Here is a 288,358-nt window from a genome sequence, read left to right as displayed (position 1 = left end):
CTTTCGAGTGATTCGGATCGGATCCGGACACTGAAATGAGCCGTTTTGCCCATCTCTTATCCGAATCATGGAGGAATTTGAGAAGGTCTATTTGAACCGATGTCAAAAATACAGGCGTGGTGAAGTTTTTAACTATCATCTTCTTTTTCCTTCTGGATAACATATCATGAACTTTGATCTGTCGAATGTTATCTATGTTTTATATTTTCAAATTGTACTGGTTTAGAAAGATCGAAACTGGTACTGGATATGTTGATTTATGGCATGGTAACTATTTAAATCTGGATGGAAACTCATATAATTGGATGTGTTGGATAATGCTACTATATGATATTTGGAAAATGTTCATACAGCGCTCTACCAGAACCGGTTTCCAAATATATAGAATTAGATCCTAATCGTCTCTTATAAATTCGAATAAAACATGATGAAATTTGAGTCGTCATGCCACAAACAGTATGAAATTATGATTATGATGTGTACCAGTTCTTTTAAGAGGCTCCAGCTACCATTTAATCCACCACGATCGATTTATAAAAAAAGTTCAGGATTCCGTTTGAGGGTCTCATATCATCTCGATTGCTAAAAGAATAAATATCGGTTCAAAAATAGATTTTGTGCAAGTCGGATGCATGTCAGCATATTCTTTATCAAAAGAATGAGCAACATAATGGCCTACTTTTCCCACAAGCAGAAAACAGTACTAAAAAGTGCTGCTTTTCAACACTATTTCAGTACAATGCTGAAAAGTAGCATTTTCCAATTCTGTTGTGGGAGTGACGGCATTGTATAGCTCTGGATTTCTCAATAATTTAGCCATTTACCTTCCGAGTCTACATCCAAATTGGACTCAAAAGTCAGAGATTCGGAGTGAAGATAAGATAAATGCTCCTAGTAATAAATCAATGACAATTTTCATAGTTTCAAAAAAAGTGTATGCAAAAAGTTGCAAAACTAGATTTTTTAGAACTCGTCGTACGTATTGGTCTCAAATTCCGAACATCACTTATATTCTGAACACTCGACTTTTAACAGCGATCTTTTAATTACTTCTTTGGAATTTCTGCAACACAATGATCATTTTTTGCACAATTCAAGTCATCCATAAAAAAACGTATTGGGAATATTAGTTTCAACCATTGAAATCACTGCTGTTCGGCATGTATTTTTTGTAGTATTTCACATTCATTCAACACGTTTCGTTTAGAAAAGTAAACAAAATCAGGAAATCTGATCTCTTTATTTTTCTGTACCGTTTTATCTCAAATCCCGAACATGAGTAATATTCCGAACACTTGACTTTTTATAGTAATGTTTTAACAGCATGATTTATACTTTTTCGGCTTAAGTCCTCTATAAAAATATAACTATTAAAATTTTATAGAATTATTAAAAGAAATTAGAAAAAAATCAATTTTTATCTTTGAAATCGGAGAGATCGGGTTTTGAGACGAAACGATACATGGCTCTGGCTTCTCTACTGTGTCGATGTGCGAAAAATGACCCCTTTAGAAAGGTTAAATTGTGACTATGTAGATCATGATTTCACAGATATCAAAATACAATCCAAGGACAATCACTATTTTTCAACCAATCATATTTACATGCAAATTATTCCCTTTCGAAGATCTAAATGTTTCACAACTTGGATTTAGCACTACCGTAGGGCTTTGTCAGTGTGCACACATTCTGTTTTATTTCTTCATTCGAAACAGCAGCAGCAGCAGCAGCAGCAGCAAGTGTTCAATCTGGACACCCTGCAAATGATCATGTAGTGCCCTTCAGCGGGTCCAATATTTACAATCGTGTTAACAGTTCAAATGCGGTGTCGTACCACTCTCGAGCTCAGCTTTGACTTCGAAATGGGGGCAGGTTCGTGCCTTGCAAATAAATCTGCTCAACCACACTCGACGCAAGTTCACCGCGTGGAATTAGACTCTCCTGGGACTGATCTTCAAACTTCAAGCGATAAACAAGAAACCGAAACCTGAAACCACCAACAACTATGAGTAGGGGTGCCTGGGGTAATATGCATATTTTCAGTGAAAAACACTATGCAACGTGATGATGGGGCCTTTCTTAGCCGAGGTAAGAGTCCGCGGCTACTAAGCAAAGCCATGCTAATGGTGTCTGGATTCGAATCCCCGTCGTTTCAGGATCTTTTCGTAATAAAACTTCCTTGACTTCCCTGGGCATAGAGTGGCAACTTTGGCAAAGAAAGCCCTCAGTTAATAACTATGGGAGTGCTCATTGAACACTAAGCTGGGAAGTAGGCCCGATCCCAGTGAGAACGTAACGTCAAGAAGAACGTAACCTGAAGAAGAAGAGGGTGATGAAATGATGATGAAATGAAATTATTGACACCCTGAGAACTTCATACATTTCGAAAAACTAAACAGGAAGATAGAACAAAACATTCGAAAACCACGGTTTTGATGTAAATTTTCAATTATTGCACTTGCTAGTTTTTCTTACAATATTTAACCAATTTGGCTATTGATGAGTTGATTTGGCGAATTATCACAATGATTTTTTACAATCATATATAAATTACCATCATTAAAGCTAAGTCACTTGTTTACTTTTATATGCACAATTGTATCATCTTGTAGGCAAAAATTGATTAAAACACGATGGTGCAATTGGTGCATCCTTCCTCATTATTATAGTTCATCATGCCTGACTAGGTGTGTTTTGCCTAAATGTTGTGGTGCGTTTTGCTCCAAAAAGCATTGCATAATGTCCCGCATAAATAATTATTCACACAAAATTAATGTTTGAAAAAAAAAAGAAATTTTTATAATTGTCAACCAACACGCATTAATAAAAACATCCTCTCTTATTCTTGTTGCAACAGTCTCATTCCGCAACAATCAATTATCATAAATTGGAACAAACGATTGTGAGTGCACTTGTTTTGTTGTTTGTTTCGCGTCTGTTTCGATATAAATTTGATTCACTGACATTTATTAGGGTTCAAACCCGCTCAACGCTATAAAGGGTGGACTCAAACCATCCAAACTCATGTCTTGTAGCACTACATATACAGCCATTCCATGAAAAACTGATCTAGTGGGTCTCCGAATTCCGTGAAAATTTGATATTTTGTTCTTTATCCGAAATAAGGATACACGTATTTTTGGATTTTTTGATTAGGGTGACCATTTCCGAAATAGGGTGACCAGAAAAATCGAGATTTTTCAAAATTTTTATTTAAAAAAAATATAATTTTTGAACCGTTCGACTGATTTTCAATCTTTTTGGACGAAATGAAGGCTAAAGATTTTGATTTTTCAGGAAAAATATAAAATTTCACAAAAAATGTGTTTTTACATGAAAAAACTCAATAGTTTCCGTTTTTTCGTGTTTTGAAGGCCTCGGGACCAAAGGGGCTATGGCTGTTTTCATTTTTTCTTGAAAGTTCAGAGAATTTTACGTATACTGTCAAATTTTCAGCGATGTATGTTTTTAGTTTTTGAGATACATTTTTTTGAAAATAAAAAATCAGTCATTTTTTATCGGCACACACTGTAGGTCTCAGCGCATTAGATTTGTAATGTTTAAAAAAAAAATATAACTTTTGAACAGCTTAACCGATTTCCAATCTTTTTGTATGGAATGAAAGCTTAAAATTTCAACTATTTAGACAAAATATATGTATGTATGTTGTATAGTCTTCATTTCTTCACATTTTCCCTAACTGGTGCATTTTACCGCATGTCCCCCTATATGACAAATCGCGCTGCCTCAGAGCCTCTCAAATCCATAGACTCACTTCTTCACAAAAAAAAAACAAATGCAATTAAGCGTGCTTAACATAGAAACCCTTCCTTCCGAGCAGCAGCGGAGAAGGTTAACGCGATTGTCGTTGTTCTATTCTTGGAACGAATCCAGTCAATACCATTTGCACGGGGCTTGTAAAGAGGTGACTCCTACGCAGGAAACGAAGTTTCGCAGAGCTTAGATACCCTTTCAAATCTAATTGAAAAGAGGTTCCAAATCAAATCTCATTACAATAAACGATGGTCATGATTTCCAAATGGATGTTATTGATTAGTGGAACCCTGCATCGAAATGTTCCACACGAAAATTTCACATAAATAAAAAAAATATATAAGTACTCCCCAAAACTGTTTCTTCCATATATTCAAATTGGGAACAGCTACTAGGCTCAAAATTCATTAAGAACGATGAACGATCATTGCCGTCGTGAAACAAACAGGCATAATAAAATTCTAGCGCGTGCAAAACATAATGATTAATGATTTGATTGCAAGAACACGCCAGGCTATAGACTGGTTCAATTACGTGACGGTAGCAGGATTGTGTCCCCATCATTGGGCAATCCTCTATATGTTTAACCCGTATAGGCCTGAGTGAAAGCAAAAAAAACTGAAACCCTCACCGCACAGCGAATTCATAACGGTTTCAAATGATTTTTTGTCAGTTCATTGGCCCACATATCTAGTTTCTGGAAGTAGCCAGAGGAACTTGGAAATATTCCTGTGGCCGGAGTTATTCCGGTGGGTCACTGGGTCAAGTCGGGTAAAAAGGCCAAGTTACCTTTATTTATTTGCAATGACAATCATTTTAATTTGCATAAATCATTAAGATCTGATATTCAACAGTATAAATGAAGAGTTTTGCACCGTTTAAAATATACCGGATGTGGTAATTCGGGCGTAATGCCCACAGGAACCGACTGTAGATTTGTTGAATACTAAATCCTTTCAACTCTCGAAAAGAAGAAATCAAACATAATTGTGCACTAAAATGCGTTCCCATAAGCTTGGCACAGATGTTCAGATGCAAATTGGCCACTTTTTCAAAAGTTTGAGGCGTCCCAGGAGCCGAAAATGGTTATTTGTAGGATTAATCAAATGCAAAACTCATAGTTATCCAATTCAATCGCTTCTCAAAAGGTGTACACTGATGCAACTTTCTTGAAATTCCGTCATGTAGTGGCCACATTATAGCTGAGTCCAGAAATTATCTATTACTTGAAATTTGCCTACCTTCATGGGCACAAACGTACAGTACCCATCTCACCCGACCTGACCCAGTGATCCACTGGAATAACTCCGGCCACAAGAATATTTTCGACTTCCTCTGTCCACTTCTAGAAACTAGATATGTGTGCCAGTATACTGACAAAAAATCATTTGAATCCATTGAGAACTCGCTGAGCGGTGAGGGTTTTACAATTTTTGCTCTCACTCAGGCCTATACGGGTTAACAATCAATCATAAGTGTAAGCTAACCTAGCTCAATATTGAAAATGTTAGATATATCTAATATGTGTGGTACTATGTGCAAACAACCAAAACAATTTTGACCTTATAATGGAGTCAGGAGTGTTTGTTTTTTGTTTATTCCTTTATTGGTATAATCTCGTACATTACATTTATTTCTTATACATCCCAACCTCTTTTTGCGACCGTTATCGGGGAGTCGGTCATAAAACAATCAGGGTTGTAATTATGTTTTTGAAAAACGCAACGTCTAGGTGTGGAAATACTGATCCGAGATTTTCGATTAAGTTGTAGCATGGATTGCGAACTTTTCAAAATAGCCGTTCAATTTTCATATTCTGATAATCGATGACAACACTGCTCAATTGTTATCAAAAGTGCCAATTTTATAGGGGTGTTATATGCAGAGACAAAGAATTTTTCTAAATAATGATGATGTTAACCACAGTTGCAGGAAGTGTTGTATGCCATACTGTCGGCCGAAGCATACATGTTCATGTGGCTGGCAACATTGTTTAAGAAGATTTAAGAAGAGATCAAATTCATAATACTTGAGCGGAATAGAAAAAGCGAATGCTTTGCAACATAGGAATACTCTTCAACTGTTCTTCATTAAGGGTTCAAAATTTTTTCAATCAGTTTTTCATTAAGGGTTCAAAATTTTGTCGTAGCTGGCAACACTGCTCAAGTGAAATTCCGCCACCAGGCAGTGGTTCCTAACTACTTAGAAAAATGACGCCTTTGGCAAACTTGTATAGTTAGTCAAGGGTTATCATTGTTCGAACCATGACATTCAATATTTTGCCCCAGACAGCACTGGAGAGTATGATTTTTTCCCAAAAATCTCGAATTTCTTGGCTAGAATAAACAGTTTTGCCAAAGACACCATCTTTCTAAGCAGTCAGGATCGCGAGATATCTTCAAAATAAAAGTTTCATGCTCACTTGTACCGTTTTGATTCATATTACGGACACTTAAGGCCTCCGTCAAGTGTTGCTCATCGAAAAGCATATAGAATAAATCAATTTGTATGATTCCTCCGCGACACTTGAAACCCCTGGTTAGTGAAAATTTTGATTCCACAACATGAATAATTTTAACTGAATGAATATGTGTGGACTTCTCATGATTCTTATTCCGGACGCTTCCTTACTTTTGCCTTGATTTCTGGACACTTTGATTCCAATTCCGGACAGCTCATGGGAATCATAAATAGAGAAGTCAAATGATCGATTGAAATCGCCAAAAAACTAAACAGACGTTTAAAGCAGTTGGTCATTGTTAATTTTCATATACATTTATGAGAAATGCTTATTAAAACAAGCTTCAAAAACGTGAACTTTTGAACGGCAAAAATTGAATCATTTCGTGTGAAATGTTTCCCATACAAAGAAGAGTGTCCGAAATTAAAAGCTGTCTGTAATATGAATCAAAACGGTACTACCAAGGAGCAAAATTTCAAATCTAAAGATAGTTAGTGAACAATGTTGCCAAAGACAACACCTCATATCGAAGTAGTAAGGATCCGGAGAGCATTTTTTTTTTTTTCAAAAGAAGTCATCTTCACAAGTGGCCAGCCTCCTGCGATATCCGCAAAAAAAGATTCATCTTCACTAGCGCCACCTGGTAGCAAAATCTCAAATTTCATGGCGTGTAAAGAGGTGCATTTGGCTTACTGAAAAAAAATGTCGACGGCGCCATCTTTATAAGTAGCCAAGATTCAGAGATATCGGCAAAACATGAGCATAAGAATGTGCATTAGGGTGCGGCTTATTTTTCAAAAGTTCTCAAACCCAAAAATTTGTTTGCTCTACTGAATTCAAATCATATTGAAAGAGAAACCTCAAAATCTGAGCCAAAAGTATTAACATTTAGAGATGGCACAAGCGTCTTGAAGGTGAATTTTCAGGTTATAAAAAATGAACTTCAGTGAAGTAAACATAACTTTGTTATTTTTCAACTGATTTCAAAACTTTTAGCATCAATACATTCAAAAATAAATTTATGAAAACTTTGTAGAACATCAAATTTGTCTAAAACGAAAATTAGTCTTAGTTAAAAATACTGTTATCCAAATTTTTCATCATTTTACTACAAATATAATTTTTGTATGACCATAAATTCATAAATACTCAATCGATTTCAAATCTTTTAATATGTTTTTGAAGAAAATTTAGTTGTTTTCAAACTGTTCTTACAGCATTTTTTTCTAAAAAATGGTTTTGACTTAGTTATTCAGCAAAAACTACTCAAAAACATGATTTTTAATAAAAATTCAAATTCCTTTGGATTGTTTTTTTTTTTTTGTTGAAAATTGCACATTTTCTACAAAACTTAAATTTATAAAGCATCTTACTTTTATTACTAGTTGAATTATGCTTATATTTTTTAACATATGCAAACATATTTTTGTTTCAAAATTATTTACAAGTTGTTACAAAGTCTTTCTCAAAGGTTTAACATATGAGAAAAAAACTGTTTCAGCTTTAAGGATAATATTCAACTGGCTAAAATTTGAATAAACCGGCATTTTCCTTAAAAAAATCATGTTTTGTACAGTTTTTGCTGAATAAAGATTTGGGATCGGTTGAGTATTCATGAAATTATGGTCAAACAAATTTGAATTTATTAGTAAAATGATGAAGCATTTGGGATTAACTTAAACTACTTTGATTTTACAAAAAATTTTGTGTTTTACAATGTTTTCATAAATTCAATTTTAAAGATATTGATGCTAAAAGTTTTGAAATCGGTTGGAAAATAAGAAAGTTATGTGTACTTTACTGAAGGTCACTTTTTATAACCTGAAAATTCACGTTCAAGACGCTTGCGCCACCTCTAAATGTTAATACTTTTGGCTCAGATTTTGAGGTTTCTTTTTTAATGTGATTTAAATTCAGTAGAGCACACGAATTTTCGGTTTTGAGAACTTTTGAAAAATAAGCCGCACCCTAATGTGCATGAGCATTACTGCCCATGAAGGCATAACTGTCCCATATGGAAAAAGTAGGCATTGAGAAAATAGTACTTAAAGTTTAAAGTTTGATTCCTCATACAAAATTTCATAATTTTTTAGTACATTTCTGCTCGTAATTTTCATTTTGTACCACCGCGCAGATCACTCATTAGGTTCTATTGGTCAGCAGAAAACATAAACTTCAACGCAACTCAGGTTTTGCGATTGCTATTTGGGATGAAGGTTCATATAGAGACTCTTATGCCTATATTTTTCAATATGGGACTGCACCAAGCTCATATTTTTCCGCAACATTTCCAGACAAAGTATATGAATTTTGATATGCATAGTAAAGTATATAATAAACCATACATGTTGCGATGAAAAAAGGTTTTTGTTCGAAAATCCATATGGGACAGTTATGCTTTTATGGGCAGATTAACGACCGTACCATTCGTAGTTGCTACTCTGTGATTGACCACAGCATTCGAAGTTGCAAAGAGATTTAATGTAAGGGGCTTGGGTTTAGCTTACCATTCTCAATATGCACAAATCGAGACTTCAAATTTAAGAAGTCAATAACGGCGCCGGCCACGTCCTTACGGTCATCGGAAAAGAGCAGGAGTGTTTGTTAGACAACCATTGTTACTAGAGACCGAGTATACTTCTGCATCTCCACAGTTGTTATAGAAAGGTTTGTGGGGCTGTTAAGGTGATTATACAACGAAGCCACACATCAAATTTTCAAGAGCACAAGATTAGAGAACGAAACAGCGCTCCGCGTTGAAAATCTATCCCATTGTTCACCACCAGCAAGCAAGTAATTTGATCGGTTTTCAACGCGAACTGTTGTCAGATTCTCTCGTCTTGTGCACTTGAAAATTTGAAGTTTGGCTTCGTTTTATAATCACCTTAAGGCTGTTAAGATGCGATCCATGATATATTCACGGCTTACCGAATTCACGATTTAATTCGATAATCACTGTAACACAATAAACTATCGGGTGTAACAAGTTTTAATAGTAATAACATTATTCAATCAAAAACATACAATCTTAACCGTTCTGCGGTTTATATAACACTAAATTCGTTCGTTTGTCTGCCCATGATTAATCGTATTTCTCATTTATCTCATCTGCCCGTAGATTTTTCGAACGATCGGCAACAGAAGGGTTGGAATATCGAGGATGGTCAGCTTTAAATCTGTTCATCGTGACCGATCGGTGAACGCCAGATTGTTGCTCGTCACACCACATTGTACGACGAAAAAGTGTTTGCCGCTCATCCACACAGGAGCAAGCATCGCGATCCAAGGATCAAACAACGATCCGCGACACTTATCCACATCATTACGCGAGTGACGCGCAATGCATCAGATTTTCAAAAACAGTCAACCCTCCCTAACTCGATATTGAAGGGATCATCGAGATACAGAACACATATTTTTCAATTTTTTTTACACTCAAAATAGTTATTTCAACGTTAAAAATGGTACAATTTTGACACATTCACCCACTTTACAGCACTTAAACAGTCACAACGGAAAATTAAAATTTTATCACCCTGAAACAAGTTAAAACCCCTAATTTTACTATAAGCATAATCATAACATATCTGGAATTTATTAACATTTGGAGGATATTTGAAACTTTTTATGAAAATATCGAGTTAGAGAGGCACTTGTATGGGAAATTCATTGCATTGAGTTAGGGGACATCGAGTTAGAGAGTGTTTGGTGTTTGGTACTAAAATGGGGACAGGACTTAAGGACTTTATTGACTCCTTTGAATAGTTTCGTTGAGAAGCTAGTGGGATTTGGAATGTTGAAGAACGTATATTTTTTGCACTTTTGTTTCACGTCGGCAAGATATTTTGAAAGCTACTGAGCTCATATTTGAGCTAAAATGCGTAGAAGAACCATTTTAATTGTAATGTTGCGGCCGAGAGAAATTCACCATCTCAAGGTAAATCGTTGATGTCTCAAGTTTCTTCTTCTTCTTCTTTCTAGCGTTACGTCCCAAGCCTGCTTCTCAGATTAGTGTTCTTATGAGCACTTCCACAGTTATTAACTGAGAGCTTTCTTTGCCGATTGACCATTTTTGCATAATCGTGTGGCAGGTACGGAGATACTCAATGCCCTGGGAGTCGAGAAAATTTCCTTTACGAATAGATCCTCGACCAGTGGGATTCGAACCCGCGACCCTCAGCATGGTCAAGCTGCGCGTTTACCGCTACGACTATCTGAGCCCAAGTTTTTCTAGACTCTATTCTAAAACCGGACATAAATGCGATTTACTGCAGAGTTTCAGACCTTCGGATGGAGAAACAAACATAATGTTAAAGTGAAAGATGAAGGTGTCCAAGTGGTTTATCCTACTTTCCTGCAATATTTTTGTTGGATTGATTTTTTTTTTTTTGTTTATGGAAGTTCCTTGTCATACTTTTGAAAAGATGCTAGTAGCCAGAAATCTACATTCCTGGCTCAATTATTAATAAATTCTTCCAAAGGATCAAAACAGGATTCTTTCTTTTGATTTCAAGAACATTCACCTTTGAGGGTCCGCGAGACGTTTGTTAAGCTTCAAAGGGGGTCGCAGCACCAAAAAGGTTGAGAACCACTGTTGTAGATACTTCAAACAGTTAAAGAAGAGCTTCTTTATACCGCACAAACAAAAGTTTGGTACTCACTTTGGTCAGGATTCTAAGATACCCGCAAAACTAGAGTTCAATTTAGATTTATGCGTTGCTCAATCCTCTATCAATTCACACCGACAGACTTGTCAAAATGATTTTGGAAACGTTTTTACAACGCTGCGAACATCCCTTGTCAGTGTGACTATTGTCGGCAGCTTCAATCTCTTCGGCAACTTTCCCATAACAACTGCTTGTGAATCTCTTCGGCAGCTCCAAATCAGTCGCATTTTGAGGCGTGCTCATTTGAATTGATGATATCTCCGGCGATATCGTTTGTTTAGTCTCGGAAATCTAGCCAGCGGGAAGCGGGCAGAACAAAGAATCATCTGAATTTTTCCACTGATGTGTTTTGATAGAAAAATACTGTATATTTGGCGTTCGAAATATGGTTGCCGATAATAGTCGAATGGTTCCGAAGCCGTAAGTCTCCCTACTTTAGATTAAAATGACGAAAACAGTGAATTTTCGCCACACGCTTCATCTAGGCGATTTATGATCTATATCATAAACGAAAAAGTTTGGATATCTTTTGAGTATAAAGTTTCAATTGAGTTTCAGTTATAACTGCAATATACACAAGATAGACTTTAAACCTTTTCTTAACAGCTCCATTTTTTTCACTTGTTTGATTAATACGACGACTATATGATGCGCACTGACTTCTTGGATTTATAATAATTATATTTTCAAGCATATTTTTCAAGATTTAACATAATGTTCCAAAGACCGTGAAATTTTTAGTATTGATACATCGTGTGTTAACAAATTCTAAACATATTACAACAATTATTTGACTTTAATCAATCAACATTAGTTATCCTTACCGTAATTATTCATAAATAACACAAAGCAATATTTCCATGTTATGACGTTCGATAATTCGTATTTACAGTTAACATGACGTAGTAGTGAGCAGAACACATATAAATTGCCATGCATATTGAACAGATGCCATTCCGAACTAGTTGTTCAGCAAATAACTCATTCGTGAAGTTTTATTGCTCTACTCCACGTAGGTATCCTTAGCAATGAAACTCTGAGTGAAAGCAATCATTCTAAGTAGAACCTCCGTCTTCGAAGAATGACATTCACGACATATTGATTCAGCGATAGTCAAGCAATAAACTTGGGCGTTGAAGGTATCGCTCGGTAAGTGTACGCTATAAAATTGTAATGCGAATGAATGGGACTTTTATAACGGCCATTAATATAACAGCACCACAAGCAAGGCACACGGCGGCTGGCTGGCCATTTACAATGAGCAAAAGGACGTAAACGAGGGATAACTCTAGATAGGTGCATGCTAATTAGGGGCGATGTATGTGATCCAATTTAAAACTGTATGGGGACATTTGAATATATTCCACGGTGTGTCTAAAACAGTCTAAAACAGTCTAAAACGACCACAAATTAACATGATTCTAGCATTCTCTCAGCAAACTAAAAATGTTGCATCGAAGGAAATGATAGTTATAGTGATTTGAAGAGTCAAGATCATTTTCAAGCAATATTTTTATGTTGAAAAAATCCCGTAAGCTGCATTGTTAACTATTCCAAATAAAATCAAATAACCATGAAATAGAGAGGAGGAGGGCGATGACAACGCTTCCAGACCGATCGTAAAAAATGGGATCAACTGCTTTGCTACACAATAACTAAAAAAATTGTCAATTACATCTATATTCGTGCTATATAATGTACCTTGCAGAGAATATTTAGAGTCCCTTAAGAATCGAGCTCTAACTTAAAATTTTAAAGTAAATTTGTCTAAAGTTATAAGAATTCCATCAGTTCACAATCGACATCCCCATATGATACCATATCTCTAGATTAGTGAGTGCATCATTGTTGTCGTTTTCTTTTCGTCCATAACGGTTTCAGACATACCGCGTTCCTGCTCCACTATCCGGTAATGGTAAATGCCCACTTTGAAAGATTGACATTTTGCACATAAGATCATTAAAAGGCTGACTCGATAGACACGCGCCAACCCGATATCCCATTGTTTGCACTCGTTCAATGGTTCGTTCCAGGAAATCACGCGCAACATCCGTAATCCGCATAGTTGCTCCCGTGGCGTTCCTTCATCCGATAGCCACGCATCAATCTCAGAAATGCTCTGGATTCCTTAAGTACACGAAGCAGGAACTCCCACAAATCCAGTTTCAAAGTTTCAACTAAGGCAAAGGAAATGCCGGAGCGAGCGTTCATTGGCCCGGTAGCGAATGATTTACGTTGCTAATACGCTTTGACGAATCTGACATCGGTACAGAAGTAGCAAAAAAGTTGTTTGCTAACTTAGCCAGACGTGAATACGTTTGCTTTTGAATGGTATTGTTCCCGATGCGACATAAACCACACCGTCTGGGTGCCCTACAGCGCAATGCAAAGTCGGCCGTGGTCAATCCCATAAGAACTTGAAACCGAACAAAAAAAATCCATTCGTCAAGGTTCCACCTGATTTCCTCGCAATAGGATTTGTAGTGGTTCTTATTTCGCATACGCTTGGACCTGTCGGCTACTGAACGGCGACGGTCGGGTGGTGTCCAGTGCTAGTAATCATACATACAATCATCAATCTAGAATGCCACCACCGCTGTTGATACAGATTAAATGGTTGGGCTAGAGACTTAATACACCAGATGGAGACTGAATAGGAGCAATTGTGACCACCCGCTGACTGATCGAGATCGGTATCTAGAACTTGATAGTACAGCTATCCCACCAAGTGGGATGCTGATCCTTTCCGCGAACTCAGAAACTAGCTTAGATGGAATTGTGTTTTATCTTAATAAGGGATGAATGGATTGGTGCCAATGAGCATATAATGTATGATAATTCACAATTGTCATGATCGTAATCGACTGATAAGTTCCTCAAAATAATATCCTATGGGTTTCGGAGATCATTTTTAGGAAATGGGCCACACATGGAGAGATTTCTGTACCTCCCTAGTGTATCGCCAAAAGCAATCACTGGAGATTCTGGGTGTGGTGACTACTCGAGAGGGAGACAGGATTTGACTTAGACAGAGTCGTACTATAATCAGAAGCTATTACAACAATCAACGATACAAGGTGACAGAATTGGTTTGGAAAATGGTAATCAACACTCGTTTGCGGACTCACATATGATACTTGATTTATACATGAGATTAGGCGAGTTCAGATTCAATAGAAACATGCACTATTACGAAAAATTGTCGGGAAAGCACTTTAGAACCATTGATAAGACAAGTTATATTACAGAAATTTTGCATCATAAATTGTCTTTGCATCATCGCCATTTTCGATCTTCATCCCTTAAAGAACAAATGCACCTAATTCATCAACAATATTTGAAGCGTTGAGGTTCAATCTTTTTATTCATTGTGGCGTTACGTCCCGACAGGTACAGAGCACTTCAACAGTTTTCAACTGGGAGCCATGAGCGTAGTCAGAATGTTCATGTCAGAGTGGGAACCGAAAACTAGAATACGAATTTCACGCCAAAACGATCGTTATGAAATATTATGCTATGACGGACATTCTTTTTCCTTCTTAGTGTGCAAATTGGATTCGAACATGTGTTTTGGTGTAGTTTGTTGTCTTAGTAACGGATTCATTTAATGCAGGGACCCATAAGCTGTGATCCATGATGACTAGACCTGTTCATATTAAAAAAATGTCTGGAAATCTACCGGTCAAGCAGTATTCGGAATTCTCATGCCAAGAACAATGTCTGGTAAAATTTTCAGCTCATTTGATAAAGATTTCAGTATGCTTCAAGTTGAAAATGTGTTTTGGGCTTATTTCAAGGTTTGAAAAATCATAACTAGCATGTGAAAAATCAAAACCACTTGCAATTACCACTATTTGAAAGCTAATTCTATTCTGTTAAAGTTTGTCGAACACGCTAATAAAATTAAATTGAGTTTTAGCATTGTTTGATGCAAATTTGTTCTCCACAGTACCCAGGAATTACAGTTTTCTCAATATACATGGTATATAAAACATCCATTGGCATTATTTTTTCAGGCCCAAGTCAACGGGAATCAAACATAATACATTTATGAATTCATTGACCATCAACAGCTTACATGTTGCTTGAGGCAATTAATTACAATAAATGCCCAAAGATCGAAGACCGCATCGCAACCTGATGATAGTTAAATCATGCATGACACATGTACCGAAAACGAATGAATTGAACAAGTTAGCATTGCTTTTTCTTTCCGAGTGATGATTGTTTTGATCGCATTTCACTGATTATTTAGAACGATTTGAAAACAATTATCATCATCGACTGAGAAAAGGCAATGCTAACGTGTTCATTTTTTGTGTTTTTTGAAGCGCACGGTGGTGCTCTTGGCTCACCCACACTGGATTTACAAATGTGCTTCATAATTACCTATATTTTACAATTTATTTTCGTAAGGTAAATGGTAACTTTTAACGGGATTGACTTTTAGATATGCATAGTCTTCATGTCAGGAAATTAAAAATCTGAAATTTTCATGCAGGCAAGCTTTTCAGTGAAAACACTTCCCGAAAAATGAGATTTTCAAGAACCTCGAGATACAAACCTCAACCAAACTATGTTAAAACTTGCTCCAATCATAAAATCGTGTTCGGCAAACGTTCGTAGAATTGAATAAACTACTATGTAGAGGTATTTCCGATACATTTTGATGTTTCGTTCGGTAGTTATGTTTTTTTAAAACTTGAAAATAGCCCAAAAACACATAATTGAATTGAAGCACAACTAAATTTACTCTAAATTGAGTGAAATTTTGGCCAGAAGTTCATTTTGCAATGAAAAATCAAAGTATTGGTTGACTGGCTAGTTTCCAGACATTTTTGAAAATATGAATAGGTCTAATGATGACTTGCCAATGGGTCCAAATCTGAGACGAGACTCGCGAAGACGGTCTTCTTTTTCTGTGTTTGCTGAGTTTTTTTCTTATTCCACTTTGTGTTTATACCAATTATGCGCAAGCCGTTCAAACCCTCACAAGAACCTCTCAGCAAAAAATGATTGAGTTTGCATCACATGGAATCATAAATAACCGTTTGAGTGAAATTTCATGCCAGCAAACGTAGCAGTCATTAGAAATAATTAATCCTCTGCTTAAATTAATCAGCAACTTTGGAAAAAACTGCTCCGCCGATCGAGGTTTTTAATAACAGTTTACTTTGAACACAATACTTTTCACTTTTTCAGCCATGAAAACGGTGGGCTGCATTTGACGTTTCGTGAGAGGGGAATCTGGGCTGCATATGACGTTGATATTTTTCCTCATCGCGAGTCTCTCTCAGGTCCAAATAATTATTGGTTTTCTGGATTAATGATTGAATGCAAAATCAGATCTAAGTGTGCGTTGACAGAAAATGGAAGCAAAAATTTTCTGCAGCGTCAGTTTTTTTGAAGTCCTATGGATCAATGCACGAGTTCACTTATTTGACGTTTGAGCGGTGCCGAATTCACTGGTTGCTATGGTCACATAAATAACACGGCACCGCTAAAATGTCAAATAGTGAACTCGTGCATCGGTCCATTTGGAGTTTTATTTTGTTTTATACACGTGAAGAAAAGTTTGTGTACTCATTTTAAAATCTTCAAGTTAGTTCGTGTTGGTTTAAGTACGTTCATTTCGGGATGTGATGTGTCAACCGTGATATTGTGCAGCAATACCCCCACTAAGGATTACCGCTACACGTTGGACTGTCAGCGCGCTCCTGTTTCCTCTTAAACGATTCCGCGACGACGGAACGTTTCAGCTGAATGTTGGATCCGGTGAGTTCGTTTCAATTGGGCCTTACATGGCCCGTGTTTTATTAAGGGCTATTGGCGATCGGGTTTGTTCCGATCAACTTAGATCGGCAAGCTGCACAATCTGCGGTCAATTTCGCATCTGAGCATTTCAAAAATTATGCGAGAGTTATACTAATGACTACTTCACTACCCTGGTGATCACAATAAAACTTGTTAACTGGAAAATGGGTTCTTGTAAGTCTATCGTGGGAATTTAGTAGAGCTGGTTGAAGCATTTTTTATAATTTTGAACTACAGGATACTTTAATAAGACTATTTATGATATATTACTATATATTGGGTATTGGGGAGGGGTAGCAGAAGGGAGTTAATTGAACTGTTGACTGGATGAAAGTGCGTGGGATCGCCAGCCTTTTGTCATGAGAAAACAGCCAAAGGTCTTGAAAGATATTAACTACACAGAAAAAAATATTTAATTTTCAATGTGATGTAATCTGAAGTATACTGTAAAAATAAATCAAATTCGTGTGTTGTTACAGCATCATGTAAATTTAAATGATTGTACATTCAATTTTCAACTAAAAATGGTTGAATATTACATGATCGTGTAAATTTAAAGTGAATTCGATTGAAAAATAATGGATTGGTCGTTGAAATTTGAGTTTATTTCGATGCTCCAAATATGTGCATGAAAATAAACTTAATTTTACAACATATTTTTAGCTGTGTAACCCTGCTACAACAAACCATCAGGTAGATCATTCCATCCCGATATGATTCTACAGCCATAGGTAATCCTTGCGCTGATGGTGGCTAAATAATCATCATCATCATCATCATCATAATGATTGAATGCAAAATAATTAAACTTCGAATATGTTGTTATTATTATTATTAGTAATGTTCTAATTGTAATGAAATATAATAACTTTAGATGAGATATTTCAAGCCTTAACTTACATCAGCAGTTCTGCTTAAAAAAGAATTCAAAATTCAGTGCGCATCGTACTTTCGTGCTGTGCGTACACGAATTCTCTCTGCTCTTGGAAGTTTTTTTTGAACTACCGTCGATGGGGGTGACAATGGGTCTGGGGGGTGAGATTGGGTCAAAACGGAAAAATATGATTTATGAAATATTTCAGCTAATAACGGTGATATTACTAAAATTAATAATTCATATCTTAGGGAGCATATTATTACACATAATTCATCACAATATACATTTTTAGAAATAGTAGTTTTTGTTTACTATATCAATAAACTTGTATGTTGAAATTAGATAAAATTTACAACATTAAATTTCTCCTGTGCAAAGTATCACGCATGTACATTAACCTCTACCGTTATATTAGTAGAAGGTTTAAAGTCTTTTCATTACACTTCACACGTATTTTCCGGAATGTATTTGATTTTTCAACAAAAATTTTATTTTTTTCGGTACGGTGTCTAAAACATCAAAAATGGGGGTGAGATTGGGTCAAGCAAGAACGACAGTAAATGAAATTGTAAGTCCACTTTTTTGACATATTACGGTGCCGGTAGTTCTCTTTTTCATTAAGATATGTTTATTCTTTCTAAATACAGCATCTCTGAAACATCAAACTAGTCTACTTGAGGATTCCGTACATTGAATAACAATGCAACGCATTTTGACAACTTCTCAATCCAGCAACTGTGTTTCGTGCGCAGCAACATCGTAAAATTTTATCAAATGGATTTTTTTTTAATTTAATTATTTTTCATTGTTTTCATATTATAAAAACATCTCCTGGAAGTACAAATGAGTTGGAACATTGAAATATCGTGATTATGACATCAACATCTGCCTGAAATGTATTGATCGTGGAATGTCGCTCCGAAATTTAACTATTTGCGAAGAATTGAAATAATCATTTGGGGAAACTGAATAGGCTTCATGTCAATGGGGATGAGACTTTGAAGACAATTCGAGAAAAAAAAAGAAAATGTATGTAAACTTGAATGAATGTTGTGTTTACATATTTTTTCTCATAGCTCTTCAATTTTTTGGTATAATCGTTCTTTTAAGTGGGTTTATCATACTTGTGAAACATCTTAGATATCATTTCATCTTGTTTGCATCGTATTTCATCAATATTCTTCAGCTGTGAATGGTTTTGCAACCATATTATCAAAAACAAGTTATTTCAGTTACAGTGACCCAATGTCACCCCCTCTATGGGGTGAGATTGGGTCATTTTTCATTCACTTCTGGTAACGCTGTGAATAAATATTTTTCTTTAATGTTTTGAACAGTTGTTAATGTACCATCAAAGTACATACACACCAAATTTGAAATTTATTGGAGTCAATTGCGATAGTTATTCAATAAATAATTCGAACACATCCCTTTTTGACCCATTGTCACCCCCAACGACGGTACCTTAAGCAATAAAACAGTACTTTTCAGTGCTACATCAACAGTACTTTTCAGTGCTAAAATCAAAAACGGTACTTTTCAGTGCTACTAAAACAGTACTTTTCAGTACTATTTTTTCTACTATTGATCCCTTTACGATCCTTGTTTGGACCCGAGCCTTCGATTTTTCGTTGGACCCGTTGGCGAAAGCTACCGGTTGTAATCCTTCTTGGACACCGTCTTGGGAAAAAACCTCTCGAAGGTCACGTCTTCTTTCATTTATTCACTAAACATGGTTGCAACAACAAACAAAAGGAAGGGTGAATCTCTGAATTCACAATTTCCTTCCAAAAAAGTGGGATTTAAACGTGGCAAGAATGGAAGAAAAGACGTTTCTCCGGAATGCGAACTTTCTTCCAATGGTGAAATGAATAATAATGATAATTGTATCGAAATGAGCCATCAATTCGATGCTCTAGACAAATTTTCTGAACACCAAATCGAAACAGCCTCTAGCACAGGCGCTCTGATTCAAGTGAGGAAGCAAAGAGTGCCGTGATCAGTTGTTCCGAATTTGGGGGATTTAGGCAGGAGATCTTGAACTCCATTAGGGGAATCAAGGTTTCCTTCCAAATCTCAAAGAAAGGAGACTGTCGCGTTTTGCCGGAAACTCTTAAAGATCGAGAACTTCTTCTCAAACATCTTGAAGAGAAGAAGCACATTTTTTTAATAATGACGACAAAACTGAACGTTTGTTCAAAGTCGTCTTGAAAGGTCTCTCAAGTGACTATAAGTCACCTGAAGAGATCAAAATAGAATGAATGATTTACTTGGATTTTCCCCAGAGAACCCAATCTGGCATTGTTCGGAAAGGGCTTTCTCAAGAATATTATTTTGTTCACTTTAACAAAAAATAACTAAATAATATTAAAGCTTTATAAAAAGCAAATCTTATGTTCGATGTCCGTGTGACAAGGGAACTTTTTCAGAAACCTGGAGAAAATTACCAGAACCCCACTCAGTGCCGTCGGTGCCAAAAGTGGGGTCATGGTACAAAAAATTGTCGCATGGATGCTACAGGGGATAGGCAAAATGATTGAGATATGCAAAATTTTGCCTAAATTCAAATGCTCATAACAATATGAAAAATTGATGAAATTGGATGCATCCGGAAGCATCCGACGGCAAATTTGGTATACTTTCAGGAACTTGCTTGGCCATGCATATTTACCACTGGACACCGGAGATGTTCCAGATTTTCCGAGGTCATGTCTAAATGTCATTTTTTTTCTGTCGCTTGTATTTTTGTGCGGTATAAATATGGATAGATGTTTACTATTTTCCTAGAAACTAGAACTAATAGGAAGTTGAATGTCGCCGGACGCATCAAGATTGCTTGGAAATCTTCAGAAATATGACCATTACCGTAAAATGGTTGCGGAAAACATGGTCAGTCATGTTTGTATTCCCAATTATGTAAATACTATACGGAACTATATCCAAGTGGGCACCAACCTTACAAATGATGTTTCCAGCAGCATATTCAGAACCATTAGATGTATAGACCACTTTTTAGAAGGTTCCAGGTGCCCTGGGGGAAGTGGACAATTAGTAACATATCTGGAACCATATCAATATGCGTATCAAACTTCATGATTTTCAAAGGTTTCTGAAGCATTTCCTGCACCATCGGCTGCCATGACGACTCTATAGTAGGTTCCAGGTGCCCCCGGGGATGTGGCCAATTCAAAACATGCCCGAAAACACATCAGTATGGGTATAAACATCAAGATTTTTGAAGGCTATGCTGCTAGAAGCATTTACAGAGCAACATATTTATATAACTACTGTATAATAGTTTCCATGGGCCCTGGGGTATGTGATTATGTTCCGAATTGGTCACATCTCTAGGAGCCCATGGAATCTACTATAGAGTGGTTATTTCATCTTGTGGTTCTGAAAATGCTCCACATCCTCCAAGTCACATGGATCCTACTGTTCATGGTAGAAGGTGATTTTCAACAGGTGAACGGCCAAATTGGCCAAATCCCCCGGGGCACCTGGAACCTACTATGAAGAATGTGGTTAGCGCCACCTAGCAAACGAATTCCCAAACAGCAGCCATCTAGCCCATCAGGATCCTGAGATATCCGTTGAAGGGATGATGTGGCCAATTTTTGAAGCCCAAGACATCCGGAATTACTCTGGAACCACTCGGACCAAAACTTTCCAGCCTTAAACTAAAAGAGTTTTTTGGAAACTTCTGAGAATGTCAGTGAAATCCATCAAGAAACGAAAAAGTTATACAGGTTTTAGTGTGCATTTCAGCATGCAAAAGTATGTTGGTCGGATGAAGGTTAATATAAGTAGTTGGGTTATGTTAGCCAACATTAAGTGTAATTGTCCGGGCTTTATTTACGAATGACCTCCGGACTCCCACAAATCACGACTTAACATATTTGTAATTAAACTTTTCGAAACTTTCAAAAACCATTGAAGCGGTATCATTTTTTCTTTTTCTTTTTTTATCACATTAAACGTTTTAGAAAATTAAAAATGGTCCTTAAAATTCATAAAATGAAACAATAGGCAAGATTTACAAATACTGAATAAAAAAAACACTGAATTATGAAATTAAGTTTAAATGAGATTTTTTTATTTCTGTTGGGTACTTTTTCGCCAGTGACTAGTTGTTGGAACTATTGTGGCATACCTTCAAAAGATAGTAGGGAACTGTCTCTTAGCACATTCATTAGTATCAACAAAGTTTTTTACTAAAAAAGAGGGACAAAAGGCTGTGGCCCTAGGGCTCCGAAGTTTGTAAATCCGGCATTTTCAATTGATTTTAAATTTTGTTAATGATTATGTAGCTAGCAAAACTAGAATCCGGCGAATCGTTTCTAACGTTACAATTAATTCTAAATCGTTTCTCACTTTACCTCTTCTTACATTTTTCAAGCTCTATTGTTTGCAAATATTGCTAGCTTCTTCCGAAAATTGCTTCGTGGGGTATTAGTTATAACTATCAGCAGGATTTTTGGGAGGTACTTGAAAGTTGACTGGTGGACTCCAGAGAACCATTGAAGAATTCTTACATTACATTCATTACATATTAGATAATATACAAAGTCTTTGGGGCCTTCCTTAGCCGAGTGGTTATAATCCACGGCTACAGAGCAAAGCCATGCTGAAGGTGTCTGGGTTCGATTCCCTGTCGGTCCAGAATATTTTCGTAATGTAAATTTCCTTGACATCCCTGGGATCGTACCTGCCACACGATATACGAATGCGAAAATGGCAACTATGGCAAAGAAAGCTCTCAATTAATAACTGTGGAGGTGCTCATAAGAACACTAAGCTGAGTAGCTGGCTCTGTCCCAGTGGGGACGTTAGTGCCAAGAAGAAGAAGAAGATGATATGCATCTAAAATAACGTAATATTAACCTTTTTTTTCTGCGCATTGACCAGCAATTTCAGCCTGACCGTTGACACAGGTTCAGAAACACGCGAATTTCATACTAATATTTGAGGGGCAAAGGGGTGTAACTGACATTTTGGTCGATTTTGAGTAGAATGAAAAAATCTACAGCTTTCAAGCTTTTGAACGGTATATTTAGGTGATTTTTCCGTCCAACAGAAAAAATAACATAATTCGTAGTAGCTTCTTGTTTTGGCTCCCATACAATTAACCCTCTAATACCCTATCATGAAGAATGATATGCCCAAACTCCAATGAATTGTTGGAAGACCTTAACTAACAAATATTTTTTTCAGTTCGAAAATGAAGGTTAAATTTTATCGTAAAGTGCCGTAGCTCAGCGCACCTAAGACTCTTATTCTGATTTCCCATTTTGGAAAAATTCTAATAAATTGGAATTGATTGTTAATCAATAAAATTTCAATGTAATCATTGTCATGTGGGAAGATTTTTAATGGAATGTGATAAAGAATAAGGCAGAAAACACTCTTTAAATTTTAAATCCATTTATTGAACGCATGTAATTCAATCCATAATCCAGTTTGGGATGTATATTGTTTATATGACTTTATGAATATGATTCACAATTACCGGAACTACAGGTCAATTGTCGTAGCTATGAGTTTCCAAACATTTTATGACTCGATATAGTTATGGTTCGTATAGTTCATGCTACTTTCAATCGGTCACTAACTGACAGACTGCTTAAAAGGGTATATATTTAAAGTATCACTATTCCCGTTATAAACTGTTATAAAGACTTGTGTTATACGTGGGTACTGTTTTTGTTAAGATTTCAAACCCGGTTCGTTCTCTTGACCTTTTTCATTCCTTCATATGTTGCTTATACTTTGTTTCTTGCGAATAAGATCCAATTATTGAAAACGCAAGTGTCTAGAATGCATACCAAGTTCGAAAATTCAACAAAAACAGTACGTTACTCCAACGGTTGTTCTTACAACTATATCTGAGAATTAAAAAGTACAATATTTTTCAATCATTCTATGCATTCCGGTTGAAAGATTTGACAAATTTGGTAAAATAATTGTAGATTTCCGATCTGTAGGTCTCACCATTACTCCATTTACTGAGATTTGTACTGATAACTTATGCTTCATTGTTTTCGTTATTCGTGTGCAATGTATGTTTATTTATGTGTGTGTCTTCGTAAGTATGCTTGCGTTTCAATGCTTCGTTCGTTTTCCATATGACAATTGACTAACTTTCCTAATAACCATGCATATTCCATATCCATTTACTTGTGAATGTATAAGGAAAATCTAGATATATATGTTCAACGAAAAAATGCCTTTGAAAGAAAAATGTTTTGAAACGGTGTGTCAGTAAGTGCATATGATAGGCCTCTGCTAAATGGTAATCATGTGAGTTTTATTATCGTTTGTGTTTATTGTTGCTCAAACTGGCGCTGGAGAAATTACGACGAGATTGTTCGATTCGGTCCGAAACTATTTTCTAAATTCAACATTTGTCTTTGTTGCAGTAAACGCCTTAATTCTATGTTTTGACAATTGATAACCTAATCGCTAAATGCGCATTTTATTATATAATTTACCAATAGTTGGAAAGAGTGCTTTTACGTCGATAAATGCTCTAATCTCGATCTAGATTTTGTTCTTTGTCGAATAAAAAGTGTAAAACAGAATATATTAGTAATAAATAGAATATATCAATAAATATTGAGCAAAGGGAATCGAAAGGATCATAGACCTAAAAATTGCCACAGATTTAAAGAATACATAGTATAGAATTAGAACTTTTTTTGGAAATGATGAAATGTGCTGCTTAGAGTTTTTTTTGGGATATTCTTAACTGTATTGTTGTCACTTGACTAAAATACATAACAGAATTGAGTTGCATACCATGGGCCACAACTGAATCATGTTAATTAAATAGCAGCATTGTAGAAAAGCGAACATGTCCATGCAATAGTGTAAAGAAGTCTCAAGAGCGTATGTATCAATTTAAGTAATATCCACATTCTTTTCATCGACGACATCATCATCGGATCCGGAGGATTCCGCAGCATTATCTTCAAAGTTGGATGATTCCGACGTCTCTTGTGATGAAGCGCCTTCCTTATCTTTTGTGGCGTTTGTGTCTCCCATGTCCCCGATATTTTCCATGCACTGCATGCTGCTGCTAGCACCGGCACCACCACAAGCGCTACTATCCTCAGCTGGCCCGCCAGCATCGGACGCAACGGAATCCATGACAAATATCTCCGAATCAGATGAAGAAGACGCTGGAGTGCCACCTCGCTCCGGTTGTACTGGAGATACGGACGATTCCTTACTTTTCGGTGGTGAAGCAGAATTTGAACGTGAAGTAGAAGGAGATGCTGATGCGTTGACAACAATAGTTGGAGGGGTTTTGGGTGCTTCACGACTCAACCCAAGTCTTTCATTATCTTGCTGATAGTCGGTGGCTCGGAAAGTTCCATCAGTTATACGACGAATTTCACGAGGACGTGGAACTGAACTGGCAGGTCGGAAACTGTTGTCCTCAAAATTGAATGCCCAGTTACGGAAGGGATCCCCACCGTTACGCTCTTCTCGGCGATTTGTACCCGAACGGGCAGGGCTCTCCGATCTGGCACGGTTCACATAGCTAAAAGCGGATCGAGACCCAGCAAAGTCCAACCGTCCATGAGGTGAGTCAACGGGGACATTTTCATATTCATGCTCCCGTAAACGCGACAATTGCGGTGTATTTCTAAGAACTCTTGGATAGCTTCCGTTCATGGTAGGGTACTCTCTGGCTGGTGGAATGTAGTCGCCGTATTCATGGGAACGCATTTCAGCTTGACCATCCAGTTGCATTAGCTCTTGGTGATTAGTAGTACTTCCACATCCATCACAGTTTCGGGAGAACATAAAATTAAAATCAATAAACTTGTAATCCGGCGGAGCTTGTCCTACCCACATGGGAAGCCATTTATTCACCAACAGCCATTGCAGAGATGGTTTGGTTACACGATTTACTTGGTTTTCTGCTTCTTTCTGATCACCAGAGCTGTTATGAGTTTCCTTTTTGGATTTGCTCTTTATTTTTGGGATAGTTCCTGTTACCTTGGCTATCGGTGCCAGTGGAGTAGCAGATGAAGCTAGAGGTGGTCCAGCAGCACCAATTGCTTCACCATTTGGTACACCTCCGGATGCTCCTGCTTGACCAGAACTTCCATTCTTACTTATATTATTCATGGACTGCGAATTCTCTCCCCCTAAACAGCTAAAGAAACTCTTTACATTTACTGATGAAGAATCTTTCCCGGCAGTACTTGTTTGATTGTTATTACTAGGATTCAGTCTAATGTGTCCGACTGTACCAAGATGGCTATGTCCTAGAACGGCGTAGTGCCCTCCGAGACTGTAGTGATCAATATTGCCACAAGAAGAGCTCAGATGGCGTTCGATGCGCCCTACACCGTGACCAATAACATCTAATCTACCAAATATACCGCGGTTGGATGGTCCAGCCGCTCCGTTACCAAATGACCCTGTATTTTGGTAAGCAGGTTCCTCACGAACTCTCTCGTAAACGTTATCAAATTTGGCAAAGTTCTGATTTTGATAGCGATGGTACTGATAGGATTCGGTGTCGTCAAAACTTCTTTGACGAGGTGCCCTCATACTGTTGTGCGAATATCTTGGTCGGTTCAGATCCAGATGAAGGTTTTGGTAACGCGGTCCAGTCGCCATCGATTGTTGATTTTGATAGTAGTTGTTGCGTGGAACTCCTCCGCCACGTGGTACATCGTATCCGGCAGTTCGGTCATACAGTTCATTGCGATAGGCTAATGATAGATATTGTTGCTGCATCTGTAGCATGCTTGGAGGTGGTGGTGGGCCAGGGACGACTCCCGGTTGGACGTTATTGCTACGAGGTCCCATACTGAGTGATGATGGTCCCGGTCCTGGTTGGGGTGGTTGATTTGATGGCATACCAAGAAGAGGATTTCCTTGTGGAATGATTCCTGAAGGATTTTGAGCAACGGCAGGGGCAACCGCAGCCACACCAGCATTCGCGGCAGCAGCGTATTGTTCAATTGACTCGTAAATGTTTTCGTAGTGTACATTGTTATTGTTGTTGACATTGTTGTTATTGTTATTATTGGAAGCTTGATTATAACCTACAGCACCAGCTTCTGAGTTCAGCCCTTCCGCTTGACTATTCTCGTCATCGTTGTTTTGGTTGTTATTCTGACTATTGTTATAATTATTGTTTGCACTACCAATGATCGAACAATTCGCATACCTTGAGCTGCTTGCTGCTGTGGCGGCGGAAGCGCCCTGCTGTTCGCTTCACATGGGCTTATCTATCATTGCTACTCCGGCATAGCTACGCCCAATGCTCATCGAAGCTGGCAGTAACCGCCATGTGTTCGTTTCTGGAGTGTAAACTTCCACTGAAGCCAAATTTGACGTTCCATCATCTCCACCCACCACAAACAGCATACCCATATGGGCAACCACTCCAGCGTTCCGTCGGCAAAATGCCATATCGGCAACCTTATGCCAGGTATTAGTTTCCGCATTGTAAGCCTCAACTGACTTCCTCACCAGTGGTCCATCATGACCGCCAACTGCATAAAGAATGTTGTCAAGAACCCCTACCCCAGCACCACTTCGACGATCTGTCATCTCCGATACTTGAGTCCATGTGTCCAAAGCCGGATTGTATCTTTCCACCGAAGCCAAGCATTGTCTTGAAGCACCGTCGTATCCTCCTACCGCATATAACAACCCATTGACCACACCAACTCCAACTGAACTTCGCCTAGTGGACATCGATGCAATCAGTCTCCATTCATGTGTTCTAGGGTCGAACATCTCTGCCGAGCTCAAGCCTGATGAACCGTCAAAACCACCAACCGCGAAAATGCAACCATTCAAAACGGCCACTCCCAGAGTTGACCGTCGTGCCTCCATGCTATTACAAGTACTCCACTGATCCTGAACAGGGTCATAAACATCAACAGTGCGTACCCGCAATGACCCATTGAATCCCCCGATAGCGTAAACCCTATCGCCTAAAACGGCTAAACCAGCGCGGCATCGCCGCGTAGGCATTTCCGCTACCTGATACCAACGTTCTTCGCGTAAATCGTAACATTCTACGGATCGGATTGCTTTCGGTGCCTGTCCTCCGATGACGAGAAGCACCTTGGGAAGCCCAACGGGCTGCCGTGGAATGGTTCGAGGGGTTTTGAAGGTCGTTTTCAGCTCCCCCTTCAACAGGTGGTACTTGAGCGCCTCGATGATGAAGTCCTTGCACTGGAGATCTCCCTTGAGCAGCTGTTCCTTTTCGACTCGTTGCACCAGGTATTCTTGCGAGAGCAGCGGTAGTCGGACGTGTTCCATCAAATCAGCCAGAAATGACTGCCGGGTGCAGATATCGTACTGGAGCCAGGAGATTACACATTCATAAACCTATAAAGAAAGAAATGGAAGGTTTGTATGAAACTGAATCTCTGATTTTCCAATTAAAGGTTGCAGGTACATTTATCACATGAACCCTCTTCACCACCCTTTCGCGTTAAAAGTTATTAAAGTTTTTGTGATAAAAAATATTTGACTTTCAAGACGTTTTATTAGAGTTACAATAATAACACATCTGTAATTTTTTGATATAGGGAAAGTGTACCAGTTATGGCTATAGTGGTTCCCTATTTGGACATATGTAAATTTTCGAATACTTTCACATTTTGAATACTTTTGGATGTTATTTGATATATTTGATGTCTAACAAGTTAAATACACAAAATGATTAAAAGTTTTTAAATCAATAAAAATATCACATATGGCGAAAAAGGGAACCATTATATCCATAACTGGTACACCTACCCTAATATACAATTTTATTTTGTCTGTTGAACGCCGTCAAAAGATATTTTTTATATTTGCCCCAATCAGAGATATTCACAATCAAAGTAGGCATGTTTTTGAGAGAAAACCAACAATAACTCCTAAACGGAAGGAGATAGCGAAATTTTTCACTCATCAAATTACGCATTTTTCAAAGTTCTGAAAGTGTTTCATAGACTACTTTGATGAGAAATTTGAATTGAAAACTCTAGAGCCAGAAAACCAGTTTTTTTTCGGACCACCGTATGTCACCGTAGGAAAAAAAGCTCTAAATCGATCAATTTAAGAGATACAATAAAAACTTTTTTTGACAAAGTTGCTTGAAATTAAATGGTCTACAACTTTGCTGAAGCATGTATAATATAATTTCTACAAATAAGAAAGTTAGTAACACAATTTCTATGAAAATGTGGTCCACCCTAATTTTCAATAAAACCAAACAAAGGGCTCAACTAATACAAACAACTTTGTAGAAGACCGTTTTTGTCTAATGTTTCATTCTAAAGCTCAAAATGCATCTTTCCGCGTAAAACTGATTCCTGGACCATAGTGCAGTGGCACAATCGGAAAACGTTCCTGACGAAAAGTTTTCTGGACTAAAGCTGGAATCGAACCCGCACTTCTTGGTTCGACGTGACTAAATGCTTGGTAACATTAACTGCACAGCCACAAATCCCACAAGATAAAACAGAAGTTTCACATTTTGAATTCATCCATATATTTGAAAGAATACCTTTAATAATTTCTTCAAATGTCCCTCAACGCATTAATTTAGAAATTCTTTTAGGAAATGATCCAAAAATTCACATGATATTCTTCCCGCCCAGAATACCACGGAAATTGCTTTAAGGAGTATCTCGAACCAATTTTTTTGTAAGAAATTATTATTTATTCGAAGAACCCTCCTGGAATTTTGAAATCATCGCGAAGAATTCCAAAAAGTTCGTTTAATGTAAAGATATTTATAAGTTTTTCAGCAAAATCGCTATGAAGACTCCATCATTTTTTTTTTTCTGATTTTTTAACAGAATTTCCTTAATACTATTGACAGGGTAGATTTATCAATAATCAATCCCAAAATACCCAAAATAGCCGAGTAGTTAGAGTCCGCGGTTACAGGGCAAAGCCATGCTGAAGGTACTATAGTTCGAGTCTCGATCGTCCCGGAACTTCCAGTTATTCCTACAGATACCTAAATGCTTTCGACATTCTTTTTCTTCTCCACGAATGAAAAGCTGAAAGAGCTGCATCTACCTAATACCCATGTAGGGGGCGGACCTGGTGTAGTGGTTAGAACACACGCCTCTCACGCCGAGGACCTGGGATCGAATCCCATCTCCGAGATAGTCACTAAAAATTTCAGTGACGACTTCCTTCGGAAGGGAAGTAAAGTCGTTGGTCCCGAGATGAACTAGCCCAGGGCTAAAAATCTCGTTAATAAAGATAGAAAAAAAAATACCCATGTACATCATTTTGATGAATCTTGGAGAAACAGAAATTGCTGCAGAAGTTTCAAAAGGTAAAAGTAGAAATTTTGTTAGGAACTTCCCAAGAATGTCTATGATCGTTTTGTTTTTGTAAGATGAAGTTTCAGTGTTAAAGATTTCGTTACTTCAACTGATTAAACTGGTTTGACAGTTGGCGATCGATAATAAGAAAAAAAGAAAACATTGTAGACAGTTCGTGAATCATAAAACCCAAAGTAAATACACGGAGCGCTGTCTTATCAGTTCGAATACTAAACTAGCTTGTCGTTTATTGTAAGTAGAAAGTTTCAGTTCCTATTTTGTTCTACCAAAACCAGACAGATGGAAATTGAAACTTCTAAACAAACCCTTGCAACAAACAGCACAGCATGGCTTGAGCGTTCCATTTCGTCGGTAGTAATTGGTGGCCGAGAACTCCCTCAGGGAGCGTGAGTGAACGACTGATCACTCATGAGTTCCCAGATCACGAGTGAGTAACCGAGCTACGTGCACCATGACTATTCCACGTGCTTTAAGAAGCTTCCGCGTTCTTCTAGAACACGTGGCGCGGTGCTATAAATACGCGATCCCTTCGCGTAGTGCAAATAGTATTCTTTCAACCGCCGCGAGTTATATATCGAGTGAAGGGTCCAAAAGTGAACAGTAGTGTAAAGTGAACAGTGTAAATAGTGTGAAGTGAAATAAAGTAGTGCATAATAGACTAGCAGAATCAGTGGTGTTGATTCCCTTCATTCGAAAATACAGTCACCCGACTCGACCGGAGTTGGTCACGATTAACGCACCAACATAGTGGTCCTTCGAGCCGGATCCAGCGCCGCCCACCGTAGGAAAGGAATCGACACATCCGCCGCTCGTCGAGAGCTATTTCGGCACGCTTGCGTTGTGACCGAACCAGAGCGTGTATTCCAAAAAGGATTCTGCTAGCCATCGCCGCCGACACGTCTACCTGGTGCCCTCACCAAGAGGTGTATCACCCGTTCGAGGAAGTGATCATTCGCCAACACCGCGAGTAGGCACGTTTGGGTCCACAACCAGGCAAACGTTCCGAGAGGACAGGATCACTATCGCCGCCCTATCCGACACGGCTCCACACCGTGTTTCTTCCAGCTGTTCACTTAATCCGCCCGTTCAGCCGACACGTCTGCTTACTGCCGTCATCAAGACCTGTACCACTCGCCCGAGAAATTGAACAACCACGCGAGAATTTCCGGCACGTTTGCCTGGTTGTGTTCCCAAACGTGTATTTTCTAGAAGAGTTGGTTGTTCACTATTGCCGCCCAATTTGACAAGTTTCCGTGGGTTCAAAACAACAAGCTGTTTACTATCGCCACCGCTTATCCGACACGTTTGCACGGTGCCTATACTGGGACGTGTATCGCTGAGAAGAATATTAGATTTGCAGCCCATTCCGACACGGTTCTGTGGTGTCTGTACCACACCGTGTTCACTATCGTCGTCGCTCATCCGACACGTCTGCGCGCTACCAATACCGGGACGTGTTCAACTGAGGATAGTAGTATCCGTTTCGCCGTCCAATCCGACATGTTCCCGTGGTGCTTTGGCCACAACGTGTACTGCAAGAGAAACCAGTTATTCACTCAAGCCACCCGTTTATCTGATACGTCTGCCCGATTCTCATACCGAGACGTGTATCGGAAGACAATCGTTTCGCTGCCCAACACGAATCACTGACACGTTTTGTGGCACTTTCCTAAAGCGTGTAGCACTAAGACGAACCGTCACCCGGCTATTCGACATGTCTGTGTGGGACTTGAACCAAGACGTGAATCCGTTAACGTAAGTTTGTTAGACACCCGCCAAACGCCGAAGACTCGCAGCGCAGTGTGACTGTTACGACCCGACACGAATCCCAACGTCCTGCAGTTTCGAATTCTATCCGAAGACGCTATGCAGCAATGTTTCATGCCGAAAATAGTATCCACTAAACCGAACGATCAAGACGCTGCTTCGTACGACAAAAACGCCAATTGGAAGACATCCGTTGATCCGAGCACACTGAAGAAGTTTTCGCCGCTTTTACGCCTTTGAGCCCACGTAAGTCTAAAGCTAGAGCGAGTACAAAGCGCACTTGCTGCAGCCAAGGATTAGATGAGCCTGCCTCGACTCAGGACGAATTTGAAGAACGTTGAGGACGCTTACGTCGATTTCAGCACCGTACACAGCAATGCGATTGCGATCATTCCAAAAACCGCTCTACAACGACAGGAGGAAGTATTCGTCGACTTCGAAGATTGATACAATTTTCTACGCACGATGATCGAAGATCTGATTATCACCCAAAGAAAGAGCCCCACTAGAGCTCCGAATCCACAACAACAAACGTTCAATAATCCGATCCCTACTGTCGATGAATATCGCGCCAACTGAAGCGCATTTTTACGTGATTTTTTAATGACTTCAGATTAATGTTTGGTTATTTCATGACTCAATTTGCCAATTTTCATCACCGAGATCGAAATCATAAGTGACAGCTGTCCGTATTTATGAATATTACTTACATTTTCATGAACCACATTCATGATTAGGATTAAAAACTTCATGATTTCATGAATCAATCTGCTGCTTTTTTACTACAAAACAGGAATCATAAATGACAGGTACCTAAATGTATGAACAATGATTATCTTTTCATGAATTTTGTTCATGGTTCCAGCAAACATGTTTCATGATTTTAATTGACACTTTTGTACACTAAACACTGTAAACGTAACGTACAGCTGGTGTTACAGTAAAATTATGCTTGATTTTATGACATTTGGTCATGGTGTTTTTATAGAATGAATTCCTTGTGTCGAGTGCCGCCTTTTTTCCCGTGTATATCTATTATGGGGAACTCAGGTTAATTTCAGGACCCCTAGGTTCGTCAGAATTTTTCTGAACGGAAATATTTCAAACCGGTAACTGAATCCGTTAACAAGAACGAACGCTGCGCTTTGGTGTATTCCAAAACTACTAATGGTTTGAAGGTTGATTTTCTTCTCCTTTTTCTGGTAACCTGCTAATAACAACGCAGTTTTGCTCCCCCTTTTTCCTAGAAAGCATAACTGTACGGGTTGAATTCATACACACCTTTTCTTCTGATGGAACAGAGAGGCGATCACTTTTAATCAAATTTACGACTTGTTCGCTGGTGAGATTCAAAAATTCGTCAAACTGAACAACTTCCCTAAAATGATGACGAGAACCAATGTTAGTATAAATATCAGCTAAAACCCTAAAACCATGCAAACCACTCACGAAAAGTGCTGCTCAATGTACGTCTCGGCGTAGTTCAATAGATCGATGCACCCATGGATGTCCGCAAAGTCCCGAATCCCCAAGCAATTACTGGGATCCAATTGGGTTTGCAAGTAATCACAGCATGCATCTCGGACATCGGTCAACTGCAGCAGGTTGGCCGCCGTCAGCAGAACCTGCACGTTATCCTCGGTGACCTCGACTACCGAAGTGTAAACGTACTCGATCAGTAGCTGCAGCGCCCGATGATCCACACCCTGTAAGGTGATTCGATCTTGTCGGCTTTCCTCGAAGCCTGTGAACATGGCGTAAAAGTACGGACTGCACGAGGCTAGCACCATTTTGTGTGCGGGTATCTCCATGCCATCGGCCACCAGTATGACATCACACAGCAGATTTTGTCTAGAAAAATTGATAATTATCAATCCGATTTGATGTAGATACGATTTATTTTAATTACTCTCGCATATTATTCATCGCCTCAAATGATCGCTGTGTGTGCACATTGTTACGGTAGGCTCCTCCAACTGTCTTGTCTTTTCCATTCGACCGCGGTAGCTGCTTCTGGGAACTCTCATCAAGCGAGTTCTGACTGGCATACCGAACCAGGATACAACTGAAATCAAATAAAAGATGGAGCTTATGTGAAAATGTGTGCACAACTTGAAACGAGTTTTGATCGGACAGTAATTGACTATTCACTAATAGCTAAACAAATTCAAATACACAGTTTCCTTTGTATTATTTCGATAATAAAACCACTATATCAACTCATTTGAAACAGATGGATGAAACGAGCTCACCAGCCGGTAGAAAAACATTTGCGATAACTTTACAAATCAACTTTCAATCAATTTTTTCTGATAATCACTGTAAATAAAAACCCATTTCAAAATCAATTATATCCTTTGAGTTCTTTAGGTATACCATCAATATGGCGTACCTTCAAAACAGACTCTTCGATTTAATTTAAACTTTGTCATGACATGCAGGATATTCACAGAAAACGACTGGTGAGCACAGATTTAGTGGAGATTTTTTTCTGATAAAAACGGACTGGAGAGTATCGTGTCTGTATCAATAATATACTCTACAATCTTTTGTTTTGGTTTTGAAACAACTTCATTAAAAAAATAATATTGTGCTACTTTTACCCGAATGTCGTTTCCCCGTACGCCATTTTTTCAAATAGCTCATTTTCCGACAAAGTTTTTGACAGTCATCAATGTCATAGCTCTATACGATTAAAAGCTCTTCTTTATTTGATTGGAAAGATCCGGCAGCAAGAGTCAAGTCAAAAATAACCTAGTATCTCCTTCTTTTGATTGCTTCTTGTTTTTATTTTCTGATCACCCTGTCATTTAAAACTAATCATACTCTGTCATACTCCGTTTCGAACCAAACCACTTTATGTGGAAAACGACATTTGGTGAAAAGTAGCCCAATCTAAAAAAAACTAGGAAAAGTGAAACGAACCTCGAAATCTATTTCAATGCTTTGCATACAATGCCAAATAAACAACATTCACCAGATTTCCCTAAGCAGCTTCACTTTTCAGAAAACAACGATTGACCTTGTTTCGTCCATTCATGTTTTTATCCCACCATTCACAGCATACGATACAGAAGATCAACAAAAAAAAACGTAAATAAAATAAGCTCACCCATAAGATATAAACATCACTAGTGAGCTTATGAGAATGAGAAGAGCAACCCTCACAAGAAAAATGAGAAAAAAAAATCTTACCTTCCTCTCTCCATTGTGCCCTCGGCAGCAGAATTTTGGCTGCTTCCTGTGTTACTGTTGTGACTATTGCTTAGATTGCTCATGATATTCAGCGTGTACTGAATGAAAGATATCATACACCACCCAAGCCGACGATTTCCACTCTTCGCTACAAACGCATCCAATTAGTTACGTTTCCCACTGGAACCAATACCCTTTAAATGGAACTCAGCCCCGAAGCCAAACCCCGCTCGTCTTGATGTTGTTGTTGTAGTTACTGTCGCAGCTGTACCCTATCTTTGTGTGTCTTCCCAACAGAAATGGCGACCAGAATCAACATGGAGTGAAAAAAGCTTCTAAGTTGGCAACGAACACCACTCCGCGGAAAACACTAGCGCCAAACAATGGCACCGACCGCACTCTACAGCTGACGCACGCTTTCGTCACGGGAAAGTTCCATTTTGGTGGAATTATCGACAATTTTCACGCAGCAACAAATTCTGCTGCCATAACAAATATGGTCGCGACAACAAAAAACAACCCTGACAGAGTACGCGAGGTGACAGCAGTTGTCAGCCAATTGGAGTGAAGGGACAATGAGAAGTGAGATGAAATCGCTTCCAATGGGAATTAAGCAATATTCTTGTTGGAATCAGGGCGAATCAGATGCGAAAGAGTAGAAACAGACCAAAATATGAAAAAAAAAGTTAACTACTAGGGTTGTGTAAAATAAAGAAAATATCCTTATATAATTTTAACTGAGTTATTTATGTCAAAAAAGTTAAAGGTTTTTTAAGCCCGATCGAAAAAGCTTATTTTTTCAAGAAGAACACAATTTTATGATACTTCAATATGCTAATTTTATAAAAGATTTCAATATACATGCACAATGACACTTCATTGTGTCACACATAATGACAGCTTGTCCTGTAATAGAAATGTGTACTGTAGTGTAGTGTGATACCCAGGGGTAATTCAAACACAAATTTCAAACGCGATTCAAATTTAAAAAAAAAAAATCCAAAGCATGGACAGTTTTGAAAACTTATAATGATAATAGAAGACTGTAATGATTTTTGCCTAAAATTGTATATTCTATCAAAACCATGAGTATCATACCAGGGAGGCTGTTTCTTAATTGTAAATTGATTTTGATAGTTATTTTTTAGGGCCCACTCACAAATTTCATAACGCTGAAGGGGGTGGGTGGGTGTCCTTAGAATGTTACGTTAAGAGTTAAAAGATCTCGAAATTGAATCTAAAATTTACTGCTGGAATTACCTTGGCATATCATATTTAGCTGTTGTAAAATCTGACCAATAGCTGCCTGCTATTCATGAGATCTGCCGATCATCAAATTTAGCTATGATTCAGAAGCTCCAGGAACGAATCTTTGATGTTATCTTCTCTTATGTCATTCAATTCCCCAGCAAAGTCAGATAACTGGATGATGTCAAATAGGTAACCACTTTCATAATCGCTGTTATCATTTTGATATTCTGTTAGGAATGATTATCGAATCACAGACAAACAGACGTAACACTTAGAACAAATCTCGATCAAAATCATAGTCACGAGGACATGTACGCCCAATGCTAAAATTAGTGTGTTTGGCCGACGGACCAACAGATGGCGGTAGTGTGTAAACGTCAAACGCGAACATAAACGATGTGAGCGCTGCGGGTGGTGGATTGGCCACCTACCATATTTTTGAATCGACCGTTAAAAAGGTGGTCGATGGACTATGATGAGAGTGTGACGTCTGTTTGTCTGTGATCGAATGATAAACTATTGCATCCGTGTTAGAATTTACATCATACAACATTTGTTTAAATAGTGTTGAACGAATTTCAAACCAGAAACTTCCCGTTTTATATTATAGTCATATATATGGTATTCAAAAATATTATGATACACATTTCTTTTTCAACATGAACTCAGTGATAACAGAATTTACTGTTACTTCGTTGTTCGACGAACAAATTTGAGTTCTCATTTTTGTTTTGTTGGCTTGTAATTCAGCATACATTATATTAAAATCAGTTTCCAATGAATAATAATTAGGTTAAAAGAATGTTTATCATTTTGTTATCAATTTCTGCTTGGGAAGTCAAAATCACGTTTTGATTGTCAGAACTTTTCTTTAACCCGGGTAGGGTGTGAATATATTTTACTATGTTGGTCCTAGAGTTCTGCCATTGAAAACACCAGCTCTTGATTTCAACATATATCTTGAAAGGTAACAAAAATTTCACTAAATTCACTTATCTTCAAATATAAATGACCTACTGGCTCGTATTACTGTATGTATTTTTTCATGATGTTTTTTTTAGGAATTTCATTAGAATTTAGGTATTTCTCAAAGATTCAGAGATAATTCCGATGATTCTGTTATTATTTCCTGTGGAATTCCTCCAAGATTTTTTTACGGAATGTTTCCATAAATTTTGTTCCGGATATCTCAAGATTATAACCTGAATTTTAACAAGGATAACAATAGAAATTACCCAGGAATTTATCCAAAGATTCTTTTATGGTGGTAAGCTCCATCGAAGTTAATACGCCAATCGCGTATAGTATCGCGTATAGTAAAATCGAGGATAATACGCGATTGGCGTATTAACTTCGAAGGAGCTTACCACCATGTCCTCCATGATTAAATCGGGTGATAGCTTTTCTTGAGTTCGTTTGAAGGATAAGTGAAAAAAATACCTGGAGGAACTCCTAGTATAGTCCTTGGAAAAAAAACTTGGGGTAAGGATAAGGAAATAACCGGAGGTAAATCGTTGGAGTGCTCAAGGTTTTCTTGGAGAAAGTCCTAAGCATCCTTTGCAAAATCGCTGGAAGAATTTCTGGGAGTATTGGTAGAGGAACGTCCAGAAAAAATCTAGAGCGATCCAAGTATGAGTCCCTGAAAGTATTTCTGATGTAATCTTTGGAAAAATCACTAAAAGATTTATTGAAGATTTTCCATGAGACATACCGTGATGCATCAATACCCGGACGCTTAAGATGAGCCATATACTCAAACGCAGTTTGCAACAAGCTCTAGTTCAGTTTCTCAAAAGTTTTGCTTCGAAACTTATAAGTTGAGATCTAAGTTTGATGAATGTAACATATTTTGCAGTATTTATTAAGATTTAGTCAAAAAAACCGTTGAATTTATATTGCTCGTCGTGTTTTTAAATCCGAACAGATGTTCAATTATGGGTTCAATAACCGGACACACTGGAATCGAAATCCGGACATTTGTATTATTAGCCCATTTACAAGGAATTGATAGTATATATTAACCAACAATCTGCAAATTCATACTTATTTAACCTCTTTCTCGAAATTTCTGTCTCGGTAAAATAAAAAAAGAGCGTTAATCACTTCGCAAAACTTGATTGTATTTACCTGAGTCTGTTTTTCCATGTGACTTCAACTGCATTGGCGTTATAGGAGGAAAATCCACAGATATTTTACTTTATTCCACTTTATGTGCACTATTTATAGTTTATGTAATATGTATTTATTTTTCTTCTCAGTTTTACATTTGTACCCAGTTTCTTATCAAGAACATTGACTGCAATCACCATTCGTCCGGAATTGAAAACAGTGGTTCTAACTCCAGGACAGCCAATTGTACACATAAAATTACATAAGTTTCTATTTTTTATGACATCGACGAAGCCTTTAAATGCTATGTACACAGTAGAGCACAATATCAACATAAAATGACACATTTTTCTCTTATTTTCATGTTCAAAGTACGTTTACACGTTAGTTACTGATTCCGATATGCACTTTTGCACTGATGAACAACGACTGCTGAAGGGGGCAAGCTTGTCCCTTTTATTATTTTCTGTTTTATTACAAGGATTACTAGATTGGTTTTAAAGGGAATATAAGATCTTATAATTCATATTATCAGACAGATATAAATTTATATTATATTGAAATAAAATAACAGTGAAATCCACGATTATTCTGAGTGTCCGGATATTGATCCCGTCCGGATTTTGATGCATCACGGTATGAGAGAAAACTCTTGAAGAACTTGCTGAAAAGCTGCATCATACTCTTCAATTTATTCTTAGGAGCCCGTAGAATTTTGCATCAGGATTCACTGCAATCCTAATGAGGGAAAAAGATAAAAAAAAAACCTTATAAAAACATTACAAGTATCTAGTCTATGCTAAAGTATAGAAATGTTATTTTTTTCTGGGAAAAGGGCCCCCACATTTGTAAATCCGGCTCTGCATGCATGGCTAAGGTTTCTCTGAAAACCCTGCAGGAAATGCTTCAAAAAGTCTGAAAGAATGCAAGATAGTTGTATTTCTGGAAGAATTCTGCAAGGAAAATCCAAAGAATCTTCGAAAAAATAAAACCTAAACCATACTGGAAAAATCGTGGTTGCTATGATGATCCCTCGAAGCAGTTTTCCAAGGGTTTCTGTTGCATGACTCTCTATTTATATGAGTCGATAGCCGTTTCAATATCATGCAAATCTTGGATGAGTTGTTTATCTGTTGTTTACAGCATATTGAAAATTAACACCATGTCACCATGGCACAAGTAGGTATATTGAACACGGCGTAGTATCATAGTAACCATAAAATTTTATTTCTGGTGTGGGTTCATGAGTCGATATCGAGTCACGGAAAATCACCTCATGGAAGTTTGATCAAAATTTAAGTGCGAATCCCATATTGTTTTTTGTTGAAATACCTGGAGCTATACATTAAGTCAGGAAGTTTTCAGCCCTTTTGGCTCGCGGAGCACTTTTTGAAATAAAATTATTGTGTGGAGGACCTGTTTTTTATCAATGATAGTTTACAGGCTTAATTGACTATATAATTTGTATTAAAACATTGAAGTAAGATATATGCTGATCAATCTTACTTTAATTTTAATTTTATTTTTAACTTTAAGGAAACACGGGAGACCGTGTTATTTTCCCTATCTTTTGTTTCACTCCAACAATTTTTATCAAAACTTTGCAGAAGCAAATCTCGAATTTTAGTGAACCAAAGAAGCTGAAAATTTAATGGGTTGTGGACTACATATATAGAATTATATAAAAAAATTCACATCGGTATATGGTGCGGTACTTCAGATTTCCTTCTTCAAATGGATAGGATGATTATAATGAAGTACCTTGCGACCCTAAACTCTAGTCCAAAAAATATGTTTCATTTGATTGAGTCAGCTTTTAATTACACTTAAACTGCGACAATTAGGCATATAATTGAAATTTTGAATGAGAAATAATATTCAAATGGACAAACTTATGGCATTCTGCCCTTCTGCAAAAATGTTCAATTTGATAAGTCACCCAAGTTTGTAGAATAAACATTTTCAGTAAAACTGAATGTTTACAAAATATTTTCAAAATTAAATTGCAATTTTTCGCAAAGCTTGTAATTTTTAGAACTTTTGGAGAAAACTCGACCGATTTGTATGATTTTACCAGAAAAGCTCCTTTACCAATGAAATTTTATATGGAAAAAAGGTCTCCCAAAGAACTTTGGAATATCCTCAAAACCAGATGACCAATGATCAATATATCGATGTATCGATATATCGATACAGATCCCAAAAATAGATTTTTTTGAAGTGGTGCAAATACAGGTCAGACTCGATTATCCGGAATATCGATATTTTTTCACTCCGGTTAATCGAATCCTCCGGATAATCGAATCACTAAGAAAAATTGAAATCTTTGATAAAAGAACTTAAATATTATCGTTTTTCGTTGTTTTATTTATATGAAGCTGTGGGGTAGCCTAAAATTATTTCTAGGAACAGTAGGGGTCGTTACAAGATTTTTTTTTTTTGACCAGCGTACATAAAAAAACACTTTTTCAAACCCCTTTTTCCCAACTACGTTCAAAACTGCAAAACCATTCATATTGTATATTGCAATACCAAATTATCTCAGATTTATACATAAACATTGAAAAACAAGAATATCAAAAAACAAATTCCGGATAATCGAATTCCGGTTAATTGAGTCTCCGGATAATCAAGTCCGACCTGTAAATCAAAATACAAAAAAGGAGTTAATCACGATTTGAATATTTTTTTGTGTTAATAAAATAAGCCGATCTTCTTCTTCTCTCTGGCGTTACTTCCCAACTGGGACAGAGCCTGCTTCTCATCTTAGTATTCTTATGAGCACTTCCACAGTTATTAACTGAGAGCTTACTATGCCAATGGCCAGTTTTGCATGTGTACCTATATCATGTGGCAGGTACGAAAATACTCTATGCCCTTGGAAGTCGAGAATATTTCCAACCCGAAAAGATCCTCGACCGGTGGGATTCGAACCCACGACCCTCAGTTTGGTCTTGCTGAATAGCTGCGCGATTACCGCTACGGCTATCTGGGCCCCGATAGAAGGGTTCAAATTGCTAGTTTTTAATGTAACCCTTTTCTCCATTGAGTTGCTTATGAAAAAGTTTTAGATCTAGCTAAAACCTACAACTTTGCTGAGGGCAGCTCGCCTGTAAGTCAAAAATCTTGTGAGTTACAGGCGAATTTCGAGTTTTTAAGTCATTTTTTTAAGTGAATTTTTTGCATTTACAAAAATTACAGATTTTAAATTTTTGCAGCGAAAGTTGCCTAATGTTTGGCTTTCCAATGCCGCTAAAAGATAAAAAAATAGTTATGGGCATCTGAAGATTCCAAAGTTTTTCACTTAAATTTGCATATGACTTCAAAATCACAAGAATTACAAACTTGCAATGTTCAGCAAAAATGTGTATAACTCCTCTACAAACTCTTCTCAAGACCAGATTCACGTAAAACTGAAAACAAAAAATGTTAAACAAAAAAAAACTGATTTTTTGGGTCCACCCTAAGTTAAAACTTTCAGAATCAATTTAATTAGGTCAAATGAAGAGTTAGATCAAAAGTGTCTCCGATAAAATAGTTCACAGTATCATTTTATAGAAGTTTGTACAAGAGCGCAGCCACAAATTCCGTCAAACAAAATAGTTTAGGTCAAAATTTATAACTAAATAAGGGTAGAGTGGCCCTTATTTAGTTATAAATTTTGACCTAAACTATAAACTATTTTTCTTGGAAGATGCAAAACTCAATTACGAATAACTTACTTGAAGACATCGAACGTCTTAAATCGACGAGAACAGAGAAAAAACTTATTTCCTGCTAAAATGTCGATTCGGACCATTGTCACTGATTCGAATGGCAACCCTCGTAAAATGTTCAAATCAATATTTCTAGTTGGAACATTTTCAATTCTCGAATTGTGCTTCTCTTTTTCAACTCATGAGCTTTAAAAAATTGAGGTTTTTACGAAAATTTAATTTTATTCATGCGTAAATATTTTATCTTTCCGAAACAATGATTTTCTTAATTATGGATGACTCTACCGAAGATTCAAACCTCACAAAATTCTGCGAATGATATAAGCATGGTAAATGATGTTGTTAAAAAATGGCATAGCTGAGAACGTTTTCGTTGTCAAAGTTTTCATAAGAAAAATGTAGTAAGAATTCAACAAAACTACCAAGTTCATGGTAATTCTACCAACAAAACACCATAGACCTCAACAGAACCACACCAATGTGGGCTTCTAGATATCATAAGATGACATCGAAAAATGAAAAAAAGAGCATCAGTATTTGTTTTAAAGAGAAAAGTGTGATATTCAATCATATCTTTTTGTGACATCCTTCTTAATTCCATCCTTTGAATAAAATGAAAACAGCCCTTGAAGTGTACCGTATAAGCATAGCGTTATCAAATTAGCAATATAATTGGCTAACAACGTGTCAATGTACTGTTGCTTGTTATTATTTCCCAAAGGCTGAATGGATTTTTTCTAACAGCCATCAACACCTTCGAATGTGTAACATGAATCTCCCACTTCAAAGAACAAATGCAACCGGCAACAAATGTGCGAATACATATGTCTGATTTTTTGTTTTACTAGCATTTCCATGCTCTACGGCTTGACAATGTCATCCGGATCTACCCACATAGCAGTGACTGCTTCGGGGATTTTCACAGTGATTCTACTGTACGCCTTGTAACAGCCCTATATTCCTGATCTGATAGCCCCGGCTTATTGATTCACTTACGTTGAAGTGATTCGCACAAATTCCCATGAAAGCAACGATGAAACGATAACACCAGACAGACAAGCCCTCAGACGGAAATTGCTTCGACTTCGATTTCCAGCTGAGTGAAACCGTCGTCCGGCATGTCCTCCCCCAGTACCTTAATAATGTAGACGAAAAAAAATGGATACTTCAGCATATTGATGAATTCGTACAACTGTCAGTCAAAATTTGTGCTATTTTTCGGATCTTCAGAAGACAGAATTGAACAGAAGGTATTGAACATAAATTTTAAAAATTATCACAGAATACATAATATACTGCGGTCGAAAACTTAGTGGAACGTAACTGAACAGTGTCCATTTTTTAACAAACACAATCTCCACCTAGCATACATAATTTGGTGCGTCGTCGATGAGTATCAGATACCGCACTGTGGTATCAGATGACGGCAACTTTGGAATCCATACAAGGAAACAAACAGTGCGTTGGGAAGTTGTTGGCCTCCTGCCCACCATCCCGTGGAAATAAACCTTCGGAGAAGCATTCAAATTAGATTTGTGTAAATTACCTCCAACATTCTTGCAGTGAAGTCAGCAGCAACAAGAGTAGGTTAAGGGGAACGAAAACATGAGCGATGCTAACATTGTTATCCGGTTTCAGCCGTCGGTTGCGTATGGCAGACGCATTGTAGAACTCAACCACGTGTAATCCGAACAGCTATGGTTAAACGAGCTTATGTATTGTCGTCAGTCAGTCAGGTTGCCGGAAGTCCCACAAGTGTCAATGACCCGTCTACAGGTTCTAACATCTGAGTGTGCAATTCCAGATCGACCATTTCCGATTGCATAATGTAATTCTCTCATTATCATAAGTTATTACAAATAGGTTGAAATACAAATTAAAGGCAGGTCATAAAAACGATTGGCTCCGCCGAACGGTGGTAAAGCGGTGGGAATACAAATAAAGGAATTCCTTTTGGATTAGATTAGAGCCAGGCCCTGCGTGTAAACAATCACGACGTGATGGAAGCATATGAGCGTTATAAATATTCGCACGCGCTGCGAAGATTGATGCGATTACGTTTTACCACTACGCAAGATGAATTACGCATTTACAGAGATTTTGAGTATTCTCAAACAATGTGAAGTTCAAGGTTTCAAAAACGTTTCATTACCCCTATATTGGTTGCATGATCTTTAAGATAATATTCTTGAGAGTTCAATAATCTATATTCAGCTCTTTTAACAAATAGAACACTAAAGCGCTAAAGTGAATTAAACAGTGAAGACGAATAATGCCAGGAATCTATATTTCCACTGGTTCCTTCTCGATAGCACATTGCTTTATTTTGTTTTCGTTCGCTCGAATAAGTAATCAGTGAGAGGTTCATTTGACAGCAGTAATACGAATTTTCACATTGCGGTTAACATCCCAAATGTTCGTTCCAAAATAAAATCACAAATTCTGCAACATCTTCTAACATATCCTCTAATATACTACCTCAGCATCAACACTGCGAGACCTGCTTATTTCTTTATCTGCAACCATGCACTTTGTAAAATTGATGGTCCAGCTATCTTCCTCTTTAGAGACACGAAGGTTTCTGCTACTGCCATGTAATAGATCGGAATAAGGTCTGTATCGCTCATCAATTCAAGCACGGTCGTAGCCAGACAGAAGCAGGGGACCATTGCCCCCTTCCTTTCCCTGGCCGATGGAAAAAAAAATCAAGATCAACTGGTTTGCTTCATACAAAGGTCCTACCAGAAATCCTTCGAAGCTTTTGACAATCCACAATGGATGTGTGTTTTTGCCTATCATCTGTTAAGCTATCTTGGAATGAATAATTTAAAGGCATATTTCGAAGAATTCATCCAGGAATCCGATAATGGATAACACCACCTATTCGTCAAGAATTTCTTCTGAAATACCTTTTGATTTTTCAATTTACATTTGTTTTTTTTTGAATCTATGACAAAAGTCGAAAGACAAACAGTCGAAAGACAAAAAGTCGAAAGACAAAAAGTCGAAAGGACAGAAGGTCGAAAGACGAAAGGTCGAATAGACAAAAGGTCGAAGAACAAAAAAGAAGGGACAAAAGGTCGAAAATCTTTTTTCATAGAAGGAAAAATTTCCCACCAAGCAAATCGTTTTCGACCTTTTGTCCTTTCGACCTTTTGTCTTTCGACCTTTTGTCTTTCGACCTTTTGTCTTTCGACCATTTGTCTCAATAATTCTAGCAAAGAACAAACTGAGAAGTTCGTTGTCCAAATATTAGTCTAAGCTGCAACCATCGGGAATTCTTCTTGAACTTGATGAGAAAGAACATCCATAATTATGCTCTAAGAATTATACATTTTCAAGAATCACTGCAATTTTTTTTTTTATTCCTGGTAAAATTCATCCCTTTTTTTATCAAAATATGCTTTAAAAAAAAAGGTTCTTGTACTAGTTTATAGTTCTTCTAATCTTCTCTTGAAATGCTTGATGAAAACCTGCAACTGATCGAAAAAGATTGTTCAGAGAAACCTCTGAGAACCCCTCGAAGAACTCTTATATATTCAGGAATTTATTTTTTCTTCTAGACCAGACACTAAACCATAAATTTCACTGATTACACCTACCTGTAACTGATCGAAAATACTGTTGAGAGAAAACTCTGAGAACTACTCTGAAAAATCTTTTAAATTCAGAAATTCTTTTTTTCGTCTGGAATTAATATAAAATTTACTTCAAACCAGCAATTTTACTTATTACACCTGCAAGCGTATCCTTGTAGGGATTTCCAAAAACGGCACAGTAAGAATTTTTCCAGTAATTTTCCTTCAATTGTTTAAAGATCCTGGCAATTTCATTAAGGAATGCTTATTGGGCTGCATTGAAGATATTGGCAGAATTCAGAATTTTTAAATAAGTTCAGAAATTTTCCCTGAAAACTTTTTTCCAAGCATTCCTTTTTGAATTATTCTCAGATATTACTCCAGATATCACATAAAAAGATCTTATATTCTTACTAATTTACTAATACTAATTTATTCACGCATTTTTTCTGGGATAGCATCCGAGATTTTTTGAAGAATTTCTTAAGAACTTCCTTCACCCTTCAAATCCCGAGACAAACCGTGAATTTTTAAATAACCACAATTCGGAAACCAGTAGATCAATTAGTTTGAAATAAATTTTTAAATAAATAAGGTTGACTGATCTTACAATCCTAGGATGAGACATCCCCCCTGACTCCTTCCCCTTTCCTAGGTAACGGAAAAAGCGTGGACACGAGTGGTCCAAAATTGGCCACAAACGGATATCTCAACATCCAAATGAACTAAAAGACTGGTGTCTTCGGCAAAGTTATTGAACAGATCTGGCGATGCAAAATCTGATTGAGAATTCATCCGCTAGGTGGCTCTAGTTGCAAATTTTATTTTATAATCTGTATCTCAAAATCCTCATCAGCTAGAAAGTTGGTGTCTTCGGCAAAATCAAATCAAATCAAAAGTTAACTGGCGATAAATAGGCTGACTAGAAATTAAATCGTTAAGTGGCGCTAGTAATAAGAAATCGTCAACCCTCTCTACCTCAAATCAGAGAGAATCTATCAGATTTAAAATTAGTCTTGTGCAAATATATTCAGCAGATCTAAGGCTATCTGCTAGGTTGATGTCTTCGGCAAAACTGTTCAGCAGATTAGGGCAATCTGGTGGTGAAGAATCTGATTGAGAATTCACCCGCTAGGTGGCCCTAGTTAAAAGAAATCTTTAATCTTCTTCATCTATAGATCCTTATCAGCTAGAACTCAGATAATCAGAAATCGCATAACAGGTTATGAACAAAGTCGTTTAGTTACATAAATTGCATCACACCCGCATTATATGATGGATGAAATCGTTTGATCGATGAATTTCCTCGCATACACAGGCATTTTACGAGTTCGTATGTACTAGAGTGTGCATCCATCCCCATTTCGGTATTTCCTGTTTCCCGGGATATAAGTTCTGACATCCCGGGATTTCCGAAAATCTCGTAAAATTTCATGAAAACCGCTGAATTTTAATGCAAATCCATGTTTATTTTTCTTAGACCAAAGCCTACTACGATAGAATATAAAACATTATGAAGGAAAAGATTTTTTTTTTTCATTTAAAGACCAAAATTACCAAATAAGAAGAACATATTTCAATGTTTTAGTTGTGAAGTTATTTATTACATCTTTCTTCAACACTAGCCATTTTATAAGTCTAGACAGAGGAAGCCAGTCTTAAAGAATATCTAAACTACAGTCGATCATTTTCAGTACCGTCAAACGGGGTAACTTGCAACAGGGGTGAAACTTGCAACACTTCGACATGTAACCGAATTGACGTTTCGTTTAGCATTTAGTCAAATTATTGTTATTCATTTCACCGTTTATTGACTTTAGGCTTAAAACAGTAGATTTTGTAGAGGGTTTGAGTATTGTTTCTTTTTTATTTGGTTTGCTGGAGGTAAAAATCGTATTACACGTTGTATTGTATGAAATTAATGCTGAAAATCGTTCTTCGTACAACACAAACGGTAAAAATGAGCCATTCAGGGCATTTGCTATCAGTTACAGTTCATAATAGTGTACTAATTGACAGTAAAAAAGTTTTGATAATTTGATGCTTGAACACTATAAAAATTCAAAAACGTTTTTGACTGCCCTTGTGGGGTAACTTGCAACAGCAATTTTCATCATGTAGGGATTGAGAGGGGTACTAGAGAAGATAAAAACTAAGCAGAAGGGCATATAGTTTGAGTAACAAGGAAAACCTAAGCAAACGGGAAGAGACGAATGACACGTCAGTCTTGTAAAGTGTTTCGAGCGATGAAGTTGCGCTAGAATTGCTCCTGTTGCAATTCGGCTGATTGAGCCACTAACTTTGTATATACCGGTTCCTCCCTCCGGACACTACAATGGCGCAGCCGGTAGGATAATAAGAGAGGAATGAGATGTGAGAAGTGAGTAAAAACTAGTGAAGAATGAGGACTGAGAGATGAGAAATAAGGAATTAGGAGTGAGGAATAAGGAATGGGGGGTGAGTAATGACAAGTGAGGAGTGAAGAATAAAGAATGAAGAGTGAGGAATGAGGAGTGAGGACTGAGGTGTAAGTAATGAGAAATGAGGAGTTAGGTATGAGGAATGAGGAGTGAAGATTGAAGAGTGAGAAGGGAGGAATAAGGAATGCGGAATGATGAGTGAGGAATGAGAAATGAGGAGTGATAAGTGAGAAGTGAGAATTGAAGAGTGAGAAGGGAGGAATGAGGAATGAAAAGTGAAGAATGAGGATTGATGAGTAAGGAATAAAGAATGAGAAATGAGGAGTGAGAAGTGGGGAGTGAGAATTGAGAAGTAAGGTATGTGGAAAGAGTAGTGAAGAAGTAGGAATGAATGGGAAATGAGGAATGAAACATTTTTCATTCTCTCATTACTTACTACTAATGGGGAATGAGGAGTGAGGTATGAAGAGTGATAAGTGAGGAATGAGGAATAAGGAATGATGAGTAAGGAATAACGAATGAGAAATGAGGAGTGAGAAGTGAGGAAGGAGAAATGGGATGTGAGGAGTAAGAATGAGGAAAGAGGATTGAAGAATGAGGAATGAGAAATGAGAGATGATGAATGAAAACTAAGGAATGAGTAGTGAAGAGTTAGCAATGAGAAGTAAGAAATGAGCAACGAGGAGTGAGAAGTGTAGAACGAGGAAAGAGGAGTAAGAAATAAGGAATGATTAAAGAAGAATGAGGAGTGAAGAGTGAAGAACGAGGAGTGAGGGATGAACAGTGAGATGTGAGGAATGAGGAGTAATGCATGAGGAATGAGGAAAAGAATGACTCTGTAGATTGAGGAGTTAGGAATGGGGAGTGAAAAATGAGGAGTGAGGTATGAGCAGTAAGGAGTATGTTATAAGGAATGAGGAGTGAGGAGTAAGTAATAACGAATGAGGAAGGAAGTGAAGAAAGAGGAATGAGGTATGAAGAGTGAGAGGTGAGAAATGAGGAGTGAGAAGTGAGGAATGAAGAATGAAGAATGAGGAATTAGGAGTGAGATATGAAGAGTGATAAGTGAGGAATGAGGAATGAAGAGTAAGGAATGACGAATGAAAAATGAGGAGTGAGAAGTGAGGAAGAAGAAATGGGAAGTGAGGAGTAAGAATTGAGGGAAGAGGAGTGAAGAATGAGGAATGAGAAATGAGAAATGATGAATGAAAAGTGAGGAATGAGGAGTGAAGAGTTAGCAATGAGGAGTGATAAATGAGCAACGAAGAGTGAGGAGTGAATAACGAGTAGTGAGGAGTGAAGAACGAGGAAAGAGGAGTAAGAAATAAGGAATGATTAAAGAAGAATGATGAGTGAAGAGTGAAGAACGAAGAGTGAGGGTTGAAGAGTGAGATGTAAGGAATGAGGAATGAAGCATGAGGAATGAGGAATATTATGATTGAGGAGTTAAGAATGGGCAGTGAAAAATGAGGAGTGAGGAATGATGAGTAAGGAGTTATAAGAAATGAGGAATGAGGAGTGAGGAGTAAGTAATAACGAATGAGGAAGGAAGTGAAGTAAGAGGAATGAGGTATGAAGAGTGAGAGGTTAGAAATGAGGAGTGCGAAGTGAGGAATGAAGAGTGAAGAATGAGGAATGAGGTATAAAGAGTGATATGTGAGGAATGAGGAATGAAGAGTAAGGAATAAGGAATGACGAATGAGAAATGAGGAGTAAGAAGTGAGGAAGAAGAAATGGGAAGTGAGGAGTAAGAATTGAGGAAAGAGGAGTGAAGAATGAGGATTGAGAAATGAGAGATGATGAAAAGTGAGGAATGAGGAGTGAAGAGTTAGCAATAAGGAGTGAAGAGTTAGCAATGAGGAATAAGAAATGAGCAACGAGGAGTGAGGAGTGAAGAACGAGTAGTGAGGAGTGAAAAACGAGGAAAAAGGAGTAAGAAATAAGGAATGATTGAAGAAGAATGATGAATGAAGAGTGAAGAACGAGGAGTGAGAAGAGTGAGAGGTGAGGAATGAGGAGTGAAGCATAAGGAATGAGGAATAGAATGAGTCTGTAGATTGAGGAGTTAGGAATGGGGAGTGAAAAATGACGAGTGAGAAATGAGGAGTAAGGAGTATGTTATAAGGAATGAGGAATGAGGAGTGAGGAGTGAGGAGTAAGTAATAACGAATGAGGAAGGAAGTGAAGAAAGAGGAATGAGGTATGAAGAGTGAGAGGTGAGAAATAAGGAGTGAGAAGTGAGGAATGAAGAGTGAAGAATGAGGAATGAGGAGTAATAAATGAGGAATGATAGATGAAGGATGAGGAGTGAGGAATGAGGAATGAGAAGTAAGGAGTGAGAAATGAAGAATAAAGTGTGAGGAATGATAAGTGAGGAGTGAGAAATGAGGAATGAAGTGTGAGGAATGCAGTGTGAGGAATGAGGAATAAGGAAAAAAATAATTAGGAGTGAGAAGCGAGTAATGAGGAATGAGGAATGATGATGTGGAAGATGATGATGATGATGTTAGAACAAAATGTTCTAACATTTTTGGAAAATATGTATGTTATCTTTAGCATGAAAGAACACAAGGAAAGCAAAAGATGAATGAAAGATAATATGAATTTAAATTTCCATTGAAAAATAATAGAAGAAACGATCTTATTATTATAAGAGTAGATCAGGAGGAGAATGTAGGGATTGAGAGGGGTACTAGAGAAGATAAAAACTAAGCAGAAGGGCATATAGTTTGAGTAACAAGGAAAACCTAAGCAAACGGGAAGAGACGAATGACACGTCAGTCTTGTAAAGTGTTTCGAGCGATGAAGTTGCGCTAGAATTGCTCCTGTTGCAATTCGGCTGATTGAGCCACTAACTTTGTATATACCGGTTCCTCCCTCCGGACACTACAAATTGTTCGATATTTCTTGCCGGTTGCCATTAAAAACACATGAAAAAACGAAATTGAACATATATTTGTTCAGTAACATTAAAATTGTTGTACATCAATCAGTTCTATAAGCATTTGGTACTGAATATTAGAAAATTTATATAAATCGCAATACAATTAGAATTAGTTTCATTTCCTTCATGAAAATAGTAAAAACTTTCTGCATTGGAAACTTTCTGCATATAATATGATGATAGTTATGTCAAAACACTAAGAAAGGCTGTTAAAAGACATACATATCAATATAAGATACGTTGCTTCGGTTGAAATATATATAAATAAAAGTTATGTGATGTATAACCTAAAATACTATTACATTTGTTGATAAATTGTATTGAAACATTTTAATGGTTTTTTAATAATGGTCAAGACTTATGATATGCTAGAATTTCCCCGTGTGGACATCCTATGCAATACCAATGTAGTTTTCAATCGAATTGGTTTAATGCTCATAATTCAATCAAAAATAATTAGTTTTCTAAGAGTAAAGTATCCTGTTTCAGATTATTGTTATGCTTTTACTGCAGAAGTTTAGTAAATGATCATAATAAAACGATATAGGTTAAGTTTTTAATGATGAAATTTAGGTTGCACTATGTGTTGCATGTTACCCCACATCAGGGGTAGCATGAAAAATGTATACTTTTCGTCTCTCCTGAGCCCAGAAAACCAAATACTGTTAAAATTATTATCGCGTGGTATTATTTACGTGGCGATTAGGCTACCAGATGGTTTTTATCTCATCTGAATCCTTAAATTTTTCATCCATATAGCTTTGAAGTTGAAATGTGTTGCAAGTTACCCCGTTTGACGGTAATTAACTTTTAGTATGATCCACTAATAAGCGGTTTCTTCACCACCGCTTAGGCATTAAACCTAGTTTAACCATATAGGTAAACGTGGTTTACGGTTTAAGCGAAGGTGAAAAAATTGGCCCTAAAACATCTTCAATGAAGTGTAAAAGTTTTTTTTTGTTTTCAATGTTTGCATGCCTTTCAAATGTCTGAAACAAATTGTTTTCAAACCCATTAGTTAGCAAAATAACGGTTTGAAAAAAAAAAGCTGAAAATTTCACAGAAGACTATTTTTATGGTTAAGATGGTAAGGAACATATGGTCGGTGTTCAGACAGTCTGGACCAAGTGTATTTTTAATGGTTTCAGGAAAATGTACCTCAAGCATTCGAAATGTCAAAATATTTGCATTGTTTACTGCGATAATGTAGTTTATATATTTGATGATACATCTCTACAGAAGTAGCATCGAAAAAAATAAAATTGATGGAGTCCTTAACGTATCTTTAGGACACCAAGATATCATCTAGTCCGGTCTGTCTGAACACCGACCATATGGGAAACTGACTTTTCAAACATTTTTAATTTTTGAATCGCCCTAATGGCACAGCCTGCGTTCTTTGCCGCAGAGGGCCCCCTTTGAATTTGTTTTTCTACACTTTGCTCTTTGTGCTGTGGGAAAATCATTATATATGCGAGCTTCGTGTAAGTTGATGCCAGCCCTATTTGCAGATATACCCTTACGTAAGATTTGTCTGTTGGCCTAATTGAGATAAATTTGAAGAGTAAAAAAGGGATACTCTCTTATATATTAGAACATCCTATTCATGAAATCTGTCCGAGCCCCCAAAGACCAACACGGCTCCTGTTTCAAAATCCTTGATACAGACACATGAAAGGAATAGAAATGTTTTCTTCAGCGCAGTTCATTGAAGAGTAAAACACAGATACACCGACGTAATACTTTTAAAATTATTAATAAAATTTATTTCAGAATCCATAGCACATTTCATACATCATCGAATAGCCACATTACATTAAATACGATTATGAGGATCAGGGTATGAAACATCGTTGGTGTTACACGAAGAAAAATTTATATCTAAGTTTAAAGTAAAGTTTATCCAAAATTAAGTATATCGAATATACTTTCAACCCAAAATCTCTCGGTATTCTCTTTCTTCCGAATTCTTTCTTGTTAAAAAGCTCTACCCAATGAGGGTACTTCGGCCAAATAAGCCAAATTTTAGTAAATGCTACTTTTTTTTTGTTTGGGTTGAAAGAAATCAATTTTGCGTTAAATCAACTCAAAATTGAGTATATTTTTCTAATGGAATCAGAGCCAACTGGGCTTCGTGGCCGAGCGGTTAGTGTCGTCAGGCAGTGAGCGCATCGTGTCATGGGGTGTGGGCTTGATTCCCGCTTAGGCCATTGGAACTTTTCGTCAGAAGTGTTTCGTGGCTGTGCCACTGGAGCATGCTTGTCCGTTGTCTAATGTTAAGTTTACAGTCTGTGCAGCTAAATGGCTGAAAACGGTGTCCGTGTCTTTTCAAAATTGAGTTGAATCCCGTCTCCGTGGACATCTGTTTATTTGTGGTCAAAATGTGAGATTCCAAATTATCAAATTATATGCAGTGTTTTGGCCATATCAAAACAACTTCTCATAATTTTATGTACACTGTCAGATAACTTTTGTCGGTGTGCTAATAATGATGGAGTTTGATTAGCTGTTAATTTCAAACGTAAAATAAATAATACGTGATTGCATTTCGTCTAAGGTGTATTGTGTTCAATGTCAATCTGTCAGTCAGTCAATCAGACAAATTCCGCAAATTTGGGTTAGTATAATAGACATGGCAAGTACCGTAATCCAGGGTAACATTGTTTATTTTTTATATATCTCTCAAAAATTTAATTTTAACATGCGTATGTTGCAAGGTTTATATTTTTTAAACAAGTACTGTCATCCATTGCTCGTGTCTACATGCTGTGTTTCGTTTCCTGAAAATTTTAACCTGCTTTAAAACATGTTTTAAGTGATTTTTGTTTTAGCTGATATGGGGTAACATTGATCACCCATGAAAACAACGTTCGGTTATAATGAGAAGATCATTACTTACTAAAATCATGGTCTCTGAAGCCGAATATGAAGGCCAAACCCTTACAAGTCGTTTACTATATGAGTAAATTCCAAATTAAAAACACCCTGGTGAGTGGAATACGCCTAAATGCAGGCAATTTCCTTGGAAAATGTTGCATACTTTGTAGTAATTTGTGAATTATGCTTAACTGAACATATTTATAAAAGTTTTGGCAACGGATTCGTTTTCGACGATGTCATTTTTATTAAAAACCTCATTTCTGTTGCTCATATCGTTTTCAGAACTCATGTGAGACATGATTCTTGGATCGTGACATCCATAATCATGAAAATCATTGTTTCCAAAAGTTGAAAAATTTAAGCATGAACACAAGTTAATTTTCGCAAAAACCTTAATGTTTATTATCTCATAAGTAGAAGGGAGAGAATCACTACTCATGCATTGAAAATATTTTATAGATGAATGTTGATTGGAACTTATTACGAGGAGGGTCATTGCGATCAATGTAACCGCGTTGACCAATGTTACCCCGGATTACGGTATTCATTATCAGCACAAGACTTAACTTCGCAAATTTTTTTGTGTGTGCCCCGGTCTGACCCAACCACATGTGTCTCATGATTGTATATAAAAAAAAGCTTAGCAACGACCTAATCATTTTCTGAGAAAATTCGAAAAAAAGCTTTTCATACTTTGATTGTGATAGTGCTTTTAATAACATCCTTCAGCAGCGAGCAGTGCCCGAGCTGAAATGAATAACCAGCCCTAAACTGACACGTTTTCATTTAAAAACTAATGAAATAATATATTGCATAATCCTTAAACATCATATTAGATGATGATAAGAAGCTGTAAAGTAAGGAATTCCGAGTTACTCACACAGCATAGATAACATTAGTCAGTCTGACTAAGTTACACTAGTACTTAACGTTTTCCAACGATCGATTCTTCATTTGAAATGGTAAAATTCCTCATTGAAGAAGCAATAAACAAACTTGAAAACCACTGGTTCAATCTATACACTATTCGTAGTATACAGGTTAATCATATTCCAGTGGAAGTCCGCCTTCTTGAGACGATTACCCGCTGCAATAAACGGCTTGTTTTTGTTTGTCCGCTAAGCTTAGCTGTAATTCTGACACTTTAAATGTGGGTTTTTCGTTGCTTAGTTGGAACGAGCCAATCTGCAACTTGGATTAAAAAATATCTCTTTGTGAAAATATGGTGTTGTGATTTATAAACATATCACATTGAGGGCAAGTATATTTTTTACAAGCACGATGAATTATTTCTAGGTAAATTTAAAGTTTTGTAATGATTATACTTTTACTACGCTTCCTACTGCCAGCCATATAAAAGCTATTTCTTCTAACATTTGGTTCATTTTATTCGGTACAGGTTTTAATTTACAATTTTACTTTCGAATCATTTCAATTCACGGGTTGAATAGCATAGCATCAAAATGATTGAACAGGCCGACAATGCGATACTCCAAAATCAGCTATAAATACGAAGGAGTTAACTGCGTACCATTGAATAAATTCTTATCAGGTAAAAAATGATCTAGCGAACGGTTCCATCGGCTGACTACTATGCTTCGAGTACTACGTCACAAGTCAAAATTGTACTTTGTCTAGTTCTAGAAACGCAATTTTTGTTTGCTATTGCAAAAATTGTTACCGCTGCGTTACAATTTTAGAAGCTGCAGAAGTAGACTACACAACAAAACATTTGTTACGTCAAACTTTATTTGTTCCTGGACGACACTTACGGAATAATACATTTATAATGAATTTGGAGGGATGGGCATTTTTAAAAGGTTTACTGTCGCTTCCTCGTCTTATATATCTTCACTTAGACTTATTTGCAACGCGTATGTATATTTATCATTAGCAAACTTCTCTTCCTGAGAAATAATTCACGTCCATCGACAGTTCAAGCTCACTGTAGGCAGTTTGGCCAATGGAGCTCTGTGCCAATCTTCTATTGCCACGATAAGTGCTTCATATATTTAGATTAAGTAAGGTTGAGTTTATTAAGATTTTTTATTGTAAGCAGGTGATTTCAATTCATCTGTAAATATTAAAAGGAAAAATTGTTCATTTATTATTTTGGCTTGCCAAATCCGAACTGCCGTGTCTTTAGGTTAACCCCTTACAAAAAATTTTGCACAGTGGTCTCATCGACCTTATTCGCTGCTGAACTCCAGTTTGATTTAAACTGTTGCTCGTTTTCCATGGATTTATTAGTTTTCTTTTTTTAATTCCGTCTGAAAAAGGCTCAAAAAAAATCTACAAAATCCGTTCGATAGGGCGGAGTTTTGGGCTGTTGGGAGGGTTGTGATCTTTGGCCAAGACCACGTTGATCGCATCGTACCACTCGATTGCCTTTTTGCCATAGTGACAGCTCGCCAAGTTTAGCCAGAACAGCCCAGGTCTATAATGTTGCTTCATGAATAGTAGCAGTCGTTTTTTCGAGATACTAGGGTAAGGGTTTATTCACAAATTTCATAACGCCAAAAATGGCAATTTTTGATACCCACCCTCCTCTTCGTAACGCATTTTGTATGACCATTTTTCAAATTTCGTATGAGCTGTAACATTTTCAAGACACCCTACCCCCTTCAGCGTTATGAAATTTGTGAATGGGCCCTAACCAATATGTTTATGACCTCTATATATTTTGAACCCTCTGGGCCATTTTCCGACAAATTTCCCCATTCCAATCGAAATTGAAGGTCCGAAATTCATTGGGATGTACAAAATACTGTAAAACAGTGCTTCATAATTTAATTACTATCGACGAAAATTGTACTATGTATGGCCGTGTGAGCGTTTCTATTTCACAGAGGAAAATTTTCTCTACATTTTGGCATGTTCATTGACTTGGTTACAATGTGTAAATCGATTGGTACGAAATCACTTTCATAGAGGGTCCAAAGTACGACCGTTACTCTATTAGTCGTAGATCTCTTGATTGATGGTTCCTGTAGTGATGAAAATGTAACTTTTTAGACCACACGTGTATATGGCATGCAAAACGAGGTACCGTAAAATGGGGTGTTAAGGACTCGTGGGGTTTTAAGGGATTGAACTTCTTAGTCAAGTTTGACAAATCACAGAAACGTGGAAAATCGATATATAAATCATCTGAAATGCTCAATTTGTTCGGAGGATTGTGAGCTGCATTATGTAATAGGATCTATCTAATAATATGAAGTATTGTGGTTGCTAGATATTGAAAACTGTTCAAAACATGTTTGTTCGAATTTTATGGGCTAAATACATTCATCTACAAAACCATGAAATATATTTGAGAAAAATTCGCGAGTAACGTAGAAGAAAAGTAAATTTAATTGAGATCATAGTGCAGACAAAAACTTCTTAAAATTATATCTGGGTTTCGATTTTGAAAAACTTTTATGAAAAAAGTCTCGTTTTGAAAATAAGTGGGGTGTTAAGGGATTATCTATTCTAACTTTTCTAAGTTACTAAACTCATTTGTTTTATGCCGTTATGTATTTCAATATACAGTGAAACCTCCATGAGTCAATATTGAAGGGACCATCGACTCATGGAAATATCGATTCATGGAACAGAAATCCTTTGGACAGCTTTTTCGAGGGACCATCGCAGTAACCAATTATTTCTAGTATGGTTCCATGAGTCGATATCGAGTCATGGAACATCGACTCATGGAGGTTTAACTGTAGCTTTGGGTTGTTCCGTGAAGTTAACCTGCATGGAAAGTTAAGGGATCTATTTCGTTAGTCACTGAATATCGCCAGAAAAGACTTATCTCAAAATTTGGTAAAATTGTTAGCAAAATGTAGATTAAAACTGAATTGGGGATACGATTGTAATAGTTATGTTCTAGGTTATGGCTTTCACTCTATTATGCTCAAAAACGGATTTTAAGTGTTCATGTCCGAAACGTCGGATGAAAACTTAAAATCCGTTTTGAGCATAATAGACTGAAGGCCATAACCTAAAAGATAAAAACTGATTAATCTAAATATGGGGTTTTCATGATAGTAGTTTCAAAAGTTGTTCCATCGCATTGGTGAAAAGTTTGGAAATAGGAATGGTTATCTTATATGAGATGGTTTTGGAGCTATTGATTTTTTTAAAAACTACCTACGTCCTAGATGAACAATAATAATATGAGGTTATTTCCGATCTCTTTTTGGAAGACTTTTACTCGTAGTCATGTGTTAAGTATTGTCGAGCATTGAGTACATTGTAGTATAGTGTGTGCGATTTCCGCTTTATATTGAAAAATTTTCGCAAAGATTTTTTTTTTCGATTGTGCCAATAGGTGTTACATGCAAATCCGTTATTTTGTGTGGTGCTTTATTGAAAAGGCAAATTGGACACTTACTCTATTCAAACTGAAAGCTTGTTGAAATTATCCTTCTTTTGACAAGTCATGACAAGGTTGCTCTGCACTATTCTAGGATACGAATACTGCATATAAGTATACAAATCCATTCAAGACAATTGTGCGATGCACTTTTAGCTTGGTTGAAAAAAGAATCAATGTGTATGAGAGATTTAGTAGGTAAATTAAAACGGTTAACGTTTGCAGGAGTTCCAATTTGAATTATATTGAAGTAATATCATCTTTAGATTGAACACATCATCGATATTGACCAAAATATTTTTTTTTTTGCTGTTGGCAAAATATAGTTTTATTTACAAAGCTCAAATTCCCTAACACCCCATTTTGCATTTTCGTCAAAAATCGCACATTTTTATAATTATCTCAGAAATCTGCCATAGGATCATCTTCATTGTAATTGGTTTTTCATATACACGTCGGGAGAATGGTAGGACTGTATTTTGTTCAATTATTGACATACTAGAAGTTGCTCGAAATTTAGGTAGAATTTTTTTTTCATCCCTTAACACCCCATTTTACGGTATTGTTTCGGCAATTTCAATAGCTGGATGGTTTGAAAACTCCTGTCCCGGGAGCTGTATGAATTCTGCCTTCACATAAGTTTCATGCGAGAACGTCGTATTTTCTTGCTGCGCGAGCAAAATTTTAACAAGCTGCTCCTCTTACTTAGACGCTATTTTAAAAACTGGAAAGCAAAAGGTGAAAACACATCGTAGTAAGCATTGAATATACACTTAACTTTCAAACGCAGCATTTCAATCACACTTCAATTCGAAGTTGACCAATTTTTGCACGTTCCAGTCTATGCTTATTGATGAGTTATACTTTACTAAGGCCTTAAGTGTCCGTAATATGAAACAAAACGGTAAATGATATATTTTGTTACCAAAATAATAATACTACACACTCCCAAAAAATCATGTGAATTTATGTCTTTTGCATACACATGAAAGAAGCAAGCCAAATGACATAAATTTGAGTCGAATTTAGGGAAATGTTAATCACAGTGCCTTTGTTTTTGTGTCATTTAACAAGTTAAAATGGGTTCTTTGTTCAATACACCTTCAAGAACACGTTTTTGTGTCAATCCATCACTTACATAGTGTGTTATTCTTACACTGTAATTTTAGTTTTTAAGAGTATAGCTTAACTTAAAGACTGACAAACCTAACATGAAATATTCAAAGACCTGTACCTTTTTGTGTTTTTGTCTTTCGACGTTTTGTCTCCAGATTCACCTTTTTGAATATCCTAGTTTATATATTTCTAACGTTATTGTAGTTTAAGGATTTGGTTATGAAATATTGTGAAGGCCTTTCGAATCTATTGCAAGCGCAAAAAAAACTTAATTTACACGATTTTCAAAATTTTCAGCTTTTTGCTTATTAAATGAGGATATCTTAATATGTACAGATGCATTGGTAGGAAAGTAATCATTGGTTGAATTCTACAAATTAAGTTCGAAAAGAAGTTAATAGTTATAAGAATAATGTAACGTTGAAATTAAATGAGTATAACTATCTTATCTTTTAGAGCAACAGTCGCTCCGAAGATTTTTCGTTTTCCATAAGAACAATTCTGCACATTGCCCATGGTATTGTGTTCGCAGTGGTGAAAAAGTTCGCATCACTAAGCAGCTCACAAGTGTATAGGAAGCAACATTTTTCCAAAAGCATAATTGACTCTGAACAGTTCCGAACTCGTTCACGAATCACTTTTTTACGCTCGGGAGCATTTGGTTTTGCTCCCGAGCTCAGAAGAAATGTTCCCCACTTTCCATCACTGCTCGCAGTGTACAACTGAATAGCTAGTGTTCTTTTTCGTTTTTTTACAGTGATCACACCATATTATGGATCATTTCCATTCACATTGCTTGTGAAACAGAGTAACTATTATCGTGACTAGGTATCCCACAAAAGTGTAGTCTTACCAGATGGTATCCTCAAGGAAAACATGTCCTTCTAAGTCATGTGTCCTCCCAAACTGCTTTAGGCTATAAATGGCCTCATTTTACTAAGTTTTATTGAATTTCATATTTAATTTTTCGTTAGAATCTCTTGGATGAGGATATAGGAATTTTCACGTTAAACTCAATGCGAGCTTTAACCATTGTTTTTTCTACACGTCAGTAAGTTTTCAAGCTTCAAATATTTTTTAAAATACAATTAATATATGACATTTTCTAAAACTTTCAAATTGAATATGGACCAGTTGGTGTTATTTTTCCTTCATGATAATACTTTATTAGCTCTAAAAAGGATACTAGCTTCGGTTTAGTCACCTTGCTAAGCATATTTCTTTAGTCTTCAGTGATATTTTGCATGAGTGTCTGGAGAAGATTGAAAAATTGAAATTTATTAAAGTTTTGGGATTATGGTCTGAATCGGTCCTACTAACAGTTTTTTGGCCATATCTTTTCAGCGCGATAAATGGCATGAAAAGTTTTATGTTATCGTGAAAGCCCAATTCAACGTTTTCAACGTTGTGTGATATCTCATACCAGGACATGACTAGACATGTTTGAACAAAATTCTCCAGAAGGTGCGAACTGAACTAACTCTGTTCTAATTCGGACCACCCTATATTTTATCGGTTTTTGCTATGGTAGTTATAAGATATAACTCCGATTTGTTCTGTATTAAAATTTATTGAACTTCTTCTGTAAGTGCAAGTTAAATTAATAAACTCAATGCATGCAAAATTTCAATTTATTTCGAGTCAAAACTAGCTCAAGTATAATGCGAATTACATTAAAAAAAACGTGTGTGAAATTTGAAAGTGATCCTAAATTCAGTACAGTAAAATCTCCATAACTCGATTTTGAATGGACCATCGTGTATGGGAGATAAAGAACACAAATTTTCATTTTTAATTTTTAAACTTTCGTTTTGACAAAGCACATTAAAAAATAATTTTAACTATGAATATAGTTAAATTTCAACACATTGAAACTTTGCTTGTAAAGATCGGGTTAAAAATGTGAACTCGTATGGAAAATTGAAAGAGATCGCATCAACTTCAAAGTTCACAGTTCTAGAAAACTTGAAAACCGTTGAAAATTTAATCTATTGGCAACATGCTGGTGATGCTCAATCGATCAAATTTTCATCCCAGAGCACTGTTTGGCTCTCTAGACTAGTGTTCTTGAAAATTATATGTTTGTCTGAATGAATGAATTTAATCATCTTATAGGGACGACGCATTCTATCGAGAAAGGGAACAAAAACGGTTAAGGAAAAGTTGATTGTATTGTTCTCAGCACTCCTAAACTTTTTTTATATCATATGGAAAACTATATCAAACTATTTTGGAAAGCTTTGATGAAAACCGACATATAGAAAATATTGATGAAGATGCCTTTCAAGTAGCTGATTTCTTAATTCCTGTATATATTGGAGCTCATAGATTTTTTTTCGAGGACTTTTTTTGACCGCAACTGTAAAATAGGTACCAATATTACAATTTCTGTGATTTTCTACCAAGTCAAGAAGACTTTCACGAAAAGTATACTGAGTGCTCTTTGAAAATCATAATGATATAGTATTAAACCATATCAAAAGGTCCAGATTGGACCAACGCACATTTTGTGATTTTCAAACTAACATTTTAATTTGAAATCCGGATACCTAAGCATTAAGACAGCTTCAATTTTTCAAGGAATTTCATATTGAGGCAGCGTCCACTAATTACGTAACGCGCCAAAGGGGAGGAGGGGGTCGGCTCCAGCGTTACGAGTCATACAAAATTTTGAAAATTTTCTTACAAAAGCGTTACGGAAGGGGGAGGGGGTCAACAAATTCCAATTTTAGCGTTACGTAATAAATGGATGCAGCCTAAGGGATGAAATTTTTGGCTGAAGTATGTAAACAACTATCGTTTGAGCATGCTGAATCAAAAGGACCGCGCGTTCCATCGAGTTAGGGGAAATATCGAGGTACAGAAAATCGAGTAAGGGAGAATTGACTGTATTTTGAAATTCAATTTAATGAATCATACTCCTCCCAACATGCTCATTGACTCCTTGTGTATTTGCGTATTTTGAAAATACTTTAAGAAAAATAATAAATTTAAAAAAATGAAGCATGTAGTATAAATATTAGAATCATTGCACATTGAACCCAAAGCCATATCTAGGGAGACAAAAATGATTGCGTCTAAACCGTAAGTTTAAAATATATGGTGTCCTCGGCAAAGTTTCTCCATGCTTTTTTAACATTTTTTTTATTTATGTGAAATTGGGGTGGCCCAAATGATTTACGAGATCAGACCTTTTAGAGCTAGGTATACAATATTTTACAATGTATAAGAACAACCGATTCGGAGCAACTGTTCCGAAGAACCCTAATTTCTATCTCTTTTGGTTCGTGGGTTGTGATTTTTTTTAACAAATAAGTTAGGGTAGTTCGAGAAAATCAGTTTTTTCTTAATAACTTTTTAAACGATAACACTGTTCAACAAAATTATTTTTTGGATGGATCAGGGACGCGTTTATATGGGTCTTGAAGTGCAAGAAAAGTGTAAAAAGAGGCCGTTTTCAAATGATTTCCAGCACCCTTGGATTATTTTTTGATAAAGTTTGAAAATTTGGCCTCTTTAATCACAAAAGTGTAATAAGCAAAATATCAATATCTTTTGAAATTCAATTATTCAACTATTGAATTTGTCAAATCAATATTTTTAGCACTGGATGACTTCGGGGAAACGTGCACCATTTCAGAATAATAATGGCAAATAATAGTACAAAAAATATTGATTTGACAAATTCAATCGTTGAATAATTGAATTTGAAAATATATTGATATTTTGCTTATTATACGTTTTGTGATTAAAAATGCAAAATTTTCAAACTTTGTCAAAATGTAATCCAAGGGTGCTGCAAATCATTTGAAAACGGCCTCTTTCTACAATTTTCTTGCACTTCAAGACCCATATAGACGCATCCCTGACCCATCAAAAAAAAAAAAAATTTGTCGAACAGTGTAATTTCTTGCTAAAACTTTGCTCCGAGCAATTTTAGAATAGTGCAACTTTTTGTCAAAGAAACTACTCTTCTATCTTTTATGGTTCCGGAGTTATTAGAGATTTTGTTCAAATTTTTTTTTTTTTTGCTAAAGCCAATGTTTCTGAAAGGCTAATATGGATTCTCTATCTTTTGTCGCCATTAGAAAGACAATCTTCTTCTTTAGTTTTAATAAAAAAAATGTGAGGACATTTTTTGTTTCAAGAATTTAACGAAATTTTGAAAATAATATGTTTTTAAACGAAAATCGTCCATAACTTTAAAAATATTCGAGATAGTTTTTTGGTGGCTTTAGCAAAAATAAATCTAGCCACATAACTTTCACATCATCTGAAAGCTTTTTATCTTGGTTTTGTGGAAAAAAATATGGAAAGTACGAAAACCCAAATTTTTGTATTTATTATCGCTTGTGCCACTATAGGAACACATGTGCCTATAGTAGCACCATTTCTAATTTCTGTTCCTATAGTAACACTAGTTTTACGGCGTGGGCAAACTTCAAATCAAAACCGTATCTTTAATAAACTTTTATATTTTTCCTTCAAAGTATTGATCAAATGCTTTCGTTTGATGCAAACATTAAATTAAGAACTATTCATCAATAATTTTGTTAAATAAAAAATAGTTTCTTTAGGTAGTGCTACTAAAGGAACAATAGGTTTACTGTAGGTGCAAGGGGGCTTAAATTTTGAGCAAAACTATTTGTTTCGATTATTTTTGAACAAAATCGAGTTGTGTATCAATGGTACCTAGAAAAATAGCTGCTGACCTTCATATCAAAAAATATTTTGCAACGATTTATAACCGAACGGCTGTGAAAATCCACTAGTGCGACTATAGGGGACTGTCTATTTAGGGATCACCGACCCTATTTGCGACACCAACCGGAATAACTGTACCGTCGTTGGGGGTGAGAATGGGTCAAAAAGGGATATGTACGATTTATTTATTGATTAACTATCGCAATTTAACTCCAATAAACTTCTAATTTGGTGTGTATGTACTTTGATGAAACATTAACAACTGTTTAAAAAATTAAAGAAAAATATTGATTCACAGCGGTACCACAAGTGAACGCAAAATGACCCAATCTCACCCCATAGAGGGGGTGACATTGGGTCACTGTAATTGAAATAACTTGGTTTTGTAAATATGATTGCAAAAATATTCACATCTGAAAAATATTGATGAAATACGATGCAAACAATACGAAAAGATATCTAAGATTAAGTAGATGAAAAAAACGAATTTAGTACTATACCATTTAATTCCACTAGAGTTTGTATCCTTTGACGGAGGCCGTCTTCAGTGTCGTGTACTAGACTCGACTTGAAGAAAACCATCGTATGCACACATTATATATTAACACTAGGTATAAAGGTATTTCCCTACCCATTATTTTTAAATTAAAATTTATGAGCTTTAGGTACATTCCATCCCTCTTTTGTTGAAACTTTAAATGCTGAAAGGTACATCACGGGAACGATTAGTAGGTACCAAGTTGAATAGCCATGTATTGCCGTTGCCGTTGTCTCTGTTGAGTAGCGTCGTAGGTACCTGTTTGCAAATTTCCAGACTCTCCGCCACATCCAGTTTCCAAGGAGAAGAAACATTTCTCAAAATTTTGATATCGACCGTCGTAATTGTATGTCCTTCTGAAAAGATATGTTCTACCACCTTAGATTCGAAATCGTATGTCATCCCCTTGTCTATCGTCTTCTGAGCTTTTCCTATTTCCGCTAAGTGTTCCTTGAATCTAACCTCGAGAGACCGCTTTGTTTGACCAACGTAGACCTTGCTGCAGTGGGAACAGCTGATTTTGTAAACACCAGGGGCAAAAGTTCGACCTTAGTGGTATAATCAAAGTTTCCAGGAAAACAATAGCAGTTAAAACAAAACAAGTTCCATACAGTGATCCTTCAATATGTTGGCTATAATTTTGCTGAACAAACTTGTGTCAAAATATTTACCCATTTTTAGTTATAACCGTTTTAAAATTGATTGTCTTATTCGAATTTTTGCCCCACCGGTGGGGCAAGAGTTCGAATCTAGTGTGGGGTAAAAGTTCGCTTGCTAAAACACAAAATATCGATCCTTTTATGACAGACATACTTTACACCTGCCGTAAACTTAAGTTTGACGAAAAATACACACTAAATTTTCATCCACAAATTGCCCAAAACCGGGTTGATTGTAATATACTCAAAAATAGCAGTTTTTCGCAAAACTAGGTGGAAATGTAAAATTTTGGTGACAATTTTCACACGATCAGACAAATTTAACTAAATCTGAAGATAACATGTGGATTTTAGGCAAATTGCAGATTTTTCCGTGATTTTATACATGGGTCGAACTTTTACCCCGCTGATTCGAACTTTTGTCCCACTATGGGCCAAAAATTGTTTTCAAGCATGTATGTAAAAACTAATACACCTCAAAGCAACCTTGTGATAGGCCTAGAAACGCCTTTACATAAAATATTGAAAAAGATCTTCAATTGATTCCATGCAACGAAAGTTTGACAGAAAATTACAATATTCACGTCGAAAAACAACAAATAGCCATAACTTTTCCAAATCTCAATCGATTTTTATGATATTTGGATTGAAAGTCTCTTACTTGAATAGCATTCGAACCACTATGACATTTATAATTTGTTTTGAATTGAGCTCTTAAAAAGAAACTCTTACCCCACTCGAACTTTTGCCCCACTTTACTCTACCTAAAAAAAGAAATTTTTGTGGAAAAATAAATAGATTCCGGAAAATACGTGTGAAGTGTAATGAAAAAAATGTCAACTTTCTACTAATAAAATGATAGAGGTTAAAGTACATGCGTTATATTTTGCACAGCAGAAATTTAATGTTGTATTTTTTCTTCAGTTACAACATACAAGGTTATTGATATATTAAACAAAAACTACTATTTCTAAAAATGTATATTGTGATGAATTACGTGTAATAATATGTTCCCTAACATATGAATTAATAATTTTAGTAATATCAGCGTTATTAGCTAAAATTTTTCATAAATCATATTTTTCCGTTTTGACCCAATTTCACCTCCTAGGCCCATTGTCACCCCCATCGACGGTATGTAAAGTCATATAAAATTGAATACACTGCTGATTAAGTCATTCTGACAAGCAATGGCTTGGTTGTGGTACGATTGTATGGCTGAACTTACCTTTAGAAGGAGATTCTTTTTTCGCGTAAGTATTTCTATTTACGGGTCCGACCATTCGCTTTTGGCCCTTCAGACAGGAATAAGATTGAATACAAATAGTCAAATTTGTTCAAGACTGTAGAACTCATTGTTTGGTTAGAACTGACCAGTGCTACCAGATACAATAATACTACAATACATAATAGAGTATACCATATCATATTCAAAACATTTTTAGAGAACATTCCAGTCTACAGGTTTCTGAACCGTATCGAAGTTTCAAACTCGATCATCCTTAATCGTCGCCTGAAAAAAATGGGTCCCAGGCTTCCGCTCTAAATTTCAGCGAATCAGCGTATTACTCGAGCGCAGCAAGAAGGTGATTATTGGTATTATGCAAAATTTCAACTTCCGTTTGGAGATGAGATACTAGCCAAAGGTAGCACTAAGCAATGCAACCTCCAATTGGCCGATAATTTGAAGCTCATTATGTTAACTGATAACCGAACTGGCAACGAATTGCTAATCGGTTTCACTAGTAACACACATTACACCGTACAACACATGAAATGTAAACAAAATTCTGACTTCAGATCCTGAAAATACACACCCAGACTTTAAAAATCCTATTTGGGTTTTTTTTTTGAGAGATCAGTTCGACATTTGGAAATATGCCCTTTTGAATCTTTCAGCATTAATTTTCCTCAGTCCAGCTATAACATATAATCTTTCGGAAAGTTTTCAATGCACCCTTCGGACAAAATGTTCTTCACAAACAAAAAAAAACAACACTTGTGACCATATCAGGATGGAATTTTCATGCTTTCCAAGTCTTGTAGTACAAAAACCTATGAAAAATGTCGTTTTTCTCATTTTTCGGGACCCACTTTATTCTATAGCCGTACTTAGAAAAAATCTAGTTTAAAAACTGAAATGGGCGTAATTCCACATTTGGAATATATTTTTCAAAACCCAAATTGGCTTTTGCTAGTAAGGGTGTTGCTTACATCCTATGACCTCGAAAATGTTGCACTGTGTTAATCGATGTCGGTTTGCAACATGCGCGCTTCTCTGACGACTACCACGCTATCTGCCGGCGTTGTTGGAAATGAAGCAAAGCGAAAAGAACGCCACCGCATGCCGAAATGGTTCGAGGATCGCTCAGTCGAGCCCATATCAAATAACGAAAAACATATTATAAAGCATTCGGAAGCCGCTGGAAATCTGTTAGTGTTATTCGGTCGTTGGAAGTGCAAACACATCACACATCTCGACTGGTGTGCTCTCTGTCCCAAAGCAAAAAGGTCATTGTAACTAATCGGATTGTAAAAGTCAAGTAACAGATAGGAGACACAGCGCCTTTTAGGGATAAAGAGGTAAACCCCCAGAAAAGGAATGTCTTTGGCAGACACTCAAGTGCTGAACGGTCCCGTAGTGGACGTTCACAGCGCTGACGAAGTCAAGGCGGCAGCCACTCAAAGTGCAAGCTTCTTCCAACTGGCGATGACTGCGTTGCGCATCACAGCGACAACCCCCAGCAACGATCGGAACAACAACAATCTTCGTCTGAGGAAACAAATTACGCTCGACGAGGTGTCTTATCATGACACCATGCAGGACTGCTGGATAGTTCTGTACGATCGAGTGTACGACATAACTGATTTTTTGGAAATGGTAAGTGCGTGTATTGTTTAACACGTGGTCGAACGATCTACTGTGAGGCTTTAAAGAGGTAGTGATAAAGTTTAACAGGGTAGATTATCAATGAATGATGAACTTCAAATGCCATATCTATAGTGCAACGTAGCAATGATTTGCGACGTATGGCTCACGTTTGCGATGAATGCCAGACAGGCGAGTAAACAGCTGGGGAAAATATTTACAAAGTGAAGTTCATGTGCAGTGAGTTGCTGAGTAGTTTTGAAATGTTAATGGGAAAACCCAATGCAACGGTATGAAATACTTAAGAAATGCATTTAGTACCAAACCAAAACACCCACTAGTTGACGGTTGAGGTCAATTAGGATAAGTGCATGAATATTTGAATTTTACACATTTTGGTTTTGCTAAATGTATATTTTCTGAAATTTTCTCGATTTGCTTAAGCATACAGTAGGAGATGAGCAAATGAGTCAAATTTTGGGAGCGAATCGTAGGTAACCGCGAATTATTCGCTCATTCTCGAGAGTAGATTCTTTCTTTCGTATCTAACTTAATAACGTTGGATCAACTTGAATGACACTATCTGAACACTAATCACAATTCATAATCTGCTGTGCTCTAGAAATAATCATAGGGATTAATCTTTTGATTATGATGATAAGAAGCGTTGGAAACTTAACCTCATCATTCCTCTCCTGTACTACACTTTCTTTGATATGTTTGTATGAATTAATCGGTTAGACAAAACGTTAAACACACCCATGTAAAAATTTAGGGTGACCTCCTTAATAACACACAAAAGTACACTCCCGTGCAAAAGTTTGGGTTCACCTCCTAAAAAACTATACAAAAGTGATAATACATACATACATACGAGCTGTTTAGTATTACACACTTAGATTTTTTTCACGAGGTCGGCTGTGCGAATCTCGGTTTCCCGATTTTAACCAAGACTCAGCTAACATTTTGTCCGGTTGCTTAGCAACGAAGCACGATTAACTGATACTCGGCTTTTATTTACTGAGATCTCAGGAAATTTGTTTGCCGACTTCTCCGCTGTGCGGATCTCGGTTAAAAGTAGCCGAGATTCGGCATTCTAAATTAAGTGTGTAGGTAAAGGTATTCATAAGTAGATGAAAAACTGAATTTAATGCTATACCACTAGAGGGTTGTGCTACTTTTCCCCGAAAGTCGGTTCCCCGAATGTTGTTTTCCCGAACGCCAGTTCCCCGAATGCCAGTTCCCCGAATATCCCGTTTCCCCGAATAACCCACTTCCCCGAAAAGATTTTAGAACTCATAATTGTCATATATTTATACATTTCAGGGTGGTGAACATTCTGGTCATCTGATAGGCACCCTTCTTTATTTGATTGATGGTTCTTACAAGTTTTACCGTCCTCAACTTTTTGGCAACATGTGTATAGCCGAGAATGACCAAATACCTCCTTCTTTTGATTGCCTATCGTTCATTCTATTCACCATCTTGCCACTTACAACTATTTTTGCGCTTATTTGAACTGCTCTGCTTTTCGGGGAAACGGGTCATTCGGAAAAATGGCATTCGGGGAAATGGGCCATTCGGGGAACTGGCGTTCGGGGAAAAGTAGCACAATCCACTAGAGTTTGTATCCTTCGACAGATACGCGTATTTAGACCTCAACTGTAAGGCCGTATTCAGTGTCTTGTACCAGACTCGACTTGAAGAAAAACATCGTATGCACACATTATATATTTAAAGAAGGTATACAAAAAGATTTTGTCCATATCTCTGTGATTACACGTCCAATTGAAACTATCTATGACGCATTCGAAAGGCAATGAGTTATTCTTACTTGGTAGGTGTTTTCCAAAAACAGGTTTATGAATTTTGTATAGTGAATCTTTACTTAAAAATGTGACATTTAAAAAAAAAAACACTGGAAAAACATGGCCAATTTCCTCAGCATTGGATTGACCAAAACTTCAAATCAATGTGTCATTAGATTTGTAATCTTGTCTTCTTTGAAAAGCGCTAGCATAATTTTGGCGAAAAAATCTGAACACTATTCAAAATTAATCAAATAGTCATTGTGCGAAAGTTTGGGTTCACCTCTCAGTATGATGCGTATCGTGCAAAAGTTTGGGAACACCTGGGCCGCACGCAAATATTTTTGTCAATATCTCTGCCATTTTCAACCGATTTCAATAGTTTATAGCTTTTTCAAACAAAAATAATGGCGCGAACCCAAACTTTTGCAAGATACACCATACTGAAGGATGAACCTAAACTTTAGCAACGATGACTTGAATGACTGTTTGATTGATTTTGAATAGTTTTCAGAATTTTCCGCCTAAATTTTGAGCACCCTCGAAAGAATATAAGATAACGAATCTAATGACATATTTATTTAAAATTTTGGTCAATCCAATGCTGAAGAAATCAGCCATGTTTTTTAGTGTGTTTTTTTTTTGAAAAATGTCACAACTTTAAGTAAACATTTACAATAAAAAATGAGAAAATATTTTTGGGGAAACACAAAACAAGCATGAATAACTCGTTGCCTTTCAAATGCGCAATAGAGAGTATCAATTGGACGTGTAATCACAGAGATATTCACAAAACACTTGTATGTTTTTTAAGGGGTTGAACCCAAACTTTTGCACGGGAGTGTATATTGCCCATATCTTTGTGATTATACAGCCATTCCATGAAAAACCGATGCAGTAAGTCACCGAATTCCGTAAAAATTTGCTATTTTGTTCCTTGTCCGAAATAATGATACACGTGTTTTTGGATTTTTTGATTAGGGTGACCATTCCCGAAAGAGGCTGACCAGAAGAATCGCGAATTTGCAAAATTTTTATTTTTTTAAAAATTATAACTTTTGAGCCGCATGACCGATTTTCAATTTTCTTGGATGTAATAAAAGCTGAAGATTTTGAATTTCCAAGAAAAATATAAAATTTTACAAAAATTGTTTTATTTTACATTAAAATATAATAAAAATAAATCGTTTTTTTTCGTGTTTTGAAGGGGCTTTTGCTGTTCTCATTTTTTCTTGAAAGTTTAGAAAATTTTACGTTTACAGTCAAATATCCAGCGATGTATGTTTTTTAGTTTTTGGGACATATTTTTTTAAAAATAAAAAATCAGTAATTTTTCATCGGCGCACACTGTAGGTCTGAGCGAATAAGATTTTTATTTTTTTTTTAAATATTATAACTTTTGAGCAGCTCAACCGATTTCCAATCTTTTTGTATGGAATGAAAGCTTAAGATTTCAACTTTTCAAAATAAATATAAAACTCTGAAGAAAAAAATTAACATAAAAAAAAATAAAAAAAACCTAAAAAAGAAAAAAAAATATATTTTCCATGCAAACAATTTTTTTCAGAGTTTTATATTTATTCTGAAAAGCTGAAATCTTAAGCTTTCATTCCGTACCAAAAATTGGAAATCGGTTGAGCAGCTCAAAAATTATGATTTTTTTTAATAGTAAATCTAATGCGCTGAGACCTACAGTGTTTGTCGATGAAAAATGAATGATTTTTGATTTTCAAAAAATATACCGTTAAGTCACCAGTCATCGTGCGGCCTCCATTCACCGTGCACATATACAGATTCCTACAGAATATTCATAAAAATTATGCAAATTATTGTTTAGTTAGCAAAATAATACAATACTGATGAAATGAAGTAGTTCTTGTCACAATGTTATTTGAAAAATATAGTTCATGTAGTCAAAATCATGTGAATTCTGTTTAATAATTAGCAGGATGTATTTCATCGTATGGGCAATGAAATTTTATGCAAAATATTTTTTTATTGTGTTTCAGTCAAAACTCAAATACACGGTGAATGAACCCTTCTTAATATGTATGGTCCCTATTACCGTGCATTAGTATAAAAGGCATGAAATTATTGGGTAATATTAGATTTATTTTTATGTCGTAAAATTTTGCAAAATCGCGATTTTTCTGGTCATCCAATTTTGGAAATGGTCACCCGATTCAAAAAATCCAAAAACACGTGTATCCTTATTTCAGATGAGGAACAAAATAGCAAATTTTTACGGAATTCAGTGGCCTACTAGATCGGTTTTTCATGGAATGGCTGTATATGTCTAATGGATACTCCCTATGGTGCATTTGAAAGGCAACGAATTAAGGTGCAAGTAAAAATGAACCAAATGTCAAAAATGAAAAAGCAGTTTTCGCCCTTGAAATTAACAAATCGGAAAAAATGAAAACACACAACCTTATTATTTTTGAAATAAAACAGCTCTGTGTTTTTATTTTTTTCGATTTGTCGATTTTAACGGTGAAAACTGCTTTTTCACTTTTGACATTTGTTCCATTTTTACTTGGGCCTTTATGACTTCGCATTTTATTGGCATTAGATACGCCAAAACTTGATTTCTTTTTAAAATATTTTTTTAAATTCTTTAGAATTATAATCTCAATAATTACATTTTTTTTATTTCTTTATTAGTAACATTCCAAACATTACATTAATTTCTTATATCTAGGTGTTCTGTGTTAGACAACACTATCATCCTAATTTGGTAAAACAAATTTAAGATTTTATTAACATTATGTTAACAACATATTTAATTTCATTTGCCGTAGCAGTTCAGATTTTTTACAGGTGAGTTGATTTCACCTGCTTATAGGAGAAAACAACGCGAATTCAATACACTTAACCTAACTTAACATACATATATAACGCATTAATCGTGGCAATAGAAGATTGTAACGATTTTTGCCTGAAAATATTAATTATTTTATTTGACATTTGATCCAATGTTTCAACATTGGATATTCTATGTAAACCAATGAGTTACTATACCAGAGAGGAAGCTTCAGAATCTTTTTCAAAATTTTATTTTGAATCCTCTGTAGAGCTTCCTTCCTGGTATTACAACAGCTAGTCCATATTGGTACAGCATCCAATATGGCTGGCCTGAAAATTTGTATGAAGATCAAAATCTTGATCTTAAGACAAAGTTTCGATTTTCTGTTAATGAATGGATACAGATATTTTATATATTTGTTACATTTTGGCTTGAATGGTCTCAATGTGATTTTTGAAAGTTAAATTTTTATCTAGCATGAGTCCTAGATACTTAACTTCATATGTCCAATTTATTGGAACCTCTCTCAACGTGACAACATGTCTACTTGAAGGTTTCAAATAAAGAGCTTCTGGTTTATGTGGGAATATTATTAGTTGAGTTTTGGAAGCATTAGGAGAAATCTTCAATTTCTGCAAGTATAAAGATAAAATATCCAAACTTATTTGCAATCGACTACAGATGACACGCAGGTTTCGTCCTTTGGCGAAGAGGCCTGTTTCATCCGCAAACAAGGATTTTTGACATCCCTGAGGTAACTCAGGTAAGTCAGATGTGAAAATATTGTATAATATTGGACCCAAAATGCTGCCTTGAGGAACACCATCTCTTACAAGAAGTTTTTCAGACTTGTAGTTCTAACAATTAATCCGAAGTGTATGATTTGACAGATCATTTTGGACAATGCATGTTGGAAAATTGATGTTTTTTAAAGTTTACAATCAAGCCTTCATACCAAACGCTGTCGAATTTCTCTTCTATGTCTAGAAGAGCGAGACCAGTAGCATAGCCTTCAGATTAGTTGGAACGGATCAAATGTGTTACACGTAAAAGTTGATGAGTGGTCCAATACTGTTCATTGGCAAATATTAAACTTTTGTTGATGTGGACCATCATTTTGTCGAAAATGATCATTTCAAAAAGTTTACTGATGGAGGAAAGCAAACTGATTGGACGATAGCTAGAAGATTCTGCCGGATTTTTGTCTGGCTTTCAAATTGGTACAACCTAAGCATTTTTCCATTTGTCAGGAAAATATCCCAACTGAAAACATTTGTTAAATATATCAACTATGAATGATAAGCTACTTTCTGGAAGTTTTTTGATTAGGATGTAGTAAATTCCATCATCACCAAGAGCTTTCATATTTTTGAATTTTTTAATAATAGTTCTCACTTCTTCAAAATCAGTCTCCTAGAAATTTTCGAAAACTTTCTCTTGATTGAGAATATTTTCGAAGTCCTGAGTAACTTGATTTTCAATTGGACTAGTAAGTCCTACATTAAAACTGTGCGCGCTTTCAAACTGCAAGTTTTTGAGCTTTTTCGCAATTAGTTAGTAATAATTTGTTTTCTTCTTTCAATGCTGGAATTTGCTTCTGAGTTTTTTTTTGTTAATTTTAGATAATTTCCAGAAAGGCTTAGAGCCAGGATCCTATTGAGAAATTTTATTTTCATTTAATTTTATTTCTTTGTAATTTCTTTCTGCAGATCCTGCAATATCATTTTCATAGCAAAATCGCGAGTGTGTGGCAGTTGTCTTCTTCTCACGTTTTTAAGACGGATCATGAGTTTAAGACCATCGTCTATTACCACGGATTACAATTTTACTTCACATTTTGGTATTGCAATGCCTTTTTCACCCAAAGGAATTTGTTAAAGTTTCGAGAGCATTTTCAATATCAAGTTTTGTTTGCATAAAAAAATCAATGTATGTTTCAGATGTATTCCAATCGGCTCGAAAATAGTTGAAAGTGGAGCTGATAGGATTGAGAATCGCTTTACATTCATTTTTTTATTTTTATTACATACAATTAATTGGCTTTTTCAGTTCAAGATTAATATGGGATGGAGCCAGGTTCCAGGTTAGTGGTCACAATTTTTGAAGGAAGGACATTATAGGGATTGGGATCAGGGTTCTCAGTAGCTAATCCGAGAGGTATAACGTGGCATCTTGATTTTCGTTTCAAGGCGTTGGTAGCGATTTCTTGCCAATATGAAGCAGGGACATGATCAGAATCAAAATCAGCATGAGTTACCAGTTGGCTACAAAGGTGAGTCGGCTAAGACCAAATATATTGTAGATGGGTTTCTAGAAGAGGAAAAACATATAGGGCTATCAGGGCATTGAATTGAGAAATATCCTGAAGAGCACTCATCAAATAAAATTCTGCCGTTGGAATTACTTTGAGAATTATTCCATGACCGATGTTTGGCATTAAAGTCACCAATGACACAAAAATTTGACTTATTGCGAGTCAATTTTCGCAAGTAAGTTTGGAGCAAGTTAACTTGCTGTCCAGAGTATTGTAAAGGCAAATAGGCAGCTATGAAAGAATATTTACCAAGCTGTGTTGCAACAGAAACACCCAAAGTTTCAAAAACTTTAGTTTCAAATAACGAAAACAATTGATGTTTTATACGCCTATGAATGATGATTGCAACTCCCCCACATGCCCCATCAAGTCGATCATTACGAAAAACAAAAAAGTTAGGATCTCTTTTGAGTAAGGATCCAGGTTTCAAATAGGTTTCAGTAATAACTGCTATATGCATGTTATTAGCCGTAAGAAAATTAAAACAGTTCGTCCTCTTTTCCATTCAAAGAACGAGCACTCCAATTTAAAATATTTAAATTATTATTTGGATCCATTAGAAAAACGCAATCCAATAACAATTTGATTAGTAAATTTTACACCAACTTGGACTGCTTCAGTTATAGTGGTAGCTTCGAACATTGCATCAATCATTAGATTCAATTGTTCAGTTAGAAAATTAAAATCAGAGGCAGACATATCACTTGAAGTGGGTACATTTTATGATTTTCCGTTAGAATTTTCGGTAGACGAAGAGTCGGAGTAGAAGTGTCCTGTGGAGGACGGGTTTTTTTTTTTTTTCATTGGATTTGAAACAATTTGAACGGGTACTCATAGCATGAAAAGGGGAGGAGTTCAAATTACCTGCAACGATATCGGCATAGGATTTTCCTTGGGTAGATCCATTCCAAATTACATTATTCGAACGGCTATTCGACGGATTATAATAAGTTTGTGAATGAGCATGATTATAATCCACCTGATGGGTATGATTCATATTCAAGCGATCGTTAACTGATTCGATACTCTACCAGGGAAATTCCGGAAACGACCGTTATCATAACGGACATTACCGTTCATCTGCCTGGCACGAACCTCGACGACTCGTCTACACGAAGGGCAAGCCCAAAAAATTGACTTATGATTGCCCCCGCAATTGGCGCATATGAACTTATCGGTATCTTACTTCACTGGACAGACGTCCTTAGCGTGAGAAGAATCTCCGCAAATCATGCATTTAGCTTCCATAATGTTTTGTTCCCTGACCCCACTTTTGGCACCGACGGTACTGAGTGGGGTTCTGTAAATTTCCTCCAGGTTTCTGGAATTGTTCCCATGTCACACGGACCTTCATTATTTGGCTTTACATCAATTATCTTGATAAAGACTCGCCAACAATAATTCGCCAATTCACTCGGTTCATGGCCGCTTCTCTCCATCCTGGACTGTGACCTACGCTCTCCAGGTCCTGGTGCACGTGGTCAATCCACCTAGCTCGCTGCGCCCACACCTTCTTGTTCCGACCGGATTCGTAGCGAACACCATCTTTACAGGGTTGTTGTCCGGCATTCTTGCAACATGCCCTGCCCAGCGTATCCTTCCAGCTTTAGCTACCTTCACGATACTGGGTTCGCCGTAGAGTTGAGCGAGCTCGTGGTTCATCCTTCGCCGCCACACGCCGTTCTCCTGTACGCCGCCGAAGATCGTCCTTAGCACTCACACGGACGTCGAACATAATTTTTGCTTTTTTTAACCCGTATAGGCCTGAGTGAAAGCAAAAATACTGAAAGCCTCGCCGCTCAGAGAATTCTTAACGCACTAAGGATTTTTATACTAAATCATCAAGTTAGTCGGCTTATATCTTAGCTTCTGGAGTAAAATTCATCTTGATTAAAAATAAAAAAAACTTCTGTTCTGGTTCAACAATTAGAAGCAAAATGTCGAAAAAATATGTAACATACTGTAACAATGTAACGTCAGAAGAAAAGAGCGATTAAAATGTGTTCAACATTACGTCTATAAATAAAACACATCACTTTTCCAGAGATAGCAAGGTATAATAATTGTAAAGGAACCACTTATCAATCCCCCCAATTATTTCGACTGTTGGTCCTCTGTGTATGATATTATGGGCACGCGCACGTCAGTTAAAGAAACATAACCGCAATGACAACCCCAGTCAATAATCTCTTATTCTTATCGTTGCAGCATCCCGGAGGACACGACGTCCTGCTTGAACATGCCGGTCGAGACGCAACGATTGCCTTCATTGGAACCGGTCACTCCAAAGCCGCATTCGCATCGCTCAAAATGTACGAAATCGGAGAGCTGCCCTCACATGAGCGCATCTACCGATGCCAGGGAATGCTCAGTGCCGCTGTGCTGCCGGATTGAAAATTCGGAACGGGGCCTTCGCCGATTTGAGATTAAGACTTGTGTGTTTCTCTTAGTTTGTAGTTTGGTTTTATAATATTAACTTTAGGCAAGAGAACCGTTTCTTATCAGTTCCAAGAGCTTCACGGTTTAAGAAACAGATTTGTTTGGTGACAAAGCTTTAATCCTAAGGAAGTGTAACGTGCTGTCAAGACTCCGAGTCTGATACGCAATCCATAAAACAGTATTGGTAGATTGAGAAAACTAGTATGCTTTCCAATAAATATGATACAAAAGGGAAAATAAATACTTACAATTTGCTTCGAAAGCATCAAATTTGCGTAAAACAAAATAATCGTTTAATGGGAATAAAATAAATAATAATACTATTCAAATCATATACTAAAAATACATATCTAAAAGTCGTTATTAAACTAATAAACATTTTCCAATGCTTTCTCACTTGAAAGAAAACTTCATCTTGGAATCAATTCTCTAAAATGCTATTTAATTGTACCCATCATATGTATGTATACACATTTTTTTCTAAGTGATGATTCAATGTCTTGTATTCTCACATCTATTTAACAAAGTTATGTGTTGTTGTATGGAAAACTTTCAAACTGGGAAATTTCATGAGGATTTTCCAAAGATCTCTAAAATAATTGTTCTATAATAAGTTCCACTCAAAAAGCCTTGAAGCATTGTCCTAACGATTCCACAAAATAAACCTACTGAAATTCCTCCAAGTATTCATTCTTGATATCGCAATTGTTATGCATCGCATAATTTTCCTGGCATTCTTTCTCGAATTTTCCCAGAACCTGCACTCATCTAGCGTTATATTTTCTAAAATTTTTCTCATGATTCAATTGATTAATTTATACCTTTAGATTTTTTTCTAGGAATTCCAAAAGAAACTGCCCTGATGGATGCATTAGGATTCCAGAATATAAATTTGTATTCCACCAAGTGTTCTGTGTTCTGCAAAAATACCAGAAAATATTGTGGAGATTCTTTCGAGAACTTGTTAAGGTTGGTCACTTTTATGTCTTCAGGTGCTCATTTTGTAATAATTTCAAATGAAAAACTTTTAAGATTTTTTAGAGATTTCTCCAAGATTACAACTCATGGTGCCCCCCAGATTGCTATTATCAGAAAAAAAAAAATTAAAAATCTCCGTCAAATCTGTGCTAACCAGTCATTTTCCATAGCAAAACCGCATGTCCGGTTAGAATTTGAAAAACGTGGAGCCCGTTTTGGGGTGTGTTAATAATTATTTAAACGGTTTTTGCAATCTCTGGGCGGAGTTTTAAATAAAAAGATCAACAACATTTGCAGCTATGCCATTTCTTTTTTAATAGATAATTGAAGCATTCTCATACCTTTATTAATTTTTAAATGTTATCAATGACGAACTGACTGTAATATCATTTCCAAGGATGGAAATCTAGTGATCATGACAAAATATATGATTCATCGCGGTTGTTTTTTATCCTGCGATCATAGCAACAACGATTAACCTTTTGTCGTCAAGTTATCACAACAATCTACGCTCCGCACTGTGCACTAGCGATTAATTGTTCGCTAGTCAAAATTTCATTATTTTGAGAATTCTTTCATTTTTTTTATTAGTGATTTGATCTAAAATCATTTTGGCATGAGCTCCGTGAAAAATAATAGCGCGCAGACGGCATGATTCGAGTTTGATCGCTACTTGTAACAACATCCGATAAACTCTTTGTCCGCCGACAAACCGTGCATCGGATGCTTGATTTATCGGTCCAAAGCGCGCGTGGTGAAGTCTTCAAATCATGTTGGTGCAAGAGCGACGGCCCTATTAGACCTTTCAAATACCGTGCTGTTTGTCGCTAGAGTCAATTTTTTCCATCCTTGATCATTTCGCATTTTATTTTTCATGGGGTCATCATGGAGCCAATTTTACATTATTCATAAAATAATTGTCATGGCAAAATAATCTGAATAATTACCTAAATTCGTGCAATCATTCTTTATATTTTCTAAACTTTAGTCCAGACAACACTTACGGAAGTTTAGCTTACGATTGTTTGCTGTCATTCGTCCTTCTTTGCTGAATCATGCTTTAAAATTGTGATCTTTTTGATCTAAATCAATGAAATTTTAGTAAAAACAGTGAACTGAAACTTAATTTGTAGACATCAAAAAGGTTGGAAAACTTAACAAACTGAACAGTTATACAAAGAATTAACTTACTTTTTAAACGGTCGCATGCTGTGCCTTGTAAGTTTAGAAACACCAACAAAATAATTCTGCCGGAGGTAGAGTTATTCGGTGTAATACGCCCCAACGCGGCAATACGCCCCTCTTAATTTTCACGGATTTGAGGCTTCTTTTACACGTAAAAATGATTACTTATCATTAATGTTTGCGAAAAAAAATGATGATGTGCATAGATGTTCTTTGAGAAGTATAAACAATCAATAGAAATTCTTAAAATATCGAACATCAGGTTTTTGGTTTAAAATTTTGCTTTTGATAAGCAAGCCTCAAGGTGAATGAAGCTCGTTCCTTACTTTTGTACTTATAACAAAAACTTTTACCGGGAGACGAATGCTACTGGACACTTTTAAGCTTAGCATTTGGTGGAATCCTCCTTGTAAACATTTCTTCAACGCTGTGGACCTTGTATATATGGAAAGGGCATACATATTTTCCGGGTTGTTTTGAAACATACTCTTTTTTTATGCGTCCTAGAAAGAGAAAGTTGCGTGCAGAGCATGACCAACTAAATAAGTAACACCTTGACATTAAAAAATAGAAGTGAAGCATTTGCTACTGCGATAGAGCAGTTTTTCCTTAAAGCCTGATTTGCTACTGAAAAGGAATCGCAAAAGAAATTTCTCGCCGATTCCTTGCAGAATTTTTTTACAGCGACTCCCAATTGAACTGACAGTTCTTTTCAACTGCGTACTGCGAACAGAAGAAAAAGCATTCTTGATCGATTCCTTGCAGAAATTTCCCATGCATCAGTCAAGTAAAACACCTACCCCCTATGGTAAACAAGCGAAAAAAAAATGGATTTTATCGTCGCTCTCTCTTTGGGGCTCTCGTTTGCTGCCTCTATTTACAAGACTTATTACAACTTGCGATACATTGGCGATCGTAGATCGCAACAGATGGAATGTTTTTCTTTGCTTGCTTTGATTGTGCTTCAAAATCAAATGAGAGCGAATTCTGCAATGCCTGCCCATCACTATAAAAGCTGTTCCCAGCTCACATATGTTGCCGCTACTCTGGTAGATGGTATGATTACCTCTAAACGTTCGCACCATCTTACCTGTCCTGCAGCGCTACGAAGCCGAAACCGCGGATCTTCAGCATCGGAATGTATGCGTGTGCTTCCGATGAAGTTGCCGTGGATTTGCAGTTCCACGTACCGAGTTTCCAATCGCTAGTCCAGTTCCGTCGCTGTGGTCTTAGTCCATTGTTCTGGTCCGTATTCTCTCGTTGACGTTCCTGTGCTGGTGTATTTTTACGGTTGGCTTTAGGCCGTACAACCCCCCCCTCTTGATTCGCAGAGGACCATTCCCCCAAAATGTTCGGAGGACCATAGTGCACAGTTTAGCTTAGAATCCTTCTAGCACTCGGACAATGATCAGCCGCCCCTGACGCTGTCGCTCCTAACATGGAGTATAGACGCTTCAGGTTTGCTGAAGCACGAAACAGTATATTCATTGAAAAATTACTGATATATGTACTACTCACGTCTACACAGATTAAACAAGAAACTCGCACACCTAACAAAAATCATTACGTGAAAGCAGGGCTATTATGGAGACAGAACAATAGAGCTTAAAAAACGAGTTTCCAATGGCTTCGGATATTTGCATGTCTGCAACACATAATCAATTCTGTTTACATTATCTATATTGTGATCAAATTTTACAGTTACATAAGTTTATCCAAAAATCATACCACTCAAATCACAATAATCTTCCACTAGGTACATAAAGCTATCATCGCAGTTTTCTCCTTCCGCTCTAGCAAGATTATTGCAAGTTCATCTTTCTCTCTCTCAATTTCCCCTGTCACTTAACGTTGTTCATGGAACCCTTTCAATTGAACAACCTCACCAGCAGTGCAGCAACAATTAGCTGCAAACCGATCGTAATTCCAACTGCACCGCTTTTGGCCATCACGGTGGCCTCCTCCTTAGGTGATCGCTGCTTCTGCGATTTAATCGAGCACGAATTGCCGCAATCTTCATTTTCACAGATGTCGCACAATCCAGCTGCCGGTCCATTGTAGAATTGACGAGCGATGCGAGCTGATGGGAATATGGAATATAGAGTATTATTGAAGTTAGGAAGTAGAGAGATAGAGTAATCACTTACAGTTATCGTAATAGTCATAAATGACTACAGGAGCTGGCTTCTGCTTGGCGACCTTATGCGTGCGGAAGGCGGAAACCGTAGGGCACAGTTCGTTACGGTCCAGACTGTCGAAGTACATTACAACAACGGTGTCTCCGTCCTTCAACTCTACTTTCTGGAAAGGAACAATTCGCATTATAATGAATAGGACAAACCTTCAAAATTCATCTTAATTACCTTAATATACTCGGTATTCTCCAACGAGGGCAGCGTATCCGAATCGGCGGTGAAACCACTTGGGAAGCCTACCTCCATGACGGCCATGTTGGACTTGTTTTGTCCGGCGGTTGGAACAAAGTTTGTGCACACAGTCAGATGCAAATAATCCTGATTGGAGTTTTTGTTCACCTGAGGGTCCAGCACAAATCGGGGCCACTCTCCGGTGACGTTCATATTGTACTTGTAACCCAACGACACGACGGCGAATCCTCGTCCTGTAGCCTTGATGTCGATGTCCTTCGCCGACGACGGGAGCTCGAACTTTTGCAAGATCATGTTATTCTCCGAGTTGATCTTCATTTCCTTCTGTTGATTTTCGTTGTAAGTAACCACGATGGTAACGTCATTGTTCTTGGAAGAAATCTTTGCCGCTAGTTTGGCCAGCGCTTGCAAACCGACGACAGTGTCCTGAGTAGACTGGAATCCACCCTTGTCGTTACGCTGCGAGATCAACCACTTCATGATTGGCAGGGCATCGCTATCCAGTCCAGCTTCCATGAAGGCGAGCATTCCGTAAGCGGACATTTCTACGTTGACGGAGTTGGGTTTGCTGTACCACGGATTCTTCTTGTCGGCTTCTGGGATGGGCTTGTTCCACCACTTTTGATCCTCATCGGTAGTAGCTTTAGTATCCAACTGGGAGAGAGTGAAATCCTTGGCACTATGATCGGCCAACTGAAGGGCGTACGCTGCAATAGCCAGAGCGTAGTTATCGTCTAATCCTTCTGTGTTCCTTACGATATAGTCCAACGCTTTGTTGATGACATTGGTGTACTTGGGGATCAGGTTCTTGTTCTCGAGGAAAGCAATCAACGTGTAGGCGGTTAAAGCGATTCCCTGTCCAGATCCGCCTTGCATATCCGTGTGCGAAACTTTACCAACTTCCGGGAAGCTTCCGTTAGACGACTGTTGATCGCTTAACCACTCCAAAGATTTATCGATGATTTTCTCATCAACGCTGATATGATCGGCGGCTTGTTTGAACGAGCGAGCAACAAACGCAGTCAACCAAGTACTGCCCTTGGGATCAGACTTGCCGAAAGCACTGAACGATCCGTCATCATGCATATACGTCAACTCGCGCTGATATCCAGATTCCATGTACTTCTTTGCCTTATCCTCGATGCTTGCCGTAAGCTGATTGGTATTCTTCAAGTAGTCCAACACAACGATGTTCGGTACGAAGTTCAACATGTTCTGTTCGCCACATCCGTACGGCATACGGATCAACGAGTCCAGATTTTGAATAGTCGAGCCCAGTACGTCACCTACGAATAATAGAATGGATATTTTCAGAAGTTCAGTTAGCCAAACTCAATTAAATGCTTACCGATAACAGCGATCTCTATACGTGTCGAGTCTGGAACGGCATTCTTGGGAATCTCGACAGTGAAGTTGTTGTTTACCTCTGGAGTGGCACGCAGATCAACGAACGAAGCCTTATTGACGTACTGGGGCAGACCTTCCGGTTCAACGAGCAATTGGCGCTCAACACCGTCTCCGGCCAGCTGAGTAGTGGCTGTAACCTTGATGGTAATATGACCCAACTTGGATGGTTTGATCATGAAGGGGATAGTTTTTCCTGTATTGGATGCAACTTGAACGGTTTTCTTGCGGAACAGTTCAAGCTCTGTAACAAATTGTACAATTGATGAACTAAATAGCAAAATTCTGGTTATGTGTGACACTTACTTGGATTTTCATGAACCTCGTTCTCCACGTCGGCAAACTCAAACTCCTGTTCGGTGTTGTGGAAGGTTACCTCGGCCGTTTGATCCGAGTCCATGTAGTTGAAGACCACAATCGGAATCGACACCACCTCTCCCCGTTTCACGGAGTATGGCAGATTGGTGGATACGAAGAACGGTAGGAAGACGTTCAGTTTCCTTGGCTGACGGGTAAGACCCAATCCATAAACTGGGCTCACCGAAAAACCGGTGATCATCCAGGAAGTTATCGTGTCGGGAACCTTTTTAGTGATGGTCTTCTCGCCAGAAAAGCTGTTGCACAGTTGTAAAAAATACGTTAGAGTTCATGTTCAATCATATTTCTAGTTTAAATAAAAAGTGACATGCAGGTTAGTTCATTACGTGGTGAAAACAAACAAACACTAAACTTAGTATCGGAATTTCTACTCTACTTAGTCACAAATACACCAAGGCATAAGCTCACCAGGAAATGACCCAAACCACCAATTTCAAACATAATTAAATTCGTTGATAACCTTCGGTATTCGTCAGCAGCGTCTTGTTAAGTAAGGTGATTGATTTGTCTTTAGTGATTGGTTACTCAACCATCATCCTGGAACTCTCTGTGGGAATTTGGGGAAGGATTAACCCCTCCAAAGGCGCATAAATATATTATTAGCTGAAACAGCAGCAAACAGCGTGGTCAGCGAATTGTGAGATTGTATTAAGTTTTTTGTTACAAAAATAACGGTTCGTTGTTAACACGCCAATTAGCGAATTGCAAATGCTGTCTGCTTGAGGTCAGTGCACCGGATTGGTCCAATGTTGGGATATTTACCCCGAATACGCATTCTCAAACAACCAGGTGTCGGCGATTTCGCGCGAAAGGAACACCCGAGGGACGTCCCGATGGGGTCTCGGAATGCGACTGAATGCGAAAGGTCCGGCCAACGGAGGTCTCGTATTGGTTTTGAACTCGTGCACCGGCAGGAAACGGGGATTCTTCTCGATCACCGTGTACAGGGGAGTTCCGTCGGGAGCTCGCTGCACTTTGTACGTGATCGGCGGTAGACGGCTAGCTGTGTCGTTTGCTGGAATAGATTTGGATATGAAGGGAATGGTAACTACTGGTTTATGACAGGATTAGGGCAGCAGGGAGTGGGGTATCGAATCCGTTGGTTTGGAAGGATACGTCAGATGGCGTCGGTTAACCCATTGAATGCTGATAGGCAGAATAGGATTGCATTCAACTGTTACATGATTTCCAGTCATGTACCAGATAAATTATACCAATACATGAGCATCCCTATGATGAACTTTATCACGAGATTTTTTCTGTAGATCCCTAGGATGCTTTATACGGAAGAGTGTTTATACGCTGAATATTTTTATGTTTCGTAAAATCATAGACAACCTTAATCAGCGATGGACAAAAACAAAATAAAATGTTTGGGAATATCAGAGTGCTGATTAACTCGCTTCTGTCCTGCTCGATAGTAAGCGAAGCTAAAGTGATTCGTGAACGTGTTCGCTACTGTTCTGAATCAAATGCGCATTGGAAAAAAAATACTTCGAGATTTCTGGTTTTCAAGAGTTGCTGGCCATAAACAGGCAGTTTACTGTTGATTTGATGGATGTACAATTGATGTGCCTGTCAAAACTGTAATAAATAACACCTTTTTCGGCTACTCGCGCGAGTAAATATTCGCGAAATTTTTGCTATTTCTTTTGGTATGTTCTTTCGGGCAGGCGGATGCAAACTTACTCACACCAAGCCTGTTCACGAATCTTTCATGCTTGTTTTGTGTTGATTTACACTTGTGAAGTGCTTCATGATGCAAACATTTCCACCACTGACCATGATGAAAAATACGCAATTCGGTGCATATATATCAAAATCAATAATTTCGATCATCAGTATAACACATCAGTAGTCGAGCTGTAATATTTAGTACAACACGAATCGAATGTAAATTCTTTATTAACTCGACAAGACTTGATATATAAATTGGTATCAGTTCACCATAACAAAATTCATTATCTAACGTATTGAAAATCGATAAGTAAATAATCAAATGGATCATTAAACTGTTAAACTGCCCTTCAATTAAAAGAAAAACAGCGAATACATTCTACATCTGTTCAATCCACGTGACGAACGCGGAAGGTTTTCAAGAGACTCTTGAACAAAAAAACAAACCTCCAATGGTTCCAAGTCCACGTAAAAGTGAAGAGTTTTCTAATTTCTAGGCGTTTTTGAATATTCCGCACTATCCGAAGCGATTTACCATGACGGCCTCGATGCGGTTGAACCGGCCCTGAGTTCTTAATGAAAAGTTTAAAAAAAAAATTATTACTACCATCAGTGCACCAGTATCCGCTCATGCCCCTATATCCGCTCACTAGTGTAAAAATTGATTTTTCGAGTCGCACGGATATATTCTAACAATATTAACAACTTTCAAATGAAGTCGTCCGACATTATTTTCATTTGATAAAATAATTCTTTATATTGAAAACACAAGACCTCATGAGCGGTTACCGTGATGCATCAATACCCGGACGCTTAAGTTGAGACATATGTTCAAACTCCATTTCAAACCATTTTTTATCAAATGAGATTTGAGTTCATTATTGCTACATATAGTTATATACCTGAACTTGATAATAAAATCAAATTTTATGATAAAAGTTATGACAATACCATGAAAATCATTGAAACAATCAAGCTTGTCTTGTCCTTAAATTCGGACACCAGAAGCATTATTTGTTTATAAATCCGGATACTTGTGAATCATAACCCGGACAGCGCTCTTGCAATATGGAATACTGTATCAGAATTCATAAAAAGTGTATAATCATTTAATTTTATGACTCATTTATAAACATTATATGCAGGAATGTGATCTATAATGCTTTTGTTAATGAAATGGTTGTAATTTTTTTTGTTCGATTACCTCAACTGCATCCGTACATATGGGGCTGAGCGCTTGTCGTTAGAACCTCCGAAATATTTGAGTAACACTGCTTTTCAGAGCATAGAACTGCATTTTATTCACTAATAACACCTGATTGATAATATTTGTAAGATTTCTTCCAGATATATCCTTAAATTTTCACTCATAGAATGAAAACACAATACTTTAGAATGGTGTCCGGATTTAAAACCACCTGCTGACAAACCTGGACAGTCTCTTTTACACCTTAATATGCGTATTTACACGAGCTTCACGAGTGTAGTGCTTCCGAATACATGAATTAATGTTTATTTTACTGTTATATTCAAAATACGTTGTGAATAATGTAAATTAAACACATATCTGCCAGTTGAATATAAACGCACGTTCTTCGCTACTTCTACAGGAATGATTCACAATGCAACAAAAAAAACACGTCAAACACAAAAGACTTTTTTGTTTTGATTATTATTAATTATTAGGCAATGGTAACTAGATTACGAATGATTGTAAAATGATCAGCAAAAATGGAAGTAGATATTATGAATAAAATTTACCACCATAATATTTAATTCCACCAATAATTCATGTATTGTACCAGAGTGTCCGGATATTGGTACCGTCCGGATTTTGATTCACCACCACCATAAAAAAAATATCAGGACCATAAAAAAAATCAGGACAAATAACGATATTCGAAATAATGACGCCTGTTTATGTCATCAAAATTTTTTCTGTAGAAACAAAATTTCACGGTTGCTATGATGGCTATGATGCTATGAACAGCTTTCCAAAGCATTTCTGTTCTATGGCTCGATATTTCCATGAGTCGATGGTCCCTTCAATGTCGACTCATGGAGGTTTCACTGTATTTCGACTATTCGTAAATGACATCACCGGGATGGAAGTCAGTCAGTCCGAAGAACAGTTCAAATTAATTTTTTGGCCTAATTTTCCCAGAATTTTCTGTTGGATTTATTCCACGTTTCTTGAGCGACATGCAAAGTTGTAGCAAATGATAAGTAAGGTACCGTGGGGTAAGTGGATACAGAAAAATCATTAGTCAACTTCATTATTACGTACAGCTTACGTAAATAATGTAATTCAAACTTTTTTCTGTGGATAACAAATGAGGGACTAATATACTTCAAATCGTCATTTATTTAGATTTTTCTGATTTTTATGTATTGAGTATGAGGGACTTGAAAATTTGCGCCAAATGATCCACTTGCCTCACTATGGTGGGGTAAGTGGATCACCGCTAAAAAAAATCTTTTCTCAAAACATATATGGTGTAATCATGTATACTCGTTCTTGTTATTAGTGCTAGTTATGTTATGTTTTGATACCATAAAAATGGAAAAGTGTCTTCATTTTATCAAAATATTATTAAAAATATTTATACATTAGTTCACACTAATTCAAACAAAAATAAAACATTGTAGCTAGAATAATTTGGGGAAATTTCTTAAATATAATCACATAAGTTATAAAGAAGTATTGTAGGATTATTCCTAACGATGTTTTCGAAAAACACTTGTTGTTTAAAAATATTAGATACATTTATTTTTGTTTAACAAACTGAAATCTTCTTATTCTATTTTTGAATGTATTTGTATCATCTGTCTAGAACAATTTATATGGTCAAATAAGGTACGATAACATGTTTTCAATTGGAAAATTTGTATATTTTGCTTTTTTGCAACTCAGCTTTAATAAACCACGAAAAGTTTTGTAACAATTTTGCAATATTCATTCTTTTATATTTTCTTATGCCAGAAAGATTAAAATAAATTTAAGGTGGATTAATTCAAATTTTCTTTAGTCAATTAAACAAATTTAAGCTAGTAATGAGAAATAGTAAAAACAAAACAATATTTGCGAGTGTTCAAACTTATTCAAATTATCGTAAGCAGTCTGCCAATAAATGGTAATAATACTTGATCCACTTTCCCCACCCCATTAAAAAGTGGGGGTAAGTGTACCATGTCCAATATATCTGTATTTATTTATAAAATTCACATATTTTTCATTTAGATTCATACAATTAGAACTGAAATGTTCACCATGCGTTGAAAAAACTAGTAGAATTTGATTTAAGGAAAAGATACAATGAATTTTTGATTGAAGGAAAACAATTTTGAAATTAATTGATTTTTGCAGCCAACAAGTTTGCTTGTATTAGTGTTGGTGTAGTACCAGTTTTGCATTAGTATCAGTGTGGACGTAAGAACATAACCTAAAACGAAGAAATGCTGCGAAAACATTTAACATATTCAAGTATTTATGCTCAATATAGATAAATGATCCACTTACCCCATTGATACACTTCCCCAACTGTACCTTATAAAAATTTTGTAGAACATAGTAGGCCAATCAAACTAAAAAATTAAACACTTAAAAATTATCTCAGCTCTTAAGGTGAAGATGCATCGAAGCCAAACCTCTAATTTTCAAGAGCACAAATCTGGAGAACCGAACACCCGTTTGAGCTGAAAACTTAATCGATTGCTCACCACCAGCGTGTGACCAATCGATTAAGTTTTCAGGTTAAACGGATATTTGGTTCTCCAGATCCGTGCTCTTGAAAATTTGAGATTTGGCTTCGATTCATCTTCACCTTAAGCAAAACCGAGAAAAAGTTTGTTCGGCAAATTCGTTCTATGATCATTTGCTACAACTTTGCTGAACATACCAACTCACGATTCGTTAAAATAAAAAAAAAGTTGGCGTGTAAACAAAATTTTGGTGCGTACATTTTGTAGTACCGAAAGTTCTGAACGTATTCTCAGAAGCAACTATGGCTCTAAAATCAATAAATCGAGACGAAAACCTCATGTCCGCCTAAATTAGCTTCCTGGACCAGTGCACAATGGACCAAATCGACAATTTAGCCGGAAAAAAGTGTTTTCTCTGTTCTCGACGATTTTAGAAGTTCGATGTCATCACAGAAGTTATTCGGAATTGATTTTTGCATCTTTTAAGAAAAAAGTTGAAAAGGGTGGCCCTTATTTAAGTTAATATTTTGACTCAAACTTATTTGTTTGATGAAATTTGTGACCGCGCTCTTCTGCAAACATTTAGAAAATGTTTTTTTGAACAACTTTGTCGAAGACACTTTTGATCTAACTCTTCATTTGAACTAAGTAAATTGATTTTGAATGTTTTAACTTAGGGTGAAGGCAATAAATCAGTTATTTTGGTCTAACTTTTTTATTTTCAGTTTTACGTGAATGTGGTCGTCAGAAGAGTTGCAGAAGATTTAAAGATACACATTTTTGCTGAACATTGCAAGTTTGTAATTCTTGTGATTTTGAAGTTATAAACAAATTTAAGTGAAAAACTATGAAATCTTCAGGTTCCCATAAAACATCGAGTTGGTCCGATAAAATTTTTCTTTTAGTGGCAATTGAAAGGCCATACGATAGGCAACTTTTGAGCAAAAACTGTGAGAACGTAATTTTTGTAAATTGAGAAAATTTAATTCAAAAGTACACTTAAAAAACTCAAAATTCACCTGTAACTCACAAGATTTTAAAGTTAATGGCGTGCTGCCTTCAGCAAAGTTGTAGGTTTTAGCCATATGATATGCCCTCTTCAACATCTTATCCAATTTCTCTCGCCGTTCCCTTACGGTACCTATCCATCTAGTATTCATTGCTTTCTTCTCCATGCTCCCTCTTACTTCGAGCAAAATAGACCGATATGCCGATAAACAAATTCAAATTTGTATTTTTCTTTGGGGCATTTAAAATTATGCTAATATTTTTTTTTTTTTTTGATAAAATAACCTTTTACATTGAAATTTTTAATAAAAGAAAATTAATTCTTATCTAGCCAGCATAGACCCTACTATTGTTGGAACTTATCTAATAATAAATGTTTTTATCAAAATCCTTCGATGTAGTGAGTTCAAGTACATTATATCCCGGATGTTTTTGTTAAAAATTTATTCAGCTTTACTAGAAAACATTTGACAATATGGTAAGGTTTCAAAAAATCGCTCATTTTTCTCTCCACACGAGATAAATTTACGAAATCATAGCTTTTCAGGTATTTTCAATACAAATAAAATTAATTCATTTCATTATTATTTATGTCATATATCTATACTTTTGGAAAGACAACAAAAATTTTAGAGTTTAACATATTTTAGATTTTTACATGTTTTCGCGGATATTCAAGAACTTAAAAATCAACCACAGCTAAAACTGAATGTTTACTTTTTTCAAATGTTAACTGTAAACTGAATATTTAATTCAAATTTCATTTACTTAAGTTTATAATTTCCAATAAAATAAGTAATAGTCTGATCATTTATCGTATCAAATATTATGAATATATTTTTTGTTAGATTTTTATTGTACTTACTTTATGACCTAGCACAAATTTTGTACAACAAAATCGCTCAGACATAACGCTATGTGTGCAAAACTGACAAGAGGAGCTTCCAGCAATGTTACACCATATACACAAACAGGTAGCGAAAAAAATCTCTCAAAATCTGCTCTTAATATGTGCGAGAATAAAATGTGTGAAATCAGATTTTTATTTGCACTAGTCTCAAAATGGCAATATTATAAAGACGTGCTTATACATTTTGTTTCCTGTTTGATCCGTCTTCAGTCTTTTTTGGTCCATGTCTGGTCTTTTTTTGATCTCTTTTTTCAAACTAGAGGTCTCTAAAGTTCTTATATATTCTAGTCACAGTGTTATCGAAAGTTATTTTCAAAATATATATTATTTTAATTCAAATAGTTAAGTCCCATTCAAGAATAAAACGAAATTCTAAGCAATAACATATAGATTTTTCGACATGAAAGTTATTGTAGAAGTTCAGTGAAAATGTTTTAGCAGAAATAGATTACTTTGGTTACACTCAAAATCTATTTCACTCGAATCATAATAACAAATTCTCTTTTTTAAACTGTTTGTTTAAAACAGTGATTCCCAAAGTGGGCGTTTTCGCTTAAAAACTTAAGAAAAGAAGAAAAAAAAGCAGCAAGTGAACAAATTTGTTTTATCGACGATCGTACAATTGCCAGGATAATACATTTGTTGATACAAAAAACAATTGATGCATATCATAGATATTGCATGACTCTTTTATGGATGTACAAGTAGAAAACATTATTATTGGGGTATTTTAATTGAAACAATAAGATTGACTACTACACCCTTCAAATTTGACCAATTATCGTTATACTTATGATGAAATATTGATCAATACTTTTACGTAAGTTTATCGCTTAATACGAATGCTTAAATTTCAAATCGGGGGAGCGATTCCAAAAAAATATTGGACTCAAGGAGGCGAAAGTCAAAAAAGTTTGGGTAAAAGTGACTTAAAACAAGATACAAAATTTGTTTTACTGAAAAAACTACGAGTTAAAAACTAAATTTGAAAAAGTAATTAAATTTGAGCAGAAAGAGAAATTTTCCATTACACTCAAAATTTCTGTCACTTGAAAAAATACAAGAAACCATAGTTTTGAACTCGATAGCCTATAAATCGAAACTCAAAGTGAGGCCATATATATTTTGTGATTTTGTGGAATTTATTCGGTTATAGAAGAGCGGTGATCATTTCTGAAGTAAAATGAAAATTTCAGATTACACTCAAAATTTCTTTAGTTTTAAAAATTTAAATCGATTTAGAGTGTAATCTAAAATTTATATATCTGCAGCATATATATTCAAGAGCCTTTGAAATAAACACCAGTTATTACTTTGAGTTTTGGATTACAGGTGAACAGTGTCGAAATATAAAATTTTTAATAGTTTTTTTTCAGTTAAAAGATATTTCGAGTGTAATCCAAAATTTCTATTTCTGCCCAAACATGTATCGCTAGGCTTAATTTTTACAAAGAAAGCCATAATTCAAATCCTTAAACATTGTTACATTGTTAATTTCTGTCACAAATCCGTACCAGATAAAACTAGGAAGTATCTTTTGTTTGAAATATTGGGTATAATATCTATTTAAGAAACACTTAAGTGGGTATTGATATTGAATAGTGTCTGATTCCATTACTGCAAGAACTTTGAAGATTGCTTAGAAAACGACGGAGATATACATTATCAAAATTTAACTTTTTCCAGACCCTAGAAGCGTAAGTTTTCTTCCTCTTGTTAGTAAAAATGTTGAACTTTTCCAACCGAAAATATTTTTTATAACACTCACTGTTTCTGAAAAACCAATTAACATGAGTTTTCTCTTAATAAAATGCAAAATTAATCCTATGGAGCTATCAGATATCGACGACATACTGTTAGGAATTTCTTTGAATCCTCGCAATAGACTTCATTTTTTTTTTGCTTAAACTGTAGTTATTTTATGGTAGTGCAACTATTGATAACAATTTCGGGACTAAAGCCTTAAAAGAACATCGGGTGTGTATTATTATTTGTCTTAATTATAATGGGTTTTCGCCCTTGGCGAGTTCGTCTTTTAAAACAATACATAATCAAAGCAACGGTTAGCAAATTGCCAATGCATCAGGCGTTAGAATAACGATAATCATGGAAGGCGAAATGTAAATGAAACGGCATCTTATCCGTTTCTCATTTTAACCATAGCCGTATAGGAAGAGATGTGAATTGAAAAATAGATGAAAATTAACGATAAACACAACTGCAAAGTACGATGAAGTGTATGATCCAATGATCCTCTGCTAGCAATGCAGAAGTGATCGTCATTCTACTTTTAACCCTACCATTCCATTAATACAAGAGGCGTTATATTAGATACACAGTGATTTTCTATATTTGTGGCTCAATGGTAGATGAATTCGACTGGGATTTTTCTAAAATTAAAAATACGTTAGTTTGGCTTCCTTATTCCTAGGACAATCATAACGGTGGTGAGTTTTGCTAATCCCGACGTTTCGGATTTTTAATGACCGTTTTTCAAGGGCATAACTGTCAATCTTTTTGTGCATTTCCTGAATATTATATGAAATTTTAAGAAAGCTTCGTCTCGAAAAAAAACAGCAAACAATATTGAAATTGAAAAAAAAGGTTGAAAACTATATTCTTGAAAAAAAAGCACAATGAAAGAGCCAAAATGTTGAGCAAAGTAAAACTTATCGCTTTGATTTTTCCAAGACTGAGAAAGCCCAACTAATCCAGTTCAGAACTGCCAAACTGTGCATTGGATCAATTTTGGCCAATTTTCATGGGTGATAATTTCCCAATACAATAGGAAAGTTCAAGTCAATTTTGATATATTATTTGAAATACACAATAAAAAAAAAACGGACGGTAACCCAAACCAAATATCAAGTCTGCATCAAAAGATGTATGAGATTAGGACCATGAAATTGGACATATTTTGCAGATGTAAAAAAGGATAAAAGACAACTTCAGGAAGAAAAAGCTCCTTTATACGTCAAACGCAGCATTAACCCTTATAAGTTGCAGTTTTTTTTGTCTAGAAAATGGTACACACCCCTCAGATCCTCCATAGCTTTCCCAAATCCATGCTTCGGGAAAATCCGTTCGTATTCGACCAGAAGAGAAGAATCCAGCACCACCTCCAGCTCCGGCGGCATATTTGTACTCTGGAACTGTTACTAAGTTGTCAATACATATGCACACTGTAGGGGCAAGTAGTTAAAAACGGACACTGTGGGAGTGACTAATAATTCCTGTTTTTGTTATTTGTGTAGAATACAACCGCCAAGAAAGCTCAGCATCGCTCCATGAGGAGTCATTTTACTTTTGATCGTTGAGATTTTTTGAAATTTTTAGGCCAAATCATTCGTTACACTAATTTTCCATCAAAACCAAAGCCATGACCCCAATCAGGTGCACTCCAAATCAAACCAAACCTTGTGCTCTCCCGGCTAATAATCATCATTAATAAGTCATTTACTTGTTTTCGCTATCGAAGAACCAAACGTGGGCGAAGTGTTTTCGAACAACCGGTATTTTTTTAACTTTAATGGTGTGCAGTTTATCTATTGAAAAACTGTTGTCAAAGTTGGGCCGGCCTACCGAAACCATGAACATTTCAGCGTCAGCTTGTCCAATAGCAGTAATGGGTCTGGGTCGATTTCTTATTGAGGATGCTGATGTCGAATATTGGCAACATGTTTTTTTTTGGATGAATTGTGATTATAGTGGGCATAGGAAAAGGAAGAAAATTATGAACGATTATTCGTTATGCTATTAAATCATTTCAAACTCAATTCGTTTCATTCACTGTGTAATGAGTAGTTAGTTAGTGTTTTCTCATACAATTTCAATAACAAGTACTTTTAAAATGCTGTAAAAAGTAGGTCAACGACATACAAATGAGGTTGATGCTAGTTCTTCAGGGGCTAGATTTGAAACATTTTTGAATTAATTCATATTAAATTTTAACAACACCTTATATAACTCAAATTTTAACACGTGTTATGTTTCTAAAACTTGACAACCTGCCAACCAAAGTGCAGATTTGGACTACAAATAAAAAAGATTTTGAACATCAGAACATCATTCACCAAAGTTATTTTCAACAATATTTGGTTTATTATTTAATCTTGCAATTTTGCTTAACGCTTGTTTTATCCTTTTTTTTTATTCTTCACCAAAATATCGACTCACTGTTAAGCCCGCCGAAGCAAAAACGTCGAAAAAATAAAACGAACTTTCAGTAACATAAACCGATTTATACATAACTTAAATTTTGCCTTCGTATTTCGCATGGAGAAACGTTAGATTTGATTACATGTACAAGAAATTATTACTTGTTTTTGAACTACTTAATATTTGAATTCCTTATGAACACTACTATGAATAACAGAGCAAATGCACGAAACATAAAGCTAGTACAAAACAAGAACCTTACATTAAACGATCAATTAGTCACATATGAGAAGAAGAAAAGTTCGCATCCAAACTCAAAAAAACACAAACCCATCAAAATGGTCCCAGATCCAACTCTCGGGAAACGATTTACGAACGGTGGGCCCCACCGAAGAGGGTGCCGACCCCGGTGCAGCCTTGTCAGCTTGTACGGGACTATCTACAACGTCGTCGTAAACTGCCGATTCTAACATGAACACCGGTACACGATGATGCTTTTTGAGTATCTGTAAACCTAGAATGGTGATGCACATGGTTAATTAATGGAGGATGAACTCGAGGAAAACGCCACACTATCGTCGACTGAAACGTAAGCATTTTGACGGGATCACAGATGAATACAACGAACAATTAACAAACACAGTAAGTAAGAGTAACAAACACAAAACCATGACGAAGCAGCAATTTTTTTTTTAGAAAAACTTTTGAGGTAACGTGAATCTAATCGAAAACTACCGGAAAATACAGTTGATTTTCAAAAACCCCCAAAATACCATACATAAGTATTTTAATGAGATTCTCAGTTTTTTGCACCTATTTTTGGAATTAAAGTGAGTAAAACTAAAAATCATTTCAATCAACTATTGCAATTTTCAACACAATTTGAAATTAATAGAATTTAGTGATAATTCAATCGTTTATGATGCCATAAAGCAACATACACGGTAATATTTAGAACACTTGGTTTTTGGGTTTTTAAATATATGACGATTTTGTTGAAATATTTCGTTGAAATATTTCGTTGAAATATTCCATCAAATTTCCAGATATGGCATTCAATTACAACTCAATAGAGTCCTAAAGCCCTGTCCCAATTTTAGTGTCAATCGCTTAAGTTTAGGCCAAAAATACATGTTTACTAATTTTTTTAATGTTTATCGTCTCCAAAATCATGTCCAATATACATTTTTTTGTGTTTATTTTAGATTTGGTCACACCCCTTGGGGTGTGTTTTGTTTTCCCTGTCCCTTCCGAAATGTCAGATAGGAACAACCCCAGCGTTAAAACTAAACCCTCGGTGGTGTTTTTGCCGACTAAGCGAACGTGAAACATGATCAAAAGTATCAAGGTTCATTTATGGACCCAATTTTGAAATTAAACTTTAAATATGATACAGCCGTTATTTAAGAGGGAAAATTGCTAAAGTAGTTGCAGTAACATGCTCTTTCATGTTATTAAATAAAAACAAGGTTTCATTAAACATTTAAGGACCCTATTTAAATGTGCTTCAAGCTATTTTATACCTTATGGGTACTATGCACCTGAAAAGAAAAATAATCGCCTATTTAGAAGCGTGAAAAATTTCTTACGAGTCGAGACAAGCATTTTTCTTTGATCGCAGTTGAAAAGAAATGACATTTTAAAATGGAGCTCTCTGTAGAAAATTTCTTGATTATTTTTTCCACAGAAATCATTACTTTTCTTGAACGGAACAGCATACTTAGCTATAGGAGTTGTGATCATTATCTAATTAAAGGTCAGTAGAAACAGCTCAGGGCCCAAATAGCCGTAGTGGTAAATGCGGAGCTATTCAGCCTGACTAAGCTGAAGGTTCGATTCCCACTGGCCGAGGATCTTTTCGTAGAGAAAATTGTATCGACTTTCCTCAGCATAGAGTATCTTCGTGCTTACATTTATTTTAATGTAAAAAAATATTTTTTCAAAGTTTTCTATGTTTTTCTGAAAAGTTGAAATCTTAAGCTTTCATTCCATAAAAACATATATCTCAAAAACTAAAAATCATACATCGCTGAAAATTTGAGAGTAAACGTAAAATGCTCTGTACTTTCAAGAAAAATTAGAATAGCAACAGCCCCTTTGGTCCCGAGGCCTTCAAAACATGAAAAAACGAAAATTATTGATTTTATTCATGTAAAAAAATACCAATTTTTTTTAAATTTTATATTTTTCCTCAAAATTCAAAATCTTTGGCTTTCATTTTGTCCAAAAAGATTGAAATCGGTCAAGCGGTTCAAAACTTATTTTTTTTATAAAATTTTTGCAAAATCGCGATTTTTCTGGTATTTCGGATATGGTTACTCTAATAAAAAAATCCAAAAACACGTGTATCCTTATTTCGGATAGGGAACAAAATAGCAAATTTTCACGGAATTCGGTGACCTACTAGATCGATTTTTCATTAGATGGTTGAATATGAAAAAAAAATCGAACCAATATTTTTATTAGCAAACTTAACGGCTCATCAGATGCATTTGAAGCTCAGTGTTCGGAATATGAGTCAAAACGCAATGGACCGATATAAGCGTACATTCACTCATAGGGCGCTTGCAGCCTTTGTTTAGTGTGCCCAACGGACCCATTTGATTTTGCTGGGAAACGTTCTGTAACATGTTTTCCGTTTCAAACCGTTTCCCAGCAAAATCAAAGGGAGCCGTTGGGCACACTTTTGTTTGCTGCAAGCGCCCTATTGACGTTTAAGAGGTGCCGTGTTAGTGACGTCACCATGACAACGAGTGAATTTGGCATCGCTCAAATGTCAAATTAGTGCACTCGTCCATTAGTTCCATTAGTCCACGTGATCAAAGCAAACCATATGTGCATATGGACCAACGCACGAATTTACTAATTTGACGTTTGACCGGTGCCGAATTCACTAGTTTCCATCTGAGAGAGAGAGAGAGGAGACAGCTGGCTTACATTGCGAGCTCCTAAAAGTCACGAGAACTAGAGTGCCTGTAAACAATAGTGACGTCTAGTTCCAGCTTTGACAGCTCTCCTGCTCGATTGGAACGCGGTTTTGTATGGAAATGACAGTTCGCCGCTGTTCTAATTTTGACATTGACGCCACATTTATTTAAATCCACTCTGACGAGAACCTGTCACCAAATGCCAATGGAAACCTGCACATTCGAAGAGCAGTGAGCGTGAAAAACCGTCGAAATTCAAGCAAACGTAATTAAAATTTCTAGTTTTTTTACGATTATTACACATTTTAAAAAGTAGAACAACTAGAAATAGCTGTGTGTTGGCAAACTGTTGTTGAGTTTTTTTTTATATTCATATCCGTTTTCATAATGAACAACAAGTGAATATGATTTTGACCAAAAAAATGTTTATCTGACCGTTGTGTACAACCCAAGATTTATAGAAAGAAATCAAAGAAGGCAAGAAGGCAAGAAAACAAAGTTTCCTCAGCGAAGTAAAAATGCTCACATGATCACATTTAGTCCAAAATATGTCGAATATTGCTTAATTATGAATCCCTGTTTTTCAGTATTTTGGACACCCATACATTTTGGACCATCAAGGTATATATTTTGGACCTCAGGCGTTTTCATCTGATTGGAGGCTAAGTCAAGGAACCTATTGGTTTAATATGCTCGCGTATAGTGTAACCTATCGATAACCAGAGAAAACGGAATAAATTTTCGCTTTTCTGTTAAGAAATTTGGAAATACTTTTTGTTTGCATTTGACAAATTTCTGATGGCCTCAATTTCTGCGTGAAATGAGTTGTACCGGTTGTAAATAAACCGATAGAATTCAATTAATTTAAGTAAAAATAAAGACATTTTATATTTACAAACGGTTGATACAAGTGTGAAACAGCCCTATCTTTCCAAATGACTTACGAATTGAGTTAATCTGTTGATTTAAACAAGGCAATTTGGTGGAAAATGGCTCAGGGGGTCCAAAATATATTGGTTTATCTTATTGGTTTGGAAAAATTTTGCTATATACAAATAAACAGCGAAAGCACAAACGAACAGGTGTCACACTCTCACTGATGTCCATCGCGATCTTTTTAACGGCCGATTCAAATATATAATAGGTGATCAATCGACTACATGCAGCGCTCGCATCGTTTTTGTTCGTGATTGAAGTTTACAGACCGCTGCCACCTGTTGCACATCGGCCAAACCCATTGATTTTAGCATTGAGCGCACATGATCTTGTGACTATGATTTTGATCGTGATTTGTTATAAGTGTTACGTCTGTTTGTCTGTGAAGAACGTATGCTTAAATTTATTCAGCAGATTTTATAAATTATGAATCGAGATACTTAAAACAAACAAAACATTCCATGACGCGTACAAGTTAAAATACTCAAAATGTACAGTTTGCAATATAAACAAAATAAGAGATTTGTTTCAACATCATTTGTTTTGCCCCATTTACTTTAATTCTACATATTCATGTTCATAAGGACAGTTCAAAATTGAAAAAGGTTAAGGTGAAGATGAATTGAAGCCAAACTTCGAATTTTCAAGAGCACGGATCTGGATAACTAAACATCCATTTAAGCTGAAAACTTAATCGATTAATCACTAGCTGGTGGTGACCAATCGATTAGGTTTTCAGCTCAAACGGATGTTTGGTTCTCCAGATCCGTGCTATCGAAAATTTGAGCTTTGGCTTCGATTTATCTTCACCATAAATATCCAGTTTTCGACAGCATCAATAACTTCTTTACAATTGAATAAGTGTTCTGTGAAATTCTCAGTTTTTTCGATGGTGATTCAAAAGTGGTCCAAAGCCGATGTGAAATGTAAAGTGATAGAGAAAAGTCATTATTCAAACCAAAATAAAGAAAGATGCTGGAGAGTGCAATTCAACCTAAGGATTGGGGGAATAGATATTCATTTTTTACTATTATTTACCTCCATATGGTATTATAACCCGACAAAGTTCTGCGAAAATCTCAAACAAAATAAGTTCAAAATGATTTGTTTCTTCTACAAATTACTTGATTATGGTTTATGGATAAGCTTTTAGTATGGTATGATAAGTTTGTACTTACATTAAAGTACATTGAATTTTTTTTCATTATCTCTGGTCCACCTTTAAATTACCCCCGAATAAGCCAAAAATTTCACAAAACACTATTTTTATTATAACAATAGTAAGAAAGATGTGGAAGTTTGGATTTTTTATTTTGAACTATCCCTTTTTGAACAACCCTAATGGATTGTGCGATATTTGCCAGAAAACCATTCGCCAGAAAACTATTCGCCAGAATGACATCTGCCAGAAAACCATTCGCCAGAATGTACCATTTACCAGAAAACCATTTGCCAGAATGTATCATTCGCCAGAAAGTACCATTCCCCAGAATTATTCTTCTAGTCGATTTTGATCAATTGATGCATGGTGAAAGATGGCCCTCACAATATTCGACTTGTGCCACTTTTCAATCTTCAAGAGCACTAAATTGAACTAATAGTACGGTAATAACATCGTTCTTCTCATTTTAAGCTTTCTGATAGTGCACAGAGTGGAAACAATATAACACTGTTACTCTATATCTCTTGCGATATTTTTGCCTATGAGATTTTGATACAATACTCTAAGTTGTTTAACCTAGTTTTAACTTCGAGAAAATTGTATTTCCTTTCACCGCAAGCTATTCTTCATCAGAATATTGTATTGTACAGAATTTCTTGTGCAACTATCAGATAATTTTTTGCCTTTCAATGGGCAGTTTATTGGGGCTGCGCTACTTTCTCCCGAATATCGATACCCCTAATGTCCTTCCCCCTATATGCCAGTTCCCTGAATACCCCATTTTCTCAAGTGGCCTTTTTCATCGAAAATGGTTTGGCACTCATAATAACCATAACTTATTGTATACTTCTGGATGATGAACGGTTCATATGATATGTACCCTTCTTTTTTGATCAGCGGTTCTTTAAAGATTCTTCGAACTCAGCAGTTTTTCTTGTTTTCTTTATCGTTCTTTCTAGTGCAACACGTGGTCGTTCAAGGGGGGTGTGGGGTTCAGAAGGGGGTGATTCTATCCTTACACCACGATCCATACCAATTTTGGATCATTCGGGAGAAAGGATTGCAGGGAAAAGTGTCATTCGGGTAACTGACGTACGGGGAAATGATATTCGAGGGTAAAACATTCGGGTAAGAAGAGACCAAAAGATTTTTAGTGATAACTAGTGGTCCTGGCAAACTTCGTCTTGCCATCAAGTAGGCTGTTGAAAAACGCTATGCAAGTCCCGTGTAGAAAATGTCAGATTAGTTTTCTCCCGTTTTCCATACTATCCCGAAGACTTTCCTAACCTTTTTCTTCGCACAAACACGTCGGAGCTCTGGACGAATTCAACAGTGAAAGAAACATGTAAGTCCTATCACCCGTTCTCAAGCCATTTCGTGACATACAAACATCATTCCATTTTTATTTATATAGATGATCACCTAAATTTCAGTACATGAAAAAGTATTCAAAAAAGAGTTATTGCCTATCGCTACTTGATATGGTTTGGGGCAAATAAGAAATCCCCGTTCTTTATATATAGGATGTTCTTATAAATATCACAACTGCCTTATTTGTCAGAAAGTTTCTGAAACTTGTTATAGTAATTGTAACTTTTGTTTGCGAGTGGAGGCATTAATTACTTCATAGAACAGACGGCACAAATAGTTGCAACAAATTTCGAAATCTTGTGAATACCCAATGAACTAGCCCTTAAGAAGCAAACAAATTTTGAAGAACAGCTTACGATGAAAAGAAGGGAGAACCACTTGTGAAATATTCTAAACCAAAATCCCTGTAATATTTAATAATATTAAAAAAGAAAAACATTTTAAAAAAATTGAAAAATTTAGACAGAAAATCGTACGGAATTCATTAATTAATCTCATGCTATATCATCTGTATAACAATAGTTGCAACGTATGTTAAAATCTCGTAAATATTCAATTAATTAGTCCATAAGAAGCAACAACACTTTGAAGAACAGCTTAGGTTGAAAAGAAGGGCGAATCTCCTGTGAAGTCTTCAAAACCATAATACCATTTTACAGGAACAGAATATGTACATTAAAAACACTTACTTTATTATCCGTCATGCTGAATATCAAATTTTTACATCAGTAAACAGTATCTTTCATTCATAGTGGAACAGTTTCTAATGAATGGAATTGTAATTCTATTGTATGTTTTCTTCTTTCTAGTTCCACGGTCCCTCAGGGTTAATTTCTGTCTTTTTAATTCATATTTATAAAGCTTCAAATGTTGATCGTTGAATGCTCGAGAAATCGATTTTTGTTTGAACCGTAAGGAAGTCAAATGTACCTAGTCAAACAATTGAAATACTAGAACCACGGATATTCGAAGCTGGCTCACTAAGTCAACTAGAGATGGTGTCCAAAAGACCTTGTACTTTTTCGAGTAACTAACAAAAATAGTCTTACATTTTTTTAACGCTCTGGCTCGATTATTTCTCTTACAATTGTAAACTTTATGTGAAAAAAAATCTAGGGGATGGTCCATTCTGGGGAATGGTACATTCTGGCGAATGGTTTTCTGGCGAATGGTACTTTCTGGCAAATGGTTTTCTGGCATATGGTACTTTCTGGCGGATGTCATTCTGGCGAATAGTTTTCTGGCGAATGGTTTTCTGGCAAATATCGCACAATCACCCTAATGTTCATTAAGCATATTAAGAAAAATTTGACGTAAAAAAACTGGATTGCTTGAGCCATTTGCTTTAAAAATTTCCCTAATAAATTTATGTACAGCGTACAGAAAATGAAGTTTTCTTTGACTGGAGCGGGAAGCGATGCACTAACAGTCAGACATCATGTATACGCGCTTTATATCTAAAGCTTGAGATCAGCTTGCCATGAGCGCACAAAAATAATCGCGCGCTTGAGCATGTGCTATGGTGAGACACATTATTTTAGATCTCATGTAGCAATGTACTAGCTCAAACTGCATAAAAGTACTCCTAGTAAGCGCATGTGACGAGCCTCACGAGATGTCTCATGAGACTCGCTCACTAAGATATTTTTTTGTACGTATCCGCATCTCTTGTTTCACATAATTTGCGAGCTGCGATATGAAATATCGCATGACACACTTGCTCATTTAGGTACACATGAGAAACACGACACTCTTCTAACAGTACGGCTAAACGACTGACGACGCAAATCGCATGACCACGAATCCAACAAGATAATCTGTGGATCTACATAGGCATTTACATTTACCTAGATGGTGGAGGCTGTCTATTAACCACGTGATCATTTTTTTTAGACCTAACCCCCATCTGTTACAACTACGATTTCAAAAGTACAACAAATATTATTCTAAATCAGTTGCAAGAATTAAAACAAATTAAGAACATGCCTTTGTTTTCTGATACCAAAATTATATCAACTTCTGTTGGTTGTTGATTCAAATCTGTTATTAACCTATTATGTGATTCTTGTCAGGTTTACTATTCGCACTCCTATAAATCTATATTTTTATTTGATAACAAGTATTCCGTGGCAAACTAAGATATGCTTGAAAGCGCAGATTTTCAGAGCTATGAGTTTTTTTTTTCAATTTTTGGCTCACTGGCATTTTTGCCTCCCGATCAGACTTTTGCCCCACACATTAGCTTTCATTACATACATTTGCACCCCTTGCAATGACAATCTCCCCCAAGGGAATTGGATGATCCCATCCCTGTCATAGGGCATAGATTTGATAACAAAAAAAAACATTACTCAACTAGTTACAATTACAAGTTAAGAAGAAGAGGATTGACACAGTTTTAAACATCTTTTCTCGACGAAACAACGCGTTCTATCTCTGTCAGACAGATGAGCAACAGAAAAGTATGAAAAACTATCATCTATGTGGACTAGATGAGAAGAAATGTTTGACAATAATATTCTAATGCAAGGAAACGTCAGAAAAGCTTGAATATGATGTATAAAATAATTATAATTTAATCTAAAAGCAAGAAATTGACGCGCTATGATAGGAATGATAAAACCGTTGGTAATCAGGGCCCGGAAGAATTAAATTTCCAATCAGAATTACTAATACGATTGCCCAATTAGACGAACATATGATTGTTTTTATAAAGCATGACATCATGCATATGATTAAAGCTTCCAAATGTCATGATACAATTGACATGGATCAACCCATCACTTGATGAACCAACCTTAGAAGTGTCTCCCAAAGCCAAGATTCCGGAAATGTCTTCCTTGTAACAGGCACAATCGGTGTAGCACTAACGGCTTTTTTGGCTGCTCCAATCATAGCAGGTGCTCCTGGTAGACCTGGTGATGCTAACGCAAAACTGCGCACGTCAAATCCACCTCTGAGTAAACCGGACCGTCTACTAAACGATGCCATATAATATACTCGATGGGTTGCTGGAGAAGTATTTTGTTGAATGAGTAAAAAAAACATTTCAGCTTCAAAACGTGGAGTTTTTGTTTACAATCTCAACAGAACTAAAGCTAGAATATTTCACAACAACATCCAAATATCTCAAGGAAGAAGGTTTCTACAGAATAACAAGAATGGCTACTTACAGAGCTCATATTCACGATTTCAATTTCCTTTTTGAAATTCGGTATTTGGCTATTAATCTTTTAAATACTAAAAATGAAAAAAAAAAGCGAAATTGCAATAACGTTTTAACCAATTACCGAGAAACATCCATTTTCTTCCCCAAACTAAAATAGTCATAGCTCAATGCCTAAAAGTGAACTACCTAAAGTCATCAACGAAGTGAAACAAAAATAACGGCCACATAAAGAATGTTATGTACAAAAATCGATAGCGCGGGAATAATCAAAGAGAATCGAACAGGAAGAAATCACGAAAATCGAGCTACCAATGACAGCTAGAAAGAAAGAGAGAAAAAGTCGCATTCCAAACCACCAACCATTCATCGGAAATATTGTTCCAAATCCAAGTCTCAGGGAACTCCCGTCGTATTTTGCCCTCCTTAACTGGAGAGGACCCATCGGCTTCATTGGTTTCCGTATCCGGTACGGATTCAGCTTCCTGAAGCTGGTGCTCTGGTACAATTGATTCCTCCACGGCAACATATTCGTAGTCCGCTACTGATTCTGGAAAGAATAGCGTCCGAATTACAAGGTTTAATCTTGTCGATAGGAATGCTTTGCAATTTTAAAGGTGGTTCAAAACCGCTGCTAGGTATTTTGCTCAATAATTCATTGGAGCATTAACGTAAAACAGATTGAAATCCAATTCAATCTAATGGAGGGATCATCAAACAGAAACAGTTTTATAAAACTAAGAATAATCTTCTTTGATGATGCTTACATGAGCATACTTAGAAAGAGTTTGTAAGTGTTTCCTCTAAGAGTAAACATGTGCAAAAACCGCCGTAGAGTAGACTCACTTTTCATGACCAGCTTCGAATGCTGTAAAAGTCGAGTTCTGCAACGAGCTACGTACAACATTTTTTGCAATTTCGTAGAAGACCATTTGGGGGTATCAGAAATTATATCGGAAAGTATTCACCATTATTTTACAATTTCTGAAAAATTGTTGTGTTATGATTCATTATACAGCGATACAATACAGCGTAATGTGAAAGCGTTGCGTAATGAATCACTCCAGCACTGGTTTCAGTTGCGTAATGACTATTCCCGCACTGCATACTTCAGTGTTGGAAAATAGGCCGTTTCATGACAGATTGGCGTGATGAAAAATAGCCTTTTACGATGAGAAATTGCAAAAAAATACACAAGCAATGACAAGCTGCAACTCAGAGTCATTTCTGATGTCTGATTCTGATTTCTGTGCTGATTTGAACAACCAAGTGATTATCCTCACAACGCGACTTTAGCAATTTGTGCTCGATAAACTGAGACCGCGCAAATTTATGGTAAAAAGCGATCTGTCATTACGTTATTATAATGAGCAAAATTAATTTTTGTAATCTTTATCAATGAGAACAGTTGAGCTCAGAAAACTTTAAGCTACTATGTAGAAACGAAATTGGACAACTGTTGAAACAAAAACAAAAAACAATTGGCAAAAGAAGCTCTTTTAGCAACGCTGTGGAAAAGTATATAAAACATAATGTAGAGCTTAGGGCAACTTCACTGGTGATCTATTTGTTGGCCTAAAAATGGACCTGTCAAAATAAAATAGACCAAATTGCACGCACATGCACCGGTTATTGTATTGTTTCGATCCATTTAGAATGTTAGCAACACCGCTCCTTGTAGATGGGTTCTTCTATCCCAACAGTTGTAATGGATTTGACGCGCCCTTCTTACAACAAACCATCCCGTGGAAAACTTGACAGGTACCGTAAAACTGGGTAACTTTGATAGTTTTTTCTTAAAAAAAAAACTTGAATATTTATGCATGCTGTGCCAAAGAATTATAATTGATATTTTGACAAGAAGTACTGGCATCCTAGCTATCGATTGCAGTTGATAGATTGCCAAAATATTTATTTTGAATGGATGTATAATTTTTTATACAATCGAAAGTCGGTTTTCTGTTTTGGGATAACTTTGATAATGGAGTATAAAACGAACAAAATCTAATGAATTACTAACATTTGTAGGGCATTTCATATCTCTAGGCGTTTAACGTTGTATGGAAATTTCTGACTGAGATTACAAAAATGGTCCCAGTTTGTAAAAATGGTTCTCGCTAAGAGCTTTGAGGCCATATTCAAGTTCTATGATAACCAGGCTGCCAAATATAAGTGACGAACTATTGAGAATACATCAAATAGTGATCGTAGAACAGATTGTTTGAATACGTTTCGAAAATGCTAAAATCGCATCAATTTTTAATATTCGTATATAAAGCCTCGAATGTTCTCGATTCAATTGAAAATAGCTCTATCATGAAGTGTCATACTATTATTCTTTACTTTTAGATTCGTTTTTGTTAACTGATTAACAGATATTATCTTATTTCGTTTAGTATGTGGTGGGTCTAGCACTATCAAAGTTACCCGCCTTATCAAAGATACCCTGTTTTACGGTATTGCGAATTTCATTTTCCGTTGGATCATATTATTGGAAGGAGATTCTCTGTTGTCCGCGGGTTTCGCGTAAGTGTCTCTGCTTACGAGTCCGCTACACCCCTTTTTGGCCCTTCATACAATGGTATGTTGGATTCCGATTGATAATGAAAATTGACTGTACTGATAAGTGGAACCGCATGCAGAGGAAGACTCAAGCTACCTACACTCCCGTGCATAAGTTTAGGTTACCCCCTAAAAAACATGCAAAAGTGTTCAGAACCCAAACTTTTGCACGATTTGCATCATACTGAGGGGTGAACCCAAACTTTTGCACGATGACATGACTGACTGTTTCATTGATTTTGAATACTTTCCAGATATTTTAGCCAAAATTTCGTAGGGTCTCTTCAAAGAATATAAGATTACGATTCTAATAACACTTTGATTTAAAATTTTGTTCGATCCAATGCTGAGTAAATTAAATATGATTTTTCAGTGTGTTTTTTTGAAAAATGTCACAACTTTAAGTGAAAATTTAGTATATAAAATTCAAAAAATGTTTATGGGAAAATACATACGAAGTAAGAATAACTCTTTGCCTTTCGAATGCGGCTAAGAGAGTTTCAATTGGACGCGTAATCACAGAGATATGAACTGAACACTTTTGTATGTTTTTGAGGGGGTGAACCCAAACTTATGCACGGGAGTGTACATACATACACTGAAATAAGCGTTGCAGTAATGAGAACCATGAACGTGTTTTTAAATTTACTATTCCAACCACGATTGAGCTATCATGAATGCTTTTTATTTGCGTTTTGTTTCCTCTCAATCCAACCGCGTCGATAGCCGAGCGGCTAGCGTTCGCGCTTGGCAATCGCCAGATCCTCGGTTCGATTCTGGTCTGCTGCAAGTTTTTAACCATGATATAGTAATTTTTACTATACAAATGGTGCCATGGTAAAATTGAATGCACAAAATATTCTAAATAAATGCGAATTTAGTCTGCACAAATCAAGTGGCAACCCTCTGATATAGTATTTTCAACCGCAACGCTGTTCTCAGTGTACATTTCGAATGTTAGCAACACCACCACCGAGAATTCCTTCAAGGTTACACCGGACGTTCCTCCGAGAATTTCTGCAGAGTTCGTCAAGGATTTGCTTCGGAGTTTCCTCAGGAATTATTCCAGGAACCATTTCGCAGTTTATCCAGGGATTTCTTCGGAGCTCCTCTAGAAATTCCTCCAGGAATTCATTAAAAAATTTTGCCGGGAATTCCTTCTAATTTCCTCCATGGATCCTCCAGGAATCTTTTCGGAGGTGCACCAGAAATTCCTCCAAGTTCCTGCAGGAATTCCTTTGGAAATCCTTCACAAATTTCTAGAAGCTCCTACGGGAACGCCTCTGGAGTTTCTCTAGGAATTGCTCCGGAATTCCTTCACCAAATCTTCCGGAGTAACTATAGGAATTTATAAGTATCCTCAAGGAATTCTTCCGGAGTTTCACAAATTCTTCCGGAGCTCTACTGGCAATTCCCTCAAATCTTCATGATTCCTCTAGCAATTACTTGGGAGTTCCTCCAGTAATTCCTTCAGAGTTGCGACAGGAACTCTGGAGGAATTCTCTAAGGAAATGAAGGGAATTTTTCGTTGTAACTCCAGAAGAATTTGTGGAATTCCGGAAGAATTCCAAGAACTACTAGAGGAACTCTGACCAATTCCTGGAGAAATTATGAGGAAAATCCAGGAGAAACTATGAAGGAAATCCGAAGAAATTCTAGGTGGAGCTCCAAAAGAATTCCCGGGGGGACTCTGAAGGAATTTCCGGAGAATTTCGTTAGAAATAACATAAAGAATTCCATAGAAACTCCATGAGGAACTCTGATGAAATTCTTGGAGGGTCTACAAAGGAATTCATGCAGGGACTCCGAAGGAATTGCTGGAGGAACTGCGGAATATTTTTTAAGAGAAACTCCACATGCATGAAACTATGTAATAAATCCTCAGGAGAAAATTCTAGAGAATCTTCAAATGAATTCTTAGAGGAGCTCCGAGGAATTTATGGAGTAAATCCGAGGAATTTATAGAGGAACTCTGAAAAAAATTCCAGATGGAATTCCCGGTAGAGCTCCGAAGGAATTCCCGTAGTAAAAACGGCAGAATTCGCGAAAGAACTCTGAAGGAATTTCCGGTGGAGCTCCGATGGACTTCCCAGTAAAAAATCCTAAAAAAAACTCCTGAAGGAACTCTGGAGGAATTTCTAGATAAATTCTGAAGAAATTCCTGTAGAAACTCCGAAGGAGCTCTCAAGCAATTCACGTAAAAATTCCCGGAGCAACTTAGAAAAAAAATGCGGAAGATCTTCTTCTTCTTTTTTAGCATTACGTCCTCACTGGGACAGACCCTGTATTCGTATATCGTGTGGTAGGTACGATGATACTTTATGCCCGGGGAAGTCTAGGAAATTTCCATTACTAAAAGATCCTGGACCGACCGGGAATCGAACCCAGACACCTTCAGCATGGCTTTACTTTGTAGCCGCGGACTCTAATCACTCGGCTTCTGGCGGAAATCTTCGGAGGAATTCTTGAAAAAAATTCCCGGGGAAAATTCCTTGCGGAAATTCTTGTGGAAACCTTAAGATAAGTTCCTGGGAGCAGTCCCCGGAGGAATTCGTAAAGGAAATCTCCGAATTAATTCTTGGTGAAAATCCCCAGAGGAATATTCGAATGAAATCCTCAGTGCAAACCCTGAAGGAAATCCCCGGTGGAAATTCTGGAGCAAATCCCCGGAAGAATTCCTGGAGTGAATCTCCAAAGGAATTTCATGGATTCCCGGAGGAATTGCTGTAATAAATTCTCGCAGAATTTTCTGGAGGAGAAATTTCTTGTGGAAATCCCATCAGAAAATCCTGGAGGAAATCTGCAGAAATTCCTGGTGGAAATCTTAAGAGGAATTCCTGAAGGAAACCCCCAGAATAATTCCTTGAGCAAATCCATGTAGGTATTTTTGGAGTAAATCAACGGCGGAATAACTATAGGAAATCCCAGGAGGAATTCCGGGAGGAAATCTCCATATTATTTCTTTGAGGAAATATCCGGATCAATGCCTGGAATCCCTGGATATTTTCCTGGAGCGCAATTACTGGTGGAAATCCCATAAGAAAATCCTGCAAGAAACCCCAGGAGAAGCTTCTAGTGGAAAACATCGGATGAGGTTATGGCCAAATCACCGCAAGAATTTTTTGAAAAAAAAACCTTTGTAGAAATTTTGGATGAAATCCCCGGATCTTGATGGAAATCTGAAGGGGAATTCTTGGGAAAAATTCCCAGAGGAATTCTTGGAGGAAATTCCTGGATAATTCCGGGTGGAAATCTTAAGTGAAATTTCTGGAGAAATTTCATGGAAATTCCTCGGGAGAATTTTTGGACGAAATCGCTGGAAGTATTTCTGGAGGAAATCTCCTAAGAAATTCCTGGTACAAATTTCCAGAGAAATTCCTGGAGAAAATCTCCGAATAAATTTTAACAAAAAAATCTGGACCAAATCCTCTGAATAATTTCTTTATGAACTTCTGACGATTCTTGGAGGTTCTTTGGGGAAATCTCCAGAGGAATTTCTGGAGGAATCCCCGGAGAAATTTCTGGAGAAAACCCCCGGAGGAATTCCTGGAAGACATGCTCATTGATGCGTCTAAAGGAAATCCCCGGTAGAATTTCTGGACGAAATTTCTGGAGGAAAGGTTATTGAAAATCTCCTGGGGAGTTCCTGGAGAAAATCACAGGAGGAGTTCTTGGGAGCTATCCCCGGAGAAATTCTTTTATTTTCAGGAGAAATTCCCGGAAGAAATCCCAGGAGGAATTCCTGGAGGAAATCTTCGGAGAAATTTGCTGGTGCAAATCCCTAGATAAATACTTGAAGGAAATCCCCAAAGGAAATTCTGGAGAAAATGCATGGAGGAAACCCCGAAAGAATTCCTGGAAGAAATCCCCGGAGGAATTTCTGAAATCCTGGAGGAGGTGGATCCATAATAACGTGGAAATCCTGTTAGAAACCTCGGGGAAACTTCGGTAGAATTCTTGGGAATTCCTGTAGGAGAACTTCGTTGAGGAATCTTCAGAATCGTCAAGCTAACGCATGGAAAACGAAATTTGACAACTTTTGGATAAAATCAAAGGCGTAATTTGCGAAAGATGCACTTTTTCCAGTGCTGTAGAAAATCATATTGCACAAAAGGCTGAGAGTAAACTCTATCTCAAATGGGAAGAAAATGAAGGCACTCCAAATGCATGAAATCTATGTAGTCTTCGTTCATCCTGTTTCAAAAGCTCAAACTTTTTTCCTGGCACCAATGGGATATGGCTTGAGAAACCGCAATAAAATTCACTAGGTTTCAACTAGGTTATAGAGTCATTCGAATGCAACGCATTACTTAAAATGAACCTTATAAATGTAAAACTCGAATTTAAACAAAAACCACATACACAAAGACAGATATTTGCAAGGTTTGTCAAGCTGAGAAAGAAATGCAACAAATCACTGTAAGAGAATACGAACTTATGCTATTAGAAAACGACATGTATACCAATTAAGCTGACCAAGGTGACAAGTTTTCGACTAATCCGGTTGCAATGCAGATGAGAGCTATTAATATGATAATGAATTGGATTACGACCTTCAGGACGAACACATGTACTTTCAACAAGATCATACTATCGCACGCCATCATGCCAATGTTTTACTAAATTTCATGATCTCCCGCCTGTGAAACCAACCTGAAAACTGTCTCCCAGAGCCAAGATTCCGGGAAGGTCTTCCTTACAACCGGCACAATCGGCGCAGCAACCAAAACCTTTTTGGCTCCTCCCATCATTGCCAGCGGTCTTGGTGCAGCCGGTACTGCCATCGCAAAACTGCGTAACTCGAGTCCACCACCAAATAGCATACCGGATCGACGAAATGCGTTGGAGTAATACACCGGATAGGTTACTGTACGGAGATAATATTGTTCAAGGGGAAAAGGGGGTTTAATTTTGAATGCAATTTGTAGTATTTACAACAAACGGAAGTAGAAAAGAAGTTTTATTTCGAATGCGAAACGTTATAGCTCATTTGATGTTATTTAAAGAGTACACGCCAGCAATTCAAGATTTCTTAGATATATTTGATAGAAAATAACAATACAGTCGAAGCTCGTTATAACGACAACTTTTATAACGACAAAAGCTCTCTATAGCGACATTTTTCGGTCCCATGAAAAACATTTCGATGTTATAACTATTCTCTATAACGAATTTTATCTATGGCGACGGTCCCTTGCGATGTCGTTATAACGCGCTTCGACTGTATTTGCAAATTTTTAGGAAAATCAAGCGTTACAAGATGTTATGAACTTCCGGAAAGTTCTTCAGATTTTAGTTTTCGTGAAGAAAGTTTTCAGATTTGCACATACACTTAAATTTTCCATCCAATTCCTATTGTAACTACTAGACAATAGCGAAACCTTCACCGGTACGTCCGTCATTTAGTCGTACAGTCATTTGTCACATACAGTGTTGTAAGTAATCACGGTAGTCGACACATTTTCGCTGATATTCGGCTTCGCTTCCCTTAAACATTCACAACATGAGCGATCAAATAAATGTCGGAAAAAGAAATGTCATCTTGATGCCTTTGACTTATTTCTGTATTTTTTCGTAAAAGGCACTGCTTTCACTTTATGAGTGTCACATGCGACATAACAAGCAAGATCAAGTTGCTATTCATGTTGTTAATGATAAAAGATGTCTGAGTTCTATGCAAAACTTATTATTCAAGCAAATGTCATCGTATCAGACGACATTTAATTGACTGTTTTCTGCGTTTTTCTATGTTCATTCTATCGTTCGTACTGTGTGTGTTAAATGACGGAAGCGGATGAATGCAGAAAAATGAGATGACTGTTGTCCATGGTAACGAAACGAACGTTGCGCAAAGTGACGAATGTTTACAGCACTGGTCACAGAGGAAACACATACAGTTTGTTGCACACTTCACGTCAAGTTAGATTAACAAACAAGTAGAGTGCGGATAAAGTGCGATATAAGTGCACGTTTGCATCGGATCATCTCGACGAGTGCTGTGCACTTGTTCCTTGAACTTCAGGGAATAAGTGCACCGAAGACACCATCAGAGTTCGACGTAACCCGCCTGAGCAGCTATCACACTTTGAAAAGCATGCACAGTTTTTCGTCGGTCCAACTTGTGGTGAAATCAGCAATACCGAGTAGAAACAAATATATCTGAACTAGACAATAACATCTGCATTTGTTTTGGTCATATAACACTGCCAATAGGAATGATATTGATTTGATGTAGCCGATTGAAAATCAAAATCTTTTTAAAAATCACTAATCAATTATTGTTTAGACCAGTTTTTATGCAACATCAGCATACGTAGTTCTATATTCTTGCTTTTGATCAAGTTCACAACATTCATGATTAGAAGGATCATATTAGTAGCCATTGGATAGGGGCATTATTCAACATAACAAACCCACACTTTTGCCCAGGAAAACAAACCTCTCTTGCAAGAACGCCTGCCATATCCACGATTCGGGAAATTTACCCCTAATCAACCCTTTTGGTGCAGGTATGAGACATGCAGATGATCCATCATCTTCGAATGAACAATGGTTCATTTGTTCGCTATCGGCCACATCTTCTTCTGTGCCCCAACCGAAGACTGGATAATCTTTATGAATATAACCAGAATGATAATTTGAATTGAGATCAGCATTAAAGATTGGACTCGGTAAAAATGTGACACTTTGTTTTGGGTGGAACTTTTTATCGCATGGGTTAAAATAATTAACTTTTTGGTAATACTAGTTTAGAGTGTTATGTTTATGTGTGCAAAATTTTATCGCGATCTGTCTAGTAGTTTCTTAGATGCATTTGAAACAAGAAGAGCTGCGCCAGCAAATCTTGAGCGATAATCCTGGTCAGTCGCACAGATGGATCGGCAAAAGGCTTTGAATCCACCATTCCATCGTGTTCCGCGTTTTGAAGATGTCCCAGGAGACGAAGCACGGAACAGCTGAAAGCCGAAAACGGAATACCCTGAGAAGGCGCGGAAGATAATGCAGTACTTTAAGAATAACCCGAGCCTTTCCACCCGAGACGTGGCGAAGAAGGTCAATTCGTCGAACTGGTTCGTCCAGCAGACCATGAAGCGGGCTAGGCTACGTGTTTTTAAGGTCAGAAAGGCGCCAAACCGGACTGACAAGCAAAACACGAATGGCTAAATTGCGTGCGCGGAAGCTGTACCGTGAGAGGCTGGTCAAGCCAGGCTGTCTCGCAATGGACGACGAGACATACATCAAGGCGGACACCAAACAAGTCCTCGGCATCGAGTTTTTTGTCGGTACGTCTCGTATGGAGGTTCCGGAAGAGAAATATGGACATATTCGCGAAGAAGTACCTTTTGTGGTAGGCAATCTGCAAGTGCGGATTGTACAGCAAGCCGTTCGTTACAACCGGCACCATAAACGGGCAGATTTACCGAGATGAATGCTTGCAGAAGCGCTTCCTGCCCTTCCTCCGTTCTCACCATGGTCCCACACTGTTCTGGCCGGATCTCGCCTCGTGTCATTACGCCAAGTCTGTAATGGATTGGTACGAAGCGAAGGGCGTTATTGTGGTCCCGAAGGAGGCGATCCCGCCAAATACACCAGAACTTCATCCGATCGAAAATTTTTGGGCAGTAATGAGGAAGAAGTTGAAGAAAATCGGAAAAACATTCAAAAATGATGAAGCTTTGAAGAAAAACTAGGATAAATAGTATAAGAAAGATGGGCAAGGCCTCGCCCAAGATCGCATGAGCAGTGTTAAGAGAAATGTACGAGCATTCAGCTTGGGGGAGAAAATTCAATCAATAAATTATGCCAAAGCATAGCTAATATAAATTAAGTTAATCCCTAAAAATTTGTAAAATAATCACAATTTTTATACCCAATTGCAAAACACACTATCGATACCACTGTTAATCCCGCAACGAAAATGTTAGTCACAGTCCAAACATCAAACGGTAAATTATCTGATTACACCACCTTTCGTTCGAAAATCCCTGCCAAATCCATGATTCAACGAAAATTGTCCTCACTGAAAGAGCCGACGGAGCACCGAAATTATCGGCAGACGAGGTGGGAGAAAATGCACCACCAGAAGCTCCATAAGCCATTCCGGAAAGGAAAATCATGCCATCTGGAAAATTTGGTAGCAGCTAAGAGGATGGTTGCTTTAAAGAACCGGTATAGAAGAAGAATACAAATATGACTCTTATGTTGATTTTTGGATTTTTAAACCCTCTGTCTTGAAATTGGTCTTTCTAAGGCCATAACTCTCCAACAATATTTTTAGAAATCATCAATTTTTTTTTCAAAAAGAATTGCCACACACAGAGAAATTTGCATTTTGACAACAAACGGTAAAACATACAAATTAATTTTGAATATACGTACATCTCTCGACTATTTGAGAAATCACAGAAGTGAACATCCATAAATTACGACTGGTTCTAGAAGAGTGAGGAGTCTTGTGAAGCAATAATCGAAATATAAACACAGGATGTACTTGTTTACATAACTAAAACCATTACCAGTACCAAAACCATTCAAATCACAATTTTTTTACAAATGCTTTGAGCAAGCTTTGAAAGAACAAGCAATTACTAATGATGAGTACAACATTCAACTAACTTCAACCTAAAAAGGAAGGAAGAACCGAGACACCGCATTATAAAGTCTATCTGGCACTAAACCGAATAGCGTCTTCCGCTTTTTAACGCTGCGTTTAACGTTAACGCTGCGATTTAACATACAACCTAATGTCGGAAGTGTATTTGCAACACGTTTAACGTAAAAGAAATACAGCGTCAGTAAAAAAGTGGAAGGCGCTATTCGATTCAGTGTCAGAAGGACTTTACATGTCCCATATCACATTATACCCCGATTTTCAAACGACCCTTGCATGAAGATGTTATATGTAGGGGATGAGTGGTTATTCAAGGATATCATTATAATGTAACTACCAGATACTTTCATCAAATTGTTTCTCTTCCTTTCCATTACTAATTCACAGGAATCTATGATTCTGACATTTATCCTTTTTGATATCTATGGGACATATTCGTTTTGATATCAATTCGAAAACCAAAGAAGATGAAAGACTACAAACTAAGGGAAAACGTTTGCATGCATCAATGCCTTCAACTAATCCCAACAATACCTTAGTGATCCTAGATTAAAAAATGATAGATATTCCGATGTATGAGACAACAAGTTGTTACTATGAAGCGTTATCTGAAGCCCAAGCTTAGCATCAAACGGCCTCCTAATGCCTGATGCACACCTTGAGGGGCCCCTTTCATACTACGGTTTACATCTCTACCACACCTGTCGTTCGAAAATGTCTGCCAAATCCAGGACTCAGGAAAACTTTTTCTCACGGAAAGCTCGGCACCTCCAACACCACTGGGTGGCATTACTCCGGCCGAAGCAGCTAGTGGAACGGCAAAAGGGTCCTCATTTTCATAGGTTCTGATGTCAATGACGCCTCCATCAAAGGATGCATAGGATGCCCAGGGTGGGATCGCTTTGAATGATTCGGGAAAATAGAACTCATTGATGGTAATCTAATATGGCGTCACTAAACTTTTGAAAATCGATAATCTATCCTGAATGTACCTTAAATAATGTGTTTCCCTCAAAAACAATATTCCTCAAATTCTGTCAAGACACCACTTGTATTGTTATTCGAAGCGAGGAATCAGAAATCTATGACATTTGGTCGAAAGACATTTGGTCGAATGACAGTTAGTCGAATTACGTTTGGTCGAAAGTACATTTGGTCGAACACACATTTCGTCGAATGGACATTTGCTCGAAAAGGTTTAGTTCAAACAGATAGAAAATGATATTTGGTCAAACCGACATTTCGTGGAAAAAATAGTGCTCGAGTCTAAATAATATAGCATTATGTCGCTAATGCAAGAGTGATTGAATAATTGGAAAAGTATCAGTCATGTTACCAACAATCTTTATGCGATTACCAAACTTTGATATTCAATTTGTTGGACGCTCTTCTAAGGTATAAATCTACCTCTTGCGTGTTTTATGTTTCATGCTGATTTTTCGTTCAGATTAGAGATAAACTGATCTTAAATGGAGCAAGACAACTTTTTTCGCCTCAGTCAACTCGTCTTCCCTTACCCGATACATAGGATTAGCATAGTTTTCATTTTCAATAATCAAAAGCTTCTACTACAAACTAAATTGTTCACCCGAGGTCACCAACACTATCAGCAAACCCAGTAAACACAAAATCGTATACGATAGCGCATAAGAGTACAAATGTGGAGGCGATATACGTACATGCGCCATAAGGCTGCGTGCAAGATGTACGTATATCGCCTCCACATTTGTACTCTTATATCCCATCATAAACGATGGTGTGTTTACTGGGAAGCCATATTGCTTGAGGAATGTTACACAGCACGCAAGACCCGGAATTCAAAGAAAGATACCGAGCACTCTCTACGAATGCTTCCATCAGATAAGCTGATCTTCATTACGAAGATTGACGATATTTCAAAAGAATAATAAATGAATAAAACATTATGTTCACATCGTTTTGCAATAATATAACTTGTTGAGTAGTTTTTCAAAGAATGATGATATTTTAAAAGAATAATAAATTCACTAGAACTAAATATTTTAGTCAATGTACAAAAAAAACTAATGAAAAGTACATTTGAATAATCATTTAAATCCTAGATTTTGGCATAACTTCAAATTGCAAATAAAAAGGTGTGTTAAATTTATAAATAAGACTAAGTACATAAAAGGTCCCATTATTAATTCAACAACAGTTAATGATTCATTCAACTTTTGGAAACTTAGGAAACAATAATCACTTTTACCAAATGATTCCGTTCAACTAGACATCATTCGACCAAAATACATTTTTCAAAGCCATTCCACCAAATGTCCGTTCGTCCAAATGTCCTTTCGACCAAATGTACTTTCGACTAAATGTCATTCGACCAAACGTCATTCGACCAAATGTCATTCGACGAAATGACCTAAAGCCAGGAATCAGGTATAAATCTCGCGAAACATTACTAAAGGACCTACTTATGTACAAATGAGAGATTGTCTCCTCTCTCGCTCTCTTTCGATTATAACAGTGGAATAGTAAAGCTTTTGGGAAGTTTTTCACTACAGATCGAAAGACAATTTTCTTGACTATCGTTTCATACAAAAAACGCAACAGAAGAGTTTAATGTGACTCAGTTATTGATCAAAGAGCCTCTCATTTGTACATAAATTCTTTAGTTATGTTTCGCGAGAAATCTTGCACAAATTTGTTTGGACATCGTCGATAGAAATACATCGCTGAAAATTGAAGAATCTACCGAGGATCTCGTAAGAAATCCACAAAGATCTTTCTACTGAAGTGTCTGAAAATATCACGAATCAGAATGGAAAAACAATTGCATAACATATTAATAACAGGTTTTATTACCTGAATGTTATGTTGTATTATCAATAAGAAGACTCTTGTTATCAACGAATTTAGAGCTGTCAGATCGAGGATGCCATCGACGTGTGATTGAGTTGAATGTTTGTGATCAATCTTCTACCTTTATAACTAGTTGATAACATAATCAGCTATCAATGTGCGATACTGAAAATATAACCGAACATGTTAAAAGTCCGTTTCAAATGATAACACAATGAGATATCCCAGACAACCAAAATGTACGTATAAGGAATCACCTTTTGCGCTATGCGAAGCTTATATGTGGAAAGTTTAACGTGTAAGATTTCGTGAAAAGGCCTTATACGTACAAAAGTGGAGGCGATATACGTGCATTTTTATATGATGAAAAATAGCATGCATTGCAAGTGTGTAGATTTGATTGCGAACTATTCTGTACTCCTATGCGACTTAATTTATGACAACAAAGTTTATTTGATAGCTGCTACAGATTGATCCGATTAACTTTGTACTAGTATACGGGTTGAAACAAAATGTACATACACTCCCGTGCATAAGTTTGGGTTCACCCCCTAAAAAACATGCAAAAGATTTCAGTCCATATCTCTGTGATTATACGTCCAATTCAAACTCTCTAAGCCGCATTCCAAAGGCAAAGAGTTATTCTTACTTCGTATGTATTTTTCCAAAAACATTCTTTGAACTTTGTATACTAAATATGTACTTAAAATTGTGACATTTAAAAAAAACACACTGATAAAACATTACTAATTTCCTCAGCATTGGATCGACAAAAATTTTCAAACAAGGTGTCTTTAGAATCGCAATCTTATATTCTTTGAAGAGCACTCATGAATTTTTTGCGGAAAAATCTGAAAAGTATTCAAAATCAATGAAACAGTCAGTCAAGTCATCGTGCAAAAGTTTGGGTTCACCCCTCAGTATGGTGTATCGTGCAAAAGTTTGGGTTCACCTGAACTTACTTAAATCTGTGAAATCTCAAACCAATCATGTACGCGCCATTATTTGCGCTCAAAAAAGCTTTAAACTATTAAAATCGGTTGAAAAATGGCAGAGATATTGACAAAAATGATGTGCGTGTGGCTCAGATGTACCCAAAGTTTTGCACGATTTGCATCATACTGAGGGTGAACCCAAACTTTTGCCCGATGACTTGACTGACTGTTTTAATGATTTTGAATACTTTCCAGATTTTTCCGCCAAAATTTCGTGGGGTCCCTTCAAAGAATATAAGATTACGACCCAATGCTGAGGAAATTAGATATGATTTTTCAGTGTGTTTTTTGAAAAATGTTACATGTTTAAGTATAAATTTAGTATACAAAATTAAAAAAATGTTTATGGAAAAATACATACGAAGTAAGAACAACTCTTTGCCTTTCGAATGCGGCTTAAAGAGTTTGAATTGGACTCGTAATCACAGAGATATGGACAGAACACTTTTGTATGTTTTTGAGGGGGTGCACCCAAACTTTTGCACGGGAGTGCATGAACATAAAATATCGTTTTTTGCGAGAAAACCCATCGATGAAACGATTCCATCCACCATATAGTGCGGATGTGATGCATTTTGTATAAATAAACGAGTTTGTTCATAAACTGTAATGCAACTTTTGGTTGTCTGGGATGTTTATGATATCATTAGCAGTGTTGGTGGACTCACACTCAAATCTCAATCATTGAGTTCTCCTGCGAGAGTAAACTCATTTGATATCTGCTTCGTCAAACTCACTCATGAGATTTTGATGCAAAATCTATCGCCCACACTTATGCCGTCGAAAATTATTCAATCATAAAACGAATTGGAAATCTGTCAAAACTCAATGTTATTGTTATTGTAGAAGGGTTGATTTACTTTTAAAAAAATACTACCCAATGAGTCAAATGGATGAGCCAACTCATGCCTGATATCACGTAATGTAAAAAACTAACGATTATGTTACTTATTTTACAAGTATTGTCGACATTCGACGCAGCACGGACGATGGCGAAATGCAGAATCCTTACGAACGAGAGGCACATGAGAATTGAGACAATGGCTATTGTCTTTAAAACGAAGCTGATAGAACGTGCTTTATAATTGTTCAATTCCTATGATGAGCATTAGTTAATGATAATCGTGCTATAATTATTTCTAGAAGTATTATTTTTAGTCCAAACCCTTTATTGCTCGGAAAGTTGTTTTATAAAGTTCCCAGATCAAAGTGTTCGGTAAGGATCCGAAGAATTACGTTTTCTCTTATAGAGATGGACAAAACGGCTGATTCTAGTGAAAAGACCCGATCCGAATGACTCATTTTAGTGAAGCGGATTTTTTGAGCGGTCCAATGGCTCAGCGACTCGCAAAGGCAGAGCGAACTGAACTGAGCGAACAGAAAAAAGAGCGTATCTTTTGCTCTCTCTCTCATTCTTCGTACACTCTTTCCCAGAAACTCACAATTTAGGTACTTGACCGATTCTATTTACCCGAACCAAAGGGATGAAAAAAAAATTGCTCTGCCTTTCAAGTGGTTTCCCTCTTTAGTTTGCCTGTATGCAGGCTTTAGTTTGCTCATCTTGATCTGATAGATGTAGCAAACTCCTACGCTCATAACAATTATTAGTCATTATTCGATGTTCATTAACTAATCCGCATCTGAGAAAATGGAGACAAACGTTGGATCTAGCCAAATGCACAACTTCCATTTGACAGCTCTCGCTTAATGCGTAGCTCGACAAACACCTCATCATCAAGCATAGGAAAATTCACTCACTCACCCGAACGCTACCGATAAAATATCTGCAAAGTATATGCTACCACCGAATGTTCAGTGACTGCCGCACGCTACTAGGGTGAGAGCGATCCCAACGAATTACAAACGATTGAGATAAACCGAATATCAAAAGAATCTCGGAGCGGAGTGAGCACCAATCCGCTCTGAAATTGGAGACACCAAAGAACGCGTTTACCATTCAATCACTATATGTTTTCTATGGAATGTACGGATTTCGCGTTCACTGAATCATTTAGCCGAGTGTATTCCTAGTCAGTGAACGCTCATCAGCTCTCAAACACGAATGCCACTCATGTGGAATCGGAATGTAAAGAATCATTCGCTACAGCCTTCGACACACGGAGTCGGTAGTGAATCATTTTGTTGCCGTTGTTGTCTAACTTGTCGCACGGCGAACAAGAAAAAAGCACATTGGAAATTGAAACACTCGGCTTGGTTGGAGGAACGGCAACCTAGCTCTTGACTGCGTGTGGAAGTGGGCGAGAGAAACGCAATAATCGAGTGAATGTTTCCCATACTTGCTCATCATTGCTTTTTGGGTGAACTGAGGTTGGTTGCTCCGTCACCGCAAGAGCATAATTTCATTTCCTCTTTGGGCAAAGAGCTACAAAGAGGAAACGAAGAGCTTTCTGGAAACGCTCTTCCCCGAACATAGAAATGGGAACAAAAATCTCATTCTCTTTGAATCACTGAGGTTGCTGAAACAAACTCTTTACCACTGTGGGAGTGAAAATAAGCAAACACAAACTTGTAAACTCTTCTTCCCGCAGAGTACGTATGCTCAGTTTAAGTGTGTGGGTAAAATCGCTTCTCTTCCGTAGTTGATCATTAAAACGGGAGAAAGAAGCTAAATCAAGACCAAGGAATACATTGCCTGCCTGTATGCAATTTATTGGGGCTAATTAGGGTGCCGGTACCAATGGTTGTAATGTACCAGTAGATTGGACTATGGAATAAAACGTACATTTTTTGACAAATACGACATGTGCTTTTTTTGGTGGATAGATCGCCTCTAGTTTTGTCGATTTGCCAAATTTCAGCTTTTTATTTCATCAAAAAGTCATATAAATAATTAAGTTTACGCAAAAAATTTGCTCCCTTGCACCAATAGTTGCCGTCGTGTTCCAGTAGTGGATCAACAGATGGAAGCAGTTTTTAAAATGGATGTATAAAAATGAAGAAAAGTCCCAGAGATGTTCTCAATGCTTCATTCGAAAGATATTAGTTGCTGTTCGAAGGGAAAAATGTTAAACCTGTGTAAAAATTTGCCTTTTTGTTTAAAATTCCTTGTATAATTCCCAAACGTCTACTACTGGAGCACTAGCGCAACTACTGGAACACGTGTACCAATAGTGGCTCAAGCGATTTTATGTTAAAAAATTAGTTTTATCACTCTTTTTATATTTTTCCCATATAGTAGAGGTTGAAATCTTTCTGTTGACGCCAAAAGATCTCTGCTAAGGCTTTTCGTTATTTTGTTATGATTTTTTATAGCTTAGGTAGTCCACTAATGGCACCGTCACCCTAGTTGTTTTGCTGTTACAAAATATGTCACAATATTGGCAGGTTTTTAGTTAAAATAACAAAAATTTTAAATAGATGAAAAACCGAACTCAGTGCTGTACCATTTATTTACACTAGAGTTTGAATTCTTTGACAGATACGCGTATTTCGTATACTTATCGACATAGAAACTTTAAGGGACGTTGTGAAATCGCATTGGTGGTTTCATTTGTATCTTGTCGACAATTACGGAATTAAAATTTATTCGTAATCAACCACTATCGAACCAACTATGCTAAATTTTGGTCTCTCAATCGCATAATGGATACAGTTTTGTTTTTTGGATTTTAGGGCAAAATGGAGTATTTAACCCGTATAGGCCAGAGTGAAAGAATAACTACTAAAACTCTCACCGCTCAACGAATACATAACGGATTTGAATCATTTTTGGTCAGTATGGTCGTACACATATCAAGTTACGAAAAATAGCCAGAGGATCTCGGGAATGCTCCTGTGGCCGGAGTTATTCCGGTGGGCCACTGGGTCAGGTCAGGTGAAAAGGGTGCTGTGTTTGTGCCCCTGGAGGTAGGCAAAATTCAAGTCACAGATAATTTCCGGAATCGGCTATAATGTGGTCACTATATCTAGGAATTTTAAGATAATCGTATCAGTGTAAGCCTTTTGAGGAACGATTGATTTGGATAATCATGTCTCCTGCCTTTGATTGATCCTACAAATGTCCATTTTCGGGTCCCAGGACACCTTAAATATCCCATAAAGTGGCCAATTTGTTACTAAATCTGTGCCAAGCTTTAGTGAACTATTATGCTTGATCTCTACTTTTCGAAAACTGAAACGATTTAGTATCCAACAAATCTATAGCTGGTTATCGCGGGTATTAGGTCCGAGTGGCCACATCCGGTACATTCTAAACGGCCCAAAACTCTTCAATTACAATGTTGAATATCAGGTCTTAACAATTCATGCAAATTTTCATGGATGTCATTGCAAATAAATAGGGCTAACTTGGCATGTCCCAAAAAATAGCCGTTTTTACCCGACTTGACCCAGTAACCCACCGGAATCACTCCAGACACAGGAACATTCCCGAGTTCCTCTGATCGCTTCTAGAAACTAGATATGTGTGCCAGTATACTGTCAAAAAATCATTTGAATCTGTCAAGAATTCGCTGAGCGGTGAGGATTTTAGTAGTGTTGCTTTCACTCAGGCCTATACGGGTTAAGTACCAGAATTGGTCCAAGCCAGTGGCATAAAATACTAAGAAAATGTCAATATGAGAGTGAGAGTAATTTTTTTTTTCAATTCTATCACATTTTGACAACATTGGTAATGATTTGTAGGTGACCCATAAACGATGAAGGTTTGTAAATTAATAAAAAAAACATATAATTCGAAGCGATATCAAGTTACTATTAAACAGACTTACCGTTCATACAATTTTCAAACGAGCACAAATTCTAGCAAAATTCTTATACATACAAAACAAACCTTTCAATACACTTGATTCCATTATCATAAGGTAATGCCATTCGAGGTTATGGTTCTCGAGGTACTGACGCAACAAGGGATATGAATTTCAATATAATGGGGAAGAATCGTTTAAAGGTACCGCCGCGCGGGGTGACATTGGGACATTGGGGCCTAGGGGTAACATTGACCGCCTCTTTGGATGCATCTCATGGCTAGTAGAAACGCCTAAATACTAATCTATGACCATCCATTGCACAGTGGTCCAGATAGAAAGTTTACGCGGACATGAACTTTTCGACGTCATTTTGTGGTTTTAGAGTATAGGTTGCTTCCCAGAAGTGTCTCGAAATTAGTAGTACTACAATTCGTACGAAAGGGATTTTTTTCTGCACTAATCGCAAAAGTGTTCCATACGCCAACTTTTTTATGTTAATAGATAGCAAGTTCGTATATTCAGCAAAGTTATAGCATATTTCAATACAAAAAACTTTGTAGAACAAACTTTTTCTCTATATCTTATACTTTCTGAGATAATTGACTTTTTATATAAAAAATAAAGAAAATAATTTTTCCACCCATAAGTCATTTATTTCCAAATTTAAGCAGCCTACTATGTTCTACAAAGTTTTTGATACTATTATATTCTACAACTTTGGTGAATATACCACAGTTGTTTTTCTTCTGGTTTTCTTATTGTAGGAGATATTAATTTAAAATCATACCGTATTTCAGGCCAAATAACTCGCAAAGATGCACTTGAAAATGAACCTACCTGTCACTGTCACACCGTGGCTCTACACCCCTTAAAGAGTATTTGAGTGAAATTTGGTGAATATAGCTTGAGCTTGAGCTTGATTGGCCGCCCGTGGATGCTACTCCAGTATCGCCAGATCAGCTGCACTTACACAAGGAATCAACCGAATGACTGCTTGGGACTAACAGGCATCCTCAGTGTATAAGTGCTGGTGATCTGCTATTTTTAGCCGACAATGGTGCCTGCCACGTCAGAATGCAGACCAATGTGGGGAACGGGGAGGAATTGATGATGCATTATACTGGCTCCCACGTAGACCGTATATACCACTGCATCTACGCCAGTTCATGCGGGAGTGTATGGATTGGGGGAAAGGCACGGCAGAGAGGTTTGCTTTTGTGTTTAGCAGACTGCCTATGAATCAGGCGTAAGGAAAGGCATGCGCGTGGAAGAATGGAAGCGTTAGGGAAACGGTTTCTTGTCCGTCTCTGGTTCTAGCGTTTGCTATGAACGAATAGTTTGAGTGTGATAGATTTAGAATGGAAGATAGAAGCAAGTGAGAGATATACAACTACAAAGTACGAGGAAAGGGACGGGCCTGGGATTGAACCCATGACCTTCTGCGTATGAAGCAGAAGCGGTTTTGAGTGAAATTTGGTGAATATATTATGTTTATATATATTTTTAGGACTATTTTCAATAACGAGTGATTTGCAATTAAAACACATTAATTAGTCATCTTTTTATAAAACACACAAAAGTCATGGCCGCCGCGATTCAGCATTAAATAAGCAACACCTGTTTGATTTTGTACAGTGTACTATATTTGTAAAAAGCATAATTTTCAAAACTTTTTCAATAATTCTTGCGCTTCTTCCTGCAATTCCGAATGCTTCTGTGCGATTCGACGATTTGTCAGTGAGATCACTGGATCTGATGACGCGGAGTAGCAATCGCAATAGGGCGATATTAAAAACTGAAAAGGCAATAGATGACTCTTTTTCAGTGGTAGTAAAAACGAAATCCTGAAGCAAAGAAAGCACAATGGAAGATGAACTAAACACAAAAAGTTATGTATTCATATTACGCTTGATTTCTATTCACTACTTTTTCGATCCAGTTTCCTAATTGCAAGTAATTTACGTTTTTCATTATTTTCCATACGTTTTGACAGTTCACCGACTACCATTCTTCCATGCGCTTGTGTTTGAAATTTGAGAAATTTGAGAATACAGCATAGCGCGATCAGTGAAAGGAAAACACACATCAGTTTCGCCGCTAGGCGGCCAGCTTAGCTTAGCTTAGCTTAGACTGACTACACATATCAATGGTTGCTATTCCGTGATTGACCAAAGTCAGTGAAAATGCACAAAGAATCAACTAGAAGTTCGGCTGGGATTGGCCATAATCTTCTTCAGTGTGCATAATTCAGTGCCTCTATTTATACATGGTCAATAACGGCGCCGGCCACGTCCTTGCAGTCAGGTGGGATTGGGGGAAGGAATGTTAGTGTGTAACCTTTGCTATTTGGAGACCGTGTTTGCCTCTGCATCTCCACAAAGGTTACTGGGAGGGATGTTTGTTAATGGGAAGGATCGTTGGGTCACAGGATTCACTTTGATAAGCGATTAGACCATGATAAATAATTATTTGTGAGATATAAACATGCTTATATGTAAATATAATATTTTCATTTGATATGAACAACATCTATGTAGAGAAAAAATATGCCGACACTTGATGTGACGAACGTTTCAAAGTTTGTTGAATAAAGTGAACCTTTTGGAAGTCTACACTTGAAGTGTCGAACCATTCAAAGTTTTTTTTTTAATTACAAAAATAAAGGTAAAAAGAAGAAAGTGTTTTGAAAAAAAAAAATTAGACATAAATAATTTATGAATCAGAGTTTATGTCGACACTCACAGTGACGAACCATTCATATTTTTTTGAAAAATCATATTTACGTCTCACCGTTGTAACGATTAAGGGTGCAATCATACATATTTTATAGATTAGAAACAGTAGCATAAAACGAGCTCACCAATTGATCCGTCATCCTTGAGCAGCAACAATCCTCTTTGAACTTCACTCGTTTAATAGGCTATATAAAAGCACTCAGAGAAAATAGGCGTGCAACCCGTGAGGGAAAACAACTGACGACTGCTCGGGCTTTCTTGACGCACTGCCCAGGAGCAAGCGTCAACGTCGGAAGATCAAAAAGAACTAATCAAAAGCGGCACTTTTTCACTTTACTCGATCGACGCGCGACATGTTTGATCCTGCCCTCATCGCCGGCCCCCGCAAGAGCAAGCGTCAAGGTCGGAAGATCAAACACAAATCCATCAGTTTCGCCGCTAGGCGGCCAGCACAGATAAACTGAATGTTCGAAGGGTTGTTGTCTGTACTTTTTGCCACTGGCGCCAACTGTTAGCGATTATGATCAAAATAAACAGTCGTTACCCTATTGTATTTTTTTGACATGGTTACTACGACTGATTTCAATACGACTTTAACTACAGTAATAATTACTGCTATACATAAATCAATGACTCAAGATAAATAAATTGAATGCCTCTCAACTCTTGCAACATATTATCATTTATGACTTTTAATACGGCATGATTTTAAATTAAAATCTTCTTTGGGACGTTACGTCAGGAAGAAGAAGAAGAAGAAGAAGACAATAAGAAAACGATAAGAAATACAACTGTGGTATATTCACCAAAGTTGTAGAATATAGCAGTACCAAAAACTTTGTAGAACATAGTAGGCTGCTAAAATTTGGAAATAAATGACTTATGAGTGAAAAAATGATTTTCTTCATTTTTTTATATATAAAGTCAATTATCTCAGAAAGTATAAGATATAGAGAAAAAGTTTGTTCTACAAAGTTTTTTGTATTAAAATATGCTACAGCTTTGCTGAACATACCAACTTGCTATCTATTAACATAAAAAAGTTGGCGTATAGGACACTATTGCGATTAGTGCAGAGAAAAAATCCCTTTCGTACGAATTGTAGTACAACTAATTTCGAGACATTTCTGGGAAGCAACCTATACTCTAAAACCACAAAATGACGTCGAAAAGTTCATGTCCGCCTAAACTTGCTATCTGGACCATTGTGCATTGGCTATTTGTAATGTATTCTTGAAGCTTGACACATTGTTTTCATTATTCTAGCATTAGCTTGCTGTAAAAATATTGGCCCAAAGTCCCCCTTATGGACCAATGTCACCCCGCACGGCGGTATTTTTTTCGCATTATTCCTACGTTGTTTAACCATGCATCGCAAAATAAACTAAAAAGTCGATCAGCAACTACATACTTTTAAAACAGCAGACGTTATTTAAATACGGAAAATTTAGAGAAATGAAATTAAAAAGACGCTATCGACACCTTAAGAGTAGAGAAAAACTATTTGAGTAACTGAACTGGGCATATTCACTCACGTATATACATGCAAAGAATTTTTGATTTGAACTCATCTATATGCCAAAATATCATACCTATCTTTTCCTCACCACCACCCTGATGCATTCACATGAAAGTCTCAGAACAAGTAGTAAACTATACGTAGTATTATTCGTAGCCCGATTCCCACTAATGAACATACAATGTACAATGTGACAAGAACTTGAGCGAAACTAACCTATCGTTGGAATAATCCTCCCAAATCCATGATTCGGGAAAAGTTTTTCTAACAAGTACAGGGCTGCTAGGGGCTGGTCCACTGGAAATGCGATCCTCTAGCACTGGTGAAGCCATGGCTGCCACTGGGAAGGATTGAGGACTGGCAAGGGCAAAAACGGGGACACCAAATTCCGCAATAGCATATCCGAATGCTTATATAATGGAATAGATTGATTCAAAATGCTTTACTACAATTGTGTAACTTTTGCCATAGAAAGAACAATAAATAATGTGCCACCAGATATCCCACATCGAAAAAGGGACAATTATCCATCAAAGGAATTAGATTACACGTAATACTACCAGGTGCTTCCGTCAACCGAGTAAACAATTCTAACGACTTTTCTCACCTATCCTCCTGCAAAGCCTCCCAAAGCCACGCTTCGGGAAAGGCTTGTCTAACTTTTACAGAACTCAAATTCTCTATCGTCTCCGGAAGAGACCCTTTCCCTTTTGGCGATGTTTTCGCGGAAGGAAGACTGAACTTTTGGAAAGTGGTCGTACTCGTACTGGCTGAGGCGATACGGTAAACTATTCGAGCTGGAAGATAGACATTGAAAGCAGAAGATAGTTAAAGAATAGAGCTACTTCAACCAGTGTTGGCCCGAGTATTGTTAGAGCTACGTGGCGTGGGAAATGAAGGCTAGATTGACATTGCAAAGTGCGGGTAGATAGTGCTAATACTACATACTCGGACAAGCTTTGCCATATCCAGGACTCTGGAAATTGTGTCCTAACAGGGTGAACGTTTTCGGCGGAATGTTTCATCATTGCTGGGAGTGCATTCGTTGTAGGAACGATAGGCGTGGTACTAATGATCATAGGAGTTGACACGACTTCACCAGCAAAAAAGGCAACTGGAACTGCTATGGGGTACGGGTACAGCTCTGGAAATCGACACTAGTGCTAATGAGTAGGGAATTTTCTGTGCAATTGGCAATTTGAATCCTTGGGAATCGTTTCACTAAGGTACCCAATGATGGACAATATACTTACACAGGTAAGCAGACTAAATCTGACATAAGCGATTGACAAAACAAACATTCTTCACTTACCGGGTTGTTCGTTGGCGTTGGTCATGATGACAGCCCCGGCATCCTGGAAATATAAAAAAAGAAACTTTAGTGGTCGAGTACAGCTAACGTATGACGACTCAATACAGAAGCATGTCCGAAAGAACTAGAACCAGTGAATCAAATTAACACGTAACGGCAAGTGGACAATGCTGTATCATGCCCCAACAGTGGCGCGGGAAGTATGTAGGACAGGTAGGACATGTACTACGCACAACAAACCAGGGTAGGACAGTCAAAAGATTGTCCTACTCACGATTCATTTATTTGTTATCTAGAAATAGATGGGGAAATTAGAACAACTTCACTTTACCTCACTGTAAAGGCAAGCAGTTTGGTCTATTTTTGTCAAACTTGTTTATTAATATTGATTTAAAAAGGATATATTGATATAAAGGATTTTCATATTGTTTATTATGAAGAATAACTAAAGTTGATCCAATGAATGATCTCAAAGACAGGACTGGTAAAAGGTTTCGTTTAAGGGATTTGATCTCTATTTTAACGCAAGTCTCTATTTTTAATGCAAGGTCTGTGAAATATCTTTTTTAACCAAAATGGTTCTTGCTGCGAATCCTGTAAAATAGTAAAAGCTCCAAAGAAACCTTCAGATACTATAACGGGTTCAACAGGCTCTTGAAGAATACCGTCTCAGATCACCCGAGGAAAAACTTAAGGAGTTATCGCAGTTATTTTGTTTAGAATACTTTCAGGGTCTCCTACAGGGATCTATCCAGAATTTCTTCTAGAGATTTCTCTCCCAGAAATTCTTCTAATGATTTTTCAAATGATGCTCAGAAGAACATCCATAGATTTGCTACAGAAAATTCTTGAAAGTCCAAACCTACTACCTCCATTAATTTCCTTATGTATTACTTTGATTTTTTCCTTAAACTATCCTAGAATTTCTTCCAGACATGTTTCACTAATCCTTCAATTGAATTCGGCAGTTACTACTATAAGGGATCCTCCAGAATTTCTACAGAACCATGTACAGAATTACTTCCAAGGGAACCCACAAAGGTTTATTCCAGAGTGTAAATAGCTGAAAGTTTTTTGTTTTCAAGAAGCCCTGCAAGAATTCCTCCGCCTGCTCATGTGGATTTTTCCAAGAATTCATTCATGTTTCCTCCCAGAAATCCAAAATTCCTTGAGGGATTCACATCTATTCATTATCATTAATCTAATCTAATCTAATCTAAGTGCTTCCACAGTTAATATTGAAAAGCATCCTGGAAAAAGCTTAATCAATTAAGTTATTTTCTTGTCAGTATTAATATTGGCAGAATATCGACGATATAATACAAATATAAAAATGGCCAGGCGCACTGTGCAGACTTCGGGGTTGAAGGCAATTGGAAAAAATCATGACGATCAGGTTATTCACGCATGAATAAACTGATAGACGAAAAAAAAATAATTTAAGAAAGAAGATACGGGGACATGTATACCAACCGTTTCAATTCAGGGTTTAGAGGTAAAATCGTTGGGAGTGGCGTTGCTAACAAAGTTAATGCACACTCCATTGTTGTTCTCCTGGGATGGGACAAAGGCAATTTTTTCTTTCTTTTCCTTTTCGTTCATGGCTCGGTTCGCGCTTTTCTCGATGGGCAGTACGTTGTGAAGAACCAAGCTATCGGGATCGTTTTACGGCCTTTCGCGCGTTTTTCTGGCCAGTGATTCGCGAAACCCAAACTGAAGGTGATGGCTACTGAGTCAAGGATGGAGAATAAATTGGTGAGCTCGTTCCATACTTTTATTTTCCTTCTGTTAAATATGTATGACTACACATTTTTATCGTTACAACGGTGGGAATGTTATGCGAACATGATTATTCAGCAAATTATGAATGGTTCGTCGCTGTAAGTGTCGGCATAAGGGTGTTCTAGAATGGTCCAATCAATCGAGTTAATTTTTTTCTTCTTTGAAAAATACGATAATACACGCTTTCTCCTGACAGTAGAAGGAATGTTGTGTTTATATATTGCTTAATAAACTTTGAATGGTTCATCACTTCAAGAATCGGCATTAATTTTCTTCCACTTGGAAATTTTCCACTTTCACCAAAAATATTAAGTTTTTAAGCATTTATAAGCATGTTTATATCTCACACATAATCCTTAACCATAGTCTAATCGCTTATCAAAGTGAATCCTGTGAGCCTACGATCCTCTCTACAAACTCACCTCCATTCCCGTAACCTTTGTGGAGATGCAGAGGCAAACACGGTCTCTTAACAGCAACGGTTACACACTAACATCCCTTCCCCCATCCCACCTGGCTGCAAGCACGTGGCCGGCGCCGTTATTGACCCTGCATCAATAGAGGCTCTGAATTATGCACACTGAAGAAGATTATGGCCAATCCCAGCTGAACTTCTAGTTGATGCTTTGTGCATCTTAACTGACCTTGGTCAATCACGGAATAGCAACCATAGATATGTGTAGTCAGTCTAAGCTAAGCTAAACATGCGAAAAAATGTTGAATTTATTCTTAAAAAGCTGATGACGACCAAGCTGTGAACCCGCCGATCATAGACGAAGTTGAAAAGGAATTCAACGAGGTGAAGAACTGTAAGACTGCAGGGAAGGACAAGATCCTGGTCGAGTTTCTCAAGCACGGAAATGAGGGTTCCGGGTCATTTGGCCAAATGCCGTTTGGCCGAAATTGAAAACAATAGTGAACTACAGTTAGCATACATTTGTAATGAATTTCAAAGCTGAATTTCAAAGAACAGTTTATTCTTAAGGAAGGATAAATCATCATTGATATACAGCTCTTTAGAGTTACTTCCTGAAAGAAGATAATTCTAAATGTAAGTAATTATTCAGTTCTCTGCTAGCTGCCAGCATAGGTTTTTGCATTGTGTCTGTAGTCAGCTTTTGACAGTTACTATAACGGTTTACGACTTATTCGTCTTTCTGTAGCACTGATTTGCTTCAATCATTTCGAAAGTACTTAGTACATTAATAAATTCCTAGCAACCACAAGATTGGCTTCTTCTTGTCACAACGGAGAAACAGTGAGTTTCTTTAACGTAAGTGATCACCGAGTCGTTCGGTTCAATTTTCAATAAGACTCACTCTGAACGTATTATAAACCTGAATTCCAATAACTATGAAAAATATTTATATATGAAAGAACAGCCTTTGATCTAAAGAAGGAAAAATCTCTAATAAAAATTTAAGCAAGTGTAATGCAAATAATCGTTATATCAGTAGAACTATAAAGAACTGCAGATGATTTGAAGAAGGTAAAATTCTCTTTTAAAATATTAGCTAAATTATTGCCAACAGAAATGAAACCAGTGCAAGTAGAAAGAATAGCCTGTGTTTAGAAGAAGGACAAATTTTTCTAATGAAATTATCAAAAACATTTTAAACCCTAGCACACCGTTGATATCCCAGAGTCGAAATAACTATGAGCTCAGAGCCTTGACGCGAGGTCACGACTTCGTCCTGAAAGAACGTGTAGTTTTAATTATTCTCTTGGAGCACTTATATAGCGACAAAAATAACGTCCCACCACATCATAAAGATCAAATAGCAGATCAGTTATTTGGCCACATTTATGAATCCTACACATCAGCGTTGAAAATAAATAGATTTAATTTGTTCGCAATTCGGCCAAACGGCATTCGGCCAAACGACCCATTCGGCCTAATGACGTTCGGCCTAATGGCCGGACACCGACATGAACAGCTTTCCAGTCGATCCACCGGGTATTTCTGAAGGTATGGGGAACGAAGGAATGCTCACCGGCTGGATGTATGGTGTCATATGCCCAATCTACAAAAAGTGGCAAGGACTGGAGTGTGCTAATTACAAAGGAATTACCCTGCTGGGTTCGGTGAACAAAATACTGTCGCGCATTATGTTTAACAGAATGAGACTGCTCGAGGAGTCCTTCGTCGTCGAGTACCAAGCTGGTTTTCGTAAGAAACCGCTCGACAACGGACCAGATGTTTACCTTGCAAATGATCCTAGTTATCTAGTTATTCCTGGAGTATAACTTGCAGGCCCTCATCTGTTTATTGATTTCAAAGCGGCGTGCAATTCACTGAAAAGAAATGAACAGGTGTGGTAGATAATATCTGAACATGGTTTTCCAGCGAAACTAATAAGGCTGATACGTGCTACTCTGAATGGTTCGAAATCAAGTGTTCGGATTGCAAACGAAGTGTCAACCTTGTATTGACGTTAGATTATTTTAAGCAGAAAGACGAACTTTCGAACTATCATCACAAGGTCGCCTATGCTCCTTGGCTTTGCGGGCGGTATCGACCTTATTGGAATCGATCGCAGGTCAGTGACGGAGGCCTTCGTGCCTTTGAAGAGAAGGAGACAACGAGGATATGCCTGATCATTAATTCTACCATACCGAAGTACATGGTTGCAGGTAGAGATAGAGGTAACTAAGATTAACCCACCATTAGCCTGCAAGAATGGTTGGTGGTTGTCAACCACAAGTCTAAGCAAAGGGCGCTTCCCAAGCAACCAATAGTTCGGATTGTACTTAAGCAGTGAACTCCAGAGTTCACTTTTGGTACAAATTTAGTTTCAGTGAAACTTTTTCGCTGATTAAAAGAACACCATGGATATTAAATGAACTTTATTCTCAGAGAAGTAACTTATGAACTCATCAACAACTTGAAAGTTCAGAACAAGTTTGAACTGAACTTGAAGGTAACAATCAAACTTAAACGAACTTTATGTAAACTGTAAAGTTCGGTTAACTACTTAAAAAGGGAGCTGATTAAGCCAAAACATGCCCTTTTATCCGAACTATTGGTTGCTTGGGTTATCTCGGTGGCTGGTTTTACGAGTGAGTCAAAGCGATCCCTTAACCCGTATAGGCCTGAGTGAAAGCAAAAATACTGAAACCCTTACCGCTCAGCGAATTCTTAACGGATTCAAATGATCGTTTGTAAGTTCACTGGCCCACATATCTAGTTTCTGGAAGTAGCCAGAAAAACTCGGAAATATTACTGTGGCCGGAGTTATTCCGGTGGGTTCCTGGGTCAAGTTGGGAAAAAAGGGCTATTTTTTGGGACATGCCAAGTTAGCTTTAATTATTTGCAATGACAATCATTTGAATCTGATTGTTCAACATTATAAATGAAGAGTTTTGCAGCGTTTAAAAAATACCAGATGTGGCCATTCGGACGTAATGCCCGGAAGAACCAACTATAGATTTATTGGATACTGAACCTTTTCAATTATCGAAAAGTAAAAATCAAACATAATTGTGCACTAAAATGCCTTCCCATAAGCTTGGCACAGATGTTCAGATACAAATTTATCGTAAGTTTGAGACGTCCCGGGACCCGAAAATGGTCATTTGTAGGATCAATCAATTGCAAAACTCATAGTTATCCAATTCAATCGTTTCTCAGAATGATTTTATCTGTGACTTGAAATTTGCCTACCTCCAGGGTTACAAACGCATTATGATTAAAAACAAAATAACTTAACAATTGCTCTTCTAAGAGCCCGGTCATTGCGACCTGACGGAGTGAGCACATGAAATATAGTTTCGCCTAGTTACAGTGAAAAGACTGATTTCGTCAGAGTCGCAAGCCGATCATGATTCTTAACAGCCCTGATGAGGACCAATCTGGTCAAGTGTTGCAGAAAAAGAATCCAACAGATGAAACAAAAAACCAAAGGGGGTAGCACATTTGAACTCATGTGTTTGAGAGTAGCAAGCGCGTGCAGTGAGTAAAAGACGCACTGTAAAGGACGCTCATTCTTCCAATGGTTCTCTACGGAGATATCAAAAAAACAACTTTTACTATGACTCTTTAACTTCAAATCTAGATGATATACAACTAAATGTGGTAACTCAATTGTTGATACTCTATCGCTTGGCTACTATCACACCCTCAAAAGCTTACGATATTTCATCTATTTAAACATTATAAATGTTCTCGAGAAAACTTTACAAATTCTGAGAAACCAAAGAAGGAGAACAATGTTGTTCACAAGCTACAAATTATTCTTGATAAGGTCGTCAATGTCAGTATCGATGGTATTTCTTGTTGACTCCACCTTCATTTAGTCTCATTTGTTGTCACTGTCAGAAGAATAGTTAAAAAGCAATATACTCACATTGAAGTCATCATAATAGTTAAACCGTCTCCACGGAGCAAAACGTTTTCTCCTGTACTGTAGATAAACCGCCTCTTCGTAGGTCTTTAAGTCATCGAACACTTTTCCGGTAGTTAGGTCGTTACCGCTCTTCAGCAGCAACACACTCTGGTCGACACCGAGCAGACCTACGTACGAATCCGGATTGGTGCTGATGGTGATGTCAACATCTTGTCCCGGTTTTGATTCCGTCTTGGAGAGTTGCACTTTCAGCTGCGAAGGACCAATGCATTATGGTGTGTCCTGAGAGAAACCAATCGAAATACTTACGAAGTTCTGCAGCTCGCTTGCAAATTCAATTTCGGCAAAATCGCTGATCATTTGACCGTCGGAATGGATGAAGTAAACTAGCAATCGGGCTCTCGGTACCATTGCGAAGCTCGCTGGGAAGCGGAACGTGTGAGACATGCGGTCCGGTACGGCAATCGTCCCACCAATGAGAACATCACCGCGTCCAAGCACCTGGTAATTGAAGTACTTCATTGGAACAGTGGAGGAAACGTCCACTGTCACGTCCTTATTGATGGTGGGACTGATTTAAAGAATACACAAAACATCATTGTATGAAAAGTAGTTGAAGCTATATAAGAAAACTCACGTCTCAGTCAGAACTTTAGCACGCACGTAGGCACTGTATTTGACCCAGCCTTGAGAGATCGACCCCAGGTAGAAAGTCGCACCCAAATATTCCGCGCGGAAAGAAATCGAATCCGAGGATGTCTCTGTATCGATGATCAACTTTGCCATACCATTCTTGTCAAGTTTATAGGTATGCTCGGTGGTATTCTGATTTGGCCAACCAAATTCTTGTGTTACTTTAACGGAATTAGTGTCATCTTGAAGGGGTGCGCCGTCCTGGAACGTTGCCTTCAACCACGCGGTAAACGGCAGTCCAGGCTTGAATTTTTCCGAACTCTTAACTAGTTCCATGTTGTACGCACGATCGTAGATTTTGACCTTGGATGATGAGTTCTGTTTGCGACCCGTCAGCTCTTCTTCCACCACCGCTTCGATCACAATATTTCTAGTGTAGTCTCCTTGCAGTTTGATCTCGTCACGGAGGTCGAATTCTACCGATCCCTTGCCATCAATCGGTACAGTCTTTCTCGTGATCACATCCCGTTCAAATGGTTGAACATAATGGAAGTTGAAGTCTGGATATGCTGACACGGTCGCTTCACCCTTAACAGATTTGCCGTAGGTGTATTTCGCACGAACGATCGCTTTGACCTTTCCATCCTTCAGTGTAGTGATACCAGGAGACTCAACGGACACTTCAAATTTGGGTAGGACGTACTCATCAACTTCAAATTCTTGAGTCTTTTTCTGTAAGTAGATTGGTGATTAGTTCGAGAACATTGAACGAGTGATGTATTCCTACCGTTCCCAAGGCTTCTACGTTGATCTTCCAGTTACCCAAAACCGGAGCTGACGACAGGGCGAGTTCCGATTCGAAAACACCCTTCACCAGCTTGGCATCATTCCATTGCTTGATACGATTGTTTTTGCCGTCTGTAATGTGCACTTTAACGGTATCGATCTTTTGCAAGGGTTTCGTGTTCGGATCCAATACCAACACTCGGAATCGAACGGTATCGCCCGGCTTATATACCGCTTTATCTGTCTGCACGAACACCGAAAAACTCTTCGACTGGAAAGTCAGTGAAGATTCGTTCTTGAAAATGAATCCCGATAACCCCTCGGCGGTCAAACTGTAATCTCCTTCCGTTATGTCACCAATCTACAAGGAGGGGGAAATTTATGAAAACACTCATTAGGCATGCATTCATTCTAAATAGGACTATCTGTGCAACTTACACTGAATGGAACCAATCGGGATTCACCTTGACCCAGAGATAGATCCTCGCTTGCCAGGGGTGTTCCTGTTCGAGTGTTGTTCAACGTGATTCGGAATCGCAACGGCTCTCGGACATTCAAATTGCTGACGGACACGTGGTACTCTGAGTTCGGTCGCAACAGTTTAGATCCAACGACGGTGTAATACCTGTTGAAATTAAATTATAGACATTAGTCATTACTAGTTAACGATCCCATCAGCTTAATCTACACGTCAATTCCAGCAAATTACAATATTGACACTGGGCACACAAGCTTTAATCAAATATAAATATCAATATTGCAGATGGGTATTGTTTCCCGTTCCGAATAATTAGCTGTATAGCAGGCTATTCTGGTCAGCGTATCGAATGTTTTACTCAAGCTCGGTGATGGAAAACGTACATGCAAGCAGAACCAGTGATTCCCCTCGAACTACTGCACTAGCTGCTACCAGTTTTGAAAATCAATTTCATCGGCTTGTCCAGAGAATTAAAATGACTTTATATCTGATGCCTTGATGTTTACGTGATGTTCACGGATGTGAATATCTCGCCAAGATCTACAATATCTCCCGTTACGCGTATGAATAACAATAATTACGTCTATTAAAATAATGTAGATTGCATTTGATTTCATTTGTTTCATTGTTTGCGCAATGTGATCTCACTATTTGAAGTTGTATTGTACGAACATATATCATCATATATGCTGTCCTCTAGGAAAGCTGTAGTGCAGCTGTAGTAAAGATATCAACGAGAAAAGTAACTAAAGATAATCAAACGATATTGAATAATTTTGTTATTTTCCCTTTCATACTACCGTATGAGCATATGCTAGAAGCTCATTTTATAAACTAGATCAAGGGTTCATAAATTAGTGACCACGACGGTAATTACCACAGTTAACGCGAGAGTATAAATCCGATTTTTACATGACAAAGTAGGGGAAATAAAAGCATAATGGAGATATCAAGCAAAATTTTGAAGACCATAAAATGACAATGTTTTTAATTAACCCCGGCTAGTTTTCAAGTTTTATATTAGTACGACGTGCTACATTCATTCATGGTAATAAAAATCATAGCATATGTCAGAAAAGTAAGATAGAAAATTGGGTCGACAACAACGCTGGTGAAAAGGTATCGGAGCAAAATACTTGCGTGAAATTTATTGATTCCAAAATATTTCATGACTGCCAAACGTGAAAGGGCTCTCCCTTGATCATAACAGTTAGAAAAAAAAACCTTTCTGGGTTCGTTACTTTGCTTTGCGCGTTGCTCATATGTCAATTTGAAACCGAGAAAAAAATTAAAATTTCAAAGGACAATCGAAGCGAAATAAATAAACTTTCGTACCGCCAAACATTTCAAACGCAATACAGATTTCATGCAGTGTATGAACTTTTGATGATGTATACATATTCTCATAGATTATGGAGGTGTCCATTTCGCCCCATGTGTTAATTATGCCTCTTTTCTGCCTATAGGAAGCCAATTTTAAAATGTTTCTAAGAAATTAAAACACTATTTATTTATATTATGTAAGGTGCAGATAAACTGTAGAATTAGCAATTTATTTAAAAAGAATCATAAAATTCAAAATAATATTTCTTTAATGCAACAGATTTCAAATAACTGCTGTAGTAAATTTTACACAAACGATTTGAAATTTTACTTCATATACCTTGCCATGCAAAATTATTGATGTTCACTCTTCGAGTAAACCTTCTCTTGATAAACTTACCTTCATAGGCACAAATTACATCAGTTTTTAAATCGAGTGTTTGGCTATCGGAAAGCCTCTTTTAGGCGCCATATTTATTGATTTTTGTAGATCTAAATCAAGCTAAAATTTGTGAAGGTTTAGGTCTTCCAATATTTTCTTGGAGTTTAGACACATGATTCTAAACGCGCAAATGGGTATCTAATCATTCAAATATTTTCATTGTGGTAATATAAATTTCTGGTTACCTAACAAAATAACATCTTCGGCAAAATCATTTGTTACGGCAAGGTCCCGACACTATGTAAGTATTACAGGTACCTACTGTAGTTCATTCAAAAACTTCCTGGAATATACACTTTCAATCTACTGTCACAATAAATGATCTTTTGATGTTTTTTGAGGCCACACAAGAAGTCAAACTTATCATAAATAATAACCCTGTACATTTGACAAAGTAAATCTTATATTAGAGTATCGTACCGTAAAACGGGGTAACTTTGATAATGCGGGTAACTTTGATAGTGCGAGACCTACAACATACTAAACGAAATAACAAAGTTTTTGTTAATCAGTTAAGCAAAACGAATGCAAAAGTGAAGACTATTAGTATTACACTTCATGTCAAAGCTATTTTCGTTGGAATCAAGTACATTTAAGAATTTATATGCAAATATTAAAAATTTCTAAGATTTTAGCATTTTTGAAACGCTTATAAACAATCTGTTCTACGGTCACTATTTCATGAAGTCATAATGAATTTGTCACTTATCCTTGACAGCCTAGTTTTCGCAGAACATAAATTTGGTCTCAAATCTCTTAGCGAAAACCATTTTCACAAACTGGGACCTATTTTGTAATCTAGGTCAGAAATTTCCATATAGCGTTAAACGCCTAGTGGTATGCACGGCCTTTAAATGTTCCGTAATGCATTCAATTTTGTTCGATTTAAACTCCATTATCAAAGTTACCCCAGAAACCGAGTTTCGATTATTTGAAAAATTATATATCCATTCAGAATAAATCTTTTGGCAATCTATCAACTGCAATCGATAGTTAGGATACCAGTACTCGTTTTAAAAATACAGTCGAAGATCGTTATAACGACAACTTTTATTGCGACAAAAGCTCTCTATAACGACATTTTTCGGTCCCTTGAAGTATATTTCAGTGTTACAATCATTTTCAATAACGACTTTTCACTATTACGACGGTCCCTTGCGATGTCGTTATAGCAAGCTTCGACTGTATGAATTATAATTCTTCGAAACAGCATGCATAAATATTGAAGTTTTCTTCGAAAAAACTATCAAAGTTACCCGGTTTTACGGTACCAGTTTTAACCGATGTTCTTCCAAAGATAATGTGATAGATGTGAAGAGAAAAGTGGAAATATAGGACTGCAATTCAAAATCATAAGCAGTTGTACCGTTTTGACTCATATTCCGAACACTTAAGGCCAACAGTGACTTCAAATGCATCTGGTTGGCGTAAATTAGTTGATATTCGCGAAAATTTAAATTTTTCTACAAAGTCTAACTGTTAGTTGTTGAGTGTAACGATAAAATTGTTTGTTTATAATCTTGTTTGATATTGTTTTTACGTAAAAGTATGGAACAACATTATGATTCAAATCCCGAACACTGTGTACATTCTGTCTCATATTCCGAACACCTTGATTCAAATTCCGAACAGCATGAATAAAGCGTATTGAAATGAATAATTTCGCAAATAAATGTATTTGAGCTTGTTGTACTGGTCTCAAACTAGAAAATTATCACTACTCTCGCGGTATAAATTAGATTGGAGACGTAAGAATTGAATTGCAATTGACTGCCATTTCCTTGTAATTTGATGACACATTTCAGCGAAACATTTCAACCAAATCGCCATACAAAAACCGAGTGTTCGGAATATGAGTCTTTTCGGAATTTGAGACAAAACGGTATATTTGTGGTTTTATTCGATGTCCGGCCACTTGACCGAATGTCGTTTGGTCGTACGCCATCTGGCCGATTGCCATCAGACCTAACGCGTCGTTTGGCCGAATGCCGTTTAGCCGAATTACGAAAAAAAAAATATCAAATAGCTACAACTCTATTGTGTAGAATTCATAAGTGTGGCTCAGTAACTAGATGAGCTAATTAATTTGTTGATTTTAATGATATTACAGGACGTCATATTTATCGTCAAATCCAAAAGGAAAATAAAATCGACCCGCTAATACAGGACGAAGTTGTTAACTCCACACATCGCTTCAAGACGCTAAGACGCTTCAAGACGTAGATGGTTGCTTCGTATCTGGGCTACCAACGGTGAGCTAGGGTTACAAGTGTTTTTAATGATTTCATCATATTTGTCTCCTTCTTTTAAACAAAGGCTATTCTTTCTAGTTATACTGGTTTCATTACTACCGGCAATTCTTCTTCTTTCTGGCGTTACGTCCCCACTGGGACAGAGCCTGCTTCTCAGCTTAATGTTCTTATGAGCACTTCCACAGTTATTAGCTGAGAGCTTACTATGCCAATGACCATTTTTGCATGCGTATATCGTGTGGCAGGTACGAAGATACTCTATGCCCTGGGAAGTCGAGAAAATTTCCAACCCGAAAAGATCCTCGACCGGTGGGATTCGAACCCACGACCCTCAGCTTGGTCTTGCTGAATAGCTGCGCGTTTACCGCTACGGCTATCTGGGCCCCGGCAATTATTTTGCTTATATTTTCGTTGGGAATTTTTCCTTCTTTAAATCATCGGCAGTTCTGTGTAGTTATACTGATGTAACGATTATATGCATTACATTTGCTTAAATTTTTATAAGAGATTTTCCCTTCTTTTGTATCATAGAGTTTCTTCAAAAGAAAAGTATTTTTCATAGCTAGTGGATTAAGGCTTGTAACACGTTCATAAAAAACCTTCCTTAAAGCATATTTCTCTTGCACAAGGATTAACTTAGGTCATTCTCTTCCAAGAATAAGATTGTAACGTGTGAGCTGAACTCTGCACCGTTGTTTGCGTATAACATTAAATCGAACGACTCAGTGACCACTCCGTCGGTGAACTTTTTCTTCGTTATGAAAAGAAAAAGCCAAGATTTGTGGTTGCTAGAACTATGGGATATTTTATTCAGTACTCTGCTGGCAGCTAGTACCGCTAGCAGAGAATGATTGCACTTTACTTACATTCAGGATGTTCTTCTTTCAGCACGAATGATAATTTATCCTTCTTTAAGAATAAGCTGAATATTTTTTTGATATTCGTAACCCTTTCGGCCAAATGGCGTTCAGCCAAACTGCATTCGTCCAAATTACATTTGGCCAAATGGCGTTCAGCTAAACGGCATTCGGCCAAATTTCATTCGACCCTGAACCTTTAATTCGTGGCATAGACTCTTAACCCTTTTTATAATCAAACGTAGTTTTGTTATAATTTGTAAGGATTTGAAAGGATGGGAAGTTTACCCAATAATTTCATTGAATATACGTTTAAGGACATACAAATATAAACGCAGCTGTACATTGATGGTTATAATTGTGGCATGAAGATGTTGAAGATGAAGAGTTTCATTCAAATTAAGAGAATATTGTATTGATATGTACAGAAGGAGCAAGACAAATTTTAAAAAATAAGATACACATTCTTCCATCCGTTTTTTTTTTTCAATCAAATAATCAAACGAAGCAACTGAGGCTCGATCGATAATAACCTGAGCACTTTTTTCCATATTAGTTTATCCTTCCTTCCCTCTATTAATTAAAATATGAAGATTTTCCTACAGTTCTCTCTCTACCTACTGTAAGATTCTACTGTAACTCAAATTCCTACTTCCATTGAACTCAAATCATCTATCTATAAGCATAAATTAATATATTTGTTATTATTTTGCTAGTCAAAAAATTATAAAAAACTGATTCAAAAAACAAAAATTCCCTAAGTGTTTCCCAATTTCTTGAACGAGCCCCTATCAAATGAAAAGCGAATCCATGTCAATTGAATAGAATCTCATACGGATGGAATCTCATACGATTGATAAGTTTGTCAAATGTTCCCGACTTGATGCATCTACCGGATGTCTGATTAAAGTAAACTCGATTGCTGCACCAATGTTGGGTGATCATCGTTGAATTTATGACATATGGCCAAAGAACTGAAGGTCGAATGGACAAAAGGTCGATTAGGCAAAAGGTAGAATGTACAAAAGGTCGAATTGTTTGAAAAATAATAACCTGCAAACAAATAATTGCTTAAAATGGAAGTACTATCATTTGAAAGAAGGATAAAAACACATGCAACTTTTTGTCCAATCGACCTTTTGTCTATTCGAATTTTAGTCCATTCGACCTTTTGTCGATTCGACCTTTTGTCCCCACGGCATTTTATGCATTCGTCCTTTTGTCCATTCGACCTTTTGTTCATTCGACCTTTTGTCAATTCTAACTTTCTAACATCAGTATATGTATGCTTCAAATATGAGTGATTGTTTTGTACAGTAACAAGAAAAAAACAACCACAATATGTGACCACTGCCTACTAGATGGAAGAGTCAAGTATAGGGTGTCCCAGAAAGTATGGGCACGACATTGGCAACGACAATTACAATATTTTATATATATATATATATATATATATATATATATATATATATATATATATATATATATATATATATATATATATATATATATATATATATATATATATATATATATATATATATATATATATATATATATATATATATATATATATATACCGTGCTGCATCAATACCCGGACCACATAACATATGTGGAACTTAGAAGTGAAGGCGAGTAGAAAAGTTGTACCCACTTCCAGCTTCAGGCAAGTGGTATATCTAGTATAGAAGACATCGAACTGTCATTACCAATGGTAAACAAAAAACATATGATGCGAGCAGTAGACCAGTTGCTGCGAAGATTACTGATATTAAGATCGGAGGACGGTCGACAACGTTGGAAAGCAATGTCTGCAGATAAAACATATTTATTTTTTCATAAAATTTAATTTTTTCTTGTCACACTATTTAATATTCATGTTTCATAACCACAGAATGTGATTGTTTCGAAAATATTATTTCCTATCAAAAAACTTCCTGTTTCATAACGTGAAAAAGCTTTTGCTTTTTAAAATCCTTCCATTCATTTCCCTAGAGAATACAATAATATGCTAGAAACAACATACATAGCTAATACATTGACTAAATTATCTCGGATACGAGTGGTGTAAACCTAATTCTAAAGTTGTAATAACTATTTATTTTCATTCCCTTCGTTGCCACTCTGGATATATGTTATCTTTGGTTCATTTCAATACAAAGCCACATTGGGCCAGACCGCAAAATTCGATGAAAAAAAAAATTTTACTATTAAGATGATTTTTTAGAGCAAAAGTAGCGTAGGCAAAAATGTTACATATGATGAGGCCTACATTTTGACATTAAGTGACATTAGGGTGGTCCAACAAAATACGGAAATATTTATGCCAACTTTTATGCTTTGCGATTTAACGCTTTGAAGTGTTCTATAAAGTTGATCTTTGTTTAATTTTGAACAACTTTGCCGAAGACGCCAATCTTGTGAGTCTACTGTAGGAGGTGTTTTCTATAATGAATTAAGTCGTTTATGAGATATGGCCATTTTCATTAGAAAAATAATATTTTTCAAACTTCAATATCTTTAAAAGGGGGAAAAATGGGGATGGAATGGTTTGAATGATATATTTTATCTCTGGGGATATTGGAGGATTTACAGTATAATTTTTATGTGAAGACGAATAGTTTTAACTGAAAATTTATGATTTAGTTGAAATATTAAACATTACAGCAAAGTTCTAAACACAATTTGGTTGAAAACTGTTCAACTGAATATTTTTAAGCATATTATACTTATTTATATAAGGTACCGCGGGGCAAGTGGGTAAATGGGGTAAGTGAAAATAATTGATATATTTTACTGAATATGTGAATTAACGTTTTAAACTCATGCGTAAACCTTTGAGGCCATTGAGAACATTACGATAGGTAAGAGATTTCTGAAATTTTTCAGCCATTATTGCATAATAGAGCGAAATATTGTTAACCTGTCAACTATCACTCCGTAACAAGTTGGCGGCGTGCAATCTTATTTTAATATTTTCAGTAGGAAAAAGTTGCGAAAAATAATTTTCTGTACCACTTCTGAGTTGTCCCCTTTGACAATTTTAAACTGCAATAAAAAAAATTTTAGAATTAATTTGACATAGACCTAAAAATAAATAAATTGAAACACTGTCAATTTTCTAATCACGTAGGGCAAGTGAAAAGTTTCTCATTAGAGTTTGAATTTGTGTTTTCTCTTTAAGTAGCTATATGTATAAAAGGTTCGCAATTATCATAGAACAACAGAACGTGTTGATAATTCAAGAAACACTATACTCAAAGCGTCAAATGCTATTATCATGGCCAAATCATGGAACTTCTCCAAAAAAAGGCTGCCAAATATTACGATATTAATATGTTTACTTCGGACAGCCGATTAAAAGGAAGACGTTGATTGAAAAGTTCCAATATAAGAGAACACACGGAAATCTTGTGGAATGTCTTTGTAAAGTTAGTTCAAAACATAAAAAATGGAGTATAGGTGTATCCACATAAAAAAAGATTCTAAATAATTTATTGAAGGATTCCGTTTGATTTCTTTTAAGAGTTATCCGACGTCATATCCGATTTTCTTAAAAACAAATAATGAGCGGTGGAAATTCGACAGAGCAGAAATGCAATTGCTGTCCCATGATGTAAGAACTAACATTAGAAATGTTGCAGTTATAATGTAGTCGAAACATTTCAACAAACATAACTGAACAGAAGAAAATTCAAGTAACAAGAATAAAATTTTCTTTGTTTACATGTTACTTATGTTATTGTTCATTGGGACGCCTTAACAAATGTTAAACGTAATAGAAATCGTGAATGTAACTGTTAGTTTTTGAATTTATTGTTCAAAACGATAAACCTGTGGAGCAAGTGAAAAGTAAGGAAACGTTTTTCAAAAAAAAAAAATTTGTACTTTTTTCTTCAATTTTACATAAAAATAAATTTCAGTATATTGCTTATATTTGGTGGGAGTCAAGCTAAAAAATATACACGACCTCATATGTTGTAATTCAAGGTCTCTAGAATTTGAAGAATCCCAACTATGCGAATTCCATTACCCACGTGCCCCACGGTACTTTAATGTTTAGATTCATATTCCGAATACTTGTGGCTTACGCTGATTTTAAATGCAACTAATAGGCAAAAATCAGCCTGAATAAGCATGAATTTGAGCTTGGATCGGTTTACAATACAAAAAAACAAACGTTTAACTTCATTGACCAACATGTGTAAATGCTTGTAAGGGATGGTACACAAATTATGTCACGCTAATTTCAACTTTTTTGACCTCCTCCCTCCTCTTTGTCACACTTTTTTTTATGAATCCTCCGAAAATTTTGTAAGGCTTGTCACGCTTGGCTCTAAACACCCCCCCCCCTTGGAGCGTGACATAATTTGTGCATGACTCCTAAAATCCATTTCATAGTATGGCGTTATGTCATAGATATGTACTCTGATTATTTCGCTTATTCCATTTAATACATTTCATACATATCATTACTGATCCATTAAAACAATTGTCGTAAATACAAAGTTGCATTCGATCTCTATTACGAAAGGTTTATATTTATAAAAGTAAAATAGAAACATATATATTCGATTGAGAAGATTTCCGATGCTTTTGCCTTTTTTCAGCGCTCAACAATATTTCAGCTTAAATCATGAACTTTCTGTAAAATATGTTCGTTTTCTCATCAAAATTATACGGTAAATCCTCCAATATTTTTCAGCGATACAATATACCATTTGCATCTCTAAGTTATACCTTTCAGATCCTGTGCAAATTGTATTCCCGCTGTTGTTTAACGTATGAAAAATGTGATTTTTTTGATAAAAATGGTCAAATCTCATAAATGAATGAATGGAATCACTTAACTCTTTCACCAAAATGCGCGTTTCAACTAGTTCTAAAACTTTGTGGAAAACGTTATTTTGATAGAATTTGAAATAGAAAACTTATGAATAAAATATCAATTTTTCATGGACTACCCTACCCTGCATAATTGAAAACACCGTAGCAAGGGCTATAGTAGACTTACAGGGTTGGTGTCTTGGGCAAAGTTGTTCAAAATTTAACAGAGAACAGCTCAAAGCGCTGGCTTGAAAAGCATACAAGTTGGCAAAAATATTTCCGTGTTTTGTTGGACCACCCTAATGTCACTGAATGTCAAAATGTAGTCCTCATCATATGTAATATTTTTGCCGAAGACAGTTTTGTTCTAAAAATCATCTTCATAATCAAAATATTTTTTTCCTCCTAATTTTCCGGTCTGGCCCAATGTCGATTGATGTATTGGTGGTATAACCCTTTTGACATTTCGATGTCCTTATACCAGCATGCAAATATTAAAGTGGGTGCCACTTTCTGAGCTCGAGTTCCACTTATGTTATGTGCCCGGACGCTTAAGCTAGGGCAATTCTTTAATCTTTAATTTCAGTATGTTTCCCATAGATTTCTATGAAACCACCTTATGTGACCAACAGTTTTGAACCATTTTGTTATAATAAAAAATAATTTGACGGTGAATATTATGATTTTATCATGAAAATTGTTGAATTAAAAAGGCATGTCTTGTCCTTAAATCCGGACACCTCAAGAAGCTTTGTTTTTAAATCCGGACACTATGGAATCAAAATCCGGACAGTTATGTAATTATATGAAATATTCGTAAAAATGCTTAAGGCATGTCTTTATTCAATAGATAATAAAATTTATAAGATTTTAATACTCACATGTGATGCATATTGCTTAAAAGAATGATAAATATGCACATAAACGCATAATTTACCTCTACTGCATCCAAGACATATCCAATCAACCGCTTGTGGTTCAAACTAAATCAATAATGTGAAGCTTTTCTTGCATAAAAGGCATTCTGAACACTTAAAACTCTTCTTTTGATAATATCGTCAAGTTTCTCCAGTATTACATTCCAAATATTCGCTAACATTAGCAAATAATGAGGCTTTAGTATGATGTCCGGAATTAAAGACACTTGGATGGTTTCCCGGACAGTATTTGTTTGCGTCGAAAAATGCATATTTACACCATATACCACTACTGCCGTGTTTTCCAGTTGTTAAACTACAGTTTTATTCACATTTTTATCGAAAACGCTTCTCAAATATGATAACTTTCACACATTATATTAAACTAAAACTTGTGGTAGACTCGGCGGCACTATAACCAAAACAACTTGCACTGTAAGAAAATGACGTCTAACTGAAGCAGCTTATTATTATTACTTTTTAATGATTATCAGGCAATGGTTACTAGATTACAAATGCTGATAAAATGTTCAAAACTATTGGAAGTAGAAGTTATGAACAAAATTCTAAATAATTATACAATATTTTTCTTTTATTCAATGAATTTCATCAGAGTGTCCGGATATTGGTACTGTCCGGATTTTAATTCACCACGGTATACACGGTATATATATATATATATTTTTGATTTATAAAAATCATTTCTTATATAGTCAGCACAGACCCTACGTATATGTTTTGTTGGAACTTCACTAGTAATATCTGTTTTGGTTCCCAAAAATTTTTGCATACCATTTATTTTTAATGTAAGCCTCGTGATCTCCCGAGCAGCAGCGAAGTATTGTCTATCAAAACATGATATTGGTATAATTGACATAATACATAAAACATCTAAGCTGCCCATAACTGCATATTTGTAACATTCGTCAAAAGTAGGCATTGAGTAAATGGAATACCAAGTGTGCATTTTATGGCAGTGTGGGAGAAAACTAAAATTTTTAAAAATTACCGGGGACTCAAAAGTGCATATTTGAGGCTGATATTTTGTACAACTCATATAGCATACTAGATGAATAGTCAGAAAATATATCTGATGAAACTTCATTGCTATTACATTACGAGGCTCATTTATAATCCCAATGTGACTGTTATGCGGTTATAATTTCCAATGTGACAAAATAACTTGGTATTTTTTTTTTTTGAGTTTTCTAGAACAATCTCACAAGTTTCAGTAAGTTGATCGAAAGTATTTATCATTTTATGACTCTCCATGGTATTAACTCCAAATTGTCAAGAATGTCGAATATGACTGTTATGCAGTTATGGGCAGTAAGGATAATATCAAAATTTTGTTCCCTGGAACCAAAGCCGTAGCATAATTCGATGATTGCGCATCTAAGGAATATCTCGCTGCTAATGGTTAGATCTTAAAAAAAATCTAAATATGATATACGAATAGTATTCTAGGAGTAACTTTAAGATATGATTATCTAATTAATAGCACTTTCAAATATTCACATAAAAATTTGCTATTATTTGGGTTTTTATTTTCTCGGACTATAAGCGTAATCAGTGGCGTTAAATGCTTCAGATTCATTTATACTAAAGTGGCAGTGACCAAATATGCATTTCAATGGGTTTCAGACAGAATTGTGAGCCGGATTTTCACAAAATTCTGTACAGCATTCTTAGGGATCATTCAAAAATTACCTCCATCATTAGGGGGAGGGGGGAGCATACGAATCTATGACAGTGCGTTAATAAGGTATTGGAAAAAGCGTGACAGAGGGGAAGGGGGGTCTAGAAAACCCGAAAAACGATCGACGTCATATTTAGATCGTCCCTTACATAGTACTTTAGAATAAATACTGTTGGAATCCTGGGTCTAATCTCTTCTAAAAATGATTTGAACAGAATTTTAGAAGTGATTCCTACACCATCCTGAGCAGAATTCTCGAAGAATGGGGTGAGAACTTGAGTGAACGATTAAGCTGTTAAGAGTTAAGCTTTCTCCAGATCGTCACTGATTGACAACCGTTAGACGTTAGGAAAATTTTGATTGCGGTTAGTTTCAGTAGGGTACTTAAATTATGTTTTACCCGACATAATTTTGTTGTTGTATATTATTGAAACTTGTAAAATCATTGTATCCTGTGAAATATTTTCTGTTGCTAAAACAATTATTAACTAGCTGTCAAGTACACAAACGTTATAAGTTTTCAATATATGATACTATATTTAAATATATTTAAAAAAGATAGCGCAAAGTAACAACAACTTCTCTAGAAATGTGTAACATTTACATGAACTGGGGGGAATACGGAACATTTCACGGAACACTTTATGCCGCGGAATAAATGCTCAGAATGCGCGACTGTCCCGCGAAGAGTGAGACGCCCGGTCACATTACTTTATACGAATAAAAGAAATATTATATTGAAGGTCCGGGAAAATCCGCGCAATAAAAAAAACTACTAAATTCCGTGAAGGTTTGAGAGAATGTCCACCAAATTCTGCGAAGTTCATAAAAATCTGAAAGATTTAAATTTCAAGAAACCTTAAATGTTACGAGCATCATTAATTTTCAATAATTTCTTCTATTACGTAAATATATCTAATACCTTGTATTCTGGGATGATATCGGGTATCCGCCCGTTTAACTCAATATATATTCATTAGACCTGTTCACTTTTTGATAAAAAGTTCTCCAACTCTCCGTGCCACACAAATTCTGAACTTATTTATAAAAACAATTTATCTGTCCAAAGTTTCAGAGTTTTATCAAATCGATTTTGTGATTTTCTGGACCGTTCACCCAGAGTTGCCAACACGCGTGCACTCTGTGAAAACCACAGTAACCCATGATTAAGACGTCATATCTATGAACTCTACAATCCATCACCATCGACTCAAAAAAGATCTATTAGAATATTATTCATCCCAAATGCATAAATCTACCTAAGCTAGTAATTATAAGAATGACTTAGAAGCTCATTATTTTCTCTTAAATACGCAGATCAGTTCTTCAAACCTCTCTTAATATGTATTAAATTCCCCCAGACAACCAGAAATCGCTTGAAAGTTCACGTTATAACCCGTTTATTCACACTAAGTACATCAAACCCGCAAAACACCGTGGATAAACTCGTCAGATTGATTAGTTTCCTCGCATAAAACACTTCTTTTCTGAGTTCATTTGTACATTCTGTTTCGTCTCGTACACTCGTACAAAGCAAGTCGAATCAATCCGTAACATTTAAGTCGCAGAAGATCACAGGTTAGTTCGGTAGAATATTTATACACTCGCATTGTATGTTATAATATATGCACGCATATCGCCTCCACTTTTGTACGTAGAAGGTCTTTTCGCGACATCTTATAAGTGAAATTTTGCACGTATAAAGCCTCCAGGTGATTTCATTATACGTACATTTTAGTTGTCTGGGCCAAGTTCTTCTTCTTCTTCTTTCTGGCGTTACGTCCCCACTGGGACAGAGCCTGCTTCTCAGCTTAGTGTTCTTGTGAGCACTTCCACAGTTATTAACTGAGAGCTTACTATGCCAATGACCATTTTTGCATGCGTATATCGTGTGGCAGGTACGATGATACTTTATGCCCTGGGAAGTCGAGAAAATTTCCAACCCGAAAAGATCCTCGACCGGTGGGATTCGAACCCACGACCCTCAGCTTGGTCTAGCTGAATAGCTGCGCGTTTACCGCTACGGCTATCTGGGCCCAACAAGTTATAGATTTCAAAAAGGACTTCCCAGGAAGTTCTTGAAAGATCCAGATTGTCATTTTTTTATAAAATTCTAACTTGGTTTCATGAATATACTTACTTGAATAACTTGAAAAAGACGATTACAAATGGCCGAAACGTCGAGTTATATAAAATTAAACGTTCGCAGATTATATAGAAAAATATAAGCATAAGTGCTCAAAATTCGAAATTTGTTATTTTCTACAAATTTTCATACATTTTTTTAACTTTTTTGCATACCATTTATTTAGCATCACTCATTTTCCTCTATTGATCAGCAAAAAATATAAACTTGTACACAATTCACGATTTGCAGTAACTTAGAGACTGTTATGCTTTTATTTGTCAATACAGGACTGGACCAACTTCACATTTTCTCACAATATTTTCAAACAAAATGTATTCTTTTTTATAGACATTCTAAAATATAGATGCAAACATAAATGTTGCGATGAAAAAAGATATTGATTTGAAAACCCATATAGAACAGTTATGGATTTATGGGCAGGGTAGCCGATAACCAAGATTCTATGTTTCAAATTATATTCGCAAATAAATTATTACTAAAAAGAGCAGCTAAATTCTTCCAACGTTTTTGAAATTAAAAATTCTACAATATATGTGTAACTAATGAAAGCCTTAGATTTAGGCCTTTAACAAATATTCCAATTAGTCTGAATTGAATATTTTGAATCAAATGCTTAGGATTAGGATTAACTCCAATAAATAAATGCATGTGCATATCACTCAATTTCATTCCAAATGTATCATAAGAAAAAGTTGCATTCATAAGTTTTAAACCACCAGTTTGGAGCAGTTTCCAATTAACTTATGATGCGGTGAGCTCCAAAAATAAACATGCCGTCTCATCATAACCCTTGAATTGCTTGAATTTCCAAGTTGAACATGCTTGTGCACATATAACAAAAGTGGGAAATCCTATTTCTTATCGATCTTTCTTTCTATTCTTCTGCGTCCACTCCAAGAAGTGAGTTGCAGTTTGAGAAGCCTTAACAGTGCAGAGATAACCATCTCGTCGAATACTAAATCAATTCTGCCCGCATGGGCGAAGGACTGAAAAGATGAAAACCAGCATCTACAGCAATAGTTAGGTGATGACGGTCTTGGTTCATTAGTGGCGGCTTAAAGTGGAATTCCCTTCTGGATGGAAGGTACGTCAGAGGCACTTGTTTACTGGATACGTTTAGATGGGCGCTTATATTTTCTTCTTCTTCGAAAATAATTTCAACTGGGAAGGAACCTGCTTTTACGCCTTGACTACTTTTTTTAGAACTTTTACAGTTACGAGCTGGAAGTTTTTTTTTCAATTCTTATTTGTTGATCATGTGGCAGGCTTTTTGGGTCTAGAGCTGAGTTATGTTTGATAACCTCTCAGGCAAAATGATCCACCTACTAAGATACCAATAGGTATATATTAGGGCGGTTTAGAATTAGAGAAAATGAATATCCGATCTCCCATCTTGCCATTCTTATTATAAAAATAGTGTCCTGTGAAATTTTCAGCTTTCTAGGTGAAGATTTGAAGGTGGTCCAGAGGCAATGTAGGTTTATATGGAAAATACTATGGAGAAATTTTGAAAAAGGTTCCAAACACGTTAGTTCTTGAATATAAGTACAAATTTATCACCCCAAAGTAAAAACTCATTCTTCAAGCCCTAATAAAGAATTTTTCTGAAGAGAACAATTCAATCCGACAGATAGGAGAAGAATATTCATGAGTTTGTTTGTTATTGTTTAACTCCACATAAAATTGGCTCAAAAGGGATTTGTTTCTTCAGCAACATCCTTCATTAAGGCTTGAAGAATGAGTTTTCATTATTGAATGAGAAGTTTGTACTTACATCACAGTACTATCGTTTTTGAAACATTTTTCAAAATTTCTCCATAGTTATTTCCATATAAACCTTCATTGTCTTTGGACTACCTTTAAATCACCACTGAGTATGCTGAAAATTTCACAGAACACTTTTTTTCTGGTAAGGATGGTAGGGAAGACATAGGAGATTGAATTTCCAAACATTTTTAAATTTTGAACCACCCTAGCGTACATGTTTAAAAGTGTTGAGCATATTTTCGTACTGCTCGTCGACTTTGGAAACAAAACGATGTTCCAAAATTGTGTTGATCCAAGTGCGATGGTACGCCTTGCTTATTTGTACGTACATAGCAAGCATGAACGTGATGATGCTGACGCGTAGTTGTAACCAAGGGTAATATAATTTGAATATTTGCAACAATATAACAGAAACATAAATTTGTGATTATGATATGTACTCTTCGTTAAAAATTTTGTTGTACTTTCTGTACCAAAACTACTCAAAATTTTAGTCGAAACTTAATTTTTAAACTTTCAAACAATTATTTCCATGAAAGAAAATCATCACCACTTTTAAGTGTTTACGAATCTTTTAAAATAAGAAAACCATTCGGACTGATACGTGGATGTCGACCACCATTTGACTGTCCACAGAGCACTTTATTCTATCATGCTTATGTCCCAATTAAGAAGCATGGACATACATGTAAGCTTAAGCACTGAATGTCGGTGTAATTAGATCAATGTAACGAATCGCATCTTATCAGCATTTTAAATCCACTCAATCCGAGGAACAATGCAAAACGTTAATAGTGTGTAGCCGAGACGCGCACGTGATTGCTACACTCTTAAAGATTTTGAAGCATAATTTGAATAAAAAAAATTACAAAATAAGGCAAATTTGAGCAAAATTCATTTTTTTCTTATTTACACTTATTTGCTTTATTTTCCAAAGCATCCTGAACTTAATACCTATAAACTTCAGAAACAAAGTTTATTTGGCGAACGTCGATGGAAGTGTTGGACATTGCACGTTCCGGATCATTTCCAATTAATAAAAACCCTTTTCTCATTTTTAAGCTTATTCAATTTGTTTAATCTTTAAATTATGACTAAATAAAATAAACTGTTTTCCTTCTTGCCAATTTAAGTTGTTCAGTCCCAAAGGATATGGAATTATTTTGCGTGTGAGCAGTTTAAATTTATGATGGCGACTTGAAATCTCAGCCTAATGGTTTCGTTCTATATTTATAGTCAAGATGCCATACTACTAAACCTAAAAGACAGCTCTTAAGGCTTTTCTGCAATAAAAAAAAAACGTGGTTGCATAATATGACATCTATTATCGTAACATTCCCAATGTCGGTGTGTGCACCAATTGATGTCACTATACCGCATAGCTGCATCAGTGAGCAGTCTTTCTTTGTCAAGGTCACTATAAATAGCGCCATAAAAGGTGCGCCTCAACGAGCGGAAGAATGTACTTCTCGGATCTTGAAGCGAACATTGTTCTACAATTAGCTTGCTGGAAGTCAATGACTAAAGCTTCACTTGGACTTGAAAAATGGGTGGGTGGACAGAGCGATACGAGTCATCTGAACGTTGTTGTCCGTTGCGATCAAACACCTCTGCTGCACTACAACATCGTTGGAAATCGCTCAGGTATTATTCAGACACGCCGACGCATCTTTTCTCACATCGCGCAGAGGAGTAAGTAGAACAAATTCGTGGACATAATTTGAAATATAAAAATTTAGCATTTTTAATCCCATTATATTTATTGAGGGCGCTCGACAAAGGACCAGATGTTCACCTTGCGAATGACCTTAGATAAATTCCTGGAGTATAACTTGCAGACTCACCATCTGTTTATTGATTTCAAGACAGCGTGCGAAAAGAAATGAGCTTTGGCAGATAATGTCTGAACATGGTTTTCTGACGAAACTGATTAGGCTGGCGTGCAACCCTGGATGGTTCGAAATGAAGTGTTCAAATTGCCAATTAGGTCTCAACCTCGAGTGTGACGTTAGATGTATTGAAGCAAGAAGACGCAACTTCGAATTTGCTGTTCAACATTGCACTCCTAAATTTCGGCAAGGAATCAACAACAAATCAGCATTTAAGGCATTTAAAACGGTTTTTGATTTCTTTTTGTAAATCCTGCCATATAATTTTCATAGCAGGATCGCGAGTGCGTTGAAACTGCCTTCTCCTCACGTTTTTAATACGGATCAAGAGTTTAAGATCATCGTCTATAATCATTGGGTTCTCTTTATCATAATGATTACTTGGACTGGGGAAAATCCAAGTAAATCATTTATTCCATTTTTGATCTCTTCAGGTGACTTATAGTCACTTGAGAGACTTTCCAAGACGACTTTGAACAAACGTTCAGTTTTGTCGTTATAAGTAAAAAATGTATGCTTCTTCTCTTCAAGATGTTTCAGAAGAAGTTCGCGATCTTTAAGAATTTCCGTCAAAACGCGACAGTCTCCTTTCTTTGCGATTTGGAAGGAGACCTTGATTCCCCTAATGGAGTTCAAGATCTCTGGCCTAAATCCCCTGAATTCGGAACAACTGACCACGATAGGCGGCACTCTTTGCTTCCTCACTTGAATCAAAGAGCCTAGGCTAGAGACTGCTTTGATTTGGTGTTCGGAAAATTTGTCTAGAGCTTCGAACTGATTGCTCATTTCGATGCAATTATCAACATTATCCATTTCTCGCGGAACATTACTAAAGGACCTATGTACAAATGAGAGATTCTCTCCTCTCTCGTTCTCTTTCGATTATAAAAGTGGAATACTAAAGATTTTGGGAAGTTTTTCACTATAGATCGAAAGTCAATTTCCTTGACTAGCGTTTCATACAAAAAACGCAACAGAAGAGATTAATGTGACTCAGTTATTAATGAAAGAGAAAGTAAACAAAGAGAGCCTCTCAATGTTAGATAGGTCCTTTAGTAATGTTCCGCGAGATTTCACCTTTGGAAGAAAGCGCGCATTCCGAAGAAACGTCCTTTCTTCCATTCTTGCCACGTTTAGCGACAGTTTTAAATCCCACTTTTTTGGAAGGAAGTTGTGAATTCAGAGATTCACCCTTCCTTTCGTTTGTAATTGCAACCATGTTTAGTGAATAAACGAAAGAAGACGAGATCTCCTAAGAGGTTTTTTCCCAAGACGGTATCCAAGAAGGATTACCACCGCTAGCTTTAGCTAACGGGTCCAACGAAAAATCGAAGGCCCGGGTCCAAACAAGGATCGTAAAGGGATCAATAGTAGAAAAAATAGTACTGAAAAGTACTGTTTTAGTAGCACTAAAAAGTACCGTTTTTAATTTTAGCACTGAAGAGTACTGTTTTTGTAGCATTGAAAAGTCTTTTTTATTGCTTTAGGTAGTTTTTAAAGAAAAACTTCCAAGAGCAGAGAGCATTCGTGTACGCACAGCATGAAGGTACGATGCGCACTGTTGAAGTTTCGATAATTACGATGACGGATCTTTGAACGTTAAACGGCATTGAATCATTTATAACTCACACCAAAAAACAGAGATAGCACTAAACATTTATTCGCCGAATTGAAAAATTAAGCCTATTCACAAAAAAACTTGTTTTCAATTGATTTCAGCCATCCGCGAGCCAGGTTCTCACCAATTTATTCCAAATAAAACAATTTTCATCAATATTCTAACGAATAGTTATCAAATATGAACTAAAAAACAGATTGTCTATGACGGAATGGTTTTTTGTACAATTACTCACTGATAAGTGAATAGGTGCCACGCATCGGTTCAAGATTATACCTATCCTAGTTGAGCTTAAACCATTTCTCAGTCAATCTTACAGCATTAGAAGACCACTAAGGGCAAACAAAAATTTGGCCATGGGTGACGCACATTACTCCTGTGTGTTTCACACTGTCTTTGCGTGAGCTCAGATTTAAGTAAGTAAAAAAGGTCTGACTGGTCGCAGGAATCCATCAATAGCCCAATGTGTGTGACTCTGCAATCATCTGCACTGTTTTGTTTGTATTTCCTTCCAGTCGGTATACCTGGTATGAAGCGAGGGATGTGGATCGTACAAGGAAACACGCTTTGCCCATAACAGGCAGATCAACTTCGTCAAGTATGAACGCACCGTCGTATATCGAGATTTCGTCATCGCTGGTTGATGGCTAATACGTGTACAACGCCATCGCCCTGGTCACCAATTTGAGTAACCAAGTATTCAAGAAATTACATTTTACTAGCACTATACGTGACTATTACGGTATTATCCGGATATGATACGCTTGAGTACTTGATGAGCTTTTAATATTTGAGTAATGTCCAGCAGCAAGGAATACTAACCCTTCACATTTGCAGCTCACTACAAAAACCGAAATCAACACCATCAGTGATAACGCCCACGGTGGGGACATCGTTAAATGCCCCATTCTAAACTTTTCCACTAAAACTACCGGTAAATAACGATTTCACTTGTTTAATTTTCCCAGAAACCTGGGAATCCCAGAAATAATGATCACTTGGCACACACGACTTTCAACCGGTCACCTATCACTATTTATTGTTGTTATTAGCTCACCACTTGCTATTCAGATCACAAATTAACCCAGGCTGAACGGACAGGTTCGAGCGTACTTAGCGTAGCGCTTAAGTTCAACTAATCCACCGGTCGCGGCTGTCAAATACGAACTGATCGCTGAGCGACCCGATCGTGTTGTTTTATTACACCTTGATACTTGATCGTGAGGCTGCTTCGGCTCAATGCATCATGCTATTCCCACTGGTATTGGTATGATGGATGCAATGATAAGCTTAATCCAGATCCGGACTTCTAAGCTTCTTAATTGATTCCATTATCAAACGGTCGAAGATGTGTTTCAAGTTATAATTGCTTTGAAATTGATCCTATAACACATAAAACAGAAAATTCTTTATTCTTAAAAAACCACGCACATTCAACAAACAATCGCATAAACGTTTTTTGAAAATAAGTCCCTTATTGATCATCACTATTTGCGCAAAGCTCAATGAACAAACACAAACACACGTACAGCACCGGCTTTTCCAATGCGTTTTGTTCACTGGAACGCCGAACCCGAACAACATTCTCAAACATAAACAGTCTTCTTCGAAGAAGAACCGGTGTTATAGATGATAATACCTTCTTCGAGAAAGAGCGTATGTTTTTCGATTGAAGATTTGAACGAAAATTTGCACAACTAAGTACCGTAAATGTGAGTTGAATCGATCAAAATTTGTAATCATTCTTTAGTATTATTCATCTGTTGATGCAAACATTTCAAGTTTCATATTTCAAAACCTTTGTACTTGCATCCAAAACTCACGTTTAAACATTAAAATGTATTTCCTGGAAGTCATCCATGTTTTAAAAAAATGTTAAAGCCGATATTTATGTTTGCTGTAACATATGTTTACAGGGACCCAGATAGCCGTAGCTATTCAACAAGACCATGCTGAGGGTCGCGAGTTCGAATCCCACCGGTCGAATTGCTTTGCGTAAAGAAATTTTTTTGCGCGTCCCTGGGCATAGCAGCATCTTTGTGCCTACCCCACCATGTAAACATGCAAAAACTGTCAAAGCAAAAAACGATAAACTGAATACGTTTTCACATATTTCAGTTGTTTAAAATCGATTGAAACTAAGTTCTGTGCTGAATACCACAACGCGAGATAATAATTACCGTTGCCCTACCACCAACAGCGTGGCCAAATAGGGGATTTTATTCTATGGTTATCCCGAAAAACACCACACTTGTTGTTGATCGACAGGGTTGACCAACATAATCTGTTGAAACGCAAATATGAAGAAAGCAGCATATGATAATGCGCGTATAGTACGTTTACAAGTTTCATGTTGTTTTAGAACATCTATCAGTTCTCGTTTCTAATGAATTGGGTGATTTTTTTCTTGATCTTGAAAAAAAAGCTTTATAATGGCACGTGACTAATATAATGTAAAGTATAATGTCAAATTGATAAGCCATTACGTAAGTTATTATCAGGACTCTTCTATATAATCATCTTTTTTTTGCATTTCTAGGATCACAAAAACTAGCATGAAAGCAAAAATACTACATCCCTTACCACTTCGCGAATATTTAACGGATTCAAATATTTTTTGTCAGTATACTGGCCCACATATCTAGTTTCTAGAAATGGCCGAATGAACTCGGGAATATTCCTGTAGCCGGAGTTATTGCGGTAGGTCACTGGGTCAAGTCGGGTAGAAAAATGCGATTTTTTGTGGGACATGCAAAGTTATCTTTTTTTATTTCCAATGGCATTCATTTTATTTTGCATATATCATTAAGATCTGATGTTCAACATTATAAATGAATAGTTTCGCACCGTTTATAGTGTACCAGATGCAGCCACTCGGACTTAATGTCCTGCAGAACCGGCTCTAGATTTGTTAGGTATTATACCGTTTCAAATCTCTAAAGGTATAGATCGAACATAATAGTTCACTAAAATACGTTCCCATAAGCTTGACACAGATGTTAAGACACAAATTGCGCGCTTTATCATAAATTTGAGGCATCTCTGGACCTGAAAATGGTCATCTGGACGATCAATCAAATGCATTTGATATAATTATTCAATTTAATCGATTATCAGAAGGTTTACGCTGATGTGTTTTTCTTAAAACTCCTTGATATAGTGCCCACAAGCCAATTCTGGAAATTATATGTGACTTGAAATTTGCCTACCTCCAGGGGTACAGAAGCACGAAACCCTTGTCACGCGACCTGACCCAGTGATCCACCGCAATAACTCCGGCCACAGGAACATTCGCGAGATTCTATGACCACTTTTAGAAACTAGATATCTGTTCGAGGGTGGTAAGTCATTTGGCATAAAGTCGTTTGGCATAAAGCCGTTTGGCATAAAGTCTTTTGGCATAATGGTCATTTGGCATAAAGTGGTTTGGCATAATGGTCGATTGGCATAATGAGTCTGAAACCAAGAATTTCTCAATTTTTCGTTTTTACATTTCTATTGAATCTTTCTGATAACATCAGGCTTGTTTTGGAGACAATTGAAACAAAATGACACTTTATTCAAAAATTATCGCTATTTAATAAATTTAAGCATATTAGGAAAGTTATTACCAATAGTATATTATTCTTTCAAATATTAATTCTTCTTTTGAGTTTCGCTATTGGAACAATTTTTTGCCCTGAAGATTTTTATATATTTAGCACAAATTGAAGAGTAAATATGATGTAACCATAATTATAGGTATGAAAACTTTTACTTTTACCTTCTTTTATGCAAAGGCTATAGTATATTTTTGTTTCCAACCGACAAAAGGGCGGCAATCGATTACATTGGTCTGCTCAAATTATCAGCGAAAACAGAATTCGATTACTGTAGTAACTTTGATGGGTTGTGCTACTTTTCCCCGAATGTCGTTTCCCCGAACGCCAGTTCTCCGAATGCCAGTTCCCCGAAAAGTTTTTAGCACTCATAATTGTAGTAACTTTATACATTTCAGGGTGGTGAACGAACTGATTCCCTGTCAATTTAGTCTCAGTAATTACAAACTGAAAAAAATTCAAAAAACAAATCCAGGCATATCCTGGAGAAATCTTTAAAAAATGTTTTGTAGAATATTCCTGAATTTTCAACAGCTTTCTGAGCAAATTTGTTAAACATGTTTACAAAGAATCCTAAAATTAATTCTTTTATAAACTTAGTACACAAAAAACAAATTATATAAAGCCAATTAGAATCTTAAAGCACTTCAAGTTAGAACAACTCATCAATTTGTTGAAATATTTCGCAATAAATCCTAAAGAAATTCAGGAAATATTAAAAAACAATCACATCAGCAACTCTATGTTCCTTCTTGAATTATTTTGAAAATTATTAAAGCCATTTTTCCTGGATCTCCTCTAGAAAATTTTTGGATATCACTTTATGAGCCTTAAAAAAAAATACTGGCTTTCTCTTCACGATGTTAAACTTCAGAAGGAATTTCTCTTGCAAATTTTTAAAGTCAATCTTTCAGATTAATTCACGAAAAAATCATGGTCTCACAACTAAGAAGTTCAACAGATGTTAATGTGGGAATTTCTTTTAGGCTTTTCAACAATCACACCATAAGTTTTTACGAGAGTCTCATGTAAGAATTGTTCCAGAAGTTCTACTGAAGAACCCCTTAGAATGTTACAAGGAAATTATTAAAGGGATTGTGGAATTTTTTTTTTTTTATTTTACAAAAAGTTTATTTTTTGGTAAATGATCTAGTCATTTGTTCAGAAATTACTGTTCTGATATTATTCTAATAATTTTGTATTGATTTCCTTCAGAATTTATACCGACATTATTCGATTATTTGCTGTAGAAACTGCTTCAAGAATTAGTCCATCGATTTCCGTTGGAATTCATTCTGTATTTATTGACGATCTCACAAATAATTCAACCAATTCAAATCCCCTAGAGATACACTAGAATCAAACCCAGAGAAGAATATTCTTGGTTTCCATGAAATATAACTGTAGGAATTCTGGAACATTCTTCAACAAAAATCCTTAAGGAACTCATTGTGAATATTTCCAGGAGTTCTTGGGAAAACTCATATAGAATTCACTTATTGAACTGCTGATAGAATCCAAAGAAGAACTTGGAAAACATTTCTAATTAATCTGTGGAGGAATTTTTGAGATCCAAAAGATAAATCACTTAAATAATGAGTGGTGTCCATTCTAATAGAATTCAAGAAGAAAACCTAACTAATGTTCAGATGTGTTCTTGGATGCATTTCCATAAAAATCTCCGACGAAATTCCGCAGGAAAGGGGTCTAATGAGACATACATAGAGTAAAGTATCCTGAGGATCTCTTAGGACTAGAGTTATATGAACTTTGATAGCTATTCTTAAAAAAAACTTACATTAATTTTGGAGGCGGTATCCTTGAAATTCCTGAAGAATCTCAAAAGTGGAAAAATTGACTTATATCTTGTGCAAACCTAGGAAAATTCAAAATCAAATCCTTGAAATAGTTTATGGAGGTACCTGGAATTTTTTGTTCCAAGAATAGTCTCAAATTCCTTGGAGGAATCCATTGGAGCAATTTTTACAGGATTCATAAAGAAACTCTTGAGCTAAAACTGAATGTATTTCTCTACATGCAAAAAAATTGTGCTGTATAAGCTACCATTTTAGGGGGTTAACTTAAGCGCTCGCACCGGCAATTTTCAGCAGACCAGAAATACGCTCGATTTTACCATGTCTGTAGTCGAAATCAGATAGTCGAATATGATTTCTGTCAAATGTACCGGCAATGTGGTGGGAGGTACTATAAATATAGTAATTTGTTCTGAAATTCCATGGTAATTTTATGAATGGGCGTAGTCAGCTAAAATAGTAGTTTTTACCTCAGAATTTTTTCCCGTGTAGTAGCTTCTTAAGAATGTCTCTTTTGTCGCCAATCAAATGAACGGCGTTAAGTCAGAGAGGACCGAGCGACATTTTTCATATTTTGGGAAAAATAGAATTAAAGTTTAATATTTTGCAAATTTTTAATTTGTGAAAATTTTTATTCAATATTTGCACACATGTTTGATTCCAAACAATGAAATTGAAACCTCTAATAGAATAATTTGTTGATGGACTAAGTGCACTCGGTTCATTTTGACTGAACCAAAGAACAACGTTCAGTGATTTGGTTCACTCTGACTAAACAATTTCTTGGAAAATAACAATCATTTTATGTTGCATGGTCAACCTGTGTTCATATGCCTAAGATTGACAGATAACAAACATCCTTCAGCATTAAGGTCACTAGCTGGTGGTGACCAATCGATTAGATTTTCAGCTCAAACGGATGTTTGGTTCTCCAGATCCGTGCTCTTGATAATTTGAACTTTGGCTTCGATTCAGCTTCACCTTAATATGTTAAATTCTTCATGAATTCATATCCTCCATTCCGAAATCAGTGGCATTCCGATAGCTTTAAAACCTAAGTTTTATTTGGGCAGCATTGAAGATCAGAAATATTCAAATATGTGTCCAATAGATCAATTAAAATGTTGAAGTTTTTGCTCCCCTATGCGGTGTCAATTATGATTAAAAAACATGTTGTGCACACGCCGTTAGAAGTTTATATGTAAATTACTATGGAAAGGCAATTTTTATTGTGTTCAGTCCTCTAACTGCTCGTAAAAATAATATATGATAAATAATAAAGTGAACATACTCTCATCATGTGAAATCTTCCCAGCTACAACTTTGCTGAAGACCACATTTTGACGGGGCGTAAGGATAATTTGTTATTATCAAGGATAATTTGTTATTATCAACAACACAGTCTTAAACATGCTGAGATGATCATGATCATTCAATTACTTTCAGAGCAACACTTTTTTTTTGTGGAGGTATCGACTGAATATTTTAATTGTGGAATTTACGGTTACGCAGTCTTGGAATGATTAAAACGAGTTTTATTTCAACCCTACGTTTCGACACGGGGATCGTGTCTTCTTCAGGGGGAGATTAATTTGTCGCTTTTTTGCTGTAGAACACTGTAGCCTGAATTGATTTGATCTATTCAACCCGCCAGGAACACCACTGTTGCCAGCCGAGCAGTTGGTTGAGCAGGCAAAACGCAAACCCACTTTATGATTATGAATAGCAATTTATCCTATCGTCCAATGATTAAAACGTGGTCTTCAGCCAAGTTGTGGTTGAAAAGATTTCACATAAGAAGAGTTGGTTCACTTTCCCATAAAATATTATGATGAGGAGATAGAGGGCTCCATATAAACTTCAAATGGCCTGTGCACAGTCATTTTTTTTCTCAAATCATTTCAAACTTTGGGGGGATGCTATTTAGTATAATAAAAATAGTTTACGCATAGGGGAGCCAAAATTTCAAAATTTGCATCGCTCCAGTGTCCTTGAGAATCTTGAGTACAGGCCAAAATATACTTGTCCGAAAACGGGTTCTACTATATTCCATACAGACACTGTATAACTACCAAAACTTCTATCGGACTCAGCAATTGACTTTAAAAACTGCAATAATCAATCAGTTCTTTGCTTTTTGACACTTGGTCCACTCTGTCTGCACAGAAACTGTTGCAATTTTTGACCAACTATCCAAATATGGTAAATGACCAGAACGCAAAACAGATGCATCAAATGAAGGTAAGGTAATTTTACATCTAATGACAGAGTAATCCAATTTTCCCAAGTTTTGTACTTAGACTACTCAGACCTAACACGGACCAAATGTCCAAATGTTTTTTTTAATCCTTCCAAAGCCCTCAAGGAATCCGTTACCTTGTTAAGGAATTTAATTTAGTCGCATATTGAACACCGCATTACCCATTGTAATAGAAGCTCAGAGATTTACGTGAAAATCCTGGCTACGCCCTTGCTCTATGGGCTTAGGATGCAATCTGTCGGAACAAAATTAATAGCTCGGTAACAAAGTAGTTCCGGCATTTGTTGTTTTTGATAATGTTTTTTGTAACAACGGATACTATCTATTGACATTGACAGATAGTTCAAAAATCTTCCACATAGTTGGCGTCATAATCAAACTTTTTATATACGCCAAAGCTGTTCATTTTAAACAACCCTCTCGAAGACATCAATACTGTTTTCGAGTTATTGGCAAAATAAAACCACTCAAGCGAAAACATGTGAAACAAGATTTTCACCGGGTTTGACAATTCGTTACAAAAAACTTTAGCCCAAGACACCAACCACCGAAAATACTTCGTTACCGAGTTATTAATTTTGTCCTGCCAAATTGCGTCCCTGGACCAAAGTGCCAACGGAATCTAGAATTTTTTATAGCTGAATCCTAACGAATCATAACGGAATCCTGGGTATTTCCAGCGTACTCCTGGAAATTTGCAGTGAATTTTGAGGTTAATATACGGTATTTAAGAATTCTCAATAGACTAATAGGGTTTCTTGCGAAATCATTTGAATTCCTTGCAAAAACGTGTGTCTTTCTTGCGTGAACCTGAGAATTTATATTTAGCTCTTGATAAGGCTGCAACGAATCTGATGATTTCTAGCAACCTTCTGGGATTTCTAACGATTCCCATAGATTACTAGCGAAGTCCTGAGAATATCTAGGAAAACCTTGTGAATTTTGAATGACATCACAGCGGAATCTAAGGATTTATAATAATATCGTTGAAATTTCCAATTCTCTATTGAGAAACGATAGTGCATCCCTAGCGTACTCTAAGCGTTTCCTCTATTTGTACTCATCGGGATCCGCATGATAATAAGGAAATTCCAAAAAAGATCCTGAAGATTACTCCAATGTTCAATCAAAAAGTCTGATTATTTATTTTTGGAATACATTTATCCAAACAAATACAAAATTCTGAAACTTATTTATATCTATTCTTCATGGAAAATTTTCAAAGGGAGTATAATATATGCTATGATGCCACAAATGCCCCGAACCACAAAATAAGATATTTATTTCTGCAATTAATATAAGAAACGCAAAAATTATAATTTAAACTAAATTCATTCATTCTTTCGAGATTCTGTATTGCCGAATGGGTTCATCGAACACCTTCATCGCGAAGCTCAGCTCACTCCGGTTCAATTTTGAATTCCTCTGCTTCAAACAAAAGAAGAGGTCCTTTGGGCGATCCGGCGCGGTCAACTTCAGCCAAATTATCCATTTCAGACCGTTTCTCATTCGACTTGGACCCCTCCTGATGGCTCGTCTCAGTATGCTGGATGAGTTTCACATTGGAGCGAAATTTAGTGCTGCATATCGAGCATGAATAAGTCTTTCTTCTCGGTCTTTTCCTCTTGACAGTTTTCTGCATTGCTTTGCTGAAATTATATTAAGTTTGAAGAACTTGAGACAAGTTTCAAGTTTCTTTTTAATCGCTTACCTTTCACCACTTCCAGAGGGTTGAACGTTCCGGCTATCCTCGACGACGGTTTCTGGAAGAGTCATACTAGATTCAGCTTCTGAACCATTTTTCGAAAGACTCGGTGAGTTTGTTTCGGTGCCAGATACTTCCCCTTTCTTCTTATGACTTGCCATGTGTTGTGTAAGGTGTGAACTAAAATGGGAACTTTTTTAATCATTCTTTTCTATTAGAAAATTTAAAATTCCTTACGGTTGCGCATATGCTTTACTACAAATAGCGCATTTGTGTTTCTTTGGGGCATGGTTTCGCATGTGCATATACGTTTTCCTCCAGGTTGGGAAACTTTTGTTGCATTTCGCGCAATGTAGTGGCTGGTTGTCATTCTTATGGGTTAACTGATGCCTTTGCACAAGTTGACTGAAATCGAGCAAAATCGTATTCAATTTCAATTTAATTAAAAATATTCGTGTACCTTGATAAAAATGCTTTGCCGCAGTAAGAACACAAATACTGCTTTGGATCATGGACGTTTCGTATATGATTATATAAGTATTTATTGTTCAAAAACTTCTTATGACATTCTCCGCACTCAACATCCGTAGGCTCTGGAGATGAATCCCTGATTTGCGTTACGGTTTCTTCGCTGTAAAAGAAAATCAATAATTAATTATGTCGACTGCATATAGAGAGACTCACACACTGAACGAAAACTCTTGCCTCGAATGAATGAATTGTAGGTAACATGACTGCAAATCTTCTTTATTTATTATTTCGAATGGATACACTAGAAGATGACGTATCTACTGAATATTGAACAAAAATCATGTAGTTTTGTGATGAATAATACACATAAGTACAGGTCGGACTCGATTATACGGAGATTCGATTATCCGGTGACTCGATTATCCGGGATCCGATTATCCGGAATTTGTTTTTTTGATGTTCTTGTTTTTCAATTGTTATGCATACATCTGAGATAATTTGGTGTTGCAATATACAATATGAATGGTTTTGCAGTTTTGAACGTATTTAAGAAAAGAGGGGTTTGAAAAAGTGGTTTTCTGTGTATGCTGATCTTTTTTTTTTTTCTTGTAGAAACCCCTACTGTTTCTAGCAATGATTTCTGGCTACGCCAGAACGCCATCGCATCATATAAATAAAACAACGAAAAAAGATAATATTCAAGTTCTTTCATCGAAGATTTCAATTTTTTTCTTAGTGATTCGATCATCCGGAGGATTCGATTATCCGGAGTGAAAACTCCGATACTCAAGGTAATCGAGTTTATTTTATTTATTTATTTTATTGTCTTCCATTTTGCAAATCGAAAATCATTCAATTGTTGTACAAAATATCATTTGGAATGTTATAGATCTTCATATAACAATAAAAAACACAGCTCGAAAAATTTAAAAACATATTTACAAAAACAATGTTTTACAAACAAAATATTTTATTTGGGCAAATGCACTACTCCTGAACAAGTTTTGATAGATGAAACAGTAGATAAATGTAGTAATAAAATGATTTGCTACTCAGGAAGGGAGAATTAGAATCATTTTCAAAAAAATATTTGTGGGCCTGCAGAATTTTCTTACAACAGGTAGTGCATATTGGTACATCATACAACATGGCTGGCTAGAAGAGGCTTGTTTTAAGCACGAAGTTTTGATGTTCTGTTAATGAATGGATAAAGACATTTTATTTGTTACATTTGGCTTGAAAGTCCTCAATGTGATTTTTGAAAATTATTTTTTTATTTATTTTTATTACCAATATTGCAATCCCTCTCATCATGACATCATGTCTTGAAGGTTTCAAATGAAGAGCTTTTGGTTTATGTGGGAATATTATAAGTTGAGTTTTGGAAGCATTGGTGAAATCATCCATATTTGCAAGTATGAAGGAAAATATTCAAACATTTTTGCAATCTACTTCAGATGACACACAGATTCGTCCTTTGGCGGAGAGGTCTTTGTCATCCGCAAACACAGATTTTTGACATCCTGGAGGTAAATCAGGGGAGTTATATGTGAAAATTTGTGTGGGCGTCGTGGCCGTGCGGTTAGTGTCGCCAGGCATTTAAACGCATTGTGTCATGATGTGTGGGTTCGATTCCCACTTCAGCCATTGTAACTTTTCGTCAGAAATGTCTCTCGGCTGTGCCACTGGAGCATTCTTGTCCGTTATCTAGTGCTATAATATTTGTCCCAAAATGCTACCTACCAGCACCAGCTCTTACAGGAAGTCTTTCAGACCTGGAGTTTTGATAATTAATCTGGTTTGTACGATTTGACAGATAACTTTGGATTATTTTAACAATGTAAGTTGGAAAATTAAAGTTTTTAAATTTCACGATCAAGCCTTCATGCCAAACACCATCGAATGCTTTTTCTATGTCTAGTAGAGCAAGACCAGTAGAATAACCTGTTCATTGGCAAAAAATGAAAATTTCGTTGATGTGGACCATCATTCTGTTCAAAATGACCTTTAGGTTTCAGTAATACCTGCTATATGCTTGTAATTATCTGTTAGAAAACTGAACAGCTATTTGCCATTCAAAGAAAGAGCATTTCAATTCAAAATATTCAAATACATTAGATAAAAGTTATCTGATAACAGTTTTGTTAGTGAATTTCACACAAATTTGAACTGTTAAGCCATGGTGGTGGTTTTGAACATAGCATCAATCATTTGATTCAATTGTTCAGTTAAAAATCAAAATCAGAGGGAGCCATGTTTCTAGAAGTAGGTACATTTTCTGTTGGGATTTTGCGTTGATGCAGAGTTGGAGTATAAATAACTTGCGATGGCATAAGCATGGGTATTTCCATTTGAATTGAAACAATTCGAACGTAGGCGAAAAATTTTTGTTTACCAAATAGGTGGCACACTTGCCCCAATAAGTATACATTTCAACCAAATTGGATTTCGTGTGTAAAACTACATACTTTTTTCGTTCAAATGCCACGATAAGTTACACAATTGAATAGTTTCACGATGTACAGTACGTTATAAAAATCTGTTAATAATTTATCGTTCACCATGCTATTTAGAAACAACGGAATCTTATACAAATCCACTCAAATTTGGTTGTATTTGCTCAAGTCGATGTAAATACGTGAAAAATAGAGCAATTTTCATCAAATTTTTATCATTGTATTGTGAACTATAAGGGAACATATTGTTAAGCTCAAAGAGAAAATATATATTTAAGTTTGTATAAAAAGCAGGGGTGGCACACTTGCCCTTATGGCACACTTGCCCCAAAGTCCGCTATATTTTAAAACTCTTCTGGGCGTATGATAAGGGATTCCATCAAAAAATTTCTCCAGCATTTCAGAAGGTATACACTAGAAGTACTATTCGTCAAGCATTACTCTATATCTTCCTCTAGAGACGTAAAATTCTCCAGATAATTCTTTCTTTAAATTTCTCCATGAATTCCACAAGTGATTCTGCTAAAAGTTTCCATGGTTTTCTTGTGGATATTCTCCAAGAACTTCTGCTGAATATTCCTTCTTTTTTCAGGTTCTACTTGCATTCTTTCTAGGATTATTTATTAAAAGATATCCTCTACGGCTTCCTCTAGGATTTTTTTCAGAATGCTTTCAATGAATTATCTCAAGATTTTTTCCAGGGATTTTCAAAAGAAACTAAGGCTCCAAGTCTTTTTTGAACTATTCGCCCTAACTTTTCCATAGAGAACATTTCAAGGATTGTATAATGAATAATACCTCCGTGAATTCATATAAAAGAATCAAAAAGTTTCTCAAGATTTTCGATATATTTTGGTAGGAGTTTTTTTTTTTCAATTTTACCTTCAGAATAATTTTCAGGATTCCTGCAGAGCCCTTCATCTTCAAATTCATTTGAAAAATATTGCGTTGGCTGCACTATTTCAAATAGGCCATATACGATTATAAAGCACTATAAATATTCCGATGAATATTATTAATTTAAAAGATATCTCAAAGAAATACTCTAGGTTTTTTTAAAGATCCTCAATTATTTTCCCAGAGATATTTCAATATATTAAGAATTACTTAGCAATAATTTCAAAAACTTCTCTATCCTGGAGGCACGGATTAATAAAAAAAAATCTGCAGTCCTACCAATAATAGCACTAAGATATGCTCATACGATTCATCTTAGGAAATGTTCAGTAATGATTTCAGTAATACTCACACAAGTTCTTTCTTCAAAGGTAAATCCTGGGAGCCTTGAAGGAATTTCTTCATCTTTTCCTGTTTGAACTTTTAGTGATTCCAACGAACATTTCTGGATGATTTTTCCAGAAATGTCTTCAGGGACAATTCCAAATATTTTCAAAAATTACTCCCGGTATTCTTTAAAAATATCATCCATCAAATCCTCCCCAGTTATCTTGGAGAATTATTAATCCGAATATTCTTCAAGAATGTCTCTATGCTCTTTTATGATTATTGCAAGAATGCTTGCAGAAACTAATTCCAGGAACTTCCCTACAAATTTCTCCAAAAACTAAGAATTCCTGCAAAAATTCTTCAAATATTTTAGATATTGCTGCAGATGATACCTAAGAAACTACCGTCGTTGGGGGTGATAATGGGTCAAAAAGGCATATGTACGATTTGTTTATTGAATAACTATCGCAATTTAGCTTCAATAAACTTCAAATTTGGTGTGTATGTACTTTGATGGTACATTAACAACTGTTCAAAAAATTATTGAAAAATATTTATTCACATCGACACTACAAGTGAATGAAAAATGACCCAATCTCACCCCATAGAGGGGGTGACATTGGGTCACTATTATTGAAATAACTCATTTTTGAGAATTTGATTGCAAAACCATTCACAGCTGAAAAATATTGATGAAATACGACGCAAAAAAGACGAAAAGATATCTAAGATGTTTCACAAGTATGATAAACCAACTTAAAAGAACGATTATACCAAAAATTTGAAGAGCTATGAGAAAATATATGAGACCCAACATTTATCGTCAAGTTTACATGAATTTTCTTGTTTGTTTCCCTCAAATTATCTTCATAGTTTCATCCCCATTGCCATAAAACCTATCCTGTTTTCCCAGAGGTGTACTGAAACAGTGATTATTTTAAACCCTCGCCAATAGTTATATTTCGGTGCGACATTCCTCGATCAATATATTTCAGGCAGATTTGGACTTCATAGTACCGGTATTTCAGCGATCCAACTCATTTGTACGTTCGTGAGATGTTTCTGTAATATGAAGACACTAATAAATAATTAAATTTATCAAAAAAAAACAATTGATAAAATTTTACGATGTTGATGCGCACGAAACACAGTTGATGGTTTGAGAAGTTGTCAAAATTCGTTGCATTGTTATTCGATGCACGGAATCCTCAAGTAGACTTGTTTGATATTTCAGAGATGCTGTATTTAGAAAGAATAAACACATTTTAATGAGGAATGAGAACACCCGGCACCGTAAAATGTCAAAAAAGTGGTCTTGCAATTTAATTTACTATCGTTCTTGCTTGACCCAATCTCACCCCCATTTTCAATGTTTTAGACACCGTACCGAAATAAATAATTTTTTTTGTGGAAAAATCAATTAGATTCCGGAAAATACTTGTGAAGTGTAATGAAAAGTCTTTCGACCTTCTACTAATACAACGATAGAGGTTAAAGTACATGCGTTATACTTTGCACAGGAGAAATTTGATGCTGTAAATTTTATCTAGTTTAAACATACATGTTTATTGATATAGTAAACAAAAATTACTAATTCGAAAAATGTATATTGTGATGAATTATGTGTAATAATATGTTCCCCAACACATGAATAACTATTTCTAGCGATTTCAGCGTTATTAGCTGATATATTACATAAATCATAATTTTCCGTTTTGACCCAATCTCACCCCCTAGACCCATTGTCACCCCCATCGACGGTACCTTAATATTTTTTCAATGTTCTTCATGGATCTCATCAAGAATATCTCCACTAGTTTATTCTACTAGAATACCTTCTACAGGGATTTCACCACCACATTCTACAAAAAATCTATCAAGATGAGCTGCAATTTTTTTTTTTTTTTAGAGACACATTAAAAAACTTTTCTGATTCTTTTCTTTAGTCAATGTTTGGTAACAGGATGATTTCATCTAAAACCTAAAATGTAATTTCTACTATAATCTTGAATGTGCCGGAAAGTAGGTTAGGGGCTCAGATGACATTATTTCATTCAGGTTGGGAGATTTAGTTTTGTTTTGCAGAAGATGCTTTGACAAGCATTTCCGAGAATTCTTAGGATTACCAAATAGGTAAAAATTCCAAAATTTGTGCGACTCCTAGAGCATGGATCGTCATTTCGTAGGAGTTTGTGTCATGAAAAACTTTGTTCTAGAAGACCCGTCCGTATCATACCTCTTTTTGCTCGCATCTTCTGACTCAGTTCCAGTAGTCTGGGCAGCTTGATCGTTTGTTTTAACGAGTTGACTCGACGACTGATCATCTTTCCTTACATCGCTGGTTACTTCTGTTTCCTTCTGACTTGTCGCATCATCGTGACTTTTCAAATGAAGTTCCAATTCCTCACTGAAATTATAATTGTTTGGTATCATCGATAATATTCTGCACAAATAAATGAGATTGAACTAATTTTTCACCGTTTCCTTAAAAGTCTGCTGCAAATAGAGCACTCGTGTAATTCTGCGCCATGTACCCGTCGGATGTGACCCTGCATGTGTTTCTTGAGCTGGATCACCTTATGGCAAATTTCACACTCATAACCTTCCCTGATGCGAGCGGGTTTCATGAAATCGTCTCCCACATCTTCATGAGATTTCATATGGGACTTCAAATGTTGCCTGAAAAAAATGTAAGTCTGTATTGAAAATTCACTAGAGAAAAACCAAACAACTTCATTACGGCCTGGAAAAGTTTTTGGGGCATAGTTTACAACAATAAATTCGAGGTCCATGGACTATCTTATGAGCCGTTAGCTGGCTCGTAGTTGAAAATACTTTGTTGCACTCCTCACACTGCAAGGGTTGATAGCTTCCATCTTCTTTCTTATGTTTCGTCAACATATGGATAACCAGTCGTTTGCTACAATCAAACAATTTCAACAAAACCAATTGCAGCTATTTTAGGTCTTGGATATCATACTTTGACGCAAATAATACGTTGCACATAGAGCACTTTAATTTCTTTTTGTGTGCATATTTGTAATGCAGCCATAGGAATCGCAGATCTGGAAATGTTCTGTTGCATTTGCCACAAGTTGTTGTTTCATCTTTATTTTCTGTGGAGCCCAGATTGGGATCTTTCGCTGATTTGCTGTTGGATTCCTCTCCGCCACCAACCTCTTCTTTAACTGTTGTTTTTTCTTTCTGTATAATCTGTTGGAATTGTAGGAAATCCTCTTTGCTGTCACGATAACGTGTATGCCGCTGCATATGCATATCCAAAGAAAATCTAAAAGTCAGAATTAAAAGTTTTATCTTTCTATGATAATAAAATGATTTAAATAAAACTAGTCGACAAAACTGAAACTTTTTCCACGCTCTCTTTAACCCTTTGCACTAAATTTACTAACCCATAGATATCAGTTTTCAGAATTTTCGTAACATGTTTGTTCTTAAAGAAATGGTGTTCCATGTAAATAATAAAAATTCATATTTTCAAGAAAATTTAACTTGTTAGTCCCACAATAATAAAGTTTAAATGCTCTACAAAATTGATAAAAGGAATACAAGACTTTATTTAACTCATTCTTATCATCACAATTTATCACGTAATTTTTTGCGGTAAATATTCTGAAAACATATTTGAAACGTGCGGGTCGAAATCTCTTGAATCTATTGTGAATGTCCACAGTGAAACACTAATGCGTAGTGTAATTTCTTACCGCAAAGAAAATCGAAAGCCACAAATTTCACACTCGTGATTCTTTGGTCCATGTATATATTTTTTGTGATCTATCAAGTTCCTACTACGCTCAAAAGTCTTCTGGCAAACATCGCATTTGAACGGTCTGGCAACGCTAGATCTTTCCTCAACTGTCCTCAAACGGCGCTTCTTACGCTCAGGTTGATGCGTTAGCTTATGTTTTTCCATAGAACTCCTGGAATGTGAAACTTTTGATTAACTATATTTTTAGTAAGATTTCGTTCTCGATACCTCAGCACAAATGGTTTTCCACATACGGTGCATGGATAATTTTTTGGTCCATGTGCGTGTCGCTTGTGATCCAATAGTCTCTTCCTTTCTTGAAAAACTCTGTCACATAAGTCACATTGCAACTGTAGTTCACCGTTAGCACCTTCTATGAAATATTCATTATTTGAAGCACGTTGTCCATAATCTGAATCATCTTCCTCAGACAAGCTAGACCCTGCTTCATTCACACCGATCGATTCGTCATCGTGAATTTTCATATGATTCTTCAACTGACATTGTCGATTGAATGAAGGATTACACTTTTCACATACATATCTACTATCACTATTATCAGTGTTACCACTTTGCTCGACATTAGAACTATGATCATGAACCACTTCGTCTTGCATAGGATGATCATCCGGAATTTCTTGTGCAAGCGATTCATTGTTCACTGAGAGCTTCGGCGAATCAGGCTTATCACTGTTGATGGATGGCTCATCTGGTGCAGAATCAATTTTAGCTTTGGCTTCACCATTGATATCACTATCTGGTTCATGAGGTGTACTGCTCTGTTCCATGTCTTTGTCCGTACTCTCTGCAACGCTTTCTTCGTGTGTATCCTGCACCTTCTTCAAATGTCTCTTACTCCGAAAATGATAGTTCAAATCTCTTCTGCAATGTGATAATGAGCTTTAAACAAACTGCAACGTGATTCTAAAGAACAACTTACTCTGTAACAAAACGAAATCCACAAACGGTGCAAGGATAGTTTTTCGGTCCATGTACAACCTTATTGTGACACCACAGTGACTGCCTGGATTTACACATTTTACTGCATACGGGGCACTGGAATTGTTGGCCTTGACAATTATCTTCTTTTTGAGTTTTTTCAGAGATATCTGGTAGATTTCCCGGCCCGTATGAAACAACTTCGTCCGGTTCTAACTCATCAGCTTCGTCTTCATCATTACGTACTTCGATTTTCGTTTCCTCTACGTCAATAATATCATCAACACCAGATAGCCGTTCGTCTTGTCCCTCTGCATCGCGAACACTGACGTCCGTATCAAGCACAAATGACGAACTAACAGAATCAGTTTCCAGTTTCACCTGTTTTGAACCTAGTTCAGTATTCCCGTTATTGGAGTTTTCAGAGGATTTATTTTGTTCTAATGCAGTGCTTGGCTCAACATTTTGTTCCTGAGACTCAACTGTTTGGATTTTCTCTGCAATTGGCACGTTTTCCACAGACTTTGTTCTCTCCTGTTCCTCAAGTATTTCATTTTCATGAGTTTTCAGGTGCTTCTCCAGCCGTTGACTACAAAATATCGTTAGAAAAATACTGCAACTAACATTATTATCGTTACGTACCGTTCTACATAAGCTTTTCCACACCATTTGCATTCATTCTTAGGCCTGTGAACCCTCCTGTGATCCGCCAGTTGTCGTTGAACAATGAACACCTTATGGCAGACCTCACATTGAATCGGTGGAGCACTTTTCTTGGCTTCTGCAATAATTGGCGATTGCGTTTTCGATTTTGTACTATTACCATGATCTTCATCTTGCAGCCTAGCCTGCAGTACACCTTGCACTTCTTGGCATCTCAGACGGTACTGTTGAAATTCAATCAATCGTATACGACATATAGCGCAGATATTTTGACTAATGCGGTCTTCTGTTGATACCTGCAAAAATGTTATCAGTAACTAACTGACTGAGTCATAGACTCGAGTTATCACGTACCACAATTGACAAAAAATTCGAAATCCATTTATGGAGACCTTCATCTTTGAACACACTTTCCAGAGATTCTTCACTTAAGCAAAGACGGCATATTTGATTTTTGTCATCCAAGTCTATAGGCTCGTTTTTGATTTCTATCGGCTCCATATTTCCTATTCATGAAGAAATACAACTTCTCATATCCTGAAAATATTATTTTATTTGCCGATAAGTTTCTCAATAAATAAGCATTTTATGAAACTAACAAGATAATCGTGATATTTTTGTTGTGATTGCGAATCCGATATTACACGGAGATTCGAAACAACTCAAAATCAAGATAGAAAGTACTCAAAATGAAGTCCTTACTCAACACTGCAGATTTGAATACAATTCAATTCTGGTTTTTAAATACATTTAACTCAAACCCGTAGTATAACCAAAACTACCTAGTTTTGAGTTATTTGATAGTTGGAAGGAAAACGATTGTTTCATTTTGCTTCCTATTCTGAGAAAGAATCCAAAATCAAGTACTGATCTAGTACTTAATTTTGGATGAAAATTTTATTTGTATGCCGTGTTTACAACTGTCATGGATCGAATGCAAGTGTGGTTCGTGGTAAGTAATTTAATATACGTTTTTCATTCAATTTTGCGGTATTTAATGATCATTTATATTCAAGGCATCGTCAAACTCAATCTGGCACAGCAATTCAGCCAATTTTATGGAATTCACAGTCTAGAACAAATAGGTAAGTTTTTAATAAAAATTTGTGAACGCAACGAGTTTTTAAAACTATATTTTTCTCTGCTTTACAGCACGAGGATATCGACACTCAAGATGGAGAAGCTAATCTTTTTGGCGTTAATCGCAGTTGGAACGTTCGGATACGGAAGACACCATTCGAGGGCAGATTTGGACAACAGAGACAATAACAGTGAAATAACAAAAGTGAAAATTTTATCTCCTGTATGAGTTTCTTTTAATTGAATAAAGCATAATTTGTTTCATTTGGTACAATTAGTGGTATTAATCGATTTATCTGAATTACATATATGATTATTTTGAAAAAATCCGCTTCAGCACAACTCTTCATATTGAGTAGTTTTCATCCAATATCGACTGGTCGCAAAACAGTTAAAATCACTCAAATCGAAGAATAAGTGGAATGAGACAAAATTAAATACTTTGCCAACAACTCAATTTTGAATCATTCCACTTAGCTGTCAAAATGAGTGGAAAAGACTTGATTTTGAGTTGTTTCACATCTCCGTGTATACACTATAAACTACTTGGATCAGATTGTACTGAAATGAAAACAAACACTCTTTAGCATAAACAAAAACAAAACACTCCAAATCTAGCCCAAAATTCATAAAAAGGCATAAATACTTGAAGTTATTTTATTGTAAACGGATCCATGAAGAATTAAGGTCACAAAAAATACACTGTTTACTCCCAACACAAACTTATACTTAAATGGTTATTAAAACCACTTAAAACAGCAAGCCGGCTTTTCGAGTTATCTTTCCTTATACAAAGCATTCACAACAACTTTGCAATGTAAACTTGGGTAAATAAAAACAAAGCAAAGAGACGAAATATTCCAATTGGAATTTCAAATTGTTCGTCGAATTCAGCGGATTCAGCACAAAGCGAAGTCTTGTTGTTTGAGTGATTATGGATTCATCTACTTGAAATGACAGTTCATATAAATCGTTGAATCGATCCGCATTCGAAGAAGCTTATGATATTTTGGGACATTTTTTCTGCATCCACATAATACATGCCGTCAATAATAATTAAAAGTAAATTCGTTGTATTTCGTTTAATTTATTGTGTGGAACGTTATGTCACGTCACTTGCTGAAAGCAAAAATGAAGATGTGTACAATAACTGGGCTCGAAGTGTGCAATAATAAAAATAAAAGAAACTATTTCAAAGCACAGAAAATTTATGGGAAATCTGATTTCCCAATATTATTCCCGAATAACAGACGGTGCTTCCATAATCGTTCAATGATTGACAATTTACCCTAATCTTTTACTTTACTAAGATGATGTAGTAATCATTATATGTTTGCACATTCTTATGAGAATGGGACAGTAATACTTGAACTACTACCAGTAACGCTAATGTGCATTTTGAAATGCACAAAAAATCAATACTTATTCAAATATATAATCCAGTCCGATAAGCCCACTCGTAAGAACGAGTATTTATTGCCTTCTGATACTTGCGTTAAATGCATTCTCTTATCATTATTTTTATGAACATAGTTCAAAGATTATACTATATTTGCTTTTACATTGGTTTAATATAAACAGTTCGGACTCGATAATCCAGGTATTCTCAAAACATTCAAGATAAACAAATCACCCGGATGATCGATCCACATCGTATACATAGTTACCTACAACAAATAAGGCTTATGCAAACTTGATTTTTACTTTTTCATTCCCAATCCCCACTGCTCTGAAATTTTCTAAGGTTGGCTTTTTAGGGGGCAGTTGGAAAAATAGTTTCTTGATCCGATGAATTTTAATATGTTTTCACTTAAATTGCTTTTTTAAAATTCCTCCTCGATCTTCCAATGACCAATGGGACAGAAAGTCAACAACTATTGGTATCGGTTTATAAGACGATCAAGTGTAGTTATACGCGCTAAACTTTCACGCTAGATATTTATTAAATCATTGTTTCTGAATACTGTATCCACCACAAATCAGAGAAGCAGCAAAACTTTTCCAATTGCTTTGAATCTGTTTAAACGTGACTGTTATAAGACATATTTAATAGCATATTAACATTTGAATCAACACGAATAATTCAAAATAATGGATCTTCGGATAATCGATTCATATTCTCAAGATAATCATAGATATTGAGAATTACATCTCAATTTTCAAACAGTTTTATTTTTTCAACTAAAAATAAGAAGAAGCAAAAAATCAGTTTAGTTTTGTTCTGCTGTTTTGAATTAATCAGGAACTACAGTTGGACCTTTTCACCTAGAACAAATTGATCTCGATCCCGGAATTACGCAATACACCGAGCCGTGCTACAATGTTTCAGCTTTGCATAGCCAATAACCAATAGGTTCAATAAACTTCCACTCTCCCTCTGATTGCACTGTTTTGCCACATGTCGCGACTGGATCATAAATAGGTGTACATATGCAATCACGTCTCTCACCGCGATGACCTGTGGGTGCACATCAAATTTGGCTGCAGCAGCATGCCGATAAGAGGTCCCCTTAAAAGAAGATTCTCCGCCGAATTGGCTCAACAGTCGCTAGTGAACAGGTGATCAGTTCGTACCGAAGGACCAAAGGACACACGATTCAGTGGTGGTGTTGTGTGATGAAGCTGTGGATAGCTCGTAAGTGACTGCTTCCGAAATTGGTGGTGATAGAGTGAGTTAAATTGCATCTCGTTTTTCAGTACTTGCCCTTGTGGCAGCAGTGCATTCCGTACCGGTGAAAAACTTCTTCTACGGAACCGGTACCGAAGAGTACGTCTATCGTTATGTGCTAGATGTGAGATCGGGCGTTATAGAAGCCAAGAAGGGCTCGCAATATGAAGTGATGGCTGATGTGCATATTCGACCAGGTGATTTTCTTGTTCGTAATTTGAATTGTTCTTCAGAGGTAACATACCAACCTCTTTTCAATAGATCCCACTGGAAATGGTACGTTTGTGTATCTGGTTGATCCCAAGGTTTACGTTTATACGGGACCACTCATGATCAAAGGTGATCTTCCTCAAGTAAAAACGGCAGAAAAATCATTTGTGCCAATTGCCAAGGAAGCGGAAGTTATCAAACTACCTTTCTACGTTACATATGATAAGTATGGAATGGTGCACGAAGTGTTCACTGTTGCTGAGGATACTCTGTGGAGTATCAATATTAAAAAGGGCATTGCAGCTGCACTTCAGCTTCCGGTCGACAAAGTTCCAGTGAAGAAATATGTGAAGCCTGTTGTGTTTTCCACCGTGGAAGAAAGTGTATATGGTTCGGTAAATGTAACCTACGACGTGGAATCGGTACATGATCACATTGTGGTAACCAAATCTCCTGATTACACAACCTTCGATAACATGCCATACGATGTCTACAGCAATGTAGAGGTAGAAAAAGTCTACAAGAATTATGCCATCTGGAACACAACATATGCAGAAGCGAAATACATGGTGGTGAGCGACAAAGATGGTGTTAAAGTGGAGGAAGTACACACCGATAGCATCAAAACAGTACAACCATCAGTCTCCGAAGGTCAAGTGCAATATGTTGCTACTAAGCAATATTTTGTGTTCAAATCGACTGTGGTTCCATCGACTCCTTTGGAGTTCTCCAAATTTTTGGTATGTAACAACATGACCACTATACAATTCCCTGTTATTTCAAATTATGTTTTTATAGGTCTATAATCCGCTATATTTTGTACCATCCAAAAAATACTTCGAATCATATTTCCCATGCTTATCAATTGTTCCTCATGTGGTGGATATGACTGTGGTTGGACCGAAAGTGCAAGCTATGTTATATGAAGCTGTTGAATATCTCAATGTAAGTTTAAATAACTTTTTTCTGCATTCATTTATATTTATTGTTAAACAAACTCAGGAAAACCCGATCACAAACGTGGAAACCGAGACCAAGCACGGCCTGACTATTACGAGGATAGTCGAAGTATTCAAACCATTCACCGTCGAAAATTTTGAACAGTTCTATACTTTGATTATCAAAACCACTACTCCGAAAGACGTTGTTGCGGTTGACGTATTCTACAAAATATTGCCCATCGTTGGAACCAAAAACTCGGTGGTTTTTGTGAAAAATCTCGTAAAGAGTCACAAATTGAAGGATTTTGTCTCTAGCACCATGTTTTTCTCGCTGGGACTGAACGTACGAGTGCCGACCGTAGAGCTTCTAAAAGAAATCGAAGAATTCTACCATTTTGAGAATGAAGTGAAACCAGAGGTCGCCCACGCTGCAGTTCTGACATTCGGTTCGTTGGTTTATAAAACATTCAAGTACGATACGCACTCGCCAGTGCTGCAACAGTATGTCAAAGTATTCTACAAAAAGTTGAAGGAAGCAAAGACCTTCGAGGAGCAGTTGGTATGGTTACATGGTCTGAAAAACATAGAAGTAGGAACTGTTTACGAGCTACTTGCTCCCATTGTAAAAGGCGAACAGGTCTTAGATCTGCCCTATGATCGTCATCTGCGGGTTCATGCTATATATTCATTGGAAAAAATCCTGCACTACGACTATGATGAGCTATTTGAAGTAGTCTACCCCGTATTTGTAGATGAAACTCTGCCTACTGATCTACGTGTAGCTGCTTTGAAAGTTTTGCTGTCTACAGAAGAGGTTAAATACTTTGCAAAAATTGCTACAGTCATGGGAACAGAAAAGAATCCACAAGTATACTCTTTCTTCGTAACTACCGTTGAACACATGGCCGAATCCTCAGTACACAAGGAAACTGATTTCTGGCAATACGTAAAGCAGACGGAGAAATTCTTCAAGCACGTTGATCCTTCTGTGGAAACAAAGGCATTCTACTACGATTACGTTGACAAGAAGCACTTCTTTGGAGCATCGATTTATGGAAACCTGGTGGCTGATGACAAACACAATAAGGTTAACCAATTTTTCATCAACTTCAGTCCATACGTGATGGATCGCCATGTGGATCTGTACTCTGTGTTCGTAAAGTTCGAGGGTGTTGAAAATCCATTGACCATGCTGTGGCCCAAGCTATTCAATGTTGAACCCAAAACAGTGAAGGAACCTATCATTAAGCACCATGAAAAGGAACCAGTGCATGTAGAGTTTACTCTGATGGCCAACGGAAAGGTTGTTTACACTACATATTTTGATGAGCAAACCATCAAAATGTTCTACAGCCACACTTGCCTTACTATTTTAACTACGATGAAGTACCAGTTTACCAGCGTTTTGAATCTTGCTGACGTGGAAGTGTTCTCTCCCACAATGGATGGGATACAAACTAAAACTAATTTTGAACTGCCATTGATATCTCAGTTCAAATACGATGTCATTGTACCTGTCGCCAATAATGTGAATGAAATGACGTTCTCTGTTCATAGCTACTTCCGTATATGGATGCACGGTTTCTACGGAATTTCGGTTTACAATCCGTTTGCCATGACATGGCAAGGAACCCGACGGGTCCATGCATTTGACTTCAGTGTACCGTTCAATTTCGATGTAGTCTTCAATTTCCAGCAAAACTCATTTAAGTTTGTGTGGACCAAGAGCACCAATGATGTTCAAAATGTAGTTGGATTCAAGACCCACGTTAAAACTCAGGTATATGCCAGATCTGATTCTGAAGTGGATTACATGAAGACCACCTGCCCGGAATGCAAGCATTTCTTAACGACAGTCGTAGAACCTGTGTATAAGAAAAAAGATGTTGTACTACACGAGACCCATTCAAAGTACACTGGCCTGCACTTTTATCTATCCGTCTATGACATCGAAGAAATGCCTCATTTCAAATACTTCAAAACCCTTTCTGATATGTTCGTTAGTGATGCCTTCTATGAACTTCCGGAAATGCCGTTCTTCAAGTTCATGATGACCTATTACACATGGTTCTACACTCACTTCTTCCCACCGCAGTATTCGACTTATGGAGTCGTTGGCTACATCAACCCATGTAAGGTCTACCCATTCGATAAGCTCGAAGTTACCTTCAAAGTAAACACAGAAGATGTTCCGCATAAGTTCTGGACCACTCCTAGCTATCATCAATACGTGAAAGTTTCAGCAGTTTTCAAAAATGACCATGACGTTGAACTTAACCACTGGGATATGAATGTTCATTTCACTCACGAATACGGGGTCTATTTCAAGAAATTCAATGTACAAGTTACGAGGAAAACTCCTGGGGAAAAGAACATGAATGTATGTTTTGATTATGTGAAGGATGTTGAAACAGATTCGGTAAATGGCAAGATGACCTACTATCATGGTTACTCATACGATCACAAGTGTGTGAAGGACGATATGGTCGTTTCGGTCGGATGGACTGGAAGCTTTTCAGAAACACAGAAAAATTTCACCAAGAGCCCTAACTATTCATACAAAGAATGCGTGAAACACTACGTTGAGATGTACAAACCACCCACACACAACCTTTCGCCAATTCCAATGACATACCATTGCGCTGAAGCCCACACTACTGTTCGTAAGTACGTGTACAACGTAGACTATCAGCATGTTATGCCAGTGTACTTGGAAGTATTCAAACCGGTGTGGTTCTGGGTACAGCAAGTGTTCCCTGTTTACTATGACGTTTTTGCGCACCATCACGTACCGGAAAGTAGTTTCGTTGTCGACGTGGAATATCCTTTGTGGTGGGTAGAACACCCAACAGTGGATGTTACCATCACCACACCAGTAGACAGTTTCGTGTTCGAGCACGTCCCATACTACAATTGGTTCTGGTGGTTCCAACCCGATAGCGTTGTTTTCAGCAGGTGCGTATCAATCAGCTATTATTGTTGTAGATTTGGTATAACTTTGTTGAATTACCATTACAGATACTTTGACGTTATGAAAACCACCGGCTACACAACCGAATGCGTAGTAAACCCTGTGTTCAACTATACCGGTTATCATTACGACGTCAGTAAAACGTCGGTCTACAATGAATGGACTCTATATGCCGCAGATCATCCTACGACCTACAATTGGGCCGTCTACGTTCAGAAATCGGAAATGAGCTTAGTTGTAAGTATTAATCAAACGTTTCTAAAAGATATAAATTACAAAAAGTGTATTGTTCTCCAGGCTCTGAAGTTCGTGCTAAACGGTCACGTCGTTGTGGTGCAACCTGTCGTTGACAAGATGTACGAGAAGACGGGAGTTATGAAGTACACGTTCACCGTAGATAGCGACATTATGGAAGTTATGAAGCATGGAGTTGTCTCGGGAGTGTATCCATTCAAGTACTTCAAGGTAGACAGCACCATTGTTTTTGTGATTCCAAACGTATCGGTTTACGTTGTCTACGATGGACACCAAGTAGTGATAGAAACTGTCAAGAGCGATAAGGTACAGTACTACGGTCATTGTTATGTTTGAAATACATTCCACTTAGATTTTGTTGTTCAATTGGTCTATCAAATAGAAGCCGAATAGTGTACAAACATTGTTTTATTTAAACCTTAAAATAGTTTAATTCTCGTGCTTTGGCCAAAAAGGCAATCAAGGAATCTAAAACTTCTTCTGAGTTGGAGACGATCTGGTCAGCCGGTAGTATGAAACCATAGTTTCCTTTGTCACGGAATTCATAGGACGCTGCAATTGAGACATTATGAGCTCCCAAAGCCCAATCCCGTGTAGAACCGGATGCAATGTCTGTAAAATAGATGTTTAACAATAGTCCAATTATTCGATATGTCATCGATACATACACAATACGTCGGCAGTGTTGCCAAACTGATACAACGTGCCATAACGTTTAGATAACGCAATAGCAGCTGCTTCAGCCATTTCCATCCAATCGCCGAAACGTTCGACCTTTTCGGCATTTTGATAACCGAATGGCAACAATATAAGTTGACCATATGAGTGAAACGAGAGGTAAAAATGAATTTTCTCCTTTTTCTCAACAAAGTAATTCATAATGTTTTTCGTTTCAATCTCAGATGCTGGTTCCGGGCCAGCATAGGTTTCCGTGCACGGGTTTATCGACGACCCACCATCTAAAATTCAAAGCTTTTGAGAGTTTTATGAATTCATAAATCTGTACGTAATTTACCCATCCAATGATGTGGGAAGTTTCGATTCATATCCACTCCATAACACAGTACACTATGTGGATATCGCGTTTTTCTCCACATTCGGTTTGTCTCCTTAGTGTAGTTGAATCCATCAGGATTTACAACAGGCAATATATACCAGTCGTAGTTCCGAGCGATCTCTTGAACTTCCGGATCCGTTGAAGTTAACAATTGGTTCAAAATCCACGTAGTTGTTGCCGACGTAATCCATTCGCGGGCATGAATAGTGGACTCCACGAATATACCAGGATTACCTTCTTTATGCGACAATTTCACTGCTCTTACTTCCCTACCTTCATACGAATGACCGATCAATTCCACGGAAAGTATGTCTCCGTACTGTGCTACCAAGCCATCAATCCACTCATAAATTTCGTCCAATGTGTGGTAGTCTTCCCATCCGAATCCTTCGCGCTTGCGGCGGGCTGGTCGTTCCGTATCAATCAATCTGTGAGCATTGCATTTAAAATGGACTCCAAGCTAATAATTTACACACTGAACGTACCGTTGAACATTTTCTATTTTTAAAGAAACGGCCATTTCCAGTCGAGAGCACAAATCTTGGAAATCTTCCACCTTGTGTGGTGGTACCATTATGCTAACTTTCATTCCTGTCTGCACCGGAGATTCCCAAAAGATGTACTGGAAGATTAATTAGGTTTGATTTTCGTCTTCGTAAATTACATTTCCATTTTAAAATTTCTTACCCCATCAGGGAATTGCTCTAAATATTGCATAACTTGCAACTGTTCGACATTGTCAATCGCAACATCATAAACTCGGTAGTTATCAAAACGAACGAGCTCACCGGAGGTTAGCGCCAACACGGCCGTCAATACAAGACACGGTATTCTCATCACGAAATCCTCTTCTATACTGAAAGTATCGCTTTCAATTGATATACGTTTATTACTGTACCCAATGCCTGCGATCTTCCCGATAGCAGCTCGCATCCTAAAGAGGGCATAGATAGGCTATCAGTAGAAGTCGTTCCTAACTGCAAAATGTCTGAGCCTATCGAGCAACTTGAATTGACAATTTAAGAAATATGTGGGCAGCAAAATTTAATAGCTAAAAATGTTCTTTCTTAAATGCTATGTAAAGTTACAACCTAGTTTTCCAACAATATTTTACTGCATCACAAATATTATGCCCGTTTATCAGCTTTGTGTACAATAGGGCGATTCAAAATATAAAAATGTTTGAAAATCCAATCTCCCATATCTTCCTTATTATCCTTACCATAAAAATAGTATTCTGTGGAATTTTCAGCTTTCTAGGTGATTGAAAAATTTTAAGAAGTGTTCCAAACGCGCTAGTACTATAATGTAAGTATAAAATTTCCATCCCATAGTAATAACTCATTCTTCAAACCTTAATGAAGGATGTTGCTGAAAAAACAAATTCCTTTTGAGCTATTAATGTTTGGGATTTTCATAGATGTTTACAGGGCGATAATCCCATATGAAGTTAAATAATAGCAAACAAACTCATGAATATCTACTATTAGTTCACAATGCATCATTTTTGCAAAACGACTTGTTAACTGTATTATTTGCCTGTAAAATTGTTCTTGTAGTTTCTTTATGCAGCAAGAATTTACAAGTTACAAGACTAACATTATTACATATCAAAATTTTCATTAAGCTACAGGGCCCATTGACCACGGTAGGTGAGTAGATCGTAACGTCGATTGCAGTATTACTACCATTTATAGATGAGAATGAGAATCGAGAAATTATAGGTGTTAAAAATAAATGGCACCTGATTATCCTTACAAACATATACTGAGATGGCTGATGTCTACAAAAACGACTAGCTACTGAGATGGCTGATGTCTACAAAAACGACTACAACTGTCCGCCTACTGAAGGTACATCCACCCTACACCATCAAGTATTAAATAATCACTTTTATCATTTCGCTTGGACATGTTTAATCTTCGCTTATGACAACAAACAAACCTAACTGCAGTGTCACTGATCTGTTGCAATTCATCGACAACTGATGAATTGATAATTGAGCCAAGAGCTTGAACTTTGCCACGTGTTACCGCGAAGCCCATATAGGTTCCATTTTTCAGCCATCCGAAACCAAACTCTTAAAGAGCTATAAATTGGTACAGCAGTAAAGGCTTCAGTCTGTTTGACTTCATGTCAAAGACGGTGGAAATAAAATAAAATAAAAAATAAAAATAAAATAAAAAATGTAGCTGCTGGTAGAGGGATTGATGTTATTTTATGAATTTAGGTATTTTCATGCAACAACGGCATTTTTTGTCTTATAAGTACTAAACCAATCGGTGGACGGTAACCATAAGTGCTGAATCAATCAGTGGCCATAGAATATAATAACAAAGAGTGAGAGAAGGAGACTGAACACGAAAGGTTAGTATCCCGGATAAAAAATACAATACAAAAACAATATAACGTATTGAAACAGTACCATTCAATATATTGGTAACACAATACAGTATATTGTAAAATGACAATACAAATACAGTACAATATATTGTTTTGAAAAGTTCACTGTATGGTATATGAGATTTTTGCAATATAATGTATGGGTGGTTAAGTATCGTAACAATACAAATATAGATATTTTCTCATACAAACATTTTGAAAATACAATACGATATATTGTTCATGAATTGTCTTGATAAGCAATTCGTGTATTGTTGTACAATACAAAAACAATTCAACAAACTGTATCATGGTTGCCTTCGTCGTTACAGCTAATGTCAAGTGACTTCTAAAAAACTACTTATTTTTACTTTTTGAATATTTTCCACCCAACTTTTCTTGCTTTTTGAACTTGTTTTGTTTATTTCTTTCAGCAAAGCTACATAGAAAAAAGCAACAGTTGTTTTACGCGAATATAGGAATTTGACCAAAATTGTAAGGTATAAAACCAATTAAAAACAATACAATGTTCTGTTACAATATTTTATATTGTTTTTGAATTGTATATCCAAACATGAATAATATTGCTTCGACATTAAATTACAATACGCTGTATTGTATCCAATACGTTATATTGTACATTAATGGTTTATTCCATTCACTGAATGATACGTTTTTATCCGGGATGTCTCTTAGTAAAATCCACTCCATGATTCTTCAAATGGTATGTGTTAAGCCAAATTTCTTCCAGAACATTTCAACCATTGGGATGATGGTATTTACTATAATTGACTCCGCTTAAGCCTAGGGGAGCCAAAACATTTACATTTGCATCAGTCTACTGGACAATCGTTACCAGAAACTTCTACATTTTTTTTCAATGCTTTTTAAGAAACTCGAACGATTTTTTCAAAAGTTCCTCCAAAAAGTTTGCAAGGAAAGCAACAAGAGTCCACCAGGAGGTCTTCTTCATAGAAAGAAAAAATCATATAAATTTCACTGTATCATCATGCGCATTCAGAGAATACCAGATCTGTCGCAAATTTACACTTCATGTAATATTACGTTAACATCATGTAAATTTCCAATATACGTCGGATAACCCACCATGGACTCAAACTGATTACACAACAATCTACATAAATTTACATGATATCGATGTAAAGTTTTGAATGATGTGTATTGTAAATTTATGTTAATTCTGGAATTCCCTTTATGTGCATGATTTAAGCTTGAGCTTGAGCTTGAGCTTGATTGGCCGCCCGTGGATGCACTCCAGTATCGCCAGATCAGCTGCACTTACACAAGGAACCAACCGAATGACTGCTTGGGACTAACAGGCATCCTCAGTGTATAAGTGCTGGTGATCTTCTATTTTTAGGCAACAATGGCACCTGCCACGTCAGAATGCAGACCAATGAGGGGAAGGGGGAGGAATTGATGATGCATTGAACTGGCTCCCACGTAGACCGTATATTCCACTGCATCCACGCCAGTTCATGCGGGAGTGTATGGATTGGGGGAAAGGCATGGCAGAGAGGTTTGCTTTTGTGGTTAGCAGACTGCCTATGTATCAGGCGTAAGAAAGGCGTGCGCGTGGAAGTAGGAAGCGTTAGGGAAACGGTTTCTTGTCCGTCTCTGGTTCTAGCGTTTGCTATGAACGAATAGATTGAGTGTGATATATTTAGAATGGAAGATAGAAGCAAGTGAGAGATATACAACTACAAAGTACGAGGAAAGGGACGGGCCTGGGATTGAACCCATGACCTTCTGCATATGAAGCAGAAGCGGTAGCCATCAGACCACCAACCCCGTCACCCTTTATGTGCATGATTTAAAGCTGAATTTTTCATAAAATGTTTTTTTCTGTATTGGGATTCTTTCCGAAAATCCTCCAAACATTTTCGAAAGGTTTGTTTCAAATGCGTTGCTTTAAAACTCACAAAATTACGAAAAAGTCTTCAAAAGTTTTTCCGAAGAAGTTAATTAATTGACTTCTTCGGGAAAACTTTTTTTGTAATCAATTATTAATTCAATAGTGACACCTCCATGAATGTTTCTAAATATTCTTCAAGAATTTCCTTCATATATTTTATCTTGAAATTTTCCAGATATTAACACATGGAATTCTTCTAGAGACTTTTTCAGAAATTATGCCCTAAAATAATAACATATCTTCAGCTATTTATCAATACATTGTATAAGGAATCTCTGATGATTATTGAATTCTAGAGATTGGCAAAACGGATCATTTTAGTAAGCGGATCCGATCCGAATTTCTCATTTTAGTGAACCGGATCTTTTGAACGGTTCAGTGACTCAGCGGTTCACAAAAAGAGCGAACTGAACAGAGCGAACAGAAAAAGAGCGGATCACTTCCTGTTGCGCGACATGCGTCGTAAACTCTCGGTCTATTTCTCCTACCCGAACCAAAGAAGCAAAATAGCACTTTTTCTCTATCTTTCATCTACCCGTATGCAAGTGGGCGGGACAAATTTGCATGTTTTTGCAGAGAGCGCTCACGGAGCAGCAGAAAAATGTACTTGCATGTGTGGCGTGGCACGCAAAGCAAAACACGTAACAAACGTTATAATAAAGCCAAGAAACGAACGAAGGTTCGTTCTTTTTTCGGATCACTTTTTTGTCTGATCTATACTGGTCAAATGAACCGATTCTCGACAAAACAGAGCCATGGATCACCCGTTCTTTTGAGTGATCCAGATCTTTTGATCTACTCCGATTCATTTTGCCCATCTCTATTAAATTCTCTCAAGAAGAAATCGTTTATTACCAGAGCAATTGAGGATATTTCTACACAAATATAAAAGTGATATTTCAGATGAGTTTCTAAATAGAGAAGTTCTTACCAGGAGCTCTAAAAGTGATATGATATTACTCGAAGAACAGATCTCGCCTCATTTCAGAAAAGGTTTTGGAATGATTTCTGAAGCAATTGCTTGAGGCATTCCTACAGCTGTTCTTAGAGTATAATACATTGATTGGGAAAAACTTATAGAAAATATTCTTGGAAATTTTCAAAAAAAAAATCCATAGGAAGAAGTTTTCTTAAGAAATGGTCTAAAGGAAAATTTAGAAGCAATCCTTTCAGTAGTTCTTCTTTTTTTCCTGTCATTACGTACCAATTGGTACAGTGCCTGCTGCTCAGTTCTTCAGTGTTCTTACGATTACTGGGATTTTTTTGTCAATTGTCGAGGAAAGTCGAGAAAATTTACAATCCGAAAAGGTCCGGTGGCATTCGAACGCTCGGCATGGTTATTGTTAGTGAATATCTTAGCGATTATGTTGTGGTCGAAAAGAATATCTGAAGCAGTTTCCATAGGAGTTGATTGAAGTATTGATTTATCAAAGTATTCTTCGATAAATTTCTGAAGTAACTCTTGAAACAATGTATGGATTATTTCATTCAAGCATAGCATATCATAGCAGAGACTAATTAAAAACTATTCTCTGGAAGAAGGTCCAAAAACTATGCTTCCTCTCCATGTGTCTGGGGTTGTTCATTGGAAACTTCTTTGCCTTAGGAAAAATTCATAAGGAAATTTCAGATAGTATTCAGAATGCATGTGTTGCATTGTGTTGTTAACATGCTTTGTAGCAAGTCCTGAAAGAATCATATAGCAGATACCTGAAAAAATAAGAAAAATAAAACTATTTCAAAAAGTATTGCCAACTATCCCGAGAAACCCTTGTAAGAATCCGAAAAAGAAAAAAGAACAATAATATATATATATTTTTTGATAAAATTCTGGAAGGAATGTCTAGGATTCCATTGCATAACAATGCTCGGAGTCGTCCTAAGTGGAAATCCTGGTCAAATTCTTGAAAAGTATCTGATATGATTTCCGAGGAATTGCAAAAAAATCGTAGTTTTTGGTGCAACCTTATAAAAATCCCTCGAAGAGTTTAAGAGTTGACCACAGGGCCGGATTTTCAAATGTTGGGCCCGGGGGCCATTGTCTGGTGGGGGCTTTTATCCCAGAAAAACATTTAGATACTTTAGAATAGACTAGAATTTTTTTAATGTTCTTCGTAAGCTTTTCAGAAGTCAAGGGTCATTTAACGTTCAAAAAATGCTTTAGATCGGCTATGAACGTAAGCCATTTTAAAATTTAAATTAAATTAACTAATGTGTTTTCAATATATTTTAAACCATTGTAGATTTTATATGTTTACAGGATAAATTCAATAAGTAGATGAAAAAACCGAATTTAATACAATACCATTTAATTCCACTAGAGTTTGTATCCTTTGACAGATACGCGTATTTCGACCTCAACTGTAAGGCCGTCTTCAGTGTCGTGTACTAGACTCGAGTCTTGAACCACTCAAAACTTTTAGAAACAATATTCAATGAATTTTAATGGGAACACTTTCAACAAAAAAAAAAAACAATGTAAATGAATTTTGGAGATGTTTCCAATGTTATATTTCAACGAATTTTGGAAGAATTTGTGTACATATTTCATCGAATGTGGGTGGAATTCAAGATGAGGCAGTACTCATCGATTACGTAACGCTAAAATTGCAAATTTTTGACTACCTCCCCCTCCTTCGTAAAGCTTTTTGTATTGAAACATTTCAATTCTGGATGAGTTGTAATGCCTACCCCTTCTCTCCTCTTCGAGCGTTACGTAATTTGTGAACGCCGCCTCGAATGTAAGAAGTTTGATCAATTACTGGGAAGAGACAATGGAAAATTTTTGTAACAAAAGCAAAAGCTTACTAAATTTATTATTTAGGCAAAATAATAAGCATAATAAGCATAAGCATTGATGACCGTACAATTCGTAGTTGCTACTCCGTGATTGACTCGAATAATCAAAATTGCACAGGGAACCAACATAAGTAGCTTGGGAGTAGCATACATCTTCAATGTACAATTTCAAGGACTCCAAACTTTGAAATGTCGAATACGGTGCCGGCCACGTCCTTACGGTCATCGAGGATGGAAAGGATGGTTAGTGTGACGTCCATTGCTACTAGAGACCGAGATCACCTCTGCATCTCCATGGATTTCACAGGTAGGAGTTTTGTTAGTGGTAGGGTTTAAAAGCTACATGACCAGGATTCACCTTGGTAAGTGATGCGATTTATGTAGCCTCGGTTAAAAAAACTATCTATGAGTGGGTCGACAATTTTAATGTCGAACTATCCAAAGGTTATTTTTTTAGTAATAGCGAGAAAAAATATGTACGCGTATCTCAAAAAAAAAAAAAACAAAATAAGGGCTCATGCCGGTAATATTTGCAATTTCCGAAATACTAAATAATAAAACATTTGCATGATACAGTCGACTCTCCACATCTCGATATCTCTCCCTATGTCGATGATTTCATAAGTCCCTTCAGTCTGCATACATTTTCACTCTCCATATCTCGATATCCTCCTTATCTTGATATCTCCATATCTCGATGTGCATTTGTTGATTTTTCGTTCTCAATTTTCTCTCCGTATGTCGATATGACCAATATCGAAGGTTACTGGAACAAAGTTTTAGGAATCAAAACAAATTGGGAGCGTAAAATGACGTCAGTTTGTGTATTACTTTCTTGGCAACGGAGTGTTTTTCAATCTAGTATTCATCAAAAATGTGTTCTTGGTCTCGATCTCACCCGATCTCGATGGTCCCTTCGATATCGAGATGTGGAGGGGCGACTGTAGTTGTTTATTAGAGCGGAACATGTCAAAACACAGGTGTCCGGTCATTTGGCCGAACGCCGTTTGGCCGAATGCCGTTTGGCCGAACGGGTCATTTGGCCGAATGCCGTTTGGCCGAATAAAGAACAAAAAAGTTATCAAATTACTAAAACACTTATGTGTAAGATTTTAGGTGTTGCCCTATAATTGATTAGCTAATCAATTGACTTTAACGATGTGACGGGACGTCATGTTTGTCATTATATAAGTGCTCCAAGAGAATGATAAAATTGACCCGTTAATTTAGGACTAATTTGTGCACCCCACTCAATGCATCAAGACTTAAAGCTCATGGTTGTTTTATCTGGGGCTACCAACGGTATGATAGGGTTCCAGTTTTTATGACTTCATTAGAAGGTTTTCCTTCTTTTAGGCATAGGCTATTCTTTCCAGTTATGCTGGTTTCGTTACTATTGGCAATAGTTCAGCTTATATTTTAATTGGGAATATTACCTTCTGTAAATTGTCGGCAGTTCTTTGTAGTTATACTTATATAAACATTGTTTGCGTCGCACTTGCTTAAATTTTCATAAGAGATTTTTCCTTCTTTTGATCATAGGCTGTTCTTTCTGTTTCTCCTCCAATATTAGGATTGCAACGCGTGAACTGAGCTCTGCACCGATACTTGCGTATTACAGTAAACCGATTGAATCGATTAACAATTAAGTGGAAAAAGCTCACAGTTTCTCCGTTATGGAAAGAAGGAGCCAAAATTTGCCGTTACTAGAATTATGATATTTTACTTAAGGTGAAGATGAATCGAAGCCAAAGTTCAAGTTTTCAAGAGCACGGATCTGGAGAACCAAACATCCGTTTGAGCTGAAAACCTAATCGATTGGTCACCACCAGCTAGTGACCAATCGATTGGGTTTTCAGCTTAAACAGAAGTTTGGTTCTCCGGATCTGTGCTCTTGAAATTTTGAACTTTGGCTTCGATTCATCTTCACCTTAATACGATTCGAGGGATCGAAGCAATCCAGTCCTGCAGCAAAACTAATAATAAGTCGTCAACCGTTTTAGTTACTGTAAAAAGCTGACTGCAAACACAATGCGAAAACTTCTGCTGGCAGCTATTAACGCTAGCAGAAAAGTGAATATTTGCTTACATTTAGGATATTCTTCTTTCAGCACTGAGTTTTTGTTGAACTAACATCAAAGAGCCAATTATGTGTATATCAATGATGATTAAGGTGAAGATAAATCGGGCCAAACCTCAAATTTTCAAAAGCACAAATCCAGAGAACCAAACATCCGTTTAAGCTGGTTTTTTTTTTCATGAAAACTTAATCGATTGATCACTAGCTGGTGATGACCAATCGATTATGTTTTCAGCTCAAACGGGTGTACGGTTCTCCAGATTTGTGCTTCTGAAAATTTGAAGTATGCTTTCGATTCATCTTCACCTTCACCCTCTTTAAACATATGTTGATTAAGTTCTTTGAAATTCAGCTTCGAAACTCACTACAATAAAATGCTAACTGTAATTCACTATTATTTCTTATTTCGGCCAAACGGCATTCGGCCAAATGGCATTCGGCCAAATGACCCTTTCGGCCAAATGGCGTTCGGCCAAACGGCATTCGGCCAAATGACCCAGAACCCAAAACACACTACCTCCACTAAGGGAGCGTTTGCCCTATCACGATCGTAAAGATCTTCTATACATTATACATAACTTCGACTAAAACCTCTGTGCAAAAACTATTTACGGAAATATTTATCAAAATCAAGCGTTAGATAATATGATTGGCTTAGGATAATATAAATTGATTAATACAATCACAAGCTGAAAGCTTGTACACAAGATTACACAAGAGGCATTTGAATGGACAGTGGGAAGATTCTATCTACAATTTACAAAAAAAAACTTTCCCTTCGGTTCAATGGGTTTCATGTTACATACAATTGGAACAAACTCACCAGATTTGCTCCTCATAAAGTTTGGTTTACTACTGACAAGAAAAGGAATCGCCTATCTCGATGCGTGGGAAATTTCTTCCAAGAAATGGTCTAGAAAAATCACATTTTTCTGATCGCAGTATGCAGTTGCGAAGAAATGTCATTTCAAATGGGGCTCTCTGTAGGAAATTTCTTGACCCATTCAATCAAGAAATTTCTTTACTTTTCTTGAGCGAAACAGCATACTTAGCTTAATGAGGTAAATTGACAAGCCTAAATTTGTCCAAGGAACCCGACAGAATTAAGCATTGTCCACAAGATCAAACATTCAATCTTTCGTTTTCGTGAATATTAAAATTTAATAAAAACAAATTGACGGGAGCTGAAGCGGAGAAAAAAAAAATCACGTTCACTCACGATCACAGCAAACTTCGATCCCCTCACTAAATTTATTATTTTGGCAAAATATAGCCAAAGCTTGCTGAATTTGATCTAGATCTAAAGAGATCTGAAGTGGAATGGATAATGGCTGATTGAATTATCTGCATGTTTTGGTAGAGCTTGTGCATGGTGCCTATTAGACGTCGTCAAATTGGAGAAACGCTTGAAATAAATCACTTGTTCCACTACGGAATGAATTTTCATGTGTATTTTCAACATGTATTACATCATCCGTCTTGAACATCCTCTTTTTATTTGCATTTCTAGACATGTACGTTTGATTCTCACACGGTTTTCCAATGTTTAAATTTTCAAATATTCAAAAGTATCCTAAAACCCGCGCTTCATCAATCATTCCTACAAACGCTGCCAAAACTTCCTCGGCATTGGGTATGATCTGGTCGGCCGGTAGAATGAACCCATACTCCACTTGGTCACGCAACTCAAAGGTATACGCCAAGGAAATGTTTGCTGCTCCGTAGGCCCAGTCAACAGATATTCCGGACGCCACATCTGCAATACGGATTCATCAATCGTTATGGTATACTCATTGCGAATGGGATCTATGAAACTTACAGAGCACATCGGCTGTTGTTCCCACGCGGTATGGCGTTTTGTGAACCTTGTACATGTCCACAGCTGCCCGTTTTCCGATCTGCATCAAATCCTTGTAGTTCGGTGGATATGGAGCTGCACTGTAACCGAACGGCACTAAAACGTACTGTCCACGGGAGTGCACTGCCAGGTACAGGTTGAGCTTGTCGGCGATTGATCGTACGTAGTTGGAGATGGTCTTCACTTCAATCTCCGACTCGGGATGCTTTCCAGCATACACATCCGAGCAAGGATTGTCGGAGGTTCCTCCATCTAGAAAATAGTTAGATAGTTGGTTTTGTTTTCACGAAAACTATATCTGTTGTTATCGATTTGATCATTTGATTTTGCGTGCAACAAGTGTACGATTGTGTAATAGTTATGTCTAGACGAGATACTTACTGCTCCATTGGAAGTCGAAGTTTCTGTTGGGGTCTGCACCTTGGCATAGTACTGAATACGGATAGCGCGTCTTTCTCCATAGCCGGTTCTGTAAGTGTAAACTATGTAGTTTTCCTACTCACAATAACATCTTGCATTTTCCATACCACAGTATGCGTATAGACGAAACCATCTGGATTTGCCACTGGTACAATGTACCAATCGTAATTCTCCGCCAAGTCTCGAACTGCTGGCTCTTCAGAAGTCAACAGTTCGTTCAATATCCATGTCACAGTAGCCGAAGTAATCCACTCACGAGCATGGATATTTGTATCGATGAAAATACCTGGGTTCCCTTCTTTGTAGGACAACTTGATAACCTTCAGTTCACGCTGCTCATACGAGCGGCCTATGGCTTCAACGCTAAGTACATCATCGTGTTGAATCACCAACTCGTCAAGCCACGCGTAGATTTCATCTAGGGTATGATAGTCTTCCCATCCAAAAGAAGTCCGCCTTGCGCGCTTGGGTTGTTCATTATCTATGGCACTGTAAACGATCTCGTATTACATGACATTACTGAAACGTTAAAATGTCTACAACGAACCTCTGAAGATCTGAGGAAATTAATACTGGATCAAACTTCAGTTCCACTGACAGTAAATCGAACTTTCTCTGTTTTGCTGGTGAAACGACTATTTGAATGGCGGAATTTTTAGCTAAAGGAGCGTCTAAAAATATAAACTGAAACACATCGTTATACAAATTTACGAAATACCATTTCTACATAAATACTACCTCATTTGGTGTAGCCTCCAAGTTTTGTAAAACACGCAATTGTTCTTCGGTTCGAACATTAACAGAATAAACCCTATAATTGTCAAAACGCAGCTTATTGGACGAGCTCGATGCTGCGCCAATTATAATTAGCACCAATATCTGTAGTGTCTTCATCCTGGTTCGGAGACATCAGGGATATGTCGATTGACGTATAACAATTTATACAACGGTGTACAATAGCTTACACAATCATCGTTGATAAAAAAAAGACTATCGATAGCAGGTTCCCAGAATTAGATGATTTTTCTAATATTTCAATGGCCCAATTGATAATAAGTTCTGCTAATACTGGCTGCGTGGAATTCCCATAAATCAATCAAAGATGATACGTTACTATCTGATTCTTGTTTTAATCTATAAAAAGTGTTGTTTAACACCTGTAATCTACATAGTCTGTGTTGAAGTGTTCAATAAACATGAAGTGCAGGTCACTTGTGTGGCTACTATTTGCCGTTGGCGTGTGCAGTACGATTGCGGATAGAGTACGATTCGATAACTATCGAGTCTACGATGTGTCCGTTGATAACGATGAACAGCTTAAAGTGCTACAATATTTGGAACAATTTTCGGATGGAGTAAGCAATTTATGCAACATATTGGAAATAAAATTAGTTTTTCACGCATGGCTTCCGATTTGTAGTACTCATTCTGGGAATCTCCAGTGCAGACCAATATGAATCTCAAGATGGTGGTCCCTCCTCACAAAGTCGGGGACTTCGAAGAAATGACGGAACGGCTAAATATGAAAAGTTCACTTACGGTGAATAATCTGCAAGAGTAAGTACCTAACAATTTACTTCGTAAGCTTGGACGATAAAATATGACTTATTTTTAGACTAGTGGACAACGAGCAACCTAAGCGTGTTGCCCGTGCTGGTTTCACCTGGGAAAACTACCATACTTTGGAAGACATGTACGAGTGGTTTGATGAATTGGTTGCGCAATACGGCTCCATTCTAACAATAGAATCCTACGGGGTTTCCCACGAAAATCGAGAAATGAAGGCTATCAAATTGTCCAAAAATAGTGGAAATCCGGGAATCTTCCTAGAGTCGAACATCCACGCTCGTGAGTGGATAACTTCTGCGACGGCAACTTGGATTCTGAACGAACTGTTGACGTCTAGCGATCCCACTGTACAGAACCTGGCCAACAACTACGATTGGTATATTCTGCCAGTGATCAATCCTGATGGTTTCGCGTACTCTAAGGACGTCAACCGTATGTGGCGCAAAAACCGCTATCCTCACTCCATTCTCTGCTACGGAGTAGACATGAACAGAAACTTCCCTGGCCATTGGATGGGTGTGTGCTAATCAGAGCTAATAGTAGGAAAATATTAAATTTATATTCCATTTTTCTAGAGGGAGGAGCTTCCAGCAACCCTTGCAGCGATACCTTCGCTGGACCATTTGAGGGTTCTGAGATTGAAACCCAGAACGTCATGAACTACTTTTTGAAATACAAAGATCGCATTGACCTGTACCTGTCATTCCACTCGTACGGGCAGTACATGTTGTTCCCATTCGGTCATAATGGTGCTGACTTAGCTGCCAACTACTACGACTGGATGGAAATCGCCACATCGGCTGCTGCTGCTCTTAGTCAAAGATTTGGAACATTGTATACATTTGGAACAACTTCTGATGTGCTGTGTAAGTATTGACTGTAAAAATGGAACTAAACTTTACGCTATGTATAACGACATCCTCCGTTAAATCTCAGATGTTGCATCTGGTTCGTCACCCGACTGGGCACATGCCGTACATGATACTCCAATTGCCGTGACCTATGAATTCCGTGACAAAGGAACCAACGGATTCATACTGCCAGCCGATCAAATTATTCCCAATGCACAGGAGGTGCTTGATTCGTTGATTGCTTTCTTCAGCAAAGGAAAGGAACTGGGATACTTTCAAAATCGCGCCGCGTGAAAAATTGCCGCCGAGGTAGCAGACGAGATTAGATAAAGGCATCGATGAATAGGTACTTCAATCGTTATTATTAGGATTTTGCAAGTGGCGAATGCATTGTTTGTGACAATCAGTGATAACCATTTATGGCATCAATTCTATTTTTTATGTTTGTTTTGAAAGAAATTTATTTCCTAATATATCTGGTCATATTCTTCTACTTTCTTCTTGTGTTATGTCGCAACTGGAGCAGAGCCTGGTTCTCAGTTTAGTGTTTTATGAGCATTTCCACAGTTATTAACTGAGAACTTTCTATGCCAATTGAACATTTTTGCATGTGTATATCGTGTGGCAGGTACGAAAATACTGTATGTCGAAAATACCATCTATGAAATACTAAATTTCTAACCCGAAAAGATCCTCGACTGGTGGGATCTGAACCCACAACCTTCAGCTTAGTCTTGCTGAATAGCTGCGCGTTTACCGCTTTGGCTATCTGGGCCCGTGGGTCTGGTGAAGTATCAAAGCTAAAAATTCAATAGGAATGTGTAATTTAACAAATTCAAAGTCGGACGCATATATACTTTCTCGCAGAACCATTAAAAAATTTTACATGCGGCCCGCAGCTAAATGATTCGCAATATGCTGCAGCTTGAGCATCATGTACGGCACATGATGCTCAAGCTGCAGCATATTGCGAATTATTTGGCTGCAGGCCGCATGTAAAAATTTTTAATGGTTTTTGAGAGAAAGTATATATGCGTCAGACTTTGAATTTGTTAAATTACACATTCCTCTTACACTTCAGATATTTTTTTATTATCAAGAGAAAAATACATTTTTCAAATCCTTGATTATTAACAAATTTTCAGAAAAATCCAAACGGAAATGAAATCTTCTTCTTATTCCTGGCATTACGTCTCAACTGGGACAGAGTCTGCTTCTCAGCTTAGTATTCTTATGAGCACTTCCATAGTTATTAACATACTCGTCGCGCTGTTGTATTTTGTACAACACTGTTGAAAAAACCTCGCATTTCGTGCACAACAGTAGCGTGGTGGTTCTAATGATGTCAAACCGCGCGACGACTAGAAGGTTAACTGAGAGTTTTCATTGCACATTGGTCTCAAAGCCATATCTAGGAAGAAAAAACTAAACCGTCAATTGTAGTTGTTTGCCCATAGATTTGAGACATTTTTTCAGTGATATGATACGGATCAATGGGTATAAGTGATACGAGGTCAGAATATAAACTTTTTTGATGACACATTCAAGGCTATACAATGTTCTACAATGTTTTAGAACAATCTACATCCGTTTCTGTTTCTGCACGGATTTTTTTTTATACGGCCGTGTAAACTAAATGTCCACACATTTTTTCCGCCAAAAATTTTATTTTTCCATGAAACGTCGAGAAATGATGTTACTTTTTTTGCACGGTTTTTGAAATTTTGAACTGAAACCTTTTTTGTACGGTACGTATCCCCCGTGCAAAGACAGAATCGGGTGTACTTGGAGCAACTTTGCCGAAGAGCCCAAATTTCTATCTCTTATGGTTCGCGAGTTATATTTTTTTACAATTAAGTTAGGGTGGTCCTGAAAAATCTTTTTTTTTTTTAATAATTTCTCTTACGACAATTTTTCGTAAAAACTTTGGATTGTACGACATTTCCCAGAATGACGTTCCCCAGAACGACATGCCCCAGAACGCCATTCCCCAGAAATCCATTCCCCAGAATGGGACATTCCCCAGAAAATCATTCCCCAGAATGGGACATTCCCCAGAAAAAAAAATAATAAGAGATTTTTGGGGTGTTAAAATCCAGTTAAATGGTTAATAGTAAATAGTGCACGCATTTAACTGCAAAATTCGAGGAAAACCAAATAATAGTTTTCATAGGTAAAACATTTTCGTATTATTTTAACGACGGGTTTGTTGCAGTCTTTCATTTTTTGACTGGAGAATCTCTAAATCCAAAATTCTAGAAATTCATCAAATACAGCGCCACCTATGGTGAGAAATGTTATACGAACCGTTTAGACAATTTTTATATAATTTTTGACGATTTACTCCAAACTTCAAGCACGTTTAGTCCCTCCTTAGAGTTGATGGACTCTGTTCAAATGTTTACAGTATTTTATTGTAGTCTGATTAATATGGGCCACCCTCGTGCACAAAGACTACGATCTTTTGTAGCTTTAGTTTTGCTATGAAAGGAAATTACCAAAGTCAATAGAAATTTTCTAGTGTAATTGTATTACATTAATCTACATATTTACGAAGACAATAAACCTAGGAAAAACAGCATATGTTCAAAAGAAGGGAGAATATTCTATGAAAGCAGAAAAACAAATTCCACCAATTTATTTTGTATACAAATTACCCTTTGAAAATACAATTAGAAAGAACAGCCAATGTTAAAAGAAGGAAGAATAACTATGAAAACAAAACAATCCAATAGCTTGGGTCAAGTTTAATCATAAACATAGTATGACATATGTAAGAGCAGCTTATCTTAAACGGTTGCGCTACTTTTCCTCGAATGTCGGTTCCCCAAATGTCGTTTTCCCGAACGCCAGTTCCCAGAATACCAGTGCCCCGAACAACTCTTATAATTGTCATAACTTTTTGTGTTTCAAAGTAATGAACGATCCGGTCATCTGATATACAACCTTCTTCACTTCATTGGCTTTTCTTTCGAGTTTCAACATCATCGGCATTTTTGGCATGATGTATTTAGTCGAGGATGACGTTATAATCTATGTTGTCTTTTTCTTTTAATTGCTTATCATTCATTCTAGTTCAGAACCCAGTTCTTCAAGACTATTCTTGCACCTGTTTGAACTGCATCACTTTTCGGGAAAACGAGTCATTCGGGAAAATGTCTTTTGGGGATACGAGTCATTCGGAGAGGTGACATTCCGGGAAATGATATTCAGGGAAATAACAGTAGTACAATCATGTTAAGTAGATGTAAAATTGTTATACAGCACTCCCAAACCCGCTTTTCGCGGCGCACCAGCTTGTTGCGAGGTCGCTTGAAGATGAACGAAAAAGCGATCCGACGAACGGCTGGTGCGCCGCGAAAACAGAGTTTGGGAAGCTATGCCTTAAGATTTTGGTTAGGTCTGCCGATGTACCACGTAGTCATTTATTTTGTATTTTCAGAACCAACTCCTGCCCCCTTCGTGATGTTTTGTCCGTACAAACGTTATAAAATTAATAAGGGCCGTGCCTTTGGCCAAACCATGACCCCCCCATAGATGACTAAGTGGTTTGTGAACGGCCCCTTAGATGGTTTGCCTGAGACAAGGGAAGCAAAGAATCGCCGTTTAAAACGTTTTTTTAAACTCAATTCCGATTTTATTCGCTTGAGATCCATAATAATGATTTTGACAAAATAATATTTTGGCTGATTTGACGTCTGTGTCCGGAATTCGAAGCTTCTGGGAATTCGAATCAATTCAGTAGGTACATTTTTTAACGACAAAAAACTGAATTAGCAATTTTTTCCACTCTTTAAAAACGTATAAAAACGATTCTGGGGAATGTCCCATTCTGGGGAATGGTTTTCTGGGGAATGTCCCATTCTGGGGAAGGGATTTCTGGGAAATGTCCCATTCTGGGGAATGGGTTTCTGGGGAACGTCATTCTGGGGAATGTCGTTCTGGGGCTTGACTTTCTGGGAAATGTCCTACAACCAAACTTTGTTCAGAACACTTTTAGTTGTAGAGTTATCCGAGATTTTCCTCGAAAAATATGTTGTTTTCAAATGCCACTATCTCTGAAAAGCGCAAACGGGTTCTCAATCTTTTATCGCCATTAGAAAGATAATCTTTTTCTCTGTTTATGGTGAAAAAAAACTGTTTGAACATTTTTTTGTTTGAAGATATTAACAAAATTTTGAAAATAATTTGTTTTTAAAAGAAAACTGTCGATAACTTTAAAAATAAAAAAAGGCGAATGCTTCCATGGAATTTTTTTATGGCAGATTGAATGGGTATAGTTGGATGCCTAGATAAGATAATTGCAGAAACAGTGGGATTCCGTTTTTGGCATGCTCCGTTTTTGGCCTCCCCGATTTTGACAACAAAATGGATCCGTTTTTGGTAACATTTTTGAAAACCATTAAAATTTGTAAACTTTTATAAATATCTGTTTTTCTTTTGTGATAGTAATTTGAAAAGCAAGTCAGCTTCACGCTTATCGCATCCAGAGCTCAATTTTCGTTGATATTCCCCCAAATTGCACAGACTGCTACCGTACGCGCCTATTTATTTCTAAAAGGCCGTGTGTTTGCAATGTTTCATGAAATCATTAATCTGTATGAGTATCTCAACTAGAGTTCCAATTTATTTTTTCAGGCATTCACGCTGTATGACCAGCCCACTTGAGTATGCCGGTAGGTGATACACATTCTTCTTCGAATTTGGAAAAGCTCTTTTGAACAAAGCATAAGCATCGACACAAGAGCAGCAAAAAGTCTATGAGTTTCTATCATAAATTTTGTCCCGCCTCTTCAGCTCACTGCTCCTTTAGTTATGGAATAACATGCATAGCGTTCGTTAAAGCAGCCATAACAATAGGAACAAGCCAAGCAAAAAGTCGGGTTTCTTGCTTTTTGTAGAATTTCTTTGACAATACCTAAATAAATAAACGACTCACAGAATAGCTCTATACGCTGTTTCGCCACCATGACACATGTAAACACAGTTAAACTACACTTTATTTTTAATAAGGTAATTAAAGCGTGCGATGGATACAATAGAGACTCTGTATAATGTTAGACATTTGAAAAAACGATCCAATGTTGCTCAGGCTGGAGTATAATGCGTGCCATACCAAGATTTTAATAAGGAATGCGGGCCACATGGATCAAAATGTTCCTAATACTATCCTAATGATCCTTAGCTAGGTCTAGAAGTTTTCTAACTGTATTCTGGAGAATCCTTACGGGTTAATATGTTTTTATAGTGAGCTTCTGGGAATTTTCAGTGAAATCTTGAAAATACTGAGCGAAATCTGGGTATTCATATCGGACATTGAAGGTTTCTTGCGGGATCCTTAAGAGATATAATTAGTTGCTTGAGACGCTGTGTAAAATCTGTCGATTCTTTGTAAATTCCTAAGGTCTCAGACGTCCTGTAAGTTTCTAGCAGAATGCTGCAATTTTCTAGTTGAACTCTGAACATTTCTAGCTAAATCTTGAGGATTCTGAATGGGTTTCCAGTGGAATATGGAGTTTGCTATTCGTAGTCTGGGAAGTCCTTATGAATTATTGAAAATTATCAGCAATATCGCAGCGGAATCTTAAATTTCTGAGCAAAGTCCTTGAAATTCCTATCAAGCTCTTGGGTAGACGTTAATTCCTATATGACTTCTAGGCAAGATCCAATCGATTTCTAGCGAGCCACTTCAGATTGTTAGCGGATTTCTGTGGATTATTAACGGACACTTGTAGATTCTTATCGCGCTATAAGGGTTTCATAGCGGGACCCTGAGAATATCTTCTTCTTCTTCTTCTTTCTGGCGTTACGTCCCACTGGGACAGAGCCTGCTTCTCAGCTTAGTGTTTTATGAGCATTTCCACAGTTATTAACTGAGAGCTTTCTATGCCAATTAACCATTTTTGCATGTGTATATCGTGTGGCAGGTACGAAGATACTCTATGCCCTGGGAAGTCGAGAAAATTTCCAACCCGAAAAGATCCTCGACCGGTGGGATTCGAACCCACGACCCTCAGCTTGGTCTTACTGAATAGCTGCGCGTTTACCGCTACGGCTATCTGGGCCCCTCAAGAATATCTGTCGGATTCATATGGTTAGTTTATAATACGCAAGCTCAACTTCTAAAACTCATTTAAAATTGAAGTGATGAGAAGCTTATTTGTGTATTATATGGAATTGTGGGTTAAAGATGTTGAGCATCACTGTTCTATCCAACTTTTCAATTATTTCTAGTGGAATTTTCTATCCATATTTCTGTGGAAAATCCAAATAAATGCTTTCTAATGAAAAGTATTGTATTTCTGTATTGTTCAACTATTTTATGGAATTGTTCAGTTCTTGAATAAAGGTCACTTATGCGATTATTGTTTTATACGGCCTTTGTATACAAATAGTATGCATAAATCTTATAAAACATCATTGAATATCAAAAGTGTGTGGAGCGTATGTCACAATTAACATGACAGGTCTATAAATTAATAACATAGCCCTCTCCTACAAAAATCCGCTTCGAAATGGACCATTTCAAAGTTTGGCCATCGTTTGGATCCATTATTATGATGTGATGACGTCCAAATAATATTATTGAAATTGAAAAAAATGGAATGGCTCTGTTTTTGGCAACTGAAAATTTCGATTTTGTTGCCAAAAACGGAATCCCACTGTACCTCCATATCTATATGCAGGCTTGACAGAAACTCCTTTGCGATGCAATAATGAGGAGATTTTGACGTTTTTCTCAGGAGTATAAAGGCTCCCACAAATCAATGCGATTTTTTTTCAGCGAAAGCGACGAACAATCGACGCGATTCCATCGTTGTGTCGCTGCAAGCACTCTTATATGATACTATCCCCGAGCAGAAGAAAATAACAACTGAATACCAAATTGAAGTATTCCATACCAGAAAATTTCCAATACTTACAACCTGAATGAGGTATGAATGAGCCCTGCATAAGAGGTAAAATACCTCAAATAATACCTTCTGCATATTATACAAATACCAAGCTGATAACTAGATCAGGTACTGTAATACCTAAATAATACATGATGGATTTTCATATAAAAGTGATTATTTTCAATAATAGTTCAATACCTCCAGCAGTCCTCAATAGCTATCGAATACCAAAATTGAGTACTCTAAATTGTTTTAAACATGTTTTTCAAATACCATTATAATACCAAAATGAGGTATTGATAACTGAACAATACCTAATTATGGTATGATACTAAAATATGGTATGCATAAGTTATTAGCATAGCATAGCATAGACTGACTGTACATGTCAATGGTTGCTACTCCGTGATTGATCAGAACTGGTAATAATTGTACTGCGATCCAAATGAATAAGGGATGGGAGTTTCCGCTTACTCTCGGAGTGCAATTTTAGCAGATCTAATATTATTGATCAATAACGGCGCCGGCCAAGTCCTTACAGTCAGTTGGGATAGGAAAGGAATGTTAGGATGTAATGATTGTTGCTTCTAGAGACCGAGAATACCTCTGCATCTCCACAATCACCACGGGAAGGGTGTTTATTAGTGGAAAAGGAAAAGATCTGGGAGTCACCTTTGGTCGGTGATGCGATCCATGGATAAGGAGGAAAAATACGATTTATACTTTAAGCATCAACATCTATAATGTCGAACCAGTGTTGTTCAGACTCATTTCCCCGAAAATAACTTTTTCCGAACTACGAAGCCACGAACTACTACAACCATGCTCTATCCTCCTAAGATAGAAAAGCAGATGGTGTAGCTTGAGTACTGCACACAAAGTCGATCAATTTTGATCCCAGAGAGCCACAATTCAAGTTTCGGTGAAATGAAATGAGTGAGTGAGTGAGTGCGAATCATTTCACCGAAACTTGAATTGCGGCCCACCGAGATCGAAACTGACGGATCCCATGCGCAACACCCAAGCCCAACCACCTCCCCCTCCGTCTCAGGAATACAACGCACAGTTATAACAGTTCATGGCTTCACAATTCGAATTTCGGGGAAATGAGTCTGGTCAACACTGTGTCGAACCATTCAAAAGAAGTTTTTATTAATGGCGAAAAGAGAAAAATTTATGCGTTTGTTTTAAATTATATGAAACAGCAATAATGCCGACACTTGTAGTGACGAACCATACATAGTTTGTTTGAAAATTACATAAAAGTATTATTGAACATTTATGCCTCAAGAAGAAAAGTCTTTGGTAGAAGTTTTAAAATAAACGTCGACATTCATAATGTCGAACAATTCAAAAAATATTTTAAGTAATGTCAAAAATTTTATGTTTATTAGAATTGTATAAAACAGGCTTAATGCCGACACTTGTAGTGACGAATCATACAAAGTTTGATTGAATATAACAAAAAAAAAGTAACGTTTTCATGAACGTTATCATAAGCATGAAACGAGCTCACCAGTTGGTAATCCATCCTCGACTGAACACTCACACAGCGCGAACAGCAAAACTTCTCGGCGCCCCGAAAACGAACCGTCTTGCTTGGGCTTTCCAAAACACTGCCCAGCACAACACGCGAAACCGAAACCAAACTCCCGGCGTCCCGAAAACGAAGCGTCTTGTTTGGGCTTTCCAAAACACTGCCCAGCACAACACGCGAAACGAAAACCAAACTCCTGGCGTCCCGAAAACAAAGCGTCTTGTTTGGGCTTTCCAAAACACTGCCCAGCAAAACCCGCGAAACGAAAACCAAACTCCCGGCGTCCCGAAAACAAAGCGTCTTGTTTGGGCTTTCCAAAACACTGCCCAGCAAAACCCGCGAAACGAAAACTAAACTCCCGGCGTCCCGAAAACAAAGCGTTTTGTTTGGGCTTTCCAAAACACTGCCCAGCACAACACGCGAGCCGAAAACCAAACTCCCGGTGTCCCGAAAACGAAGCGTCTTGTTTGGGCTTTCCAAAACACTGCCCAGCACAACACGTGAGCCAAAAACCAAACTCCTGGCGTCCCGAAAACGAAGCGTCTTGTTTGGGCTTTCCAAAACACTGCCCAGCAAAACCCGCGAAACGAAAACCAAACTCCCGCCGTCCCGAAAACAAAGCGTTTTGTTTGGGCTTTCCAAAACACTGCCCAACACAACACGCGAGCCGAAAACCAAACTCCCGGCGTCCCGAAAACGAAGCGTCTTGTTTGGGCTTTCCAAAACACTGCCCAGCAAAACCCGCGACAAAATATGGTATGCATAAGTTATTGGCGAGTTATTCTTTCCTCCTCGGGTCTAGACGAACACGACGAAAATCGCGCCTCCGTGGCTTGGGCAGGCTCATCCAACTGTGCTTACAGCGAAACATCAGCGAAATCACGGCGATTGTTTGTCATTATCGCTGAAAAAAATCGCTTTGATTTTGGGGAGCCTATAAATAATCAACTATCACAAAATAGGATACTGTCAACCATCTTATAATACTGTGGAAAGAATCACCCGGATTGCGACTTACTTCGCCAGAGATCTAACACTGACTGACTTGAGGCGACTAACGGCCACACCACGCATACACTAATATTACGATCATAGCATATACGCATGCATTACCGTATACCAGCTGTCAGCCAGTAAGGGTAAAGGTATTAAACATACGCATGTAAGGCAGGGGGCCAACAAAAGACGATTTCCTCGTAGCTTACAACAAAAACACGTTGAAGATAGTTTGTCCCTTTATTTAGTGGCTTACACGATTGTTTACTCATTTACTTGCATATATCTAGGAATTGTGAAACTTTTGAGCAACAGCACACTAAAATCAATTTCGTCATTATGCGCCTTACCCAGCTTAAACCCACGTTAATGAGTAGTTATAAGTTAACGTGAACAACCCAAAACTGTCAGATTCCCCAAAAGCGTCATATTCCCAAAAATGTCAAAATCATGTTGGCCACGGTTCATATATAGGGGGTTGCCACGCTTGGAGGGCCCGTGGTTCTGCCCGAACAGAACAACTCTCGCAGAGTTGTGATACCACTCTTTTTTATGGAAATTTTGCTCTGTTCTGTTTTGTGTTGCATCTGCCTCGCTCATTTTTCGTTGCATCTCTGCTTAGTGTTTTTTGCTCCCTAGCAAAGAAGCAAAGGCAGCACGCTGCTCTAGAGTATTTCACCGAACTCTGATGATGGTGAAGCGTATTATCAAGCCTATCTATGTGAGAAGAGGGAGGGGTAATATCACGGGAAATAAGGTTTTGTTAATGTACCGTGCTGCATCAATACCCGGACGCCTAAGGTGCTACAGATGTTCAAATGCGTGTATACAATTGGGTAATTGGTACTTTATATCTTATTATTAAGACATGATAACAGTAAGGCCAGAACTTGCTGATAAACATGAAATAAGCAATGAATATTATGAAAATATGACGAAAATTGTGTTAATTCTGCACCATGTCATGTTCACAAATCCGAATCACTTGATATCCGGACATTGATGCATCAAATTCCGGACGTTCAAATCACTACAGCTGCATTCATATAAAACAATAAAAACTCAAACATACCTTGGTATAACGATACATAAATTCATAGATTTGTGTTATTTGTGTTAAATAATGTTTCTCGTTTGTCATTGTTTCCTGAAACAGCTAGAAACACAATTTAAGAAGGCTTCAGAAGGTGATGTGGTGTGCGCATCGTTTCCTCGCAATAAAGAAACACAATTTACACTTATTTGAAGTTAATTATATTCCGAATCACAAAAATTTGACTTTTGAACATTTGTTTTAGGTTTACCAACAATTATAATTAAACATTTGTTGTTCAAACTCGTAGAACTTGTTGCTTAATCACTGTGTCAGGATTCAACACCACGCGTATCAGTATCCGGACAATCTTCTTTTAGCACAGAAACATATGTATTCCCATAAGTTTTGCGAAACTATCCAACTCAACTGGAAGTCAAACAAATCACGGCAAACTGGAACTCAAACAAATCACGGCAAAATGTGTTTCACATAAAATGAATACGTAACAAACGCGTAACGCATCACCGAATTTCGGTAGCACAGTACGTAGAATTCTTTCGATTTTTAGCAATATTCGAAATAAACGCGTCCGAGTGAAACTGACTTTGTTTTATGTATTTAACAATGTTTTACAAGGCTAACTTGATTTTATTTCACGTTACAATGATCAATGGTAATTAAAATTGTTCGCGACAACAATATTCTTTTGTTCAGAAGGATTTTTATCATTAAAATTAATAAATTTCAGTAGAGTGTCCGGATATTGGTCCCGTCCGGATTTTGATTCATCACGGTATTCGCCAGGGATTACAAGACTCAGTTTACGGATTAGTGCTCCATGGTTCACTGTTAAAACTGCTTCAGCAAATAATCTGTTTACTCCCAACTTCTTAGATTCCGCTTACTTTGATCGATCTAATATCAATATATGTATTTTCAATTTTAAATGACTTTACATACAGTTATTTCGGTTGTTCAAGTAAATATATTGATTTCGCTTTCTTTACCATATAAATTTCGGTTTATGGTGAATATATCTTAAAGCATTGATATTTTATCAATACTTTGCATAAAAAACTTTCAGAGCTTAGAATTTTACACATTTTTGCGAAAACCACCAACTTGCTATCTTAATTATTTTTCAAATTATGGAAAATTTTTGTTTGAAAACAAATTATTTTCAAAACTCTGATAACTCTGCAACTATAAGAGATAGAAAAGTAGTTTTCTCGGCGAAAAGTTGCGCTATCAAAATTTCTAAAAGTGCTAGGAACAATTTTTTTGCGAGAAATTATCGTATAAAAAGTTATCAAGAAAAAACTGATTTTTCAGGACCACCCTAACTTAATGAAAAAAAACATTACTCGCAAATCATAAGAAATTTGGGTTCTTCTTATTGTATTGTATTGTATTGTATTGTATTGTATTGTATTGTATTGTATTGTATTGTATTGTATTGTATTGTATTGTATTGTATTGTATTGTATTGTATTGTATTGTATTGTATTGTATTGTATTGTATTGTATTGTATTGTATTGTATTGTATTGTATTGTATTATATTGTATTGTATTGTATTGTATTGTATTGTATTGTATTGTATTGTATTGTATTGTATTGTATTGTATTGTATTGTATTGTATTGTATTGTAGAACATTGTATAGGCTCAAATTCGCCCAAAAACAGTTATACAGTCAACTCTCCCTTACTCGATATTGAAGGGATCATCGAGTTAGGGAGGTATCGAGTTACAGAACACAAAGCCAATGCAACTGCGATCCAAGGGACCATCGAGTTAGCCATGAAAATCAATTTCTAACATGGTTCTCTAACTCGATATCGATATACGGAATAACGAGTAAGGGAGAGTTAACTGTATTCTGATCTCTTAAACCATATGGGCCACCCTAATATCACATCACTGAAAAAAAATGTCTGAAAATATGGAGGAACTTAAAAAAAAAGACACGGACACCGTCTTCAGCCATTTAGCTGCACAGACTGTAACTTAACACTAGACAACGGACAATCATGCTCCAATGGTACAGCCGAGAAATGAAGAACACCATATATTTGTCTTCCTATGCATGGCTTTGGGACCAATGTGCATTTTCGATTGACCATGTTTTGAATATGTAGGGTAACTTACGGCTTCGGTGCCATTCGTCTATTATCGGCAACCAAATTTCAAACGCCAAATACACAGTATTGTTCTATCAAAACACATCAATGAAAACATTCAGATGATTCTTTGTTCTGCTAGCTTTCCGGGACTGAACATGAACAATTTTGCCAGAGATGCCATCAATTGAAATGAGCACGCCTCAAAATGCGACTGATTTGAAGCTGCAGAAGAGATACACCAGCAGTTCTTATGGGAAAGCTGCCGAAGAGAATAAGGCTGCCGACAATAGTCACATTGACAAGAGATGTCCGAAGCGATGTAAAAACATTTTCAAAAAGTTTTTAACAAGCCTGTGGGTGTCAATCTATAGAGGATTGAGTAGCGCATAACTATAAACAGACAAACACGTAATTTGCCTGCTGTTGTCCGAGGAAATTGCAAAAGACGCGCCATCGGCTTAGAGTGCCGAGAGTACGTAAGTTTCCCTCTATCGTGTGGCAGGTACAAAGATACTCTATGCCAAGGGGAGTCGAGAAAATTCGACCCCGCCCAACAAACATATTTGATGAACAAGAGTTGAATAAATCACTCCTAAGTTTATTTCAGTTTAATAAACTATTGTTCCGCTACTAATGTAACTTAGGTAAGCTTGGTCTTGCCAGGCATTGGAAAATTTAACGATCATTGACACACAAGCTTTAATTTAATTCCATTCATCCGCCTGCATTCGTACAACACGCATGACATTTATCGTTCGTTGAAGATAATGAACCATGAACGAAAACAAGACAGACAGACACCACCCACTGTTCGGTGCCGATCACTGTGTGTCAACACTTCTAACATTCGTTAACCCTCTCTCATTCTGATCAAGAAACAGAGGCGAATATTTTATATTTTCTGTGCTATGTTTGGAACCAAAGGCGTATTCAATGGTCCAATAGATTATAATTAGGTTGTTACAGGCTGCGTTACCAGAAAATATGAAAATTATCACCAATTTTTTGCAAAACATAAATCACCCTAATGGCTCGATACTGTTGAAATATGTGAGGGTTGCTGCTCTCGTGACACGTACCAAACGAGAGAGTGAATGTTTACATTCATAGGGCTCTCCAAATGCGATGTGCCACAAACTGTTATGGTTCGCGAACTGTTATACTCTCCGTATATGGTTCGATCGGCTTATTCGGATCAAAATCCAAACACTGGGTCTTGGAAATTGAAAAATATAAAAACAAATAGGCAAAGAATGATTGTTTTTCATACGAGAGCCCGGAATTGTATCTGGAAGCTGGACGTCAGTGCGTCCAGCGCTTTTGTGAGAGCATCGCGACTAAGTTGCGGCGTACGGCTGATCAGGGCCCCTTCTCCATTATTCTTCATTGACTTTTTTTTCAAGAATAGACATTATGTTTTTAACAAAAAATACCGAATTTGTTGAATTTTTTATTTTACCATGTGACTTAAAAAAATTTCATTTTTTATTGAACACCCGTTAGAATACAATGTAAAATCGTTAGTTTAATAAACAACTGGTTAGACTAGAAGATGGTCAGGACCATGGGTACAAATCAATATAATATTTATTTTACTTAAATGAATAGTTAAGGGGCCGTCCATTAATTACATAAGGGTTTATAGGGGGAGGGGGGGGGGGTTCAAGATTTCTTACGCGCCATACAATTTATTTTAAATTTCCATACAAAAAGTCTTACCATGGGAGGAGGGGGTTAAAAATTGCTCAAAACTGTCTTACGTAATTAATGGATCGCCCCTAAGGGACTGTACCGTTACTAAAAGCTATCAATAGACCACTGGCTACGCTTAAAGCTCTAAAGACCAAAAACCTGAAGTTCGTAGAACAAAAGTCAATTTAGACAATTGAGATGTAAAATTGTGAACAATACCGAGGATGGAGAGTTGCGGCCACGAACCGAGTATTGTGGCGTGAAATAGTTGCTTCAGTGTTAACTGTTTAGATGTTAACTAAATAGATGCAAATGAAATGAAGATGAATCATTCGATGTGAAAAAATGTGACAAATCACTTGAAATGTCTTTCATTTCCTCGCATTCCTAAGCACGCTGGTCATTTTCACTTTAATGATAATACCCAGACAATCAGAAGTCGCATAACAATTGGCGAACTAAGTCGTTCATTCATACAAATCGCATCACACCCGCATGGTAGGTGAAATCGTTTGATCGATGAATTTCCTCGCATAAAACGATATTTTATGAGTTCATATGTACAATTCGCTTCGTCATGTATACTCGTACAAAGTAAATCGGATCAATCCGTAGGAGCTGTCAAATCAACTTTGTTATCATAAATTAAGTCGCATAAGAGTACAGATCAGTTCGCAATAAAATCAACGCACACGCATTGCGTGCTGTTTTTCATCATACAAAATATTCACGCATATCGCCTCCACTGTTGTACGTATAAGGCCATTTGGCGACATCTTATACGTGAAACTTTGCACATATAAGCATCGCGTAACGCAAAAGGTGATTTCATTATACGTACATTCTGGTTGTCTGGGTAAGCACTTGGTCCACTCTAACTGCATACTTTTATTAATTTTTACTGATCATCCAAAGTAAATTTGTAACATATCTCTCGCAGTTCTATTCATCAAATCTGATCAAAGTGTATGTAAGAGGCAAAGAATTTCGCATCTAATGAAAGAATAAACCATTTTTCCCAAATGTTGTACTTGGTCTACTCTGACTTAACACCCTTCATATATTCCAGATAGTTTTTGAATGAACTAAAACAAATGAATATGATGAAACTAAATATTTTGCAAAATAGCCACAATCTGCTAGTAATTAGAATAACGATATATTTTTGTACTTATAAGTACTATAGTAATGATGAACACATCCATTTTCGCAGATGGAATCATTTGCTCAAACTCCAAATTGTTGGAAGATTACACATTACACCTGATTAAGAACGATATAAATCAATATTATACTTAGCATAGCTAAAAATCACTTTTAAGCAATATAATTTTTTAAAGGTAGACTGAAACCTAACTGTAAAAGTACAGGAGAGTACTGAGCTAAAATGCACGAAAAGAAAGATTTCTCGGTTAGAAGATTTAGATATGAATCAATATCACACATATATTTTATTGCTAAAGCAGCGGAGGTTCATTGATTGAAGATAAAAATGTTTCAACTAATAGACAACTCGTTAACCTTATGTGTATTCGAGTATAGATGTACCGCGTGCTACCGAGCGAATTGATTCCAACATTTTTTTCTGTAGTATGCAACGTCTCACCCTACGTCACGTTCACAGGTATTCCCAAAAACAGTTGAGGCTTATCTGCATTGCATTGATTTACAACCGCAACCGATTGCCAATCGAATTTTGCAATCTAATGACTTGTACGCATTGTGCATATAAAAGCCATTTTACACAACATCAAAGTTTCAGTTTAACTTGTACTATGAATCGTGCGTGTTTGCTATTGCTGCTTGCTGCAGCGGTTTGTTCTGTATTTGCAGAACAAGCTCGCTTCGATAACTACCGTGTCTATCAGGTGTTCATAACCTCGGAACAGCAGCTGGAGACATTGCAATACCTGGAGGAACATCCAGATGGCTATATTTTCTGGGATATGCCTGTTCAAACCAATATGGAACTGGAAATGGTTGTACCTCCGCACAAGTACGCTGATTTTGAGGCACTGGTCAACAGACTGAATATGAAGACACGGCTAATGACTAATAATTTCCAAGAGTAAGACACTTATTTCAACTGTTGAAACCATATCAACACAGCTTTTACCTTTTAGAGTTATCGACAATGAGCGACCAGCCAAGAGTCCAAGAAACTTTGGATGGACTGACTATTACTCAACGGAGCAGATCTACGCATGGTTGAATGAAATGGTCCAGAGATACCCGAGTGTGCTAAGCAGCACAGTTTATGGAAAATCATTCGAAGGTCGTGATCTGGTGGCCGTCAAGTTATCGCACAAAGCCAACAATCCAGGTATTTTCATCGAAGCTAACATCCATGCTCGAGAATGGATATCTTCAGCCACGGCTACCTGGCTTTTGAACCAACTGTTGACTTCTACCAGTTCAGCTGTAGTAAATCTAGCTCAAAATTATGATTGGTACTTTATTGTTATGGCTAATCCCGATGGATATGAATTCAGCCGCGATAGCGTAAGTTGTATTGAACGATTTTCTAGCAAAAATGCATAATTCTCTATCTTATTGCTCTATCTTATTGTAGAACCGAATGTGGAGAAAAACTCGTCAGCCATCCAGCATTCTATGTTTCGGAACTGACCCCAACAGAAACTATGACTATAATTGGAGAAGTAAGGAAATAGTTTTTGATAATGCCTATTTTGAACTGATTGAAATATAACTTTTGTTAAAATTTCAGATGGAGGTTCCTCGACAAATGCATGTTCCGACACCTTTTCTGGGCCAAACGCCTTCTCTGAACCGGAAACTCTTGCAATGGCCAACTATTACGCAACGATTGCCGATAAAATCAACGTGCAGTTCTCGTTCCATTCTTACGGTCAGTACCTGCTGACCCCATACGGATTTACTGGTGCTCCTGCTCCGGCCAACAATGCCGATCTGCAGCAAATTGCTGCCAAAACTGCTGCAGCCATCCAAGCTACGTACGGTACTCGATACACCTACGGCAACAGTGCCCAAGTTCTATGTAAGTCCTAAGAATTCTGATAACTGTAGCATAGTTAAGCAATAATGGTTCCTACTTTACAGACGTCACTTCTGGAAGTACCAACGATTACTTCATGGGAGTTCACGGCACCAAATTGTCGTTCACTTTCGAGTTCCGTGATACTGGATCGTCTGGATTTGTGCTTCCCGCCTCCCAGATCATACCAAATGCACAAGAAACGCTCAACGGACTGATTGCATTCGTTGATGAAGCAAAGGCTCTGGGATACTTTTGAGATTAATAATGCTTTTATTTAAGGATAATAACAATTTGTGATATTGAAAACGTATGGACTAGTTTCTTTGAGCTTGTGTTTTAAAATGTCTAATGTAAGATGTCAGCAGATCATCCATTTTGTATCCTTGTTTTGTCTCCAGAAGCAGCTTGGACGATCCCATCATGTTTCCGAATTTGATGTGGAAGTATGTGTTTCCAGAACTCCAAAAGTTAAGTTCCATGTAACTGTGCTGAGTCAAAATGTCCTGAAAGAAAAACACAAACATTTGAAGCTTTTCTAAGGTTCCTTTGCATAGTATAGATCTTACTTTTGTGCGTGGATCAATCAAATTAAATCCATGTTTGTTGATTGCAATCAGTAGTGTATCGGGAAGGTTCTGATCCGTAGTCTGTTTGGTGACGAAGAAAGTCGATCCAAACATGGGGAATTTGTGAACAATGTTCAGGAACTCCAGTTTTGCCTTGGATTGGGTGATACCGTTTAAGGAATTCACCCTTGCAATTATTTCCCTCTTCCAATGTTCTGCTTTTTGCATTCTAATGGCATCTTCCGGGACCAGCGATAGCATCATTTCAGGAAAGGATTTTTGAAGCAACTGCTTGTCTGTCTCTTCGTAGATAGCCCAAAATATGTGTGCAGCGAGATCGACTGCTTCTTGTTTGGAAACTTTATAGTATCCTTGCAAAAACTTCGGTACTTCCTGATAGAAATAGAACATTTCATCTGCACACGGATCCTTGCCTGGAACAACATTGATCCACAGCTTCTTCATAAAGAACAGCTGGTACTCACACTGAACACGATTTTCATTCGATCTTGAAGGAAGAGTATCCCGTATCCATTCCATCAATTCATATATAAAGTCAAAAATAAAGTATTCCTCAGGGATGGAGAATACCTTATCGCCGATCTTTATGAATAAACTGAAACCTTCACTTGATTTCAATTCCAAACGCTTGGTTATGGTCTGTACCAAGTCCTTAGTTTTGGTAGATGACTCAATTTGGAAAGCTTCATCTGTATCATCTGGGAAGTATACTTTGTGATAGATTTCTATCGTTCTAACACGAATTGCTTCCACTTCTACTATGTAAGGTGGGTACTTCCTGTGGCCGAGCTTCATAGTTTTCTGGATTCTACCAAGGCATTCGGCGGCAATTGGGTGCTTCCTGGTCTTCAAAAATTCAAACAATTCTCTCTGTACTTGTTGACTCGGTAGCATTATTCCGGTGGCTAGCCATAAGAGATCCCATCCACGTTCTTCGCTGATTTGGATATGATTTTCAGTCAGCTGACGCATAATCTGGCAATATAACTCATCTCTTAGTATATCATCGTTCAAAGCCGGTGAAAAGATCTTGTTCGTATCCACCATCTCACGTCCTTTTGGTAGGTCACCCATGTACTGTAATAAAGAATCAAATGTATGACATACTGACCATCTCACAACCTCTCCGATATACCTTGAGGATCCATGTGAACATTCCAACAGCAGTATCAGCTCTGGATTTGTCTTGCTGAAGCTTCTGCAACAGTGGTGCCTTCATCGGTTCTCGCGTGTGCCTCCACAGCTCCTCGGAAGTGGATTTTCGTACGCTGTTCAAAGTGGCAGACGAAGACGCCAAACTGGTGATAATGAGAAAATTATTACTTATGTGTGCTTATTGTTAATGGAGGTATTTCAAGGATTTTCCGTTGGAGAAAAGGCAGCATGAAAATTATTCTGAGTAACCATAATCATGAACAATTCTCGCATAAACTGTGATCTCGCCCTAAAAACGCATTGGTAACCGAGTGTGTAGCTCCTTGTTTCTAAGCAAATGCAATCTAGAAAAACGCGCTTAAAGATTTTAACACATTTAGGCCTCATATTGACCAGGTGTGTGGTAAATTGAATTGAAATCTTCACAATAGTATAAAGAATAGCGTGTTTATTAGAGTCAAGAGTTTGTATTATGGGAATAAAGTAAATTTGGCTACGAAATTCAAAGTGGGACTGTTATGCCTAGAAATACGGGGTTTTTGGTGAATTTCTACGCATAACAGTCCCACTGAGAGTAGTAACCAATTATGTGCTAAGCATACTGCTGTGGATGACCGTTCTTAAGTATAGATTGTACCGAATGTAGAGGACGTATATCCTCAAGACTATGTTAAGGCACCTAATGAAGGCTCAAGTGACATGTGCCAAACGGAGCCACGTGTGGGGAAAAGAAAAAAACGATTTTATAGTTTGTGATGGAAAGCAAAGTTTTCTATATGTGTGATAGTGAGAAAATGCATGAGTTAGTGAAAGAAAGAGTGGATGAGTAAGTAAGAGAGTTTATAAGATATAATTAATTCCTAAATCGACTCTTCCAGCTGCAGGCTTGACAGAAAATCATCTGCGAATTCAAGGTTATTCTGCCGAGTAAATATTTAACTCAAAATTCACGCCACAAATCTTCACACGATTTGACATTTTTTTGGACTTTGTTTGCAATACATATCATAATATGTTTGATACATCGCAAATTAAGTTTTAGAACCACCAACATATTTGCAACTTGCACCGAAGAGCCAACTATGCGGAATAACCCAGTATGTGGCCAGGTCATCCTATTCTTCTTTTGACTTGAATTTGACTTCTTCTTGAATTCATCAAGTTTGATATGTCGCAAGATAGGTCTCAAGACCGCCAATACAATGGCTACTTCTTCTGGGGAACAGGGTATCCAAACCAACCTGGTATGTTATCAAGTTATCCAGGAACCTTTGAATTACCCTTCTTTAGCCTTGATTTGTGAATTTATGAAGTTTGATGTTGCCAGCTAGGTTTCAGAACCGACAGTCTAGAGGCCATTTCCCCCAGGAAACCGGGAATTCAGAACAATCCGACATGTGGTCAAGTTATTCAAATACATTCGAACCACTTGTAGACCTAATTTGCAAATTCATAAAAATTGATATGTCGCAAGCCAGGTTTCAGTTTCGCCAATATAATGGCCATTTCCACCAGTGAACCGGTATTCGGACCAACCCGGCATATGGCCAAGTCTTCCGAAAATGTACTCCTCGTGATGATGGTGAATTTCTAATCGATGACAACGGTTCAAAAAAAATTAAAATAAATGTGATTGACCCTGAAAATTTAACTGAAATTCATTGAAAAACCGATGGGAAATAATATTATCAAATTGAAAATGTCAATCAAATTTGACGTCAGACTCGCATGAATGACGAATGCATCCCAATAAGCACATAACACGGGTTGTGTTCCACATGGGATGTAAAGCCAACGTAAGTAGATGTTCAAAACGATTTTCATAAACACCAACTAATTCAAAACTCACAACTGAATATTTTGTTCAAGATTAGCGCAGCGAATTGTATAGTGTGACAGTTATGCGTAGAAATACAGTAGTGGGGCAGTTATGCGTGGAAATTCAACAATGGGACAAATTGACTTGGCTTGCTTTTCATTGATTTTCCGAACATAGTTAATTTCTGGTAAGTGTTTTCTAAAACTATACGTAAAAATAAACTGTTTTATGGCAAAAAGTCAAAATGCACAAAAAGTAACATGGGACAATTATGCGTATAACGGCAGATTAGAAAAGCTGACAAGTTTTGTTAAAACGTTTGCTTTGACGAAGAGGCTTGTGTCATCTGCAAAAAAAAATTGGTAACTCAGGTAGATCAGGTACAAAAATAATGTATGATATTGGTCCCAAAATGTTGCCTTGAGGAACACCGGCATTTAAAGGAAGGCTTTCAGACTTGGAGCTCTGATAATTAACCTGAAGTTTACAATTTGACAGATAACTTTGAATTATTCTAACAATGTATGTTGGAAAATTAAAGTTTTTTAATTTTACGATCAAACCTTCATGCCAAACACTGTCGAATGCTTTTTCTATGTCTAGAAGAGCAAGACTAGTAGAATAGCCTTCAGATTTGTTGAAACGGATTAAATTTGTTACACGTAAAGTTGATGAGTGGTCGAACGTCCATGGCTAAATCCGAACTGTTCATTGGCAAAAATTGAAATTTCGTTGATATGGGCCATCATTCTGTTCAAAATAACCTTTTCAAAAAGTTTACTGATGGAGGAAAGCAAACTGATTGGACGATACCTAGAAGCTTCTGCAGAGTTTTTGTCTGGGTTTAAAATTTTAACAACCTTAGCATTTTTCCATTTGTCAGGAAAATATTCTAATTGAAAACATTTGTTAAATATATCAACTAAAAATGATAAGCTACTTTCTGGAAATTTCTTGATGAGGATGTAGAAAGTTCCATCATCGCCAACAGATTTAAGTTGTGTCAAGCCTGTGCCTCGCGAGGTGTTCATAATGTGCTCGGCACCTTATTTTAAGCAACTAACCTCTTGTATTTAAGTCAAATTAAGTTGAATTTCTTGCTCGAAAAAAAAAATCGTTTGAAGTGTCGAATGCAAATTATGATATTATCAATTTCTTCCTTGAAAGAAAGCGCGCATTGAGAAAAAATAAGCATCTCTTTCTATTTTTGACACATTAGGGACAACTTAAACCCTACTTTCTTGGAAGCAAACTGTGAATTCAAATTTCTCTTTTCCTTTTGTTCATGGTAGCAACCGTATTCAGAAGACGTGACCTTCTCAGAGTTGTTTTTTTTCCTAAGACAGTGTCGAAGAAAGATTACCATCGCTACGGAGTTCTATTTCCGCCAACGGACCCAACGAAAAATCAAAGCAGCGGGTCCTAAGTTAGGACTCCTGACACACTTTAAAATTGAATCAATGGGTTTAACAACAAGCACTGAAAAGTACTGTTTCATTACTTTATGAAGTTTTGATTCTTCTGTCAGAAGAAAAGATTTGCATACGCATAGCATGAAAGTACAATGCGTAATTCGGCGAGCCAAAATTCACGAAGATGACGTCATGTTTAGCAAGCTGCAAACATTTTTTTTTGCAGACTTGTTTCACCATCAGCTGATGGTTTGTTTACATCTTTTTCGTGACTACTAAGAGCCGGACCTGTTATAGAGGACATTGGAATAGCTGAATACAGTCAGACATAAAAATAGTCAGTTCGACTGGTTCATGCTTAGCTATTCTTGAACCAAGATGATTTGACAAATAGTGCAAAAAATCCTTGCAAAATGAAAGAGAACTAGGTAGAAAATATTCAAAAATGTCTAAAACTTAGTAATTCTGTGAATATAGGTGTTTCTGAGTATACACCGTAGAGATCGTTGTTCGTTAGAATGTTCAGGCCAAACGCCACGGTCTATACAAATTTGAAAGGTTTTGTATGGTCAAAAGATCAAGAAGAAATCTAGAATCGTGTAATTGACCAACAATACACGGACTTATTTAACAATCAGAGATCCATCGAACATTTGCCCTATCTAACGGTAATAAAAATATATTTGTTGAATTTGTGATTGTACGAAGAGGCATAATGTGACGTGACGCATACATGATATATATGTATGACTTTTAGTCCCTCGCCATACATTATGGAAGTAGTTTTAATGTTAGACGTTAATGAAAAAAAGACATAAGTTAAATATCAACCTACCTTATCGGTGCTCTAAAGTGTTCAACACTATATCGCTGTAAGGTGTACATCCGTCTTCTCTGTATCGTGTTATACTTTGGAGAGGCGTGTTTCCTAGGCTTCAGCACTCCTTCTCTCTGTAATTGAGTTTATATGTTTAATCTCCAGAGCACTTCAAATCAATGGGCTATAATTCTACGGCTTTAGTTGTATTTTGGACATTCACGATTGATCTAACTTACCCTGAAGTGATTCAACACCATCGCTGACGGCGGCATGATTGTCGGTAGTACGTAGACAACCTCAGTTGGGAAGTAACCAGTTTTTCCATTCGACTCCCCGTAACCCCACGTGGCATCTTCTGCTAAAATTGACTCTCCCGTGAATCCCTGCCCTAGGGTTACTAAATCCCCTTTCAACAAACTCAACATTGACTCAGTGTTATCCTCACTGCTGTGGGAACGAACCGCTACCACGTATAGACTTTTGTTGGACAATTCTTTCAGTATATACTTAACCAGGTCGGTTAGCGGTTTGGCTTCAAATGATTTGAATACGTAGTCCTCCTTTTGTATGGTGCTGATGAACAGTGTTCCTACTTCATTTGAGTCACCATCTTCACTGTCAATTTGCATTATTTCAGGGTATGACAATTCAACCATTACCTGTTCCTGATCATCCACAAAGAAAATTCCAGACCAGTTGATCGCAATGATCAAATTACTAGACGGAAGCTTAGTTCCATCGATTTGAACCGCTTCGTAGAATCGCGAAAACATCATACCCCAGGTAAGTTTTGCAAACAGTACGATGTCTTCCTTGGCCATTATTCGCTGTAAACCTTCCTTCACGCAACGACTTCTTTTGAAAGCCGACTCTATCAACTGAACCCAACGAGCCGCCGTTTCCGATCGGACCAAATTTCTTGGCAAGTAATCCTTCAGTCGATCCTGTAGTGTCTTAACATTCAACTCATGACCATAATCCGCATAATACTGCAGCGCTGCCAACATTGCAATATCTTTATCGGAAGTGCTAACCAGTTCTCCTAAATTCAGTCCCCGTATAACCTGAGCGTAGATCAAATTGGTAGCAATCGCATCAACGGTCGGATCGTGCCATGGAGCGAACATCTCTTTCCGGAAAAATATCTTCCAAGTGGCAGCACGCTCATTTCCCCCTTGCTCCTTTGCATACTGTTCACAGTTAGAAATCGCATCCATAATGAATTCACGTCCACTTTGCAGAGGCAATACTTTGTCCTGTAGCATTACAAAAATTGAAAAACCGAAATCATCTTTCAACCCGATGTTGTTAGCTATCTTTAAACACATCTCCTCTGCTGTAGTAGCCGAATCAATTTCCACATTCTTACTCGTAGCATCCATCAATGTAACGGGAACCATTATCGGCTTCTTGCTTTTTGTTGTCTGTAACTCCAACCAAGAAGGAGGCTGACGTCTTGCTCCATTTTGTATCGTTCTATCTAGCCTATGCTCGCAGAAAGGAGCGTACAGCTGCGGACCTTCCCGAATGAAACATCTCAAATATTTTTCAAATCGTTCCGAAGGTGGAAAACACCCTACGCAGAGTGAAAGCAAGATCCACCCTTTTGCATGTGACGTGGAGCTCGGATTGTTCGTCAGCTGCTTGCAAATCTGGCAGTAGATTTCATCTCTCAACTGCTTGTTCAGAATGCCATGCCCGATTATGAAATGTAGCTTATCCAAATTGGAGTTCCTTGTGTTCAGGAATTCCTGATAATCGGCAATTTCATCGGTGTTCTCCACAATTGCCTTTAACTCGGCAGGAATTTTCGTCTTCCGTTTCAACGTCCTGTGGATCAACTTCCGCTCATGCTCAGACAGCTTCTGTTGAAAGGTCTGAAAATCTTTCGTCTTGGCAAAAGCGCGCCCCAATGTGACGGTAAGCTTTTGCATGACAGGCTTATGTTTGGCTTCTTCACTATCCTCTTCGTACCGCGCATCTGCCATATCTCCCATGAAGCGTAAAATCGTAATCCAAAGGGCCTGTGAGTAAAAAATAACATATCGTGATTCGATTATCACTGACTGAGAGGTCCATAAATCACACTTTTCTACTACTGACCTGTGCAGAAATGGTGTCGGCCGGGCTGGGTAAATCTAGCAGCGAGGATTTAAGCTTGCGTTTACTGAACTGATAAGACGCATTGTTGGCGAAGTACGTGGCCGCGTACTTGGCGAAATTATAATCGGATAAATCCTCGCGGTAGGGAAAATTTTCACCATTGCTAAACGAGATGGTTTCAGTGGTTGCGTTTTCCTGTTGTTGAGATTGGAGACTCTGTAGTTACCTTAATTATTTGTTTTTACATTGGGTTATGAAATGTTGAAATGTAACATAGTGATGAAATGACATGGAAAATGTATGATGAGTTAAATTTCATCAAATTATAGTGCATTTTTTACAACTTTCAAACTTATGATATTTAAGACAGAGACTACACTATTAAATCATAAAGCCTTATAGTTGTTAATGCAACAAGTTGCAAAATGATGATTTTTTCAGCACGGGTCATTTATCCAACGAGGCTCGCCGTGTTGGATAAATACAACGAGTGCTGAAAAAATCGAGTTTTGCAACGAGTTGCATACAATATTTTTTGCTATTTCGAAAAATGCCGTTTCAGCTGGATGAACTCTAAAAGCACAAACAAACATTTCAAGAGAACCCACATGGGCATACAGCCATGCGTAAAACTACGCATTCAGTATGTTTCAATCACGCAGGCTGTGATACAATAGTACCCATAAATGTCCCAAATTTACTCGCTCCCATCGGTATCATGGAGTTCTATATTCCCTATTGCAGGAAAGAACAGGTAAGACAGCACATACAGTAGCTGACTTCAAATGTTGGACGATCCGATCCCACATCAGAATCGCCAGCTTGTGTCGGAACCAGATCGCATAACGGATATAGGCTCGAGTGAAATGATTCGCCATGGAAAGTCACTTCACTCGAGTCGAGATTTGTCACCTCGCTACACGACACCGACAATTCTCACCTCACGCCAGTCCTAGAATAAACCCAAGAATCAGATGCAATTCTGTTTATTTTGTGCGGCATGTAAGGCAAAACGAGTCGGTGAGGTGTATAAGTGAGTCGGTGAGGGCAGAATAAGCACATTGACATCAAGAGACTGGGTTATTCGGTGCTGCTGCTGCGGAAAAGTGCTGCTTGATCAACTTCTCAATGAAAAGTTATTGATTTGCAACGGAACAGCCAAAAATAAATTTTCATGCTCATAAAAATACACACTTAAATTATTTTACTGACCTCAGTAAAACTTTTCGCCGAGAACCCAACAGCTGAGAATTCGGTAATTTTTAACGCCGAATCTCGCTACTTATTTTACCGAGATTTCGGCAATCCGATTGTTTTGCCGAGATCTCGGAGAACGTTACCGAGATTCGGTAAACGTTTACCGAGATCTCGGTAAAAGTTTTACCGAGAATCGTAAAATTATTACCGAGATATCAGCTGTTGGGTTCTCGGAGAAACCGTTTAAGTGTGTACTGATAAAAATTTCTCTACAAATTGCGACACAGTAGGAAAACGATAAAAGATTGTAAGAATGCTGAGGAACAGTTTTATAAAACGAAGCCAAATTTTCAAGTGCACAAGTAGGGAGAATCTGACAACCGTTAGCGTTGAAAATCGATCAAATTGCTTCCTTTGGATGGTAACCAATCGACCAAATTTTTATCGTGTAGCGCTGTTCGGTTCTCAAGTCTTGTGCTCTTGAAAATTCGAGGTTTGGCTTCTTTCTATAATCATCTTAACTCACATTGAAAACATTACAAAATAATAGACTCTAGTCTACTTTGTAGCCAACTGGTTACTCACGCAGATTTTGATTCTGATCATGTCCCTGTTCACTTCAAATAACCTATAAAGCGATTCTCAAACCTATCAACTCCATTTTCAATTATTTTTGAGCCAACTATACTGCCGTGAATCGCAAGTCAGTCCCATCTGTAAAAAATAGGCATTGAGAAAATGAGCTCTGAAGTTTTCTTACTCGTTTTCCATACAAATATTCAAAAAAAAAATCCTAAGAATTGGAGCATATTCAAATCTTAATGAATCTTTCACAATTTGCTTTTTACTACGATATCTTTCCGAGAAAAATATGAAGATGATCAAAATACGGTTCATTTGTGTGTTACACAATGCGGAAATCGTTAGTGGGACTGACATGCGGTTACTTTTCATTATGGGACAATTTGACTTGCTGTTTTTTTTTTCTATTTTTTCCGAACAAATTATTTCATTAGTGCAGCTGAAAGAGTATTGGAAGATATGGTGAAAACTGAACTCAACTCAATTTTGACGAGAATGCAAATGGGACTGACTTGCGATTCACGGCAGTATACATACATAATGCATATGAAACATATATCGATAGTAATCTAACAAAAAGAAATTAAAAAACGGTTTTCTCAATCAAGAAAAAAAAGTTTTGAAAATAAAATTTCTCAATTGGACCCTTTTGGAAATTGTCTGAAATTAATAAAAAAAAAACTCAGATGTCACTTCCGGCAATGAAAGAGGGAAACAAATCATTACTAACCAATTGCGAAAAAGCTCAAAAACTTGCTACGCAGTTTGAAAGCGCGCATAATTTTAATTTAGGAATCAATTTACTCAGGACTCCGAAAGCATGCTCAATCAAGAGAACGTTTTCGAAAATTCCTGGGAGACTGAGGAAGTGAGAACCATTATTTAAAAAAAATCTAAAAGCCCCTGGCATTTATGGGATTTTCTATACTTTCACCAAGAAACTTCCAGAGAGTAGCTTATCATTCTTGGTTGATATATTTAACAAATGTTTTCAATTGGCATATTTTCCTGAGAATAAAGCCAAGGTTGGTTGTACCAATTTTAAAACCGGACAAAAATCCTGCAGAAGCTTCCAGCTCCAATCCGGTTGCTTTACTCTTTCAGCAAACATTTGAAAAGGTCATTTCGAACAGAACGATGGTCCACATCAACGAAAATTCAATTTTGCCAATGAACAGTCCGGATTCCGACATGGACATACGACCACTCATCAACTTTTACGTGTAACAAATTTGATTCGTTCTAACAAATCTGAAGGCTATTCTAATGGTCTTGCTCTTCTAGACATAGAAAAAGTATTCGACAGTGTTTGGCATGAAGGCCTGAAGAAGTGCATTTTTTCGGGATCGTGTCAAAGCAGACTTATCTTGGATTTGTTTGTTCTTTAATTTGATGATAAAAGTTAGTTTGAAATTTCGCCGCATAGGTGGCGCTGCGATATGAACTTTTTTATTTTGCGTCCTACAGCTTTCGCGTCTTCGGCAATGTTGTAGAACGTGTAAAAATACGACAAGCTGTCGAAGACAGCAAAGTTCTAGGACTTCAAATAATGAAGTTATGCTAAAAATATGTAAATCACTTGAATGTTACGGTTTTTATAGTTTTTTTTTATCTTTAAAATGTTTCGTCACTTGAACACGATAACATGCATGTACTGTAAGAGAAAAAATCTTGTTTTATTTCAATATTTAAATTTTTGAACAAATTATTGTAAAAAAATATTAATTGTTAACACAACTTTACTCAAAAAGTTGCAAGTTTTTGCAAAAACTCATTTTCTTTTCTTTCTGGCGTTACGTCCCAACTGAGACAAAGCCTGCTTCTCAGCTTAGTGTTCTTATGAGCACTTCCACAGTTATTCACTGAGAGCTTTCTATGCCAATTGACCATTTTTGCATGTGTATATCGTGTGGCAGGTACGAAGATACTCTATGCCCTGGGAAGTCGAGAAAATTTCCAACCCGAAAAGATCCTCGACCGGTGGGATTCGAACTCACGACCCTCAGCTTGGTCTTGCTGAATAGCTGCGCGTTTACCGCTACGGCTATCTGGGCCCCTCAAAAACTCATTAATGTTTCGAGATACGCTACCTTTCATCTAACAAATGTAAAAGTTTGCCGAATGTATATTTTGATATATTTTGATATGTTTGAGATAGCTGAATTCAAAATAAACATCTTTTTCATATAAATATAATGGACTTATTATTAATTTTACCATTATACTACAAGATTTTTGACACATTGTGTCAGTTAATATTTGCTAATCAAATACTTTTTGTTAGTCAGGTGTTTAAGCATCATGAAGTTTTCATATTGTTGTGTGACTCTTTTGTCTTCCCCAGCAACTGCCCAATTGGAACTTCGCTGTGGCTTAAATTATAGAAAATATTTCATACACACTGTTATAACCATGACGAGACAGCTCTCTGAAATAAATCACAAAGTAGCGCCAATAATAAAATAGCTTCTACAGAAGGTCAATCACGCTCATGCCCATGCTTATAATGAATTATGTAAAAAAAACAACCTTAAATCTATTCTATTTATATATGAAAAGGTGGTTATTTTGAATTCAGATATCTCAAATATATCAAAATATACATCCGGAAATCTTTGTCATTTGGTAGATGAAATTTAGCGTATTTCGGAACATTGATAAGTTTTTGCAAAAACTTGCAACTTTTTGAGTAAAATTATGTTAAAAAAATATGATATTCAATATTTAAATAAAAACAAAATTTTTATTCGTACAGTACATGCATGTTATCGGATTTAAGCGACGCATTGTGTTTAAAATAAAACATTTTACGATTTTGACGTACAAGTGTAAAAAACGTAAAATTTAAGTGATTTTTATATTTTATAGCGTTACTTTGTTAAGATTTGAAGTCCTAGAACTTTGGTGTCTTCGACAACTTGTCCTATTTTTACACGTTCTACAACTTTGCCGAAGACGCAAAAGCTCTAGGACGCGAAATAAAAAAGTTTGTATTGTAGCGCCACCTATGCGGCAAAATTTCTAACTAACTTTTATCATCAAATTAAAGAACAAACAAATCCAAGAGACTTATCTTGGATTTGTTTGTTCTTTAATTTGACGATAAACACCACCCCCACCAACCCGAAAAAATTCACTTCTAAAGCGCTACAGGTTTTGTCTGGCTAAATTCTGTTCCTGGCCCAGTGTGCATTGTTAGAATAATCCATACTTATCTGTCAAATCGTATACTTCAGGTTAGTTATCAGAACTCCAAGTCTGAAAGACTTGCTTCACACTTCAGTCCTCTCGCTGTTGTATTTTGTACAACACTGTTGGAAAAACCTCGCTTTTCGTTCGCAGCAGCAGCGTGGTGGCTCTGACGGTGGCAAACCACGTGACGACTGGAAGGTTAAGAGCTGGTGTTCCTCAAGGCAGAATTTGGGGGCCACTATTGTACAATATTTTTACATCTGACTTACCTGAGTTACCTCAGGGATGTCAAAAATCGTTATTTGCGGATGACACAGGCCTCTCCGCCAAATGACGAAGCCTGCGTGTCATCTGTTGTCGATTGCAAAAAAAGTTTGGATATTTTTTCTTCATACTTGCAAAAATGCGAGATTTCTCCTAATGCTTCCAACACTCAGCTAATAATATACGCTACAGTGAGAGGGTTTCCAAAAAATTGGTCACATGAAGTTAAGTATCTAGGGCTTATGCTAGATAAAAATTTATCTATTAAAAATCACATTGAGGGTATGAATCCAAATGTAACAAATATATAAAATGTCTTTATCCATTTATTAACAGAAAATCACAACTTTGTCTTAGGAGCAAGCTTTTGATCTTAATAAATTTTCTGGCCAGCCATAATAAAATAAAAATAAAATTTTAAAAATTATCTTGAAGCTCCCTCCGTGGTATAGTAATAAGTATAGGTGAAATCACCTGTACAAATTCTGAACTGCTACGGCAAATGAAATGTAATATGTTGTTAACAAAATGTTAATAAATGCTTAATTTAGTTTTACCAAATTCGAATGATAGTCATCTACACATCTAGATATAGGGAATTAGGGATGGTACACAAATTATGTCACGCCAAAATTCAACTTTTTTGTGTCCATCCGGCCATTGTGTCAGCCATCTTTGGATTTCAAGATGTTTTATCTTAAAAAGGCTAAAATATCTTAAAAGTTTTATAAATTACAACTAGAATATTTTACAAATTTTTGTTTTAAGCTTTGAAAAGACTTCTTAATAAGACACCAACAATACGAATGAATGACTTTACTATACACCGAATGAATTTATGATCTGATAACAATATTATAATGTGCGTAATGAGCTTACCTGTGTGCTGTACAGTGGGTGTTTGTGTCAGTGTCGGTAAGTTCTTATGTGGTGTGAAATTACTCGACATAAAAGAATAAAAAACCAATCAAACCAAGCCTATGAAAAAAATCGCCACTGTGAAAGAAGAATCCCGTCAATCATATAATTCATCACTCATCGTAGCGGTATTTACGAGTGACGGACAGGATGTTCCGATCAAACAGGTGTGAAGCCCCGATAAGACTTGACAGTGCCATTTCGTCGTGATGTACGCACGATTTGCGATTACGGTCGTTAGTAGCGATTGAAACGCGATAGGAGCTACACCGATGTAGAATTCAAAAATGTATGCTTCAGATTTGTTCCGATTAAAAAAAATGGCCGGGAGGCATTGGTCTGAACGGTTTAATATCTTTCAGAGTCAAGGTGTGAAAAAAATAACATATTCAACAGCACATTATATCCAATTTGATTTATTTACAGTTTAAGCTCTACTATTTCGAACATGTTTGGTATCTGTTATAGGGTGCAGTTGTGTAATAGATAGTGTTAGTGTAGTTGCTTTAGAAAAGTGAGATTTGTGTTCCGAATTCCGATTTACTGCGAGCAATAATCATAATCGAGACGATTCATAATAATTTACAGGACGGGACAATAATTTAGTGGGGATGATCTTTTTGTTGCGGCTTTTCTCTTCGAAATATTGTAACATTTTGCTTACGGCAAAGGATGGCTTTCGCTTCGGAACTGGCTCAGGACTCATCGAATCGTTTAGAAATCCGAAAACGTCGTCTACAACCTTATTATTTTCTTCTACATCGATGGACTGATATGGTTGAGAGATTACAACGGGTTTTCGCATTTCTGCTTCTAAGGCCAATTCCTGGTTTAGCTCGTCGACACGAATCCAATAATTCTGTTCAGCATCCTCTCGCCAGCGTTTGTTCCCAGATTGCTTAAACTGCATTTCTTCCCTTCGTTTAAGAGCCAACAGCTCATTCATGCGTTTCGCTTTGTGAGTAATTTTATCTCTTAGATTTTTACGAGTCAGATAACCACGACAGTGAGCCTGCAGATGTATAATGGCCTCTCGTAGTCTGCCAAATTTATACGTCAATTCGCGTGACTTCACCACAGCTTGCAATCTTCGATAACCATTTACCATGATCAAATAGTGGGATCGATAGCCACGTGCTCGCCAATGTTTTTGTATTGTAACAGCTGCCCAGCGATATCTTCGGATGAACTTGAAGAATAGCACACGACGGAAGGCTCGTTGGATTAACACAACGTAATGAAGATAAATTCTCGAACGCTCTGATTCTAGCAGCGCATCGTGACTTTCTTTGAGGAATATTTTAGTTTTGCCAAACTGATAGTCATCTGGAATGGCAGCCAAAACAAGTACACAGATTTGTTTGGATGCTGTAATACAATCAACTTTATGAGCAGGGCCGATATTCTTGCCCAAATGTCTGTAGCGATTAACGAACTCATGGTAACTATGCCTAATAGCGTATCCTGCCTTCCTTATCTTTGCAGTTTCCATCATACCAGAATATCTCAGCTGTCGGACGCATAAAGCATTGTCTATAACCTGATAAAAAAAACAAGGATTAAATACTCGATTACCCGAAAACTTGAAAAATTTACTTTTGGTTTCTTTAGCTCATTGGGTTTGATGCATCGGATGAAATACGGATGGCACGAAGAAAGCGTTCGCATTAAAGCTTCCAACGAGTTACGGAACTGTAGTGATAATGTAATGGATCTTTTACTAGTATCCAACGCATCATCTGATCCAAATAACTTAACCAAAAACTCGTTACTACTTTTAGTGACCAGCTCCTTCAAATCAGGACTGAATGTGTCTCGATTCTTCTCCAGGAATCCATTCACACTATAAAACACCGTCCCAGCAAAATGCTGCACCCCGAACGATGGCACATTGTCGTACTTTGGTTTTCGATAGATTCTTTTCGTTCCATGGGTGGAGTGCAATTTGGAAAGCATTGTGCTGTCCGTTCCTTTCGGGAAACGAGTTTCCTCATCTATCAGTGCCATTATATGAAGAGCTTTCATTCCGACCATGTCTAACACTTCTTGGTTGTCGATAAACTCTATGTTTTTCCAGTTGATTCCTTCCCGGGTGTACTCTTCTTGCTCCATCTGGAACCGAATGAAGTTTGAAGGGTCCGTGTTTAAAAAAGTTGTGAAACAACTTACCTTGAAAATATGTTTAACGAAAAACTGCTGTAAATTTTCATTTGCAAAGTTGATGCACAGCTGCTCGAAGCTGTTTGTTTCGAACTGTTCGAATCCAAAAATATCCAGAACACCGATTGAAATACGTGACTTTGGTGACGACTTGTAGATCGCACTGTTTATCTTATCTACAATCATTATGAAAATCTTGCCGTAGATGGCTTTCACAAATGCATCTCTGGCTTCCAGTGCTTGTTCTTTGGAAATTTGCGATACCACACGCTCACCCTGAGCAATACGGGTCCTCCGTGTAAGGGCGTGTACCAACGCATTCTTTGCAAATCCCAACAAATTACAAATTCTAGATACATTCACATTGTCGTTCACCTCAACCGCATCCATGTTCTGTACAACCGTGGCCTTATACTTGATATTTCCTAGATGAAGAATAGCAGCCAATAAGCTCAGAACCGACCAGATGTCTCGATCAGTAAAAGAGAGCATTTTCATAGCAGCTCGTACGTCAGCGAATTCCTGGAAAATTTTCAAATTTCGTTTTTATGAATAACAAATACTATAAAATTAGGCTAACTTACGCCAGCATCACTACGTCCATCGCAAATGAGCGTTTGTCCTCGAGTCAGATAGTGATATTTTGAAGCATCCTCTAGCTCCAACAGTTTCTTTTCTTCTTTGCTCAACCCTGCCAACATCGAGTAAAATATGTGATAATTTCTTTCACCCTTATTCTGTCCCACAATCCTTGACTTTTCTAGCAAATATTGGTCAATCTTCGCGCCACCAATAACCCCCTCCTTGTTAAAGTGAACATCGATGTACTTTCCAAAGCGAGACGAGTTATCATTGCGCACTGTCTTAGCATTTCCAAATGCCTCCATTATCGGGTTGGACTCGATTATCTGCTGTTCAATCCACGAATGCTTCCCACTAGTCGCCGCCAGGTATTGCAAAATCAGCTTAGTACTCTCTGTTTTACCAGCCCCAGATTCACCACTAATCACAATGCATTGATCTCTACCATCCCGACGCATCTCCTGATACGCGCTATCACCAATCGCAAAGATATGTGGCGGTAGATCTCCAATCTTTCTTTCCCTGTACAAATTGATTTCGTTGAACGTATATATTGGCAAGATCTCGTACGGATTTATCGCCACCAACATGCTACCGGTGTAGGTCTACAGAGAATAAAATGCTGCATCAGTAACCATCTAAATCACGACATCCCAGCCTAACTCACATAAATTTGCTTCTGACGATAGCGGACAATCAGATTGCGCAGAATGGCGTACTCCTGTAGATCTCCCAGCGTTATCATATCATCTACCGTTCTTTGTGACGTGACATGAATCGGCTTGATGACCTGTTGGTAGCGAAGACCTGGTTTAGTACCTCATGATGATGGATGATATCGATTGGGGAATTCCTTAAACGCAAAATAATACCTATCGATACCAGACCTACCTCACTATCGGTGACCCAGGTCTCATTGCCATCGTCGTCGACAATGAGTGTTTTTCCGGAATGAGTCCGCAGCACTCGGCCGGCATACGGGACCTCAAATTCATCGTTCTTCTTCGGTGCCAGCCACACCCATTCTCCCTGGAATGTAGACATTTAGTAAACATTTAATTGATGTATCATTAGATTGTTTTCTATCTTCATCAATGTGATCTGTGGCCTTGGGCTAGTTCATCTCGGGAACAACGGCTTTACTCCCACTATCACTTTTACGTCATAAGGCGGCATCCACGAATTACGTAACGCTCTAAAGGGAGGGGGAGTAGGCTCAAGCGTTCTTCTTCTTCTTTCTGGCATTACGTCCCCACTGGGACAGAGCCTGCTTCTCAGCTCAGTGTTCTTATGAGCACTTCCACAGTTATTAACTGAGAGCTTTCTTTGCCAACTGACCATTTTTGCATTTGTATATCGCGTGGCAGGTACGAAGATACTCTATGCCCTGGGAAGTCCAGAAAATTTCCAACCCGAAAAGATCCTCGATTGGTGGGATTCGAACCCACGACCCTCAGCTTGGTCTTGCTGAATAGCTGTGCGTTTACCGCTACGGCTATTTGCACACTAAGCTCTTACGGTGAATTTCACCGTAATCTCAACAGCTGAACAGTTCGGTGAAATAAAACACCGTAATTCCGTCGAATTTTTACGGATTCCTGTGGTTTTTGACGGAATACTGTAAAAATTTACCGTACTCCGTTAGTTTATTTCACCGAACTGTTCAGCTGTTGAGATTTTACAGAAATCCGTAAAATAATTTAAGTGTGTGGGCTATATAAAAATTTGAAATTTTTCATACAAAAAGCGTTACGGAAGGGGGGAGGGGGTCAGAAATTTCCAATTTTAGCGTTACGTAATAAATGGACGCTGCCTAAGTGACCATCTCGGGAATGGGATTCTATCCCAAGTGCTCGGCGTGAGGGGCGTGTGATCTAACCACTACACCAGGACCGTACCCACCAGATACCAGATAGTTGCCAATGCTTACTATCCGAATAAGGTATGAAAGAGCCATACATAAGAGGTAAAACACCTCAAAAATATCTAATGCATATTCTTCATATACCAAATTGATAATTGGATCAGGTACAGAAAAACAGACGTAATAGTCTAATTAGTTTCATCGCACAGCAGAATAGCGCCCAACTCTCATATATGGTAGTAAGCCGAAGGGCCACTCGTGGCGCTCGCATCACTTTTGTTCGAGATTGACGTTTGCTCACTACCGCCATCTAGTTCACGGTTGGTCAAATGAAGTATTTTTAGCATTGGGCGTAAATGTTCACGTGCAGTGCCTTTAAATGTCAAAATTTTGGAAAAGTTCAAATGCTTATAGCACCCTCACATGCGAAATGTTGCAATATCAAATATGCCAACCGATAGTGCATCGAAAAAGGTCATTGGAAAAAAAATTCCGATGATTTTTCCACGGGGAACAATGATATTAGCAATATTCAATTGTCAAATTCCCGTGATATTTATGACATTTAACAACCCTGTTCACGTGACTATGTTTTAAATTGATAATTGTTCTAGCTGTTACGTCTGTTTGTCTGTGGATCAGGTATTGCAGTTCCTTCAAAACACACGATGAATTTTCACCTCAATACGTTCTCAAAAGCTTTCCAATACCTCAATGAGGTATGTTTAATTGTTCCAAAACAATCAATACTATTACAATACCAAATTGAGGTATGGACTACAGAACAAAGGCATGGTAAATGGCTGGGCATGGCGTACCATTGGTACCTCGCGTGCCTACAGGAATACAATAGACCCCATTGTGTGGTCCTTAGCCTCCTGCCCAGCAACTCCTATCCCTACCTCCTCGGGGTACTGGCCGGGGTACGAGTAACCTTAGGGAAGATCGGGTAACCAACCCCGGTGGGAGCTTTGGTCGTATGCTGACAGGGAAGGGGGATTTGCTTCTGCAAACCTGGAGCGCCTGTACTCCATGATAGGAGCGGCTCACAACAGCGTCTGTTCCCCATGTCAGAGAAGGACTCTAAGCCAACCTGCGCACTATGGCCCTCCGAACATTTAGGGGGAATGGTCCTCCGGAAATCTAGGGGGTCGGTGTCAGGCCCTGCAAGCCAGCCGTAAAAATACACCAGCACAGGAACGTCAACGAGAGAATACGGACCAGAACAATCGGCAAAGACCACAGCGACGAACAGGTTCGAAGGTGCGAACGTTTAGAGGTAATCATACCATCTACCAGAGCTGCGGCAATAGACGTGAGTTGGGAACAGTATAGGAGAAGGTATCGACCGTGATTTTTTTATGGCTGTAGCGGTCATGCGACTCAAAGCTAAAGGGAGTCTATAGAAGCAAATGATGGAAATTAATAGGTTGATAGGCGTCGCAAGGGAGCGACAAGATTGAAATTTAATTAGATGGTGAAAATTGAGCAAGCCATTTCAAAAGTCAGTAAGCATCGAGGCGTCCTGTATTCTACCTAGCTTCTCTACTGGAGAAGGGTTGGCTCAAAGCTTTGAGCTTTGCTACCAACACAGCCTGTGTTGAGTCGCATGACCGCTACATCCATAAAACAAATAAAGTTGAGAACAGCTTTTATAGTGATGGGTGATATGCAAAGGCGGGTGATCGGGTGGTGGCCGATCAACGAAAGAATGTGCAAGTTGAGGCTCAAAGGCCGGTTCTTAAACTTCAGCATTATAAACGTGCATAGCCCACCCCACACTCCGGAAGCACTGATGATGACAAGGACGCATTTTACGCGCAACTCGAACTCGAGTACAACCGCTGCCCAAGCCACGACGTCAAAATCATCATAGGAGATTTGAACGCTCAGGTTGGCCAGGAGGAGGAGTTCAAACCGATGATTGAAAAGTTCAGCGCCACCGGCTGACGAACGAGAACGGCCTACGACTGATAGATTTTGCCGCCTCCAAGAACATGGCCATTCGCAGCACCTACTTCCAGCACAGCCTCCCGTATCGGTACACCTGGAGATCACCACAGCAGACGGAATCACAAATTGACCACGTTTTGATCGATGGACGGCACTTCTCCGATATAACCGACGTCAGAACCTATCGTGGCGCTAACATTGAGTCTGATCACTATCTAGTGATGGTGAAACTGCGCCCAAAACTATCCGTCATCAACAATGTACGGTATCGACGCCCGCCTCGGTATAACCTAGAGCGACTGACTCAACCGAACGTCGCCGCCGCATACGCGCAGCATCTCGAGGTAGCGTTGCCGGAACAGTGCGCGCTTGACGAAGCCCATCTTGAGGACTGCTGGAGCAACATAAAAGCAGCCATCAACAACGCAGCCATGAGCATCGTCGGGTAATTAGCATCGTTGGTAATCCGCCCTCGACTGAACACGAATATATTTTCGCACTCACACAGCGCGAACAGCAAAATTTCTCAGCGTCCCGAAAACGAACAGTCTTGCTTGGGGTTTTCGAAGCACTGCCCAGCAAATGCGCGAAACGAAAAGCAAACTCCCGGCGACCCGAAAACGAACCGTCTTGATTGGGCTTTCCAAAACACTGCCCGAGAGAAAAAAAAAATCATTCCGGCGACGCACAAACTGATCTCGCTTACTTGGGCTTTCGGAAGCACACTGCCCAGCGAATCGAAAACCGAGAAAAAATCATACCGGCGACGCACAAACCGAACTCGCTTTCCTAACACTGAGGAAACGGAACGTATGAGGTACATAAGAATTTCTTATGGAATAACGACATAAGAAGTATTTTGTTTTTCATTCGAGAATCTTATAACATTCTACAACAGACTTATGAAATAACACTCATTACATAGACAGATATAATTCCATAAGAAACTCTTTTTGGATATTAAACGCATTGTTCATTGACATTCATAAGACAATCTAATGAAGTACGATTTTCTTAACAATTTCATACGAAAATCTTATGGATTACGTGGAGAGATGCTAATAACAAAATATTCACGATTGAGATTCATAAGCGCGTGTATGACAATGATTAGTAACACTTGTGAAAAACAGTCGACTTCCTATAAAAAACCACGTAAGAATTTCATACGAAATTCTTTTGGAATAAAGACATAAGAAGCATCTAATGAGACTCATAAGAAAAACTTGTGAACTTCCATCGATCATTGCGTTCATAATACAAATAGGTATAATATCATAAGATACTCTTATGAAGGATCATAGATATCAATTATGGAATTCTTTAGGACCATTATGTATTTAGAGAATCGCTCTTTGAATTTAGGAAAATAAAGATATTCATAAGATCTCTAATGATAACGACAAGAATTTCTTGTGAATATCGGACGTTTTGTGTTTCATAAGAATCTTATGAAAGAGAGAAAACCAGACAAGAAATCAATTCACAAGCGTTCTCTTATGAAATTCGTACGCAATTTCTGGCTCAGTGAAGCTCTCGGAAGAACGCTGCCCATCAAATCGAAAACGGAGAAAAAAAAATTCATTCCGGCGACGCACAAACTAAACTCACTTGCTTGGGCTTTCGGAAGCAAACTCAAGGCCGCTGGTAAAGATGGTATTGGAGCTGAACTCATCAAAATGGCCCCGGAAGGATGGTCTGATTGTCAGAATCTGGAAAACGGAACAGCTGCCGGAGGAGTGGAAGCAAGGGGTCATATGCCCCATCTACAAGAAGGACGACAAACTGAAATATGAAAACTATCGTGAGATCGAGAACAAATTATGTCACGCTAAATTCGAACTTTTTTGACACCCCCCACCCCCCTTTGTCACACTTTTTGTATGATTACTCCGAAAATTTTGTAAGGGTTGTCACGCTTGGCTCGACCCCCCCTTGGAGCGTGACGTAATTTGTGCATGACCCCTAAGAGCAACGATGGACGGTGTGTAGAATAGCGTGTAGATTTCGGACGAACATTCCAGTTCGTTCGAATCCCGCCGGGGACTCCGACAGGGTGATGGATTTTCGTGCCTGCTGTTCAACATCACGCTAGAAGGTGTCATGCGGAGAGCCGGGTTCAATCACCGAGGTACGATTTTCTCAAGATTTAGCTAATTTGTTTGCTTCGCGGATGATATGAATATTGTCGGCAGAACATTTGGAACGGTGGCAGACCTGTACACCCGCCTGAAACGTGAAGCGACAAAAGTCGGCCTGGTGGTGAATGCGTCAAAAACAAAGTGCATGCTGATAGGCGGAACCGAGCGTGACAGAGCCCACCTAGGAAGCTGTGTTACGATAGACGGGGATACTTTTGAGGTGGTTGATGAGTTCGTCTACCTCGGATCCTTGTTAACGGCTGATAACAACGCTAGTAGTGAAATACGGAGACGCATCATCAGTGGAAGTCGCGCCTACTATGGACTCCAGAAGAAGCTGTGGTCAAGAAAGTTTCACCCCCGCACCAAACGCTAATAAGACCGGTGATCCTCTATGGACATGAAGCATGGATCATGTGAAAGAGGACCTGCAAGCACTGTTCGAACGAAGGGTGCTTAGGACCCTCTTTGGCGGAGTGCAGGAGAACGGTGTGTGGTGGCGGAGAATGAACCACGAGCTCGCTAGGCTCTACGGCGAACCCAGTATCCAGAAGGTTGCGAAAGCCGGAAGGGTGCGCTGGGAAGGGCATTTTGCAACACTACCGGACAACAATCCTACAAAGATGGTGTTCGCGTCGAATCCGGTTGGCACAAGAAGGCGGGGAGCACAGCGAGCGAGGTGGCTTGATCAGGTGCAACAAGATTTGGAGAGCGTGGGCCAAAATCGAAGTTGGAGGGACACAGCCATAGACCAAGTAATGGACATTGTTAACGAGGTTTTATTAAATTGATTGATGTAACATCAACTAAATAAATGAATAATAATCAATTGTCACAGATAACAAAAAATTGTGTTTGACATACATTTAAGATTACTGCTTATAAAATGGAACATACCTGAAATGTACAGATATCATTCTTTCAATATTACAAATTAAGTTCGCCACAGCCCTTACAAGCATTGAACATGTATAACTTTTTCTTTGTGGCGTTACGTCGCAACTGGGACGGAGTCTGCTTTCCAGTTTAGTGTTCTTATGAACACTTCCACAGTTACTTACAACTATCTTTGCCATTTTTTGCAGGTGTATATCGTGTGGCAGGTACGAAGATACTATATGTCCAGAGAAGTCCAGAAAATTTGCATTACGAAAAGATGCTCGACTGATGGGATTCGAACCCACGACCCTCAGCTTGGTCTTGCTGAATTGCTGCGCGTTGACCGCTACGGCTATCTGGCCCCTCATACAAAAGCTAAAACGCTATTCAATTGCACTGTGGAACACGGTTTTGTCTCAAGTACCAAAATACCGCTATTTACTTAACTAAGGGCTGCTGAATCCATTACCGTTTTCAAAAATATCATAGCATTTCCAGTTTTTCAGATATTGGCTATTAAAAATTCAAAATTTGACTAATTCAGCCAACTTGCTTGCAAGTTTACCAGCTTGTATGGCAATTTATTCGCTTAACTAGCAACAAAATTCAAAATTCATGTATAAAACAATATTTATCAAACAAGTTCATAATAGTATCGATGTTCAAAAGTTGTTTTTGATGCTTTAGAAAGGTATTGTATTTTTGCCATATAATACAAACGTAGAATTTTGTATGGGGACTGCAAGCATGTTGGAAGAGTCGATTTAATCCAAATTTAATCGTGCAAATTTAAGGTGAAGATGAATCTAAGCCAAACCTCAAATTTTCAAGAGCACAAATCTGGAGAATCGAACACCCTTTTGAGCTGAAAATCAATTCAATTGGTCATCACCAGCTAGTGACCAATCGATTAAGTTTTCAGCTTAAACGGATGTTTGGTTCTCCAGATTTGTGCTCTTGAAAATTGGAGGTTTGGCTTCGATTCATCTTCACCTTAACCGCATTATATCCTCAATGAAAGTTAAAGCCCTATTGTGTATGCTTGATGGATTAGATCAACAACAATTCTGATAAATCATACCTTAAATTTCATGAAACCAGTGTTAAATACAACAATGGCGATCTTTAGCTCTAAATTGTGACATGCTGGTACATTTCTTAGAACGCCATCAGATTCTGCAGCTATAAATCTACTAGACACATAATTTGATTCTTGAGACACGTAAACATGTTATTTACGCTGTATTGTTAACTGAACTGTTTTTGAAAGATGTGTAGTTTTATGCATATTTTGGCTCTTTTTCTCAGCTTTACTTCATTGAGACCAGTCACAGATGAAGATATGTATCTATGCAAAAAATTAATATTATGTAATTGTTACCTTTTAAGTATGAGGCTCCCAGAGCGATTCATCCCTAACTTTTAATTCGTAGTGAAGGGTACAATAATTATTAAAAAAAAACTCTGTTTTGAAAATTGTATTTATGTATTACAAATATGTGGCGGAAAACACACATATGCACTGTCACGTTGTTTTTATCTTGTCTGCACCGCTGCGTAAGTTTGGGATTTCCAATCCCCGGGCGAAATTCCGCTTTGCAGCCTAACGTGTATGAAAGCAAAAAATCGATCGGTTGGGTCTGAATCACATTCTGATTGGAGCTGAAAATCTTCACTATTCTGTTCAGAAAAAAAAATACCAACACGAATCAACCTATTTGTCTATATCTACAATCCTTACAAAATTGTCTTAATAAAATAAAAATAAAAATCCTATCACAATAAAAATGGAAAAATTTCTTTCGAAAGCCATGCTACAAAACAAATCCAACGGTAATCCCATACTGATTCCATGCTGTCTGACGGAATGTGTGTTTGACTGCCAAATACAACCGTGACAAACCCTGTGCAAAAACACAATCGAAATGCACTCCGAAATAATTGATCACGGAAATGAGGCCTCGTTATTGGGACCCATTGAATTCCCTTATCGATTATACTCGTCATCACCTACAAGTTCTGATAAGCACCCTTGTGTACGGCATTTGTCATCACTGGGCGATAGCGAGACTGCGATTGGGCAGTCGATTGCACCTGTATAGTAATTGATTTCTTCGTCGTTGAGAATTCACTCAAATTTCCACTCCACGTAAACCGTTTTTTTGCTACTCTGTACTTACAAGCTCTTCCTTTATATCCATTTTCCTCCTGGAAATTTCCTCTGCAAAATTTATTTCAGTAAGGTTCACTTCACTTTCTCGGCGTCGTTGAATAACTCTTCCATATCACAAAACCGAGTCTATACCACTAATCCACTGAATTCCTTCTAAATGAATCACTTTCCAGTTACACAAAGAGTTTTCACGTAAATGGGTCCCGGTGCCAGAAGAAGAACGTCTCACAAGGTTGCAAATGTGGAGAAAACTGAAGCTCCTTTCGAACCGAAGCCTCGCTGCCCACATCAACGTATCCGATAACGATTTCAATATCAGACCTGCTTATCAGTTTGATTGGGGAGTTATCTTTGCATTGCCGACGGTGAGCAACGCACCACCAGGGAAGAGCAGGTGGAATCGAAAGATATTTAATATGCTTTAATGTTTGTTTTTTGTAGAAACAAACATATCCATGCAGAACTTATGCAAAATTTGAGTTCTATGGTCAAGGTCAGTTTTGCAGAGGGAGTCCAATTAATCTGGCTATTATTGATACGTTCTTCTCTGAAATATTCAGAGAATCACTCGCATAAAATGGTGTCAGAAATCTTTTAATTGATAAAATTTCTCGCATAAAACACTATTCTTTGATTTCATTCGCCCGTTTCGTTTCAACCCGAATACTCGTACAAAGTAAGTAAAAACAATTAGCAGCTGTCGAATTTTTTTTATCATAAATGAAGTTGCATAAAATTACAGATTAATTTACAGTAAAATCTAATTATTCTCATTGTGTGTTATTTTTCATCATAAAAAATGCACGCATATCGCCTCGTTTAATACCTTTGATTATGTCTTATACGTGAAATTACGCACATATAAGCATTGCATGTATGTATGTGGTTGTCTAGGGATTATTTATAAGTCTACCAATGATTCATGCTTAAATAAATAAGAATTCATAAATTCCATAGACTTCGAAAATGATATAAGTCAAAGCAATTACTTTTTTCTAGCTTAATTAACGAGATTTTTAACCCTGGTGTAAATCTATTAGGAAGCTGGTGCTATCGGGCAGGCAACCAATACTTATTTATTTCTCATTTTGGGGGTTTTCAACGCTTCGGTGAAATAATTTTAGTTAGTTTAGTTACAACAAGCAAACGAGCTAGTTCGCTTTTGTGATGCGATCCGAAATACCCCCAGTTATCGTAGGGTCTGTGATTCCGGGAAGTCGTCGGGAAGTAAGTCTCGAGGTTCTGTGGTCATCGTCGAAGATTGGCCAAGTTCTGCGTCGGACGTAGTTTACACTGGGTTACTTCATCTCGGGTCCAACGGCTCTGCCCAAACAACCAAAAGTTCGGATAAAAGGGCATGTTTTGGCTTAAGCACCTCACTTTTCAAGTAATTAACCGAACTTGAGTTCACATAAGAGTAGCGTTTGATCCTTCGATCTTGACGCTTGCTCCTGCGGAGGCGGGCGATGAAGACAGGATCAAACATGTCACGCGTCGTTCGCGTAGGAAAATGAAAAAGTGCCGCGGATCGTTAGTAGTGTTTGCTCTATTGATAGCGTCGCTTGCTCTTGCGGGGGCGAGTGATGAACTTGTTGGGCGTACATGCGATTATCGAATAACATCGCGAATCCAGTTAGGCATGAATATATCTTGGATCGCATCACCAAACATTGGTGACTCCCAGATCTCTACCTTATCCCACTAACCCAATATCCTTTCCATGACAACCGTGGAGATGCAGAGGTGATCTTGGTCTCTAGTAATAACGGTAGTCACACTAACATTCTTTCCCTTGCCCGATGACCTTAAGGACGTGGCCGGCGCCGTTATTGACTTTTAAATTTTGAGCTCTCGATTTGTGCACATTGAGAATGGTAAGCTAATCCCAAGCCCCATTCATTAAATCTCTGTGCAATTTCGATTGTTCTGGTCAATCACGGAGTAGCAACTACTACAATTCGGTCATCTATGCTTATGCTTATGCTTATGCTCAATTAACCGAACTTGAGTTCACATAAAGTTCATTTAAGTTGCTCAAATAGAATGATGTTTACCACAGAGTAGAGAAAAAGTTGGATTCGAACTTGTTCTGAACTTTCTAGTCATTGATGAGTGCATGAGTTACTTTCTGTTCTGTTAGTATCCGTTATGTTCACTTATTCAGCGATATAGTTTCTTTGGAACTCAAAAGTTAAGTAGCGTGAACGTTTGAGTTCACTACTTAAGTAATATACGAACTTTTTGTTGCTTGGGTACTTACCTTCCGAAGGACACTCCTCCTGCACACTGCCTGTAGATGTTCACAGATTAATTCCAGTGAGCATTCAATCACTCTCACCAGATTCCTGAAAAATCGTTGAAACAATTCTTGGATGATTCCAAGACAGGTCGCATCGTATACATGCTCTTAGTGACTCGTTTTTTATACTTTTCCAACCGTAACTTATAAGTATTGACAAGAATAGATACAACAAGAAAATAATATGGTAGATCTTAACTAGTAACGCACTTCAAAAAGGGTATCTACTAGCATTGGGCGATTTTGAATCGATGTTCCGAAAATCGTTGTTTTTGTTGTCAGTAATAGTAGGCGTGCAGAACTAGAATATAAGAACATTAAACATAGTATGCATTGAATTATGTAAAATAAAAAATTTTCATTCCACTCTAAAGCGAAGTATGCACTTCAACAGAAAAGTAATCGCCTATCTCGATGCGTGGGAAATTTCTTGCAAGAAATGCTCAAGAAAAGCATTTTTCTTTGATCGCAGTACGCAGTTGAAAAGAAATGTCAATTCAAATGGAGCTCACTGTGAGAAATTTCTTGACCATTTCTTGGGCAGAATTTTTTACTTTTCTTGAGCGGAACAGCATACTTAGCTTAAAACGTCAACCAAATTAGAAGTTATTTCCTATGGCTCTTTCTAAAAGGTTATGGGCCTTATGAAGAAGTGAAGAAAACTTTAACCATGTCCACAAGTGAAGCAGGAAGAAGCGGAATCGGAGATCCAGGCGCAACCCCAAATCCCGTGAAGCCGTGAAACCGATAGCGAATCCTGACGGAACATTTCTGGATGTGGACGCACGAAAGGACAGGAAGACTCGTGCTAAAATAAGCCTGTTACTCGACCCCGTTAATTACGTGCACGTGAAGGACGCGAAGACTGCTCGAGAAACTTGGGTGAAGCTTGAGGCAGCTTTTGAGGACACCGGTCTAACCCGGCGTGTAGGCCTGCTCAGGAAGCTCAACGACTTCAACGACTCAACAACGATTCAACGACGTTGGACTCGTGCAATTCCATTGACACGTACGTTACCCAGATTGTTTCCACCGCTCATCAGCTGCGAGGCGTTGGTTTCGAAACCTCTTAAGAATGAGTAGGAACTTTGCTGTTAAAGGACAGCCGGAGGAGTATAAGCACATAATTATGGCACTTGAGAGCTCCGGAACCGCGATCACCGGCGACAGCATAAAAACCAAATTACTCCGGGAAGTGCAGACGACGACTGACAACACAGCGTTCGTTGGACGACGGGGCCCACCGGCGAGAAAGCAGCAAAGCGCAACCGACGGGTCAGCTGAGCAACCAAAAGGTCCCAGGTGCAAGCGCTGCCGGAAGCTTGGCCACATCGCTAAAAATTGCAAAGTAAACCGAGGATCAGCGTTCAATGTCGTTTTATCGACAAATCACAGTGTCGATTCCGAAGCCTGGTATTTCGATTCAGGAGCATCGGACCATTTCACCAACAACAGCAACCTTCTGGTGAATCCGAGGATAGCAAGCGGTACGGTAATGGCAGCAGACAAAGTGGCGATGAACATCGTTGCGACTGGTCCGGCAAAACTGAAAGCGAAGTGCAGTCCCGAGTGCCCACCGATAGAAGTGAACAATGTGAAACTCATTTCCTCGATGTCCAATAACCTCCTCTCGGTAAGCCAAATCGTTCGCCGTGGTCACGTGGTGTAATTTTCTGCTGGCGGTGTGAAGGTGATCGATCCGTCAGGTACCGTCATAGCAACGGGATGCCATGATACGGAGAAAGGCCTGTTTCGATTCGAGGAGAAAACGACAACAGCTTCATCGTTAGCATGCACGACGAGCAGTATGGAATTGTGGCATAGAAGAATGGCACATCTGAACTTCGGCAGTCTGAAGCAACTGAAGGAAGACTTAGCTTCTGGTATCCAGTTTAGCGAGACGACCACCGGAAATTGTACCATATGTGCGATGGGGAAGCAATCCCGTCTATCATTTCCTAAGAAAGGACATCGAGTCAGCGAGGTGCTGGAAATGGTACATTCCGACATCTGTGGCCCCATGGAGGAGACGTCCCTGGGCGGAAGTCGGTACTACGTATCATTTACAGATGTCAAGGCTCGGCGCATATTCGTTTATTTTCTGGAGAAGAAGTCCGAGGCCAAAGTACTAAGAGCGTTCAATGAATTCCACAGTCTGGCTGAGAGGCAAACCGGATGCAAGTTGAAAATTCTGCGACTAGACAATGGTAAGGAGTATGTTAATAAGTCTTTCCAGAAACGACTGAAGTAACTAGGCATCCGGCACCAGACGTCAACGGAATATACCCCGGAGCAAAACGGTTTGGCGGAGCGCGTGAACCGAACAATTGTCGAGAGGGCTCGATGTTTGCTGTTTGAAGCGAATCCACCGAAGTCGTTCTGGGCCGAAGCGGTGGCAGCAGCAACATATTTGGTTAACCGGAAAATTTTATTTTGCAATAAATATAAAGCATACAGTACTCGAAAATAAATTTGCAAATTTGTCAAATACGCTGATCAACACAAGTTCTGCATTTTCATGAATTATAATTATAACAAAATATGATTCTAAAATAGTAATGAGTAAACCGTCCGAAATTCAAAACTCATGAAATACTCAATACTGTATGTGTAATGGAAAATCGTTCAACATGAATAATTTACGGACCATTTTTATGGCAACACCTTGCATTTGACTGATAAAGCAGGATTTAAAACAGCAAGCATGTTCAATGTTCAAAGTTTAACTGCCATATGTGTGTGTATTTTTGTAACAAAACTTTCGAACACTGACAAAGCTCTTTCTGGGTACTTCCGGATGTTGCCCATTCATCGTGAAATGTCAACAAATATTTCGCTTTGAACTTGGCAGACTCGTAATACACGCATTATTCCAAACAATGTCTATCAATCTTTGTGCCATAATTGAAGCACCTTTAAATGCTTGAATATCATGAAACCTTTCTTTATATTTGTACCTAGTTGTCTAGATAGTAAGCTTGAGCAACATGAGCAGCTTCATTTGCATTCGATAATCATAGGAGCTGCTGAACCTTTTCTGTTCAACAACTTCAAGCTCAGGTGTATTCAAATGTTCTAAAACATGTTTTTAACGGAAACAAAATGCAAAAAACGAGAGTGCATGTCATTTTTATGTATGGAGATAAACCATCCTTAGTGCTAAAAAGATGATTAGAACAAGCAAATACGTTCCTTGATCCTTGATCTGAGAAGTTCGCCATCAACGAAGTTTACCATACTTACGTACAAATTTACTGTGAAGAAAATTATTGATTAAAACGATTATTAGATTTCTCACCAGTACCGAAAGTACCGGTACTCAGTGATTTCCAGTACCGGTATTTCGGTACCAAAAATTGGTCGGTATTACCGGTACTTTCGGTACCGGTACTCCCGGTACCAAACCCCTAGAATAGAGGCTGTCCGGCCAAACAGAGCTCTCCCCTAAATGGCAAGATAATTAATAGACTGGCCCTTAAACAAAAATGTTGTAAAACTTAACGGGGCACCCCCTAGATATGAGCCTTAGGGTAAGAAAAACGCTCTCTCAAAATTTCAACTCAATTGGTTGCTCCACCAGCTGGCGCAATCGATATGAAGTTTGTATGGAATATTCGTCTCAAATATATTGAAAATTGATTCTATGTCACTGTTTCGTTCCGTATACTGATTGTTCGCGTTCAAATAAGCCCAGAATGACAAATACACTAGTTGATACCCTAATGAACATAATTGCAGAAAGTTGTATCTGGATTTAATCTCATTTTCATTACTTTTTCAGTTGTTGAAAGTTAGGCTTAAATCAGCACTCCCGTACAGTCACTTATATGCATGCGACATGTTCCCCGCTCGCCCAGCGTCATAGGTGGCTATGATGCGCTTAGTGGTTACCTCCAAGCTATGTTGAGGCTGTGAACCGTTTCACCGATTCGTTTAACTTTTAGTTAAAATTTGACAGCTCGATAGTTATTTCCCCTCCGGTTAGAAATAACCCAGCTCTGGAGCATGGTTAAATTTGACAGTTCGGAAGTTATTTTCTGCTCCCTTGAATTTGAGAATAACTAACCATCTGTCAGCTTCGTTCTGAAATAACTATTCGACTGTCAAATCTCAAATGGGCCGACCGCGAAGTTCAATTTAACCATTTGAGAGGAAAATAACTATCGAAATGTCAAATTTTAACTAAAAGTTAAACGAATTGGTGAAACGGTTCACAGCCTGAAGAAATACAAGCAGTATGGACCTATGCACGAGTTCACTATTTGACGTTTTAGCGGTGCCGTGTTATTTATGTGACCATGGAAACCAGTGAATTCGGCACCGCTCAAACGTCAAATGGTGAACTCGTGCACTGGTCCATTGCATGATGTACTTCAGATGGTTAAAACACCAACTTTTTTAATTTTGATCATGGTACAATCTTCTACAATATTCTTCGCTATTATATCAAGTAGTGTTTTTGACATTCTGGGTCCAATACATCAATTTTCCTGAACCAAACAGTAGATGATGTGCTGTTGCTCATATGTTTGAGCTGAAAATCCCATATTAACTTCAATTCAAATGCGCCAACTCATGTAACGACCAAATGAGCTGAATTTTTCAGAAAGGCTTCCTCTAACCCCAAGAAATAATCCTGGAGGGTGCCCCGTGGAATCATACAACTTTATTTTTCTCCCATACTGAGCTGGGCCATACAAAATATACACCCTCATTCTTGTTTACGGCGGATCCAACTTTCGATCGAATCCTATTCGTTCGAATCCATGGCCCATCTGATTTTGGTAGCGTAAACGAGAATGCAAAACGGTTTTCGATCGAAAGCGCATTCGAACGTAAACAAGAATAAGCCATTTTATGAGACGTATCGAATCATACACGGAGAAAACGGAAAATCCATATTTGAGTATTTTTTAACTTACTTTTGAGTTATTTTTCTCTCCCTATTTCATTCGCTCCTTCTATTGTTGTCAGAGAGCGAAGAGCAAAACAACCCAAAAACCGAACATTTGTGCGTTACCTCAAATTTGAGTAAGTGGCATAGTACTGGCAGTTGAGTTATTTGATCTGCCGGTTGGGTGAAAATAACTTAGCCAGTAGGTATTTTTTCGCATGGCTGCAAATGAAAACAACTTCTACCCTATTAACTCAAAATTAGGTTAACGCACGAACCCCCGGAATTGAGTGGAATGAACTCACTTTTGAGTACTTCAATTTCTCCGTGTATGTTTTTTGTTTGTTTACCAGCTTTGAAACTTGCTGGCGGGCCCATTTATTTACGTTTTTTCTAGCGCCACATTTGGTAGGCGCTCATTTATTAATGGCGTGCAACGAGCTTTTCAATCTTCCCCAGTAAAATTAAAATCAGCAGGCAGGGATGAATTTATTTTATTTACTGGTAATATCAGACATGTAACCACGTAGAAAAATAGCCAGAAGGAGAACAAAAATGTCATCACCAACAAAAACTTTACCAGCGCCATTCACATATCATGCTAGTTTTTAAAACAATAACAATGAGCGGCCCGCCAGAAAACGTCAACCGACTGTCTCGTAAAATGGCTTTAGGGGTGATAAAGTTGAATCAGGCAAATACGATTGTCATTTCGCCTCTGTGACCTTCCCAGCACAAAAAAAAAACTCAACTCGTGATGTGTTATTCAGTACTTGCAGGGGTATCTTTTTCTTTATCAGTCCATGTATTGGTACACTTAATTAACTCGTTACTTTTTTATTTAACCAACTGCATTTAATTAGCTAAGCATATAACATACGCTCTTGTCTTATTTTAGTCATGCTTATCTGCAAAAACCTACATCACTTCTGAAGTAGTCAAATTTACTGGCCTGACTAAGGAGAAATGCAGTTACCGACACCTAAATGTGGAGCCAAAAAACAATTGCAATGTCTTAGAGAACAGCGTTAATTGAACTCCTGGCCTAAAATTACCTACGTAGTTGGAGCATTTGTTTTTGTACTTCTACTAAAACGGAATTTCTGTTGTCGTCTTTTAGATGTGATGTCTATCCTCTCCCTATCGGTAAAGCTGACTAATCGCTTTTCTTGGCCTTGGCCTTAGAGGCCTTCTTTGGCGAAGATTTTCCGGACGATTTTTTGTCCGAGTTCCAGTAGTAGAGCAGTTGCATTACGATAACTGCATTGGCAAACGATGAGCATCCGTAAGTGATAATCATCATTTGATCGCCGGTTTCTTGGATCGATGTAAAGATTCGTGCCAATGAGCCAGCCAGCAACATGAAGCAAGTCACAGCCGATAATTGGCCAGTGCTTCCGTTCTTGTAGTTGGTAAATGCCTGTGACAGTTTTCCCAGCAGCAGAATAGGAACATTAAACCCTTGGGCAATCAAAAGGTATTTCAACGGTGTGAGGCCTCCCATCAAAACGTATGTGACCGCGGAATAAACCGCCCCGAAAGCGACTGCCTTGGCGGGAGCTCCTCCGAAATGCAGAACCAGGAAAGCAATCATCGCTGTTTGCAAGGCCAGGAAGGATGTATCTCCCCAGGCACTGAAGGGGAATTCACTTACGAAACTGTATGCCATGTGGATAGTGATGGCAAACAGATCCAAACAAACGCTGAAGAGGTTGATGCCTTTGGCCGATTTGTTTGCCAAAATTTTGGTGATTTGGGGAACCTTCACCAGTACCGATCCAGCAATGATGCCAATTCCCAATCCTTTGCTGAGCAGCGCTTTGAAGCAATCGCCTGATAAGAGAGAAGAATCAAAGCGTTAATCGTACGCCCTGGATACAATTTTATCTTCTTTGCCCCTTCTTCTAATCAAGCTAAAAATAAAGCCCACTTACCATCGAAGAAGTCAAAGTCTACGAAGTAATTGTCGTAACATTTTTCGTTCATCAGAAGCAGCATAAATTGCTTTGCGTATTCTGTCATAGTGCGGGTTTTTTCTATCTACGAAATGAAATATTGATTTGTTTTAAAATGCTTAAGAGGATATTAAGCGCTTTACCTTTAACTCACTGCTCCTGATAACAAAATAACTAAAATTGTCAGGGATTTATGCCCGTAATTATTCTGCTGCTGCTGTCGGAACTCAAAACCGGCGAAAGGCAAGCAAGGCCGAGAAAACAGACGTGTCAATCAAGAAGACGTGACGTGACGTCGAAGCGTTTGACATTTCTATTAAGGCATGATTCAAATATTACGTAACCAAAATTTGTCAATTTTAGACCCCTTCCCTCCCTCCTCGCGTAACAGCTTTTGTACGGAATTTTGTTTTGTATGAATACTACGGCAGACTCCCTCCCCCTGTTGCGTTACGTAATATCAGAATGATCTCTTAGGCTGTGAACCGTTTCACCAATTCGTTTAACTTTTAGTTAAAATTTGACATTTCGATAGTTATTTTCCTCTCAAATGGTTAAATTGAACTTCGCGGTCGGCCCATTTGAGATTTGACAGTCGAATAGTTATTTCAGAACGAAGCTGACAGATGGTTAGTTATTCTCAAATTCAAGGGAGCAGAAAATAACTTCCGAACTGTCAAATTTAACCATGCTCCAGAGCTGGGTTATTTCTAACCGGAGGGGAAATAACTATCGAGCTGTCAAATTTTAACTAAAAGTTAAACGAATCGGTGAAACGGTTCACAGCCTTAGGCTATCGATCGCAGTTTTGTCAACAAGCCGAGAGCCGCGGTACGGTGATAGGAACACGTTCACGACTTTTATTTATGTCACACTTTAGACAAAAAAAGTAATAGGGTCCTAAACTGCCGTGAATCGCAAGTCAGTCCCATCTGTAAAAAGTAGGCATTGAGAAAATGGGGTATGAAGTTTCCAAACTTGTTTTCCATACGAATATTCAAAAAATTCCAGAGAATTGGAACATGTTCAAATCTTAATGAAACTTTCACAATTTGCTTTCCACTACTATATATTTCTGAGAAAAATATAAAAATGATCAGAACACGGTTCATTTTTGTGTTACACGGTGCGGAAATCTGTAGTAGGACTGATATGCGGTTACTTTTCATTATGGGACAATTTGACTTGCTTTTTTTTTTCATCTTTTTCTGAACAAATCTTATTATCTCATTAGGGCAGCTGAAAGAGCATTGGAAGATATGTTGAGAACTGAACTCAACTCAATTTGACGAAAATGAAGATGGGACTGACTTGCGATTCACGGCAGTAAAGTTGTCGATAAAAAAAAGTTTTTATTTATTGCTCATTTGATTGACAGAAAGTGTGAGGGTAAGTTTTGCAAAATCTATTTTAAAAACTCCAAATTGACGTTAGCTAGACAACTCTAATTGTGATGAGAATGTAGGAAAAATGTTTAGTTTTAGAATCACATCATTTTCATCATTTAGGTGACAGCAAGTCAGAATTAGCTAATTCAATTTCCAAATTTTCTAAAGCATAATCCAACTTTTATTCGTTAATAGTCGAGTCTAGTACACGACACTGAAGACGGTTTTACAGTTGAGGTCGAAATACGCTTATCTGTCAAAAGATACAAACTCTAGTGGAATGAAATGGTATAGAGCTTAGTGACATTTGAACACACGAATACTAGCATACGCTTATCATACACAGTTTGTTTTTGTTTTCATAAACGTAACTTGCCACACGCTTTCCAGACTCATCAAAATGCATATGGAAATATTTCCTAATTTGAAAATTGTTTACCCGGATTCTTGTTTTCTGTTTGTTTACCCGGATGTTGTTTTCCTCAGAGTTCCACAACTACATCTAAACTAGGGCACCCACACCATTGAGCGTGATAACCGCTATAATACTAAATTCGGTTTTTTATCTACTGAAATTCAGTAGTTTTATTGCATTTTTGGTGTACAAGTGTGCGAACCATAACAGCTTTGGGCCCATTCCAAGGGGTGGATCACTCTTGATGCATCTGTTAAATCGAAATGCATTTGAATGCACACTCGATAGATTTGCAATTCATGGCTTGCTCAAACGTTTCATTGTTGTACTTGTTGAAGTGTCAAACTCATTTTTCTATCAACTTAAGAAGACCTCGCTCAAAAAAATGATCGATCAGGGTTTATAGTGCCTAGAGAAACTAGAAACATTTTTCATTAGAGTATCAGATATCAACATTTGAGTAACAACTTCATCGGAAACCGTTAAACCTTTGTGGAAATTAAGCTGATGACAAGGTGGATTCCAGCTTCGGGGAAGCTTGAAATCGTCATATTGTGAAGATGGACCATTGGCATGCTCAAAGAAAAATTATCCGAAATGATTAGTGGTTGTTTTATTCGTCAAAGCATCTACATAATGCATAGATATCAACTCAGAAGCGTAGCTATATCGCGACCTAGAGATCTGTTCATTTGCTGTTATTCATGAACAATATTAAGAAATTATTTCAGCAAATCTATGTTCCGTAGACATAAGTTCAATAGTTGTGGAAGTCTAAGGCAAGATTTCTGGAAGCAATATAGAAATAAGATTGATAAGGCTTTAACACATCTAGTCTACAGTTTATAGTTGAAAGAAATTAAAAAAAGCTATTTAGACCAATTGTTTTCAAGGCTATTGTTGTGCGTTCCACCGTCACTATTAAGGCACAGTATGTGGGTTTCTCTGGAAGGTGGTTCTGACAGGGACGTGATACGACGAATTTTTATCAAGCTATCATCCTCTAACTCATGACGTGCACTGAGTACTACCAAAACTTGTTAATGTGTAGAACGTCCTTTAAAAAAAAACCCTTTATGATCACACACTATCCGCTTCAAGAATATGCTTATGGATTGCCGCGGCATCGAGAAAGCTTTCAATTAAAATTCAATACATGTTCGTTCTGAAGCTACAGCTTGAGTATCTGAAATGAACAAAATATTAGTAAATAGTTTATTAGGAAGAGTAAAACTATGTTGATCCTTTCACAATAAAAAAATATGCGTTGCTATAGCATGGCATGATAAAAATGACCAGTGCTAAGCTGATGTGAATGTCGAAAAAATGCATTTGATGCAATTTGATGTACATTCGATGTGCATTGAAGAAGTGATCCACCCCTTGGCCCATTCACATATTTCATAACGCTAAAGGGGGTGGGTGTGTATATTCAAAATGTTACAAGTCATACAAAATTTGGAAAATATTCTTACAAAATGCGTTATGAGGGGGTGGGTGGTTGTTGAAAATGGCAATTTTTGGCGTTATGAACTTCGTGAATAAACCTTTTCCCAAAATTACACTTGGAAGATGAATTTATGTTGCAGGTAAGTTTGAATATGCTCCGTAATGGAACATTTTAAGTTTGATACGACAAATAATAGCGCTTACGATGAAGTAGAACGCAAGGGACCATTCACAAATTTCATAACGCTAAAGGGGGTGGGTGGGTGTCCTCGTGATGTTACGGTCCATACAAAATTTATAAAATATTCACACAAAAAGTGTTACGAAGGGGTGGGTGGGTGTTGAAAATGGCCTCTTTTGGCGTTATGAAATTTGTGAACAAACCCCAACCCTATAGAAGAGTGCATGGTGACGTCACGAAAAGTTCTCCTTCTCTGTCCCTCTTTTATCAGGCTCAATTGACTGTCCTGCTCTTTGACACTCACTGCTGGAATTGTTTAGATTTTTTTTATATGGAGTTGACATTCACTGCTGGAATTGTTGACATTTTTTTTATATGGACTTTAGAGGTTAGGTCAGACGTGCAACGATCTATGGATGTTTTGTACTTGAGGGTAAATCGTCATTCGTCACTTAAGTCAAGTGTGTCATATAAATTCTCGAGTTTTTCTCTGAAGGGGTCAGACGTCACGCTCCAACGGGGGGGGGAGGTGGTTGAGCCAAGCGTGACAAGCCTTACCAAATTTTCGTAGACTCATACAAAAAGTGTGACGAAGGGGAGGGGGGGGGAGAGTGAGTCGAAAAATTTGAAATTTAGCGTGACATAATTTGTGTACCATCCCAAATTAGTAATGAGAAACAAGTTGCGTATGGTCTTATCCAGTGGTGTACTAAACTGACTCGGTCGAAGAATTTTGACACTAGAGCGGGTCCAGATCACGTGGTGATCATACGGGAGCGTGCCCCGCTCAAGTGTCACAATTCTCAGACCGAGTGAATTTAGTACACCAATGGATTAGACCATAGCACAATGAACTAATCTACGATGACGTCACGCTGCAATTTCCAGCGGGAAGAAAACCTTTACTGCGGGCCGTGTTTACACAAAATGAACGATTTCGTTGTACATTCATCCACTTCGTGTTCATTCGGTGAACATTCGTTGTTCGGATGTTGGTCCGGATGTCATTTTATGTAAACATTGCCCGCATTTAGAGCAGAAAAGAAAAAGAAAGTCGAGGATAAAAGAAGACCGTGGATAAGTCCATAGAGATATTAGGGTAACGGTCGTATTTTGGACCCCTAAGGAAGTGATCTTAGTTTTTTGTCCCAATTAATTAATTGCACAGCGTAACCAAGGCAAAGAACATGGCAAAATGTAAAGAAAAACTTCCTCTACGAGATAAAAATGCCCATATGGTCATGTAGGATCCGAAAAACGTCGAAAATAATTAGATTGTGAAGCACTGTTTTTCATTATTTTGGACACACTAATACATTTTGGACCCTCAAAGTATATATATTTAGACACCCGGCATTTTTTATCGTTTGGCGACAAAGTACACGACACTGGTTGTATAATATGCTTGCCCATAGTCTAATCAATCGATTGACAATGGAAAACCGAAGAAATTCTACGCCTTTAGTTCAGAAAATGAAAAGTTTTTGTTTAAATTTGAAAAATTTCTGACGGCTTCAATTTCTGTGTGTAACGTGTTGTAACGGTTGCATGGATGAACCGAATAAATTAAATTGATTTCAGATAAAATAAACACATTTTCTATGTACAAACGATTGATGGAAGTGCGGAATAGTCCTATCTTTACAAATGGCATGCGAATTGAGTTGCTCTTGCGATTTAAACTGGGAAATTTGCAGAAAAATGGCCCAGGTGGTCCAAAATATATTGGTTACCCTAATTGTCCATGTATCAATTCAAAATCTGTTAGTTTGATACGACTCTCAAACTAACAGATTTTGAATTGATCTACTTTCTACTGTAAATCACCATAGAATATTCTCATGTTTACCAATGATTTTCTTACTTTCATCAACATTTTTTTTTGTGGCGTTTTTACTGCATCAAATTTTAACTACAAAGTTTCGTTATTGATTCTCTGCGACAAAATAATCTCTCAACTTATTCAACGCACGAAACCGGTGTGAAATTTCATTCTTCTTTTCTTTGGGCAACTCGGCGTAGGACTTGTCGTACCCTTTAGGCTGAAAGATGGGATCCCATCCGAAGTCACGACAGCCTCGCGGATAGACGATGTCGCCTTGGGTGCGCCCTTGGAAGAGAATTACTTCCGCATCTTCACCCGGCGCGTACGCAAAAGTGCACACTGCTTCCGCCGATTTATCTTCCCAACCGTCCAGCAGCTTATGCAACCCTTCCGGCTCTAGCTTTTCAAGAAACCATTTTATGTATGGACCTACAAAAGAAATTTTTTTATAAATTTATGAAACTTTAGATCTAACGCAATTTTACCTGGTAACCCTTTTAATGCGTTGAAGCACAAGCACGTGTCCTCAACCAGTACCGGTCCTTTTACGCGCCGAGCCGCTTCCAAACACTTTTTCCTGCAGATGTCATCAATCTCTCCCTGCAGTTCCGGCAGGTCCAGCTTCACGGGCAGCAGCTCACGCGGAAACTTCGGTCCCAAGATGGCCCGCACTTCCTCCAACTTCTTGGCATTACCGGTAACGAAAGATATCGGACGGGTCATTTCTCCGGCGAGGTGAATTGCTGACCGCGCTTTACTGGAACTCTCTGAACTCGAAGGTGATGAAGAACGCAGTGATATTATTTATGATACTAGAAAATGTATCGTCGGTGTTGTCACGTTTTAAAAAGTCGCATCAAAAAAAGTCGTGAACGCAATCCATGTGCTTCACTTTCCCACAGGGTTTTCGTCAGATATCAAAACGTCAAAAGTTTAGCAGCAACATTTTCAGCATTTTCAACACGAGTGATTATTTTCTTTGATATTTCGCGGAAAACCTGCATAATATAACAACTTTAAAGGATTTAACATCGTCTAAGAACTATTCTCAATGGCATCCGCCACACCTCAGGTGAGTTAGCAAGGAGAATCCATTCCAAAAATGCATTTCAATCTTTGCATCAAAGTCCTAATGTCAAGGTTGTTCCGTAATCACTCATTCTGTTTCGTCATCCTTTTATTTTTGCAAATTAAACTACGCACTAACAAAACAATATTCCAGGGAGCCAGTCTGCTCTACGGACTCCGCAAGTCGAAAAAGTTCACCAAGGGCTGGGGAGCGCAGCTGCCCGCGGCCTACAAGAAATTCTGGGACGAATGGAAGCTCCAGCAGCCAGCTGCTGTTCACTATGTTCCGAAGGATGGTAAGCTTATGTCTATGTTGAAGTGGCCAGACGTACCCCGCTTTTCGCGGAATAGTTCCACATTTTTACCCTTTGTCCCGCGCTTAAAAGTTTCCCTAGAAATGACCCGCATTTCACTCAAATCATAAAAATGTCCCGCATTTCCAGGACAGTTATTATGATTACCTTTTGAATTCTACGTTTATCAAAGAAATGATTTGAAAACAATGGTTTCAAATATGCATCCGTTGTTGGTTCGTTCACAGCAACACAAAATGTGAAATCTTGTATCTGATTTCGTCAAACTCTGTCCGTGCTACAAAAAATTTTAACGTAGTTTAGGTATTTAAACTAAAGGTCAACTTTGTCTAAATCATTAGTCTAAACTAAGTTAATCTTTAAGTATGCAGGGTTGGTAGCCGGTCTTATTCTAGAGACTTCATTTCTTCATTCTAGAGTCTTCATTTCAACGCAAATTTCTAAAAAGGCTCTATTTCTAAAGGAAGGTATCTGAAGTATCGTTTTTGACCAACATTGTTGCTAAAGTCACTATTTTCCTTCTTGTAGTGAATTCTTATTCAAAATATCTAACCAGGAATTTCCACTAGCAATTACTCTGAAAATTTGCCGAAATACTATTCCAGAATTTCCTCCAGAGAATTTACCAGCAATTCAAGTTTTTCACCATTTTTTCCAGTAATTACTCTAGCAGATCTTCCAAAGATTCCAACAGTAGTTCTTCTAAAAAAAACTAAGAGTTTGTTCCACAGTTTTCAAGGTTTTTCCAGGAATTTCTCTTCGATTCTTAGGCCGATTTTTCAGTTATTTCGCCAAACATTTCATATCAATTCCGAAAATTGTTCTACTGATCTTCAAGTCATCATTCCAGGAAATCTATTAAAACTCTTCCAGGAATTCTTCAATAAATTCGATCAGTGATTCACTAATAAGTTCCTCCAGAAGTCTAGAAATTTCACCAACATTTCATGCACAAATTACTTCTGCAGTTCTGCTTAACAATTCTCGAGTATTTTCCAAGTAAAATCTTCATGGATTCTTGAAAATTTTATTTGAGGTCTTACACCAGCAAATATTCAGCAATTATTCCGACCATTTCTATACAAGTTTCTTCATGGATTCTGATCAAGGTGGAAAAAAATGAAGCTACATAATATTATCCATGTACTTGATTGATTATTTTGTTAATAAGTAAACGAAAAAAAAAAAACGAATTTAGTGCTATATCATTTAATTCCCCTAAAGTTTGTATCCTTTGGCACAAGTTAGGAAATTGAACAGAAATCCTCGCTAATGTTCATCAAAAATTTAACGAAAGTTTCATCAGAGATTACTATAAGATTTGTAATAACGATGTTTAACGGTTTTTTTTTAGATTTCTACAATAATGTTTAAAAAATGCCTCTGGATAAATTGGAGCCTTGAGAACTTCCTTAGGAAATTAAAGAATTTCTGCTGAACTGAAGAAATCATAGGAGAAATCTCTAGAGTACTTTCTTAAGGTATCTTTAGAAAAATTTCTCTAAGGATGTATTTATTTTATTTAGCATTTCTCTTGGCTTAACTAGCAATATTACCGAAAGCGGTCTGCTATCTGATCTGCTTCCTGAGATAGGATTTTTAACTTTTTTACCATGAGTCCTCTCGTGGCGTAGGGGTAACGCGCCCTAACTAGAGATCAGGGAGTCATGAGTTCGATTCTCACCGAGAAGACGTTTAACTTTTTCGCAAAACTTCACATCAATTTGTTCATTTAATACAATTGCAAAGTATATGTAATGTTTAGTTTTTCGGTAGTTGTCAAACTTCCACTCGGCTGGTTAGCCGTAAACCACGTATCATAATTCATTAAAAACAAGAACTTTTCAATGCTGACTAGCACCTCCTAATGGCAAAATATCGAACTAACGAAAAAAGCAATGTGTAGCCTTTTAACAAATGGACAACTTTGCCTAAGAGACTAGTCTTCTAACATAACTTAAGTTTGAGATACATATGGTCGGCGCAGACTGAACCAAGTGTTTTTCCAGGGAAAAGTATCCTAGGCATTTGAAATATCAAAATATTTGCATTATTTTTTTATTATTATTTATTTGGTAGGCTCGAGGCGGCATTACAGCATTACAGAGCCGAAATGTTGAAACTAAAACTTGAACTTGAACTTTTACGAGCGGTCTTTTTTGGTCGTAGTTCAATAGAGCCTGATTTTGCAAACTGCGCCCGTTTTTGAATCGCCTGTTCCTTACTAGGGAGCTCGTCAATCATTTGCGATAATTTGGCAACATTTTCCCGAAAGTTCTCCAAACCAATTTGCTCTGCTGCTTCATTAATTTCCCTCAATTGCTCCTCGTCCATGCTTTCCACATGCTTTCGAAAACTTGATGAACACGACTCTTCCGTTGCATGAGCTTCCTGTGACAAATCCACTTGATCCAACACGTCCGAATTTTCCAAAATTTCCTCCTCCACTATTTCAATAATATCATTCTCGATATTGTCCGTTTCTCCTGGTAATGCTGCTTCTCCCTATTGGACAACCCCAGCATAAGTGGTATGCTTCCGATTCTCCACAGGCTTCTTGGTTGGACAACTACTCCTTTGATGACCCTCACACTGGCACAAAAAGCATTTCTCCTTCTAGTCGAGTCTAGTACACGACACTGAAGACGGCCTTACAGTTGAGGTCGAAATACGCGTATCTGTCAAAGGATACAAACTCTAGTGGAATTAAATGGTATAGTACTAAATTCGGTTTTTTCATCTACTTATTTCTCCTTCAGTCCATCATAATACAGCTTTGCTTTCCACTTGAAGACATCCATCGCAGGGGGGGATATCATTTTCCATTTCCATGACAACGCCACGAACACCAGTATACAAGTGGCCCATTCCTAGATTTGCGGGAAATTTTTCCCGCACCATCCGTTCAATCCTTCCGAACTTCCCAATCACCAATGACAATTCCTCATCGGTAACTTCTGGAGGGATGACGAACACCCGAACATAGTGAATCTTTTTTCCCGCTGTAAGCATCCGTACTTCCACTGCCTTTCCATTAGTGAAATGAAATTTATTGGGGCTACCCCGTTTGGCATAAAGTCATTTGGCATAAAGTCATTTGGCATAAACTGCCCATAAATGCATGTCAGTCCCATGTTTGCTGGGTTTCCTATGCACATGGGACAATTATGCGTTTATGGGCAGTAAAGTCGTTTGGCATAATGGTCATTTCGCATAATGGTCATTTGGCATAATGGACGTTTGGCATAAAAGAAAAGAAATTAGAAATTTAAATAGTGCTACTTAAAAGAAGATCTGGTGATCAAAAGAAGGGAAAATCGTCGATGAAAATGTTACAATGTTACAATGCCAACGTAGAAAAGAAGGGAGTATGCAGCGCGCGCGAACGGATGTGTTGAAAATTTATCTGTCACGTTTTTGTCGTCCTCGCAAATTACTAGATTCGGCTGGTGAAACCAATGAAACGGCTGATGCAGTTTGTGAAAAAAGTGTCTATACTGAAAATGAAACGATTATTCTGAACGCGTTCTGCTGGGCAGTGTTTCGTTTAAGCCCAAAAAGAAGGTGAAAATGCATCGTGGCCGGACCTCAAATTTTCAGGTGCACGGGTCTGGAGAGCCGGACAGCGGATCAGGCAGAAGGCTTGATCAAATTCTCGCTCACTGGTGGTGACCAATCGATAAGGTTTTCTGCTTGAGAGGCTGTCTGGATCTCCAGATTCGTGTCTTGGGTTTTGACTTCGTTTCATTCTTCTTCTTCTTTCTGGCGTTACGTCCCCACTGGGACAGAGCCTGCTTCTCAGCTTAGTGTTCTTATGAGCACTTCCACAGTTATTAACTGAGAGCTTACTATGCCAATGACCATTTTTGCATGTGTATATCGTGTGGCAGGTACGAAGATACTCTATGCCCTGGAAAGTCGAGAAAATTTCCAACCCGAAAAGATCCTCGACCAGCGGGATTCGAACCCACGACCCTCAGCTTGGTCATGCTGAATAGCTGCGCGTTTACCGCTACGGCTATCTGGGCCCCCTCGATTCGTTTCATCTTCACTTGAAAAATCGTGTTTTTTGCGTCGTCGCGTCACCGGAGTTTTTTTTTCTCGTTTTAGTTTGCACGAGTTCTGAGTGCAATCGAGTTTAGGTTCTCGCGTCGCCGAAGTGATATTTTAGTTTTGTGACACAAACATGCTGGTTAAAGTAGCTACAGCTCCTCAATCAAGGATGGATAATGATCAATTTGGTGAGCTCGTTTTATACTTTTATTTTAAATGTAAAACATATTTTGGAACATCTATATATTATGACAACGGCGGGAATGTTACTTAAATGAATGGACTTAACAAAATATGAAGAGTTCGTCATTGAAGTGTCGACATAGACTCTAGTACATTAACATTGAAAAGCCTATACCTTTCCTTTTACCTGTTTTTTTTGTCATTAAAAAAAAATAACCTTTGAATGGTTCGACGCTAAAAGAGTCGACTTATCGTATATTCACGTTGTCTTTAGAGTACTGATAGGTGATTTTTTGAACTAAGGTTGCATGAATCGCATCACTTACCAAGGTGAATCCTGATCATGCAGCTATGATCCATTCCCACTAACACAACTCCTACCCATGACAACCATGGAGATGCAGAGGTGATCTCGGACTCTAGTAACAATGGATGTCACACTAACATTCCTTCCCTTCCCCCGATGACCGTAAGGACGTGGCCGGCGCCGTTATTTACTTTTAAATGTCTGGAGTTCTTGAAAGTGTACATTAAAGACGGAAAGCTACTCCCAAGCTACATCTCTTGGTTCCTTGTGCAACTTCGATTATTCTGGTCAATCACGGAGTAGCAACTACGTATTGTACGGTCATCAATGCTTATGCTTATGCTTATAATGCCAACGTAGGAAAGAAAGCAAAATTGTCAATTAAAAATTTTAGTAGTCACAATGCAAACCACTAGTTCAACAACGTAATGAGAAAGAACAGCCTATGACCAAAAGAAGGGAAAATCACATATGAGAATGTTAGCAATGGTAATGCCAAAAACATAGCAACTCAGTTTTCAATGATTATGCCAAACGTCGATTATGCCAAATGACTATTATGCCAAACGACCGTTATGCCAAATTATTTTATGCCGAACGGCTTTATGCCAAATGACGTCCCCCCAAATTTATTGCATCTGGATGCCGTCGTAGGGCATCTCGCATAGCTGCTTCGGACTTGTAGACAGTGTCCATGTCCTTCGCATCAAGTCCAGATGCTTCAGAAATCTGGCAATTTCATCCCGAGACGGCCTAGGCTTGCCCGGGGGGAAAGCAAATTGAACCGTATTGCAAATCATTCCTTCACTCATCGCGTGCGGTATATCGAATCGTTTGCGAACAATGAAAACCAATTGTAGGAGAAAAAACTACCTACGGTTGAGTCTCAATCTATTTCATCCACTGCTAGATCAGGCGCTGTCGACGTTTTCGAGTGCAGAACAACAACTGATTTGCATTATTTGTTGTAACAAAGGAACTTACCTATTTAATGATACGTCTGTATCGAAATAACATTGAAAAAAATCAGAATTGATGGAATTATTAACATATCTTTATGACACCAAAATAGCATCAGGTCCGGTCTGTCTGAACACCGACCATATATAAGTTTAAAATATTTGAAGCATACCAGTGCTTCCTAAGCAGTTTGTAGAACTAAGCAGACGTGCAGCGTATGGACTTATTCACTGGTCTGGGGACGGACCTGGGGTAGTGGTTAGAACACACGCCTCTCACGCCGAGGACCTGGGATCGAATCCCATCCCCGAGATAGTCACAACAACAAAAATCCAGTGACGACTTCCTTCGGAAGGGAAATAAAGCCGTTGATCCCGAGATAAATTAGCCCAGGGCTAAAAATCTCGTAAATAAAAAATAAAAAAATATCCACTGGTGTACTAAACTAACTCGGTCGAAGAATTTTGACACTAGAGCGGGTTCCGATCACGTGGGGATTATACGGGAGCGTGCCCCGCTCTAGTGTCACAATGGATCATTAAAATAACGAAAACGGCCGCTATGGAAAGCATAGATAGCGCCACCGTAGCCTTGTGTGTTTGACAGAACAGCAATGCTGTCACAATGTTAAATCCCATATACAGTGTCGCCTTTGTTTTGGTGCGGTGAGCACTTGCAAAACTACCTTCAATGATCCATTCTCAGACCGAGTGAATTTAGTACATCGGTGGATTAGACCATAGCGACCGTTTATTATTTACGCAAGGAAATGTTAGCGGGCTTTCAATCCCTCCCACTGTTGTATCCCAACACCGATTTTCTATTTTCAACACTACCGGGCTCAGAAAGATGGAAAGATATATCCGACTGTAGATCAGTGATGTATGCATGCGTACATACAAAGATTGCTGTTATTTAATCAATCTGTGAAATTTTGTCTTTGGAGCTAAAAACGAGATTCTTTTTCTTGGAATTAAATCCCTACAGAGACTGCTTCTCAGTCTTATGGTGGTAAGCTCCATCAAAGTTAATACGCCAATCGCGTATTATCCTCGATTTTACTATAGTAAAATCGAAGATTTTTTTTTGTCTTTATGTGAATTTTAACACATCCGGCTAGTTCTTCACTCGCAAGAAAAAAAAATCGAGGATAATACGCGATTGGGGTATTAACCTCGATGGAGCTTACCACCATTAGTGTTCTAAGAGCACTTCCACAGTTATTGATCTTGAGCTTGCTTTGCCAAAATTGCCATTTTTTGCATTCGTAGCTCAAGCTGCGGCGGGATTATATTCTATGCCATAGGAAGGCAAGAATTTTTTTTTCATTACGAAAAGATCCTGAACAGACCGGGAATCAAACACAGGCACCTTCAGCATGGCTTTGCTTTATACCCGAGTACATTACTACTAAGCTAAGCCAAGGAGCATATACATCTGGTCACGTTAATCTATGTGCTGCCTATCGAACTACAATTGTCCCCTATTATTCTTACAGGAATGTTTCAACGGGAAGACGTGACAGGATTGGTAACGCCAATCCAAAACGTACCACTGCCACTGATCGATCCGCCAGAGTCGCATCAAGGAATCTGGGGCGGAGAAGCCATTGTGAAGGGCTTCCAAAAACGCAACCCATACAAACGCCGAGTTCCTCACTTTTGGGTTCCTGTTCTTAGACGTTCTGTTGTACATAGCCAAGTTTTAAACGAGTATATGGCGGTAACGGTTACCGATCGTACGCTGGATCAAATCCACGACAACCATGGTTTCGATCATTACTTGCTGAAAACTCCGGCCTGCGACCTGCGTTCGATGCTAGCTATTAAACTGAAGAAGAAGGTACTTGTGGACCTGTTGGCGGGATGTCCCAAACTAGCTTCCGAGCCGGAGAAACAACAAGCCGTCCTGAAAGAGTACGCTTGCTATCTGTCCCAGTACACCCCAGAGGAAATCGATTGGTATGGTCTGACGTACGTGGAAGCTGTTCTGAAAATTAAGAACGAAGTTGAATCCAAGGAGGACAAACGACCGCACAAATTGATTTTTCGTCAAAAGCTGATCGAGCAACTGAAGGAGGCCGGTATTAGTGAAGCGCAGGGTACAACCGAAGAATTGAAAGCAATGGAAGACTCCAGCTCGTCTTCCTGGCTATCGAAGCTTAGCTTCAAACCTAAGAACTGGTAGGGAGACAGTAAGTAGCCAAAACAAATTCTGGTCTAAATTCTTTTGTTTGATATAGTCATAAACTACTCTCCGGGTCATGGAGAGAAGACAAATAGAGACTTGCTCGTTGAAACCTAAAATGAGAGTACAAACCAAAGCGTTTGACTAGAAGCAATCACTGCGGTAGAATTGAAGGAAAGCAAATGTTAAATTATAATTAGATGTATCGATTATAAAATTATAACATTTTAATGGGGATTGACGCAGGGCTGGTAATGGTGAGTAACGTAAATGTCTACAAAAAAAAGGAAAAAGCAAGCCACGGACTGCAAATTAATAAAAAAAAAAACTATAAAAAGGCGATGAGAAAGATGTACATGACTACGGATGCATCACATCTTTATGCTCCTGCTCCAAGTTATTCGAGATTCTCATAAACGGTGCTTTGTTCAATTCTTGTAAATCTTCTATCTCAACTGCTCAGCATGTATTTTTCCCAAGCGATCAATTAATACAAACCTAACGTAATTTGTTTCTATCTGCCGTCGCACTCTGGACTCCGATAAGCAAATTGATACAATCTACACAGATCTAAAAGCAGCGTTTGACCAAGGTGATCATGGCATTCTACTAGCTAAGCTTAATAAACTTGGAGTTTCTCATTCCTTAGTGCGCTGATTTGAGTCATATCTAACAAACCGCTTGCTATACGTGAAGGAATTTAATCTAATCTAATCATCGTAATTTGAGAACTTCACAAATACATCTGGAAAACCCCAAGGCAGTAATTTCGGACCGCTTCTGTTCCTGTTATTCCTCAACGAACTCTCTCAGCTGCTACCACCTGGATGTCGATTATTTTATGCGGTTGACGTTGAAATCTACATGATCATCGACAGCACTGCGGACTGTGAATGCTGCCATCACGGGTGGACATAATGACAATTAGGTGCACTTCGAACTTTCTGACTTTGAGCGTCAACAAATGCAGTGATGTTTCATTCCAGTTTCAGACGCCAATCAATTTCTGTTACTTGATTTGTGATACAATGCTCAACCGAGTGGATCAAGTTAAATATTTGGGCATCACTTTTGACCAGAAAATGAATTTCAAGCCACACTACAATGACGTGATCGCCAAGCGGTTTGCCTTGGATTTATTATCACGCTTTCTGGTGATTTCTGCGACCCTTCATGTTTAAAATCACTGTAACGTTAGTCTGTTTCATTTTGGAATTTAGCGTTGTTGTTTGTTGTCCGTATCAGAGTTGTTGGATCGCAAGACTGGAGTCAGTACAACATAGTTTCCTTCGGTACGCGCTTCAACATCTTCCCTGGCGAAATCCTTTCAACCTTTCTGATTACGAGGATCGCTGTCGGTTGCTGGGAATCCAAACGTTGGAGTAGAGAAGCCGTAGAGGGCAAGCTGTTTTTGCGGCTAAGCTGATAGTTGTTGTTATCGACTCTCCGGAACGGAACTACTACCTAATGCAATTGAATATCTATGCAATTGAACGAGTAATAAGACAATCTAACTTTCTTCAGCTCGTGGCTCGCAATCGTTTATATATATAAACCTCTGCCTGCTTCTGCTGATGCGCTCAACTACTTGAACTAGATTTTTATACTTTTTTTTCATTAAGACAAACAAATGAATGATGAATTACAACTACAATAAATGAATAAAAATAAAGATTTCTTATTATCTAAAAATGGTATTCAAATTTTGATGATTGAATGATGGTTTCTCAGACTTCTCAGAACAGTTTTCAAAACTGAACAGCCTAGATTCGATGCTTGGAAGGGGGAGAGTGGCCCATATGGCATAAATCCGTTTGATATACGCCATTTGGCATAATGTTGTTTTGTATAATTGTTAATTCGCATAGCTGTTGTGCCATTTCACTTTTTTAAATATAGGCGATTCGTCATGCTATGCAAATAGCCCTTAGTGTATTATTCAGGACAAAGCACTTTATGTTATTCATTTGGGGTAGCAGTAGTTGAAATTTGATTTTGTAAAAGTTTGTTTATGATGAGGGAGGAATTCAGAAAATTTATTTATTTAGCTGTCTATTGTTAAAATAGTAAATTGATATAATGGTTGTATGTACTATTTATTGGAAATGTATTTCAAATAAGTGGAAACAAGTACACGAGAATACTGTAGAAACACAAATTAACTTTATTAATCGGAAATAAAACGAGAATAAATTCAGAAACGATGCTCTTACTTCAATGGCGCTTTCACTTATGAATGAGAGTGGGGATGAATGGCGCGCTGGATGCGCTTAACAAGCTTTTCGCCATCACAGTAGGTGATGCTTTCGCGTGTTGCCTGATGTGCGTCACAGTTGACAGCACAGCCTTGTCGGTAAGAGCATCTTGATCGTTGCTCCTTCCAATACTCCTCCTCAACGATCTCCGCCGGCCAAACCGAGCAAACCAGCGAACTTTCGAAGCTTCACCTGCCCAAGTGCCTTGGTGAGTATATCCGCAACCATCTCCTCTGTGGAACAGTAAAGCAGCTCCAAAACTCTTGCTTCACACAGCTCCTTCACGAAGCACTGACGAGTCTCGATGTGCCTCGATCGCTTCGTTGTCCGTTCCGAACTGACGAACTTGATGCAGCTCTGGTTATCTTCCCAGAGTGTCACCGGCTTGAACGTTGGCTCACCGAAATCCTCAAACAAATGCAGAAGCCAAACAGCCTCTTGGCTCGCCTCGCTCAACGCCACGTATTCCGATTCCATCGACGAGAGTGTGACAAAATCTTGCAGACGGCTTGTCCACGAAATCGCTCCTCCGGCATACATGAACACGATACCACTTGTAGACTTGCGAGACTTCAAATCGCCCGCCCAGTCCGCGTCCGAGTATCCAACAAGCTTACCTTCTGAGTCTCCGTATCTTAACTGCCAATCTTTCGTCCCTTTCAGGTAGCGCACCACACGTTTGGCTGCCACCCAATCGGCTTCAGTCGGTGCACATACGCATCGTCCCAAAATCGACACACTAGCAGCAATATCGGGTCTCGCACAGACGGCGATATACAGCAACGCTCCCACTAGACTCCTGTACTGGCCATTCGATTTCAGTGGTGGACTCTCCTCTCTGGTCTTGACGAATCCATCTTCCATCGGGGTTTTCGCGCACTTGGCATCGATCAAACCAAATCTCCCAGCAACGCGGTCTATGTAGTTCTCCAGCGAAATACCGTACTTATCACCTTCTTTCCGGATTTCCATTCCCAGGAAATAGTTGGCATCTCCCAGGTTGGCCATCTCGAACTCCTTGCTCAGGGCAGCATAGATCTTTTCGATCTCCTCCTCGCTTTCGCAGCCCAGCAAAATATCGTCGACGTAGACAAGCAAATACAATCGCTTTCCGTTGACCACTTTCGTGTAAAAACACGGATCAGCTCGGCTCTGTTTGAACTTCAAACTTTGGAGGAAGGCGTGAAGACGATGATTCCAACAACGAGCAGATTGTTTCAACCCGTAAATGCTTTTCACCAGCTTACACACCTGCTGCTCCTTGCCTTCAATCACGAAGCCACTTGGTTGCCGCATATAGAGCTCCTCTTCCAGCTTTCCGTACAAATATGCGGTCTTCACATCGAAATGCTTCAGCACCAGGTTCCGTTTCGAAGCGATGGCCAGAAGTGTACGCAAAGTTGTTTGCTTTACAACCGGTGCGAACACTTCATCATAGTCTTGCCCATACTTCTGATTGAATCCTTGGGCGACCAGACGTGCCTTGTACTTCACAGCTTCCCCAGCAGCGTTTCGCTTGATTTTGTACACCCACTTGCAGCCTACTGGTTTTCGCCCAGCAGGCGGGTCTACCAGCTCCCACGTTCCGTTCTCCTCGTGAGATCGCAGCTCTTCAACCATTGCTTTTCTCCACTCAGCACTCTTTTCACAGCTCAAAGCCTCCTGTAGCGTTCTCGGCTCCATCTCCTCCTCTGGGGGAAGAGTGCCTGCCACGAAAATTTCCTCAATGAGCCGCCGTGGAGGTACACCTTTTGTTGACCTTCGAGACCTTCTTGCGATTTCTTCCATCGGAAAACCATGGAACGAACTTGCACTTGATGCCACTGAATAGTCCGAAATGTCCAACTCTTCCACGTTTTCTTCTTCTTCTTCATCGCTACTTTCTTCTGCTTCAGGTACTGGATCGATTTCTTCAATCTTATTCCCCAACGATATAACGACTTCTTCTTTCTCCTTTTCAGGAACTACCGATGCTTCGTTTTCTTCCCCAGGAAACTCCTCCTGACGCCCGCGGGGCACCTCTTCTTTACGCACTTCAACGAACTTCGCATCGCGGCTTATCAAAATCGTATCGTTCTCAGGGTTCAGGAAACGATATGCTTTCCTTCCTTCCGCGTACCCGACGAAGACCAACTTCACTGCCTTCGAATCTAATTTTCTCCGTTTCTCCTTCGGCACATGAACGTACGCCTCCGAACCAAAAATACGAATATGGACATACGACGGTTTCTTACCGTGCCACAGCTCATACGGTGTCTTTTCCTTACCCGACGACGGAAGACGATTTTGCAAATAGTTCGCCGTGTTCAACGCTTCACCCCAATACTTTTTGCTCAAACCGGACTCAAGAAGCAAACACCGAACCATTTCAACTTCGTACCGATTCTTCCTCTCCGCTTTACCGTTTTGTTGCGGAGAATACGGTGCCGTTTGTTGCAAGACGATACCACTTTCAGCCAAGAAACGCTTGAACGCCGTGCTCGAATATTCACCTCCTCCATCCGTACGAATGATTCGAGGATACCGGCTGAACTGGTTCTTCACCAAACTACAATACTCGCGCACTTTTTGTTCAACTTCCGACTTCGCCTTCAGCAGGTATACCACCGTGTAACCACTGAAATCGTCCACTAGAGTCACATAGAACCGATTGCCGCTGGGTGTGGCAACTTCCATCGGTCCACCAACGTCCGAATGCACTAAATCGCCAACCGCTGACGAATTACTTTCGGATCGCTTCGGAAACGAAATGCGACTCATCTTCCCTTTCAAACAAACTCCACACACGCAATTTACATTACATTTCTGTAATTTCAGACCGAAACCCAAATCGTGTCGCACTATTTTCACTATTGCTTCCGGATCGCGATGACCCAGCCGACGATGCCACAGATGCTCACACGATTCTGGATGGTTCTCAGTCGTTGCCAGTGCTTGCTCAGGGAACTGCTTCAAACGATATAACCCCCCGCTTCGCTCGCCTACCAGCATCACTTCCTTGTCACGTAGGACTCGACAGCCGGATTTCTCGAATACAACGCTGTATCCAAGATCACAAATCTTACCTACGGACAGCAGATTACCAGCGAGGGACGGCACGTGGTACACATCGTTGAGCGTAACGTTCATCTGGATTCCACTTCCCGTTAACGATGCCACTTTTCCGGTTCCGGAACCACCGGACTTGATGCGGGTACCATCGGCCAAGCATATTTCCACGCTTTTACTGCGATCCAGATCACTCAGCAGCTTCACGTCACTCGTCATATGCGACGTCGCTCCGGAATCCAAATACCACTTTCCGGGGGCACACGGACTCGCTGCTACCAGACACATTTCCATCACACCGCTCGAAACTTCCGCGGCCATGTTCACTTTCCCAGCATCTCTTTTCACTTTGTCCGATTTTTCTTTCAATTTCGGACAGTCTCGCTGGAAGTGTCCGGATTGGTGGCAATGATGGCACACAACACTTTTCTTCTTTTCGAATTTGCTTTTGCCACTCATCGTCTTCAGAGCCTTTTCACTGCTCTCCACACCACCCCCACACGCTTGTCGACGACGCCACTCTTCGCGCAATTTGCTTTTCACAAAGTCCACAGTCACTTCCGCCTCCGGTCGGCTCTCAATCACATTGATGAGGCTACCATACGACATCGGGAGGCTCGAAAGAATTAACGCCATGAACACTCTGTCCTTTAATCCCTCTCCCATCACTTCCAGCTTGTTGTGCAATGCCGTCATGCCATTCAGATGCTCCAGCAGGTTGTCTTCTTCTGCTAACCGCATCGAGCACAACTTCCGCAACACGTGCAAAGTCGAAGAAAGAGACGACTCCTCATGAATTTTCTTCAATGAGTCCCACATCTCCTTCGCAGTCGTCTTCCTGATGATGTGGACCAGTTGCGTGTCTTCCACAGCCAAACCGATCATGGCACGAGCTTTTCCATCCTTCAGGATCCAGTCGGCCGACGGCTCGTCGGGCTTGTCTTCCACCACAACCGCGAATAGCTCTTCTTTCACCAGGAAAAGTTCCATCTTGAACTTCCACACCGCGAAATTATTGTCATTCAACTTTTCGAACGATACCTTCACGTCCGCCATGTTGTTTCACACACACACGCGACGCATCTACCGAACCGAAAAATATCTTCGAAATTGAAGCACAACTTTACCGGAAATACCGTTCTACAGTTCTCAGTATACTGCCGGGACCATAACCTATTGGAAATGTATTTCAAATAAGTGGAAACAAGTACACGAGAATACTGTAGAAACACAAATTAACTTTATTAATCGGAAATAAAACGAGAATAAATTCAGAAACGATGCTCTTACTTCAATGGCGCTTTCACTTATGAATGAGAGTGGGGATGAATGGCGCGCTGGATGCGCTTAACAAGCTTTTCGCCATCACAGTAGGTGATGCTTTCGCGTGTTGCCTGATGTGCGTCACAGTTGACAGCACAGCCTTGTCGGTAAGAGCATCTTGATCGTTGCTCCTTCCAATACTATTGCTATTTTTACATTTGTCTGGAAACACTTGAGTATTTTGAGCGAAGGCTCGACGTATGAGGAAACTGTCTTTAATTTCATATTTGTAACATTTACTTGTTTGTCAATTTTACAAAACATAGATACCTACTTAGCTTAATCAAATCAATAGATCGGCTCTAGAGGAAAACAAAAAAAAGTTGTTATCTTTAAATGTACCCATAACTACTTTCTGACTGTTCACCCAATATGCCAAATAAGCTATAAATAATTTGAGCACCAAATAAATACCTTTGTATGCTAGTTTTCTATTTAGACATTTTAGTTTCGTTTCATATTGACGAAAAATACACACCTTGTAGTCTATTTCTTCAAATAAAAAAACTATTTCAATCTCGTATTACATTTTTAGGAAGCATTCTTACTTTCTACTTCATTTATATGTTTCCCACGATAAAGCACCATAATTAAACGTAACTAAAACTCTATTCCTGCGCTTTGTGAAACATTCTTAAAAGTTTAAAATAGTATAGTGATCGTAAGCCATTTATAAAATAACGTATACCTACACATCGTATACAAGTTTATAGACATGAAAATATATTGAGCTTCGTAAGATATCGTACAAAATGCGCGGAATTAAGTGATGCCAAGTTATGCGCGGAATTAAGGGCACATGCTATTTGAAACAGATGAAAAATTAAATCGACAAATGTGACTTCGAAGTTTGCTGCTTGGAGAGCGGTTTGAATTATGTATCATTATTATTATTATTATTATTATTATTATTATTGACTTTATTTGTGAGATATGCATCCTGTGAGTATTTTGTCCCAGAATTAAGTACCTATTCAGGTGATTCAAAAAAAAAAACGCCCATTCCGTTCTGTAGAATCTAGAAGCCAGATTCTGAGTGTCCTCTAAAAATTTGAGCTTACTTAATTTACTTTTGCTGGCTCTACGTCCTTCAAGACATGACCTGCTTATTTGAGCTTATTTCGATGAATACTGACATTGCTCAAGTCCATCAAAGTTTTTATGGGAATTACTATGGAGAAATCAAGTAATTAATTTGATATTTCATAGTTAGACAACATGGGAAAGAGGGCACAAGGGCAACCTCGTAGATCAATCGAATACTTTGCAGGGCTTGTGCAGTTTCAGATTTCATCCAAATGAACTGCATGTACAATTTAAATTGACATTTAAATCAACACTAGTCTAGTAATTTAAGATAAGAAATTTGCAATCAATAGTATAGGTTTAACTTTAACTACGGGCGTCGAGCTCGAAATTTTGTATAGTTTTCGTTTTCTATGTGCACACTTTTAGAATTTCCTATAACCAAGTCTATTTTGTTGTTTACCGCCTTTTATCTACCTTCTTTTGCCATCAATCGTTTTCCAACATGAAAAAGTTTCGTAGCACTCAGTCTCGCGACAACGTGAGTTGTATCAAAGGTAGCACCTTGACCGAGGACAAATCCGATAATATGGCTTCAATGTTTTCCAGAGTGACAACCTGCATCAGACTTTCCCGACGAAAGCTCAATATGATCAGCGCCAAAAGAGATAAAATTTCCAGACTATCGTAGCCCAAGATAAGATCCCACAGAATGAGCAGCTGCTCCGGAGGAAGGTGACCGCTGAATGCACGCATCAGCCACTTGAACACCACGCGAATGCTGCAATGAAATATAGCATTTTTAACTTCTGAGATGAGTTCGTGGAGATATTTAGCTACTCACGGTTGAATTTGCAATTCACGAAAGTGAGACCACAGTTGGGGTTCGTGTGTCTGCAAAAGTTTTTCAAACAGCAGACACAAACTGACGATTCCCTGTGGGTGGGTATTTATCGTGGTTAGTCGATGGCAGTAACGAACGTAGAATGCGCGGAACGTAAAGTACAACGAAACGGGATTGTCGTACAAGTAGCAGAATGGTGCTGCCAACATGCAGATACCATGAAATGGAACGAATCCGCAAGCTGGGCCCTCGTATTGCTTAACCTTTGCTGAGTTGGTGAACTCCGTTTGAATCATTTGACTAATTTCAGCATCACGACTGAAGCACAACATGATCTGAAAATACAACAGTTACACATCTTCTGGAAGTATAATATTCCTATTGTTTCTACCTGATACAACACATCCTCGAATACAAAATACCGATCATCGTTAGTTGCCGTCAATTGAACATCCTTGAATACTAGCTTATCAACAATAGATTCCGTCGTTAGCACCGACTGTTTCAAATTGTCCCAATGCTCGGCGTGCTAAAACGAAACACCACCCGAATTAGTAGCAATGCAAACCCAACCCACCTACCTCAACGATCCTAAGGATCAATCAACCGACTAATGACGCTTACATGCGCTTCCACCTGACTGCCAAGCACGTAGGCCCACAGATGTCCTCGAAGCGGAGGTGGTGTGATGCCCTTCTTCAGGGCTTGCTGGCACAAAGGGGCATGACGCGTCTTCAGGATCTTCTGACACGTGACTGCCCAATCAGTCGTACCTCCATTGTTATCATTGCGCAAGAGCTCAGAAAAATGCACTCGCAACTCGAAGAGATTTTTCACCGGAAGCGAAATGTGCGAAAATTCCCACTTTGGAAGAAAACTGAAAAACGATTTGATAAGTTTGAGTTTGCTGGCAATTTGTTGTTGAGAGAAGCGGAAGTATTTTCTGTACTCTGTTTCATCCTGTTTAACGGGGCCCTTCAGGGAAAGAAGCACATCGAGCAAATCTTTCGGAGCGTAAACCGGCCGATAGTTGGTCAGATCGATTTGATAGTTGCTTAGTTCGTCCCACTTTGTTAGAATTTCTTCCCGGTCCGTAGCTGAACGCATCTGTCCTTGCAGTTGGGCCTTTGATTCCGAGCACATGGAGTTGAGCGATTTACGTACACGTCGTTCCCACTGAATACCCGCCCGGCGCAGATAGTATAACGGGTCACTGGACGGCACCGTGGGTTTGGTTTCTGCTTTGAGCGAATTTCTGATCAAATGATAGATAACATTGCGAATTTCGGTTTCCAGACCGTTCGCTTTGATGGCTGCCTCGAGGGTATGCTTCATATCGTCCTTGTCTACTTCAGGTGAGCACGCGAGCTTCTGAAAGGTCATATTGAATGGTTTTGGCTCACTTCATAGTGTCGTGTCTTCGGGCAGTGAAAGCATTGAAAGGCTACTACATACTACCTACATTATTCGATTACCTACGCTGGTCCTACTGCAAATTGATTCAATGAAGGATTAATCGAGGGATTGGTAAAACTACATTAGTATGAGTAACTCTGGCGTGTGTTCTAATGTCGTCCTAACGTGCTAACGTAAATTTTGGCATGATATTGATAAACGTTAATATGTAAATGATTGAACACCAAGCTGAGAAGCAGCAGGTTCTATTCTAGTAGAGATGTAATGCTAAAATGAAGAAGAAAATGCTTTGCAAAAATAGTTAGACTAGTATATAGACCATTTCTTGGAGAAGTTCTCCCACATTTATTTGGTACAAATACCATTTAGGATAACATGAAGAATATCCTATTTGAAAAGAAGGAGCATAACCATGATTAAATCCTAGTAATGCCAAATGACCATTGTGCCTAAAAGCCACTCAAAGTTAAATGTGCTTTTGACAAAACGCCTTTAAGCCTTATATGCTTCCGACCCCCTCTGCCAGATTGCGGCAGCGAACCAAGTATAGACCAATGCACGACTTCCCTGAGTGTGCATGTTTACTAGTTTCTATGGCCACGTCAATAACACGGCACCGCTAACTTGAAAATTTCCTTATCAACAGAGAAGAGACTGTAACATACCGGAAGTCTTTTCGTAAAAAAAGTTCTACCTAGAGAATATGAAATTTAGATTTTGGAACACCCCGGCCGGAACACGAACATATTTGTGTCAAATTAAAAAATAAGATTCTAATACTTTCGAAAAATGATTCGACTCACAGAATTTGAACGGATTTAGACCACATATTCAAAAATCACCTTTTTCTGTAGTGCAGCCCGTTCCACCCCGGAGGAAACCCAAATTCAGTTTCCCTAGGTATAACTTTTTTGTTTCTAAACAAAACAGATTTCTGATTTGCTGTCATCTGTTTTCTAAGCCTAAATAGAAGATTCATCAAGTAACTAACGAAATAATTTTATCGATTATGGACAGTTGTCCCATATATTTGGTTGATGGTTGTTCTATACCTACACTATTCAACTTCATTTAGGAAGTACCGCCTTAGCTTCTGGGAGTTCATATTAATAAATTTGGGTGGTGTGACTTAAGATTTCCAATCGATGTCTCGTTACACTTAAAAGAGTTCAATTAGTAATTTGCCTATTCCAAGATGTTCACATTTAACCGCGCTTATTTTGCCAACCAACCGTATGCCGTGACACAATTTTATTTGCATGCGGTCGATCCCAAATAAATATTTCCCTAAGACTTTAGCAACAGCAACACGTTTCAACAAGTTAATATCGATCATGATTTTGTTGGCCTACATGTCAAATGCAACATTGTGAAGGTGACCTATAAATCACTTATTTCTATCTATCAGATAAAAATCATCAATATAATTTTGCAACATGTTTTTTGCAGATACAAACTATTTCTGAGAGTTCATTAATATGTAAACCTAGCTCTACGTACACCGATATCAAAAACTAAATTAAAACATCCACTATACTAATTAGCAAAATAACTATACTGTCTATCTATACTATACTAAACCTACTATGAACTAGACAAAAAATAATATCAGCAATTAAAAACTATTACACAATCTACCAAATAACAAGTTTAGCCTACCTGCACCATCTTATATAAACTGCCGTAGATTTTCATAGCTTTGATATCCTCGGACAACTTCAAGGCCGTGTGGTGAATGCTGGCATCCTTTAATTCCTCCATGTGCAATTGCTGGTTGCCGTTGACCTGGCCGGATTGGTTCTTGGTAGGGGACGAAGTCTCGCTGGACGACGCTGAACTGCCTTGCTCGGTGTCCTGCTCGGCTTCCAGTGCTACCTCCAGTGCTGCTACTGTGGCTGGTTCGATTGCAAGCTACGAATTCACTGATTTTATTTAAACGCAAATCAACTCATAACGACCATCAATCAATTTACCCTGCCTTCCCTTTTAGCTTCCGCCCACTCTGGCATTGTCCTGTGCTGGTAGTCTATTGTTGCTGGGTTGCGCGACGTCTGTTTCTCTTTCCCTTTTTTCGATTCGGCAGGATTCTAATCTGGGCACCGAAGGAACCACACAATAAATAGATAGGAACCTATCAACTGTTCAGTTAAACTATATTTGGTACACGATTTTTATTAGCATGAAAAGAGGAAAAAAAAACTACGAACAAGGGTGGCGGTTCCACCTGAATAATTAGAAGGGCCAAGCTCAAGCTAGCGCTGCTTCAAACTTCTCCCCCGAACAGAACACTCCGAGAAATAGATTCATAAAAAGGAAACCCTCAATTGATGTGACAGGACTGCTTGAAAAACAGGAGTTCCTTCGGTTCGTGGTTTGCTGCACTATTTTATTTTAATGAGCCCAAAGGAAAGCCAATAAAAGTAAACTAACGAAATACTGAATTAAACCATTATTGGTATTATATAAATAAATACTTGCGTTGGTTACCACAGAAACGGTCGCATAGTAAAATCGCAAAATCCATTTCGAGCGGGGTTTGGGGTAGGTCTAACAAACCAGGAATAATGAAACACAAAAAGCGAATCCTGCTAAGGGGTCGCCCATTAATCACGTGGTCATTTATGGGAGGAGGGTGGGTCGAACCAAAAACAACGGTCCACAGAAATTTCAAAATTTTGTTATGGACAACAGAGAACGAAGAGTGAAGGAGGAGGGGTTCTGAAAATCTGAAGAAAAAAAATCACCACGTGATTAGTGGATAACCCCTAAACCAGTGGATTTCATATCGTGCTCCTTGGCAGATGCTCCACGAGAGTCTTGAAAATTTGTACCAATGCCTTTAAATTTCTCTACGTTTTGCTTCAAAATATGCTTATAACTAAAATTAAAATTTTAAGCCATATCTACAATTTTTAAGAGTATAAATTTAAAAAACAAAGCAACCAATTTGATCGACTAGTAGCTCGTTGGTTATGATCAATCGATCGATTTTTTTTAGGATCATTGTTTTGTCCTCTAGATTTGTACATGCTATGACTGAACAAGCAGGTTATAAATATTGAATGTATATCGATTTTTTTTCTCGCTAGAGATCAACATTCGGGTCATATTTTCATAATCGGAAGGTTTCAAAATGTTCTATCGGTGAAGCTTTTTCCACACATTTTGTATGGGCAGAAATGGGTCAGAACACGGGATTTCCATAGATTTTAGTGTAAAAAACGGCTAATTATGCATGGCGTGTTGTATACTTGAAAAAATAGAGTTGATTAACCCTTTAATGCCCAACTGGAATTTTGTGTATTTTTATTAGTGAATTAGTGAAATATTGATCAACAAAAATCACATCACGATTTTCTTAGGCATCACAGGGTCAATACAAGCGTGTAATAAATTCAGATTTCAAGTGGAATGATGATGAAGAACAGGTGCTCTGCGCAACAGTTTAATCAATGGATCACTAAAATAACCAAAACGGTCGCTATGGAAAGCATAGATAGCGCCACCGTAGCCTTGGTGCTTGGTACTGGTCGCCAGTATTGTATAAAATATTGGATTTATTGATGTTCACATGAAATTTAAGCTATGATTTATCAACCTTTTTAGTGATCTAATCCACCAAGCATGGAGAATAGGGCTTAAACTTTTATGTAGAATAAAATTTTGAAACCAAATTGTACGATAAAATTTCGATTAATTTTTTTTTTTATTTCTGCAGTCAATATAAAAGTGTATACCCAATATACAGGATACCTAAGCCGCCAAATTAGTAATTCAAAAACTATTTATTTTATGCGGTCTTGGTGCCTATTTATGATATATATTATCGTACAAAAATTGATTCTTTTACGTTTGCGTACAAAAATAAATTTAAAAATATAAATATGAATTTTGACATTGCATTATTTATGTATTTATTTAAGACACTTTACACCATTCGTGTCGTTCAATATTAGAAATATAAAGTTACAGAGATAATTTCATTTTGCATTTTTCTTCCTTAACGGGTGTTGTGTACTTTCCACTCTGAGTCACATTTTTTGTATCTTTCGCTGCATGTTCGCTTGGACTCGTTTTCTCTACCTTATAGGGTAGATGTACCAATAGTGGAGGTACTAAGAACGTTTGAACTTCATTTAACCGCCTAAATTCAAGAAGCGCAATTAATGTACATGTTAATGTTGTAACGGGAAGTAACGACCATTGACTAAATAAGAAAAATGATTTCATCGCAGTAATCCACGGCATGTCAGTGAAAATTAATACCTCCACTATTGGTACAGGGTTCCTTTAGTTGCGGTATATTTTTAATTTGTGTTCCTATAGTTACGGTATCCGTGGTTTTCTTATGGGATCCTCCACTATAGGAACACTTTACCGCAACAATTGGTACAAGCAAGAACAGTTTTAGCAGTTTTTGTGATATTTCATCAGTTTTAAAGCAATTTGAACGCTCTTTTCAACTATTCCGTGTATCAACAAGCCAATACGTCGATTGGCAGTGTCAGTTCTGTGGATAACGTAATTAAATCAGTGAAAACGGCACTACCGCAACTATAGGAACACACACAACTAAGGGAACACTTACCCTACATACTGTTAAAAAGGAACAAACTCACCAGATGCCAGCCTCCTGATATTGTATTCCAACACAGTATTGTACCGGAAAGGAAGTAAAACACTCAAGATCTTTACGGTTCACCACTACTAATCATTACCGTAAAAACTTGTGGAAATGTGTAGATCGCCATTCACTTTTAGAAAAACGAGGCATCCGAAACATGAATTACGCGAAATCGAGCAAAAACGTGACAGAAAACCGAAAGCAGCCTTTCACGCGCGCGGCTTGCTGCGTTCTCCTCCGCGCAAAATTTTCGGGATAAAACTTAATAACTATGCTAATAGCAGATAAGATTTCATAGAAGCACAATGAAACATAACCTGTAGCAAGTAGTTTCATGTAATAAAAAAAAAAAAAACAATTTCTATGGAGAAATCGCGTGTTTTTCTCCTATGGTCCGTCCATGATACGCTAAATAAATTTGAAAAATAGTGTCAACTTAGACTGACTTCTGGTGACTATTTTTTTCGTTGCAAAAAAATGCCTCACCTTTTATTTGGAATACAATCTCATTCTAAATCGTAGTAGGGTGCCGGTGCCATTAGTGGACTACCTAAGCTATGAAAAATTATTTATATTGATGGAATATGCAATGCTGTTTCCTCTCCGTGCAGTATTCGGTGAGTGGTAACCAAGGTGGCAACCCTGAATGCTACCCACTGCACCGTCGAACGAGCGCGCCAAAAGCGCATCATTGAGAAAGAGAAGACGAAGCAACAGTGCAAAGTACAGTTGATTTTCATTCATTCGTTACTATTCAACCCGAGCAGACGTTTATTAAAGTTTATCTCGTTTCATTCACACAAGTGTTTCATTCCTTGTCCGGTTTCCTTTTCTTCGGTGTTTCGCTTCCGTTGTGCCGTGTCCACCTCTGCCCAACAGGTAATGGTCCCAGAGGAAATCCGAAATATAATTTCCGGATAGCGTAGGAAGAAAGTGTGAGAAACTGTTTTCCTGTTTCGGGTGTTCGCGCCGCGTGTGATTGGATTTTGTTTTCTGCTGTGGTGATTCAGTTCGGAAAACAAAATGGCGGAGCCGAACAAATTCGCGTTTGCCAGGTTGAGCAACCACAACTGGCAGATCTGGAAGTTCCGGATGGAGATGCTTCTGACCAGGGAGGAGCTCTGGTATGTGGTGGGCGATGTGAAGCCGGAGCCGGTTACCGATCAGTGGACGAAAGACGACCGGAAAGCTCGTGCCACCATCGGTTTATGTATCGAGGACAATCAGTTCGGTTTAGTGAAAAACGCGGACAGTGCTAAAGCTTTCTGGGATGAGTTGAAAGCATACCACGAAAAGAACACGGTTACGTCGCGTGTGTCTTTATTGAAAAAGCTTTGCAGTGTGAACCTCGCAGAAGATGGTGATCTCGAGTGCCATTTGGTAGTTTTGGAAGATTTATTCGACCGTTTGTCGAATGCGGGGCAACCGCTGGAAGAGTCGCTGCGGATCGCGATGATCCTGCGCAGCTTGCCCGACTCCTACGGAACATTGGTGACGGCCCTAGAGAGTCGTGCCGATGCCGATATCACCATGCAACTGGTAAAATCGAAGCTACTGGATGAATTCGAGAGGCGGAAGGAACGATCCGGTGATTTGTTTGATATGAAAGCGATGAAAAGTGCAATGCAAAGTGTGGGTGGTGTTTCACAACGAGTGTGCTATTTCTGCAACAAGCCTGGCCATGTGCGTCGGAATTGCCGGCTTTATCTGGCGAAGCAGAAAAGCGGTGAAGACGAGAAGAAGCTAGAAGAAAAATCGATTGCGAAGAAAGTGAAAAACGAAACCTGCAGTGCCGGTGTGTGCTTCATGGTGGCGGATGATGGACAGCGTGAATGCTGGTTTATAGACAGTGGAGCGAGCTGCCACATGACAAGTGACAAGAAATTTTTCACGACGTTCGAAGACAAGGCTGGTCCAAATGTGATTTTGGCCGACGGCAAAGTTGCTGCCACAGCTGGATGCGGTGAAGGTGTAGTGTTGTGTGTAGGTGGAGATGGAAATACAATTGAAGTAAAGTTGCGCGATGTGTTGTATGTTCCCTCCCTAACAAGTGGACTTGTATCTGTGGACAAGTTAACCGCGAAAGGATTTGTGGTGAAATTCCGGAAGGATGGCTGTTCCATTTGCGACGTCAGCGGTAAGGTGGTTGTTGCCGGAGAGCAGACTGGATCCCTGTACAAGCTGAAGCTGGCGGAAGTCGCAAGGAAAGTGGAAGGTAAGATGCACAATCATAATTGTCAACATCAGTGGCATAAGCGTTTCGGACACAGAGACCCGGCAGTATTGTCGAAGATTGTCGATGGCAAATTGGGCTTAGGCGTGAAGGTCACGGATTGCGGCATCCGACAAACTTGCGAGCCATGTTTGGAGGGTAGGTTGTCGCGGAATCCGATTCCGAAAGTAGCGGAAAGAAAATCGAAGCGTGTTTTGGAGTTGGTCCACACAGATCTCTGTGGTCCAATGCGAACGACGACGCCTGGTGGAAAACGATTTCTGATGACGATGATCGACGATTTCAGTCGATACACGGTCGTTTATCTACTGGAGAAGAAATCGGAGGCTGCTGGAAAAATAAAGGAATATGTCAGGTACGTGGAGAACTTGTTTGGGCGGAAACCACAAGTTATCCGATCCGACGGCGGTGGCGAGTACGCCAACGAAGAGTTGCGACGATTCTTTGCTGACGAAGGTATAAAGGCACAGTATACGACTGCGTATACGCCTCAGCAAAACGGAGTGGCGGAAAGGAAAAATAGATCGCTACAGGAGATGGCTACAACGATGCTGTTGGATGCTGGTTTGGACAAGCGTTACTGGGGAGAAGCTTGCGTTTCTGCTGCATACTTGCAGAACAGGCTTCCGTCCCGGTCAGTGGATACGACACCGTACGAGAAGTGGTGTGGTCGCAAGCCTGAGCTGGGGCATCTGAAGGCATACGGATGTCCGGCATATGTGCATGTTCCAGGAGTGAAACGTGGCAAGTTCGAGAGCAAAGCGAGAAAGTTGACGTTCATCGGTTATTCGGAGGAGCATAAAGGCTACCGGTTCGTAGATACCGGAACGGATATGGTGACGATAAGCCAAGATGCGAAGTTTTTAGAAATGCAGGATCCGAAGTGTTCATCACGGGAGAAAGTGAATGAAGGTAGTGAAGTTGAGTGGTTCTCGGGGGCACAGCCTACCGAAGTGGACAAATTCGATGGATCCGAGTTGGACAAAAGTGAAGAAGAAGACTATTTTGATTTGGACGATACGGGAGAAGAACAAGATCCATTGCAAGTGAAAGAAGAAATTCCAGATTCTAGTGCGGAAGAAAATCCTGAAGACATGCGTCGATCCAGGAGGAGTAATCGGGGTGTCCCACCCGGTCATCTGTCGGAATACGTTGTTGGCATAGCAAGAGCCGACGGCAGGAGAGCAAGAAGGCAGAAGAGCAAGAAGTCAGGAGGAGCCAATCCGAGGGATGTAGCGAGGATCAGCATTGAGGAGGAGTGATGGAATATGCAATGCTGTTTCCTCTCCGTGCAGTATTCGGTGAGTGGTAACCAAGGTGGCAACCCTGAATGCTACCCACTGCACCGTCGAACGAGCGCGCCAAAAGCGCATCATTGAGAAAGAGAAGACGAAGCAACAGTGCAAAGTACAGTTGATTTTCATTCATTCGTTACTATTCAACCCGAGCAGACGTTTATTAAAGTTTATCTCGTTTCATTCACACAAGTGTTTCATTCCTTGTCCGGTTTCCTTTTCTTCGGTGTTTCGCTTCCGTTGTGCCGTGTCCACCTCTGCCCAACATATATGACTTTTTGATATGAAATTTGGCAAATCAACTAAACTAGAGACGATCTATCCACTAAAAATAGCACAAGCCGTTTTTATCGAAAAATGTACGTTTTATTCCATAGTCCAATCTACTGGTACATTACAACCATTGGTACCGGCACCCTAGCATAAAATGATACAAAAAGATGCTGCAATATTAAGGTGAATTTCCCTAAATAAATTATTTTGTATGGAAAGCGCGAAATAGAGGTCTATTTTACACAAGTCGTTTTCATCAGAATGAAAACGTATGGATGTTTGCTTGACGTCATTTGAGCTTTCGGTCAACATCAGTCCAATAAGGAGGTGAATGTTCAATGTTATGAATTTTACTATCCATAAGATTGGTGAATGTTCGGCAGCAATTCTGTTTGTACAGCAAACAAAAGCAATGTTGTGACAGTTCTTACACCAAACAAAGACAATTTTGAAAACATTGCACTACTACGTAGGCAATTGGATTGGTCTATTGTGCAACGCGCTGAATTACGGTACATCCTTTTGTCCGACCAATCAACGGCAATATTAACGTTCAACGCTCCGTCATCGTCGAAACTACAAAAGTAATGTTTCTGTTTAAATCTAAAAATTATTCGGTGAAAATTTATTCACTGTGTTTCGGTTGGAGAATAGAATACAGTGAACAAATTTTCCTTTAAATTGTCTTGGTTTTGAACGAAAAACCTGTAAATTGTCTTGGTTTTGAACGAAAAATCTGCTTATGAAAATTCCGAAAATTGCGCATCCGAATAGACGATAACCTGGCTGTTATGTTAAACAACTATTCGTTTAGCATAAAGCTAAATTCTACGATACGATAGATGAAAATCAGGTATTCATAATGTGGATGCGAGTAACTGACACTGATTAAAACTGCAAGTGGTAGTCGAAATACGCGTGTTTATCGAAAGAAATGCTGTTGGAGCGAAATAAATAGGTACAAATACTTGATATCTGTATTTGATTCTCTTTATTAGAGATTTTGCTCAAAGAGTACAAAAACGTAAAAGAATCAATGATTTTTCAACGCAGGACAAATTTTCAAAATTCGGGGCCGTCTCGCGAAAAGCAGGATGTCTTGTCACTTTAGCATAAGCGCTACACGCAAACAAATTTTCTTGTATAATCTACCGAATCCATGGTAGAATTGAGAACTGCACCAACGATTTTCAACCGACTACAAAAATCTGTTAAGTTTACTATAATCTGGTGAAAATCACTGAGCAGTGCAGTAAATTTGACTATGTCCATAGTAGCATCCACTACAAAGCATTGTATTTCAATCCATGACACCCACCGTACAACACAGTGCACAGTGGTCCAGGAATCAGTTTTACGTGGAAAGATGCATTTAGAGCTTTAGAATGAAACATTAGACAAAAACGGTCTTCTACAAAGTTGTTGGTATTAGTTAAGCCCTTTGTTTGGTGTTATTGACGATTAGGGTGGACCACATTTTCATAGAAATTGTGTAACTAACTTTCTTATTTGTAGAAATTATATTATACATGCTTCAGCAAAGTTGTAGATCATTCAATTTCAAGCAACTTTGTCAAAAAAAGTTTTTTTGTATCTCTTATATTGACCGATTTAGAGCTATTTTCCTACGGTGACATAGGGTGGTCCGAACAAAACTGGTTTTCTGGCTCTAGAGTTGTCCATTCAAATTTCTCATCAAAGTAGTCTATAAAACACTTTTAGAGCTTTGAAAAATGCGTAATTTGGTGAGTGAAGAAATTCGCTATCTCCTTCCGTTTGGGAGTTATTGCTGTTTTTCTCTCAAAAACATGCCTACTTTGATTGAGAATATCTCTGATTGGGGCAAACGTAAAAAATATTTTTTGACAACATTCAAAAGACAAAATAAAATTGTATATTATATCAAAAAACTACAGATGTGTTATTTACGTAACTCTTATAAAATGTCTTGAAAAACAAATGTTTTATATCACAAAAACTTTAATAACTGTTGAACTAAAATAGATATCGTCAATCTTTTTGCATGAAAATTTGCGTTTTATTAAGTTCTTAAAGTCGTTCATATCTCATATCAAAAAAATCTAAGGGGCCTTTCTTAGCCGTATGGTTAGAATCCGCGGCTACAAAGCAAAGCCATACTGAAGGTGTCTGGGTTCGATTCCCGGCCAGTCTAGGATCTTTTCGTAATGGTAATTTCCTGGACTTCCCTGGGCATAGATATTATCGTACTTGCCACACGAAATACAATACTCTCAGTTGATAACTGTAGAAGTGCTGATAACAACACTTAGTTGAGAAGCAGGGTATGTCCCAGTGACGACGTAATGCCAATAAGAAGAATGACACATCAAAAACTCCGCAATACTAAGCATCTCTGTGTCTCGTAAAGTTTAAGAAAATTAAGCAGAAATCAGCTCAAAATCGAATTTTAGGATGCATGAAAATAATACACATGGTGTGTTGATAGATACTTCATACGGTTCATGCACTTTAAAGAGAAGAGTTTTACAAATTGACGCTTATATTGAGCTGTTCGGTAATCCAATCCGCATGGTTATTAAATTAATTAACTCATTACGCGTGGTAAAGATGGACAAATTATGGGTGAAATTATGAAAAAAAATCCACGTGCTCGGCTGGGATTTGAACCCAGGACTCTTGTATGCTAGAAGAGCGCTTTACCAACTAAGCTACCGATCCACTTGGTGACCCAATAACTGAGTTGGTTACAAGTTTAGAATTCAAATCCCTCCAGACCACGCGGACCCCTTTACACGCGTAATGAGTTAATATAATTTAATAACCATGCGGATTGGATTACCGAACAGCTCAATACCGTAAAGTGCCCTAATTCAGCGCATTGCCTAATTCCGCGCATTTCATACAAAATTATTTATATATGGAAATACACATTAATACTTCAGGAACTTTTAACGCCATTTGATGCTACTTTGATTTAGAATAAGTTTGAATCACGTATAAAAGCAAATGAAGCAGTTTTTGCGGCGTAAAAAAATAATCAGTGGAGGCCCGTCTAAGTAGAGGCCTTTTTTCTATTTCCTTAGCGTCCGTGCTAAGACTGTAGGACACAAACAAACGTGATTTCTTTATTAAAAATGTTTTATTTTTCATGCAATAGTCTATGGAACTACTTGCTGCAGATATGTTTCTTGATGCTTCTATAAAATCTTATCAAATATTAGCATAATTATTGAGATTTATCCCAAAAAGTATTGCGCGGAATTAGGGCACGTCATTTTTTATAAGTCCCTAATTCCGCGCACTGCTATTCACAGACCAACAAACAAATAAAACATGCTATATTCGTCTTCACAGCTGAATATTTATCTGAGGAAGTATTTTCATGCATAAATACGTTTCACAAACAACCAAAATATCGGGAAAGCCCACTTACAGGAAAACTAGCGGCCGTTCAGAAACCACGTGGTCATTCATGGTAGGAGGAACAGTTTGTTCAAAACCAAAGCCCATAAATATTTGTTATTGTATGAACAGTGCAGAATACAAATATACAGACTTAAATTATTTTACAGCAATCCGTGAATTTCACCGTAATCTCAACAGCTGAAAAGTTCGGTGAAATAAATCAACGGAGTACGGTAAAGTTTTACAGTTTTCGGTAAAATTTCACCGGAATCCGTTGAATTTCAATGGA

The 288,358-nt window shown here is 37.7% G+C and overlaps 14 protein-coding genes and 1 long non-coding RNA gene across 35 annotated transcripts; 6 read left to right on the top strand and 9 right to left on the bottom strand.

Moving 5' to 3' along the window:
- Positions 1 to 23,000: 23,000 nt before the first annotated feature.
- Positions 23,001 to 35,422, bottom strand: LOC5570817 (ring canal kelch homolog). 2 transcript variants are annotated; one of them, XM_021846513.1, is made up of 5 exons: positions 34,888 to 35,422; positions 33,602 to 33,757; positions 33,142 to 33,543; positions 32,974 to 33,070; positions 23,001 to 27,961 (listed from the first exon to the last, which is right to left on the bottom strand). In XM_021846513.1, exons 1-5 carry the CDS (start codon positions 35,001 to 35,003, stop codon positions 24,494 to 24,496), a joined length of 4,239 nt encoding a protein of 1,412 aa, XP_021702205.1. In that variant the 5' UTR covers positions 35,004 to 35,422; the 3' UTR covers positions 23,001 to 24,493. The 2 variants fall into 2 exon arrangements, with proteins under 2 accessions (XP_021702205.1, XP_021702206.1); XM_021846514.1 differs by having other exon boundaries at positions 26,834 to 27,961.
- A 32,102-nt stretch (positions 35,423 to 67,524) lies between these two features.
- On the top strand, positions 67,525 to 77,713 carry LOC5565198 (cytochrome b5). The gene is made up of 2 exons (XM_001649489.2): positions 67,525 to 68,046; positions 77,171 to 77,713. The coding sequence occupies exons 1-2, from the start codon at positions 67,768 to 67,770 to the stop codon at positions 77,354 to 77,356; spliced, it is 465 nt and encodes a 154-aa protein (XP_001649539.2). The 5' UTR covers positions 67,525 to 67,767; the 3' UTR covers positions 77,357 to 77,713.
- A 3,513-nt stretch (positions 77,714 to 81,226) lies between these two features.
- On the bottom strand, positions 81,227 to 158,967 carry LOC5570819 (CD109 antigen). Of its 12 annotated transcripts, none has more exons than XM_021846504.1 (13): positions 158,612 to 158,967; positions 138,008 to 138,194; positions 137,571 to 137,930; positions 136,788 to 137,515; positions 136,460 to 136,721; positions 136,151 to 136,402; positions 130,023 to 130,065; positions 129,659 to 129,854; positions 83,662 to 83,969; positions 83,300 to 83,599; positions 81,928 to 83,237; positions 81,712 to 81,865; positions 81,227 to 81,644 (listed from the first exon to the last, which is right to left on the bottom strand). In XM_021846504.1, the coding sequence occupies exons 1-13, from the start codon at positions 158,695 to 158,697 to the stop codon at positions 81,433 to 81,435; spliced, it is 4,398 nt and encodes a 1,465-aa protein (XP_021702196.1). In that variant the 5' UTR covers positions 158,698 to 158,967; the 3' UTR covers positions 81,227 to 81,432. The 12 variants fall into 12 exon arrangements, with proteins under 12 accessions (XP_021702196.1, XP_021702198.1, XP_021702197.1 ...); XM_021846506.1 differs by lacking the exon at positions 129,659 to 129,854 and adding an exon at positions 129,318 to 129,507; XM_021846505.1 differs by lacking the exon at positions 129,659 to 129,854 and adding an exon at positions 128,927 to 129,119.
- Positions 158,968 to 166,703: 7,736 nt separating this feature from the next.
- LOC5570815 (zinc finger protein 26) lies at positions 166,704 to 177,338 on the bottom strand. The gene is made up of 14 exons (XM_021846498.1): positions 177,289 to 177,338; positions 177,044 to 177,226; positions 176,669 to 176,985; positions 176,028 to 176,615; positions 175,316 to 175,969; positions 175,044 to 175,259; positions 174,302 to 174,610; positions 174,062 to 174,241; positions 173,800 to 174,000; positions 173,558 to 173,728; positions 167,628 to 167,798; positions 167,405 to 167,572; positions 167,174 to 167,347; positions 166,704 to 167,111 (listed from the first exon to the last, which is right to left on the bottom strand). The coding sequence occupies exons 2-14, from the start codon at positions 177,188 to 177,190 to the stop codon at positions 166,862 to 166,864; spliced, it is 3,546 nt and encodes a 1,181-aa protein (XP_021702190.1). The 5' UTR covers positions 177,191 to 177,226; positions 177,289 to 177,338; the 3' UTR covers positions 166,704 to 166,861.
- A 123-nt stretch (positions 177,339 to 177,461) lies between these two features.
- LOC110676893 lies at positions 177,462 to 178,320 on the top strand. Its single transcript, XR_002500807.1, has 3 exons — positions 177,462 to 177,641; positions 177,706 to 177,774; positions 177,842 to 178,320. It is a non-coding gene; the product is annotated as an uncharacterized LOC110676893 (long non-coding RNA).
- Positions 178,321 to 180,004: 1,684 nt separating this feature from the next.
- LOC5570818 lies at positions 180,005 to 185,211 on the top strand. The gene is made up of 7 exons (XM_021846497.1): positions 180,005 to 180,404; positions 180,467 to 180,634; positions 180,699 to 181,387; positions 181,446 to 181,592; positions 181,650 to 184,543; positions 184,607 to 184,796; positions 184,857 to 185,211. Exons 1-7 carry the CDS (start codon positions 180,386 to 180,388, stop codon positions 185,148 to 185,150), a joined length of 4,401 nt encoding a protein of 1,466 aa, XP_021702189.1. The 5' UTR covers positions 180,005 to 180,385; the 3' UTR covers positions 185,151 to 185,211.
- Positions 185,168 to 186,819, bottom strand: LOC5570826 (zinc carboxypeptidase). The gene is made up of 5 exons (XM_001653278.2): positions 186,559 to 186,819; positions 186,357 to 186,493; positions 185,830 to 186,299; positions 185,483 to 185,773; positions 185,168 to 185,426 (listed from the first exon to the last, which is right to left on the bottom strand). The coding sequence occupies exons 1-5, from the start codon at positions 186,802 to 186,804 to the stop codon at positions 185,227 to 185,229; spliced, it is 1,344 nt and encodes a 447-aa protein (XP_001653328.2). The 5' UTR covers positions 186,805 to 186,819; the 3' UTR covers positions 185,168 to 185,226.
- Positions 186,820 to 196,491: 9,672 nt separating this feature from the next.
- Positions 196,492 to 199,911, bottom strand: LOC5570825 (zinc carboxypeptidase). The gene is made up of 7 exons (XM_001653279.2): positions 199,818 to 199,911; positions 198,085 to 198,241; positions 197,894 to 198,030; positions 197,454 to 197,835; positions 197,308 to 197,395; positions 196,888 to 197,178; positions 196,492 to 196,824 (listed from the first exon to the last, which is right to left on the bottom strand). The coding sequence occupies exons 1-7, from the start codon at positions 199,832 to 199,834 to the stop codon at positions 196,631 to 196,633; spliced, it is 1,266 nt and encodes a 421-aa protein (XP_001653329.2). The 5' UTR covers positions 199,835 to 199,911; the 3' UTR covers positions 196,492 to 196,630.
- LOC5570824 (zinc carboxypeptidase) lies at positions 198,502 to 200,200 on the top strand. Its single transcript, XM_001653280.2, has 5 exons — positions 198,502 to 198,701; positions 198,767 to 198,903; positions 198,962 to 199,431; positions 199,491 to 199,781; positions 199,852 to 200,200. The coding sequence occupies exons 1-5, from the start codon at positions 198,543 to 198,545 to the stop codon at positions 200,058 to 200,060; spliced, it is 1,266 nt and encodes a 421-aa protein (XP_001653330.2). The 5' UTR covers positions 198,502 to 198,542; the 3' UTR covers positions 200,061 to 200,200.
- Positions 200,201 to 215,791: 15,591 nt separating this feature from the next.
- LOC5570823 (zinc carboxypeptidase) lies at positions 215,792 to 217,376 on the top strand. The gene is made up of 5 exons (XM_001653281.2): positions 215,792 to 216,115; positions 216,171 to 216,549; positions 216,620 to 216,707; positions 216,776 to 217,066; positions 217,129 to 217,376. Exons 1-5 carry the CDS (start codon positions 215,823 to 215,825, stop codon positions 217,320 to 217,322), a joined length of 1,245 nt encoding a protein of 414 aa, XP_001653331.1. The 5' UTR covers positions 215,792 to 215,822; the 3' UTR covers positions 217,323 to 217,376.
- On the bottom strand, positions 217,314 to 243,128 carry LOC5570822 (unconventional myosin-VIIa). Of its 2 annotated transcripts, XM_021846494.1 has the most exons (13): positions 242,875 to 243,128; positions 234,749 to 234,886; positions 234,525 to 234,647; positions 233,860 to 234,462; positions 233,285 to 233,797; positions 232,712 to 233,227; positions 231,780 to 232,655; positions 224,963 to 225,157; positions 223,096 to 224,883; positions 222,875 to 222,990; positions 218,789 to 218,951; positions 217,633 to 218,730; positions 217,314 to 217,569 (listed from the first exon to the last, which is right to left on the bottom strand). In XM_021846494.1, exons 1-13 carry the CDS (start codon positions 242,893 to 242,895, stop codon positions 217,381 to 217,383), a joined length of 6,339 nt encoding a protein of 2,112 aa, XP_021702186.1. In that variant the 5' UTR covers positions 242,896 to 243,128; the 3' UTR covers positions 217,314 to 217,380. The 2 variants fall into 2 exon arrangements, with proteins under 2 accessions (XP_021702186.1, XP_021702187.1); XM_021846495.1 differs by lacking the exons at positions 217,314 to 217,569; positions 217,633 to 218,730; positions 218,789 to 218,951; ... (1 more) ...; positions 223,096 to 224,883; positions 224,963 to 225,157 and having other exon boundaries at positions 231,516 to 232,655.
- Positions 243,129 to 250,881: 7,753 nt separating this feature from the next.
- On the bottom strand, positions 250,882 to 252,315 carry LOC5570821 (mannose-P-dolichol utilization defect 1 protein homolog). Its single transcript, XM_001653283.2, has 3 exons — positions 252,159 to 252,315; positions 251,995 to 252,100; positions 250,882 to 251,893 (listed from the first exon to the last, which is right to left on the bottom strand). The coding sequence occupies exons 2-3, from the start codon at positions 252,080 to 252,082 to the stop codon at positions 251,217 to 251,219; spliced, it is 765 nt and encodes a 254-aa protein (XP_001653333.1). The 5' UTR covers positions 252,083 to 252,100; positions 252,159 to 252,315; the 3' UTR covers positions 250,882 to 251,216.
- Positions 252,316 to 257,303: 4,988 nt separating this feature from the next.
- Positions 257,304 to 258,090, bottom strand: LOC5570828 (inosine triphosphate pyrophosphatase). The gene is made up of 2 exons (XM_001653284.2): positions 257,759 to 258,090; positions 257,304 to 257,702 (listed from the first exon to the last, which is right to left on the bottom strand). Exons 1-2 carry the CDS (start codon positions 257,994 to 257,996, stop codon positions 257,374 to 257,376), a joined length of 567 nt encoding a protein of 188 aa, XP_001653334.1. The 5' UTR covers positions 257,997 to 258,090; the 3' UTR covers positions 257,304 to 257,373.
- A 98-nt stretch (positions 258,091 to 258,188) lies between these two features.
- Positions 258,189 to 266,481, top strand: LOC5570827 (39S ribosomal protein L28, mitochondrial). The gene is made up of 3 exons (XM_001653285.2): positions 258,189 to 258,345; positions 258,496 to 258,637; positions 265,657 to 266,481. The coding sequence occupies exons 1-3, from the start codon at positions 258,325 to 258,327 to the stop codon at positions 266,343 to 266,345; spliced, it is 852 nt and encodes a 283-aa protein (XP_001653335.1). The 5' UTR covers positions 258,189 to 258,324; the 3' UTR covers positions 266,346 to 266,481.
- A 7,939-nt stretch (positions 266,482 to 274,420) lies between these two features.
- LOC5570829 (TBC1 domain family member 19) lies at positions 274,421 to 278,726 on the bottom strand. Of its 8 annotated transcripts, none has more exons than XM_001653286.2 (7): positions 278,231 to 278,726; positions 277,917 to 278,168; positions 275,791 to 276,212; positions 275,466 to 275,718; positions 275,233 to 275,370; positions 274,842 to 275,176; positions 274,421 to 274,778 (listed from the first exon to the last, which is right to left on the bottom strand). In XM_001653286.2, the coding sequence occupies exons 1-7, from the start codon at positions 278,264 to 278,266 to the stop codon at positions 274,523 to 274,525; spliced, it is 1,692 nt and encodes a 563-aa protein (XP_001653336.1). In that variant the 5' UTR covers positions 278,267 to 278,726; the 3' UTR covers positions 274,421 to 274,522. The 8 variants fall into 8 exon arrangements, with proteins under 8 accessions (XP_001653336.1, XP_021702179.1, XP_021702180.1 ...); XM_021846487.1 differs by having other exon boundaries at positions 275,466 to 276,212; positions 278,231 to 278,395; positions 278,465 to 278,726; XM_021846488.1 differs by having other exon boundaries at positions 275,466 to 276,212; positions 278,231 to 278,388; positions 278,465 to 278,726.
- Between the last annotated feature and the right edge of the window lie 9,632 nt (positions 278,727 to 288,358).

Source organism: Aedes aegypti, chromosome 2 (assembly GCF_002204515.2).
Source record: "Aedes aegypti strain LVP_AGWG chromosome 2, AaegL5.0 Primary Assembly, whole genome shotgun sequence".
Classification (NCBI taxonomy): domain Eukaryota; kingdom Metazoa; phylum Arthropoda; class Insecta; order Diptera; family Culicidae; genus Aedes; species Aedes aegypti.
This window is presented reverse-complemented; position numbering and strand designations above follow the sequence as displayed.

Coding starts and splice junctions, on each gene's coding strand:
- LOC5570824 (XM_001653280.2), top strand. CDS start 198,543: ATGAAGTGCAGGTCACTTGTGTGGCTACTATTTGCCGTTGGCGTGTGC. Junction 198,904..198,961: donor ACGGTGAATAATCTGCAAGA/GTAAGTACCTAA, acceptor ACTTATTTTTAG/ACTAGTGGACAACGAGCAAC. Junction 199,782..199,851: donor AACAACTTCTGATGTGCTGT/GTAAGTATTGAC, acceptor GTTAAATCTCAG/ATGTTGCATCTGGTTCGTCA.
- LOC5570825 (XM_001653279.2), bottom strand. Junction 197,836..197,893: donor ATTTCCTCAGATCTTCAGAG/GTTCGTTGTAGA, acceptor GATCGTTTACAG/TGCCATAGATAATGAACAAC. Junction 197,179..197,307: donor CTTCGACTTCCAATGGAGCA/GTAAGTATCTCG, acceptor ACTATTTTCTAG/ATGGAGGAACCTCCGACAAT.
- LOC5570828 (XM_001653284.2), bottom strand. CDS start 257,996: ATGACCCGTCCGATATCTTTCGTTACCGGTAATGCCAAGAAGTTGGAG. Junction 257,703..257,758: donor CGCATTAAAAGGGTTACCAG/GTAAAATTGCGT, acceptor TTTCTTTTGTAG/GTCCATACATAAAATGGTTT.
- LOC5565198 (XM_001649489.2), top strand. CDS start 67,768: ATGTCTTTGGCAGACACTCAAGTGCTGAACGGTCCCGTAGTGGACGTT. Junction 68,047..77,170: donor TAACTGATTTTTTGGAAATG/GTAAGTGCGTGT, acceptor TTATCGTTGCAG/CATCCCGGAGGACACGACGT.
- LOC5570829 (XM_021846486.1), bottom strand. CDS start 278,266: ATGCCAGAGTGGGCGGAAGCTAAAAGGGAAGGCAGG. Junction 278,169..278,230: donor AAGCTAAAAGGGAAGGCAGG/GTAAATTGATTG, acceptor GTGAATTCGTAG/CTTGCAATCGAACCAGCCAC. Junction 275,177..275,232: donor TCGAGGATGTGTTGTATCAG/GTAGAAACAATA, acceptor TTGTATTTTCAG/ATCATGTTGTGCTTCAGTCG.
- LOC5570827 (XM_001653285.2), top strand. CDS start 258,325: ATGGCATCCGCCACACCTCAG. Junction 258,346..258,495: donor TGGCATCCGCCACACCTCAG/GTGAGTTAGCAA, acceptor ACAATATTCCAG/GGAGCCAGTCTGCTCTACGG. Junction 258,638..265,656: donor TCACTATGTTCCGAAGGATG/GTAAGCTTATGT, acceptor TTATTCTTACAG/GAATGTTTCAACGGGAAGAC.
- LOC5570821 (XM_001653283.2), bottom strand. CDS start 252,082: ATGACAGAATACGCAAAGCAATTTATGCTGCTTCTGATGAACGAAAAA. Junction 251,894..251,994: donor AGACTTTGACTTCTTCGATG/GTAAGTGGGCTT, acceptor CTCTCTTATCAG/GCGATTGCTTCAAAGCGCTG.
- LOC5570823 (XM_001653281.2), top strand. CDS start 215,823: ATGAATCGTGCGTGTTTGCTATTGCTGCTTGCTGCAGCGGTTTGTTCT. Junction 216,550..216,619: donor ATGAATTCAGCCGCGATAGC/GTAAGTTGTATT, acceptor ATCTTATTGTAG/AACCGAATGTGGAGAAAAAC. Junction 216,708..216,775: donor CTATGACTATAATTGGAGAA/GTAAGGAAATAG, acceptor TTAAAATTTCAG/ATGGAGGTTCCTCGACAAAT.
- LOC5570818 (XM_021846497.1), top strand. Junction 180,635..180,698: donor TGATGTGCATATTCGACCAG/GTGATTTTCTTG, acceptor TCTTTTCAATAG/ATCCCACTGGAAATGGTACG. Junction 184,797..184,856: donor AATCGGAAATGAGCTTAGTT/GTAAGTATTAAT, acceptor ATTGTTCTCCAG/GCTCTGAAGTTCGTGCTAAA.
- LOC5570817 (XM_021846514.1), bottom strand. CDS start 35,003: ATGATATCTTTCATTCAGTACACGCTGAATATCATGAGCAATCTAAGC. Junction 33,071..33,141: donor TACATTGAGCAGCACTTTTC/GTGAGTGGTTTG, acceptor TCATCATTTTAG/GGAAGTTGTTCAGTTTGACG. Junction 27,962..32,973: donor CTGTTCCATCAGAAGAAAAG/GTGTGTATGAAT, acceptor CTTTCTTTATAG/GTTTATGAATGTGTAATCTC.
- LOC5570815 (XM_021846498.1), bottom strand. CDS start 177,190: ATGGAGCCGATAGAAATCAAAAACGAGCCTATAGACTTGGATGACAAA. Junction 176,616..176,668: donor GGAAAAGCTTATGTAGAACG/GTACGTAACGAT, acceptor GATATTTTGTAG/TCAACGGCTGGAGAAGCACC. Junction 167,573..167,627: donor GGCAAAGCATTTTTATCAAG/GTACACGAATAT, acceptor GCTCGATTTCAG/TCAACTTGTGCAAAGGCATC.
- LOC5570826 (XM_001653278.2), bottom strand. CDS start 186,804: ATGCGAGCTGCTATCGGGAAGATCGCAGGCATTGGGTACAGTAATAAA. Junction 186,494..186,558: donor TAGAGCAATTCCCTGATGGG/GTAAGAAATTTT, acceptor TTAATCTTCCAG/TACATCTTTTGGGAATCTCC. Junction 185,427..185,482: donor CAACACTGCCGACGTATTGT/GTATGTATCGAT, acceptor TCTATTTTACAG/ACATTGCATCCGGTTCTACA.
- LOC5570819 (XM_021846500.1), bottom strand. CDS start 158,697: ATGGGGCATTTAACGATGTCCCCACCGTGGGCGTTATCACTGATGGTG. Junction 83,970..84,495: donor TTTGAGAATGCGTATTCGGG/GTAAATATCCCA, acceptor ACTGTGCAACAG/CTTTTCTGGCGAGAAGACCA. Junction 83,600..83,661: donor CGAGGTTCATGAAAATCCAA/GTAAGTGTCACA, acceptor AATTTGTTACAG/AGCTTGAACTGTTCCGCAAG.
- LOC5570822 (XM_021846494.1), bottom strand. CDS start 242,895: ATGGATATAAAGGAAGAGCTT. Junction 234,887..242,874: donor TGGATATAAAGGAAGAGCTT/GTAAGTACAGAG, acceptor TCTACATTCCAG/GGAGAATGGGTGTGGCTGGC. Junction 225,158..231,779: donor AGCGAAAGCCATCCTTTGCC/GTAAGCAAAATG, acceptor TCTCAACAACAG/GAAAACGCAACCACTGAAAC.